At 37.2% G+C, this 220,263-nt stretch overlaps 9 protein-coding genes across 22 annotated transcripts; 5 read left to right on the forward strand and 4 right to left on the reverse strand.

The window, feature by feature from the left end:
* Positions 1 to 6,651: 6,651 nt before the first annotated feature.
* tecrl2b (trans-2,3-enoyl-CoA reductase-like 2b) lies at positions 6,652 to 18,027 on the forward strand. 3 transcript variants are annotated; one of them, XM_048164052.1, is made up of 13 exons: positions 6,652 to 7,196; positions 10,795 to 10,845; positions 11,578 to 11,629; positions 11,755 to 11,799; positions 12,211 to 12,314; positions 12,409 to 12,524; positions 12,815 to 12,920; positions 13,445 to 13,517; positions 13,588 to 13,631; positions 16,060 to 16,117; positions 16,396 to 16,484; positions 16,694 to 16,739; positions 17,458 to 18,027. In XM_048164052.1, the coding sequence occupies exons 1-13, from the start codon at positions 7,059 to 7,061 to the stop codon at positions 17,583 to 17,585; spliced, it is 1,050 nt and encodes a 349-aa protein (XP_048020009.1). In that variant the 5' UTR covers positions 6,652 to 7,058; the 3' UTR covers positions 17,586 to 18,027. The 3 variants fall into 3 exon arrangements, 2 of the variants coding, with proteins under 2 accessions (XP_048020009.1, XP_048020008.1); XR_007180922.1 differs by lacking the exon at positions 6,652 to 7,196 and having other exon boundaries at positions 10,333 to 10,845; positions 17,458 to 17,651; positions 17,859 to 18,027; XM_048164051.1 differs by lacking the exon at positions 6,652 to 7,196 and having other exon boundaries at positions 10,335 to 10,845.
* A 1,602-nt stretch (positions 18,028 to 19,629) lies between these two features.
* Positions 19,630 to 71,679, reverse strand: abca4b (ATP-binding cassette, sub-family A (ABC1), member 4b). 4 transcript variants are annotated; one of them, XM_048164099.1, is made up of 50 exons: positions 71,549 to 71,679; positions 68,820 to 68,913; positions 68,529 to 68,670; positions 65,536 to 65,675; positions 64,009 to 64,136; positions 60,755 to 60,949; positions 56,658 to 56,747; positions 53,629 to 53,869; positions 53,353 to 53,492; positions 52,352 to 52,468; positions 49,907 to 50,104; positions 46,263 to 46,468; positions 43,459 to 43,635; positions 42,777 to 42,999; positions 42,245 to 42,466; positions 39,085 to 39,289; positions 38,911 to 39,003; positions 38,563 to 38,778; positions 38,069 to 38,246; positions 37,829 to 37,960; positions 37,608 to 37,747; positions 36,679 to 36,816; positions 36,331 to 36,512; positions 34,067 to 34,166; positions 33,782 to 33,987; positions 33,509 to 33,563; positions 33,294 to 33,368; positions 32,693 to 32,850; positions 32,349 to 32,473; positions 31,481 to 31,579; positions 30,254 to 30,446; positions 30,049 to 30,143; positions 29,930 to 29,962; positions 29,269 to 29,374; positions 29,072 to 29,146; positions 28,793 to 28,962; positions 26,761 to 26,938; positions 26,522 to 26,637; positions 26,285 to 26,432; positions 25,988 to 26,111; positions 23,797 to 23,926; positions 23,482 to 23,602; positions 23,314 to 23,376; positions 23,107 to 23,213; positions 22,883 to 23,024; positions 22,564 to 22,698; positions 22,381 to 22,484; positions 21,837 to 21,929; positions 20,527 to 20,776; positions 19,630 to 20,267 (listed from the first exon to the last, which is right to left on the reverse strand). In XM_048164099.1, the coding sequence occupies exons 1-50, from the start codon at positions 71,612 to 71,614 to the stop codon at positions 20,139 to 20,141; spliced, it is 6,993 nt and encodes a 2,330-aa protein (XP_048020056.1). In that variant the 5' UTR covers positions 71,615 to 71,679; the 3' UTR covers positions 19,630 to 20,138. The 4 variants fall into 4 exon arrangements, with proteins under 4 accessions (XP_048020056.1, XP_048020053.1, XP_048020055.1 ...); XM_048164096.1 differs by lacking the exons at positions 68,529 to 68,670; positions 68,820 to 68,913; positions 71,549 to 71,679 and adding an exon at positions 66,446 to 67,093; XM_048164098.1 differs by lacking the exons at positions 68,529 to 68,670; positions 68,820 to 68,913; positions 71,549 to 71,679 and adding an exon at positions 66,749 to 67,092.
* Positions 71,680 to 76,871: 5,192 nt separating this feature from the next.
* Positions 76,872 to 113,189, reverse strand: arhgap29b (Rho GTPase activating protein 29b). 4 transcript variants are annotated; one of them, XM_048164400.1, is made up of 23 exons: positions 113,038 to 113,189; positions 110,980 to 111,330; positions 96,939 to 97,082; positions 92,693 to 92,789; positions 91,776 to 91,848; positions 89,796 to 89,850; positions 88,748 to 88,903; positions 88,596 to 88,660; positions 87,198 to 87,308; positions 87,027 to 87,107; positions 86,773 to 86,940; positions 86,232 to 86,369; positions 85,562 to 85,752; positions 85,071 to 85,243; positions 83,652 to 83,783; positions 82,998 to 83,096; positions 82,345 to 82,508; positions 82,069 to 82,257; positions 81,841 to 81,978; positions 80,887 to 81,113; positions 79,993 to 80,296; positions 79,409 to 79,511; positions 76,872 to 78,734 (listed from the first exon to the last, which is right to left on the reverse strand). In XM_048164400.1, exons 2-23 carry the CDS (start codon positions 111,248 to 111,250, stop codon positions 77,797 to 77,799), a joined length of 4,017 nt encoding a protein of 1,338 aa, XP_048020357.1. In that variant the 5' UTR covers positions 111,251 to 111,330; positions 113,038 to 113,189; the 3' UTR covers positions 76,872 to 77,796. The 4 variants fall into 4 exon arrangements, with proteins under 4 accessions (XP_048020357.1, XP_048020356.1, XP_048020359.1 ...); XM_048164399.1 differs by having other exon boundaries at positions 76,872 to 78,737; XM_048164402.1 differs by lacking the exons at positions 96,939 to 97,082; positions 110,980 to 111,330; positions 113,038 to 113,189 and adding exons at positions 93,170 to 93,189; positions 93,405 to 95,179 and having other exon boundaries at positions 76,872 to 78,737.
* A 779-nt stretch (positions 113,190 to 113,968) lies between these two features.
* abcd3b (ATP-binding cassette, sub-family D (ALD), member 3b) lies at positions 113,969 to 125,824 on the forward strand. The gene is made up of 23 exons (XM_048164403.1): positions 113,969 to 114,282; positions 114,480 to 114,516; positions 114,668 to 114,766; positions 114,881 to 114,969; positions 115,296 to 115,365; positions 115,904 to 116,001; positions 117,500 to 117,623; positions 117,744 to 117,800; positions 118,348 to 118,490; positions 118,580 to 118,649; positions 118,740 to 118,809; positions 119,193 to 119,290; positions 119,588 to 119,679; positions 121,419 to 121,510; positions 121,831 to 121,900; positions 122,093 to 122,156; positions 122,267 to 122,344; positions 122,441 to 122,506; positions 122,607 to 122,696; positions 124,023 to 124,142; positions 124,598 to 124,702; positions 124,927 to 124,983; positions 125,084 to 125,824. Exons 1-23 carry the CDS (start codon positions 114,176 to 114,178, stop codon positions 125,159 to 125,161), a joined length of 1,974 nt encoding a protein of 657 aa, XP_048020360.1. The 5' UTR covers positions 113,969 to 114,175; the 3' UTR covers positions 125,162 to 125,824.
* A 419-nt stretch (positions 125,825 to 126,243) lies between these two features.
* f3b (coagulation factor IIIb) lies at positions 126,244 to 129,021 on the reverse strand. Its single transcript, XM_048164404.1, has 6 exons — positions 128,847 to 129,021; positions 128,465 to 128,588; positions 128,103 to 128,293; positions 127,805 to 127,983; positions 127,525 to 127,693; positions 126,244 to 126,767 (listed from the first exon to the last, which is right to left on the reverse strand). The coding sequence occupies exons 1-6, from the start codon at positions 128,938 to 128,940 to the stop codon at positions 126,634 to 126,636; spliced, it is 891 nt and encodes a 296-aa protein (XP_048020361.1). The 5' UTR covers positions 128,941 to 129,021; the 3' UTR covers positions 126,244 to 126,633.
* A 19,078-nt stretch (positions 129,022 to 148,099) lies between these two features.
* Positions 148,100 to 163,663, reverse strand: cnn3b (calponin 3, acidic b). Its single transcript, XM_048162718.1, has 7 exons — positions 163,334 to 163,663; positions 152,539 to 152,660; positions 151,516 to 151,582; positions 151,242 to 151,379; positions 151,008 to 151,124; positions 150,752 to 150,898; positions 148,100 to 149,128 (listed from the first exon to the last, which is right to left on the reverse strand). The coding sequence occupies exons 1-7, from the start codon at positions 163,388 to 163,390 to the stop codon at positions 148,781 to 148,783; spliced, it is 996 nt and encodes a 331-aa protein (XP_048018675.1). The 5' UTR covers positions 163,391 to 163,663; the 3' UTR covers positions 148,100 to 148,780.
* On the forward strand, positions 162,623 to 170,787 carry si:dkey-10f21.4 (Transmembrane protein 56-B-like). Of its 6 annotated transcripts, none has more exons than XM_048162716.1 (7): positions 162,623 to 162,754; positions 164,187 to 164,349; positions 166,901 to 167,067; positions 167,155 to 167,244; positions 167,392 to 167,450; positions 169,134 to 169,380; positions 169,459 to 170,787. In XM_048162716.1, exons 3-7 carry the CDS (start codon positions 166,913 to 166,915, stop codon positions 169,775 to 169,777), a joined length of 870 nt encoding a protein of 289 aa, XP_048018673.1. In that variant the 5' UTR covers positions 162,623 to 162,754; positions 164,187 to 164,349; positions 166,901 to 166,912; the 3' UTR covers positions 169,778 to 170,787. The 6 variants fall into 6 exon arrangements, with proteins under 6 accessions (XP_048018673.1, XP_048018674.1, XP_048018671.1 ...); XM_048162712.1 differs by lacking the exons at positions 162,623 to 162,754; positions 164,187 to 164,349 and adding an exon at positions 165,943 to 166,803 and having other exon boundaries at positions 169,134 to 169,228; positions 169,307 to 169,380; XM_048162717.1 differs by lacking the exon at positions 164,187 to 164,349 and having other exon boundaries at positions 162,627 to 162,754.
* A 1,511-nt stretch (positions 170,788 to 172,298) lies between these two features.
* Positions 172,299 to 176,928, forward strand: LOC125251277 (holocytochrome c-type synthase). The gene is made up of 7 exons (XM_048164255.1): positions 172,299 to 172,444; positions 173,142 to 173,238; positions 173,433 to 173,608; positions 173,680 to 173,828; positions 173,910 to 174,029; positions 174,114 to 174,200; positions 176,009 to 176,928. Exons 2-7 carry the CDS (start codon positions 173,145 to 173,147, stop codon positions 176,199 to 176,201), a joined length of 819 nt encoding a protein of 272 aa, XP_048020212.1. The 5' UTR covers positions 172,299 to 172,444; positions 173,142 to 173,144; the 3' UTR covers positions 176,202 to 176,928.
* A 296-nt stretch (positions 176,929 to 177,224) lies between these two features.
* Positions 177,225 to 179,129, forward strand: rwdd3 (RWD domain containing 3). Its single transcript, XM_048164256.1, has 4 exons — positions 177,225 to 177,424; positions 177,880 to 178,343; positions 178,607 to 178,722; positions 178,830 to 179,129. The coding sequence occupies exons 1-4, from the start codon at positions 177,340 to 177,342 to the stop codon at positions 178,939 to 178,941; spliced, it is 777 nt and encodes a 258-aa protein (XP_048020213.1). The 5' UTR covers positions 177,225 to 177,339; the 3' UTR covers positions 178,942 to 179,129.
* The last annotated feature ends 41,134 nt before the right edge of the window (positions 179,130 to 220,263 follow it).

The following is a 220,263-nucleotide window of genomic DNA, read 5'->3' on the forward strand; positions in this document are numbered from 1 at the left end:
CGTTCTGGCGGTATATGCAGGGTTGCCCGGTTTTCACAATAAAACCCGCCCAATCGCTACCCAAAACTAGCCTAATTGCGTTTCAGGGTGGGTCCCCCAGTAGAAATGCGTTCTGGGGGGTAAAATCCACGTTTTTGGCGGGTTCAGGGGCTAAATATTATGTTATTTGGGGTCGCTTCAACCTGCGGACATGAAAAACAACCCGCGAGAACAGTGTAAAAGTAGCCCAATTCCGTGAAAAAACCGCAGACTTGGCAATACTGGGTATACAATACAAAAAAAAAAAAATTAATGTTCTATTTAACGAAAGCGACATGAAATTCAATGCCTAGAAAAAAAGTATCTATGTACCAACAGCCAAGGTCAGGAGTCAAGGTCATTAAATAGGCCTAATACTACGGTGACCGGGAGGAGACATGTTCGGTTCACTTAGTTTTGTCAAGATATTAATTTGTGGGATTGTCATATTAACTCATGGGAACATGATAGTAAGTTAGCTGCAATGAAAACACTCATATCCTACATGCAACTCCAAATCGGGATGAAGTCCATGGGATTTTGTCCTCAAAATGATTAGAGCGCACATATACCCTCTTTGGGAACTATTTTAACGTAAGTGCTGCAAGCCTTGCTCGTTTTCTCTTGCCACCCTAGCATAAAATGCAAGGCATTCGGTGCCGTACCAATAAGAATTAAATTAAGCAAAGTTTAACACTAATCAAGGATTTGTTGATCTGGGTTTTATTTTAAATCGAGTTGTGTTGCACCACTTAATTTTTAAATGTAGATTAACTATGCAGAAAGACCGTTAGAATGAAAGGGCTGATCAAGCAGCATAGGCAGAGGGTGAACCGACGGCAGACTAAAAAATCCTTAGTGCAACCCACCCTTAAAGTGCCTTAATGTATTAAAACAGTGATATTAAATGATCAAATTCAGTTTAACCCTTTTTGATGGTGCATACTATATACAGGCGAGCAGATGAGCCCAGAATATGAACGCAATCCGTTTTCTTTATAATGGTTTTCGATGGAAAAAATGCTTAAAGGAGTAGTTCACTTTCAAATTAAAATTTCCTGATAATTTACTCGCCTCCATGTCATCCAAGATGTCCATGTCCTTCTTTCTTCAGTCAAAAAGAAATGAAGGTTTTTGATGAAAACATTCCAGGATTTTTCTCCATACAGTGGACTTCAATGGACCCCAAACGGTTGAAGGTCAAAATTACAGTTCTAGTGCAGCTTCAAAGCGTTCAACAGGATCCCAGATAAAAATAATGGTCTTATCTAGAGAAACCATTGCTCATTTTCTAAAAAAAAAAAAGTAAAAATTATATACGTTTTAACCATAAATGCTCATCCAAAGTCCCTTTAAGACAAGTCATTTCACTCGGCGGCCATCTTTGAAACGCCTCTCTGGCATCCTGGGCATCATGCAATCTCTTTGAATGGGGAAACATCAAATTCTCCAAAACTGTTCGCCAACCTTACGATTAAATTTCATATTTGAAATCGCCAATGAAATCTAACAACAACCGGTTCATAAATTTAGTTTCTAAACGCTCGAATCATGACAAAAAAACTGTATTTTTCAGGCTGGATCAAGCTAATGCGCATGCGCAGACGTCTCTTCTGAGGCGCGCGTCTGACTGTTTCTATAGAAACCGGTGATTCTAATGGCCGCTGAAGTGACGCGATGACTTTAGCAGTCGCCGATTGGCTCTTATTTAGAAGGCGGGACTTATTCCGCCATATTGCGCGTTACACTTTCTCCCATTCAAAACAATACGAGTGACACGTCTTGTGTTATTCTATAGTCTTTGTGCTCATCTTGAACTAGCTCTCTTCTTCTTCTCTATTAGAATTCCGACAGTGTAGATGCTGCTAAGTGTATTACTGCCCTCCACAGGTCAAAGTTTGAACTAGTTGTTATATACTTGCATATTGTATATGAGAATTTAGTTCAAACTTTAGTTGAAACTAGTTCAAAGCTAGTTCAAGATGAGCATTTATGGTTAAAACGTATAAAATTTTTAATTGTTTTTAGAAAATGAGCGATGGTTTCTCTAGATAAGACCCTTATTTCTCGTCTGGGATCACGTAGAGCCCTTTAAAGCTGCATTGAAACTGTAATTTTGACCTTCAACTGTTTCGGGTCCATTTAAGGCCACTATATGGAGAAAAATCCTGGAACGTTTTAATCAAAAACCTTCCTTTCTTTTCGACTGAAGAAAGAAGGACATGGACATCTAGGTTGACATGGGGGTGAGTAAATTATCAGGAAATTTTTATTTGAAAGTGAACTAATCCTTTAATGAGAAACCTTGTGCTGCATTAATATTCTGTGTTCATTTGTTTGCCTGTACAAAGTACGCATAATCAATAAGGTGTATTTTGAATTTGGTCAGTCTTACTACAATAGATCTTACTACAAACCTGGCAAAAATGACTGGCGGGCAATGGAGGAAAGCATTGATTTGCCCACCAGGGGGGGCGTTTCCATCAGGGCGTGACATCGCGTGAAAACTATCAATTTGCACTTAGTGTAAATAGATGCTCCGTAACTTACCCCGAAAATCAGGAGGAAATATTAGGTAAATAACACTGATGTAGAAGCACATAACCCTGGCTGTTAGCCTAAACTTAAACATAAACTATAAATCTGATTGGTTGATTGGAATGCTGTTCCATAATCAACAAAGATGTTGATCCAGGAACGTGGATTATTCATACTGTTTTGAATCAAAATATGTGAATCGTGTAGATCCGAAAAAGTTTTCTCACGATCATAATTATCCTTTTGTGGTCCGAAAAAGAAAGAAGGGTGTACGACATTAAAACAACACCAGGGTGAATAAATGACATTCTTCATTTATCAATGAACATCACTGTAACCCTGTGCCACCAAGTGATAAAATACTACTCACTTTTGCTGTTTTCAGTAAAATAAAACACTATGAAGCTCTTACTTGTAGGAAATCATAGCTTAATCTTTTTACAAATGCACTCACATGTAAGGTGAAATTTGGATCGGTCCACCACTTGTCCATTCAGTTCTATTCACACATCACATTAAAGATGTGTCTATGACAGACAATTTAATCACGATCTTATTATGAGAAAAATGAATGAGGGTCTCTTTGTAATTTGTCGTGTGTGACCTGGCTCCGGTCAGCCCGGTGCTCTGGGGTATCTCAGTGTTGACTACAATGCCCATGATGGCCGTTTGACTGACAGCTCCTGGGCAGATGAATCGGGCAGACTGTCACCCCGTATCAAAGCTAGGGCAGGTGCTGACTGAGACAGGCCAAGCATAGCATATAAGCCAACACTAAAATTAACTTTCTCAACACCCCTCTCAGCAGGCAGCCAGAGATGAGACTTTGAAGAAGAAAATGAAGGGGAGAAAGACAGAAAGCAAAAAAAGACAGAGGAGAAGAAAAGCACAGGCACAGCGAGAAAAACGGAGTAAATGGACTTAAGTTCCTGTGGCCGAGCAGCAGGCCTGTGGGTGTTGCAGGCGTATGAAGTTGACTCAGCTCTCAGGTGGAGTGTCAAAGTGACTGGCTCTGAATACATTAGACATGGTGAAATTAGAAAGATACCATGTCACGTTCCTCAGAATGTGCATTTATTAGCTTTCAGCTGCATATAAACAATATCGAGTGAAGTCAAAAATGAGCTCAATAACTGTGCACAGCCATTTTTTATGCTATTATCTATTGATATAATACACACACACACACACACACACACACACACACACACATTGCATTTTTCCACTGTACTACATTTTAATTAGCCATTTGAATTAATTACTATTTAGTTAGCGAGATTCACACTATCATTTTTTTTTAAATAAATGTGTACTTTTATTAACTAAGGATGCATTAAAAGTTCCGTTTTTCGTGGTTTTTTGAAGCTTTGATTGTGTTTATAGTGTGCAATATAACATGTGTTCATGTTTCGCGTGTAAAAAAACACATTATTTTTCACATAATTTACTTATCTGTAAACCGCTGTTTCCACCGTCATAAAAACGGGCTGATGACTTCCTTGTTCTATGAAGTCCCTCCTTCAGAAATACGTAACGAGTTCTGATTGTGCCAGCGGTTCCTGTGTTGTGATTCGACAGCAGTTTAGCGCACCGTGCCCGGAAAAGTCACGCCTCTTACCATAACGTGGAGATGCACGCGCTCAGTGTTATTGTAAACATGTCTTTAATTTTACCCTATCAATTTGAGCCGGAATCAGACCCGGTGATTGGACTGCGGGATGAAAATAACAGCGTTTCGACGACATGGCGACAAACACACTCTACAAACGCAACTCTTGTGTATTCCTGTGGGCGGAGGTTAGTCAAAAAACTGTTTTAGTGACGTCATTAAAGAAGGAAGTAGAGGGATGTAGTCCAAACTGGCCGTTCGATGTAGGCGACTTCTGTTAAATAAAATATCTCGCTTGGCATTGAACTTTGAGCTTTAAAATTTTACAGATTTTATTTATACTCTAACAACAACATTACACACTAACTAAAGTTTGAAACATGGAATCACGAAGAACGGGACCTTTAAATTGATCAAAAGTGACAGTAATCATTCAAAAGATTTCTATTTCAAATAAATGTTGTTCTTTGTGGATCCTGGGAAAATGTATCACGGTTTTCACATAAAAATTAATCTGTTTTCATCATTGATAATTAGAAATGTTTCTTAAACATCAAATCAGCATATTAGAATGATTTCTGAAGGATCATGTGACACTGAAGACTGGAGTAATGATGCTGAAAATTCAGCTTTGCCATGACAGGAATAAATTATACATTAAAATATATTGATATAGAAAACAGTTATTTTAAATTATTTCACAATATTACCGTTTTTACTGTATTTTTAAGAGACTTTAAGAGACTTCTTTTATAAACATTTTAAAAACCTACTGATTCAAAACAGAAAATTCTACTGTACTATATTTTTTATTAGCCCTTTAAATGAATTGCTTTAAAGGTTTCCTTCATCTAGCTGTTTATGTCTTTTAAATTCCCATATATCTACCTGTATTAAAAATAGCAAGAAGATTTGAGTGATTTATCTGTCATATATGTTTTCAGTATGAGGGTCGTGTGTGTACTGGTATTCCCTACGTTATGGGGACCAAATGTCCCCACAAGTACAGTAATGCCAGTAAATTTTGTCCTTGTGGGGACATTTTTTTTAGGTCCCCATAAGGAAACAAGCTTATAAATCCTACAAAATGATATTTTTTGAAAATGTAAAAATTCTGAAAGTTTTCTGTGATGGGTAGGTTTATAGTTAGTGTAAGGCGATAGAATATACAGTTTGTACAGTATAAAAACCATTATGTCTATGGAATGTCCCCATAATGATAGGAATACCAGTGTTTGTGTGTGTGTGTGGTCCTGGTAAACCCTATGGGCACATGAGGAAAACACCTTATAACTCATATTAAATGACGTTTTTTGAAAATTTAAAAATTCAGCAAGTTGTCTGTGATGGGGTTAGGGGATAGAATATACAGTTTGTACAGTATAAAAATGCTTTATGTCTATGGAAAGTCCCCATAAAATATGGAAACCCATGTGTTTTATGATAACACTAGTGATGTGCGTAGTGTTTTTAGATGAATTACCATGAACTGTTAATATCTAAAAATAGGGTAAGTGAGCATTTGCTGCATTATAAACTCTTTTCAAGATTCAGGATTTCCATAGTTGACTCAAGAGAGCGTGTCCCAGTATACCAGCCCAGAGCTGCCCTAAATCATCTTCAGCATATCTTAATGTTCTCCTGCCCTTTGGTCATGGAAATGAAGGTCAGTAGAAAGAATCACTGATTAAATCTCATGTATCAAGGTTTCAACAGCATCTGCATTTTATCTCTAAAACAAATAACCGGACAAACATCTCCACTGGGGAAAATGCTGGTTCCCATCAACAATCAACCCAAGCAGGTCCACTCAGAATGATTATAGGATGTTAAAATAATTAGTTCCCCATTTCCCTCTTTAAATCCATCTGGAAATGGAAATGCCTTTACTTTCTTTGTTTCTATCCTTTTTTTATATTGCTAGTTCCACTGGTATTCAGTTCAAAGGTTATCAAACTGTTTCTGGAGTCTCCTTATTTTAAATAAAATAAGGTTTGTTTTACAGCATAAGTTACAGGTTCAAGCTCTTCAAAAAAAAAAAAAATGTTTTATTAAAATTAAAAAAATGTTTCTGAAAGACTACAATACATATATGTGAGTCTGCGTGTTTGAAGAATCCGACAACCTGCGTCCTTGTATATCCTGTTAGCAATGTACAGTTTCTTACACAGTGAATTCAAAATGCATTGTAGAACATGAAAATCTCTTCAAGTATAACCATAAATCCAAAACCGCCAAACATTAGAGATTTCCAAGGGGAAAAAAATGGCTTGGAAAAAGCTAGGATTTAATACTGAATAGTAGTATTAAATCCTAGTTAGGATTTAATACTACTAAAAATTAGTTTTAATACTGAATAGCAATAGGTTTTAATACTGAATAGCATTATTCTGCTGTATAAGAGTGAACATAGCAACAGAAGAAACTCTTGTGTACTGTAAAGAGAGTGAGTGCTGCCTCCTAGCGGTGAAAAACTATAAAATTATGAGTCTTAATGAACAAGGGACATCATCAGACTTCTCAGTTTTTTTAGTAAGGCAGGAATATTGTGTAACAAAATCACTGTGTTGTCTGTGAACTGAACTCATTGCTCATTATGAAAGAAACTCACCCACTTCTTCCAATTACAACAGCATTTACTCTCTTCCTGTACACTGTTCTGTCATTCACTGTAATTAGCGCAGTTGTCCCATCCTCAGCACCTCTATGCCTGGTTCTATGGCTAATTATCCACTGTATTGATCACTGGAGACAACTGTCTATTTATTTCCAGCAGTAGAGAGCAGTTACTCTCCATTTGACATCCTCATTAGGATTCAGCAGAAGATATTTAGTGGACTGATAGATAACATCTCATTCAACAAAGGCAAAGTAGGGTTACATATGAGGAATTATGGCCTATTCTGCTCATATGGACATGCTGGATGAAAACATTAATTCTTTCAGAGGCTGGGAATCAATTGTGTGGCATGGATTTCACTTGGAGGACTGGAAGAGACATGGAGTCATTAATAGAGTTGCCTATTTTGAGGTAATTACTTGAATTACATTTTGGCTTTTTTCCCCCTTCACAGATGTTCTGTTTTAAATGGAAACATTTAAATATCTGAATGCAATGAACTGCAGGATTACTGTGTGTGTGTGTGTGTGTGTGTGTGTGTGTGTGTGTGTGTGTGTGTGTGTGTGTGTGTGTGTTCTTGTTTATATTACATCGTGGGGACCAAATGTAATAAAAATGTAATAAAAACCTGAGATCACCTACATTGTGGGGTCCAGCCAGCGGTCCCCACGAGGGAAATGGATTAATAAACATACTAAAAGATGTTTTTTTGAAAATGTAAAAATGCAGAATGTTTCCTGTGATGGTTAGGTTTAGGGATAGGGGTAGGGTAGGGGGATAGGAAGTACGGTTTGTACAGTATAAAAACCATTACGCCTATGGAGAGACCCCACTAAGATAGCAAAACAAACTTGTGTGTGTGTGTGTGTGTGTGTGTGTGTGTGTGTGTGTGTGTCACGAGTCCCCATGACTTACTAGTAATACAATTAACAAATAGAATTATTAAGTTAGATTTAACTAAAGTTATACAATATTTTACCGATATTCGCAGTTTTATGGTGGTTATCGGCTCTTACCATAACATTAGGTCTACTAATCTGTGACTTCACATGGGTCTCTAAACTAATAACACATTACAACACCATTAAATAGGGTGCTAAATTAAATATTAATAAATAATAGGGGTTTAACGGTACACATATTCGTACCGAACCGTTTCGGTACAGGGCTTTCGGTACGGTGCACATGTGCACATCTCTTGTAATCGCTCAATAAGTGTTTCAACGGCGGAAATACATCAATGAAAGCTTGTAAACAATTGTCATGTAGCGTTTACCTCAGAAAAGCCAGTCAGTGTCCACAGCTTGTCAGAGAAATGAAATCTTGCACTTGTATTAGCCTATTCATTACATTTTACTTAACCTTTTAGTGATGTCTTGATTATTTAATGTATCATTAAAATGACAACCACTGTGTAGCAATGATTATATTTCAATAACGAATTGGAGTAAAAACATTTAGAAGTTAAAGGGTTAACGTTAGTTCACCCAAAAATGAAAATTCTGTCATTTATTACTTACACTCATGCCGTTCCACACCCGTAAGACCTTTGATAATCTTCGGAACACAAATTAGGATATTTTTAGTTGAAATCCGATGGCTCCGTGAGGCCTTCATGAGGCCTTCATAGGGCACACTTCACACTTCACACTTCCTCTCTCAAGATCCATAAAGGTACTAAAAACATATTTAAATCGGTTCATGTCAGTACAGTGGTTCAATATTAATATTATAAAGCGACAAGAATATTTTTGGAGCGCCAAAAAACATTTAGTGATGGCCGATTTCAAAACACTGCTTCAGGAAGATTCGGAGCACAAATGAATCAGTGAATCGAATCATGATTCAGATCGTGTGTCAAACTGCCAACGGCTGAAATCACGTGACTTTGGCGCTCCGAACAGCAGATTCGATACACTGATTCATTTGTGCTCCGAATCTTCCTGAAGCAGTGTTTTGAAATCGGCCATCACTAAATAAGTCGTTATTTTGTTTTGTTTTTGGCGCTCCAAAAATATTCTCGTCACTTTATAATATTAATATTGAACCACTGTACTCACATGAACCGATTTAAATATGTTTTTAGTACCTTTATGGATCTTGAGAGAGGAAGTGTCATTGCTCCATATGAGGCCTCACTGAGTCATCGGATTTCAACAAAAATATCTTAATTTGTGTTCTGAAGATTAACAAAGGTCTTACGGGTGTGGAACAGCATGAGTGTAAGTAATAAATGACATTATTTTCATTTTTGGGTGAACTAACCCTTTAATGCAAAAACGGCCTTAGGTACAGCTTACATGTTTGCATACAATTTGTTATTTGAGTGTTGATTATTTTATCTAAAATTAAAAAGCAATTGAATTTAGGCTAATAGTTTGGGCTCAGTTGTTAACCATTAATATTATAGTAGCATAATGTGCAAGGGCTCCCTACATAGTTTATACCATTAGCAAAGATAATTTTTTTTATCCTTAAGAAACTTTTAGTTATAATTTAATTTAATATATTTAAAGAAAAAACACAATTTGTTCAGTAAACCACTGTTTAATAAAAAAAAGAAGCAATTTTATGTTTAGTTTTCTCCCCTCCTGCTGTACCGAACCGTGACTTAAAAACCGAGGTACTAAGTTTTGTGTTTACTGAGTTTACACCCCTAATAAATAATCAATTTAATAATAGAAATGTACACAAAAGGTAGGCTATAACCTAGAAAATGCATTTGCTTAGCATTCGCAAAGTTTGGGTCCCATACTAATTTTTTATATTTTTTTATTTACTTATTTATTTAATATTATTATTATTATTATTATGTTTCTCTTCCTGGTCTCTCTCTCTCTCTCTCTCTCTCTCTCTATATATATATATATATATATATATATATATATATAATAAACTTGACATTAACAATGAACAGTTCTTCTACAGCATTAATTATTCTTCATTAATAATTTCTACATTTACAAATACATTATTAAAATCAAAAGTTGTCTATGTGAACATTAGTTAAAGCTCAAGCTCTGTTTTATTAACTAACATTAACAAAGATTAATATATACTGTAAAAATATGTTGTTCATTGTTAGTTTATGTTAACTGATGCATTAACTAATGTTAACAAATGAGACCTTATTGTAAAGTGTAAAGTTGTTATTATTGTGCTGTATTGTTGTATGTTGTTTAATTATCATTGTGGCAGAAATTACATGGCTCTGTTATGGTCTATCTCTGTCTGTGTGTGGTCACATCTACTTTCACAGCAGGCCTGATCCTGTATCTCAGCAATGCTGTGCTCTACTTTTCTTCATACTTTAAGCTGGTAATTAAAGCTAGAATATCAATGAAAGTCCGTATATATGTTTAAAGCGTGATGGGGAGCGGTCTCCCCTTACCAGAAGGATTAAACTCAAACCAGATGATGATATGATAGTTGACAGTGTTATTGAAATTCAGAGGTGCAACAGGGCTGATGAATTACCCCTCACCGTCAAGAGATAAATTTAGACCAGCTTGCAGCTCTAAATCCAAGACATGCCCCTCACGTCTCTTTGCGGGTGTGCGTCCGTGTGCATGTGCCTGCACTGCATGAGAGGAATATTTCTGCAGACATAGCTCACAAATACTCCCAATAAATTATGACATGGCATACCAGGCCCTGTTTTCTGGAAATAAAAAGCTATGCAAGCTTGAAATCTTAAAATGTGGTAACCTGAGCAAAATTATGCAACTATGTCAACAAGATACTCTGGCTGTGATACTCAACTGGATATGCCTGTGAGGTCAACATGAGCATGTCATCTCTTACCATGTGACTGTGAGGGTCTGATCGCTTCACCCTCCCTGGCATCAGTATACCAACCACCAAAATCAGGGCTCACCTACAGCCCTCAGGCATCATGGAATGTCTGGACTTAAGGGATCTCTTCACCGTAGCACATTTCATAAAGGCCAGGTGTGACCACGGCCTGAAAGCTGGTGCAACCAAGGATAAGAATTATGTCTTTTTTGAGGTGGAGATCCTGGACCCCAAGAGCAAGGCGCAACTCTGCTACCTGGATAAGGTGCGTTGGCTTGTGCACCTTAGGGTACATTTACACGACAACGATGTACTGAAAACGGAAAAGTTTTTTTCTTTCACAACTATCGCCGTTTACATGGATCCTCGAAAATGATAAAAAAAAAAAAAAACGCTGTTTTCTGCTGTCACGCCATTAGATGGCGATGAAACACTATAGACTGAACGTGTAATGCGCGTGTGTGTGACGTCATCATTTTCACAGATTCGCGTTTTTGTTGTTTACACGGAGACCGTTTTCAAAAACTTGCTCTTTGAAACCCGTTTTCAAAAGTTTGCGTTTTTTAGACCACCAAAACGCCGTTGTCGTGTAAATGAATGGCCAAAACGCATAAAAAGTTTTCAGTTTTTAGTTGAAAAGGGTGTCGTGTAAACGGCCCCTCTACTATTATAGTAGGCTATTATGAATTTCTTTTTCTTTTTATATTGTTTATAATTGTTTTTTTTTTTCCTAAATGGATTTTTATATTAAGTTATTTTGTTGTGTTTTTGTAAAATTTTTAGTTTTAGTTTTTTCAATTTAGTTTTTATTCATTTTAATACTTTAAATTATTTTATTTCAGTTAGTTGCCAAGGCAAAATTTCTAATTTCTGTTTAGTTTGAGTGTTTTCATCGAATATATATTTTAGTTTTAGTTTTTTAACATCGCTGGCATTGGGCCACAGATCATATTTGAGTAAACAAAGGCCTCTTGTTTCAAATCTTGAACTATCTCAGGTGGAGCCCAATGCCACAATCGCAGAGATCAAGACATTGCTGCACAAAATTTGTAAGTGATTTTTGTTCTTAAACAGTCAAAGACTACATTTTATATGCTTATTCAAGCCCTGAAGCTTCCATATGTCTAGTAATATGACCAAGCTGTAAATATTATAATTCTTGAAATCCCTGCAGATCCCAAGTTTTATCCATCAAGACAGGCACTGAAGCTGCATCCTGGTAAACTTACTTATTTATTTATTTATTTATTATATTTACTGTTGTTGTTTTTTCTATTCTATTCTATTTTGGACATCCTGTGTATTTACCAGCATTGCAAAATATTGCATATATATATGCATATAACTAAAGCCTAATACAGTAGACAGATGCTTTTGCAATCTTAGATCTGCAACAGCTGTGGCACATATGTGCCCGTCTGCATTTCTCCTGCCAGAATGTCAGGCATTCAGGCATCATTTCAAACTGGAGAAGGCAAGAGTGAGAAAACTGCAGCTTTCAAAAAAAACAAAATCTGTTTGTACTGAATTATTTATGAAAATATTGTTTTTATAATGTCTAAATTGAGGTGCATTTCTCTTCATATTTTTTTATGTTATGAGTCTATGACTGACTTGATTTTTTTCTCAGAGGGAAAGGCGCTCAGTGATGATGATGTGCTGGAGGATTTACCAGTTGGCACGACCGCAACAATGTTCTTTCAGGACCTCGGCCCACAGATAGGTTGGACTATGGTAAAGAAAGCAATCTTATACAACCTTTTTAGACATTAGCAGTTCATATTGCGTGCAGGCCAGTAATGATGTTTTTGTTTGGGCCTGATTGTAGGTATTTCTGGCAGAATGTCTTGGGCCGCTTTTCATTTACCTGCTATTCTACTATCGGCTTCCATACATCTACAGGCATGAGTATGACTACACCCAAAGTCCACTGAAAGTTGTCAAGTGAGTTTGGAGTGAAAGAGTTCAGATGAGCTGAACTTGATGTATGTTGATGAACATAATATTTAACACCCTTAAATTAAATTTAGGTTGGTTCAGTTGTGTTAAATAGTTTTAACAATAGTATTTTTGACTATAGATGCTATTACATGATGCAGCACAATTTTAAAATTAATTTAAAAAAATGCAGTTCATTTAACTTTTTCTTTCAGTGTGAAAATGAATAATGAATAATTTACCAAACGTGTGGCAAACAGTTTGCTAGTGGTTTATATTTCACCTTGCTGATACAGACTGGCTTGCTGGTGCCACTCTCTTCATTACATTAAGAAGCTTGTGGAAACTATTTTTATCCATCGCTTTTCTGACGGAACATTACCTTTACGCACCATCATGCTGGTATGTTTATGTCCATTTTTTCATATAATATATTCATGAATTTTTACTCTTTCTCTCTCTGTTTATAATATGCCTCTTGCTGTTTTTAAGCACTAAAAAATAAGACAACATGCTTTCCAAAGTCTTATTGTCCCAATCCTTCCTGTCTTGGAACATTAGCTAATGTGTCTGAAGAGCTTATGACACTGGCATTAGTTCAGTGGTGTCAGTGAAGCATTGAGGAGCTTTAGGGGGGATATTTGGCTGTTTTCCATTAAGTGTCGTCTTGCTGGTTTAATTTATGCCCCTACAGTATCTTTCAACACACTGAAAATACATAATGGTTTGACCATATGGAAGAGTTGTTAAAATGATTGCCTGCACATGTGAATGCTAACAATGCAAATGAGAAAGCCTAAATTAAGTAAAACATAGCTAAAGTATAAAATTAAGGTTTGCCTTTAACATTAAGTCATGTATTCTTCTTTTAGCAGTTGCTGTGTGTTATGTGATCCTTACACAAATTTAAAATGTAATTTCTTTAGCTCTGTCTGTACTACTGGGGATTTGCATCATGGCAGGCATATTACATCAACCATCCACTCTACACACCACCAAGTAAGTGCTTATTATGTTACACATTAGATTAGTTTGTGTGTCTCATATTAACTCCTGATTGTTTTTCTAGGCTATGGGAGACTCCAAATCTACTCCGCACTGGCAATGTTTTTGGTATGTAAACCTATGTCAAAATCTCTATTACTAAAGTCAAATATTTAAAGCTATATTATGTAATTTTTTTTTTATTTAAAAAACAAAATGTTATTAATCAGAGAGTGTAAAAAGTCATCTTCCAAACCCTTTATCCAAGTTTGACAAAGTGCTTAAAACTGCAACACGCTGGTCAGAGAAAACTCAAAACATGCATAAAAAGCCCAAACATGCATACAAACACCTTTTACAAACTGCAAATATTGAAAGGGTAATCTATATTTTATACTAAATGCTTTTATACTAATTAAAATGAAACTTTTAATTAAAACTCTTCTCTTTTAAAATGACAAATGTGCCATTAGAAATGTCAACAAATTTATAAAACTGATGTGAGATCAGCTAAAAACATCTCAGTTTACATCTGTAACCCGGGTTCCTTGAGTAGGTACGAGACGCTGCATCAGGTTGTTGACACTTTGAGTGTGTGCTTCCATGTGACCGGTCTCTGAAGCACATATGAAATCACACTAATTCTATTGGCTGCAGGTAGTCATATGTGAAATGGCACATACCTGGGACTGAGGAAGGCACCTTCGGATCATAATCTGGCCTAAAATGTAGAATAACTTCTACACTCTTTAGTTAGGAAATCGAAGGGCTACTTTAAGCATGAATTGAAGGCTGAATCAAGAGGCTTAAAGGGTTAGTTCACCAAAAAATGAAATTTCTTTCATTAATTACTCACCCTCATGTCGTTCCAAACCCGTAAGACCTTCGTTCATCTTCAGAACACAAATTGAGATATTTTTGATGAAATCCGAGAGATATCTGAACCACACATAGGCAGACAAAACCCAGAAAGGTAGCAAAGACATCGTTAAAATAGTCCATGTGACTACAGTGGTTCAACCTTAAAGGGTTAGTTCACCCAAAAATGAAAATTCTGTGATTTATTACTTACCCTCATGCCGTTCCACACCCGTAAGACCTTCGTTCATCTTCGGAACACAAATTAAGATATTTTAGTTGAAATCCGATGGCTCCGTGAGGCCTCCATAGGGTGCAATGGACACTTCCTCTCTCAAGATCCATAAAGGTACTAAAAACATATTTAAATCGGTTCATGTGAGTTCAGTAGTTCAAAATTAATATTATAAAGCGACGAGAAAAAACTAAATAACGACTTATTTAGTGATGGCCGATTTCAAAACAATGCTTCAGGAAGCTTCGGAGCACAAATGAATCAGTGTGTCGAATCTGCTGTTCGGAGCACCAAAGTCACGTGATTTCAGCCGTTGGCAGTTTGGCACGCGATCTGAATCATGATTTGATTCACTGATTCATTTGTGCTCTGATGCTTCATGAAGCAGTGTTTTGAAATCGGCCATCACTAAATAAGTTGTTATTTTGTTTTTTTTGCCGCTCCAAAAATATTCTCGTCGCTTTATAATATTAATATTGAACCACTGTACTCACATGAACCGATTTAAATATGTTTTTAGTACCTTTATGGATCTTGAGAGAGGAAGTGTCCATTGGATTTCAACTAAAATATCTTAATTTGTGTTCTGAAGATTAACGAAGGTCTTACGGGTGTGGAACGGCATGAGGGTAAGTAATAAATGACATAATTTTCATTTTTGGGTGAACTAACCCTTTAATGTCTGCCACATATACCTTAATTGTAGATGGAGTCAACCCAGCAGAAACGTTGATGGCATATGCAATGGCATCGCAAATTTCCCACATGGACAAGGGCTCTTTGACAGCAATTTCCTCCTTCTACCAGGTTTTGGCACCACTGTAACAAGGTTTATATTTAGGGAAGGAGGCGGGAACTGGCAGATGTTCAAAATAAGTTTAATGACAAAATAAACATAAACAACAAAGCGAAAGTAAAGCAGCCCCTTACAAATGACTGCCGCATAAACTAAAACAAAACAAGACAAAATCTAGACCTGGTCCTCTATAATCCTTTTATCCTTCTGGAGTTCTTCCATGGGACTCGAGACGGGTGTGGTACGCAGGTCATACTCATTAACAGTTGTGCCACTGGCCTCGCTCACGGCTCTCAGTCCCTTCCTGCTTGCCACACACTGATCTCCAGCGTCCGTAGCTTGAAACTGCAACAACAAATGAGATAAACTGACCCACGTATCATTCAAAATGGCAAACGTCTAGGAAATCACTGGAAGAAACCGTTATTTTTGTGTCCAGCTGCTCTGATAAGATATCCTGTATCAATGTGACACCAGTGCCTCCTACCACATTCATCCACACAGAAGAGCAGAGCCAAAGCACAACCAAAACAATGTTCCTCCACAAGATGCATACACTGCAACTTTATTTTTTAATAGTTAGAGAGCCACAAATTACAAGTTAGTGTAGTTTTAATTTTAGATAGCTGTTTTTCTCCATCATCTCTTTGTCTCTTCATTTTTTTCAGGTCTGTGAGATTGGCAATCTCTCCGTTCATCTGATTCTGAATCGAATCAGCTGTAATGGTGAGTCCTAAAAAAGATTCATCTCTTTAGTTGTGTGGGGGTGATCATTACCGATCACATCAGACAGTGAAACCCAGCGATTGTGGTTACCATTTCTTTCTTCCTTACATAAAGGAATGTGTGGGTGTATGCTGTAAAATTATATCTCATTAATACTTTCTTCAGAGACTAGACATTCTCCTGAATTAATCCTTAACTCTTCAGTTCTTGAATAGAATCCACTTATATTAGATATATTTATTACCGCATAACCTTACGATCTTCTCACACATCGACAGGGTCCAGGCCTACAGAGATTCCTTATCCCACAAAGAATCCATTCACTTGGCTGTTTTTCTTCGTGTCCTGCCCAAACTACACATATGAGGTTTGTCAAGTGTACAAAGTAAGCTTTTTCATGTCAAAAAAGCAGTAAATGAGACATTCGGAACATCTGGGGCTGTGTCCACACCTGCATCGAGCAGATACATCACAAATATGTCAAATGTTTCTGGTTAAAGTATCCTTGTGATCTTGTGAAATATTGTCTGTGTTTTGCACGGTGATGCAAAATTTGAAACCTGAATTTATTTCCAGGTGGGATCATGGATCAGCTTCACAGTCATGACACAGTGTCTTCCAGGTACACAGTATTACAAACCATCTGCTGAGAGTACAAATGTCTGAGACCACAACTCGGATATGCAAAAATCTAATTGAAAGCTGGGAATTAAAGTTTATGTATTTATGACGCAAAATTAATGCGCTATATTTAATATTACGCATTTTTCAGGTAACATTTAAAAAAAAAATTAAATAGTTATGCTGATTATACAGTCAAAAGTTTTATAATGCTTTTGAAAGATGTCTCTTATGCTTTCCAGAAGTCTCTTATGAATTTATTTGATCAAAAACACAGTAAAAACAGTCATTCTTGTGATGGAAAAGCTGAATTTTCAGCATCATTACTCATCTTCAATGTCACATGATCCTTCAGAAATCATTCTAATATGCTGATTTGGTGCTCAATTATTATTGGTACTTAATAATTAATAATAGCTCTCTTAATAGTATCAATGTTGAAATTGTATTTTTTTTTTGCTGCTCAATATTTTTGTGGAAACCGTGATACATCTTTTTTAGGATTCTTTTATGAATAGAAAGTTTAATAAACCGCATTTATTTAAAATAAAAATCTTTTGTAACATCTTACTGTCATTTTTGATTGAAAAACTGTCTGTCTGTCTGTCTGTCTATCTATCAGTAGTCTCAGACTTTTGAACTCCACTGTATGTATTTTATAAGTAAATATTTTGCTGCACCTGCCTGATAAGAACCATGAATCCTTCATATTTCTGCAGTTGGAGTTTTCACATTTTTGGGGTTTATTCAGATGACTATATGGGCTCGGGAAAAGCATAAAACCTACACCCAGCAATTCAAAGACTATCCTGACCTGAGAACGGCCATCATTCCACTCTTCTTCTAGATCTGTTGGATGGAGGATGAAACTACATGCACTTTTGTCATTGGATTCCTCACCAAACATCATAGTGTAAGCAGCAAAATAAGTCTATTATTTCTGTCAGACCTTTTTTTAAGTTTTAATTTTTTTTCCAGTTAAGTTTGTGATGTAATCTCTGAAGTATGGAATGGTAATTACTAGTAATAAATGTATTATATAGAGGCTTACCTAGCATAAACTATGGCTATACAGCAAGTCGAGGAAGATATACTAACAGTGACTAATACTTATGTGCAGGAGGCGTATGTAACACAAACTTAAACATTTGCTTTACATCAAAGAGTGGAAGTTGAGTCCCAATTGAAGGTCTTCAGACCATCAAGCAGAAAACATGGTGTACAGTGTGATCCTCTTTTATTGTTGAGTTTTCATTTTTGTATTCCATTAAAACATTTTGCAGAACATATCTAAGTGTTTTTGTAGTAAAGAATATTACTGAAGATTTGTTATTTCCCAGAAATAAGTGAGTTAGTTTTCAAATGTCAGTATTTTCAAGACATGGTATAAGAACAATCTTACTGAATAGTGTTTATTGTTATTGAAAACCATCTGTTATATTATTGCATATTAAAACTATATTTGCTTAAAGGGTTAGTTCACCCAAAAATGAAAATTCTGTTATTTATTACTCACCCTCATGCCGTTCCACACCCGTAAGACTCATCTTCGGAACACAAATTAAAATATTTTCTGATAAAATCTGATGGCTCAGTAAGGCCTCTATTGCCAGCAAGATAATTAACACTTTCAATGCCCAGAAAGCTACTAAAGACATATTTAAAACAGTTCATGTGACTACAGTGGTTCAACCTTAATGTTATGAAGCGACGAGAATACTTTTTGGGCACCAAAAAAAAAACAAAATAATGACTTTATTCAACAATATCTAGTGATGGGTGATTTCAAAACACTGCTTCATGAAGCTTCGAAGCTTTACGAATCTTTTGTTTCGAATCAGTGGTTCGGAGCATGTATCAAACTGCCAAAGTCACCTGATTTCAGTAAACAAGGCTTTAGTTGCGTCCCAAATGACGCACTTATACACTATGTACTTGTGCACTATGCACTCATCCATGTAGTGCGTGAATTATATAAGGTTATTTTGTCATTTAACAACGGAGTCCGATCCTCCCTTCCCCTCCACTACGTAATTAAAGCTTCGACAGTTGAGTGCATGAAGTGTCTTACATTCCACACTTCGTTTTTTCCATTAATTTAGTGCATCATCCGGGTATTTAAAGTGTACTTTTTCTTTTTGGAATTTTATACTATTTTATTTTAAACGTCATAGAATAGTGCATAAGTACGCGAATTGGGACGCACCTTTTATGTCACAAGTGTTTTGAAATTTCAGTGGTTCACCACTGGGGGGCGTGACTTTGGCAGTTTGATACATGCTCCGAACCACTGATTTGAAACAATTCGTAAAGCGGTTTGAAACGATTCATAAAGCTTCGAAGCTTCATGAAGCAGTGTTTTGAAATCGCCCATCACTAGATATTATTGAATAAAGTCGTTATTTTGTTTTTTGGGTTGAACCACTGTAGTCACATCACATGAACTGTTTTAAATATGTCTTTAGTAGCTTTCTGGGCTTTTGAAAGTGTTAATTATCTTGCTGGCAATGGAGGCCTCACATTGTATTTTAGCAAAAAATATCTTAATTTGTGTTCTGAAGATGAACGAAGGTCTTACGGGTGTGTAACGACATGAGGTTGAGTAATTAATCACAGAATTTTCATTTTTGGGTGAACTAACCCTTTAAAATGTTTACTGATTTAATTGAATCTCTCCATTCTTCAAAACAGTCACACAGCCTTACTCACTGATTTTTACGGTCAGGGATTGGCTGTTAGTAGATGTCATAAGTGTGTATTCACTGCATTAAAAAAACAACAACTGCAAGCCAAATCAAGTGTTTCAGAGAAAGTGCAAGCCAGCTGACCATGAGAAAGAGTAACAATAATAAAGTAACTTTTTTGAAATAACGCAATGCTGCAAAGCTGCATACATTTCAGGTTTTGATTACTTATATCACATTTATTTGAGCTCACACTGTTGATGTTTAACCAGTACAAAATCAGTGCATTATCAAAGTTATATTAGAATGAAGCATTTTGGTGAGTGCGTACACAGGCACTGCTGTAGCAGATGCTCTTGCATTCAGCATTTGAGAGATTTGTACAACAAAGAAAAATTGCAACACTAATATTTACAAATGTATAAACACAATAAACATTTCAGATTGTATGGGAACCTAAAGCAAGTTTTGTATCTACTTCAACTGAGCTTCATCAGTATTAATGTGTCAATGAAGGTTTCCTTTCATTGGGTGGAGATTGACCTTTGGTTCAGAGTGCTAGGGACTGAGGGCAGATGTTCAAAAATTAAACTTAATATAGATACAGTTGGTTTTGTGTATAAATACATATATTTGGCTTTAGGGAACTTCATGAACAACATGCTGTCAGCCATGAGTTACTTAATCACTGTCCCTTTGAAGCATCTGAGTTCATTTTATCTGTTTTTTGACACTACTCTTTGTAGTGGCGAGACCTTTTTCTCTCGTCTTGACCCTGATGCTCTGAGATGAGGGGGGACAGTGTCATCCTCTCCTGACTGCTGCTTGGCAAAACTCACGAACACCTGTAAGGCAGTGAAACAGATGAGCTGTTAGTCCTGTGAGCAAATCGAATTCAATCACTTCATGGGAATTTCAACCAATAATTCATTCCTAATAAAAGGTCCCTAAATGCATCCACAGCATGTCAATTCTACAGAATCAAGTAATTTATCTTGTCTGCAGTCAAAGTGAAATGCTAAAATAACTCTTAACATGCTGTCAACAGCTGGTAATGATTGACATGAAAAAAGATTTGTTGCTTGATGCTTTATCACATCGCACCTGGTCTAATGTGGTCTGAGACACAGAGTAGTCCTCAATGTTCAGTCTTTCTTTGTTGGTCAACACCAGCTGGAAGACTCGCGCCAGTGAGGCAGCGGCGATTTCATATTGTAAAGTGTTGTAGTGTTTCTCTCGCTGTATACATCCCGGGAAGCTGCTATCCATGAAGGACTCAGCCGGGACCAGGTCAGGAGTCAGGCCTGCTTTTGCAGCTTTGATCTTCATCGTGACTACATAGCCACCTCCAAACCTGTCCGCAAGTACAATCAATACATGCATATAAAATCAAATATGCACTTGTTTTTTGTTGACCATTTGATGGTTTATAGTTATTATGCATATCAGCTTTAATAGTTGAACATTTAAAGGGGACCTATTATGCTTTTTTACAAAGTCCTGATTTTGTTGAATAGGATTTCATGCTTGAGTGTTTAAAAAACACATTATTGTTCACATATTTGACATTGTTGCTGCACCTCTCTTCCCAGTCTGTCTGTAACACTCTGATTAATTCTCATCTCCATGAAGCCCCTCGCAATGTGCTCTGATTGATCGGCTGGATCAGCGTGTTGCGATTGGTTCATTGTTTTTAGTGCGTTTCAGAAATGTCACGCCACTTACCATAACCACAAGTTTCAACAGACTCAACCAGGCCTCGCACCTTTTTTTTTTTTTTTTTTTTTTTTTTTGCATATGTTTTGGCAGTAATTATTTAAATGAGGGATATTGTGACATATACGTTCCTGGAAGAAAACTCAGGACTAGAATTGAGACATTGTAGGGAGTTTAGAAACAGTGTTTACTGGGTAACACTTTAGTATGGAGAACATATATTCATTATTAACTATGAATTTTCCCTCAATAAACTCCTACTTTACTTCTTATTAATAGTAAGGTAGTTGTTAAGTTTAGGTATTGGGTAGGATTAAGAATGTAGAATAAGGTCATGAAGAATAATAAGGCATTAATATGTGTTTAATAAGTACTAATAAACAGCCAATATTCTAGTAATATGCAAGCAAATAAGCAACTATTTAAAAGACCCTAAAATAAAATTTTACCACTTACTGATATAGAGGAAAAACTCCCTTTGACTACCTCCCACACAGACTTTGTAACTTTGCAGACCTTTGTCATGTTTAATGTCAGCAACATTACATGCTAAATAAAGTTGAAAATGTAAAAAAAGCATAATAGGACCCCTTCAACACTGGAAGAACTTTAAGTTCAAATGAACACAAGTTGATTTGTGGTAATATGGAAATGGCATCCTTAAATTTTTATAAAACATTCCAAAAGAACATACTCACTTGTATTTCAGATGCTGGATTGTGCCCAGACACTTAAATGTCCCATTGACCATGATGGCCAAACGAGTACAAAGGGCTTCACATTCTTCCATACTGTAGATGCAAACAAACAAACAATCAAATAAATATATAATGTAAAAAATATTTACATTTTATTTAAAAGAATAATGATCGATAATTTAAAATAAATAACAATTTGCAAACACTTGGCAAGTCACAAAAAAAAACTCTGCTCACTCACACAGGGATTCCAAAAAAAAATAAAAAAATAAAATAAATATATATATATATATATATATATATATATATATATATATATATATATAGCAACATTACACAATGACTTGGCCATAAATTATACTGTGATATATTGAGATTTTAACTGTGATATGACATTTCATTTCACAAGAAAATGTCTCATACTGAATTGTGAACTCTAAAAACTTGGTATAAGCTGATAAATGCTTATATACAGACTGTATTCTTCTTTAATTATCACAGTGCAGCCTGTTAGGGAAATCCTGGGTTAACATCAAACTCTTGCCTGTGCGACGTCAAAACGACTGCCCTCCCATCACGGATGATACTCAGAATGGCGGTCCACAGGAACCGGCGTGAGTGAGGGTCCATTCCTGTGGTGGGCTCATCCTACACAGATTTACACGGTTACATTACACCAATATTTTGATTTACACAATGACACTGAGAATGCTTGGGAAAAACATACCAGGAGCACTAGAGGAGGACAGCCAATCATAGCAATAGCAGTAGACAGCTTCCTCTTGTTGCCCCCGCTGTAGGTACCAGCACAGTTTCCGGCGTATTCAGACAGACCCAGCTTCTGAATGCCCCATTCTGCCACCTACAGAAAACATACCAGATTGTACCAGAATGGAATTTCAGTTAACAGAGCCTAACATACAGTAGTTTTTTGTGTAAAAAAAAAATTGACTTTCGTTCAAGTATGTGTTCAAGTGTCGTGTACTATGTTTTTGTCCTTTGTCCATGTGATCTGTAAGGGGCGGGAGGTGAATTGTGAGTCTCACTCTGCTAATCTCAGATTCAGGGATCCCTCGGAGGCGGGCGTACAGGTACAGGTGCTCCCTCCCCGTCAGCAGTTCATCTATGGCATCAAACTGAGGACAGTAGCCCATGTTCTGGTGCACATCCAGTATGTTGGTAAGAATGCTGAAGAAAAACCCAGTTCATGATTAGCATTAACATCCAATGGAAGTTCACAACTAGTGGCTCCTTATGGTTTGTACACTACCTGTATCCAGCTACTGACGCCTCCCCTGACGTCACATCGGTGTCTCCGGTCAGCATTTTAAAGGTTGTGGTTTTACCTGCGCCGTTTACACCAAGAAGCCCAAAACACTGCACAAAACATTTAAGTTGAATTCCATGTCATTGTCCAGCGGTTCATTTCAATTGAAAGAGCAGCAGTATGGTTTACAAATTATTTTTTTAATGATACCTCCCCCGCTGGAACTCCTACACATATTCTGTCCACTGCTGGTCGTTTTTTGCGCCTGTATGTCTAAGATCAGAACACAAAATACTTTGGTCCTTCAAAATACTGACATGGCTACAAAATATACTCCAAAAATATATGCTTTTTATCTTAGTACATCTGGTCACTTACTTTTGACAAGTCTCGAACAAGAAGGATGTCGTTCTTGTTTCCTCCTTTGTAAATGCGCTCTCTCTCCTGAGCTACATCATCATCTTCATCTTTAACTGGTCTCCTCGCATGGTCTGACAACCTACAAAAATAATAGTTACCATCATATGCTGTTTAAGGATTTTTCCTAACAGCTACAGTAAACACAAAGTAATGTTAAACAGATCCCATTTTTTTCAGCTAACTTTTCTTTTAATGTTTATTTTGCAGTTGTAGAGTAAAAGTCTGTACTGAGAAGAATCTCAGAGGATATTAATAACGTCTTTTAGCCCTCACCAGAGATCAAGGAAAAAGTTGTACTGGATGACCAGGTTAAAGATGAAATACACGAAACCCTCCACAGCCATACAGAAGAGATTCTTCCCCACAAAGTCCCATCTGAACGGATCCATGGAAAACTCCTCCCCTGTTTATAACAACAATATTATAACAATATTGTTTTTTTTTATTTTTTTTTTTTTTTTTATGTTGTTTTTTTTGAGGGGGTGCCAGTAGCAGATCTGTCTCACTTTTTACCATAGGCGAGATAAAACATGACAAAAGAAACTACTTAGTAGTTCATTATATTAAGCAGTGTTAGTTAGTAATTTTTTTAGTATTAATATACTCTGCCGTTTAAAAGTTTGGGGTCAGTAAGATTTTTTTGTTTGATGTTTTTTTTTTTTTTGGAAAGCAATGAATACTTTTATCCAGAAAGGATGCATTAAAATGACAATTTTTTTTTTTGTAACAATTGTCTTGACTACAAAACAAAGTATTTACTATTTCAAATAAATGCTATTTATTTGAACTTTTAATTCATTAGAAAAATATTAATCCTGCACACTAAAGTTTGCAAAATCACAAAAATATTTTAATGAGCAACGTTTCGGTCAATCGACCTTCGTCAGGCTTACAAGTCCAAACATATTTGAGAACACATCATTTAGTCATTAGTAAAATCAGTTAATATAATATTATATACATAATGTATAATATATTTAGAAACATAATATATTCACAAAAATATTAAAATATTAAATTAAATTAAATTAAAATATTAATATTAAATAATAACAGCACAACTGTTTTCAACATTGATAATAATAAGAAATGTTTGATTTGTTTGAGCGCCAAATCACTTCAGAACAATAATATAATATAATATAATATAATATAATATAATATAATATAATATAATATAATATAATATAATATTTTTAATAGACCAAGGATTAGAGTGTGGAAAACAGCTACTTTTGATGATAATTCTTTTTGTGTTTTACAGGAAAAATATTGTACGAGTTTTGAGTAAAGATGATGCAATTCAATTATATTTAGACAAGTGAAGGAATGTTTTCAACATTTTAAACATGCACTTTTTTCCTTACATACTTAATTTTCAAAAATACACATGATTATTGCTAGAAGTTTAATTAAAATCAACTTGGATCAAATATCTGAGGAAAAAAAGTACTGTCAGTTTGAATGGCCTGAGTAAGGACATTAAAGGTGCCATCGAACGTTTTTTTACAAGATGTAATATAAGTCTAAGGTGTCCCCTGAATGTGTCTGTGAAGTTTTAGCTCAAAATACCCCATAGATTTTTTTTAATAATTTTTTTTAACTGCCTATTTTAAAGCATAATTAGAAATGCACTGATTCAGGCTGCGGCCCCTTTAATTCCTCACGCTCCCCGCCCCCGGAACTCAAGCTTGCCTTAAACAGTGCATAAACAAAGTTCACACAGCTAATATAACCCTCAAAATGGATCTTTACAAAGTGTTCGTCATGCATACTGCGTGCATGCGTCGGATCATGTGAGTATAGTATTTATTTGGATGTTTATATTTGATTCTGAATGAGTTTGATGGTGCTCCGTGGTTAAAGCTAACATTACACAGTTGGAGAGATTTATAAAGAATGAAGTTGTGTATGAATTATACAGACTGCAAGTGTTTAATAATGAAAATAGCGACGGCTCTTGTCTCCGTGAATACTGTAATAAACGATGGTAACTTTAACCACATTTAACAGTACATTAGCAACATGCTAACGAAACATTTAGAAAGACAATTTACAAATATCACTAAAAATATCATGGATCATGTCAGTTATTATCGCTCCATCTGCCATTTTTCACTTGCCTGCCCTTGTGTAATGCTTTGAACATGGGCTGGCATATGCAAATATTGGGGGCGTACATATTAATGATCCAGACTGTTACGTAACAGTCGGTGTTTTGTTGAGATTCGCCTGTTCTTCGAAGGTCTTTTAAACAAATGAGATTTATATAAGAAGGAGGAAACAATGGTGTTTGAGACTCACTGTATGTCATTTCCATGTACTGAACTCTTGTTACTCAATTATGCCAAGGTAAATTCAATTTTCTATTCAATGGCACCTTTAAAGGGCTTTTATTTGAGGTGACAGATTTTCCACAACAATTGGTATATCATTAATAGGCCTTGCTAATAGACGGACATACCAAATCGGGCGTAGACATCAGTCACGGCCTGGTTCATGGCCATATCAATGAGACCTCGACCGAGACAGAAGTGAGGGAAGACCAGAAGCACCTTCTTCAACACCTCATTAAACATTAGTAGAGACTGAAGGGTTTGTGAAGAAAAAACACAAGCAGTTAATACAAAATAAGCAATACGAGATCTGTAAATATGGATTTATAAGCAAAGAAAGACTTTATTGTTACTAAAAGGTACTATATTATAATTTTATATAAATCAAACAACAACAAAAATTGTGAATAAAACTGTAATTGTACCCTGTTGTTTTCAAAGAGCTCTAAGATGAAGGTGATGGCACTACTGTTGATACCAATGAAAAGGTTGATGCAGGAGAGGGACACGTACGCCGTGCTGGGGACATTGAACATGTAGGACATGGGGTACATCATGGGCGTCACTGACCACCTGCATAGTGAAGAGTAAAAGAAAAATCACTGTTGTGCTTGAGCTGATTTTCTCAAGTCAATGGCAATCTACATAAGCCGCTGACTGACCCATAGAGAAAAAGCAGAGCGACCAGTGCTGGCAGATTTGTGGGTGATGTGTAGCACTTCTTATCAAAAGCCATGAAAATGGCCACAACCATCACTGTGCTGGCGGAGTAGTTCATCTGGCACAAACAAACGAATGGGATATGAGCAATCAAGCAGCAGTCCAAAAACATTTCATAATGAATAAGGATTGACATTTTACAGAACTGTCTTTGTTAGCACACAATGCTGATTGATCTCACCATGTCCCAGAAAAAGTTGGCGACCCAGTAGACCACAGGACTGACTCCACTAACAAACTGCAGATGTTTGGCCTTGGTGACACGTTCCTGAATGAGGTAGAGGATAAAGCTGGCTGGAATGAAGGACATGGCAAAGATGACGCAGATGGCCACCACTGCATCCACTGATGTGGCGAGACTGTCCGGAAGGAAAAGCAGTCTTTTACTACACTTTTTACTTAAAAAACATGATTCACACAGTCATACAGTATTTACATTTATGTATGAAAACAGGAGTACACTTGAAATGATGTGTATCACACTTCGGTGTTTTCGGATTCCATGACTACATTCACTACCATTCAAAAGTTTGGGGTTAGTAAGATTTAAAGGGTTAGTTCAACCAAAAATGCAAATTCTGTCATTAATTACTCACCCTCATGTCGTTCTACTCCCGTAAGACCTTTGTTCATCTTCAGAACACCAATTAGAAATTTTTTTGATAAAATCCGACAGCTCAGTAAGGCCTCTATTGCCAGCAACTTTCAATGCCCAGAAAGCTACTAAAGACATATTTAAAACAGATCATGTGACAACAGTGGTTCAACCTTAATGTTACGAAGCGACGAGAATACTTTTTGTGCGCCAAAAAAACAAAATAACGACTTTTCAACAATATCTAGTGATGGCCGATTTCAAAACACTGCTTCATGAAGCTTTGTGGCTTTACGAATCTGTTGTTTCGAATCAGTGGTTCGGATTGCGTATCAAACTGCCAAAGTCACGTGAACTATTGAAATTGTAAAAAAAAAAAAAAAAATCACAACATTACTATTAAATAATACTATTACTATTAAAGGTACAATTTGTAAGACATTCGCAGTAAAATATCCAAAAACCACTAGGCTAGTGTTATATATTTTGTCCAGCTGATTACTAACAATATCTCTAATGTTTTCAACTACTTGTAAATCATGAGAAAATTCCCATTCTAAACAGTGACACGGGGCAGTGCAGTCGCCTGTCAATGACGTCAGTTACCCTTTGTTACCGCCTTTACTGACGTAGAAACCACATGACAACAGTGTCGTGAACAAATGCGGAAGTAGTGTCTAGCGTCCAGCAAACCACTAGCTTGCTTCAAGCAGTTCCTTATTTACTTCTTGCACGTTTTATGGTGGATTGTGTTACTTATTTTTGGAACATAATTACTGTTTACCATCTGCCGCTGGTTCTGTCGACAAGGACAGCTTCCGTAAACGTAAGCGTAGGGGCCAACCAAACGACCCAAGAAGAGTTTGGGACAAGAGGAGAGAAAAAGCGAGGATCAATATCGGTGTTGCATTTTCTAGATGGAGAGAGCTTCGCAACAAATTTCACCTAGAAAGAGATGCCGATCTCGCTTGTGTTTTACTCGACAGGTGAGTTGTTTTGATTCGTATCTTTACAGAAAACGTATGCCATTATAACGATCAACACGATTAGTATTATGGGGCATACACGCCAAACGCGGGGCATCGCGTCTCTAGACCCGCGCGAGGACGCGTCTGATCCATAGTTTATACATTCATAAAACTTTACCTCATCCGTTCAATCCATGATTTATCTTTCCGTCTGATTGATGGCCCTCAGCGGTTGGGTAGAAGACAACAAATCCCATCATTCCACGCACCTTCTTAGCGTCATCAAACCACGCGATTGTTATTGTTTTGGTAGTGCGCCCTCTAGTGGCAGGTCCTACAAATTGTACCTTTAATACTATTACTATCAAATAAATGCAGCCTTGGTGAGCATAAGAGACTTCTTTCAAAATAAAGCATACAGACCTCAAACTTTTGAATGGTAGTGTACATCAATCATACATCACTATTAACTGAACGTCACATTAAGATTAAACCCCTTGTTTTAGTACAGTGGACGAATGACTAATGAGTAGGACTACAAAACATTTTGGACCCCTTTTACACCTCTATTTAGTGCTGAGCATCCAAGACGGATGATGTAAACTGAGCCTATCAGTCAAAAACATTTCAATGTGACATCTGACACTCACACAGTGACCTCTGAGAGCTGCTCTTTGGTGAGGTTTAGTGGGTGGTTGATGGCAGTAATGCCGTATTCTGATGGGTTGGCGTGAGGCGGCAGGTGAGCACGGAGAATGGCGTTGTTTGCTATGTTCATGAAGGAAACCATGGCGTGCCAGCCTTTGTTATTATACCACACCTGTGACAAGTTAGGGGACCAGGAGCAAAATATGTCATTTTTAATCATGGCTTAAGTGTCCAAACACATTTTGGGATATTGTATTGTTAAAAAGGGTGGTTTAACTTACCTTAACATTGTACTCACTCTCCATGAAGTGCAAGAAGGTTCCTAATTCTTTCATGGCTGACTTTGAATAGGGACCCTAAGGGGAGGAAATCATTCAATAGAGTATATGTTATGTGATCAGAATAGAAAGTAATATATTTAAATGCTTCTCATCAAAATCTCATGATCGTTTATTATGTGTAGTACAAAATATCATACCCCTGTAATATTCATCATCCGTCCAAGCTGGGTAAAAATGTTCTGGATCATCTCAGGGTCCACATCAAGAATCGGTAGTTGTCCACCAACAGAGAGTCCACCATACCTGTGCAAATTTGGGTTTAATCAAGCATATTTTTAAAGGTGCCTTAGTTATTGTGTCCACTATTTGCTGTGTTATTGAGTGTTACCATTACATCATTTTTGCGCATTAACATTTTGCACTGGTATGCATATCACAGATGCATATCATGTCCATTAATTTTTATTATCAACATTTTAGTATACAATTTAATTGTGCTTCTACTGTTGACTCTGCTATGTTAAATGGTCATGCGGTAAGACAAATTAAAAGCAGAAATAAAAAAAATCAGCATAATTACAATAGAAATTAGCAAAATGGTGTTTAAAAACATTTTAGATATGTATACCATGTCACACTGAAGGACATGTCAACTCCCAAAAGTTTTTTTTTTTTTTTTTTTCGGTCTAAATGAAGTAAAATCCTGAGGCATTCTGCAAAAAAGAAATCCTTTGATTATGATATATGGGTTTTATGTCAGATATGTTTCAATTGGACAACTGTTTGATTGTTTCATATCCATATCGGCAACCACATCAAACATCCACACAACTAAATAATAAAAGACAGAAACCTTACCTTTGTTCATTCACCCAATATTTGCTCTTCAAGCTGCATATAAGGAAAACAGCAGTCATTATACAAAATGAAATGAATCCTAACACTACTGACACGCTGAAGTTTTTATAACAGCTCACCTGGTCTTAATGAGCGTGGGGTAAGTCTTCACTAAGTAGTCAGAGATGTTTCTGTTTGTCATGTCGAGCAAAATGTCCCCTGTTGGCTCTTTTCTCTACATCAGAGCAACAACAACAACAACAACAAAAACAAAAACATCACTAAACCCACTGCCTGGATCTTTATAATTACGATTAAAGTATTTCGGTTCCGTCTGATCCTGACCTGCTGTGGTGGCAGTCCTCCAGCTCCAGCTGCACAGACCGGCAGCATTGTGAGCTTTGTATCAGTGCTGCATTCACAGGAAGGGGAGGGGTTTCTTGTATCCCATGCGGGACTCAATAATATGTTTGTGACCTCAGGAGACACTGGAGGAACTTCCCAATCAGAGGTTTTGTTTAAGCAGATGAAGAGGTTCCTGTGAGCACAAATTCACATATAATATAATATACAGTAACTTAATTTAAGTATATAAAGTGCACAGCATAAATGAGTACACCCCCTCTGAACAAATACAAAAGATGTATTTTCTGTATGATCACTAATACAATTCATGGAAAGATGGAAAAACTAAAATGTATTAAACATATACATAATAAAAACTGAGAAATATCATTAATAGCCATAAAATAAGTACATTAGCCAATTTTGTTTAGAAATGAGTACACCCTAGATTTAATTCAACAAATGTATAATATTCTAGTACTTAGTATGCCTTCCATAATTTTGAATATACTGCTCTGACCCTTCTTGGCACGGAGTGTACAAGTTCATGACAAATTGTCACATCTGTCCTGTTTAACTCCTGGATGATGAGCTCCTAATGCCCTGATCTTTAATGGGGAGTGTTGCTCAACTCATCTCTACAGAATCCCCCACAGGCGCTCAAGAGTTTTAAGATAGAGTGCAATAGAGAATACATATCCTCATTGTCATGTTGAAAAAATGCCCAACAATGCAGGGAATGAGGAAAGGGTAACATCTTCTGTTTCAAGTTTGTGTATTAAATTACACAGTGGTGTGGGAATTCATGACAGCACTGATAAAGCACAACCCCCTCTCACCTTCAGCACTCATACATCCCTATATAAGAGCTTTACTACCACTGAACTTTACTGTGGGAACCAGGCACTTCTCCTAGAAATTAAGTTAATTAAACAATTAACTGAAAATGATATCGTGGCTCAAATGCATAGCCCTGTAATGTTTATACATTATTATATTATACATCTAATGAGATTTTGTCACGCTCATTCAAATATTAATTTCTGTCATGACAACTCTCGGAGTGTTTGGTATGGTAATAAATATGACAATGTTGATATGTTTGGTTTTGGCAGAGTATATGCTACACTACTGCTGCTGCAGAGCAAGAACCAGGACTTGCTACTGCCAATACATACACAACACAATACAATTCAAACCACCTTCAGACAAAACTTCTAAACTCACTCCAAGGGCTGATTTGCCATACAGCGTGTTCCCATGCCAGGGTCCTTCAGCAACGTCTGTATGAAGTGCTTCATTTTTGGGTGTGATGGCTGCTCATTACTGAAATACAGAAGACCAGTGATAAATTATCTCCCATGAAAACATACAAACTACTATATAAGCAGATTATTAAGGCATTTTCACCCCTGGCTTGGTTGTTTCAGAACCTGATGCGTTTTCTCCATTAGTTTAGTTCGATTAGGCATATGTGAACATGGCAATTGTGCTTGGATCCACACCAAAATAATTGGTCTGAGATTGCACGAACGAACAAGGTGGCCCAATTGCTAGCGAACTTTGGAGTGGTGAGAAATAATCCGACCTAACGGACCAACGAACCATGCTGTATCACAATATACGACAGGTAATTACATTTTGCCAATGCCTCTCAAAATGAATCATGGGTAAGCTGGAGCAAAGATAAAGTGAAATGCCCTATTGAAATTTGGTCAGACAAAAATATATAAAATATTTCAGAACAACTGTCTAAAACACATAAAAATACAAAGCCTTGATTCTTGTTAAAAACGATAAAGTAATGTAATAACAGCTACAAAGAAAGCCACAATCAGCCCGCGGAGCTGTTGTCTATCCACCCTGACTGATGACCACTATGAGCCGAATCCTGGAACATAAACAGGTGCACGCTGACCAATGAGAGGAGAGTTTACTCGCACTTGACTCTTAATAACAAATTTTGGTCCATTTAGAAATGTTGCCTTGTGAAAGCAAACCGAACCAAGAAGAAATCACAACATCTTTGTTTCGGAACAAAGCAAACAATCTACAGGAGTGAAAATGCCCTTAGACTCTAAACAGCTGATCTCACCTGATGAAGGTAAACTGTGGTCCGTACATCCATGGAGTGAGGGTTAGACTGGGATACTCTCCAAATGGTGGGACAATCATAGTGAAGACCAAAGAAATAAGGACAAAACTGGCTGGCAAAACAATCTACAAAAAAAGCAAAATGTAAAGAAATGAATGTCTATTCTAGAAAAAAAACTTTTTCAGAATATTTTTCAGAAATTGTACTTTTGGGTTCCACAGAAGAAAGAAAGTCATAGAAGCTTGAAGCGGCATGAAGGTGAGTAAATAATGAGAAAATGATCCTTTTTGGGTGAAATTTCCTCATTTTCATAACATTGTGTCCACACGCGAACTTCACCTTACCTGTGCAAGGAAATCTTTGTGGCTGCGTGTGGCGTGGTGAAATCTCTTGACCAGAAGAGCGTGGAACTGCTTGAGTACCAGGCTAATGCCTTTAACCTGCCTGGAGGCTCTGCCAGCACTGTTGTCAGACTCCAGTGGGCTCTCCATTCCATTAGCATCTGTAAACCAGACCAGAAACGGGCATAATCTAATTAGACCTGCTGTAAAAACTGCTCAACAGCATTATATTTTGGCTGCTGGTTTGTCCTCACCTGGCTAAGACAACTGACCAGCTCAAACTTCCAAGCCAGCAAGACCAAATTAGTTGCTTTAACAAGCAAGCACCATATTTTTACTAGCTTAACCAAGAACCATTGTCAGGCAATCAGTCAGCACAACTGACTGGTTTACCAGCTAGACCAGCACTAATCAGCACAAACCAGCCTGGACCAGCATGGAAATTCACATTGGTCTAAGATGGTCTGGTTGCTGCCAAGAGCTACTGTATCTCAAGAAGCTTTATCTCTACATGAAGCATAGCACCTCAGTCAAACCCTTTAGCACCCTGTTAGCTTCTTAGCATGAGTGCTGAGCAAAGCTGAGATCTGGGATCTCGATTCACCTTCAACATTACTCGTAGCCTCTCTTTCTCTCAAGAAACCATTGCCATTTTTCCTCTGTTGTAGCATCCATTGCTCTGAGGGGGTAGTTTGACACAGTCAAACACAGGGTTATAAACTACTGGTTTATGGAAAGTACAGGACTTGAATTCACTTTATGAGAATAGTGAATTTTGACTATTATGGTTGTAAATACAGATAATATGAGGATCTTTACCTGGTGTAACAGAGCTGTTGGCTGCCTCTCCATCTGCTGTAACTTTCAGAAAGATCTAAATATATACAACACACATGAGCACACACATATCCATACAGTAAGTTTTGCACAGTAACAACCAATATATATATATATAACCAATACCCATATATAAATATTAAACTTATACACAAAATTTAAACACAAAAGCTATATAAATTCTGCAGTCTGTTGACTGGTATCACTGATGGTAATGGTTGCTAGCATAAAGAAAGAAAAGAAATGTTGTTCAACCTCCTCTAGTGATGTGTCAGATATGCCAAAGCTACTGAGGCCCATGTCAGCCAAGGTTTCCTCCAGTTCTCGGAAAAGGCTGGCGTAAGCACGATATTTAAAACCCTTATTTGGGAGCAGATAGGTCATCTCCTGACCTATCATTTCAATCAGCTTTGCCTCAGGTACATGATGATGAATCAGAGTAGTGATGCTCTCAACATTCCCTGTGTAGAGAGATAGAAAAAAATATTCATTTTTGAAGAAATTACATCACTGTATATTTTGAGTTGTTATTCCACTGACCGTCCAGTGTTCTCTCGGGCTGTACTGCCTGACTCTCTTCTTTATATCTAGTGCAGGTGGAGCAGGTGCAGGAACATTCAGATGCACAGTCACACTCATTCTGAGGAGCACAGGTGAAGAACTCTTATTGGACACAGTCAAAATACTGTACTTTTAAGAACCACATTCCAGGTATTTATGTTATTTTTAGGGGTTTTCCTCTATCATCTCTTCTCCTCTCTGATGACGTGTTCTCTGGAGGGACAATAATCCCTCCCTTCCAGGAACCTGTCACTTACATGAGATCACATCACTTAGCAAATGACAATCAATCAATTTCTGATGGACAAAATCAAGTCCTACATTTTTTTTTTTCTATCGTTCAAGTAGCCATTTCATTTAGATATATACGTCACAATAACAAAAGCCAATCGCAACTTCCATGTAATGGCAACATTAACACGTTTCTATGCACTTACAAGGGTATTTGCCATGGTTGCTAAGGTGTTATGGATGCTTGCTTCCTTGCAACTCCATTATATTCTCATCCCTATGAGGTTCATATTTCTTTTTCAATACAAGTCTATGGGTTTTTCCAGCTCATAAGACATTTCAGACAAAACCATTGCTTTTTCATGCATGAGATGCTGGATTATTTTGCTTCCATAACATGTCTTTTTTCAGAGTAGTGAAGAAAAAATATCCAAAATACATATTAAAGTGTGTATTTTATTACATTTTATCTATTTGTGTCAGTAGATTTCAATTACAATACATATCCTTAAAGGCCGTTTCCTCAAAATGATATCTCCACTCCAGAAGCACTTAGATCCAGTCTCATTCCCATCTACACTACCGCTCAAAAGTTTTTTAATGTTTTTAAAAGAAGTTTTGTCTGCTCACCAAGGCTTAATTTATTTAATTAAAAATACAGTAAAAACAGTAATATTGTGAAAAATTATTACAATTTAAAATAACTGTTTTCTATTTGAATATATTTTACAAAGTCATTTATTCTCATGTTGGCAAAGCTGAATTTTCAGCATCATTACTCCAGTCTTCAGTGTCACATGATCCTTTAGAAATCGTTCTAATATGATGATTAGTTCCTCAAGAAATATTTGTTATTATTATCAATGTTGAAAACAGTTTTTTCAGGATTCCTTGATGAATAGAAAGTTCAAAATAACAGCATTTATCTAAAATACAAAGCTTTTGTAACATTTTACACTACCGTTCAAAAGTTTGGGGTCAGTAAGAATTTTTATTTTTATTTTTTGGAAAAGAAATTAAAGAAATTAATACTTTTATTCAGCAAGGATGCATTAAATCAATCAAAAGTGACAGTAAAGACATTTATAATGTTACAAAAGATTAGATTTCAGATAAACACTGTTCTTTTGAACTTTCTATCCATCAAAGAATCCTGAAAAAAAAAAATATTGTACACAAATATTTTGTACAATTGTAAACAATAAATGTTTCTTGAGCAGCAAATTGACATATTAGAATGATTTCTGAAGGATCATGTGACACTGAAGACTGGATTAACGATGCTGAAAATTCAGCTTTGCCAACACAAGAATAAATTACATTTTAAAATATATTCAAATAGAAAACAATCATTTTAAATTGTAATAATATTTCACAATATTACTGTTTTTACTGTATTTCGCCTTTATTAGGCCTTTATTAACCCCCCAGAGCGGTGTGGAGTATGTTTATGATGGATGTATGTGGATGGAAGCACTTTCTTGAGCTTCATACTAATTGGTATTGCTCACTACCATTATAAAGCTCAGCTGCATCAGGATATTTATTAATATAACTCTGATTGTGTTCATCAGAAAGAAGAAAGTCATATACAGTACACCTAGGATGGCTTGAGGGTGAGAAAAGCTTGGGCTAATTTTCATTTGAAAGTGAACTAATCCTTTAAATTGTATTTTCTGATTTATGATAAAAGGGATATCCAAAATAAATAAAAGATAATTGTAAACTGATATCTCAACAAAATGAAACAAGAATTTTGAACCTGGCTTTATCAAATGCTCATATTTCTGTGAAAGATATGTACGCAAATTAGAGCATTTTTAACTAGATAATGCCTAATTTGCATATTTAAGTACAACATTTCAGAAAACTTGTAATACAAAACAGTCATCTTAATTTTAAGGTATTGTGGTGGTTTATCAGTATGGTGATATATTTTAGTTAAAATGTTTACTCTATATTCACCCATGGTGTTTTGCTGTAATTAACAACATGGTAAAAAGATGTCTCACCTCCTTCTTGCGCTGGTCTTTAATGCGACGCACCAGCGTGAGGTAGAAACCTACTCCAAAGCAGTTCTTCAGAAAGAGAGGAGAGCCACTGCAGTGTAGTTTCCCTTTAGAGATAATGGCCACTCTGTCACTTAACAGGTCTGCCTCGTCCATGTGATGAGTGGACAGTATTACTGTGCGGCCTGGATGAAGTGTGTGTGTAAGAGAGAGAGAGAAAGAGATGATACAGATATTTAACAACAGGAGGATCTGATTTGTATATTATTACATGAGCAGCTGTACAACAAAGTCTCTGGCAGTGGTCTTTTTAATCCTGCCGTGTTTTCTTTGGCCAGAAGGTGGCAGTACCTGTGCGGTACTTGAGTAGCAGGTCCCAAATGGAGCGTCTGGAGTATGGATCCACTCCTGATGTTGGCTCATCCAATATCACCACCTTAGAACCGCCTACGAAAGCCATCGCCACTGACAGCTTCCTCTGCATACCCCCTTATTGACAGAGTAGAAGCAAATTGTTTAAAACACTGACATTATAGACATTAGTGCTTGATGTACAAGTAAGAAGGCACTAAAAATTGCACATACTGTGGGTACAGTCAGAGATATTTAAGGCAAAATGACACCCAGAGATTGTGTCAGGAAATAACGTTGGAACATTTGAAACCTAGGCACAATCATTATGCAAGCCTGTTCTTCACCTTCAGGGTAAAACATGAGTAATTCTGAGATAATGTGTTCGGTCAGTTCATGTCTGTGCTTTAAAGATCTTACAAAAATACGGTTTTCTTTTTTAATATATTTTAAAATATAATTTATTTCCTTTTTCAGTATTCTTTGATGAATAGAAAGTTCAAAAGAACAGCATTTTTTTAAAAATATAAATCTTTTGTGACATTAGAAATGTCTTCACTGACACTTTTTTGCATCAAGTTGATGCATCTTTGCTAAAAGTAAGTATTAATCTCTTTCAAACACAAAACATTCTTACTGACCCAAATCTTTTGAACATTATAGTGTACAAACACACTTGCATTTATCTCAGGCTGATCATCATTACCATCAAGGCAACATAATTTCCATGTTTAGCCTATAGGAGAAGCTTCATTTTATCCCTAACCCAGATCAGCTCCAAATAAGAAGCTTATCTCCAGTACCCCCCGTCTCCCTGGTTTTTAAGTATCTGTCTAAAACACAGATCCTGAGTGGGCAAACTCTAAGACCCCTTAATAACAGATTGCAGATAAACCAGATTATCATCTCAGGTTCACATTCAGACCCACCAGAGAGGTTCTGTGCTTCCTCGTCTCGTTTATGAGGCAATCCCAGGTCCTCCAGCATGTCCTCAACCTCCTGCTCGGCCTCCTTGCGCTCACGTCCCTTCATCAGAGAGTAGAAGAGAATATGCTCCTCTACTGTCAGACTGAGTGAAATAAAATGAAACATACATATCAGATTGCAGTATTTATAATATTATGTCCACTTGCAAAGAAAGAGCGCTCACTGGTTGAAGAGGATGTTATACTGTGGACACATGCCCAACGACTGTCGTATGGCGTCCATTTCTGTACGAATGTCCCTCCCATATACGTAAGCCGTTCCAGAGGTGGGCGGAAACAACCCAGTCAATATGGACCTGCAACAGTGCAAGTACATATATGAGAAATGTGTCCAAAATTACACAAACTAGATGGAATTTTACGTTTCTATATCATCAAAGGATAAAGAGAAGATAAGGACGTACAAAGTGGTGGTCTTTCCTGCCCCATTGTGACCCAGGAAAGAAGTGATCTGGTCCTCATAGAAGTTCATGCTGAGATAGTCCACTGCAGGTCTTGAGTTCCTGGAATACACCTTCACCAAGTCCTGTACTGAGACTCCTATTAACAGACCCTCCGGCTCTGGCTCAAAGAATGGATTTCCTGCAATAAAATACCCATACGGACACTAAACCAGACAGATAACTGACGATATAACAGCAGAAATATTGTAGTAGAAAGATCAATTCACTCATTGACATTTTAATCGGAAAGACAGTTCAAGGAAATTAGTGAAGCACAAATCAAAGAAATTCAACATTTGACATGTAAATTTGTAACCCTCAAACGTTAAAACTATACTTATGGTTCAAACAGTTATATAAATTCCTTTGGATTTAGAATTAAGTGTCTTTTTGAAACTTCTATCCAGGAAAAGTATTCAAATTTGTAAATAACACAACCCAACTGGCATCCTTACCGTTGTGCACAGGCTGGATCTCCTCTTGTTGAATCTCTTCATGCATTTTTAACTGCTCGTCCCGCTCTCTCTCCTTCTCCATCCGCTCTCGTTTCTCCTTGTGCTTGCAGTTTTTGCTGCTGCGGGAACCATTGCATTCCCTGTGCTCCGGCGAAAGGCCCCCATGCTCAACATCCTCCTGCTTCTCCAAGTTATTTACCAGGGGCTTCTCAGGGCCTACAGAGAAACAGAAGAGTTTACAAAATGAATCTAATGTAGGCCCTGTTTACACCTGTATTTTTTGCTGCCAACTTGTGATTGAATCATCCTAAATGGATGTTTATATCAGGTGTAAACAATCAACCATACCTGGTTCTGGATTCTGTGAGGGTGAAGGTGTCAGCTTCAACCAGTACGAGGGCTGCAGAGGAAAATAAAATGGCCGACCAATGCCATACTGGCCTGAAAAGCCAATGGAACAAAGTAAGCTTTCTTTTACAGTAGTTTAGCAACATTCAGTGCAGTGCTTTGTAAGAAACTGACCTGGAAAGACGTTGTCGAGATACCAAGCCAAAACAGCATAAAGAACTGCATCCAATAGCATCATCCGAATAGAGGTGAAGAAGGAGTACTCATCACCCTCTAGAGGACTTGTACCAATATTGTCCCACTGCAGACCCAGGCCTTGCTCCTCATAGCGGGATAGATACTCTGTCCCAAAACCAAAGGCCACTGGAGACAGAAAGCTCTGGAAAAGGAGGATTGTTTCACCAAACTTTAATTCATGCAAGAGCCATTTTGACCACTCAGATGTAAAGTCAAAAATATAAATGACTTTCTAAATTTAAATAGTTTCTAAATGAAATAAGATTTCATGTTAAATACATTTAGAACAGTGGTTCTCAACCTATTTGACTTGAAGGCCTCCCTTAGTTCAACACAATATTAGAAAGCTCCCCAATATGCGACCCTGGACCACAAAACCAGTCATAAGTCGTACAGGGGAATTGTAGTAATAGCCAACAATACGTTGTATGGGTCAAAATTATCGATTTTTCTTTCATGTCAAAAATCATTAGGATATAAAGTAAAGATCATGTTCCATGAAAATATGTTGTAAATTTCCTACCGTAAATATATATAAAAATATATTTTTGTGAGTGGATATGCATTACTAAGGACCAGTGTTGGGGAAAGTTACTTTTAAAAGTAATGCATTACAATATTGCGTTACTTCCTAAAAAAGTAACTAATTGCGTTACTTCGTTACTTTTTATGAAAAGTAATGCGTTACATTACTTTTGCGTTACTTTTTCTCACCGGGGCTGGGCTTGCTTGTTTGTTTTTTAATAACAACAAAAAAGTTATATTTTTGGCAAAAAGGCCCTTTTACACCAAAAGTGAAATCAATAAGCCTCAGGCTGAAGGAAATGCATATTTACACCTGTACAGTAGAGGGCGCAGCTCAAACAAACCTTTCAGCTGTGCTGCCATTCTGGATTAAAGAAAAATATAATAGAGAAGAAAGAAGTTCTAGTTCTTATTTCTAAATCTAATCTAAAGTATTTTTTGATTATTAGTATGGCTGAATTAGGTATATTGAAGGTCAGCAGCAAAGACATTGGTTAATAATTGAGATTAAATACAAAGTATATTTGTGTAATTTAATATAGTTTATTATTACAGGTTTGCTGAGATTGCATTTCACTGTTTTTATTCATTTTGAGGAATACTGAATGTTTTCGTGCAAGTGAAATGAGTAAATGCATGTTCACATTTAGTCTAAAACTATAATAATCATCATGCTTACACAGCGCACACAACACACTCTGCACTTTATTTCTCTCAATATGGGGACAGGAGATCTGTCAGTCAATAAATGTGAAAAGTAACTTGCGTTACTTATTTGAAAAAGTAACTCAGATATTTTGTTGTAAATTGAAAAAGTAATGCATTACTTTACTAGTTACTTGAAAAAGTAATCTGATTACGTAACTCAAGTTACTTATAATGCGTTACCCCCAACACTGCTAAGGACTTCATTGAGACAATTTTAAAGGTGATTTTTTTTTTCACCCTCATATTCCAGATTTTCAAATAGTTGTATCTCGGCCAAATAGTGTCCTATCCTGACAAACCATACAACATTGGAAAGCTTATTTATTCATAGCTTTCAGATGATGTATAAATCTATAGTAAATTAATTGACCACAGTGGTGTGACTTTAGAAGTTTATGTTCTTCAATTAAAAGTTACTAAAGGGAGAAACAAATATTTTTAGTTTTTTATTATTTATTGTTTTATTATGCCATATTATTATATATGAAATACATTGCTGTTTACACATTTACATATTTTATTTTATGGGTTTTAGCATATTACTTTATGATTACAGTTTGATTATTTTTTAATATAATTTTTGATTAAAGGTGCAATATAAAAGATTTCTGTCTGCTAGAGGTCACTAGAGGCCTATTCACAACAAAGGCGTAGCTTGATGACGCCAAGTTTGAGCGCGGAATCTTGGGACATATGGTCTTCACCTCAACGCCTGGTGGAAAAGAATTGGGACAGGACTCATGTTCATGGATGATATTATTAAAGTTACTGTAGTATGAAGCAGAGCAGGACCGAGAGTTGTGGGAGCTGAACGAGGCCGCTGGAGCGATTGCGCAAAAAACACACCGCGAGCAGCGGAACTTTTATTATGCCACAGTCGCCGGTGCTGCTTCCGCTTTTCCTGTCATGAGTATGAGGTAACACAGCTCTGAGGCATGGTAAAGCAAGGTACTCGCAAAAAATCAAGAAAATTAGATTTAAACAATAAGACTAAACATGTTGAGCTATATAACAACAATTAGTATGACTGTCAAACGATTAATCGCGATTAATCGCATACAAAATAAAAGTTTGAGTTTGCATAATATATGTGTGAGTGATGTGTGTAAATAATATGTATATATAAATACACACAAATTAATGTATATATTTAAGAGAAATATGTTATTTATGTACAAAAAATGTATTTATATATAATATAAATTATATAAAAATATAAATAAATACATATACTTGTAAATATTTCTCAAATATATACATGGATGTGTTTGTATTTATATATACATAATAATTACACAGAGTACACCCACATATATTAGGCAAACTCAAACTTTTTTTTTGTATGCGATTAATCGTGATTAATCGTTTGACAGCCCTAGCAATTAGTTTTCTGTCTATAAACGTAACCAAACAGTTGTTCCCTTTCCTATTAAAACATGTAATATATTAAAGCGTCTTTGGTGTTTCCATGGTTTTTACAAAATAAAACCGGAAACCGAGGGTAACGCAGATATGACGCAATTGACAGGCGACTTCTCACACGTCCCGGAGCCTTGGTTAAAATTGCAATTTTCTCACGATTTACAAATAGTTGGAAACATTTGGGATATTGTAAGTACTCAAGTGAACAAAATATATAACACAGTGGTTTTTGGATATTTTACTGCAAAAATCTTACATATTGCACCTTTAATTTAAATTTAAAACTATTTAGTCATCTTGAGGGCCCTTTGGCAGTTTGCTAAGGCCCCCTATAGTGATCCCTGGCCCCCTGGTTGAGAATGACCAAATTCTAGGGGTTTTGAATGCTGGCGTTTGAGATTGGATCGAATTGAAGAGAAGTAGAACACCATAGTGTACTCACCACGGCTAACTTCATATTCTTGGTAATGCGGTCCTGCCAGGCGAAACAGAAGATATGAGGAAGGTACAGGGTGAAGTAGATGATGCCGCTGCAAGCCGCAGCCAGGTTGGCCTTATTGAAGAATACACTCATCAGAAAGCACTGCATGATAGTGGCCACAGTGAACGTGAGGAGGAACAGGAACAGGATGATGGGATCGCTGTAATTGAGCACTTTTCCAACCTGAGGACAAAGACATACAATAATTAGGATACTCTTCTAATTTAAAACAGCTAAATAATTTATCCTCACACATTTCTCTTCCTTTGCTTTGCTACTGATGAGGTAATGAGGAATAAATAGACAGTTATTGTCATAAAAATCCACAATTGTAAAATGTGGTCCATGCATATACTAAATAATAAGATCCAGAGGAAAACAATAAAGAGAGAGTGAGAGAGAGAGAGACCCTCCATATATGTACTAACAACATACATCCAGCAGAGGTCACAATGCAACAGATCTGATAAGGCTCATCGCATTTCTTCCTCACCATGATAATGGCAGTCAGCAGAGCGGTGCTGGCGGCCATGATGAGGAAGCTGTCGATAAACCATGTGTACCAGATGACTCCATTAGAGACGCCCATGGCCTTCAGTGTATCCTTTAGCCTCATCTCCTTCTCCAGCACGATGCTCTTCACCACCATGGACACCGAGTAGATCCAGGCCAGCACCATGAAGATGGGGAAACAGCGATTTAGGGTCAGCATGAACCTTGATATGGGACAAAACAAACAAGATCCATTGGATAATTGCAAGGTTTCATTGAGAACTATGATATGCCATGAAATAATGCAACTGGAGTCATATGTGGAAAGACCACCCAAAGTGAAAATTCTGTGAACATTTACTCATCCTGTTCCAAGCATTACTTTCTTTCTTCTGCTGAACAAAAGAAGATATTTTAAAAATGTTGGTAACCAAACAGTTTAGGTCCCATTTACTTCTATTGTATAGTCAATGATATAATTTTAGTCAAAGGGAACCAAGACTGTTTGGTTGCCTAAACAGTTCTTCTTTTGTCTTCCGCAAGAGAAAGAAAAAAAAAGGTTTGGAATGACCCAAATGATGACAGAATTTTCAACTGGGTGGAATATCCATTTAAGCTGGTGTGATGATATGGGATAGGGTCAGTTAGCCCTTTCTGACCACATAATTTCAGCCATCACTCACATGTCATCCACGTAGCAGGGGTAGGGCATCTGCTGCACGTAAACACCTAGAGGCCAGTCATGACCTGTTTGTAACTTTAGGATACCATGTTCAATCATGTCCTGCAGGTAGGCAAAACCTCCCCAAATGTAGCGATGGTCCTCCAGAGGGTCTGCCCTGGGGCCAGGGTCCCAGTACCTAAGAGAAAGAAAGAGTAGGATACTTACAGGTGCATTTAGTAGTGTGGTGCTAATTTAAAACGTTTTACTCATGAACAAGAACAGTGAGTGTTTCTTGAGCAGCAAATCAGCATATTAGATTGATTTCTGTCAGGACCACTATCGTCAAATATGATTGACAATTACATAGAGTTTGTATTGGCGGTATGGTTCTGTTCTGGGCAAGAACTCCCTGCGCATCCATGCAGCCTAGCATGGATAAGAGCAGGGAGAGCAGCAATAACCCCCCTAGGGTAAACTGAACAGAACCAATATACTGTATGCAGATATAATTAATGTCAATAATTTAACATGTACACATTTTTCAAGAATTAGTTTGATTCAGGGGAATCATAAGGCAAATCCTGACTGACGAGAGGAGGAGCTGGGGATGGAGGAGGGTACTTAGCTCCTGAGAATGCAATAGCTGCTGATAATACTGAGGAGCTTATATATTGGTATATATTGGTGCTGTTATAGGCGTCATATTCCTATAGGTAGACGTGGGTCACCTGGGAGTCAACTGATGTGGGCTTGACTGACGTGACCTGACAGAACTGATGCGGTCCTGGATTTCTGAAGGATCATGTGACACTGAAGACTGGCATAATAGCTGCTGAAAATTCAGCTTTGCCATCACATTTATATTTTACATTTCAAAATATGTTACATAAGAAAACGGTTATTTTAAATTGTATTACTATTTCACAATATTACTGTTTTACTGAATTAAAAAACATTTAAAAAATCTTAATCCCAAACTTAGTGTATATTTTTCATTGACAATTTATCTAAGAGCAGCTCAATCAGTAAATCATAGTCTACAGTATTTAAAATTATTTTTAATATCACCTAATAAAACTCTATAGACTGTCATTGGGCTACTCTGAGATGAACATACTTAAAATTCAGCCTTCTAGCACATCCCACTTGCTGTGTAATCCAACATGAATTACTCAAAAATGTTAACTTCAATAGTCTTTAATCCAAAAAATCAGTATTTTGAAACCTGTTGAGTAAATTGAGTTTCACTGGGAAGACGTCTATAATACTCAAAGCAACTGAAGACCTCTTAATGTACATATTCAGGTACTTTCTGGGGGTCAGTGAAATACTGTATATGAATATTCCAGGACCATGACACTTTAGAGATTGTTAGTTTGTCATGCACATGTAAAGAAATTTCCTAGTTTGCTGGGAAGGCTACTCAAAAAAGTCAAAGCCAAGAAGGGTTTTGAATACTTATTCTTAATTATAACAGTGCTGAAATTTTGCAATAAAGCCTGTTTTTCCACAAGTCATATCATAACAACGTGCTTAATGTTATATATACCCCTGTGTTGGGTCCTGGACTGTTATGTTGGAGTGTTTCCTGTTTCTTGTGCCATGCTTTGTAGGCCCTGTCCCAAATGGCACCCTAAACACTTGCGGTCTTCCTACGAGTTCACACTTTCGTGACATAACACCGCAGACATGACTGTCGGGAAGAAGTCTGATGCGGAGCTCGCTTCAGTGCAGGCTCGGCAAAAGTGCGCATATCGAGGGTGCATATCGACCGCAAAGGGGGAGCTCGCTAGCACCCTTCTGAAACCTAAAATGACAAATGGGACACCATACGGTCTCATGGACTTAATGGACATGAGCACACGGCAGCCATTGTAAGTCCACAAGACCGAAAGTGCATATGAAGTGTGCCATTTAGGACAGGGCTGTAGACTGCTTGTTACCACCTGTGTATATACAGTATAGCCCTTGTGTTTCTCTAGTTCTTTATCAGTCGATGTTTGATGTTACTCACATGTATGTGTTCCCTGTGTTTCCTGGTTGGTGTTTTGATAGCATTTAAATTTAACTCCTGCACTTAGATCTGCCTCATCTCCTGCATTACACTTAAAACGTTTAGGAGACAAAAAAAATGTTTTATCTGTAACTCAATTCACACTGTTTTTTTGTTTTGTTTTGGGTTTTTTTAGCAGTGCCTTGGCTTTGTATTATGCCCACATAATGAAAACACAATGAACCCACAGGGTCATTCTATACTCTGCTGTTTGTTTTCGTGTGTCAAAGAGGGATGGCTACATGAGATATGACCAGACTAACACCTGCAGGCATGTTGTGTGCTCCAGAGAGACTCTCAGTAATGAGTGGTGTCACTTTGCAGTGTGCAGCACACTGGAGCTCCATGGAGAATGTGATTGTGCCCGCTCTTTCTCTTTTTCTTTCTCTAACAATAGTGCGTTGAGCAGTAACGCCTTACATGAACAAGAGAAGATCTTCCATTCTCTCCTTACACAAATGTTATATAAAATCTGAATCAAAACATGTACTCTGAAAGATGAGACAAGAACTTAAATCTAATGTTCCTTCAATGATCCCTCAAGATTGATTTAAACATTTTCTATGATTTTGATGAGTAAGGAAGTCCACTAAAGGCTGAAATGGTTTATTTAAAAATTGGTGATTAAGATTCATATAAAACAGATTCAGTCTCTACTTGTGCGGTTTAATGGTCTCTTAATCTGTGTCTCATGAACTACAAAGCCTGACCCTGTTTACGGAACAACCCTTATTAGATCAAATGAACAGTTAAGCCATTTAAAGTCTCACCTGTCTTTGATTTTGTTGGTACGTTCCACTGCATCAATGTCCATTCGGATCTTGAACTTGACATGACGTGGGAGTTCTGTGGTCCAGGGGTACATGTCCATGAAGACCAGACCTGCCCAGAACTTATTCTCCTCCAGCAGATGCAGAGCCTGATGGGTCATCAGATTCTCATCCATGTGACCAACAAACTTATCCAGACTTATACACTGATAAGATATAAAAAGAAGAGTGTAAATATGAGTAAATAGAAAATAACATATGTATGAATGTTGAATCCTATAAGTGCTTGTGGTGACATCCATAAGTACAGTGGATCATATATAGATGCACAAAAAATGCAGGATGAGTTACTCCTCTAAGTACTATTAGTACTTTTTATTCATTGCTTGTAAAGCAATTTTGCACGAGCAAGTGCTGTTGTCACGCTGTTGTTCCGAATATTGAGACAGCACAACTGTAAATGTGAAATTGTTTTATACCCCAAACCATTCAATAAACAAGAAATTAGTAATCAGTTGTTTACATTTTAGACACAATATTGCCAGTTACTTGTCTATTTTTGCTTTACCAGTGAAAATAGCTCCAAACAAAGCAACAACAGAACTGTTGTGCATCTCTGTGGTTCACTAATGGAATGAATCAGTCTTTAAGACCAAATCTTTTAGGTGAATGATTGATTCATCACAGACTGAATCAGTGTTTTTTAATGAATCTGTTGAGTAAATGATTGTTTCTCTCAACTGTTTTTGAACAATTCAGTTTTACGCTTGTTGCCACCTACTGGTGTAACAATGTTACTGCAGAAAGAGTCTCCGTAAGATCCCATCACATATACAGTAGAGTGCGCAAACACAAACAAGCGGACAAAAAAAAAAAACAAGGACTGGAACTAATAATGTTGTATAATAATGTGTGTGTCACGCTTTCAAAAGCCAAAGCAATTCTCCATGTAGCAGGCCTCTCGTTCTCAAAGCGCTCCAATGACATGGGAAAATCACAGAGTATGTGTTGGCTCTTCACTGGAGGACTGCTGTACAATAGCTGAGTGAACGGCTCGCTCTCACATCACATGCCACCGCACTAGAGCCAAGAGGCCTCCTATTCCATGTACACCATATCTAATGGAGTCATTCACAGTAATGTACAATGCCACCAGAGGTCCCGAACAAACAAGTGAATGGAAAGATTCAATGGGACCCCCTGCAGGACTCACATGTTCTCAACACATTTCAATTCAAAAACACAACATTCACATTCAGAAGCACACAGCTTGAGATCACACCCCCCAAAAAACACAAATAAACCAAAAAGACAGAGAAATCAGTCATATTTTTTCAGCGACAAATGATGCCATAGCTCTTCAAGGTAACATTTGAGCAGGGTTGAACGATGACAACTATAGCTAATGGGTTAAACAAGCAAAGTTTGTTTGTAAAGCACGATGGCTCACCGCTCAGACGGAAACAAAAGGAGACTGGGTTGTTCTATGATAGCTCTCTCTCACCATCGCCATCCCAATCTAATCAATTTGCGAGAAGAGGCCTCCAGCTTACGAACAGGGGTTGTGATGCTGAAGCTGAGTGATTTGCCCCTGTTGTTTCTCAGCGAAGCTCACCATCCATAAAAACAACAAGGCGCTGGCAAAGAGTGGCTCTCCCACCCACTCTCTACTTAATCACAGCCATACAATAGAGGGGCCTGCATGCTGTTGACAGCTTGCTTGTTCTTTTCCCTTTCACCCATCTGGCCACGATGGGCTCTATATAGCCGTGCTAAGTGGTCTTTCTTGTGGTGATGTGCTGAGAGCAATCAGCACTCCGTAGAATGAGAGCTGTGGTGCTCAGAGCTAAAGAGCCTCGTTCTGTGAAGTAAGGAACGACAAGGATGGTTTGAGGAAATGCTCTACATGGAGCATTGCTAGACCTTTTCATCTCTTCTAGAAAGAGTTGAATGTTTTAGAGGGGCAAAGTTTAAAGGGTTAGTTCACCCAAAAATGAAAATTATGTCATTAATGTCTCACCCTCATGTCGTTCCAAACCCGTAAGACCTCCGTTCATCTTCGGAACACAGTTTAAGATATTTTAGATTTAGTCCGAGAGCTTTCTGTCCCTCCATTGAAAATTTATGTACGGTATACTGTCCATGACTTTATTCAGCATTGTATTCTCTTCCGGAATCCTTTCCATTGAATTGATTCCATTGAATCCTTTCATCTGTCGGCGTTGGTAACGCACTTTTACGTCGCCGTGGTTGTTTTTGGCAATTAGGACATCCGTGACATGCACACTTACGCACCATTTTAAAAAATATAGCAATGCGTCTCCCTCAGACTGTAAACAAAGCTCTGGCGCACCAGATAACACGTCAGCAGCGTCTTACATCAGCAGTGTCACTGCGGAGTCGTGAACCACACTCTGGAGCAGAAGGGGGCGGTAATGCACCAATAAGCTGGATGCCATCCGCCGTAAAACAGGAAAGAAGAAGAAGAAGCGGAGTCATGAACGCGGATTGACAACAGACCCGGAAGAGAGTATAATGCTGAATAAAGTCGTAGTTTTTGTTATTTTTGGACCAAAAAGTATTTTTGATGCTTCAAAATGTCGCGGATGTCTTAATCACCAAAAACAACCACGGCGACGTAAATATGATTGATTCAATGGAATCAATTCAATGGAAAGGATTCCGGAAGAGAAGACAATGCTGAATAAAGTTGTAGTTTTTGTTATTTTTGGACCAAAATGTATTTTCGATGCTTCAACAAATTCTAACTAACCCACTGATGTCACATGGACTACTTTGATGATGTTTTTATTACCTTTCTGGACATGGACAGTATACCGTACATACACTTTCAATGGAGGGACAGAAAGCTCTTGGACTAAATCTAAAATATCTTAAACTCCGAAGAAACTCCGTGTTCCGAAGATGAACGGAGGTCTTACGGGTTTGGAACGACATGAGGGTGAGTCATTAATGACATAATTTTCATTTTTGGGTGAACTAACCCTTTAAGGATGTAAATTAATTTTGACTCTTTTCATGGAAGATATTTGCCAATATTAACATATTACAGTGCTAAACAATATTCCTTTCGGCTTTTACCACACACTCCACCTGTGATTGTTTCTGAACAAATCTGTTGTATGAATTAATGTTTTGTTCCAGAATGAATAAGTGTTGAGTAAAATCTGTTCAGTAAATGATTGTTTCGTTGAGTAAGTTTTGAGTGTTTTTGAAAAAAAAAAAATCGTCATCTAGCGCAAATGCAGAAGATTGTATAGATACTGTAAAGATATTCGATATATAAATATTAAAGAGAACCTATTATGCAAAATTCACTTTTACATGGTGTCTGAACATTAATGTGTGTCAGCAGGGTATGTACACAACCACCCTATGATAGTAAAAATCCACCCACTCCTTTTTTTAATCCCCATAAATCATAAGCAGTGTCTCAGAATAAGCAGTTTGCAGTTTCTATGCAATGTGGCGTCACATTGCGGAGGCCCCGCCTATCATCTAGTTCTATTTTGAAGGAAACATGTGGATGAGGTGGTTGAAATGGGAAGTAGATGAGTATTATTTATTTGTGGTTTATAACTAATTTATCCTTAAAGCTAATCTGAATTGATGACTGCTCTCACCTCACTGTACTGGTTGAACATCCTAATAGCCTGATCAGCCAGACTGAAGACATTTCTCCAGTCAAAGTTGGTCATGTTCATATATCTCTCCTCTTCTGGACCATTGTGCAGGAAGTTAAGGATGTCTTTGGTAGAGAACTCTGTTTCTTTAAGATTCTTGTCCAAAAAGTCCATCACTGTGGGGTTTCTAAGTGTGTCCTACAATGGGGAGGAAAAAGAGAAAGTCAGAGATAGAAATAAAGAACAGAACATTTATTGTTATTATCAATATTGAAAACAGTTTCAGGTAACAATGATCCATTTCTTCAGGACTCTTTGACAAAGAGAAAGTTCAAAAGAATGTCTCGGGTTACGACCGGAGCGCCTCCAGCGTGACAGCTATATCTTATGAAGGTGTGCGGGGAGGCCCAGCCAGCTGCATCACAAACCTCTTGAAGGGAAACCCCAGATAACAGGGCTTTAGGGTTCTCCAGGCAAGAGGGAGCAACAGAAAGAGCCTGCATGTCCCCAACTCTTTTAAGGGACATAATAGCTAGCAGGAAGGCCACTTTGAAAGAGAGAAACTTGTCAATAGGTTCAAAGGGTGCCAGGGATAACCCTTCAAGAACCACTGCCAGGTCCCAAACAGGAACCCTGGCTTGGGTTACAGGTCTCATCCTCCGAGCACCACGAAGGAGATTAACAATTAATTGGTGCTTCTCCAGAGGACCACCGCTTAAAGGCATGTGGAAGGCAGCTATTGCTGCCACATAGACCTTAAGCGTGAATGGGGAAAGACCATCAGAGAAACGGCTTTGGAGGAACTCCAGCACTGAAGCCACTGGGCAGTTAACTGGGTCATTCTCTGCACCATAAAGCAAACACATTACACTTTAGGGCATAAAGTTTCCTCGTGGAGGGAGTTCTACAGTTTAAAATGGTATCAAACACCCTCAATTGAGAGACCAGTGCTTAGAAGCTGGTCCCCCTCAGAGGCCAGACCCATAGCTTACACGGCTCCGGCCGGGGGTGATAAATTAGGCCCCCGGCTTGCGACACTAGGTCCTGTCTGATGGGGATCTCCCAAGGGGTGCCTGCTAGGAGATCTATGATGCCTGAAAACCAAACTCAGGCTGGCCAGCACGGGGCAACTAGGGGTAAACTGACCCTGTATCGCCAGACCCTCTCTAGAACCCCATATCCGCCTCAGCTGCATCTGTACCACGTCATCCAGCCCCAGAGGAGCTGGATGCATGAGGGAAAACCAAAGCGGACAGTGGGAGTTCTCGGGGGAGGCGATTAAATCCACTTCCGCTTGGCCGAACTTCCTCCAAATAAGTTCTGCCATGTCGGGGTGTAGCCTCCATTCCTCATGACTCAGCCTCTACCTCAACAGGGTGTCTGCTCCCAAATTTTGGTCCCCAGGAATATACATCGCTCTGAGCAAGAGCAACTTTCCCTGGGACCACAGAAGAACCTGATGCGGCAGACTGCACAGAGGGCATGACCTCAGGCCCCCCTGCTGATTTATATAGGAGACCACCGATGTATTCTCTGTTCGTACCAGAACATGATGGCCCCTGAGGTCCATGAGGAAGTGCCTCAGGGCTAGAAACACAGCCATCATCTCCAGGCAATTGATGTGCCACGAAAGATGATGCCCTCTCCACAGACCTCTGGTAAAGCAGCCTTCCATGACAGCTCCCCAGCCTGTGAGGGATGCATCCAATTCCGTAATTTATGCTGACAAGACGCTCGCAACACAGGACCCTAGGACAAAAACAACATAGCCAAAGAACGAAGGCATCTGCGTGTTAATTTAATCATGTGGAATGGGTTTCCCCTCTGGGAAAACCCCTGGTCCTTAGCCACCATTGCAGGGGTCTCATGTACAGCAGGCCAAAAGGTATTACAAACAACACCAAATAGGACTGACAACAACACAGAACACTTGGTGAAGAGCTGAATATAACACTGTGCCAGCTCTCTTTTGTAGCTTCTGTGTACAGCATCACGTGACGTCATGACGCAACACCAATCGAGACTGTACTAGTTCAAAACATGCTTCAGACACTGTCAAGCTGGAGGCGTTCCCCTAGTTCCCAATTTTCTTCGACGCAGCGCGCGTTCCCTCAAAAGGGAACAGCATTTATTTTAAATAGAAAATCTTTTCTGAAAGGTATTCTTTTTGTTTTTTTGTTTTTTTACTTACTGACCCCAAATATACAAATAATCTCAGACAATATTTGAGGATGGATTTACTTATAGATATCATATTATGACAGATAATATAAATGAAAACTTAATCCCATGAGAGATCATACAGAAAGGAGGACACTAAAAGAGGACAGTGGATTACATATTCAGAAGTTTGTTGGCATAATGTGGCATGTGAAGGGATAAAGAGAAGTGCGTGTGCATGTACTGTATGTGTGTGTGTGAGATGAAAAGAAACAGATATGTTACCCGTATCATGTTCATTTGGACGCTGTTCTGAAAGAACTCCCAGAGCTGTGGTCCCACCTCTTCCCAGACCTTAGCCATTTTCTTCAACCTCTCTAGCTCCTCAAAAGTAGTGTTAGCCTGGAGAACACACACACACACAAACATGAATCCATATGCACTGTCAGTTTCACACTGTATGTCTACAGGGCACCTTAGGGATGCTCATTGAAACAAAAACAACCATCTAGATGGAAATATATATTCCAGTGTAACCCTGACTAAGATGCTTGCTGGATTATCTCAAATTATGATGCCGAACATGAACATCATGTTTTACACAACTTGTGGAGTTCATGCAGCACAAGTGCTGTTGTTATTAAAAAAAAAGAGATAAACCAAATACTGACACAATTCATGTTCAGGTCTCAGATTTTTTTTGTCCCCACTGTATACCATTCAAAAGTTTGGGGTCAGTAAGATTTTTTCTTTTTAGAAATTATTACTTTTATTTAGTAAGGATGCATTAAATGTATCAAAAGTGACAGTAAAGACTTTTATAATGTTACAAAAGATTTCTATTTCATATAAATGCTCTTAAACTTTCTATTCATCAAGGAATCCTTAAGTATCACTGTTTCCACAAATATATTTAGCAGTTTTTAACATTGATAATAATAAGAAATGTTTCTTGAGCAACAAATTAGCATTAGAATGCTTTCTGAAGGATCATGTGACACTGAAGACTGGAATAATGATGCTGAACATTCAGCTTTGCATCACATGAATGAATTGAAATATTTATTTTAAAATACATTTAAATAGAAAACAGTTATTTTAAATTGTAATAATAATATTTCACAATATTACCGTTTTTACTGTATTTTTGATCAAATAAATGCAGCCTCATAAGCATAAGATACTTCTTTCAGAGAAAATCTTACCAACCCCAAATAGTTTTGAATGGTAGTATATGATTTGGTTGACAGTGCATGTGTGAGAGTGGGTGGATATTTAAACCTTACACTCTTTAATATCTTTCTGACAGCCGGGGAGTCTGGGGTGTACAGGATCTTCCCCATCACCAGAGGCTTCACTGAATTCCACACGATTTTCGTAATAGGGTTTGACTCCAGGTTCTGCATCAATGCATTACAGAAAGGAGCTGTGGGCCACAGAGAGAGTGAATGAGAAACAGAACAAGAAAAAGAAAGAAAAAGTGCAGGAGAAAAATTCAAAGAAAGAGAAAGTAAAGGATTTTTAAAAAAAGAAACTGAAACAGACAGATCAACAGCTCTTACTTGCTGTCTTGTCGTAGGTGTAGCTCTCGTGTCCTCTGGAGCTGTTGATGCCTAGGAAAGCCTTGTAGTTATTGTCCTCATACCAGTTAAAGGAGAAGACACGGGTGCCCTCACCCTCAGGGTATCCGCAGAACAGATCTGACACAGTGGACATCAGCTGACTGAAGGAAGAGGGACCCCCAGGCTGGAAGATGGAGTACATGACCCGCATCAAGTCTTGGGAGCTGGGCCTCCCTGCAAGCTTTAAGAGAAAGGACATTTTAGTAAATTTAGTAAACTTTTATAGTCTGATTTTAAAACTACAACAGCTACAGTATGTACAGATTCATTTATTTATAAGGGGTCTTAAATGCAAAAGGGTAGGAGAGCTGGAGAAAGGCAAGATTTTCAGCACAAAACATCTTGAACGATAACTTTATGATGTGTTAATGATCTTTTTAAGCTTGAATTAGCAACTATTTTAATTGTATAGGAAAGAGCAACTTGGATATTATGCTAAAACATCTTCTTTTGTGATCCACGGAATGAAATACAGCTTTTAAAAATTTGAGAGTAGTAAACGATGACAAAATGTTTGTGTTAACTATGTCTTTATGGCTATAATAGCAAAACTTTCACTTGAGAATAATTAAATATGAAGTTTGATGTATGCCTAAAAGCATACACTATCAGTCAAATGTTTGGACATACTGTACACTACTGCTCAATTTTAGCTGTCAGTAAATGCTTTTTTAAATTAATTAATTAATTCTATTCAGCATAAATGTGTAAAATATATCAAAAGTGACGGTAATTTATGTTCATTGTTAACAAAAGATTTCTATTTCATATAAATGCTGTTCTGTTAAACTTTCTTTTCATTAAAAAAAAATCTGTTTTCAGCATTGATAATAATAAGAAATGTTTCTCGAGCAGCAAATCAGCATATAATAATGATTTCTGAAGGATCATGTGACACTGAAGACTGGAGTAATGATGCTGAAAATTCAGCTTTTGCCATCACAGGAATAAATGATTTTAAATAATGAAAAAATATATAACATGTTAAATTGTAATAATATTTCACAATATTTTACACTATTTTTTTTTTTTTTTAAAGATTTATTTTTGGTATTTTTGCCTTTATTATGATAGGACAGTTACTAGACAGGAAGCGAAGTGGGAGAGAGAGAGGGGGATGGGACCGGGAAAGGACCACGAGCAGGGACTCGAACTCGGGTCACCCGAAGCGCATTGGCGCTACATGTCTGTGCGCTGCCCATGAGGTCATCGGTGCCGACCACAATATTTTACACTATTTTACTGTCTCTTTGACAAATAAACTAATGAGAATAAGAGACTTCCTTCAAAGCATTAAAGAAGATTACCGATCCCATACCTCTGAACATTAGTGTTCACTGTAAACCCTAACACTCAAAATAATTCATGCGTTTAAGTAGGGCAAACTCAAATTAAATAAATTAGTTCAATCAAATTAGCTTTTATGAGTATTTAGAACTTTCTTTTTCTTTTGAGTTCACAAAACTGACACATTTAAGTAATCTGAATTATATCATTGTTTTGAGTTTTATGAAATTGTTTCTTTTAATTTAGACATTTCTATTTCCCAGCATTCAGGTTTACAGTGTACCTCTTCATTCTTTATTATTATTATTTTAGAATAATAGTACAGTTATCAAATGGAAATTTAAGAATTATGTAGTAAATGAAAAAAAAGCTCTTTTAAGGTAAGAGACGTGCCCTAGATGGTCGCTTGCAGAATGTCGCCTAATTGGTTGACCGACCTTGTCTGAACCTCACCATCCAGGGTCAACATCTTTTATCTGCCAGAACTAATGCAGGCTAATACACGTGGCAACCTAAAGATGCACTTGAAGAGGATATCCCTAAATAAACCCTTATGTACAGTTGTGGCTGAATTTGGCATCCTGGAGGTAAAAATAAGGTGAGAACCAGGTTTGCAACTGATCCGATTTGAATTCTGCCATGTACATGATCAGTCTAATCCAACTGGTAAACTCTGTATAGAAATAAACAACACAAAAAAAGACATTTTGAAAAAAAAAATTTTGTCCATACAATGTCCAGTGTTGTTTTGGACCCCATTGACTTTCATTGTAAGGACAAAAAACAAACAAATAAAAAAAACAGCATAAACGTCTTTTTTTTTTTTATTTGGGGAACGACATGACGGTAATGATGTAATAAGTAAATTATGAAAGATTTTTCATTTTTTATTTGAGTGCGTTAAAGAAAACAATTTCTACAACAATATAAAAGGCGTAATTAATAACATCATGTAATCTGATGTTATCTCTGAAGTTATGGGAAATGCTTTAGGGAGAATTCATGCGAGGGACAAATATCCTCACAGCTGTTATGCTCATATTCATCTCCACAAAGCCACGCAAACGCTGCTCTGTGTCAAAACATGAGTGAACGTAAGATCCAGCACTTTTCCATGGGTCGTGAACTCTAATGCACGCTATGATAGCCACAGTGAGTCAAACCAGGTCAAGATAAGTGTAGGTGAAAACATGTGGATTTCCATAGAGCTTTCAGTATGAATAATGAGTCATTGCTCAACCTCAGCTAAACTAACACTTTTACTCCCTACTTCCCATTCATACATTCAGACCCACTGAGCGCAGATGGATTTAGTGGTGGGTGATAGCATTAGTTGGCCAGGCTTTCTGTCACCCAAGCAAAAGGGAAAGAAATGTACTCCACCAACAGGATGTGACCTCAGTGGAATGTCCTTTCAACATAATTATAAAACAGGAGTGATGAAACACATGCATGTACACACATGAATTGGTCATATAAACACTTTCTGCCCTTTTCACAAGATTATGGTGATTTAACCGTACAACTGAGGTTCTGATGTGATAGACAATAATGATCCTCACACTTTCCTACCATCTCTCTTGGAGCTTTCTAAAGAGCTGAAGGGAAGTGAGGAGCTTCCTGGATGCTAAAATAAGGGTCTTGAAAGGGGAAAGGAACTGAGTTTTCTCAAGCAGTCGTACCTCCTGAAGCTTGTCGGACACTGCTGAAAGCACTCGACCCCAGAACTGCAGGTCCATCCCAGTCATGTGATTATCCATCACCATGGGCAACTGAACACAGAGAAAAGGAAAGAGTGTTTGAGTTTATATGAAACCAAGTTAAAATGGAAATGTCGAGGTGGCCCAGTCGTTGTACTTATAGATTTATTTACTTTGAGTACACAATTTTAAACGTTTTGTCATTGTAATACTGTTTTAAAAGTAATATTAAAATATATTACATACACTGTAAAAAATAAACAAATAAATAAACGTAAAATAAAAACTGTAATTTTCTGGCAGCATCTGTTTAAAAACAGAAAAATACTGTCAGAAAAAAACCCATAGATAATCAGTAATTTCTTATCCTACAATTACTGTTTATTACTGTAATTCTACACAAAATCTCCTTATAATCCTATAAAATCTTTGACTTTAACATACATTCATTGTTAGATTACCACAGTCCTCTATATAAACTTGATAAAAATGACAAAAGCAATCCATCAGTCATACAGTGCTGTTGTTGCCGCCGTGTATCACGTGACAAACAGTGACGCGTCGTCATGGAAATAATAAAATGATTAGGCTACTGTTTTTCCTTGATTTTAAGGTAATTTTCTTGCAGCAGGGGCGCTAGTAAATTACTGTTTTTCTGTAGTATGTTGTCATATATTAATTTACCGTTTATTACTGTTAAATTACAGTTCTTTTTTTTTTCATCTTACACCTTTAACACTTTTAACCCCACAACAAAATCCTCAGTGTTTAATGAACCCTTATAATGTGCACACTACAGAGTGCTAGAGTGTTAGAGTAACAGTGCAGCAGTGTTTAAATTAATTAGATAATTAAGTGACTAATTGAGGATTGACCATTACTGATGAATACCTGCTGTTAACATTGAAGGAAAGAGAAACAACAACAGAAAAAAAAGACAAACGGAAACACAAGAACTACAGCTAACTAGTCACAGCCTTAAAATCAGACATTAAATCTTTAAAGATCTCATTAAACAACTCCACAAACAGCATTACCAGCTTCACTTACTACTAGACTAACTTTAATTCTGTCACCATCATTGAGATTCATATGCTGATTCTTGTCTGTGTTTGTCTAAATGATACAGATGTTTTACAAAATGATTCATATTATCTTTTTGTTATGACATGAAGTAGCTAGATCTTGCTGTAGAATCACAGAAATATCATAATCAAAAATATAAAACATCACCCATATAATTATAGATTAGAAAAAGATCAGCGAACCAGGCCATTAGATTACTTAAAGCATTAATAAACAGCCAATGTCATCTGATCACATTTTCTTTGTGCTTTTTTGTTATAACATGTATACCTTAAACACACAGTTACAGCAGACAAAGAAAAACTAATGTTGAAAAGTCAAGGATCAAGAGCCCAACCAAAGCAAACACTGATCACCACAATGGTAACATTAAATGAATCAATAAAGCATTAACATTTAAACCTCTGTTAATTCTCAGTGAGAACTTCTGTAGATGTTTGACAAAAAATAAAGTCAGTCTGGTTAATAATAAAGCTGGTAATGAAAGTGAAGCTGGTAATGCTGTTTGTGGAGTTGTTTAATCTTTTCATTTATTCTTTCATCTTTAGTTGATTTCACTGATTCTGCTTGTTAACAGCAGGTGTTCATCAGTGTAATTCACTGTCTTAAGTGGACTTTATTAGTAAACTATGTATGGAATAGTGAATGAGATTATAGGGTGTGATTTGGGACACAGCCTCTGAGTGTCGACTTTGAGAGATGCTATACTGCTCTAGGCTACTTCCTCGAAAACAACAAATATTACCCAGAATACATTGTGTTCTACAGTATATTTTAAACTACAGCAAATATCTGTAAAACAACAGCTATTTTATTGTATAATGACAGACCATAACCTGTAAAATTACATTTATTTTTAACAGTATATATACCACCATTTAAATGATTTTTAAATGCTTTAAAAAGAAGTCTCATGGTCACCAAGGCTGCTTTTTTTGTCACATGATCCTTCAGAAATCAGTATAAATGGACCAAAATGGAGACTTTTGAAAATGATGGCGTGGCTGCCCACGTTCACTCTGCGTATCCTTGACGACCGTGTAAACAATAACATGCAATCTTTGCTGGCTTTGTTGTCATTTTTAGCAGCCATTGTGCAGTTAAACTCAGCATTTTTTTTTAATACTGCAGCTGCCTACATGCGCAAGAGGCAACTGTTTACAGTTGTACGCGCATGCCCACTGTTCATTAACGGCCATGTGACATGCGTTTTCGGTCGTGTAGTGTAGATGGAGATCGTTTCTGAAACGCTGTGGAAACGCCAGTGTAGATTGTTTTCATTTTAAAACTCTGTTTTAAAACAAAAAACACTATAGTGTAAACGGGCCCTTAGAGATGGAAGACATTGACTTTATGTTCTTTCTGGGAATATAGGGTTCATGTGTTGAGTACATTAATATAGTCACTGATTTACTACATGTTGATTTATTATTAATAACACTGGTCTACAAACTTTTTAGAATTCATCTGCTTCAGAGAAAAAAGGTGCCATTTATTATGTATTTTGATGTGCAAGCATTGATGGGCTCCATTTGCTCCATTTGGAGGGCCACAGCACTGCAGAGTTTAGCTTCAACCCTAATTAAACACACCTGAATTAAACAGCTCATGAAGTCCTTCAGGCTGAAAACTGAAAACTACAGGTATGTGTGTTGGAGCAGGGCTGTGGGCCTCCAGGAACTGAGTTTTGCACCCCTGCTGTATGATTTCTATAGCTGACACAGGGCAATTTATTCAGCAGAGTGATGTAAGCTTTGTTATGATTCCATCATGCATGACACCAATAGAGAGATGCAAGATGAGCAACAACTTTTTCCCGAAAGCCTAACATCATCACGAGAGACAGCAAAACTGCTTAAAGAACAGCAACCGCTTCCACAGCAGTCCTCACCATGCACCGGAGGGTGTGTCTTCATTAATCTCATTAGTAAATGAGGCCAAGCAGTGTGTCATCATGCTAACGCTACCATCTGCTTTGGCCTAACCCTAGCTGAACCACACAGACGAAGTGAGAGAGAGAGACTAAGAAAGAGAAAGCTGATAAGTAGTGTTGTTTCAGCAGTGGTATTCATAGGCCTCCTAAAATCTAACAACAGGTAAGTAGGTCTGGCTCATGATCCACATTCTTAGTTTAGTGCACCACCTGTGAACACTTATGATGTGTTTAGAACAGCTTTTCCATAATTCCAAAGCATGTGTCACATGTGACATCCGTGCAGCTCATGTATACAGCATACTATAGAGGAGTACATTGATGACAGTTAATTACTGTTGACTCTGAGCTAAATATTTCCAAACTTCATGAAAAATATTTAAATTTCTCTGAAACAAAATGAACAGTTTCAAAATGTATAAGGCAAACAGAGAGTGAGTTACAGAGAGAGAACGTTATAACACCTCAGTGACCATTTAGAGACGTTGAATATTCATCGAATCGAAAATTCACAGAAATATCTATATTATATTTAATTTTATAACTACTCTATTATATTTATAAATGTATAAGTTATTATAATGATAGCATAATTTAGTGTTATATTTATCATTCAAAGTATGGGGTTGGTAAAATGTTTAATGTTCCTGAAGGAAGTCTCATGCTCACCAACACTGCATTTATTTAAAAAATAAAACAAAAACAGTAATATTGTAAAATATTATTATAATTTAAAATGTTTCAGTGTCACATGATCCTTCAGAAATCATTCTAATATGCTGATTTGCTGCTCAAAAAACATTTCTTTCTGCATAAAAGTATTAATTTCTTCCAAAAAAAATATTTGATCATTCACATTTTATGTAGTTGGCCTTGTACAGTGTACAATCATGGCAAAGGGAGTGTGATTTACTGTATACACAACATTTTCAATCCATTTCATTTTGGAATTATCATTAAATTTGGTCATATTTTGGGACTGAATTACATTTAATTTCTCTAAACACCAGTATAACAGTTTTCAGTGCAGCATGTGTAAAGAGAAAGTGTCATGACTGACCAGTCGGAAGAGCTTGAAGAAGTCTATGTTGGCATAAAGTACATCCTCGATCTTCTGCAGTCTCTGCTGGGAAAGGGCACACATGGCATTGTGGACCCAGTACAATCCACGGTTGGGGAAGATGAGAAATCGATCCAGAAGAGACTGACTGCAGGCGATCTCCTTCAGAGTCAGATCTGGGACGCCATATGCAAACTGGAAACACAGAAGCAGATTTTTGGGCAAAGTTCAGCATGTCCAGAATTAAAGCTCTGCTTAGCGAAGATGCACAGAAGTTGTTATTTCATGGCTTTGAAGGTTGTTCATACTGTACATATTCAGAGTATAGAGGTATGCTAACAGATTTGGTCAAAATTTGGTTTTGGAGGAATTTGATGAAAAAACTTGACAGACTCTGATTTTTGATTGACAGATTTTGGTATCTTGGCAAATCTGAGCACATTTTAACACTGTAAAAACAAAACAAAAAAATGGCAGCTGTGGTTGCCAGAATAATTCAGTATTCAGTAAATACAGTAAAAAAGTAAAAATATTTACAGAACAATCAGTAAATTTTATAGGAATGTCAGTTTACAGTTTTTCACTGTGAATTCTAAGTTTTTTCCTTAAAAAAAAGGTACATTTACAACACAAAATGTAGATCTATTACAGTTTTTCTATACATATATATATATATATATATATATAGTACAACTTAAACTAATTTTTACCAATTTAACCAGATTTTTACTGTCACATTTTTACAGTCTTTTACAAGGTACAATATGGGTACACTATGTAACATTTTTCCAAGTCAATATATTATCAGTCCTCCCTGATTCACTATGGTAAGCCTATAAGCCTATTATAAGTGATTATAGATAAAGGATAGATTTCGCGGGAAATTGTGTACACACGTCACTCATTTGGCGTGTCTCATCATATCTGTAAATAGAGAAAAGTTGCTCCGGCTACTTAAGCGTGTGTATGGTGTGGGAGTGACATAGGTTAGTTGTCACAACGAGCGAGAAAATTGACATGGAGCGCTAAATCTCAAACCTCCGGGGAATCACCCATTTTTAAAAAAAATCCAGAACAGAGGAGAAAACGACAGAGCTCGTAATAAAACAAGAATCAACATTGGCTTGGCTTTTCGAAAATGGAGTTAACTGAGGTATTTGAAATGTTGTAACAGTGATGAGGAGATGCCAATTTTACTACTCGACAGGTGAGTAAGGTATATTATTGAACAGATAAATTGCCATATGTAGCTCTCTAACAGAGTTCATTGTAAAGCAGTACCATGTCTTTTAATGGGTATAGCTACAGTAACATCTTCAGCTATGTAATCTGCTTGGGATCTTTTCCATCTAAAAGGGTTATGATCCTAGTAGTGAATGTTTTATGAGCAGAAGGATAATCTCTGTCCTTATGAGGAAGAATTCATCCGCACAGTCATGCAGAGCCAAAGCACAACCAAAACAATGTTCTTCTGCAAAATGCATGCAGTTTTGTATTTTAACTGCTAGAGAGCCAAAGGTTACATAGCATACCTTTAAAAAAAAAAAAAAATTTTTTTATTTTTTTTTACAGTCTAAGACTTTTTAAAACTCCAAAAAATCTAAAAAAAAAAATGAGATTACTACGGGAATAATTTTTCATAGGAAGACATTTTTGAGAAGCAAGAGACTATATGGTTATATTTGATCTTTATTTAATCTCATTATTGTCTTGAAGAACAATTGGATATCTCATTTGTGAAATTTGTTTCTTAGTGGTAAGTAAACTAGCTATGACAACAACAACAAAACTGTCTCAGCATGATCTTGTAGAAATATCTTCAGATGGATTATGGTTTGAAAAATTAATAAATTTGTGTTAAAGAAATCATTCAAATACAGATTTCTGGAAACAGCTCTATCCATTATGTTGTGTATCACAATACATCGAGGTGCACTTAGTAAGGATCAAAGCAGCCTGCTTAAGAGTGCTTGAATCACTGAGACAATGGACTGCACAATAAATCAGCCAGTGTGTGAGAGGCCAGCGTGAAACAAAAGAAGACATACGTCACGAAGACAATGACATACAACCTCAGGAAGGGCTCTCAGTGACTGTTAAACACCATAAAACACAACACAAACCTACTAGATTTTGCTGGAAACATCTAGGGAGTCCCCATAGGAGTGTATGAGGATGTGACTGTGTGGCAAGATTCTTGTTGCAGTGGAAGCTGTTAAAGCATTTATGAAAACAAATGTCTCACAAGAGAAGCAGCCATTGTGCTTTTAAAGGTGCCCTAGATTCAAAAATTGAATTTACCTCGGCATAGTTAAATAACAAGAGTTCAGTACATGGAAAAGACATACAGTGAGTCTCAAACCCCATTGTTTCCTCCTTCTTATGTAAATCTCATTAGTTTAAAAGACCTCAGAAGAACAGGCGAATCTCAACATAACACCGACTGTTACGTAACAGTCGGGGTGTACGCCCCAATATTTGCATAATGCCAGCCCATGTTCCCAACATTATGAAAGGGATTACACAAGGGCAGCCAGTATTAACGTCTGGAGCTGCACACAGCCGAATCTTTAGACTAGGTAAGCAAGAACAACAGCGAAAAATGGCAGATGGAGCAATAATAACTGACATAATCCATGATAGCATGATATTTTTACTGATATTTGTAAATTGTCTTTCTAAATGTTTCGTTAGCATGTTGCTAATGTACTGTTAAATGAGGTTAAAGTTACCATCGTTTCTTACTGTATTCACTGAGACAAGAGCAGTCGCTATTTTCATTTTTTAAACACTTGCAGTCTGTATAATGCATAAACACAACTTCATACTTTATAAATCTCTCCAACAGTGTAGCATTAGCCGTTAGCCACGGAGGACAGCCTCAAATTCACTCAGAATAAAACTTTAACATCCAAATAAATACTTTACTCACATAATTCGAAGCATGCATACAGCATGCATGACGAACATCTTGTAAAGATCCATTTGAGGGTTATATTAGCTGTGTAAACTTTGTAAATGCACTGTAATATAGTCGACAGCTGTGTGGCAGGGAGTACGCGATGTAAGGGGGCGGCGCCGAGTGTAAATCAGTGCATTGTTAATGATGCCCCAAAATAGGCAGTTAAAAAAATTAATTAAAAAAAATCTATGGGGTATTTTGAGCTGAAACTTCACAGACACATTCAGGAGACACCTTAGACTTATATTACATCTTGTGAAAAAGCATTCTTGGAAAATTCGCCACAACTTACTTGCTCCACCCGCACTAGTGCATTTGTAAGATCATGCACCACAGCTTCTGAAAGCCCAACGTCCCGCAGTAGGAATGATGTTAGAGTCTCGTCGTCCTTCAGAATGTCTTCCACTTTCAGTCCTTTACCTAAATGCACAGGGGAAAGGAAAGGACATGGAGGAAAATATATGATTAAACATCAATGTACTGTGTGAGTAATGAAAACTATATTTTTATAATGAAAATCTTAGAAAATGTGAGTGCCTGTCCAGACAAAAATCATAAGTCCAAGCCACATTCAAGTCTGTAAAGGTCATAAAAGATTTGTTTTAGATCATAAAAATTGCTTTCTTAAACTAAATCCTTTAAAACTTTTACTTGAGATGCAAGTAAACAAATACAAATATTCCCCCTTTTTGTGGCCTAGTTACATGTGAAACTGAAAGAATGCATTCCACACCTTCTTAACTGAAGCACTCTTAACATTGCAGCAGTGTGCTGATCAGCGTGTATAATGACTTTGACGTATATTCACTCAGAGGACAAACTGTGCTGACAAAGTGCTTCAATGGATCACTTGATCACTGAATTCTTTGCTGAAAGGTTTGTCGCTCAACAGTACTCTGTGCTGAAAGGTTACGACATGGGGGTCGTGTGTGGAGAAAGTGCTGACAGATCTAACTAATTCACTCCAGTTAAAGGTGTTCAGAGATAAACTAATAGGGCTGTTACTTGTATAAAAGATATGATAAGGCATATTATGAAAATATTATCATATGACATTAAAAAGATACAAATTATGACTGTGATAAGAGACGAAAAAATTGTTTTTACCAAGTAGGATGTAGAATATTAAATTGTATTACTATATACACTACTGTTTAAAAGGTTGGGTTTGGGATTTTTTTAAATAAATAAATACTTTTATTATTCAACTGATGAAAATTGACAGTAAAGACTTTTACATTGTTGCACAAAATATTCCTATTTTAAATAAATGTTTGAACTCTGTTAATTAAAGAATCCTGAAAAAAATGTATCACTGTTTTAAACTGATAATAATAATAATAATAATAATAATAATAATAATGTTTCTAGAACATCTGCATAATAGAATGATTTCTGAAGGATCATGTGACACTGAAGACTGGAGTAATGATGCTGAAAATTCAGCTTTACCATCACAGGAATAAATTACATTTTAAAATATATTCAATTGGAAAGCAATTCTCTTGTGAAGCAATTCACAATATTACTGTTTTTACCATATTTTTTATCAAATAAAATAATAATATTTTCCTAAAAAATACATTCCCAAAGTGGAAAAATTCACATCATCTATTAAGAAAGACTTGGGTTCGTCCTCACACTATCAACCCATTAGAGGGAGCAGGAAAAGGAAACAGGTATGAGAGGAGTGGAAGCACAAGAGAGGAAATGCCCACTCTCTCCATCCATCACTCAGATCCATTAAAGAGGTCCCATCAGTTCCTCTAAGGGCCGGGTTAATGGGTCAGACAGCAGACGCCCCCCATGCTCTACATACCTGCCACCAGCTCAGGATTGGTGCGCAGCGTCTCCATGAAGTTGCTCATGACAGTGACTTCACGCCACAGACGACCGAGCTGTTGGAACTCAGTGTCGTTGAACAGCAGCTCCTGAGAATCCATGTAAAACCGTGCCAGTCTAAGGAGGGCAGAAAGAAATGAGTAACAACGATAGACTGGAACTGGGATTGGAAGTCCATTAAAAACAAACACTCCCCAGCTAACGGGGAGCATTCTCAGAACTGTAGCTAATGTTGTGGCAAGGTTCTCTCAAAGTTACCAATGAACATTCTTCCAGTAAAGTTAATAAAACATTCCTTCAAGAGTATCTGGTCTTTATAATGTTCTTAAAGGTGCTATAGATGATGTTTTGTTTTATACATTTTTGCAATATTACTTGAAACTGTCTTTACTAACTGATAAAAGACTATTTATTAGGTGCACTGAAAGTAATAATATTAATATACATCATCTGTGCACGAGGTAGTGCCTTAAAAACATCGCGTAAACGATTGGCCCTCTGGCTTGTCAATCACTGCCATTACGTTCCTTGTGAGAGATGTGCGCGGCACGGCTGCGCGCTCCAGTAACTTTCCACACTCTACAGGCGCCGCATGCAATGTTTTTGTCAGGAGACAGGAGTAACAACTGCAGATTATGAGTTATCTGCGGTGAGTCCGACATAATGAATCCACAAACACGACACAGCGAATGCAGTGGTAAACACTCCTGTTCCAATACTCGTGCACGAGTTTTGGGAGGCGTTCCCTCTAAATGAGCTGTGAAGGAGGGGGGCTGTTCTTATGCATGCGCTCATTTCAAAAACTCACTACCAGTCTTTGGTTTCTCAGTCGACGGAAAGATCCTCTGTAGCACCTTTAAAAACTATCGTTCATATAATGTTTTTACCTGAAACGCTTAGTTGGATGTTCACCAAATGTTTTTAAAATGTTACTCCTTGTTTCATTATGTGAGGAAAACATTGAAAAGTAAAATTTGCAGAATGATAAAATGGAATGTTTCCTTTTCAGTTCAAAAAACATTTTTATAACTTAATGGGAACATTAGCAAAATGTTTAGAGAACATATTTTGTTAGCTGTCCCAACATTTTATGTAGAGATGCACTGATTGATCGGACAGGGATCGAAATCGGCCGATTTTCCTCATGATCGGCCCGGATCGGTGATCGGCCGATCAGTCTCACTTCTTACCGATTCCAAGCCGATCTTTTTTGTTACCAGCGGCACAGGCAATAACGTCAAATGCGCGTTCTCGCTCTCTTCTCTGTCACGGTGAAGTGACACACACCCGCGCGGGCGCCTCCTGTCTCTCACTCGCCTCATTCGCTCCGGTTAAATAGTGCTTACTGCGCATAAATTTTTGTCATTCCCGCAGGTTTCGCGCTCACACCGAAAGCGCGCGCACCACTGATCTATATTAGTGAAGCGAACAAGCCACGCTCAGTCTCAAACAGAGACAGAAGTCAAACAGACTAACAAATACCAAAACGAGTAGCATAATGCGCTTAAACTGTCAAATACATACAAAGGTATGTCAAAACCAGCGGCACAGGCAATCTTGGTGAGTATACAGATAAACACAGTCATTTTTTAATCGTTAAATAGCTAAGAAAGTGAACCCATGTAGTGTGTAACAGTATTGGGTCCGTTGAACATCGTTCATAGACTCTTAAAGGGACAGCAGTCCAATATTCCTTCTGCTGTTTGTCATGTTAATCAAAGAACAAAAGACAAAGAAAATCAATTTCTGCTCTTGACTGAATACGTTTTATAACTTTAATGGTAAGAATTGATCTTTATTAATATTTACAATAAAGACTACAGAAATTAATTTAACCAATGTAAAATAACACTGAATGTGTCATTTTACATTTGATTACTTTAATTTCTGTAGTATTTCTTACCTGAATAGAAACGCAGTTAACCCCAAAAAAAACTTAGTTTCATAGCTCTCTTTATTCTGTTGCATTTATTTGAGCTGTTTATATTTTATTACTGACTTTTACTTTTTTCTTTTTTTTTTAATGAAAATAAAACTTTGCATTGAAGAAAAGTAGATTTTTGTTTGTAGCTATATGTTGGCAATTATAGTTCTTAGAAAGAAAATCGGAATCGGCAAAAATCAGTATCGGCTGATCTCACTAACAAAAAATCGGAATCGGCCAAGAAAATTGCAATCGTTGCATCTCTAATTTTATGGTATTAAAGGGTTAGTTCACCCAAAAATGAAAATTCTGTCATTAATTACTCACCCTCATGTCGTTCCACACCTGTAAGATCTTTGTTCATCTTCGGAACACAAATTAAGATATTTTTGATGAAATCTGATGGCACAGTAAGGCCTCTATTGCCAGCAAGATAATTAACACTTTCAGATGCCCAGAAATCTACTAAAGACATATATAAAACAGTTCATGTGACTATTTACTGTTTGAAACTAAAGATTTGTAATTTGTGTTGTGTTTTGAAATCACCCATCACTAGATATTGGAATAAAGGCGCACAAAAAGTATTCTCGTCGCTTTATAACATTAAGGTTGAACCACTGTAGTCACATGAACTGTTTTAAATATGTCTTTAGTAGCTTTCTGGGCATTGAAAGTGTTAATTATCTTGCTGGCAATGAGCCATCAGATTTTATAAAAAACATCTTAATTTGTGTTCTGAAGATGAACGAAGATCTTACGGGTGTGGAACAACAGGAGGGTGAGTAATTAATGACAGAATTTTCATTTTTGGGTGAACTAACCCTTTAACTTGAGAGAGAGAAAAAAAAAGAGAAAAAATGGCTTTCTAATGGGATAAGACTAAATTTACAATCCCAACTCCTGCAAAACTCCTCTGCATAGGAAAACACATTTTTGGTCCAAACTGAATTGTGTCAGAGGACTATCTCTGAACGCCTACAAAACAACATGTCCTAGATAGGAAAATCTTCCAGATTTGAGCTGTGGAGGAGTGTCTGACTCACATGGAGTTGTGGTAGTTGGAAACGACCCCAGGTGACTCTCCTCGAGTTTGATGGCGAAAACATGGGTTATTAGCATTGCAGAAAATCCCTTGGATCCAAGGCAGGATTCCTGTTGAGGGCATAGCCTTGCTGGGAAAATGACCTGCATTTACAAATATCATGATCAAGTCCTCAGTCACCACAGACAGATTTTGAAGGAAACTTTTATTATTTGAAAACCCTTATTTTTATCTCTGGCTGTGAGTGTGACATTGACAGGAGCTAACAATATACTTTAATGTTTATTCTTACATTCATGTTGGCGATACAGAGGATTTGCTCTTCGTAGCCAAACAAGTCCAATGAATAAAACCACAGGCCACAGAATTTCAACCAGGAAGCGAATCTGTGCACATAACAAGAGAGCAGTATGCTCAGAAACACATCAGATCTAGGATGTAGGATTGTAGCAATGTTGGTAACACTTTGTAATACAACAATATATTACCTAACAAAATTAGGTATCATGAAAAACAATACTACTTTTTACTATTTACTAATTACATGAATAAATACTGTATATACTATTTAAAGCATTTAATGTTAATAAAATATTATTTTATACATTAATGCATTTTTAACATTTCAAGTTGTACAAACTAATATATTAAAACAATCTAACTCTAATATAAATTAAAAATGCCAAAAACACAAAATGAAGATGTAAACTGAATTATATTTCTCTCCCCACTCTCAATAAATTCTCAAATTCTGTTAATAAAAAAGTTTTAAAACAAGCAGCTTTTGTCATAATTAACAAATACAAGAAATATCTTAGTCCATATATGGGCCTCGATTACTAAATGCTGTAATAAATTACTGGTCCTTGTTATGTCATAAATGCATTATGTATTATATGACCTAACAAGGAACAATCATTTATTAAAGTATAATGCATTCATTTTAAAGAATTGAATAAGGATGCACAATATGCACAATATTAGCTATGCAAAAAATTTTATATTTAATTATTTTCATGATATGGCCAATAACTGATAAAAGGTCAATATTAAAATTCTATACTATTTTGTCTAAATAAATTGAAAAGAAAACACTAAAAACTAAAATTGTTTTGAATTTAAGCATCAACATTATACAGGTGCTGGTCATATAATTAGAATATCATCAAAAAGTTGATTTATTTCACTAATTCCATTCAAAAAAAGAAACTTGTATATTATATTCATTCATTACACACAGACTGATATATTTCAAATGTTTATTTCTTTTAATTTTGATGATTATAACTGACAACTAAGGAAAATCCGAAATTCAGTATCTCAGAAAATTAGAATATTGTGAAAAGGTTCAATATTGAAGACACCTGGTGCCACACTCTAATCAGCTAATTAACTCAAAACACCTGCAAAGGCCTTTAAATGGTCTCAGTCTAGTTCTGTAGGCTACACAATCATGGGGAAGACTGCTGACTTGACAGTTGTCCAAAAGACGACCATTAACACCTTGCACAAGGAGGGCAAGACACAAAAGGTCATTGCAAAAGAGGCTGGCTGTTCACAGAGCTCTGTGTCCAAGCACATTAATAGAGAGGCAAAGGGAAGGAAAAGATGTGGTAGAAAAAAGTGTACAAGCAATAGGGATAACCGCACCCTGGAGAGGATTGTGAAACAAAACCCATTCAAAAATGTGGGGGAGATTCTCAAAGAGTAGACTGCAGCTGGAGTCAGTGCTTCAAGAACCACTACGCACAGACGTATGCAAGACATGGGTTTCAGCTGTCGCATTCCTTGTGTCAAGCCACTCTTGAACAACAAACAGCGTCAGAAGCGTCTAAAGACAAAAAAGTAAATTTTGCATTTCCTTTGGAAATCAGGGTCCCAGAGTCTGGAGGAAGAGAGGGGAGGCACACAATCCACGTTGCTTGAGGTCCAGTCTAAAGTTTCCACAGTCAGTGAAGGTTTGGGGTGCCATGTCATCTGCTGGTGTTGGTCCACTGTGTTTTCTGAGGTCCAAGGTCAACACAGCTGTATACCAGGAAGTTTTAGAGCACTTCATGCTTCCTGCTGCTGACCAACTTTATGGAGATGCAGATTTCATTTTCCAACAGGACTTGGCACCTGCACACAGTGCCAAAGCTACCAGTACCTGGTTTAAGGACCATGGTATCCCTGTTCTTAATTGGCCAGCAAACTCGCCTGACCTTAACCCCGTAGAAAATCTATGGGGTATTGTGAAGAAGAAGATGCGATATGCCAGACCCAACAATGCAGAAGAGCTGAAGGCCACTATCAGAGCAACCTGGGCTCTCATAACACCTGAGCAGTGCCACAGACTGATCGACTCCATGCCACGCCGCATTGATACTGAAGATACTGAATTTGGGATTTTCCTTAGTTTTCAGTTATAATCATCAAAATAAAAAAAAAATAAACATTTGAAATATATCAGTCTGTCTGTAATGAATGAATATAATATACAAGTTTCACTTTTTGAATGGAATTAGTGAAATAAATCAACTTTTTGATGATATTCTAATTATATGACCAGCACCTGTAATGTACAGTATAACAAAATGGATATTAATTTTCAGATATCGGTAATCTAACTGTAAAAATATGCAAAATGCTAAAGTAAAATGAAATATCCAATATTGACCGATAAATCTAAAATTCTCTAAAATCATCCATAGAACTGATCGAACCGTATTGAAAAGTGTTGCCCTGATGTTAAACAAATAATAGCAGACAATAAATTATGCACATAAAGTAATAAAAATAAACTTGGAACATTCTGAAGCACAGCAAACACTCTTTCAAAACAAGTTTTCAGCTTCAGAGTCTTATATTTTTGTGTGGTATGTCACACCTCATTGCCTAAATCCTGCACTCGTAACCAAATTTTTGAGGCTTGTATCACATGATATAAACAGAGCGCTCTAAATATAAGCTGTCTTGAGGCTTTAGAAACTACAGCCTGCGATGATGATTGTTTTGTGTCCCGGTGAATCGGTTAATTGCTACCTTTTGTCTCTTGCGGAGTGTCCAGTTCTTCCAGAGCAGCAGACGGATCTGGCTGCTAGTGTTCATGGCTCCAACTTAACCCCTCGTAGGGGTCACCAACATACAACAAACCTGGCAACACATCACATACTTCACACTCACAAACAACCTGACAGAAAACTTGCAGAACTGTTGTATAGGAATTCAGATATTGTTAGCATTGCAGAGCTTTACATGTGACCATGTGATCAGATTTTAGACGACCAGCAGTTTTCTTTTAAAAAAACAACTGTTTTAGTGTTTGGAGACTTTGTCATGTGATATTGGGTCACAAATCTTTAAAGAAAATATGGGCCTAGCATTGAACCACTGAACTATTTTGAGCCATAGCAATGACTACTACAGCAAGACCAAAACAGCACAGCAGTCACAGACAGAGCTGTTATTATGTCTGTTAGACATCTAATTTTCCACAGTGATCTTTTTACACAAACACTGATTAAAGCTCTTTGAGTTCAGGTTCAGATACAAATGTCTCATCTTATGGAGTCTCTTTTGATAGACATATTACGAATATACTTGATCTTTATGGCTAAATGAATATAAAAGAATTAAAAACAAAAAATTGAAATGCATTATTTTAGGTATAATATGCATATTCTCTACCGAGGACAACTTAGACCTGTCGTGAATGTACACTACCGTTCAAAGGTTTGGTGTCAGTAAGATTTTGAAGATGTTTTTGAAAGAAGTCTCTTATGCTCACCAACGCGGCATTTATTTGATCAAAAATACAGTAAAAACTGTAACTATTGTTATTAAAATAACCAGTTTCTATTTGAATACATTTTAAAATGTAATTTATTCCTGTGATGGCAAAGCTGAATTTTCAACATCATTAATACAGTCTTCAGTGTCACATGATCCTTCAGAAATCATTCTAATATGCTGATTTGCTGCTTAAGAAACATTTCTTATTATTATCGATGTTGAAAACGAATGTGCTGCTCAATAATTTTGAGGAATCCGTGACACATTTTTTTCTGGATTCTTTGATAAACAATAAGTTCAAAAGAACAGCATTTATTTGAAATAAAATCTTGTTAAATTACATCTTTACGGTCACTTTTGATTAAATTAATGTATCCTTGATGAATAGAAGTATTAATTTCTTTAAAAAAATAAATAAAATAATAAAAAATAAAATCTTACTGAACACAAACCTTTGGATGGTAGTGTATGACCAAAAATGGTATACTTACTTCAGTGCTGAAAAGATTTGAGTCCCTCAACATTCGCATATAAAGGTACATAATTACAGTCCATGATAGTCGCTGAAACACAAGAGCCAAACTTGCTGCTCTTGACTGACTCATGTGATACAACTAATCTGATTGCCTTAATCTTCAGGGTTAACATGGCCATCAACAAAGCCCTCCATTTTAAAAATACTACTATTTATTTACAAGTACATGTGGAGGATTGATGATGCATTAGGAGATACTGTTAATGTGTGTTGTGTTATATTAAGTATTATATGGACATTTGGAGTATGTGTGCTATATTTTATATCCTATTTCTGCTTCTGTGTTTGTTGGATGAGTCAGAGCTGAGCAGCTCAGTGCTGGAGCTCAGGTGACATGTCTAATTAGGGATGAGGAGGGACAGACTCTGTCCCGGACAGTTACAGATACACAGGGAGTGAGAACAATAGGCAAGCTCTGTAATCAGGACACTGGTCTGTCTCTCCCTGAAATACAGCAGCTAAATTAACCTTTGACATGAAATATTGTACATGCTTTTTAAATCATAATAATGATAAATATTGTACATGCTTTTTAAATCATATGTTTAAATGTAGTAATTTTTAATAAGTAGTGTTTGCTAAAGCAGGAATCAATGCTTTAGGAATCGTGTTTTACACAACAAATGGTGAAGTTTTTTTTTTTTTTCCCCAATTAATTACAAAGAAACTACAAGTAATTTTTACAAGTAACATTGAAAAAACATTAAAGTTTAAAGCAGAAAGACTGAAATATTTTTGTTTGTTTGTTTGTTTGTTTTTTGGTAAAACATACTCCGAAAATCTTTGCTTTATTCGAAAAATATTTTTTATTGTATGGTACTTTTTTGTCATCTTTATTAGTTTTTTTAATGTATTTATTTATTTTCTATTTAGCTTTAAGGGTTAGTTCACCCAAAAATGAAAATCCAATGTTCTAAATCCAAACTCTTTAGAACAAATGACGATATTTTTAATGAAATCTGAGCCATCTGTCCCTCCATTGACGCAACTACCACTTTCACGCTTCAAAAAATTTATAAAGAGATTGTAAAACTAATCCATATGAATTGAGCAGTTTAGCCCAAATTTTCTGAAGAGACAAAATCACTTGATATGACGAACAGACTGAATTTAGGCTTTCATTCAAATATAAACAAACATTTATCAGCAAACAGTAAAGACTACTCAGTCAAACGTGCTGCGTAACACACAAGAATGAACCTCATTGGTCCTTGCGGAAGCTCAAACATGCTGCGTAACAAATGAGAATGAACCACATTGGTTCTTGAGGAAGCTCAAATGTGCTGTGTAACAAATGAGAATGAACCACATTGGTTCTTGAGGAAGCTCAAATGTGCTGTGTAACAAATGAGAATGAACCACATTGGTTCTTGCAGAGGCTCAAATGTGCTGCGTAACAAATGAGAATGAATCACATTGGTTCTTCAAACAGCACCTACATCCCCACAAGTTGTTCATCGCTCAACCAAAAACAAACTCTAGCATATTCAGTTGTCAGACACGACTGGAACTTCAAAAAGGGACCAGCTTCTATGGACAGAGGAAACTAAAAAAAGAGCTTTTTTGGCAGCAAACCCACCAGATGGGTTTGGTGCACACATGGATAAAAAGTACCCCATGCCTATGGTTAAATATACTGCTGGATCTTTAATGTTGTGGGCCTATTTTTCTGCTGGAGGTCCTGGACATCTTGTTCAGATACATGGTATCATGGATTCTATCAAATACTAACAGATAAAAAAAATCAAAACCTGCTTCTGCTAGAATAATTTTAATGTGGGCTATTGTTGGATCTTCCATCAGGACAATGATCAAAAACAAACATCAAAATCAACACAAAAATGTGTCACTGAGCACAAAATGAAGCTTCTTCCATGACCATCCCAGTCCCCTGACCTAAAACTTAAAGAAAATGAGTGGAGTGAACTGAAGAGAAGAAACACTAACATGGAGCTGGGAATCTGAAGGATCTGGAGAGATTCTGTATAAAGGAACGGTCTCTGATCTCTTGTCAGGTGTTCTCCAAACTCATCAGGCATTATAGGTGAAGACTCAGAGCTGTTATCTTGGCAAAAGGACGTTGCAATAATTGGGTGCCAATAATTGTGGCCAACGTGAACAAGAGAAAAACATTCATTTCATAATGAGCTTTCTCCCCCATTTTCAATTGTTTTACTTAAATGAAAGGTTAGAATTTTGTATTTTTAAAAAAAATAAAAGATCAAAAGGATAAACAATGCAGATTTACTTTCACAGCCACCGTTGTTCATATTTACCAAGGGTGGCAATATTTGTGTAACACAAAAATGAACCTCATTGGTTCTTGAGAGGCTCAAACATGCTGCGTAACACGAAAACGGTTCTTGCAGAAGCTCAAACGTGCTGCGTAACACAGGAGAATGAACCTCATTGGTTCTTGCGGAAGTTCAAACGTGCTGAGTAACACACGAGAATGAACCTCATTGGTTCTTGTGGAAGCTCAAATGTACTGAGTAACACACGAGAATAAACCTCATTGGTTCTTGCGGAAGCTCAAAGTGCTGCATAACACACAAGAATGAACCTCATTGGTTTTGTGGAAGTTCAAACGTGCTGAGTAACACACGAGAATGAACCTCATTGGTTCTTGCAGAAGCTCAAACTGCGTAACACACGAGAATGAACCTCATTGGTTCTTGCGGAAGCTGAAAGTGCGTAACACATGAGAATGAACCTCATTGGTTCTTGCGGAAGTTCAAACGTGCTGAGTAACACACGAGAATGAACCTCATTGGTTCTTGTGGAAGCTCAAATGTACTGAGTAACACACGAGAATAAACCTCATTGGTTCTTGCGGAAGCTCAAAGTGCTGCATAACACACAAGAATGAACCTCATTAGTTTTGTGGAAGTTCAAACGTGCTGAGTAACACACGAGAATGAACCTCATTGGTTCTTGCAGAAGCTCAAACTGCGTAACACACGAGAATGAACCTCATTGGTTCTTGCGGAAGCTGAAAGTGCGTAACACATGAGAATGAACCTCATTGGTTCTTGCGGAAGTTCAAACGTGCTGAGTAACACACGAGAATGAACCTCACTGGTTCTTGCGGAAGCTCAAACTGCGTAACACAGGAGAATGAACCTCACTGGTTTTGTGGAAGTTCAAACGTGCTGCGTAACACACGAAAATTAACCTCATTGGTTCTCACGTCAAGCAAGCATTCCTGAGCTACCGTTTATTATAACTTAAACATTTTATTTTTAGTGCCGACTGATTTCTCATTTTCATTTAATTTTTTTTTTAAGCTTTTCATCTTATTCATATTTTATTTCAACTTTATTCCAATAAACAAATTTGATTATTATAACTAGTTTTAGTTTTAGTTGAAGGGTTAGTTCACCCAAAAATGAAAATTCTGTCATTTATTACTTACCCTCATGCCGTTCCACACCCGTAAGACCTTCATTAATCTTCGGAACACAAATTAAGATATTTTAGTTGAAATCTGATGGCTCCGTGAGGCCTTCATAGGGAGCAATGACATTTCCTCTCTCAAGATCCATAAAGGTACTAAAAACATATTTAAATCAGTTCATGTGAGTACAGTGGTTCAATATTAATATTATAAAGCGACATTGTCATTGCTCCCTATGAAGGCCTCACGGAGCCATCAGATTTCAACTAAAATATCTTAATTTGTGTTCCGAAGATTAACGAAGGTCTTACGGTTATGGAATGGCATGAGGGTAAGTAATAAATGACAGAATTTTCATTTTTGGGTGAACTAACCCTTTAACAATAACAACACTGGCAGGGACTCAAACATAATGGTGACAATTATATTATACTTATTTGATTTGAGCCAGTAATAAACCACCAGTAATATAACAACACCTTAGCGACCACATAACAACCACCTGGCAACCACCCTAGCATCGCAGTGGCCACTAATATTTCATTCCAAAAATTTAAAAAAATGTAGTCTTCATATTTAATCCACTTTTACAGGCAAATGGACAAAATAGAAAAGAAAAAAGGGCAAAAAAAATACAAAAATAGTTTGAACTAAATATTTAATCTGCAAACATGTTGCACGTCTTCAAGAATTGTTGGTATGTTTATCATATGTTTATGGCAGCAGGTTATGTGTACAAAATGAAAACAAATGCATATATAACTCTGAAATAAAACAGAAACAGATGCACTTACGCAGCCTAAAACACACATGAGCAGAAGTGTTTCTGAGAGACAAACTAAAAAAACAAACAAAAAAACAGCCAGCAGTAACTGTATTACATCATGCGAAGGCAGTGATGATGCAGTGGTTAGGCTTAGCAAGTGCATCACAATGAACAGGTTGGCATACATTTACAAAAAATACTATACACACTCCTGTTGAGTTCATACAATTATTACACAGAACTTCTGACTTTAATAACACATTAATATAACTGATTATTTATTGATATAGAAGCGTCTCTTGAAACCTCTGGATGGCCATTTTATCACAATGAAGGAGATAATGAATATGAAACACATTTGGCATAAACGTTCAGAAACAATATACAAAAATAACATAAAAGAGTGCTCACTTACGGTTAAGTGAATGTCACAAATGTTTTGGACCTTTGCTGATATTTCCGGCTCAAACAGTAGCTTAAAGGGACATTAACAAACAGCTATTTAATTCACAGAGACGTTTCACCTCTCCTGTAATATTTTTGCCCTTTCTTAAAGGGATAGTAAAACAATTTAATATATACAGTATGGCACAAAAAAGACATACAGATACATACATATACAGTCGTAGTCAGATCTACTAGACTATTAAAATTGACCTTGTGAGGACTGTGGAGGAATCATTCACTTTGTCACATATCAGGAGAATACTGTACCAGGCGTGACAAAAACTGCCCTAGAGGACAACCCTAGAAGCCAACAGATTTGGCTTTTTCAAGAGCCAGTGTTTTTTTTTTTTTTTTTAAACAAAATGGGCCTCTCGCTGCTCCAGCTCCTGCATACGGCGACTGCGTCTCTGATAGAGGGGTTTGGCATCTGTTGGGCTGAGCTCCTCAGCGCTGGAGCCTGGAGACTGAGGGGGCGAGAGCGTGATGGGGCTTTGAGAGTCACTTTCAGACAGTCCTTCTTCCACTCCTGATACAGTGCTTGTTATTGTTGTAAAAGTTGGCTTGGCTGTTAGAGCGACAGTCACCGGTGTTGTTGGTGTGGTGGGGGGGGTTGTCACTGCTGTGGTGACTGTCGCAACATTTGACGAGGCTGCTGTTGTTAATATGGTAATGGCTGTTGTGTAAACAGCTTCTGTGGTCGTGGTTGGTGCCGCTGAAACAGTTTTTGCCAGTGAGTCAAATGACCTGAATTGGGCTCCTGATGGAGGTCTATAGAACGTTCCAGGAGGGGGTTTTAGTGTCCGTGGTGCTCGGAAGGTTATCGGAGCCCCGACGGACTGGCTTGTACCATCTTTTCTAGTAGCAATGCTGTGGGGTACAACGCTAATTTCAGATGCTTTCGGCACACCAGAGGGTGGCAGGTTGGCCACTATCATTGCAGTTCTGGGTGTCACGTCATAATGTCTGTACTGTCTGTCCCAGGTCCTCCTCAGCGTCTGAGTGTCGATTAAGGGGTTCCTGTAATAGTTTGAGAGTCGTGGCGTCGAAGGTTTCTCCGGTTCGGTGGTCTCCTGAATGGCGGCAGGCGAGTGTTCATGCTCCACAGTGTTGCGGCTGTTGACCTCATTGAGCAGTCGGTCCACAGGCATGCTGATGGGTCGAGACACCGGCTTGGAGCGCTGGGGTCGCAGCTGCACCAATCGGCTGCTGGCACTGGGCCGGCTGAACACAGATGTGGACTTCTGCATGTCCACAGGAGCTGAGTCAACCCCATTGATATCTGAACCCTCACCTGCTGGAGAGAAAAAAATACTCTTAAAATTAATTTATACAAACTATTCATTCAAAAGAGACTCCTTAAGAGAGTAACCTTTTAATGTATTGAATATCTGAATGTGACTTTTGCATTTCCGGGTCAATCTTGACCCAGTGAAACATAAGTTTATAAAACAGTCATAACTTAATATTTTTCAACTAAAACCATCTTGTATTTGAACAAAAACTGAATGCACAAAGCTTTCAAAGTTTTGAATGTTATTGTGTTATTACCATGTTATTACTACATTTACTCAATTTTTAATCACTGAATTAATTTTTTTTTTTTTTTTTTAATTTTACATGAACTACAGAAAAACCACTTGTTGCAGGATGTTTGTTGCAATATTAGAAATTGTATTTGAATATATCATTAAATTATATATATAAGAACACATCTGAGAATTACCAATATTAACTCTTTAGAAATCAATAGATATAATTCTTTTGAACTTATAACACATAATTCCTTAAAAAGTCCAAGTTTATTCAAAGAAAATATATTCATTTCATTAATTTCATTCAACTATTTCATTAAAAATATTAATTTACCTGCATGAACTTTCAGATAAAAAAGATAAACATTTTTCATGCAGCCATGGTTCAACAGTTTTGATTTTACCAAAGATGAGCAAAGACACTCATACTAACCAGGTGTTTGTGCTCTATCATCCCCTGTCTTCATTTCCTTAACTTCCTCCACAAGCTGTGCAGAGGTAATCACAGACGAGTGTCTCTTGTAAATTTTTGCACTCTGTATGAACAATAAACACAGATCACAAATCATAAACTATGGAGTGGGGGAAAAATCAATTCACATATGAATCACGATCATCCTCTACCGATCAATTCACAAATTTCAAATATATTTGTCCTATCATTTGTAATTTGTTCTTTGTTTCTATTTTTTATATTACAGAAGACTGCCAGCTTAAATGGCATTTGTTTTATAATATTGTGTTGACTAAAATGGGAAGAAAAACTAAATAAATTTCAAGGCTTACATTTAATTCAGTTGGATTTTTCTTTCAAGACCTATTAAACTGTCTACCAGTCAAATAGGAAAAGTAACACATAACAGTAAACTAGAATGAAATCTATGCATATATCTAATTGAAATTTGAGAATGGTTTTGAATCAAATCGTGAGGTGCCAAAAGATTCAAAAACATAATATTTCCTAAAAATGTCCTTAAAGCAAGTGAGGTCTAGCTTCCATTCTCTGTCCCATCTCACCTCTTTGATATCCATGAGAGATCGGGAGTGACGGCTGAGTTTTGGCTCTTTGTCCTGGATGTTGGGCACAATGGAAGCCTGTGATGCTGTAGGACTGGTGGGAGAAACCGGGCTGAGGGGGACATCAAAGATCATTTGGTGGTAATTGATGAGCAGCTCCACCATGCGGGCCTGGTGAGGGTAGTCAACCAAAGAGGACAGCGACACTTCTGCATCCAACTGCCTGGGCTTGATGAGCGTGGGACCGAAGATGATACCCAGGTTACTAGCTGTCATCTTGTTCTCCTCAGATTGCTCTGTTACTCTGTAGAACAATGATGTTTTGGAGTGGTGGATTTATATTTCACTCTCACAAAACACATTTAAGGGTTTCAAGCAACTAGCAATGAAAAAACAGATTCTGACAAAGGATTCCTACGGAGCCCTAAAAGGACCTTTGCAAAAAAAAAAAAAAAAAAAAAAAAAACAGACTATGCACGAGAAACTTATCTGCTCACGCGTTACAATTTCTGTTTTATGTATGTTGGCTATAACATATTTCCTTTGCGCGTCACTGCCATTTTACCATTTTACTTCTGTAACTAAAACAAATTCCTAGTATGTGCAAACATACCTGGCAATAAAGCTCTTTCTGATTCTAAAGCTCTTTCTGAAGAAAACAAAAGGACTTTAGATATAAAGGGAGGCTCACGCGTCAAAAAAATGACAAACGAGTAGCTGGATTAGGGTTAGCCCAATACACACAGCCATTTTGCGCCATCAGTCCATTTCATGGCGTGGTTTCACGGACGCCACAGAGGATGCGTTAAAACGTACATACAGTAAGGCCGTGATGTTAGAGGTATACTATTTTTTCCTAATAGATGCATATGTTTATGGTTTGTGTTAGCATACCTGTGCAGATGTGTGATGAGGAACTGCAGGGTTTTGTAATGAGCTCCAGGAAGTTGGCGAAGGAGGTCTCTAATTTTGAAGAGAACTCTTTTAAGCTCAATGCTGAGGCACAGCTGCTCCCCTGTTGATTTCTCTTTAGCCGAGTCAGTCTCATCCAGGTTCTGAGTCTCTTTTGCCAGCCCAATGACATCATTATAATACCGATACAGAATCAATGGCTCTGGCAACTGAAAAACATTTTGTTTGGCAATGTCAATTAACAAAAAGTTAGAGTTACTTTTTGTTTTCTAAATGAGAAGTGCAATGGAAGTTATACAGCTATAGAGTTCAACAGTGCCTGCTCACTTTTTCAGCAGCATTGGTTCCAGAAGTATATTTTCCATTCATTTCTCCCATATGGATTTCAAAGGTGTCTTTGTTAAAGCGTTATAAGCCATGAACCAAGCCAACCAGCTAAGAAGTGAATCATAACATTACAAACTTTGATTTGAAGCAAAAAAGTATTTGAAAATCTGACAAAAATACAAAGGTACAAGATTGTGTACCTAACGGCTTTAGAGATAGAAAGAACTACAATCCTATGAAGCATTGCGAACAGCATAATCGAATTAAAAACAATGGAGAAATATAAAACTACTTATTTAAAGATTTATAGATGTAGATTTATATTTATCCATCATTTTTAATTCGATTGTCATTTGCAATGCTTCACGGTCTTGTAGCTTTGTCTTTTTATTTGATTTTCAAATACTTTTCTGCTTTAATTCAAAGTTTGTAATTTTGTGATTCACCTAATAGCTGGTTGGTTTGATTCATGGCTTATAACTTTAATGAAGACTTTTAAAAAAAGTCCGAAACCATGGATGCTGAAAAACCGGGCGGGTACTGTTGCACTCTAATAATTCAAGTTTCATAAATGACATGATGAAACTGGGATTATTTATCCCACCACACCTGTCTTAGGTAAAGCTTGAGCACGTTGCTTATGTCATGTGGGTGGAGGTCAGAAAGCTCTACTAAGTCCTTTCCGTTCTCAAAGGCCTGGCACAGCTTTTCCACACGAGACTTTGCCCCATTCACCCGATAAATGCCCTTGAAACGCACCGAAAGTAGGTGTCATTCACAAGATGACTCAAACATTGAATTAAAGCAATTACTTTAAGTTACATCTCAATTCTTTACCTTAATGTTCAGGGCACGGCTCTCGATTTCCGAGGTGCATTTTTTGATGATGAAGGGGATGCCGTCAGGACTGTTCTTAGCTACTTGGGCGAAGTCAATCCCAAACAGGTGCAGTCTACCCTGGAGCTTCTTATGACCACACTGAATGGCAAGAGTCTCCAGGCATTTCTTGTGACAGGCCAAGGAGCACTATGGAATTAGAGATTAGAGAATGACAAATGGCTCTACTGAACAATATGAACTAAATCAGTGTGGGTGTTGATGATGATGACGCACCTCCTCACACTCAGCCCCGTGGAACATCACCAGACTGTCACACTCTCTGCACTTGGAAGGAGCTCTTAGTTTCCGCAACTTGTGGGTGTGCGCCGCTTTTGACATCTGAGCATTGCGGAAAGGGCCGGGAGAACTGGCCGTTTCCAACACCATCTCAGCGAGACCTGAGACGAGAAAAGACATAATGTGTTTCAAATGCTAATTTGCAAATAGTTTAAAAACATTCTGCTGGCCCATCAACAAAGTTCTGGTTTGGAAATGGGATAATCAAGAGTCTTAAATGTGAGTGTGGATGGGAAATAAAGAAATTTAATGATTCTGGTTTGCATTCCGATTTAATGAATGACTCTTTTAGTACTTTTGAGGAAGCACAATCCTCTCTCTATTTCCTCAAATGTATTTTCTAAGTCTAACATTTGTTTACATTCAGCAATTATTACTGAAATGTAACACTTTTGGTGGAGAGTGAGGAACTGTTAACTGTGGCATTTTGCCAATGTCAACACCAAGCCCATCTGCGCAGCTGCACAGACAGCAAAAACAAGGGTGCGAGCAATTCAGCACTTGCATAATAAACATGAACCTGTGGTGTGTCACCACACATCTATGAACACAGACAGCCACAATCACGCTATTCAGTTTGTACAACCAACCATTATCTGATGGGGAAGGGGGTTCCCTCTCATCCAGGTCATCTGCAGAAGACATAGTACCAGTTGAGGGAGTTCTGGGAAGCCTGCGTTTGAAATCCCCTTTAGCATGAAGACACACAAACACACAAATTAGATACTTCCACCCTGCAGAGCACTTCTCCATCCTGTCCAATGAGAACTAGGTCAACCACTTTACAAGCAAAACTTACAAACGTGCCTAAACCAGCAATATTTTTAAAGGAACTTCTTTGTAGGATTAAACTCTTGATAAAATATACAGGGCTCAACAATAAGAATAGCTGTTACCATTGAGTAGAGTGAAAGCATTTTAGGATGTCTGGCAAAACTGACACATGCCTAATTAGGCCAGTGCTTATACTCTCACATTCCAATGATTTGTTGATCACATATAAGTTTTTATGCCTAGTTTTCTGTGATGTTGTGAACATTGTTCAGCAAATTATGTTAAATTCTGCTCACGAACACAACTATGTCAAGAACAAGGTGGAATGAATGAATGAATGAATGAATGAATAATTATAAAGAAATTTTCAGATGTACTTGTGATATATTTTAAATAAAGTATTTCATGTATAAGAGATGTCCCATACTGTGAAACAGATTGTAGGCTGAAATGTGGGTCAGAAAAAGCACCTGGACTGGCTGTGGGAGAGTCCATGGAGCGAGACTCGCTGCTTCCCCCAGCACTCTCTGAGTCACTGCACATCCCTCCTCCGCCGGCACTGCCTGAGCTCCAGGCCCGCTGTGAGCCCTGCGTCCTTGACGCTACAATACACAGAATTAACCTCAGAATTAAATTTCATCTTTGAAATCTCTAGTCTCTATATATAAAACTGAGGGACAAAATCCTGTTTGTGTTTGGGAGAATCAGCCTGTCTGAATGTTTCATTCAGTTCATAGCGTTCAACTGATGTTCTTGATTCTTTAGTTTAGTCATCCAGTCTGAATGCTCAGGCTGTAATCCAGCAGGCCGATGATGTCACAGCACCAGGGGCTTTTTGGAAGCCGAGAGCCGATCTGGGTATGGGCCTTAATCCTGACTGCTTGCAGCTTTAGTCCAAGCTTTGAACGGCTATCACTGGGTAAAAAAACCTACAGTGGACGTGTCAAGCCATAAAAATAACCTGTACAGGAGATTGAAGCTAGCCAAACAAATGTGCCTCATAGCTGCAAACATCTCAGGATATTGATGAAGTGGAAAGAAAATAAATCTTGTAGCATTTAATCCTGTGAAGTCTTAGAGTCTAACAAATGCAGGTTGAGTAGGTTGACATCCCCCAAAGAGTGTAAAGACCTGCTCTATATGTTTGAGCAGCCTGAAGTAGCAACTATGGCTCAACCAATAGTGTGAGTTTGGGGAAGGATTATTCTGTCATTATTGTTCTCATTCCATTTAGTGCCACAAAAATGTATCATTGTAAACTTTTAGGCGCTGTTTACACCTGGTATTAAGATGCATTTTGGTGGATCGGATCACAATTGGGCGATGCTAAATACAGGTGTAAATGGGGTCTAAGATATTTTGAGCTTGTCACACGTGATGCTTTTCTAATAGCCACAAAAGACAGCCTACTCTCCTCCTACTGACCTAATGCATAAACATTATGAGAAGCACGCTAGCCAGACGGGATTTAAACTTTGTCGGCTGGAGACCCAAGTTTGGTTTGAAGATGAAAAACGTACCAGGTGCAATGTTCTCTCACCATTCCTGATTTCTAACACACACTCAGAGAAGGAGAAGAAACGAAAGCTGCTCTTTGTGTGTTTTTCTGTCGTTGCTGCATTTATATGTAAATTAAATGAGCTAATTTTGTCCATTAGATCAAAAGATCTGGAAAATCCCATACATTTACCCACCCATAGACCCTCACCTTGAAAAATCAGGACAGAAGTGGTCGAAAGTGGACGGATTAAAACACCAGGTGTAAACAGGAATATGTCTCCCTCATCTACATGAGATCCAATTGATCAAAGTGCATCTTAATACCAGGTGTAAACAGGGCCTTACTCACCAGCCTAGATCTTTAACGAATAAGATACAACATCTCTTACCTTGCATGTCTATACTGCTATTGGACCGTCTCTCTGCGATCTTGGCCTTGCAGGGTTGTACGGTACCCTCAACCTCATCTGCGCTGTGGTTATCCGCAGAGGTAACAGAACCCTGCGACAGGTTCCCATGGGACGAGCGGGTGCTACTTTGAGACCTCTTATGAAGAGACATTCTGGAAAGAAAGACACTTGTTAAAGAATGATTTATAAAAATACTGCAGTTAAAACAAGCTGCGCAAAATCTCTGCTGATTGTAAAATGGGTTACTCAACAGGAAAGCGTGAGATTTGCACTGTAAAGAGATGTAATAGCACTGGCCAGTATGTTTGTACATGGGTGTGATTCAGAGGTCAAGCTGAAAAGCAGAGTTTGCACGGGGCAGTGATTACGGAGACCAGAACACTTGGGTAAACAACACGTTCGCTCTTCATTCTTCCTGAGGAAGATGCAAACAATGCACGGCTTGCATGGAAACTTGAATGTGGACTAACCCCGTTTTTGAGGAAGTAGTGATGTCCTGAGACAGAGACTCCAGCCACACTCGCTCTTTAGGCAAGCTGCAAACAAACTCAGAGTAGCGCTGGCCAGGCTCATACTTTTTGGCCTGTTCACTTAGAGCTTGGTAGTTGACAGACAGAGGCACAGTCTGAGCCTGTTGCATCTGGAACCAGTTCACTGTCACCTACAAGTGTTCATGAGAATAGTCAGTGTGCAATAATAGGAAAAAAAATGTATTTATTTTCATGAAGGGCAGTTCAATATATACACTATCATTCAAAAAATTGGGGTCAGTAAGATTTCTATTTTTAATAAATGTATCACAGTTTCCTCAAAAATATTGAGCTTATTAATATAGCACAACTGTTTTCAACTTTGATAATGAGCAACGTTTCTTGAGCAGCAAATTAATATATTAGAATGATTTCTGAAGGATCATGTGACACTGAAGACTAGAGTAATGATGCTGAAAATTAAGCTTTGCCATCACAGAAATAAAAATTGTAACATATTTCACAATATTACTGTTTTGCTGCAATTTTGATCATAAAACATAAATGCAGCATTGGTGAGCATATCAATCTTTCTTCAAAAACATTAAAAAATCTTACAGACCTCAAACTTTTGAACTGTACTGTTATATAGTGATGTTGTGATACAGACCGCTTTGAGAGTCAGGTCGCATTGGAAGACCAGCTTCCGAATCTGAGCGAGGATCTCACTCTTAGCGTTTGACAAGCCGACCTTCTTTGCCTCTAGATCGGCCACACAGGCTTTATACTGCTCCTGCGCTTCCTCTGCCTAGAGTCACCACAAAAACAGACCATGAGTCAAACAAAATAAAAGCATAGTGATTTTACTAGCCTGTTTTAAGATGTAGTATGTCATTAGCAGCACAAAACAGGTTTGCAAAAATTGCAATTTATGAAGAAACGTGTTTAGTGTGTGTTCAGTCAGTGTAGTTGCTAGAGTTGTTATAGCAACAGTAATGTTTAGATTATATGGCCAAATTTTAAGACAGTGCATCAGATGTTAAAGAAAAATCAAATGAATTCCCACAAACTCTGTGTTTCTTATTGCCGCTTTGATGCCCAGTAAACAGGGATAATAAAGGAAAGGGTGTGTGTGGGTTTGTGCAGTCTGTGATGGTGTTGGAGTTGAATTTAGAGCTTTAAAATTATTTATAGTGCAGTTTCTGCAGTACCTTCTGTAGGGCCTCTTCCTCCACCCTCCGTTTCTTCTCCAGAGTCCTGCCTCCTGCTGTCGGCTGCTCCTCCTCGGTGCGGCTGGTGGAGCTGCGTGCCTTCTCGTACTCCTCTTTCTTCTGCCCCTTCAGCAACCTAGCCTTCTTCAAAGCGCTCTCGGCCTCGCTCTGAAAACACACATGGGTTATTAAGCGCTATCGTTCTGAAGAAACGTTAGTGATGAAATTCAAAGAATTCAAGTAATCATAGGTACCATTTTCTTCAGCTCTCTTTGCCATTGTTCCTTTATCTCTTTCCTCTGCTTGTCCAGGTCATTCTTGCGGGCCAGCAGTGGCTGTTGGAATTATGGGAATTGTATGGAATTATAAGAAATGATTTGTTGAATAGTTAGCTAAAAGTATGCAGTAGAGTCAACTGATCATACCTGTATGAATTTGTTTGTTTGAAGAGCTGCAGCCGTTTGGAGCAGAACATGATTGTACTCTATCTCATTTTTAAACGCAGAGACATAAATATCCCGGAACGGCATGTAGTCCTTTAGATAAAGACACACAGTAACACAATAACATCACTTACAGGCCCAAAACAAAATACACTAAAACGTTCAAAAGTTTAGGGGTTGGTAAAATTATTTTAAAGAAAGAAGTCTCTTCATGTTCTCTGCATTTATTTGATAAAGTCAAAACATTAATATTAAAAATATTATTCAAATTGTTTTAATATATTCTAAAATACAATTAATTCCTGTGATGCCAAAGCTGAATGTTCAGCATCATTACTCCAGTCTTTAGTGTCACATGATTTTTCAGAAATCATTCTAATATGCTGACTTGATGCTCAAGAAACATTCCTTATTATTATCAATGTTGAAAACAGTTGTGCTGCTTAAAGGATTAGTCCACTTTTAAATACACTTTTCCTGATAAATTTACTCACCCCCATGTCATCCAAGATGTTCATGTCTTTCTTTCGTCAGTCGAAAAGAAATGAAGGTTTTTGAGGAAAACATTCCAGGATTATTCTCCTTACAGTGGATTTCAATGACTACCAACAGATTGAAGGTCAAAATTACAGTTTCAGTGCAGCTTCAAGGGCTTTAAACGATACCAGATGAGTAATAAGGGTCTTATCTAGCGAATCGATTGGTCATTTTCGGAAAAAAAAAATACAACCGTTTATGCTTTATAAACAAAATATCGCCTTGAACGTACTTTCCGCTTCCGCATTCTTCATAACACTTACGCTCAATGTTCTACGCCTTCCCTATTCTACTTACGGAACGAACGCGGCGCCAGTTTAGTTTTTTTCCGTAACTTGGAAGCGGAAAGTACGTTCAAGGCGATATTTTGTTTATAAAGCATAAACGGCTGTATTTTTTTCGAAAATGACCGATCGTTTCTCTAGATAAGACCCTTATTACTCATCTGGTATCATTTAAAGCCCTTGAAGCTGCACTGAAACTGTAATTTTGACCTTCAACCTGCTGGTAGCCATTGAAATCCACTGTAAGGAGAATAATCCTGGAATGTTTTCCTCAAAAACTGACGAAAGAAAGACATGAACATCTTGGATGACATGGGGGTGAGTAAATTTATCAGGAAAAGTGTATTTAAAAGTGGACTAATCCTTTAATAATTCAGTGGACAGTGATAGCATTTATTTGAAATAGAAATCGACATTTTAAATGTCTTTACTGTCACTTTTGATCAATTTAATGCATCTTTAATAAATAAATTAAAAAACAAAATAATACGGACTCCAAATGTTTGAGCGGTAGTATGCATATACATTATATTTGATCAAAACAAGAAAAGACCATCACCTGCTGACTTGCTACTGCCTTTGCAGATTCTGCCATCTTGGCAAAACTTTTGGCACATTCCATGTCTGTAAAATACAGAGACCACATGAAACACCAAAGATCAACCCTGGAGACTCAAACCAAATAAGATCAGGCTTTAAGAATGGACTGACCCAGGCTGAGGCGTTTCTCCACCCAGGCCAACACGTCTTTGGTGTATTTGGACCAGGCCTTGGCATAGAGCAAGGCCGACTCAACTCCACTGTCATTCTTCAGCAGAAGGAGGTCCACCTGCTCCACAGTGGACAGCTCTGGAGACAGAGCATGATCTAGAAACACACACCCAGAACATCGCATATGAACACACACAACCAAAAAAAATAAACGCTCCAAACTGTTTAAAAAGATTGCCGAAAATGCAGAGGTAGACATTTTCTTTGAAGACATTTATATTTCCTCAACCTCGTCTCTCCGCTCTCCAAAACTGTCATTTAAAATTTACTATTAAATGTTACTGCCTTATTTGGTTTATAGGTCAAAAGTTACAAGGCCAATTTTACAAGTTAGCCTTATTAAAGGCAGCGACAGCCTTCAAATTGGTGGCAGACTTGCTTTTAAGAGGACTAAATATTCTCCACCATAGCCATAAGAGATGTTTCTAAAACTGACACTAATATGTGGTAGCATTAGATGTATGTACGATATATTGCGTGGCATGAGTGTGTGAGATCATGTCATAAAATTTCTGCTTAACCTTCCCCAAATGCACTGACACGCAGCTCAGCCGTACTGAATCCAAGCACCCCGCCCAATAAGCCACATGTGGTTCCCATTCCTCACACAAACGTCCAAAAAAACTCCAAAGAATGTCAACCATTTGGCAAACAAGAAGAATGTTAGACTATATGAAAAACAACACAAGTGTGAAGGTACGGGGTGTGTATAGCTCTCTTGTCGATCAGTACTGCTCATCTGTCTCTCTGCTAGAACAACATCTCCATTTCATGTGTGGTTTGTTTTAAACTAGAAAACTTAAAGTTAACTTAAAACGTTTGTATTAAAAAACGTTTGTATTTCTGTTGATTGGGGGGCACATAAAACGAGTGAAGAGATTCACTGCAACACCTCAACGGCACAAGTCTGCTATCTTTTCAATAAAAACAGTGAGAGAAGGATGTAAAAGAAGGGTACATAAAGAAGAAAGAAAGGAAATCCATTTACCTGCCAGATCATTTTGACTGCAGCCCCGTGAATCTTCAGAGAGGTTTTCAAAAGACTAGAAGAGATAAAGGCAAAGACATTTCACACGGGATGAGAAGTATGATTACAGAGGTGAGGGATGAGAAGGTGCTTTTTTTTTGACTGCTTCTCTTTTATCTTTTATCTCTTTTAACATCTAGGTCAAAGCTTAAAACACCCTGCTCTTTAAATCACAGGGGCAAGCCAGGATTCATTCTTTTAAAAAAAGACATCTAAACTTAAAGATAGGGTAGGCAATTTCAGAGAGGCTAGCTAGCTAGCTTTAAATCATAAGATCCCACCCTTCCTTCAGAGTGCTCGCCAAAGCCACGCCTCCTCCAAAACACATGAACGCACACAGTCTGCAAAGCTAATTAAGGAGTTAAATTACTTCATGTCTCAAAGCACATCACTTTACAGTAATAATGAACGTAAGCAACTTAAAGAGCACTGACTTGTACAACCTGACTGCTGCAGATTCATTTCTGGGTAGATAATGTTGCCATAGAAACGCATTAATCTGAGTCCGAAGACGTGAACCGCTCCTAGTAGAACGTCGTGGGTTGCCATCTTGCAATTAATTAGTTATGATGTGAACACAGCATAAGCTTGTTGTTTTGGTTCAGGAGAAACTGTAAAGGTGGCTGCTGTTCATGACGTTCGGTGGCTGTCTATCTACAACTCTGCATAGCCTCATGATGACGTGATGTCTGCATGAGCAGGGTGCTTGGAGGCATGCATACACATACATTGACGGGCAGGTAGGACATCTTATTATTGCATTTGGACCGAATGCAACAACTGAATGAATGTTTTTTGTCCTGAGACTTCCACAGAATATATGTAAAAAAATATATTTAGAACCCTTTTATTATTGATTGCTACCCTACCTTTAAAAAGTATAGTTCACTAAAAAATAATGTCATTATTTACTCATGCTTTTTCTAAAAATATGTTGCTGTTTTTGTTTTTTTTTCCTGTGGAACACAAAAATCATTGATCTTTTGACATATAAGAGGTCATTGTACTATATATAAAAAAAAACTTCCTGGTTAGTTCAAAAACCATTTTTATTAAAACCAAGCTCAGAAAATGACTCATTTTGGTTTTTTGTCACACTATTACGTCATAGTGCGATGAAAGGCCGCATCTTCAAACGAAGATCAATGCCTACTTCTACATCATTGCCTTTTTAGCCACACCCACAGATTTGAAAATTATTTTAATAGGCAAAACTATTACCCAATCATAGCGGTGGCCGTTTACTTCCAAATCTTGAATGCGGCACGCCTATCAAAACGGAGTGTTCGAAAGAAAGGGTCAAAAACAGGATAGAAAATAGCTTATTACTTCTAAATTAGGACGTTTTTTAATGTAAAAATATTGATAACATTATAAGTGGACTTCAGAGAGCATTGTTTAAAAAAAAAAAAAAAAAAAAAAGTTAACGTCCCCTCTAAAATAGAAAACAGTGTAATAATTTTTCACAAAATTACTATTTTTTAATCAAATAAATGCAGCCTTGGTGAGAATAACAGACATTTTTCAAAAACATTAAAAACATTTAAAAATCTTATCAACCCTAAACTTTTGAATGGTAGTCTATTTCTGAAGCTATATGATAATGTTGTTTATAAATGGTCAATAATGGCTTAAATTTCAGTCTGCTTTTGACATAAAGCTATCGTATGGCTCCAAAAGACATAGAACACAGCACACAAGTCATAAGGACTAATTTTACAGTGCTTTATATTGGCAGACGTGGTCACTGTGAACTTTTGTTGTATGGAAAAGAACTGCTCAAGTGCAAAATTTTCCTTTTGTGTTCCACTGAAAAAATGACACATGGGTATGAACAACATGATGAGTAAATAATGGATTTTTGTGTGAACTATTTAAGGACCTTTGAAGGCTCAACTTGTGACCTGGGTTTTAAAAAAGGCAATAAAGGTGACAACTTACACAACTTCTTCTGGCTTGGGAGTACCCCAACCTGGAGCCACTGTCCACATCTCCCATAAGGAAGTCAGACACTCTGAGTGGAAAAGAAAGAAAAGTCAATGTTGAGACACTGCACATAATATAACTTGATCATACATAATACTGTTACAACATTATGATGTTACTTTTCACAAATAGAATAAATCATATAAATAAAGCAGTAATAAAGGGATAGTTCACCCAAAATTGAAAATTCTGTCATCATTTACTCACCCTCTTTTTATTCCAAAGCAGCATAACTTTCGTTTATTTTCGAAACACAAGTGAAGATATATTTAATATTCTCTGATCATTTTTCTCTAACCATCAAAAGCACATCAAATGTGGTAAACGGAAACTAAAACATGCTTGATGGGGGAGAACCAATGAGGTTTGTTCTCACGTGTCACGCAAGTACGGTTGAGTTTCAGTTGACCATATTTAATGTGACAGAATTAATTTAGATTTTCATTAATATATTAACATTGATCACTCTAGGTATGTGTGCTGATCAATGTTAATATGTTAATAAAAATCTAAATGAATTCTGTTCATCATATAATTCATGATTTTATGAAGTTTTTTTTTTTTTTTTTTAAAGAATTCAAGTTTTGGTTGCATGGACTTTCAATGAGGGACAGAAACCTCTCAGATTTGTTTTTCAAAGATGAAAGAAAGTCTTATGGGTTTAGAACCACATTAAGATGAGTAATTGTGACAGAATTTGGGTGAACTACCCTTTAAGTAACACTGCAAAAGTACATTCATCTGCGGTAAGACAATGACTACAGGATGTACAGCTGACGTGTGCTGTAAAATTGGGACATGGAAACTGAAAGTAAATCTATACAGATGGAAAGCATAATATACGTTTAATTACAGAAGAGTATTGTACTCACACATTGCCAAAGGTGAATGCCAAAGTGTCGATCGATGTGAATATCTCACCAAATATTGTGCCTTTGTTTTCTTTATTGACTTCCTTGACATTCACGCCTGTGGGAAGTGATAAACCACATGAGAAGAGCAGCCAAAAGGCACCAAAATTACAATTCATCAGGGGCATAGACCTAGATCTTACTGTGTTTATGACAATATGAATTAATCATAAGCTGGGAGCACCACCATAGCTATTGAGGAAGGATGAGCAGATCCAACACTTTCTGATAATTTACTGTATAATTCACTCATTTCACATGAGACTAATTTTATTCTTTAAAATCAGACTAATTTTGAACACCTTATTTAGAGTCTAATGCTGCTTTGTACTCAAGGCATGCTTCCCTAGAGTACAACACAAATGCTGAACAGTTTACATGTAAATAAATCAAAGGACACTTTTCTTCACTGTTTCAAGAAGATGATTGATGACCCACCACGTCCATGTTTTGAGCAGCTAGAAGAGAAATGGACATCGTATTGACATTGAATCTTACGTTTAAACCTCAGATTTGTGACAGACAGCAAGTAAAGTCTCAGAGAGGCAAAACAACTTGCATTTACCAAGAACTTCCTGTCTGCTAGCTGAGCCTTCCCTTTACAGGAAACACTGACAAAGCTTGAACTCTCAAAACATTCAGAGGACGTTCAAACAACTTTCGCCCAACTTACCAACTCCTTTAACTTGCACTTGCAGTCATATCCAAGTTCGATATTGTAAAGCACAGATTAACCGAAGGCAAAACTCCCCTAGCACTTCAGGAACTAACACCACAGCCTAGTTCACAATACAGCTCAACTTCCACTTTTTCCTGACATACAAGAAAAAGTGACGAGGCCATTAAAAAAAGCAACATATTCAGCTGTAGTTTCCAGTTCCGCATGGGCGCAGTTTTTAGTTGAATGCCACACAAAACACAGCGACTGTCAACAGAGATGGGAATCCCCAAACTCAACTGCCACAATGTGAGGAGAGGAGACGGCGCTGGAGAAGAGAGCGTGAGAGGTGTGTGTCTCCTGGTGCATGCCTCTCTGCTTCTGAATGCAGGCGGGCGGCTCAGTGGCCCCTGCAATGGAACGCTGACTTCTTCCTCAGGACATCCTGCAGTTCCACAACAATGCTTCCACTTCTGCCCCCTTCACAGCTCAAATACGTTTCGGGAATGGTTACATTCAGAAAGTAGCTCTCTCAAAGAAAAAAACCTTGAAAGCATTTTTTGCATCATTGGACTGACTTATTTAAAATTCTGTCAAAAAAACAGATTTAAAGAATCATTTTTCTTAAAAAAAGAACTAAGAATGATTATTGCCATACACTTGTGGTGTTCGAACACATGCAAGTATCACTTCATCAGGTGCAGTGCGTCAGAAGATGGGATAAAATACCTGAGATAACAGTGTCTTCTTCAGATCAGAAGCAAAGATAAAAATACAGCGAGTCAGATGCCACTGACTCGCTCTAGACATGGGTGGGGGAAGAAAGAATTTCAATAACTTGAGACACTTGACACTTTTATTGCTGCGCCCCTGAGAGATTCTTCAGCAAAACTATGCAGCGTTTTTTAAAAAAGAGAGAGGACCGCATGGACAGAGCGTGATTGAGGGGAAAAAAATGTGCATCTGATTTCCTGAAGTTCATAGCGTTCCATCGAGAGAAAGAAAACGGCTGACATGGATGTGGGGCGTTAAAATGCAAGCAAGCTGAAGTGTGAGTTGGACGCACGCACTGGAATGTTGCTCTAACATGTAACATGAAGCGGGTATCTGAGGTGATCAGCCTTTCTTCTCAACTTCCCCATTCAAAAAGAAAAAAAAAAAGTGCAGGCCTTAAGCATGTCAACAATCCACAGATTATCTTCCGCTGTTAAACTCTTCAGACTTCCTTTTAACAAGAGCCTGTCCTTGTATAGGACACATGGGAGCTCAGAGGTGTCACTGGCCCTCTAGTGGCAAAGGATGATACCCTAGAGGCCATTTGAATCAATGCTGACAAAAGTGAAAAAACACCGTTGGAAACAGCTAGGAATTATGTGGATAACGAATAAGAAACACATTCAGTATGTCAATATAGCACAGAAATCATCTGTTCCCTCTTCTGCAACCTGAATCTGGAATGCAAACTGCACTGATGTACACATGAACGTTCCTGTGCACTAGTCAGAAGAAGAATTATCCTGATTAGGAGTGGGTGGTATGACCAAAATCAATATCATGATATGAGTCTCTATTACAATGTAGTTATTTTTGAAATGTTTAATGTATTAATATTACATAACCATGCAGTAATGTCTGTTGATAATCTAGTGACTTTTTTTTTTTTTTTTTACATGAAACTGTCATTTGTTTTTGTATTTTTTGGAACTTGATGGATGCAAAACAAAAGATAAGATTATTCATAAAAAATGAATTATATGTCTGCCATTAGTACAAAAACAACTGCTTCACATTAAAGGTGCCCAATGCTTTTTCACAAGATGTAATATAAGTCTAAGGTGTCTCCTGAATGTGTCTGTGAAATTTCAGCTCAAAATACCCCATAGATTTTTTTAAATTAATTTTTTTAACTGCCTATTTTGGGGCATCATTAACAATGCACTGATTTACACTCGGCACCGCCCCTTTAAATCGCGTGCTCCCTGCCAAACGAGCTCTCGACTATATTACAGCGCATTTACAAAGTTCACACAGCTAATATAACCCTCAAATGGATCTTTACAAGATGTTCGTCATGCATGCTGTATGCATGCTTCGAATTATGTGAGTAAAGTATTTATTTGGATGTTAACGTTTTATTCTGAGTGAATTTGAGGCTGTTCTCCATGGCTAACGGCTAATGCTACGCTGTTGGAGAGATTTATAAAGAATGAAGTTGTGTTTATGAATTATACAGACTGCAAGTGTTTAAAAATGAAAATAGCGACAGCTCTTGTCTCCGTGAATACACTAAGAAACGATGGTAACTTTAACCACATTTAAAAAATATCATGCTATCATGGATTATGTCAGTTATTATTACTCCATCTGCCATTTTTCGCTGTTGTTCTTGCTTGCTTACCTAGTCTGATGCTTCATCTGTGCACAGATCCAGACGTTAATACTGGCTTGTGTAATCCCTTGAACATGGGCTGGCATTATGCAAATATTGGGGGCGTACATATTAATGAGCCCGACTGTCACGTAACAGTCGGTGTTATGTTGAGATTCGCCTGTTCTTCGGAGGTCGTTTAAACAAATGAGATTTATATAAGAAGGAGGAAACAATGGGGTTTGAGACTCACTGTATATCTTTTCCATGTACTGAACTCTTGTTATTTAACTATGCCGAGGTAAATTCAATTTTTGAATCTAGGGCACCTTTAAATAACATGAGTCAGAAACAAGAGTTGAAGGATTAGTTCACTTTCAAATTAAAATTACCCCACGCTTTACCCTCAAGCCATCCTAGGTGTATATGACTTTCTTCTTTCTGATGAACACAATCAGAGTTATATTAATAAATATCCTGACGCATCCAACCTTTATAATGGCAGTGAACAGGACCAACAAGTTTGAAGCTCAAGAAAGTGCATCCATCCATTATTAACGTACTCCACACAGCTCAGGGGGGTTAATAAAGGCCTTCTGAAGCGAAGCAATGTGTTTGTGTAATAAAAAGATCAATATTTAACAAGTTATACAGTAAAATATCTAGCTTCCATCAGACCGCCTTCCATATTCAACTTAGGAAGAAAGTGTAATGCCTATCGCAGTTCAGAACACTTACGCTACGTCCGCCAGAAAAAAGCATAACTGATGCAACGTCAGTTACACTTTTTTCTAAGTTGAATACGGAAGGCGGTCTGGCTGAAACTCCGAATGTGTTCATCAGAATGACATATACACCTAGGATGGCTTGAGGATGAGTAAAGCTTTTAAAGTGAACTAATCCTTTAAAACAGTGATTTATTACAAATAGTTTTTGCCACTTTAATTATTATTATAGAATTAATGCTTAACTCTTAATGTGGCTTAATGCATTAAGATATTGAAATAAGATATCTTTGAGGACCAAGTTCAGTATTTTAATAAAATGTACTATAGACATGCACACAAATGAACACAGAAAAACTGAGTGCGTACACAAACAATGGAACAGATCTATTTTTTTATAGATCAATTCTGAGTTGTTAATTCTTAAGTGAGGCGGAGCTGAATGAGGATGCTCACCTTTGACTTTGGCGATAACAGTGCCTGCAGCACCGAGAATTTCTGAAGAGTTCAGCGCCTGGTGTTTACCAATGACGACCTTCAGCACGCGTACAAGCTCCCCAATTCGCTCGTTGACCACGTGCTGCGAGCACTCTTGATTTTCTGTGGGTGACAAACAGATAGAGACCACAATCGCATCAGCTCAACTTCCTGTGTGTTTAGGGGATGCACAACTTTAAAACAATAAGGGTACAGCAGCAACGTCGAGAAATCTGAAATTCAGACAGTTAAAAATACCCTTGTGAACCTTCCCCAAGCATCCACATGATGAAGTGGCATGTGTGACATCCTAACAGCACGCTTATTCTCAGAAAGCTCAAATGGAGGCGTGTGATGGTGTAAGCCACTGTGGTTATAGACTGAGCAGATTGTGAGTCAGTGGCTTGAGATGCAGGCAATGCTCTGAGCATTTGAGAGATGGCAGACATCAAGATAAGAAAAGAACTCTGAGACAAACAGGACAACAGATATGCACACCAATCCAGACTTGTAATAACATTTTTTTTTAACTGAGAGTGAGGTACTTCATTAATGCTGACTGGACAGGATTACTGCTGTCATGGAAAAGTTGATCAGAGAGTTTTGACTTGATTCTCTCCAGTTTTTGAATATACATTACTGTTCAAAAGTTTGAGGTCAATAAGAACTACTTTGTAAAAGAAATTAATACTTTTATTTAGCAAGGATGCATTAAAGTGATCAAAAGTGACAGTAAAGACATATCTAATGTTAGAAAGGTTTTTATTTTAAATAAAAAAATATTTTGTCCAAAAATGACCAATCACAACAGACTCTGATCTGACCAATCAGAGCAGAACAGTAGTGTAAAATTAGACAAGAGACCAACCCGACCCGAGGCATTTATTTTCAAACCCAACCTGGTTCACACAGTTTTGTCGTGGCCATGACATATTAACTCGTGGGAACATGATAAGAAGTCGTGGCTACAAGATAATTTTTTCGAGCTAACGACATCCTTATAGTGTGGCCACGCAATGTAAAGTCATAGCCTCGAGATCCAATGTTGAGGGAACGACATATATTTCTCATAACCATGAGTTAAATGAGTAAACAACCTGCGTGAGCATAGCAACCTGGAATTATCAGAAATGGATAGGCCTAATTTCCTGCCGGTACTGAGACTCTAACCCACGACCTTCGGGTTACAAGTCCGACTCTATAACCATTAGACCACAATTGCCCATGAGGCTCGTTCACCCGAACAGGGACCTATTGTAAACCTGTTGGAGACCTCCATAATAAAATTAGGAATCTTCACAATAGCATAATAGGAAGACTTTAAAATCAATGTGAAACCCCTTTAAATGTGAATCCACGTCTGCAATGTGAATCCACTATTTGGAACTGACTGGGTGAAAAGTGGGCTTTTCATACAAGAATGAGCCAGACCGAATGTTGACTCAAGCAATGCTTATTTATCTTTTAATATATTATTTTTTTAATATTATAACCAGAGGTGTCAAGTAACGAAGTACAAATACTTTGTTACCGTACCCAAAATTTCTACTTAAAGGTCCCGTTCTTCGTGATCCCATGTTTCAAACTTTAGTTAGTGTGTAATGTTGTTGTTAGAGTATAAATAAAATCTGTAAAATTTTAAAGCTCAAAGTTCAATGCCAAGCGAGATATTTTATTTAACAGAAGTCGCCTACATCGAACGGCCAGTTTGGACTACATCCCTCTACTTCCTTCTTTAATGACGTCACTAAAACAGTTTTTTGACTAACCTCCGCCCACAGGAATACACAAGAGTTGCGTTTGTAGAGTGTGTTTGTCGCCATGTCGTCGAAACGCTGTTATTTTCATCCCGCAGTCCAATCACCGGGTCTGATTCCGGCTCAAATTGATATTGTAAACATGTCTTTAATTTTACCCTAACACTGAGCGCGTGCATCTCCACGTTATGGTAAGAGGCGTGACCTTTCCGGGCAAGATGCGCTAAACTGCTGTCGAATCACAACACAGGAACCGCTGGCACAATCAGAACTCGTTACGTATTTCTGAAGGAGGGACTTCATAGAACAAGGAAGTCTTCATCCCGTTTTTATGACAGTGGAAACAGCGGTATACAGATAAGTAAATTATGTGAAAAATACTGTGTTTTTTTACACGCGAAACATGAACACATGTTATACTGCACACTATAAACACAATCAAAGCTTCAAAAAACACGAAAAACGGGACCTTTAAGTATCTATACTTTATAGGAGTAACTATTTTTTAGCCGACGTTTTACTTCTACCCCTTACATTTTCACGCAATTATCTGTACTTTCTACTACTTACATTTTAAAAATAGCCTCCTACTTCATTTCGGCTTGTTTTCATTCCCGGCTTGACATCATCAAAAAAAAAAAAAAAAAACTATCCAGATAAATAGCGCCATCCAGATAGAGTGAATTGGATTGTGGTTGGATGAGAAGTATAAACATATACCATTCTGACACCCTATTGGTTTGTACGCAATCCATCGCACCTGCACATGACACAAATTACGTCACACTCCAGCAAGGAGGACATAGTCAGTGTTGGGGTCGTTACTCAAAAAAGATTATTTCTTAAAAGTTATTATTTCTCCACCTCCACTACAGGCTCATTTATCAAACGGGAGCTTTCTCTTCGTGCTCCGCAAATTAAGCTATAGTAGGTTGTTTGGTAGAGAGACATTTGAATAAATTAGCGTTTGCGATTGACAATGTTGTGATAAGTAGGCTATACTAACTTTGTAACTCGTTACCCCCAACACTGGACATAGCAGACATATGAAGCCAAGTACAAAGATGTCCGTGGCAGAGACTCAAGAAGAGCGAAATGTCCCAATCAACCTCCACCAGTGAGGAGGTTGGTAGAAAGAGGTAGCCTAGTGCATCCCAAATTTTTCAACATTAACATTTTAATATAACATTATAGTCATTATGGCCTTTAGGAAAATGTTTTTTTGAGGAGGTGGGGTAGTGCACAATAGGCCCCTGTGGCGTGGCCTAAGCTTTTGTCCTTAATGGCATTTTTTCCTTACATTACTTTTACTGTTATTCTTTAAAGTAGTTTTCAAACCAGTACTTTTACACTTTTACTTGAGTAAAAAGCTTAAGTTGATACTTCTACAACTTCCACAGAAGACTTTTTAAACCCTAGTATCTATACTTCTACCTGAGTAATGGCTGCGTATGTTTTGATGTTTGTAATGTTATAATCACTGGTGTCAAAAGTACATAGTTAGGACACTAAGCAACTGTCAATTGTCAAGTAAATATGGTCAATTTTGATTTCACATTGACTTGAAAGGCCACCAAGTTTGCTTTAAATAAATTACAAAACATTCACAAACAATTTTTGCTTTTTGCAATCTGAATTAATTGTCTGGCATCCAAACAAACAACTAACCTTCAAATAACCCCCCAAAAAGTGAGATACTGATATTAAATATTATCAAATATTATCAAGTTTCAAAATATTATTGTGCATGTTTTTCAAACTTTAAATATTTAGACTCGCTGTGAATAGACATTACGGTTAGAAATGTGTGTTCACATCATGTGAACCCATAAACGAACCCACCTTGTTTACATTAGGATAAAGTGGACTGTCATTTGGATGTGTGCAGCAGATGACTTCATAACTAACTGAATGTTGCAAAGGATTCGTGAAGTTTTGATAGCAGGAGCATCTGTTTTTTATCCTTTCTGTGCAGATGTACATCATGCCACAGCGATGAGAGAAGTTTTATGAGTGCACAGTTACAACGTGGAAGGTATGTGCGTGTTTAGCGGAACAGAGAGGATCACTTCTCCCACTGTAAAAAATAAAATAAATAAATAATAGGAAGCTCAAATGTTCTGACAGTTAAGTGTCTTCAATTTATCATTCTGTATTTGCCACCCTAAATTCCCCTCAGTGTGAAAACACATGAAAAACACACACATGAATAAAGATGTCAGGGGAAAAAAGTCACGGCCCTCAACGTGGCGCCAAAATGATAAGTAATGGGTTGTTTATTGCCTCATCACCTCTGCTGTGAATCTCTATTATCACTCCTCTTCCTCCAACTCAGTTCCACGAATGCAAGTGTATGCAATGACTGCCTGGTCCACTGCTTTAAGACCAACATGTCAGTCACTTCTGTTTACATCAATCATTATATAATGATTTATATGCATGAGGAGAGGCATTGGATGCAATGAGTCTTTGTTGTGGGCGGGACTACCCAGTGCAATGCTGCAGAAATTGAAACCAAGTGACCAACAAAATGACCATGTGCATGTCTTCAAACCGTCAGGATTAGGAGATTCCAGAGTGGTAAGAGGAGAGGAGGCTCTAGCCCCAGGGATACTCGGGAGTGTCCTCTCTCCTCTCTGACTTTGAAGTGTCCCTCAGACAAAAGTGCTCCATCAGGAACCCCCACCCCAGCTAAAGGTCCTCCCCTCTCTGCCCTCCTAATTACTGGTGAGGGGTCAAGTCCCAAGCAGCAGGTCACAGAAGGAAAAGCCTTTTCTGATTAAGCGGTCTGTGCACAGCACATTTTTAATGACGATGCTAGTGCAGTCCCATCTAAAAAGCAGTGCTGTTGGTCTCTAAAGATGTTTGATTTTAAAGTGTGGCTAGACACGCAGGACAGGCCGGTCTGAATGACAGGGAGTGATCCACCCCCCAAAAGACTGATGGAATGTTGCGTCCGCCCAATGGGGGCCCAGCACACAGGGGACTATGTCATGTGTCAGAGCTGATTGGGGTCCCAGGACGTCTTCATGCCAGCATAGCAATCGGTGCTCTCCAAACCCGCTCTCACTCTGTTATGAATAATGCATCATCTGGGCCCCCAAACTCTTCAGTGCTGTCAAAACAATGGGATTTTAAAAAGTATGCATGAAAACTGCTCAGGGGGAACTGAGGGGCTTTGTTTCGTTGGGGATACCGCCAGAGAGGAACACATGCATTGTTTGGGACGAGCCCCCCGCTGACGGCCCTCAGTCCAGTGTCTATTTCCCTCGGAGAGCTCCAGCAGCGAGTCGCCGTCCCTCCCACGCTCTGCCTGCGTGCTGGCCCAGCCACGCTTCACGCTCAGTCTCTTCATGTTTCACTTGTGCTCTTCGCCTGCCCCTCAGTCTCTGATCAGAGCCGTTTAACATAATCTCACCCAACTGCCAACAAGCCTCGCACCGCAGTGTGAGAATACGGAGGCCGCGAACGGCCCATATCCCACGGCTCATCGGCAAGAAAGTCAACAAGTCAAGTTTTCTCATGAACACACACATTAGGGATTGATCTCATAGCTTACAGGTATGACATGTTTTTTAGCAACTCAGCAAGTTTAACTGATGGATGTCTTAAAAATGGTTGTTTACAAAAGCTTAAAAACGTTGTGAACATGTCCAAAGTTCACAGGGACAAAATGCAACAGGATGTTACTGAATGACTGGTCTGAAGGTCCATTAAATTAATGATTCTGATCCAACATGTATTAACTACTGAACTGATACAAGCAACAAATTAACCACACACCTTTCTGTTATTAAAAATATAAATATATCTACATATGTAACCCCCAAATTATTATAGAATAAACATGAATAGAAATATAATATTGTAGTTCATTTTTTGTATTTTTTTTTATAATATTAAATGTATACTTAAGTAATTATTTTTATAATAACTAAAATAATATTTTAATGCAACCCACTGAAATAATATTTATGAGCAAATTTGTGACTTCAAATCATTAAAACTATTGAATAGTATAAGCAACTAATTACTCACACATTTTTCTGTGATTAATTGCACCTAAGTTCACTCGAAAATTTAATTTCTGTCATTAATTACTCACCCTCATGTCATTCCACATCCATAAGATATTTTTGGGTGAACTAACCCTTTAACACACTGATTTAGTAATTTAAATAATATTTATTTAATGGTATTGTTAAACAGTCCACACATCAAATGCAGAAATTAACTTAAAGCAATGTTAATTTTTTTAAATTCTACCATTAACTATAACCAAACTAAAAACATTTAGTGCTAGTCAATTAAACATCAGTTTTAGGGCTGCTACAGTCAGAAACTACACGTCACTTTTTTTCCTGAGAAAACAGGTTGTGTTTTTTTTGTCCCAGCATATGTTCCAAATGTTTCCTAGAAAATTAGCCGCTTGACACAATGTCATCACACACTTCAAAGCATTTACGCACAGCTGCTGGCATTTCCTCTGTTGCTAACAACAGGTAATCAATAGGCACGTCTCGACCTGCCTAAGTTGCGCTTTGCCCAAAGAGACAGACAAGCTTAGTGACGCTCTGTTGTAACTCATCTGTGAGAAAGCGGCGCTGGGTTTGTCGTTGTGCCTGTCGGCCTTCCTCACATGGTCCCACTTCTCTTTTACGGGAACAGAAAGAGCATTCTTTGAAGTGCAGGAAATTAGCAAAGACTGGAGTGCCCCATTAGCACATAAGGGGAAATAAACACACCTAAACAGACAAGTCACACTTTTCATGTTCAAACTCAGTTCAGTTACATATTTCAGCCAGCCAAACCAAAATAACCTCTATCAAGAGGCCTACATTTGACATGAACCCAAAAAAACACACTTTACATCCAGCACTAATGATGGCTCTGTACTTTGCTAGGATTTCATGGGCCAACTGGCACATCCCCATGACCAATCTGCTGAACTGCGGCTGTAAATCCACACCCCAGGAAATGCTACCCAACCACAGGCCCACACAAAAACATCCCTCACCTTTAGTGGGAAAGTTACTGCCCAACAAATCTCTCTTCTCCACTTCACAAGCGCAGCGAGCCATTATATCGCCTACCACAGGGGCTTCGTCAATGGTGCCACCCGCAACACTCTGCGAAGCAATCTCGTAACACGAGGGTGGGGTGTCTTTTTTTCACTTTTTCAATTTGAAGGGTTTTGTCCATATCCCCAGATTACCACCACAACAATATGCCAAAGGGGCCTCCATACCAAGACCTCCAACAGGCTGGTGCATTCACGCAAACAATTTGTCGACCAGGCCCAGCTAAAAGAAAATACTCTTTTATGCCTGAACCCCTCATTTGTTTTACATCTATCAGACTGCAGGTGTAAGGGTGAGTGCAGGTGTCTGAGGAACTTGGAAATAAAAGTAGGGAATGATAAAAACCAAATGAATCCAGCATATGACTGGCTGTTTAAATTTAAAACTAGGGTACTGCAGAGTTTTTGAAATCCGTTTGTCCATGCAGAACAAACTCATACAACCTTAAAACAAAAATTATTAGGAGAAGTGCTCTCTCGTTGTGAGTATTTACGACCTGCCTGGACCCAATGTAAGATCAACCAATCAGAGAGGTTCCCAAAAAAAGTTTTTTTGATTAGATAAAATTAAATGGAGAATATCTGTATTTTTCCAATGCCCACCAGGCCTGTGGTCTCGGGGAAACCCATTCATTACAGTCTAGAGAGACCTGCTCAATGTACCAGTGATAGTACTCCCCCGTTTATATGTGGTTGTCATTCCCAAATCTTTGCAGTGTGTACGTGGCCAAAGCATACAATCTTTGCGAGCCATAATAAGAGCTTTACGACTGGAGCAAAATAACTCTGTTGGAAAACTATTTTTTAACCAAGACTAAGAAAAGAGAAAAACCTGAGCTAATTTTAAACTAAAGATCATTTTGCTTGGTTCTGCGTGGACTTAGATCCTTCCAAGTTCCCACGCTTAAGGGTTGAGAGAGTCTCATAAAGTTGAACCTTTTCATTATGGACTGCAGCTTTTTAAGCTATTCACAATTGTCAGAAAGCAAATCGGGTAGCTTCCCAAATAAATACACAAAAATAATAGAGGGATAAAAATGGGGATAATCTCAGATGCCTAACTAGATATTTTATAAACCTAGATTTAGGGCTGCATGGCAATAGCCTACACTTCACCTAATAGTCTTTAAGTGGCACATGGACTTCACTTAAAGGGATAGTTCACCCAAAAATGAAAATTTGATGTTTATCTGCTTACCCCCAGAGCATCCAAGATGTAGGTGACATTTTTTCTTCAGTAGAACACAAATGATGATTTTTAACTACAACCGCTGTCGTCTGTCAGTCAAATAATTGCAGTAGATGGGAACTTCATCTATAAGAGTAAATAAAGCTTGCTTAGACAAATCCAAATTAAACCCTGCGGCTCGTGACGACACATTGATGTCCTAAGACACGAAACGATCGGTTTGTGTGAGAAACCGAACAGTATTTATATCATTTTTTACCTCTAAAACACCACTATGTCCAACTCCGTTCATGACTCCTTTAGTGATGTCTGATCGCGCTCTGACAATGGAAGTGATGTCTCGCGCATATACTTCAATGAGTGTCAGACATCGCTGCCGCTGTCAGAGCGCGATCAGACATCACTAAAGGAGTCATGAACGGAGTTGGACATAGTGGTGTATTAGAGGTAAAAATGATATAAATACTGTTCAGTTTCTCACACAAACCGATCGTTTCGTGTCTTAGGACATCAATGTGTCGTCACGAGCCGCAGGGTTTAATTTGGATTTGTCTAAGCAAGGTTTATTTACTCTTATAGATGAAGTTCCCATCTACTGCAATTATTTGACTGACAGACGGCAGCGGTTGGAGTTAAAAATCATCATTTGTATTCTACTGAAGAAACAAAGTCACCTACATCTTGGATGCGCTGGGGGTAAGCAGATAAACATCAAATTTTCATTTTTGGGTGAACTATCCCTTTAACCAACTATGATAGCTTGATATGATAGCACAGGAAATCAATACAAAACAATATTGATTACAATTGTATTGATAAGAGTAAACTGAACAATACTTACTATTAATATGACTTCTAGCAATGGTTTTGGTAAGTGCTTTGTAATTTGTCTTCACATTAGATATTTTATGAGAAGCAATTCGCTTGCAAATGAGACAAACAACAGACGCAGATAGCTCCGCAAATGCAAATTCGTACCATCAGACCGCAAAGAACGATACTTGTCTTTTTATTCTTTTAGCCATTTTCATCTTTCACATTGTTTTATTTCTGAAAACTGGTAAAACATTAAGAAGATTCTCTCAAAAGCTAAAATAAAGTGAAATAGTGAAATTCCTAATATTAATTCCAAATTTTACTTTGTATTGTAGCACAGAGTTTGCATGGAGCGCATTTATTCACCAACCATGATGGTCAAGAACCATGTTTGGATTTTTTACAGTTCATCAAAGAGAACATTTGCTCGCATGATTTACTAGCAGCGAATCGCATAAGCAGCCTCCTGAAGGTACACAGACTGGCTGTATGACACTTATATTCAAGCAGAATTTCACAACTCCAACATACATGTTCGTCTGTGTTGTCAGATCATCAGCACTTTATTGCAGTGCAGAGAGAGCATGGTTGCCAGAATGAGAAGATTAAGTAAAATACTGGGCAGAAAATGTATCATTTTTAGGGATGCATGATATATCGGCCACCATATCGGTATCGGCTGATATATGTTCATTTTTAATATTATCGATAGCGGCCCAGTAAGAAAATCTGTCCGATATATTAAAGCCGATAAATAATGGATTATTTCCTTCAGCTGAGACACTTCAGATGCGCACTGTTCACTATAATGACTTTGAAATGCATGATATGATTGGAGTCACTTCAAAAAAGAAAATACAGTTTAGTACAGCAGTTTAAATGCAGCAGTGCAAATCTGTCATATCGGCTACATAAAGTTATAATGATATAATATAACATAGTTATAATTGTGTGCTTGGGACATGGCTTATAAAGGTGCTCTAGAACCCCTTTTCAAAAGATGTAATATAAGTCTAAGGTGTCCCCTGAACGTGTCTGTGAAGATTCAGCTCAAAAGATTTTTTTTAAATAAATTTTTTAACTGCCTATTTTGAGTCATTATTACATATGCACTGATTAAGCGTGCGACCCCTTTAAATCTCCCGCTCCCCCGCCCCCGCGAGCTCTCAACTGCCTTAAACAGCAAACACAAAGTTCACACAGCTAATATAACCCTCAAAATGGATCTTTACAAAGTGTTCATCATGCATACATCGATTCCGGTGAGTATAGTTATTTGGATGTTTGCATTTAATTCTGAATAAGTTTAAGGCTGTGCTCCATGGCTAACGGCTAATGCTACACTGTTGGAGAGATTTATAAAGAATGAAGATGTGTTTATGAATTATACAGACTGCAAGTGTTTAAAAATGAAAATAGCGACAGCTCTCTTGTCTCCATGAATACAGTTATAAACGATGGTAACTTTAACCACATTTAACAGTACATTAGCAACATGCTAACGAAACATTTAGAAAGACAATTTACAAATATCACTAAAAATATCATGTTATCATGGATCATGTCAGTTATTATTGCTCCATCTGCCATTTTTCGCTATTGTCCTTGCTTGCTTACCTAGTCTGATGATTCAGCTGTGCACATCCAGACGTTTTGCCCTTGTCTAATGGCTTGAACATGGGCTGGCATACATTTTAATGATACATATTAATGATCCCGACAGTTACGTAACAGTCGGTGTTGTGTTGAGATTCGCCTGTTTTCCAGAGGTCTTTTAAACAAATGAGATTTATATAAGAATGTCATTTCCATGTACTGAACTCTTGTTATTTAACAATGCCAAGATAAATTAAATTTTTCATTCGATGGCATCTTTAATGGTGAGACTTGTTTTTGTAATCAGGCTCTCAAAAATTAAATTTAAAAAAAAATTGCATTTAGATTTATCGGCCAATATATCGGCTTTCAAATATAAAGGATTATCGGCTGTCGGCCAAAATTTTCATATCGTTGCATCCCTAAACATTTTAAGAGAAAAGCCCCGATTTTTTATTCTCTTGACATCTGGCAACTCTGTGCATTTATAAAAAAGACAAAACACCAATTGTTGTTATCTGAACTACACTAAATCAGTCTACAATTGTATGATTTGTATTATCTTTTGAACTGTACATTTCTGACATATGGACATTACTTTGACACAGCCACCTCTGATAACAGATTTGTAAAGTAGAAACATGCATTTTCTGTGAAGCTGCTTTGAAACTATATGTATTGTGAAAAGTGCTATACAAATAAATGTGAACTGGATTAAACTTCCTGGCTGTTATCACAGCATTTTTCAAACTCAGAGCACTTAAGAGAAACTCTTCAAAAGAGAACAGCACATTCTTTCAGCTACCCACATGATGAGCGTCGACAGGCCACAATACACTCCATTCGCTCCGAACGTGCTTCTCTAAAATCACAGAGGGAATCATTTGATATTTAGCCCTTCCAGTAAAAACACCCCACCCTTCTGAATGTCCAACTGTCACGGGAGTTCAACATTACACTAAAAACATCTAAATGTTTGATTCAAAAGAAATTCACGCTAGGCTTAGCTCTCAGATTTGTTTTGACAAGAGAAACAACAAAAAAGTGACATTTCTCACAGGATATGAACAGCATCGGAGAGTTTTACTGGGAAAGATGTCAATCAAAAAGAAGGAACATTCGACTGAGAAAAAAATTTGACTATGACAACTTTGCACTTTTTAAAAAATTCCCTGGCTGCCAGATAGTCAAACAACAAAAACGGAGTGAAAAAGTGCCCTTGAAAACTCTGAAATTTCAGCAAGGAAGAGTCATTTTTCATGTGTCGCACACCTAACAACAGTCAATCGAAGGAACAAGTGAACATTTGTTCTGAAGGAATGTGGGGTATGCAGGAGGAGGGGGCTTCATGTCGGAGGAGGAATCACCGACGAGAAGAGTTCGGTCGCACAGATCAAAGTGATGAGCCAACACAAACACTGATGAAAAAACTGCACTACGACTGCAGCTTTCTGATAAACACTTTACAAACCACTCTTTTTTTTTTTTTGTTTAAAGTGACACGTTGTGGCTACACAAGTCTAGAGGAGACATTCAACATGACGTGCATTCAGACTGAAGAGCAAATAAGCACGCAGATGAGTTCCTGTAGCGTTCCTCCTGGCTGACATGTAGATCATAGCTAGCGTAAAATAACAGTCAGGGAGGTGAGGAGAGCTGTGTGATGATCAATCTCTGTGCAGATAGGCTGAATCCATACATTTAGAGGGTCAGTGAGCATCTCCTCTGCTGAGAGAGAACAGGGCAGTGGGAGAGTGGGGAGGTCAAAAGCATGTGCTTGTGGGAAGTGTCACTGGGCTGATTGACAGAGGGTGGTGTGAAGTATCTCACTCATCAGTACTCAAACAGTTTATCATTTAAAATAAAAGCAGGTAGAATTCTTTTTTTATAGGCAGACTGCACTGAAAGAGAAAGAGAATTAGCTGCTCATATTCAGCAAATATGCACCAAATCTTTATCTGGATTATTGAGATTATTCAATCCATATGTTTTGCTGGTATTTGTGTTAAATTTTCGTAGTCAGCAGCTGCAACACTTGTCAAATAAAGTACTGAAGTTATAATTCAGTGGTACAAAAGCCTCTTCTGAGAATGCTTTTTTTTTTTTCACCTCAACCCACTTCCTGTAAAATTTTGGCAATACAAAAGTATGCTAATAAAATGATGTTAATAAAAATGTTATCCATTTTATTTTGTGTCATTTCTTGTGAAAATCAGACATCACTCACTCGCATTTATATGACCAAAAATACAGTCAAAACAGTAAAATTGTGAAAAGTTACTACAATTTAAAAATAACTGATTTTCTATTTTCTATTAAAATGTAATTTATTTCTGTGAATAATTTTCAGCATCATTACTCCAGTCTTCAGTGTCACATGATCTATCGGAAATCATTCTAATATGCTGATTTGCTGCTCAAGAAACATTCCTTACTATTATCAGTGTTGATAATATTTTTTTGTGGAAACCCAAGAAACATTCCTTACTATTATCAATGTTGATAATATTTTTTCGTGGAAACCGTGATACTTTTTTTTCATAGTTCAAAAGAACAACATTTATTTGCAATATAAAAATTTATAGTAGTTATAAGTAACATTATAAATGTATTTACTTTGATTTAACAAATCCTTGCTGAATAAAATAAAGGAATTCCTACTAACCCCAAACACTTGAATGGTAGTGTAGGTTTGTTAGTCCAACATTGCAAAAAACAGACCGGAACAATTAGAATAATGGGACTAAACTGTTTAAAAGGCTTTTTAAAAAGATGAATTATTGAATGAAATATGACTGTGTACATAAACATACTTTGGCAGAAATAGCAAAACTATAGTTGTCACACTTGTTTTGCCAGTGACCACCATTTTAAGTGGTGAAATGCTTTTTGCAAAGAATAAAAAAACATCATAATTCCCTACTGGGGGTGGGACGGTTTGGCTATTCTTAGATGGGAAAGTATTTAAATGTGTATAGACCACAAACCATAATTGGCCAGTCACTATCTATACCCTACAGCTCTGTCATAAATGCTGTATTTATTTACTGTGGATGACTATATAATAAAGGCTTTTCATTCTTTCATCATAGCAAGCAACTTTTCTCTAAAAGGAAGAATCAGGAACATAATCTTGTTAGCTGTTTCCAATAATGCAGAACAGGAACTCATAGTTTCCCATAAAGTACTGTACCTTGAAAAAGCAAACAGGAATAACCAACAACAGACTCTGTGTGTCATGTGCAGTCATATCTATTCAAGAGGGTGGTTGTTGGGTTACCACAAGGAGGCAAATTTCAGAGATGCCTTGTGCAGCAGAAAAGCAACACTCTCAGCAGGATGGCCAGGAGTTTACCCGTGGCATCCTGACAAACGTGGCACTCCTCCAGTGATGGGAATGAGGAACACTAACACAGCTTGCAAAACTTCCACATCAGCGTGGGCTGACACGACTGACCCATATGCACATTTAAAAGAAAATGATCAGTCATAAACAGCGATACCACATGATTAACCATGGCTGTAATGCACCAAAACACTTTTGGAAGCATCTGAAGTAGCAAGGGTAAAGTAGGACCTCACCTTTGGAGTGAAAAGCCTCCTTTAGGCTCAGCAGCACATCAGAAAACTTGCGAACATCATTGACCAGCTGCATGATGTAGTCAGGGTCCCCTCCTGGGGCGGTGATGGTATGGTCCAGGCCCATAGCATTGAGAGGGTTTGTCTTAGAGCTGCGGCCCATTTCTTGCGTTTTGTTGGACCCGGGAGACAAGGACACAGGGATGTTGGGCTGGGAGAGACGAGCACCGCTTGCCAAGCGCTTATTCCCACTGTTGCTGCCCTGACGGAACATTCCAGCAGCCGCTTCTGCCGTTACTGAGCCGCCTCAGCCGCAGATCCAAGCGCCCTCCTGCCAGTCGAGAGCTGAGGGCACTGTGGGAGAAAAAGCTGATGATCATAAACAGCTAAAGTAAGCATACAAATGAGACCAGGAGCCTCATTTATAAACGTGTAGAATGATCTTAAGTGTGAACTTATGACCGAAATGTTTCCGAAATGATTTATAAAATGTACGCATTTATAAAATGCATGCCCAAAACTGTATCCCTATTTGTAAATCGCAGTTCATCTTCAATTCAAGTGCAATGTGTACAAGTTCAACATCAACTCCAAGAACAGAGTGCCCAGAAATATCTCTTTATTAAGAAACATTTATTATTGTTATCAATATTGAAAACAGTGTTTGCTGCTTAATATTTTTGTGGAAACAGTCAGCCAGTTTTTTGTGGAAACACACTAACAGAAGTAATAACTGCTGAAAATTCATCAATAATATATATGTACGCATGTACGCATATGTACGCATGTATGTATGTATTCCAAACTTTTGACTATTAGTGTTATAAATAAATTCATTTTGGTGATGTCATTTTCACAAAGCAGTTAAAATGTTGCACATTTTTACATGTAATTATATGAATGCATTTTGTGATTGCCTATTTATCTTATGCTATATTGGATTAATTTAATTACTTGCATATGAGCGCATAAAAAAGTTTGTACACATGATCTTTATTTGGCATATAAACAAGAATATTTTCATGTCAGTTTCTGCCTTTATAAATCCCAATTACTTTTTATATAGGATAAAATCCATGGAATTTAGAATCAAATCTGATGTACATTTTATAAATGAGGCTCCTGGAGTGGTAAGTGGGGGTTGTAGGTTCAAATCCCACAAGGGTGATCCATACTAATTTCGCCTTGTACGGTAAACCTCAAATTTGGTTGCTCCAGATGGACTTTGGGTCTGAGTTAAGAGTATTTTCATTTAGTTTGGATAATAGTAAAATAAATAAATAAATAATAAACATTGTTCTTAATTTACATACTGAAAAAGGTAGTTAACATCTTGCCATATTATAAATGCATCAAAATATCCAAAGTTGCTTTTCTAAGCAACAGGAACGTTCAATTTAAAACCAGTTTCCACAGCACCAAAAGTGCTCTAATTCAAGCTGTTCACTATCATTGTGATGATCGAGAAACAAGCCCTCAGACTACCTGACCCATTATCTACGAATGCATCATCCATTGACATGTAATTTTTGTTGCTGACTGTTTTCTGGATCACTGTGATTACGTGACTGCTTTTGTCTACACGTGACGCACGTCTGCTGCAGAATGCGAATAATTCACCGATCTTTATCATTTAATAGGGGCTTGACACCTGTCATTCAAAACTAACCCTCTCGCCTGTGTTCAGTGATATGAGAGGAAATGGACAGAGGAAAAAACACGGACATTAGGTGGGGTATGACCAGCTATGATTTATTTTCAGAATTAAATGTTGTTTTGGTTTGACCAGTTTGGCTCTTTAATAGAGCATGAAAACAGCATCAAATCACTTATGTATTATTAAATTCCTTTATTTAATTTAGGTATTTAATTTTCCGACTGTTAAGATAGAACAAATAATTCGTTAAACCGAATTTAATAGCTAATTCCTCTCAATACTGTAACTGTTTCTCCTCTTCATAGCTGATTTACACTTTAGCGCTGCTAGCTAAGCACTTTACACTTACACATCTTTAATAGTTAGTTGCTGTGTTTAAAGCGTCTCAGACGAGTGGTACTTACTTGAATAGTTCATGAGGAACATCATACTGCAGAATTATGAAGGTAAATCCTTTGTAAAAACATAAAATAGGCTCAAATGAGACACTCGCCGACGCACCGCTCTTCACATCACAACTGACGAGAGAAAAACTGAGGGACTGACTCAAAACTTACTCACGTGACATCAAAGGAAACTTCCTATTGGCTGGCGGAGTGCTCTGAACAATCCGCTTGTTTTCCTCGTCAAAATTACATGTGCTACTCTGAGTGATGTAGATGGAAGTGTACAATGATAATAAATAGTTTAATTTCGGATAACATAAAATTAGGGTTATATGCAGGTCCAGCATTCTTTCCAGCATATAGCTGGAAAAAGAAAGACTAAGAGTTTAATTAATGGGTTTTTTTTTTTAGGTTTCAATGCATAGAACAATTCAAAAATGACAAATTTTTAAACATTACGTATTAAGTCAACAATGTCAATATATTTACATATTTAAATAATATTAGTATGGTTCTTAATTCATAGTATAAGACAACAGTTAATGCAAAGCTGAAGCGAAATTACAAATGAACAAATAAGTAAAAAGAAAGAAAAAGGGCTGAATAATAAATAAAACACCTAAATGTACAATATAAAACAAAAGTATATTTCTTTTAAAAAAAATTTAAAACAAAGCATAAAATTGGGGACTTAAAATAAAAATAAATTATCAATATGATTTAATAAATACGTTGCGCCTTTGGCACCGAGAGCTAGATTGCATTATAACTGGAAAATATGGGTGAAATGTATGATAAAGTTTATCATGATTATTGATACATCACAACACTACTACAAACAAAAACCCAAGCAAAAGAAGAATAAAAAATCTAAAACAAAAACCGTACGTACCAAAAATGTAGCAAAAGGAATAACTGCACCTTTGAATGACGTGACTCTGCCGACACCTTTCGGCTGAACGTTTCACTACGTGTGTATACATCAGTGTGTGAGATATTTCTTTAGAAAGTGTACGTATGTGTGTTTGTGTGCTCTTAGGCATGTGTAGACCTATAGAAGCTCCCGGTTAACAGTCGTGCTTTGAAAAAACTGGAGGAAATCATCTGCGTGGGTCCTTCGTGGCCCGCCGTCGCTTCCTTATTGGTTTCATAAAACATGGCGGCTGTTAGTAAGCATCTGACAGCCGGTAATTTCTCCATCGCAGGTGCTTTGGTGTTCGCCGTGTACGTATTAAAACAAAGACTGTCTTCGGAGACCAATGGGTAAGAACTTCTTATGCCTGTTGCCATTTATTTAACCTGTGTCCGATATAACCTCTTCGACATTGAAACATCATTGACACCGGACACATTCATTTATTCAGTTAACATGCGTCTGGGAATGAGTTTCATCGAAACGCAATATGATTTATTCTAAGTCTTGTTGATTTCTCATGCTTTACCCACGTGTTCTTTTATAGAGAGAAAAGGGCATCGAAACTACTGTTGGACCATGATGTAAGTGCATTCCTTAGTCTAAATCTGCGTAGTTTTCTTTATTTAAATTTAAGATGGGAGTTTGTAGTAGTATATTATACATACAGCCCATTCAGGACCCCCTAGTTGAAAATCATGCATGTAGATTAATATGTTTCAATGGCCTTTTCAGAAGGATAGAAAGACAGAAAAGGCTGCGGTGGACAAGGTGTTCTTCAGGCGCATTTATCATATCATGAAAATCCTGCTGCCACAGACCTTTTGCAAAGAGGTAAGTATTTTTGCTATTATGTATTTAATGTCATTTTTTCCACTGGCTGTGTGGTCTATGAGAAATAATTTTTATATTGGCTACAGCTGCATTATTGGTTGTTTTCTGTCCTAGTCAGGATATTTGCTTCTGATTGCTGCAATGCTCATGGCCAGAACCTACTGTGATGTCTGGATGATCCATAATGGGACCATGATTGAGAGGTATGAAGATTTTAGATCCTTGATCACATTTGCCACATGCCGTTTTACAACATTAGGAGGGGAGGATTTTGTACATTATATTCATCTTATCTTATCTTGAATCACGATTATGAATGTAAGTTCCTCCTTCTTTTCCTATATTTGTTGTATTTGTAGTCCAGTGCATTTCTCAGTGGCATGGTTACCTCTGGGTGTCGTTGCCAGAAGAACGTGCCTGAACACTTAAATGCTGTCTGTCCTGTTTTTCTTGTACTGACTACAATCACAAAATGACTGTTATTCAATGTGTGTGTGTGTGTGTGTGTGTGTGTGTGTGTGGTTTGCAGTGCAATTATTGGACGCTCGACAACTACTTTCAAAAGATACTTGGTCAACTTTATCACAGTCATGCCTTTTGTAAGTAGACTAAACTTTACACAGAGTTACTGTTTCCAATTTACAAGTTGGTCGTCAAGCCATTTATATGAAAACATAATCCCCTGGTGTCACAGACAAGGTGTCACAGACAAGGCTAAAGCCTAGTCCCAGACTAAAATGTAGAAAAAAAAACATTACTGATGTGCATCTTGAGACAAAACAATGGTGCCATTGTTTTGTCTCAAGATGCACATCAGTAATGTTTTTTTTTCTAAATCATGTTTATAAAAGCTACTTAAAGGCCTAATCCTGGCTTAATCTTAACCCTGTCTGTGAAACCAGGCCAATGTTTAATTCTGTATTAAATATAGTATTTTTTAATAGAGGGATCATATCTCATCATATTATTAAAGGGATCATACAAATCTTGTTCTATAAAATGTTATTAAAATGTAGTTAACATATCATAAACAGGGAATAATGCATCATTTAATATTTTAGTAATTTTTTTTTTTCTTTGACTGTATGTATTTCATATAGATTTATTTGAGAAAAATGTTTTTGTGTAACTCATCAGATATCTCTAGTGAATAACTTCTTAAAACTGGGACTCAACGAACTGAAGCTGTGTTTCAGAGTAAGACTGACCAATCAACTTTACGATGACTACCTGATGTAAGTTATATTCGTCAAGTGGTGAATGATGCTTAAATTGAATCCAGTGTTGTCATATTCTGTTCTGTCCATTTTCTGTTCATATTAATTTTTAGTTGACTCTATTAACATTTTTTTTTGCTAATAGAGTCTGAATTATTAATGTCTTTTAAAATTCAGTTTACACAATTTCTTACTTTGAAATGTAAACAATGTAGTGTTGGGGTAACATATCTGATTAGTTTTTGATGTAATGAGTAAAGTAGCACATTACTTTATAAATGTACTCATTAATATTTGAGTTACTTTTTTAAAAAAGTAATGCATGTTACTTTTCATTTATTTTTTTATAAACTAGTAAATTAAAATTCTCTCTCTGCTCCATGAAGTAGTCACTTAAATATGCACACTCGTGTGTATGCAGGAACAGACAAAAAGTATAAAAGTAACAAATGTTTTGTATGGCATATACATAGCTGTAGGGGATCAGGAAATAATAATTTTTTAATGAGTTTTTAAAAGAAAATGAATGTGTATGTTATATAGCAGTGATGGGCAATGTCTGTCCTGGAGTGCCGCTGTCCTGCAGAGTTTTGATCCAACCCTGATTAAAAAAAACTGTCCTACCTGTAGCCTTAGTAATCCTGAAGACATTGATTAGCTTGTTCAGGTGTGTTTTAGGGTTGGAACTGAACTCTGCAGGACAGCGGCACTCCAGGGCTACGTCCGAAAACTGGAAAATGCTGCCTTCGGAGGACATGTCAAGGTAGGAGGGCATCAAGCCACGTCCGAATCCAATGTTAGCTTCACTTCCTGTTTCCTGAGATACCTTCATCTGATCGATTTTTGAAAGCGGCATAGATGCATCCTTCGCTGCCTTTGACATCACACAGTCCTGTGCGTTCCAGTTGTGCTAGAAAAATAAAGATGGCTTCCGAAAGTTGCGTTTGCTGGTCAGTTTGTGTGTAAATGTACGTTTTTGACTAGCATTTTCCACTTTTGATGTCATTTCTAGCGAGAAATTACTACTGTAGTAATTAAATATTTTGTTTAGTTCTCACCAAAGTTCTTGCTATTTCGCTTTAGATCATTAAACTGTTACGCTGCCTCAGAAGTCAGTCCGAAATCAGTTTCGCGAGGTGCCTTCATGCAAAAACATTGCCTTACAAGTCTTTGCCTGATAAGTCAGCTGCCTAGGTTTTCGGATGCAGCCCAGGACCGACGCTGCCTATCCCTGTTATATAGGCTATGTTGTTGAATGCATTACTGTGTTAAAGACTTGCAAAAGACTTGCAAAAAAAAAAAACATCTGCAAGACCTGGAAGAGAGGGAGCCTCAAGTAACAAAAGTATCATAATGCATTACTTTACAAAAAAAAGTAACTAAGTAACGTAATTAGTTACGTTTTGGGGAGAGTGATGCAATATTGTAACACATTACTTTTAAAAGTAAGTATTATGTGTATGTTTTAATTAGAAAAGCACTGCTGTATGTTTTACAACACTATATCTTACAATAGGGGGTTCACATACTACCAGATTGGCAATTTGGATAACCGCATTGCCAACCCAGACCAGCTGATAACCCAAGATGTGGAGAAGTTCTGCAATAGTGTGGTGGATCTCTATTCCAATGTCAGCAAGGTAACACAGAGCAACTGTCATTCTGTTAAAGAAAAAAAAAAAATTTTTTTGGTTATTCTGAACCATATTTTAACATGTCTTCAGTTTGAGACTTATTGATTCTTTTCCTATTTCCTTCAGCCTCTACTAGACATATTAATCTACGTCTTCAAACTGAACACAGCCATTGGGACTCTTGTAAGTGTCAGTTTCAAATAATTTACTAGCAGTGTAGGCTAAGTTAGTAATTAAGTAATTAATTACTAGCTACTAATTACATCTACAATAGTGTTAGATTACTGAACTAATTTCGCATTCTAAAAAATATTGCATTACTAATTAGCTACTTTCTAAATCAACAATACAAGGGTAGATATGAAACTGCTCTCTTAATTCATCCAGTTAAATAATATAAATTGCATAAATTATTCTTGAATTGACCAAAGTATTTAATGAGAGAAGGTTACATAAAAACATAAATTTTTACAGTAGATGTTAAAATCTGATGTTAAATCCACTATTGTTTTATGTAGAATTGTTCTGTAGTGTACTACACAGTATTTAATGCAATTACATCAGATATTACAGAAAAATTAGGAGTTATCCCTTACTTTACTTTTTCAAAGGAAAATGAATTAAATTACAGTAATTATTTACTTAGCAATGCACTACCCAACACTGTTTACCGGCTAATTCAGCACCTCACTTTTCACAGTGTTTCAAACATCTTCCTGCTCCTCTGTAGGGCCCCGCTAGTTTGCTGAGCTATCTGGTGTTCTCCGGTCTTATCCTGACGAGACTGCGCAGGCCAATTGGCAAGATGACCATAACAGAGCAAAAGTATGAGGGGGAGTACAGATATGTCAACTCTCGTCTCATCACTAACAGGTATCTATGGGCCTCCATCTCTTTGCCTGGCTGTTTGTCTCCTAAGGTATGTTATGAAGAAAATGCATGAATTCTGCATATTGTTTCAGTGAGGAGATTGCATTTTACAACGGCAGCAGGAGAGAAAAGCAAACCATTATTACAACCTTTCAGAAACTGGTGAGGAAATTAAAAATAGTTTTGATATCCATTATCTAATTCATACACAATGTTGGTGAATCATTCAATCAGACCTCTTTTTTTTTTTAGGTGGACCATTTGAATCACTTCATACACTTTCGTTTCTCAATGGGTGTCATGGACAGCATCATAGCCAAATGTAAGCAGATATAGCCTACTACTGAAGGTGGCAGCAGAATCCAAATTGAACTTTTAAAGTCAACATGGATCAAATTTGGCCCTTTTTACTGTTTAATGCATGTTTCAGGTTTTATTGTGTGCAATTCATTTGTTCAAATAATTTGTCTTTATAACCCTCAATCAACATGTAATTATTGATATAGTATATAATAGTCATAAAAGTGACATTCAGGTCTGGATCAATTCTACTTTGAAATGTTTCACTTGGAAATATGTCACATTATGAAAGTCAATGCTGACTTAAAAGTTGCCTTACGTAGAGACAAGCCCTAGTATGGATCATTGTTAAGACAAATTTAAAGAAACGTTTATGGGAAACACATTTTCTGATTGATTCTCTAGACATAGCCATGGCGGTAGGTTACCTGGTTATTAGCCGGCCGTTCCTGGACCTCACAAACCAACGGCATCTGAACAGCACAAACGCTGAGCGACTGGAAGTGAGTATGAATGAATACAGACAAAGTGACTGTTTAGTAAGACTGATATGTTTTATTTTTATTATTATTTTTTTTTTCAGAAAGCAGTATCTGAAAATTTTTTATGGTACCAGTTTAAATCACTTTAACTATACAGTGGCGATGTGTATGTAAATTCAGATAATATTTTGCTTGTAATTACTGACCTTTGATCTCTCCAGATTGAATTAAAATTGCTTTATTGGATCAGTAAGGATTTCCTTAGATAAATGTTTGCACAGAAGATAAAAGTTCTTCTGTGTTTGTTTTACGCTGCAGGACTACTACCAGAGTGGGCGGATGTTAATAAGTTTGGCACAGGCCTTGGGAAGGATCGTCCTGGCGGGCAGAGAGATGACCAGACTGTCCGGGTGAGTGCTCTGCCTCCAGTACATTCATTCTTTGCTTGTTCCTCATGCCATTCTTCATCTCTACACTAGGGGTTGAATGACTTGAAATTTCAGACTTAAGTTGAGTCGACAATGATTAGTCACTGATACTGTCATTAATGAACAAATAAGCCTGAACCCTGAGCAGAGACTCGAACACGGGTTGCCTTGTGCACAGCTATATGGCATGTGACAGCGCTGCCCACAAGGCTATTGCTCCTACATCACAGCTTATTTTTATCAGTTCTTTTGTCTTTGGGTCATTATATTTCTCACAGATTTCTGCTCATTCTAAATCAGATACAGATAAAGTAGCACAGTAAACAATACATTTATATGAATGCATTAGTGTGAGATGGATTGCGTGTGTGAATTATTTCTACCTGGCAGCGTCTCTCTAGTAATAGTGAAGCTGTGGGTTTTAGTTACTAAGAAATATATGCTAGAACTTTTCAGTTTCTAAGCTATTTTCTTGATAAATCACAGAACAGTATTGACAATACATTTCTGTGCTACTGAATGTTTCAGTGTGCACGTGATCTGCACGTGATGCGCGAGCTATGCTGTATGTGTGTGCGTGTTACAATGTAGCAGCGCTTTAGTTTAGAACAGCGATTTACTTACATGTACAATAAGCTGTTTCACCCAATCAATATTGAGCATCCTGATGGTATAATTAAACATATCTCGTGGAGCGCTGTCGGAGTATACCTTTATTTGTCATTAAAGGATTAGTTCACTTTAAAATTAAAATTTCCTGATAATTTACTCACCCACATGTCATCCAAGATGTTCATGTCTTTCTTTCTTCAGTCGAAAAGAAATTAAGGTTTTTGATGAAAACATTCCAGGACTTTTCTCCATATAGTGAACTTCAATGGAGCCCAAACGGTTGAAGGTCAAAATTACAGTTTACAGCGATCCCAGACAAGAAATAAGGGTCTTACCTAGAGAAACTATCGCTCATTTTCTAAAAAATAAATAAAAATTTTATACGTTTTAACCATAAATGCTCATCTTGAACTAGCTCTCTTCTTCTTCTTCTTCTTCTTCTTCTTCTTCTTCTTCAGTGTAGACTCTGCTAAGTGTAGACTCTGCTAAGTGTATTACTGCCCTCCACAGGTCAAAGTTTGAACTAATTTGTCATATACAATATGCTAGTGCAAGTATATAACAATTAGTTCAAACTTTGACCTGTGGAGGGCAGTAATACACTTAGCAGTGTCTACACTGAAGAAGAAGAAGAAAGCTAGTTCAAGATGAGCATTTATGGTTAAAACGTATAAAATATTTATTTATTTTTTAGAAAATGGTCGATGGATTCTCTAGATAAGTAGATCGCTGTAAACTGTAAATTTGACCTTCAGCCGTTTGGGTTCCATTGAAGTTCACTATAAGGAGAAAAATCCTGGAATGTTTTATTCAAAACCTTCATTTCTTTTCGACTGACAAAAGAAAGACATGAACATCTTGGATGACATGGGGATGAGTAAATTATCAGGAAATTTTAATTAGAAAGTGAACTAATCCTTTAACTATTGGATACGAGCATAAAACTTCTAAGATATCCTGTTGCACCCTCCATAGGCCATAATCAGCAACTAGTCAAAGTCATGGCAGAGCATTGAAGTCTGTGCAACCCTTACTCTACATTTGCCGGTGCTCACCTGCTGTCTGTTTTTAATCTGCTTGAGTATCTGGAATCTGAATCCTTTTATTAGGTTCACTGCAAGAATCACAGAAATTCAGGATGTCCTTAAGGAGCTGAATTCAGGCAGATATGAACGGACCATGATAACGCAGCAAAGCAAAGGTTTGTGTGATTTGTTTGTTTTTTAAGCATTTTACGTGTACTTACAGTGTACTTACTTAAGAAAGTACTTGGTAATATAAGGTAACAACAATATTTGTTAAGGTTAGGTTTAGGGGTAGGTTCAGGGCTAGTACCTAGTTATTGTAATTACTATAATAAGTACATAGTATGTACATGGGGAATAGTTAAATAAAGTGCTACCATTTTTTTTAACATGAATTTTTTTATTTAATGTAATTGTTTTATATATATATATATATATATATATATATATATATATATATATATATATATATATATATATATGTTATTTTTTACAGATGCAGCAGTAGAGAAAATCCATCTTATTCCCGGGAGAGGTGAAATCATAATCACAGACAACATTATCAGGTAAGTTAGGTACAAACTAAACAAACATCAATCTAGTCATCATAGTTAGTTAGCTACTTAGCATTTATTTGTTCATATAATCCTTAGTTCCAAAGGCCTGTTTGTTCTTTTTCTAGTTTGTTAAATGTAGACATCATGTCTGACAAGCATATCATCAGTGGTTCAAGTTGAGCTGTATCCTTTCATCCACAGGTTTGAACACATACCTTTAGCGACGCCGAATGGGGACATTCTCATCCGCGACTTGTCTTTTGAGGTTAGCGCTCCATAAATAATGTTTCCTTAGTCTAAACTTGTTATTTAGATTGTAAAACAGGGTTTTGCGATCTGGTTTTGGTAATTACCATCTTCCCTCCTTACATTAAGGTGTCATCTGGGACAAATGTGTTGGTCTGTGGTCCCAACGGCTGTGGGAAGAGTTCGCTCTTCAGGGTGCTGGGAGAGGTTAGAGCTGTTCTTCAGCAGAAATATGTGTCTTTAGAAACCTCAAAGTTTTTTGTTGTTGTTGTTCATATACATTGTATCTCTTTGCATCCCCAGCTTTGGCCTTTGTGTGGAGGAAAGCTCACAAAACCAGAGAGAGGGAAGCTCTTCTATGTTCCTCAGGTGGGCCTTTTCATACAGGTCTTTTATGACAGCAGGTTAAAATGTGAAAATTTTCTCCTATATATTTTCTAGGTTCATTTGTTTGTTTGTTTTTTTTCAGAGGCCATATATGACACTGGGTTCCCTTAGAGATCAGGTGATTTATCCTGACACACAGGAAGACCAATTAAAGAAAGGAACATCTGATCGGGTGAGTTTTATAATCACATGGACGGCAAAATTAGATATTATGTAATAAAGGGATAGTTCACCCAAAAAATAAAAATTCTCTCATCATTTACATTAACCCCATAAGACTTTTGTTCATCTTTAAAACACAAAGGAAGATTTCGGTCCCTCCACTGAATTTCCATTCCACCAAAACTTTGCTGCTTTAAAAGGTTCATAAAGAGAGTAAAAGAAATCCATATAAATCAAACGGTTTAATCCAAAGCTTCTAAAGAGACATGATTGCTTTATATGATGAACAGATTTAATTTACTGTAGGCTTTTATTCACATATAAACTTTGATCAACAATACACAAACAGAGCACGGAAGCTAAAATGTAGTTGCTTGACGTGTGAGAACCAATAAGGTTTGTTCTCGCACGTCACGCAAGCACGTTTGAACTTCCGTTGACCATATTTGTTGTGCTCTCTAGGTATGTGCATTGATCAGTTGTTTACATATTAAAGGATTAGTTTGCTTCAGAATTAAAAATTTCCTGATAATTTACTTGCCCTCATGTCATCCAAGATGTTTATGTCTTTCTTTCTTCAGTCGAAAAGAAATTAATGTTTTTAAGGAAAACATTGCAGGATTTTTCTCCATATGGTGGACTTCAAGGTTGAAGGTCCAAACTGCAGTTTAAATGCAGCTTCAGAGGGCTCTTCACAATCCCAGATGAGGAATAAGGGTCTTATCTAGCGAAACGATTGGTCATTTTCTAAAAAAATATTTAAATTACATACTTTTTAACCACAAATGCTCGTCTCGCACTAGCTCTGTTAGCTCACCACTATTATTGGGTGAACCAAAGACTATAGAATAACACAAGACGCGTCACTCGTATTGTTTTGAATGGGAGAAATTGCAACGCGCAATATGGCGGAATAAGTCCCGCCTTCTAAATCAGAGCAAATCGCCGATTGGTAACGCATCACTGCAGTGGCCGTTAGAAGCACGCGCGCCTCCGAAATGAGGCACAAGAGATGCGCATTTAGGTCTGCGCATGCGCATTAGCTTGATCCAGTCTGAAAAAATTACCGTTTTTTTTGTCATGATTCGAGCGTTTAGAAACAAAATTTATGAGACAGTTGTTGTCAGATTTCATTGGGAATTTCAAATATGAAATTTAATCGAAATTTTTCCCCATTCAAAGAGATAGGAGCTGCACTTGAGAGGCGTTTCAAAGATGGCCGCCGAGTGAAATGACTTGTCTTAAAGGGACTGTGGGTGAACTGTTCCTTTAAGTAATGCGCTTGAATAGTAAACTATAGTGTTGCTATTATTATATATTGTGTAATTGTGGTCAGGTGCTGAAGGAATATCTGGACAATGTCCAGCTGGGACATATCCTGGACAGAGAGGGCAGCTGGGAGAGTGTGCAGGACTGGATGGATGTCCTCAGTGGCGGAGAGAAGCAGAGGATGGCTGTAAGCTCTGATCCTTGCGTTACCTATTTTTTTAAAAGTCGGCATGAAATGGAAGTTATGATAGTCTCTTCTTCCTTATTGTGATGTATATCCAAGTGAAACAGCTTTCTAAACAAGAAAAAATGTAGAGCAGGACTTGATTTTGTCCATCAGGAAATTATTGGATGGCTGTGGTTTGCTATTGTTGTGATGTCATGTGAGTGACAGGTTGTCCCGCCCACACGCCATCAGAGAAGAGATGATATCTTGCTGCAAGAGGAAGGGGAAGTTATTTTGATTAAAGATTATGAGGACACATGAAAATATATATATTATAATAAACAAGAATTGTCCATTTTAACATGACACATTGCTCTCTTTAGGGTGAGAGTAAGACAGATATTACTGTGGCTTGTACCAGAAAGCCCAAATTCGTAAGGAACCTCATGAGGAACTTTTTTTTTTTTTTTGCACAGATGGCTCGTCTGTTTTACCACAAGCCCCAGTTTGCTATTCTGGACGAGTGCACCAGTGCTGTGAGCGTTGATGTGGAAGACTTCATCTACAGCCACTGTCGAAAGGTAGTCTTCTTATTCACCATGAATGCAAAAATGTTTGGGGCAAATGCAGCATACAGCGAGAGAAGTTACATGCAGTGTGCTGACAAGTGGTCACCTCACCATACTCATTTTCTGTGTCAGAAGTGAGGAAATCAGTAATGTATTTGTTGCTCCTGTGGGAGCGGTTTGCTTCAGGAACATCTGTCTCCCTGAGCTCAGCTGGAATCATCTGTTTTCTCCTTTAGGTTGGCATCACACTGTTCACAGTCTCCCATAGGAAATCACTATGGAAGCACCATGAGGTACAATCTTATCTTTTATCATAAAGTTGGCAGAATTCATTAGAAAGCTTGAAGTAATGTGATGTGAAGTCTTAAAACTCATCGTTTCTCTATTCTACAGTATTACTTGCACATGGATGGAAGAGGAAACTACGAGTTTAAACCCATCACAAAGGAAACGGCTGAGTTTGGATCATAATAATAACATCGGGCCTTATTAATGAGCAAATCCTTGCATAAATCATTCAGTTATTCTCAATTAAATTATTGCATGTGAAAATTTCTGAAAGATTGGTTTTATGCAGAAATTTGCTCTGCTCGTATCACGAATGAGGCCTATTCGTACTAAATGTGGATCTTAAGCAATATCATTCTGAAATTCTAAACTCTTTATATTATAAGATGTTAAATATAACTGCTTTTCTTCATCTGAGGGAAAGGATTGTAACTCTGTGGATAAATATCTCTCAGGGAGAGGTTATTGCATTATCTCAAAAGATTTTTGTAAGGAATAAAACTGGGTTTGATATCCTTTTAAGAATCAAGCATTTGTAATATAAAAGTATTGATTTTTGTTGTTGGTACTTGATTTATGTTACAGTCACTGGGATGTTATTATCACTGAGTTTTCCATAACATATTGTTGCATGCCACTGGCACAGTAATGAGTTCATCATAACACCTTGGAAACTGTATTATTTAAATGTAATGAGCTGGCTTTCTAAATTTTATTTTTTGGGAAATTAATTTTAAGAGATAATGAAGCCTAATATATGTTTGGATATTTATGTGTATAGTGCCTTATAGAAATGTTTTACTGAATTACAAAACATACAATTAAATCTGATTATTTAAATGCAAAGAATCCTGAAATTAATTTAATGCCACATTGTTTGCCACAAGTTTGTTTTGTTGTCGTTTTTAGTTTTGACATTCACATATCCACCACAATTGTTTGCATTTCAGTTTGTTTCAAGTAAAAGTGTTCAGTAGAAAAAGACAAGACGTGCATCCTTACTGTAGCTGACCACAAGGGTGAGCTACTGAGACGAGAACACAAAACTATTGTTATGCTTCTCCAGTGAGTGTCTGTTACTTTTAATTGCCAAATAGTGTTGCATAATTTGCAGAAGCCTCGAAAGGGCACTTTCTTCACCATTCTTCCACATTTTTGATTGTGCAACTCCTTTTACATAATTCATTACACATAAGTCAATGATGGCACTAAACCCTGAAGTTGTTTTGCTACCTTCCAAGAAATAATAATTAAAAAAAAAAAACTTATGACAAGTATAATTTATTTGAAGTTCCAAGAAGTATCATTTACATTTAAAAATATATATATAGTTTATCCTCATTAAATACTTTCAATCTAGATATAAAACTCTATACACACACAGCACCTAATGAAATGCATTTATAAAGAAAATAATAAATAAGGCTTTTAATAAACAAATACACTGTTCTATTTATCCATAAAAAATAAAATAAAAGCAAAGGTCCGATATGTTTAACATATCGTGTAGTGTTACTGTTTCATAGAAACCAGTCCAGTGCTGCACTGCAGGTGTGCTACGCACACACCGGTCCCTCTCAGCAAAAAGGTTACAGTCCAGCTGTACGTCCCGTTCTCAGCTCCATCAGCAGAAATTGATTCTTCTATGTCAGAGTCTAGACTAAGGTTTCCTTGGCCAACGTTTTTTGTCTTTGTGCTCGTTTACAGCACACCACAATCAGAACGATTACAGCAATTACAAAAGCCAGTATAATAAGCGCTCCTCCACCAATCACAGCCAGTCCATACTCTACGGAAAAGAAAAGAGGAATTTTATTCATCGTATTACTACAACAGAATCAATCATTTGTTTTAATTATAGTATGATTTCAAAACAGCATTTGATAAAGTAGTATAGGAAAGAGCAGTGCACATGCATCATGTAGAATGTAATAGAAAAGGATCTGACACTGAATTTAAGTTACTGCACAGTTGTTACTCAAATCCAGCTCATTTAATGGTTCTGGCTAGTTTGTATAAAAGGTCAATGATAAATAAGTGCCCACGTAATAGAAAAAAAAAAAAAAAAAAAAAAAAAGTATTTTTAAAAATATGCCAAGTTCATAGAAATCAACTAGTTGTATTCTTGGTAGTTTCATTGGTTTGGAAATAAAACATACCATTTTCAACAAAACTTTCAATTTAATGACTTTATAAAACGATAGATACTAGATAGTGATATATTTTAAGTTTGAAAACTCCAGGTGCGGAAACAGAGGTTCCCACACAGCTGGAAGGAGTCAATTGAGCGCAGCTGTCATTGCCTGGTCAGTTTCTGAGTAATGTCAGAGTGTGTCATCCTCCCTCCTCTACTCGGTTAGCTAACCCTGATCTGGCCTCTTCATGCTTAACAACCTTCCTGTTTTCCATAACACTGGAATTCTAGACAAATAAACCTTTGAGCAAAACTTGAATCATTTAGAATACTTGGATACTCCTTTGCCACCTCTGTCTCTCAAATGCATGCAACATCCCCGAAAATGGAAAAAAGTATTTTTAAAACTTACCCTCAATCAGAGTCTTGTTCTCCTGTGGCGAGCACTTGGGGAGGCTCCAGTCTCCGAACATTTTGTCTCCTTTACGGGAAGGGATATATGCAGCCACGCTGAAGCAGTAACTCTGATCCTCATCTAGCCTACTGAACTCTACTCTGCTCTCATCCACAGTCATTGTTTTCTGTAGACAAACAAAGCAACGTGAGAATTGCAAAGTCAGAGGGCATTTAAATAAACGCACGGCATAAATTCTCTAATAGTATCTTTGGCTGGTAAACATGCTGACACTCACTTTTCCCGTGCTTCCAGCCTTGTTGTACGCAATCCTGTACTTGAGATTTTTTTTGAAGATGTCTCGGATGTTCAGAGATCTGCCATCTTTGTGCAGAGCTGTGATGGGGTCCTGTATGATCAGCACAATCTTTTTGTCCTCACTCGTCGTGAACTTGAACTCAGGTCTTCCAATCAAAGCTACAGGAAGAGATCAAAATTATTAGTAAAACTGCTTGAAATCAATATTTGTAAAGTAATATTTTTGGACTCTAGATTATTCTAGCATGCGCGTTGAGAATGCATGGTTGGAAACTCACTGTCGTTATAAGGGCAGAACTGCTTTGATCTGGTGTATGGAGGCTCCACATGGTCAGAAGTCATCCCGTGCAGGGACTCTGAGAGCACTTCAGCAGTATAAACCCCCTTTACGTCCAAATCATTGGTCAGGTCGCACTCGGTCTCGGTGCTCCTGATGCAGTGAGGGTTTCTCTGTTTGTCCCTACCAGCTCTGCAGAGAAAGAAACATGTTGGTTAGATCACATGTGTATAGGGATTTCAATCATGTGTACACATTTATATTATTTTGTGTTGAATGTTGATGACAAAATAATGTTATGAACAATACAGACAAAGGCCAAAGCAAAGTCATGCTGTTTAAATAAGATATTTGTGTACTTGCCTTGAGAATTCAACTGTATATGTGTAATTGACAGGTTTAGGTCCCCATGATAGGATTGTTTTGAAATTGTATGATGACCACGACACATTTTTTGCTTTGGTAAGCTCGCCCACTTGCACTGATGCTAAATGAAACAGACGACATTAGTCAGAACAATAAGGTATAAAACACACCATGTATCTTTGTTTCATTACAACCCAACCTTGAGAGATACAACAAGACTACATATCTGAAGTTCACAGATATAGGCTACAATACTGTACTGTGCCATGCTGTACTGTACATTACTATACTACATACTGCCATACTATAAGTAAACAGTTTATATTTGTATTCGTTCACAGTTTTTAAAATAAACATCCCTAAAACACAGATTTCTTACCTGGGGATCCGTTTACGAGAGTAAGCCAGGCAAGAAAAAGTGCCGAACATATTACAAACTTGCTTTCCATCGTTTGTGATAGCAAAAAGACCATATATTTAATCCAATTAGTCCCTCAGAGGAGTGTTTGTTAATCAAATCCTCCACTAGTCGCCCGTTTTTATAGTGTGTGAGAACTCTGGCGCTGCCAGCCACAGAGGAGACTCGTCATGAGTCACGCGTCCGCCCCTTTCTTAACTTTGGGGTTTTGTCACTGGCTGGGCATCCATCGTAACGCGCACCTTATAACCATATATGGTTATCCGGGTACCGGTTTCATGCAGATAATCCAAAATCCAAGCACGTATACTTCAGAAGTTGAACTTCTGACAAACGCTAGTCGTCTGCTTGTAGTTTTTGCTATCTCTTTGGGTTATTTAGTCATTACACTGTTTTTCTTTTACACTGTGCTGTGCAGGTGAATTAAGATTAGTTACTTCATTCAAAAGTTGTTTAACTATCAGTCACTCAGAGTTGCAATGTATTTTCAGTTTAATATAAACGCTAGCCTACTTTACATGTAAATGAATGAATACATGTGATTTTAAATTTAATTTAAATTTGATGCTGTGAAGTGAAATAAATTTTATAGTATTTTATATGTATTTAAATTATAGCTAATTCCCCCCCCCCTTTTCTTTCAGTCAGATGTTCCTCTCATGTGTGCCATCTTGTGGGGAAGATTCACTGTTAAGTAACTATGGCAAAGAACATCATACCAACTGAGGAAGATTTGTAACCACAGTTCTGGTATTGGCTTGTTCATGTGCCTCTCTGACTACAGTTCATCATGAGGGAACAAATTCACCACTTTGGAAAAAACCTGAGGGACTCCTTCTAGTAAACACTATTTCGTGGATAAAATATTTGTTGGTGGTGGCCCCATTTTTCCCTCGTAAGAGGCCTTGATGGACCACCTAGAAAACGATCTTGCTTAACTGACCAATATCCCAAATAAGTATGAATGGTGGATAATTTGTCAGTTCTAAAACATTTAGCAACTCTGTTCATTCGTTCATGTGTAGTGTGAGAGAAAATCTTCGGAACACAAATTAAGATATTTTAGTTGAAATCCGATGACTCAGTGAGGCCTCCGTAGGGAGCAATAACATTTCCTCTCTCAAGATCCATTAATGTACTAAAAACACATCTAAATCAGTTCATGTGAATACAGTGGTTCAATATTAATATTATATGCACTAAATTAACGGAAAAAACGAATTGTGAAATGTAGGACACTTCATGCACTCAACTGTCACAGCTTAAATTACATAGTGGAGGGGAAGGGAGGATCGGACTCCGTTGTTAAATGACAAAATAACCTTATATAATTCACGCACTACATGGATGAGTGCATAGTGCACAAGTACATAGTGTATAAGTGTGTGGTTATAGTGCGTCATTTGGGACGCAACTAATGCTTCAGGAAGCCTCGGAGCATAAATGAATCAGTGTATCGAATCTGCTGTTCGGAGCGCCAAAGTCACATGATTTCAGCCGTTGGCAGTTTGACACGCGATCTGAATCATGATTCGATACACTGATTCATTTAGTGCTCCGATGCTTCATGAAGCAGTGTTTTGAAAGTCGTTTTTTTTTTTTTTTTTTTTTTTGGCGCACCAAAAATATTCTCGTCGCTTTATAATATTAATATTGAACCACTGTACTCATATGAACTGATTTAAATATGTTTTTATTACCTTTATGGATCTTGAGAGAGGAAGTGTCATTGCTCCCTATGAATGCCTCACAGAGCCATCGGATTTCAACTAAAATATCTTAATTTGTGTTCCGAAGATTAACGAAGGTCTTACGGGTGTGGAACGGCATGAGCGTGAGTAATAAATGACAGAATGTTCATTTTTGGGTGAACTAACCCTTTAAAATTATCCTTCAGTGGAAAACGATGGCAGATGAGATCATTTTTGGCTACAGCAAAGAGCTTTATGAACCTCTGTTTCTTAATAAGACATGGCTTTTTGCCTAAAATAAGAAAAGGCTGCTATTGTCTAATGGCCTCTGCTGTCATGTTCACATGTGACAAATAAAGTGATCTATTTCAAGTACAAAGTTTTTAGAAGCTGTCACAATAGCAGTAATATGGCATTTCTTACTGGTCATTATACTCTGTGATGATGCATTAAATCACTCTTTGATCACTGATTAAAGTAGGCATGAAATGGAAGTTGTAATTTCTTCACTATTGTGACATATATCTGAGTTCAACTTTATTTTGTCCATTGAGAGCAAGAGGGATTAAAGGGGTTATTTTGATTAAAGAAGGCACACACATTTTACAAAATAATGATGTGCACAGATAAATAATTTATGATAAACACTACAATATTCTATTAAATAAAAAACAAGAATTGTCAATTCTGATTTCATGGTGACTTTAAGCTCTGATTATTAGGAGGCTGCAATGATAAACTCACTAATAAGTTCTGCTAATCAGTTCTAATTTATGGAAGAACTCAGGATTGGTTTAATAAAAATTGTTTATATTGAAAGGTTACGTCCAGTGACCTGAATTCAAGTGTTTAGAGTAATATGTGCATTTGCAATGTCTTGTTTATTTATGGGGTAAACATCTGAAATACTTCACTGTTTGAGTAATATTGGAATTTGCATCCTGTGACTGTTTAATTAAAATTTAAGTGGAAGTCCAGTCATTCCTGCAGCGTGACATGTAGCGTGAGACTGAGGCAACTAGTTGACAGGCATTGGTCAGACAGTCTAGAAACTCATAGTGTAATGGACAAACTTGTATTAAATGATGCCTTAATTTGAGATGATTGTAAATCAGATTTGGGACTGAACATGGCAAACAGCACATCGGTGGGCTTAATATTTGTGGTGAACTCCAAAGTTATGAAATAACAGACAGACTGCCCTTAAAAGATTACTGCAGTTTTACATATAGAAAACTGCAGTTTTTTGGACATGAACTGCTGTTGCTGTTGAACTTCAATGTACTGCAGTTGTACTGTGATTATACTTCATTATACTGCAAATCTATGTTTGTGCTTAAAGGATTAGTCCACTTTCAAATAAAATTTACTCACCCCCATGTCATCCAAGATGTCAATGTCCTTCTTTCTTCAGTTGAAAAGAAATTAAGGTTTTTGATGAAAACATTCCAGGATTATTCTATTCTCCTTATAGTGGACTTCAATGGAGCCCAAACGGTTGGAGGTCAAAATTACAGTTTCAGTGCAGCTTCAAAGAGCTTTAAACGATACCAGACGAGGAATAAGGGTCTTATCTAAAAAAAGACATTTCGGTCATTTTCGAAAAAAATACAACGGTATATGCTTTATAAACACAAATTATCGCCTTGCACGTGCTTCCGCTTTCCGTATTCTTCCCTATTCAACTTACAGAAAAAAAACTAAACTGGCGGCGCGTTCTTTCTGTAAGTTGAATAGGGAAGGCGTAGGACATACAGCATGCAACGTCAACTGGCGGCCCGCGGGCCAAATCCGGCCCGCCAGAGATTTCCATCCGGCCCCCAGAATAATACTGAATTCAGGAATAGCCTTGTAAGAGGAAAAAAGTTTAGGGCTGGTCCGAATACCATTTTTTGAGCTTCGAAGCTTCGGTAGTAATGAACGTATTTTTCTCTCTAATAAAGGCAGGAATCTGTGTCTGTATGTCCGTTTGCATTTTTATTATTTCGAGAACCGTTCATCCAATCGACTTCACAAGGCAGTGCAGTGTCGCATTTGGTGCAATATAGATGGACACGCGAGACGCGACACATTCAGAATTAATAAACTTTTAGTAAACTACAGTCAGAACAGCGCGAGCGGGAAGCGGCGCACCTCATGCGGGCAGGGCTTATGCTCCGAGAACGGACACTGCACTAGTGATATAAAACGCACACACACAGGTCTGTTAAATTAAGCAATACTTTTAAGGTAGTCTAATATTTTTCTGACTAACAAATTGGCACAGTAAGGGTAGATTTAAATAAAGAAAAACGAAATTTAAATAAAGAAAAAACGAAATTTAAATAAAGAAAAAACGAAATTTATATAAACAAAAACGAAATTTAAATAAAGAAAAAACGAAATTTAAATAAAGAAAAATGAAATTTAAATAAAGAAAAACGAAATTAAGTTAAATTAAAACGAGATTAATTTAGATTGATAATAACGGGTAAAAATGCTAATACATTTTGTTTCTATTATTGTATTTTCCACAGTGTCAAAGCAACAAAACACAAGCTCAGACATGCACTTCGGTCCATACAAACTCCGCTGTTCTGAACACTCCCGTTGCTGGAACACGCGTCCGTTCTATTTCTAGCATGCACGCGTTTTCCGCGTGGCTCGAGCGCGCCTGAGACGCGTGTCTCAGTGTGCAAACTCCAACCTGTTAAATATGGGAGCCGACATAAAAACGGACACGCCACGCAGCTGAGACGCTCACGCAGCCAGTGTGTCGCCGGCCTTATTCAAGGGGGAATGAGAATCGTTTCGCGGGGGATCCCAGGTGTGCAAAAAATAAAAATAAAAAAATATTCGAATGTCAAATTTTCAAATCGAATACCAACCCACCGAACGAATATTTGAATATTCGGGTCCGTTCCATATTTGTTTATTTTTAAATCTAACGAAAAAAAAAACCCTTCTGAAAAGTAGCTTGTGCCATAGCCTGCCTTCAGTCAAGAATGACGATAAACGCGTTGCTCTCATTGAACATCTTTTATTGTTTCACGTGCTCATTTTTTCACAAATGTCAAAATTTTCCTTGCCTGGGATTAGCGCACAATTGCGTGACAGTGATGGACAGCTTGACAGCCTCACAAATATGAAGCCTAAAATATCGCTATCGCCCCCTGGTGGCTTGCTGCAGTACAGGTAATATGTAAAAAATAAAATACATTTGGAATTAGAATTAGTATATCAAATAATAACATATTAGGATACAATTCGAATTTTATTTTATATTACGAGTATCTGGCCCTTACAGTGTCTGCAGAGAAAAATTCTGGCCCTTGGACAAATATAGTTGATGACCCCTGACATACAGCGTAAGCGTTTTGAAGAATACGGAAAGCGGAAGCACATGCAAGACGATAATTTGTGTTTATAAAGCATATACAGTTGTATTTTTTCTGAAAATGACCGAAATGTCTTTTTTTACCCTTTGAAGCTGCACTGAAACTGTAATTTTGACCTTCAACCATCTGGAGGCCACTGAAGTCCACTATATGGAGAAAAATCCTGGAATGTTTTCAAAAACCTTAATTTCTTTTTGACTGATAAAAGACAGACATGAACAGCTTGGATGACATGGGGGTGAGTAAATTATCAGGAAAATTTGAATTGAAAGTGGACTAATCCTTTAATTATACTGCAGTTATATTACTTTGTACTGCAGTTTTACTGCAGTTGTACTTCAATATACTGCAGTTTTTTTTTGTAAGGGTGAAGTTAACATTTTCCCGCAAGTTTCAAGTTGACATCATCAAGTTCAACAAGCTTTCAGTTTCATAAATGTAAATTTGTCACAGCAATGACTCTGCTAGAAAATATCTTGTCAAATGTGATCAATGATTCTGTGTTTTTCCTCAGTTTCCTCAGTTCTTGCATCAAGAAATCTAATAAAAGTCTTTTTTGGTAAACCGGAAGTGGTTGGTATTGCAAAGGATCTTATATTTATACTTAAAGGTTATTTTTATATGTAATTTTCTTGAATCTAAACTTTTTCAGAACATAATCATTGTTAATGATTATGGTAAAGCATGACTCTGAGGTGGTTGTTGTTTGATAACCTTGCTCATGTGAGTACTAAGAAATCATGTTATTCTATGTTATATACTCTGTTTTCAATGGAATAGATAATAGGAACAATGTTGCCAGAATGAAGCAACTATGGCGGATGTTTTTTACTCCGTTTGCATAATGGAAATAACAGTTCCTTTTAATAGGGTGCTTTGCAATTTGTCTGACACCACATTAAGAAGGAGGAACTGGAGACAACTATAAAATGAATCTGAAACAGCAGCAAAAAAAAAAAAAAGAAAATATTAGGAAATTCAACTGTGATGACAGAGGTTACTATATGAAATAGTAAAACATTGATTCTGACTGGTTGGACGGGTGACACTAAATCTAACAATGAACATTCTAGTACCACATATTCTAACCAAAAATATGTATCATAAAATAAATAATAATTTGGGCAGAATTATATAATATTAAACTGATATAAATTCCACACCCATAAATACAGAGTGTGATTTTTACTTTCTCTGCTGTAGAAAGTAGAAACCTTTAGTTTCTCTGTTTAAATGTAGAAACTATTAAAAAATGTTTGCAAAAAAGTACTGTTATTCCCTCGTGATTGTATTAGATTCTTTGTTTTTACAGCTGCTGCTAATAGCAGATTTATTTTGCACTCTCTCTAAGCAATGTCTGAAATCTTAATTCTTGTGAGAGACTTCAGCAGTCTATTTTTCATGTCCTTATAATCCTCATAATTACTTTAAATGCTTATGATATAATTTCATACTAATGTGGATAATTTTTTATGACCATTTGATGAGTTGAATGGTTTGAATCTATTTTTTGAATAACAGAATAAGATTTTACTTAAATACAGTGTTTAAGTGTTTAATCTCTTCAGGTTGAGTACAATAAACAAGACATCCTCCAAATCTGTATTTGAAAATTCATTCAAATAATTTTTTCCATTTAAGTGTGGCAGATGTGTGGCGTACAATTTCCATGACTTTACAGTTCTGAAAGTCTGGTCTCAATTATTTGGAAAGAGTAAGAATACCAGCCTTCATGGGCTGTCTGACTTCCATTTTTGGTCATGGGACTTATATGGAACTCTCAAGAGTTTGACGTGCTTCTGTACAACAGTGTTTGAAACAATATCAGCATATCTATAGTAAGATGTGTTTTCACCATACCACACTGTTTAGATCCAACAGATTTTTACTGAAGCAAAGGCTTGAGCCATATCTACAGGCTGTTTTTTTACTTTGCTAGATCGCAACCTCCCATAACACCTATATTAATCTACATGTAGATAATAAAAAGATGCATTGTGATTGGCATTTACAGATATTCTAAACTTTAATGGAGTTAGACAACATGTGTCAGGACCCACTCTTTGTCATAATCATACTTTAGATCTAATATTGTCACATGGAATCAATATTGATGGAGTTGAAATTCTGCAGCAGAGCGTTGACATCTCAGATCACTATCTAATCTCGTGTACTCTATTTAGCTAAGGCTGCAAAACCAAATCCCTGTTAGAAATATGGTAGAACTATAACTTCCTACCACTAAAGATTGCTTTATAAATAACCTTCCTGATCAGTTTCTACTCCTTAGCATACCAGATAGTTTAGAAGAACTCAATGTTGCAACATTGGCTCTCTCTTTTTCAGCACTTCAGACATAGTTGCTCCTTTGCGCTTAAAGAAGATTATGGAAAATAGTCAGACACCGTGGTATAATGAGCACACGCCAGCCCTTAAGAGAGCATCCCAAAACATGGAGCACAGTTAGAAGAAAACAAAACTAGAGGTATTTCGCATTTCATGAAAGGAAATGCGTGTTATTGCATACAGAAAGGTCTCAAAAAACTGCTTGATCTGCTTACTGTCTTAGAAGAGAACAAACACAAACCTGGGTATTTATATGATACATTGGCTAAATTAAAGAGAAATAAAGCTTCAACTACAGATGTTTCCAAACAGCACAGCAGTAATGACTTTACTTGCAAGGTTGTTAATAATAGAGAGAAAATTATAACCATGCAACTGTCTACTACAGTAGACCCCCTGAGGAACAATTTCTTTCATTCCTTGCTATAGGAGAGGAAGAATTGTCTAAATTTGTTAAATCATCAAAATCAACAACTCCAGAAGTCATAGATCCTTTTCTTAATATTATCAATTAATCATTGTCATTCGGATACATACCAAAAACTTTTAAGCTGGCTGTTATTAAACCTCTTATTTAAAAAAAAAAATGCAAATTGACCCTAGAGAATTAGTTCAGTAAATGAGATATAATTTAGATCACAAGTTCAATATCGAGTACCTCAAGGCTCAGTACTAGGACCGTTGCTTTTCACCCTGCACATGCTACCCTTGGGAGATATCATTAGGAAGAATACCATTAGTTTTCACTGTTACGCTGATGATACTCAGCTGTATTTTTCTTTGCGCTCTGATGAAACATTAACAAAATTAAAGGAATGCATAGTTGATATGATAAATTGGATGACTAGTAATTTCCTACAACTTAAAGGTTCTCTAAGCGATCCTGAGCGGAGTAACTTCCTGTTGACGTTCGAAGTGTTTTCAAACAAAACAGAGGCTAGCTAGATCCTCAGCAAAGACCACAAGAACCAGACAGGTCCTCCGCACAGACCCTATGAACAGCTTCGGCTCCATAGTGTGATGAATCTGATCTTCAAGCAAAAGAAACTGGATAAATATTTGAATGCTACCAATCCCAATCTGAATTCTGACTTATCATGCAGCCTGAATCATAATCACACCATGTGCAATCGTTGGCCTGAGGAGAACTGCCCCCACCCAGTAGAAAAGCAAAGCGAGCCGAGCTGTGCCATGCCGAGCAGTGGAAAAGTGCCATTAGTTATTGATCTGACTGTACTGACGCTGTTGTATGAGAACTGAAACGAGCTGGGGTGCGTTTCCCAAAGCCAACCATCATCGCAAGTTTCGTCATTAAGAATAGAATTCAATGCTTCGATGCTTTTGGGAAACGCACCCCTGGACGATTACATCACTGTTTTTGCAGAACTGCTTTACAGATGAAATGAACTATTTCAATAATTAATGAAAAAAAAAAGCATAATTTTCCTGTTTTCATGGTAAAGCTGATTTGAAACAATCTGTATTGTATAAAGAGCTTTATAAATAAAAGTAACTTGACCCTATAGCAACCACCCAGAACACCCTAGCAATGCCCTACAAAACATATGGAATACCCTAGAAACTGCATAGCAGCACAGTGAAAAGTTTTCGAGACTCTTGCATTTTCTTCCATTTTTTTTCAATGGAAAAAAATCTTTTTACTGTTAAAACAGATAAGAGGAGAACCACTTCTCAAAAAGGCCAATGTTACGCCATGGCCATAGTTTACTTGAAACCATGTGACAAAACCGAAGCCTTTTGAGGGGAAAATATTGTGCTGTGATGAGATTAAAGGTGAAGCCTTTGGCATGACAGCAAAAATGGCTCAAACTCAGGTTAAACAAATAAGTCTTTCATGGTGCAGAAAGAGAATGTTCTTGAATAAAAATAGAAAAAATAATAAAACATTTTAGTGTGTTAGAATTTGGAGTTTTACCAGCAACTGAATGTGAAAAATCATGTGGGTGAGTTCATGATGATTACTATGATTTCAGAAAATTGTTAAGGTACTTTCTACTTTTCATCTGTGTTCAATTTGCATATCAGAATTAGTAATAAAGAGTACAACAACTCAGGAAGAGCACAAAGATCAATACAGTAACACCTAGGTCAATATTTAGAGTGTGTGCAAAGTTCAGAAGGTAGCCGTATATAGTAAGGCTTATTCTTGAGGAAATAATGTGTCAAAACTGGTCATTGTCATTTGAAGAGTCATCATCACCAAGTATCTTGACTAATACATTACTTGTCACAATCAGAGAAGTCTACATGTCTTCAGAATGTATCTAATAATGTCTGTGGTGATGAAAGTCAAATGAAGGCCTGGATAAACGCTATATTTAGAAAGCTGTAAGTTCCTCAACAATCCACTGCTTGTCCTTCCGCCGTGTCCTTTTGCTGACTGCCTCAGGAGGTTGAGCCACAAAGTCTACTCCTAAACTGACTAAAAAATAAGCTCGATTAGCTCAGTTACTATTGTGTCATTTCATGCTGTGAGTTTGTCTCAAGGTTGCTCACATAACAGCTCAATAGACCATTCTCATGCAGACACCCCCTGACTCTCCACCTCCCAATCCCACCCCAGGAGACATAGGCCTCTATGCAGAGGAAGTTAACTGTGGAGGGAGGAAATTACTACACCCCCAGCTCCAGAAATCACAGATGTCTCCCAGACTCCAACAAGTCTGCCTCTTATCCAATATAAACACCGCTCAGACAAGTATGATCTGATCAGGCTAAAGGATCTCCATCCCTTGTTCAGACCATTGTTACAGGTTGAGTAGTCATCGTAGTGATCAGGTCTCCATTTCAGATAACAGGAAACAGGGTACACGTGGCCAGAGCATTAGTTCAAATTCAGAGACGCAGAGCACTTGCCTGTCCTCTTCTGGCTCCAGGATATTACTGATTATTCCTGTCAACAGTGTCTGTTCTCCACAATGTTCTCTTTCCTCTGGATAGGGATACAGCCAGCTGGTGACTGTCTCTTTACGTCATTTAGCTGGGTTTTAAGTCTTTACCAGGGTTTTTGTGACATTCAGAATTGAATTGAGAATCTCTTTAAATTCCAAATCAATTCTTGAACTGAATTTAGCAAACAGATGGATGGATGGATAGATATATACTATTATAGTACACATAGTAGTTTATATCCACATCCTCCCCTTATAATGATACTTTCAGTAATTCACTTTTGTTGAATAAACAAAACACAGAATTAACTTTCTGGTAAAACTCTCTGCCAAGGGGTGCTAAGGAGTCTTAATCAATCCTTGCTGCACAGGGAGGGTTTTTTTATTTATTTTTTTATCGTTCTCTACAAATATGTACTGGCATTTTCAAGAATCACTCAGCTCCACACCCTTCATGATTACCAGTCACAAATTTCTAGCAGATTTTGTTCACCCCTGTAATGTGTGGTTCCAGGAAGCTTCCGACAAATTGGAAATTAAAATACACTGATATGTGTTCAAAATCTGGTAAACTCCTTTCATTTATATTTAACATACAAGTTTTTGAAATTGGCCAGACTGGCTAGATTGCTAAAAACAACTATACATAATATAAACGTCTAAGAAAGTCCCTTTCTGAGTTTCCCATGCTCTTAAGTGCATCGATCACACCCCTGCAGACTGGGACTCATTCCCATTTTACTAACGTTATGATCCATTCACTCGAGGGACTGTTCTTTTAATAGGAAAGGAACATGCAGAACATGAAAGGGCAGAAAAACTTTGCCTCTTCGCTTTTTTTCTGTATCATCTTTGAACCTGCTAATATTCTCAGTATGGTTATGCAACAGCTCTTATGAGTTGGGAGTCGCTGATGAACACTGTCCAGTACAACCTCCACATTCCTCAGCATTCCTGCTGACTGTGGAACTCTGGTCTCCATCATCATCAACATTCAGATGAACCAATGTGCTGAAATAAAAACAACACTCATTGATTAACAATGCACATTGTTACCGTAAAGAGTATGTCATGCCGTTTGCATTTAGTAATGCATGTGCATGAGTCTTATCACTTGACTTATCACAGTCAATTCCTTGTGACCCTAGGTGTGACTTTTCACACGTCACGCAGACTGTGGTTAGCATAGCCCTGATTAATAAAGCTGAATTTAAAAATGCTGATGCGTAAGTACAATGTACCACTTCTTCTTTCCTTTGAATTGGTAAAACATTAATAGATTTTAGATTAAAGGGTTAGTTCATTAGTAAGACTTATATAAAGATATTTCAATGAAATCCGAGAGGGTTTTTTTATCCTTCATTGAAAGCAATGAAATTACCACATTCAAGGTCCAGAAAAGTAGTGAAGACATTGTTAAAATAGTCAACGTGCAATATTATGAAGCGACGAGAATACTTTTTGTGCACAAAATCAAAACAAAAATAATTTTATTTTATTCAACAAATTCGTTTCATCCCTGTCATTCTGCTACGCTATTTAAGTTGCAGAATATAGGTTTCATAGACAATTGGAAAAGTTTTGGGGCAGACCTGACCTGTTGAAAAGAGATGGTATTCATCCCTCCTGGGATGGTGCCGCTCTTCTCTCTAGTAATATGGCACATAGTCTTGAAACATGACAAATGTCATAGCTGAAACATGAAAAACTGGGGCCCAAGTCAGGAGGCAGACATACTGGCTAAACTGACTGTCTGCTAGCACCGACGTCTCACGTCACAGAAAGTCAGATAATTCCCAACACATAGAAACTCTTTCACCTAGATATTATCACATAGAGACTGTGTCTGTACCCCGAATTAGTAAATACAAAAAGCTTCCAAACCCATTTAAGGGTAAAATTTAATTGATGTTCAATTACAAATAAAAAACAGAGATAACACTGATAAACAAATGATAAAGCTTGGGTTGCTGAATATTAGATCCCTTTCTTCAAAAGCACTTATTGTAAATTATATTATCACAGACAATAATCTAGATTTGCTGTGTTTACATTACTTTAAATGAGTCCAGCCGGGACTCAAGGTTACGATTATCGTCGACACAATCCTCGTCAGAAAGGGGGAGGTGTTGCTGTAATTTATAGTAATATCTTCAGTATTACTCAAAAGTCCTTCAAATATAATTCCTTCAAAGTGATGGTGCTTTATGTAACGTTATCTAAATTGACATTTGTGCTGGCTACACCATACAGACTTTATCAAAGAATTTGTTGATTTTCTATCAGAGTTAGTACTAGCTGCAGATAAAGTCCTTGTTGTTGGTGATTTTAATATCCCATGTAAATAATGATAAAGACGCATTGGGGTTGGCATTTGCAGACATTCTGAACTCAATTGACCCTTCGCAAAGACCCGCCCCCCTTAGTTACTGTTGCTTTGTCCGACAAGCTGTGGCGCTGTCACACCAGAGTGAAAAATATATTGCGGAGCAAAGAGGATACTGACAACACGTCGACAGACAAGACAGAGCAGGTTACTTATGATATTAAACAAAGTCCCAGCTTTCATACTGTGTAGTTGTACTGTAAAGAAATTCAAACAATAAAAACCGTTTTGTGGCTCTTTAATGTGTCGTGACCATAGTTGTAGCGCCTCAGCTCAAGAGGCTCGTAAACCAATCATCTCTTCCTACTAGTCCATTTATAGCATCAAATAAACATGAATGAACATGAGAATGAATGTTGTTTCAAACGCGGAAAGACGTCAATATACACAATTTTTCAAGTTTAACTCACCGAAGTTAATCTTCTAACTTCTGACTGCTTTGTCGGACAAAATGGCGGATTCTGCGTTCTGATTGGTTAGCCTGCCAGATCCAGGCCGTATCCAGATGAGATGAAGGACCTGCATCTAGACATGATGATAACGCAGCCCTGACGTTTCAACTAAACTATCCCTTGCGAAGGCTCATTTCCCTTTCCTTTCCCTATGTATAGATAAAATGTTATCAAAATTATTCCAGTTCGCATAGATCCGCGGACACAACTAATTTTTCTGTATTATGCGGACCAGACAATTAATTTGGCAAATATCACTTTTTTTAAAAAAGACCAAGCTTCTGTGCACATACACACTCAAACACGCAAACCTATAGACTAAACACGTAAATGAGCGGCAAGAATGCATTAAAGGTATTCGGTTTTCAGTAGGAAAGGTGTCATTTAAGCAGCAAGAATGCATTAAAGGTATTCGGTTTTCAGTAGGAAAGGTGTCATTTAAGCAGCCCCTAAAGTAATAATTAACAATTTTTACAACGGAAGTGATTCAATCAAAAAACAACTTTAGCTCGATAAGAATTTTCCTATTGTCACTGTGAAGCGCTATATAAATGAAGATGATTGACTTGACGTGAGCAGCACGACGCATGCATGTGATGCTGATGCAGGAGCCGGCCAATACTTTGTTGATTTGTTGAATAAAGTTGTTATTTTTGTTTTGTTTTTGCGCACAAAAATTATTCTCGTCGCTTCATAATATTAAAGGGATAGTTCACCCAAAAATGAAAATTTGATGTTTATCTGCTTACCCCCAGGGCATCCAAGATGTAGGTGACTTTGTTTCTTCAGTTGAACACAAATGATGATTTTTAACTCCAACCGTTGATGTCTGTCAGTCAAATAATGGGAGTCAATGGTCACACAATCTATAAGAGTCAATAAACATGTACAGACGAATCCAAATTAAACCCTGCGGCTCGTGACGGCACATTGATGTCCTAAAACACGAACCGATCGGTTTGTGTGAGAAACCGAACAGTATTTATATAATTTTTTACCTCTAAAACACCACTATGTCCAACTGGGTTCAGCAATCGCTTGGTGAGGTCTGATCGCGCTCTGACAGCGGCAGTGATGTCTCGCGCATATACTTCAATGAGTGCTAGACATCACTGCCGTTGTCAGAGCGCAATCAGACCTCACTAAACGAACCCTGAACGCAGTTGGACATAGTGGTGTTTTAGAGGGAAAAAATGATATAAATACCCTTCGGTTTCTCGCACAAACCGATCGTTTCGTGTCTTAGGACATCAATGTGCCGCCACGAGCCGCATGGTTTAATTTGGATTTGTCTGTGCGTGTTTATTGACTCTTATAAATTGTGTGACCATTCACTCCCATTATTTGACTGACAGACGGCAACGGTTGGAGTTAAAAATCATTATTTGTGTTCAGCTGAAGAAACAAAGTCACCTACATCTTGGATGCCCTGGGGGTAAGCAGATAAACATCAAATTTTCATTTTTGGGTGAACTATCCCTTTAAGGTTTGAACCACTGTAGTCACGTTTTAACAATGTTTTTACTGCTTTTCTGGACATTGAATGTGGTAGTTTCGTTGCTTTCAATGGAGGATAAAAAAAACCTCTCGGATTTCATCAAAATCTTAATTTGTGTTCCAAAAATGAATGAAGGTCTTACGGGTGTGGACCGACATGAGGGTGAGTAATTAATGACAGAAATTTCATTTTTGGGTGAACTAACCCTTTAAGAAAAGACAAATATTATGTAATGTATTATGATAGGTTTCTCAGACTTTACAGTAGTACTTTGTCTCATAACCAGTTCAGATATAATAACTCACTTGTTTTGGTTGAGATTGAAAGTTTGCAATATAACTTTCAAAGTTTGTATAGTCATCTTCTGAACTTGAACCAGATTTACCAAAGTTTTTATTCAAAGCAAGCTTTGACTAAACACATGATCCACATGCTCTGGTTCACTCTCCACTCACTAACAGAGCTGGCATTGTGCAGCAGATGTGTTTGCTGTGTTTTCTCATTCTGAAGTGATGAAATACCATTTTGGCTGGAATGTTAATGACTGATTATTCTCACAGTTATCAGCAGTTTGTTGTTGGTTTTACTGATAAGTTCAATGTTATTAGTGGCTTCTACTCTTCCTGACCAACTGGAAATCATCCTGTGAGCAAAACACGCTTAACCTTCTGTGTTACGCATAATTCTTTCATAGACCCTCTTTTACATTGCTATGTGAGTGCCACCTTCTGGTTGTTATGTACATGCTCATGTTCCAGATGCCATGTATATTACTAACTGTAGTAACTGATAATGCAAAGGTTATTTTAATATTTGGTATGTTGTTAAACAGAGATGATGATGATCACAACACTTAGATGGATAATGTTGGAATATTAACGTTTAAATCAAAGTGTTTGCTCTCAAGTGCAGAGTTCTGAGGATTTACCTGTAGTGAGTCAGGACACTCAAGAGGGTGTATTTCTGCGACGTGTCAGCAGGTGTCTCTGCAGATTCTCATCACCACAATTAAAGCAAATAAATAAAAGATTTTAGTATCTACATAATCCTAAATTACTCAAAGTGCACTAATGCACAAAAAACATCCTGCTAAAATCGGGTTCTGTCTGTATTATCAAAAAGTGCATCAAAAAAAGTGCACATTTTACATACAGACATTAATAATACGACACACCCACACAAGATGAAGGCTTTTATTTTACTTTATTTTAATCTGGTGGTTGATGTACTAAGATCACATGACCAGTCAAATACACTTTATCCTTAATAATGAGACATCTAAATGCTGACACAATTTTCCTCACCTCAAGTAGCAGAAACACGAGTTTTTGAAAACAAATAATATCTATTTTTCTCATTGCTTAAATTAAAACGATTTGTGAAAGAAATTCTTATACATCTAGCTTTAGTTACGTCACAATCATAAACCATTTGTAGGCAGTATTGGGAGTATCTGATTGGACAGAACTCTGCAGTTCAGGATGAGTCATCAGTATTTTTGGTTTGTTTCTCCAGAGAGAAAGATTTTAAATTTTAAAGGCAAAACTGTTTTTGGTCAACATAGGTGCTTGCATATACAGTATGGGTCAAAAGTTTCAAGTTGTTTTTTTTTTTTCCTACTACTTTTATTCTGCGAGGATGCATTAAACTGATCAAAAGTGGCAGTAAAGACATTTATAATGTTACAAAAGATTTCTATTTTAAAAAGCTGTATTTCTAACTTGAATCCTAAAAATGAATCCTGAAAAAATGTATCAGAATTTCCACAGAAACATTAAGCAGCACAACTGTTTTCAACATTGGTAATAATAATAATAATAATAATAATAATAAATAATCAGCATATTAGTATGATTTCTAAAGGATCATGTGACACAGAAGACTGGAGTAATGATGCTGAAAATTCAGCTTTGCCATCAGAGGAATAAATTACAATTTAAAATATATGCAGATATACTAAGTTATATTAAATTGTAATATTTCACAATATTATTATTTTTTTTAATTTATTTTTTTAATCAAATAAATGCAGCTTTGATGAGCATAAGGGATTTCTTGAAATAAAAATATTTAAAAAATCCTAACAACCCCAAATGGTTTGAATGGTAGTATAATGTACATTGACAAAAACTCACACATACACAAAAAATATATTTTTTTTATATTAAATACTTTGAAACTGTGACAACTATGAGCAAGCAATTTGTTGGTGGATTTCCACAAAAAGTGTAAAGCAACACTTTCAAAACATCACTTTGTTTATTTGAGCATTTTGCCCAGTCCTCAACCAATGGTGCTGGGTTTAGGGTGGAGCTATCTTATTGTCTTACGATTGGAGGATAATGGGAGTGTTTAGGAAACCTGTTTAAAAACAACCATTTATTGACACTAGAATCACAGAGACTCTAATCGAATTAAAAAAATAAAATAAAAATAAAAAAACACAGAGATGTTGTATCTAAGGGTAAAAGACAAGGACACGCTCTTGGCATCAAATCCAATGTACTATTCCCACAGCTAACATCTGACCGGAAGAGCCAAAGGTCATAATATGAAATATTATAGTTTTAAGCAAACATACTTTAAAGAAACAGTGCAAGCTGTCCTGCACTTACAGAAATCCAATCCTTAATTCAGAAACTGAAACCTTCAACTTTTAGTCATATCTGTCTAAAGTATAAACTAACACAATGAGCAGAGAGAGGACAGAGAAAGAGGAGTGACAAACATTTTCCAGCCTCGGCCCCTCAGCAGCTGCGGTGTCCAGCTGAACGCTGTGAGGAACTCTCTTTGAGCCACGAGTGGAAAGTATTCATCAAAAAAAAAAAACCAATCCAACCTCATTTACTTGTAGCCATGCCTACTGTGATGTAAAGCATTCACATACTGTGCGTAAAGCCTGAATGAGAAGACTCCTCAAAAGGGCTGGAGATTGCAGAGCGGTTGGCAAATGTACAGTCCAGCTTTTGTAACCGAAGAGGAACAGCTCATGCCACAGGCATTAAAATATTTCAAGTTTAAAGTTACTTCAGTGTTTTCACAGACCGATCTTGAGGTTTGTGGAGCAAGATGATAGTGTTTTCTTTGAGACTAACATATTCGGGAATACATGAGCTGAGCTCATAGGTTTTTTCCTTTAGAACATTTATCTGCCTCATGTTTCATAGCACAAAAAACAACATTAATGTAAAAGTCCCCTAATGTAAGTTAAAGAAATGACTGTCCTCTGCTAAATGCTTTTCCATACAATACAAAAACGATCAGGTTCTGTTGATGTCTTCAGCAGATGCCTGCAGGAACGTCTTACAATTTTTTCTGAATTTCTTTCTTAATGTTCATTTGAAATCTCAGCACAGCTTGTTTGTTGACATTTCACTAAGAACATATTAAATTGAGTCACTTGGATACCATATGAACTCTCATGACAAATTGTTAAAAAGAAGAATGACTTGTATTGGATTTTTCCTATTACAGTCATGGTTATGTTTAGGTTTGTTATCTTATGACTTTTTCAGTCCATTTTCACCATATTGTATGAATTATGACCTCTCAGGTTTGTCTATTTATATATTTATTAGATGCATCTACTTTTTAAGAGGCCTTTGCTTAGTCTGCTTTCTTTTAAGTGCTTTTTACCAAGATCTATCATTGCTAAAAAGTTCTTATACACTCAAAACGTCAGGATGCATCCATGTGATCAGTCATCAACAAAGCAAAGTACCCTTGGCACTTGCTTTAATATCACTTAAAAGGATAGTTTACATACTAATAAAAATTGTGTCATAATGCATTTACCCTCAAGCTGTTCCAAAACCATCTTTCTTTCTTTTGTGAAACACAAAAGATATTTTGAATAATGTTGAGAAACAAAAAGTTTTGGGATGACATCCTTTATATTCAAGAGAAAATACACATGGAACAACATGAGGGTGAGTAAATGACAATTTTCATTTTTGGACAGAACCATTGCTTTAAGGACAGGTACATTTCTGTAGAAATTCCCACCAAAACACACTTACTAACTCCGTTATACTCCAGCTCTTCCCAAAGCAGGTAGAAGCTTTCAGGCTGCTTATACAGAGTCACATTTGATACAGAGGGAATGTTGCTAGGGGAAACCTGTGCTGTTCTGTCAGACTGTCTAATTGAGTGCTGCATTATCAGAGCCAAATTCCAAAGGCACACAAAGCAGGGATTATTCCCCGTCAGGGTGTTTGCGGGAAGAGGTGGGGGTTTGGTGCTTTTCTCACGAACCCTTTATGCCGGCCAGTCCTTGTGCTCCAAGCCTCACTACTGCTCTGAGATCAGAGATTCTTACTCTACAGCTCTCGGTGACACAAGGCAGCATTCACACCCGCTTGTCCAAACGCAAGGGCTCATCATTTCCAGAATGATTCAGCAAAGATATTAAGATTCCATGGTTGAGTTCATCACAAAATGACATCTAAAATTTTTTTACATCCATCAATCATAAAAATAAAGACAGAAACATGTGACAAAACCTATTGAGAAACCCAAAATGTTTTCTCATTTAACCAGAATGACAACATACTTGACTGGAAAATTAAAAACTTTATTCATTTAAAAAAACAGAAGAGCCATTCAACAGGACTGGGGTCTCTAAGATGATTGGAAAGTGGGGAAGGGTAAAAGAACATATGGTTTGGTCTAAACATATGCAAGGGCCTATGGCACAATTTAGCAATGTGTTGTTTGGTCAAATAAAGGCAAAAAGTAAAAAATATACTTAAAAAAAAAAAAAAAAAAAAAAATTAAAAAGCCACAATGCTTAAATTGGCCTGGAAACAGTTTCATCTTTCTGGATATTTTTTATTTTTTTTGTACTGCAGTCAGTCTGGAAACTTGATGAAATCTGCATAGAATAAATGCTAGAAATGACAACGCTAAACCAAATGATGCTCAAAATAAGTTTAAATCTAGGGATACGGATTGTGGTTAGTATGTCATGAATGACATTTGACGAACACTTTCACTTCTCCTCTAACCCATCTCAACTTTTTAAAAGGGCCAAACTTTAAAACTATAGTCTATTGCCTACCTACCTAATAAAAATACTGTATGATCAATAGAGGAATGATGATATAAAAAAAACACTCCTCTAAACATCCGTTTTTTTGTCATATATAAAAAAGGCCAGCGAAGGGAAAAAAAAACCTCGCTCTGTTGATGAAAGAATTCCAAAAATATTCATCAGTGCTGTACGCCTATACATTTAATAGTCAATCCCATGGTCATAGTGGGCTCTGTATTCATTGTGGTAGTCTGCCTGGTACTCATCCTGATATTCCCCTTGGTATTCAGCCTGGTAGTCGCTGTCGCTGATCTCGGAGCCATTGGTGCCGGTGCCCTGGCTGCCATTGCTGTGGATGGTGGGCTCAGTGGGGGAGGCGCAGTATTTGGGATCGTACACCTGCCTGCCCAGCCCATACACGCTCATGCCCTTCTGAGAGGCCACCTTGTTGGTGCCCATTTGCAGAGAGATCGTGGAGTTGTCCAGAGGCTGGATAGCCACTTTCTGGTCGAAAATATCCCTCCTGGTGCCGGGGGCTGACATGCCAGCCTGAGAGAGAAGAAAGGGCGAATAAAGTGAAAACTAAAGTCTGACATGGACAACTAACTCCTATGTCTCAAAATTGACAATTCTTTTTTTTATATAATAATTATAAATATAAAAGTGTGTATTATAAAATAATGTATCCATGCACTTTATGTTTTTTTAATTTAAGTGTAATCTTTAATCAAAATAACTTCCCCCTCCCCCTGGTTGTGACATCTCTTCTCTAATGATGTGCTTTTCGGCATGAGGGCGGGACAACCCATCACCCACATGAGATCAACAAACAGCAAACCACAACCATCCAAACAATTCCCAATGGACAAAATTTTTTCTTGTTCAAAAAGCAGTTTCACTTGGATATACTTCACAATAAGGAAGAAATTAGGGACGCACGATATATCGGCCACCATATTGGTATTGGCCAATATATATTAATTTTTAATGTTACCATTATCTAGCCTGACTTCGTCATACTCATATTCTAGGCAGAATGTGAGTCTGATAATGCTCCATTGCACTTGAATTATGGGGCGTGTCTTAACCGAACCAGTAAAAAAAAAAACTCTGCACTCAATTGGATAGACCTACAACCAATCAGAGCAACGCCGTAAGTGACGTATGTTGAACTTGTACTTAAACTTTTGCCGAATCCCGTTGGAAGGACGGCAAACACATCTTTCCCTATCGACAAATGCCTTGATTGCGGTTCTTTGTTCGTCTTTTAAAATTAATGCGCTGTTGATTTCTTTTATTACAGACGTGATAGCGGAATCTAAACATCTTACTTCTCCAGCTGCAGTCATCGTTGGTGAAAACCAACCCTGCGTCTCAATCAGCTCCCTAGTTCCCTAGGTTGTGAATCAGTATAACATGAAAGTGAATGCGGCTGATTCCCTGATCAGTGCCCTGACTACTGAACTAGGGAGCTGATTGAGACACACGGCAATTCAACCCAAGCGCTCTTTGATGACGTGGGTGGTTACATAACCGCAGATAGCCTGTCCATCATCGATTAAAGCCCGCCCTGGCAATTTGATTGGCTCGGCCTTCTGGGAGCCGAGCATAATTACTCCACAATGGATCAAGTCCAGACCAAACTTCCCGTCCAAAAAATGTTGTGGGCGGGGTTCGGGCTGGCACCCAGGCTAACCATTATCGACCCGATGAGAAAATTTGGCTGAGAGATAGATAGATAGATAGATAGAGATAGATATATATATATATATATATATATATTCAACTGAAGCTAAAGTTGATCATCTTACCAACTAATCAAGTCTTTATGTTCACTAGAAACAAGTATGTGAGTCTTGTGATCACTTTACGATATGATCACTTCATATGATACATACAGATTTAATTTAGGCTTTTATTTACATGTAAACGATGATCGACACATTCATAGAGCACATAACATATGGTAAACACAGAAGCTCAAAAGTGTGTGTCATGCATAACCAATGAGGTTTTGGTTTTGATTATCTGAACTTTCAACAGAAGCACAGAAACCTCTCAAGTTTCATTGCAAATACCTACATTTTCAAAGGTTGGTCTTGTTTCAAAGATGAATAAATGACAGAATTTTCCATTTTTGGGAGAACTATCCCTTTAGGGACTCACACTCACCTGGCTTGCTCCTTTATTAGTTCCCATCTGCAGGCTGATCGTGGTTTGGTCAAAAGGCTTGTCCGCTTGAGTCTTTGGGTCATACAGATGTCTCCTGGTGCCATAAGCGGTCATTCCAGCCTGACTAGCGCATTTATTTGTCCCCATCTAGACATTGAGAAAATAAGGGATATATATACAAAGCATGATTAAGGGGGAAAAAAGTTTTAAAAAGGTTTCCCAAAGCCACAACAAATATAACCAACTGAAGTCACACCTGCAGTCCAATCACACATTGACCAGCCTTCATTTTCTCATCATCAAAGTTGCGGGTCTGCTTGTCTGCATACTTTACACCAATGTCGACTTTTGTGTCCATACCTTTGGTTTTTGCCTTTAAATGAAAGAATGAAAATGGCATTATACCAGCAACTCCGAATCCAAACTGTTGTCAGAGAGAATAAAACCTTCTTTCATCATCTCAATCAAAGATGTTTTGCACAAAACTCACCATGCTGGCCAGGGCAAGAAGTGTGGTCTGAACTTGAGTCATGTTCCCATTCTCGAACAGATCATTGGCTTCAAAGATGTCGTTAGGCTTCAGGCCATAAGCAAGGATGGCTTTGATGAAGTTGCCCAGGTTCTCAAGCTTCAGTGAAAAGAATAAGAAAAGTGACTTTGCTATCACATTTTTACATTAATAATAAAACCGAATGGAAACCAGAAGAAAAATATATATAATAACACTGAAACAACACTGCTATACATAAACAGTTTTCCCTCACCTTGTGCCAATTAAGTTTGGAGTGGTTGATTTTCTTAATGGATCCTGGCTGAAGTTTATTAATAAGCCTAAGAGAAAGACAAATATTACATCTTCTAGGAGACATTCAATTTACATTGTCAGATTTTTCTTCATCAAGGTCAGTGACTTTTTTTTTTTAAAGAAAAGTAATACTTTTCAGCAAGGACATATTACAATGATCAAACAGTAAAAAAAACGTATGTTAGAAAAAAAGATTTCCATTTCAAATAAATGCTAATCTTTGGAACTTTCTATTTATCAAAGAATCCTGAAAGAAATGTATCACGGTTTCCACAAAAATATTAAGCAGCCTAACTGTTTAACACTTTTTTTTTTTTTTATTCATTTTGGTACCATTTTCACAAGTAAGGTGTAAAGTACATTTATGACACTCTTTAATACAAAAAGACAAACTGACTGCACTTGTAACACAGCTGTCTTTCTTTCAAATCGGCATATTAGAATGATTTCTGAAGGATCATGTGACACTGAAGACTGGAGTAATGCTGCTGAAAATTCAGCTTTGACAACAGGAATAAATAACATTTTAAAATATATTAAAATAGAAAATTTACCTTTTAAATTATAATAATATTCCACAATATTACAGTTTTAAACTGTATTTTTGATCAAATAAATGCTGCCTTTGTGAGCATAAGAAACTTTATGACAGAACGTTTCTTCATTAAAATAAGGAATGTTCTGGAAAGTTTTCTTTGGGGCAGCATCAAACAAAACAAGGTGTGGATGCCAGACTAGGTGGTTATCATATGAACACATTGTTTGAGCTTGGCACAACTTTTTGTTTTTCTGTCTCAAGCCTGAATATTATAACCACCTCATAATTTGGTTTGTTTGTAGGGTTACAATAAACAAGGTTACAGGTGGGCTGAGAGTTATTGTTTAGAGGCAAACAAACAGACAGCCATCTGTGCTCCAATGTTTTGAGTTCCTAATCAAACTGAAATGTGCATGATGGTTTCCATCATACTCATAGACTCACTCGCACAGTATGACACCATCCTTCAATCCCATCTGGAAGTTTTCTCCGATTGGCATGCCTGTTACATCCTCAATCCAATACCTCAGCTCCTCCTCCTTCTGCAGGTCATACTTCTGAGCGATCTACAGGGATCAGAGAGAGAGAGAGAGAGAGAGTCTCTTGAGAAAACTCTTGCTTCCTAAAACAGTTTCTCCATATGTAATCCAAGGCCTGCCATACAAAGAGACATTCATTCCAACTGATATGGTGCCAATATAAGGTAAGGTAAGGTAGCAACAGACACTTTCCATAGCGAACCTAAATAACTGGAACTGAGAACACGTGCATGAAACTCGCATGGAAACTTTTGCACAGTTTCAATTCATGAATTCATAAACTTCCAAAAACAAAGGGTTTGAGCGTGCAGGTGCCATCATGTTTTAAGGTTAGTTTTGGAAAACTGTCTCGCCTTCATCTCTGAATGGTTTGTGCAGGACTGGAGCCAAGTGCAGTAAGATGGACAGGAAATTACAGAGTGTTGTCCCATCTGTGAACTCTGGCTTTAGGAGCAGCTCCAGACGCCTGTCAGACCACATTACTGCTATTCAGCAAACAAAGAAATATTGAAAGGGCTTATCTTGCCTACAAAAAAAAAAAACAATATAGACTTTAAAATAGGTTAGCTTGTTAACTGTCAGTAGGTGCGTTTACATGAGCATTGTATGATTACAATCGGTTTAAAAGTCCAATCCGAATGAAAATGCTCCAAGTAAACAGCTCAATTGTAATAAAAAATGATTGAAATTTAAATTGGCTTGAGAGGGATGGGATAAACCTTTTCTAATCTGTTTGATAGGACATGTAAACACTTCAATGGATTGAAAACCAAAACTGGATAGTCTTGCACATGTACAATGATGTAGAAATGGCGTAATGAGGTATGACGCACGGAACAAGCTATTGTTGTTGAATATATTAAATCACTGTCATGTCAATCTAAAATCTCTATTAGTGTGCGACAACAGTGAGAAACTCAGTATATTCGTGCAGTGTATCCATGTCAAACGATTAAATCCAATTTGAAGAGCTTTATCATCACTATTTAGTACTCATGTAAATGCTATGTTCGGATTCATCAATCGGAATGATGATTTCAAGACCAACCTCAAGTCTGTATTCCAAAGCATTTATGAATGACAAACTTTTAAAGGTGCCCTCGAACGTTTTTTTTTTTTTTTTTTTTTTTTTTTTTTTTTTACAAGATGTAATATAAGTCTAAGGTGTCCCCTGAATGTGTCTGAAGTTGCAGCTCAAATACCCCATTGATTTTTTTTTTAAATAATTTTTTTAACTGCCTATTTTGGGGCATAATTAGAAATGCACCATTTCAGGGCTGCTGGGTGAGGCTCCTGGTCTCATTTGTATGCTTACTTTAGCTGTTTATGATCATCAGCATAAACAGCTATGCCCCCGACTCTATCATTGCATAAACAAAGTTCAAACAGCTAATATAACAAATCAAAATGGATCTTTACAAAGTGTTCGTCATGCAACATGTCTAATCGCGCAAGTATGGTATTTATTTGGATGTTTACATTTGATTCTGAATGAATTTGAGGCTGTGCTCCGTGGCTAACGGCTAATGCTACACTGTTGGAGAGATTTATAAAGAATGAAGTTGTGTTTATGAATTATACAGACTGCAAGTGTTTAAAAATGACAATAGCGACGGCTCTTGTCTCCATGAATACAGTAATAAACGATGGTAACTTTAACCACATTTAACAGTACATTAGCAACATGCTAACAAAACATTTAGAAAGACAACTTACAAATATCACTAAAAATATCATGTTATCATGGATCATGTCAGTTATTATCGCTCCATCTGCCATTTTTCGCTATTGTTCTTGCTTGCTTACATAGTCTGATGATTCAGCTGTGCACATCCAGACGTTAATACTGGCTGCCCTTGTGTAATGCCTTTCATAATGTTGGGAACATGGGCTGGCATATGCAAATATTGGGGGCGTACATATAAATGATCCCAACTGTTACGTAACAGTCGGTGTTATGTTGAGATTCGCCTGTTCTTCGGAGGTCTTTTAAACAAATGAGACTTATATAAGAAGGAGGAAACAATGGAGTTTGAGACTCACTGCATGTCATTTCCATGTACTGAACTCTTGTTATTTAACTATGCAGAGGTAAATTCAATTTTCAATTCGATGGCACCTTTAAGTTCAGATCTATGCTCAAAAAAGGGGGTGACAGTTAACAGGTTAAATTATGCACAAGTTTGTATCATATTTAAATCAAGTAACTTCATGTTTGAGAGAGGTAGTCCTTTCTTTCATTGTCACTTCAAGGTTCTTTAATTGCCTTCAACTGGTCTGGTCTTGAAAATCAATTCTAAATGAGTTGTAAAACATATTCCATCAATCAAACAAGTGCGGTTCGGTTCCTAACTTCAACTGAATGAGGTTCCAAAGAGGTGACAAGTTAAAACATGTCTGCTTTTATGAAGAATTCTTCTGTCCCCTTTAAGAAATGTATAGCAATTGAGAAACCTTCCTTTTCCTTTGTATAGCAATTTAAGGCCTTAACATTAATATATAAAGACACTTTCTAAAGGCATAAAACTTTGTTCCTTTTAGAGTTTCTTCATTATGAGAGGACAAATAGAGCATAATATTGACCACCCCTTGGTTCAAGAAGTATTTTTCCCCATTAATTTTCTCCACAGGCATTTTAAACAACTTTTCAATAAACAGTTCAAAGCCATGAACCAAACCAATCAACTACAAGATGAACCACAACACAAACTTAACGCAAAAAGAACATTTAAAAAGAGGATAAAAACAAATAATAGACATTACTGCAGAACTCTAACTTAATCGTTTTAAATAAATAATTATACAATAATTGATAAAATAATAAATAAATTAATAGTTAAATATTTTAGATTTCCAATGTAGTTCTTGACTGGGGTTTCAGCAATTAAACCCAATTTTAAGAAATATTGAAAATCAACCTTACATGCATTTAACAAAACCTCAAAGCTCATGGCAGGTCTGTCCATTCATTCTCACTCAAAATCATTACCTCTTAAAAGAAAATGAAAGGGATTTTCACTTTGGGAACAAAACTGTTGCGCTCTATATCCTGTTGAGATCTCTTTTAGGACCTGTTTACACCTGGTATTAAAATGCATTTTGGTTGATCAGATCACAGGTGGATGACACTAAATATAGGTGTAAACAGGGTCTAAAACATTTTGAGCTTGTCCACTTTCTACCCCTTCCAGAGGCAGTTGAAAACACATTTGACCAGATCGTTTTCATAGAGTAGACGCTCATGTGGTCGAATGTGTTCGAACAGCCACAAAAGACAGTCTACTCAGCTCCTACTGACCTAACGCATAAACATTATGTGAAGCACACTAGCCAGGTGGAATTTAATCTTTGTCGGCTGGAGACCAAAGTTTGGTTTGAAGATGAAAAACGTACCAAGCACAATGTTCTCTTACCATTCCTGATTTCTAACCTGCACTCAGAGCGTTAGGCGTCGTCTTGCGGCTATCAGAGCAGAAACAAAAGCTGATGCTCTCTGTATGTTTTTCTGTTGTCTCCGGGCTCATTCATATGTAAATAGTGTAAGCTTATTTTGTCCATTAGATTGAAAGATCTGAAAAAGCCCATATATTTACTCAGACTCTCTCAAAGAAATCAGGACAGAAGTGGTTGAACGTGGACAAAAAGAGAGATTAAAATACCAGGTGTAAACGGGTATGTGTCTCCCTTGTCTACTGGTGATCCGAACAACCACAACACATCTTAATACTAGGTGTAAACTGCCTTACTTCAGCTGTCTGTCAGCAATAGGACAACAGGAAATGGGTCTGTGATGAAAACAATGGCAAGTCAAACAGAGGACCTTCCATGAGTCACCATGAGTACAGCAGCCATAACACCTTAATGTCTCCTGTTGGTGTGAATGAATGACAGACGGATGACAAGCAGAACTTGAATTGAGACCATTTATACTCCATTATTAAAGTGTTATTGTAAAGTCTCCTTAAACAAGAAAAAAAAAAAAAAAAAAAAAAGATAATCATCACTTAGTTATCACAAAATGCCCGAGGTGTTTGTCAAGGTTAACAATGTGGACATCCTTCAACACTAAAACAAACACAATGTATACTGAAAAAAAAAAAAAAAAAAACTCAGAGCAGGATGAAGCTGAAAAACCTTGTTTCCCCCAACCTCAATTCACAACACACCTACGCCTGAGAGAGCTGACAGACATCCTGTGCATATTATGGGTGTAATGATACCCTCATGTCACGATTCGATACATATCACGATACTGAACTCACGATATGATATTATTGCGATACTCCAAGACATATGGTGAAAGGATAACAAAAAAAAAAAATAAATAATAATAATAATTTACTGTTGATTAAAATGCTAAATTTCGTATTATATTGGGAGTGGAAATGAATAGGCTTGGACTTGGTGCTGGTAACCCAATGCACAGGACACCAGAATAAAAGTATTCATGATTCTACCGCAGAAACGTTTATTTTAGATGAATATATTTGCACTCTGTCACTGACTAGATATATTTAAAATAATGTAGGCCACTTTTTACTGGTAACAGAAGACATTTGGCATTATCAGGACCCACAAATATTATTATACATTATATTCAACATTTATATAGTAGTTTAATGTAGTACTGACAGTAGTACTAAAACTCTGTAAACTTAAATTTTTTCCTCACAAAGTAATTTTCAGTTTGGGTGAACTACATGTTGCTTTTCACAGCAGCCCCAAACACTTTTTTTTTTTTTCCTTTTCTTTTTTTTTTTTTTTTTTTTCCAATCCATCTACAATAAAGCGATTTCCAATTATCCTCTGTGTGAATTATTTGCTACTTCATTTAATTTATTATAATTTCTGATTGTTGCATTAAAAGCAATTTATGATGGTGTAAAAATAGCAAACCAAGTTACTTTTACATATAAAAATTAGAAATGCACAATATAGATACCATATTGGTTATTGGCCGATATTAACGTATTTAATTCTAGTCAATATTGGATAGCCTAATTATTCATGCTCATTTCCCCTATTTTTACATTTAGATTACTTTTGCTTCATCTAACATTCACTTACTGTTTTAAAACACTAATAATTTAACATCACTGTTGTAATGTAATCTTTACAAAATTCTTTTGTAATGAGATCTTTCATCTGAATGCATATTTATCTGACATTGCACTGTACATTTTAATTGTGATGACTATGTTCACTTGGTGTATTCTTTGAAACCACTGGTTTTTAGCATTTAATTTCTCATTGGCCAGATGATTAATGCATGTGCATCCAGTAAAAATATCTTAACTCATAAAGCCTGGAACACACCAAGCCAACGGTCGGCCGTCTGACAGTTTTTGTTCATCGACTGACTAAGTTTTCTCAGTGTGTTCCACACAGTCGGCTGAAGCTGGTCCTAGTTGGGGTTCCAGCTGATTCAACATGTTGAATCGGTGTCGGAGCTCGTCGGTCAGTCGGGCCATCTAATCATTCTGACTGGCTGTTCAATTAGAGAAATTACTACTAAAGCAACAGTAAGCAAGCATTCAAGGCCTTGCAGGGAGCAGTCGCTGGGGGGGGCACCAACTGATCTTTCTGCCCAACTTGAAAAAGTCCCAATGATAGAAAGAGCCAGCAATAAATGGAGGCCCAAAAGAGGGTTCAAATAACACACGCAGCAGCTAAAGGCAGCAACTAGATCTCCCTCTGAATCCTTTTCATATCATCTCAGGGTGTTTTCTACCTCTCTGCAACTAGGACATCAGTAGCGTCTTCACATCCAGCTGTCCACTTGCCATTTTCCACACAATAGAGCTTGTGTTCCTAGTGTGTACTATAGCATTTAATGGAAAAAAACATGTAGGAGAGCATTGATACACGTCTCCAGACAGAGCTCCTCAACTCAGAGCAGAGAGTGAACTTCCTGAAGACATAAAACAGGGAGAACATCTGTATTTGGCCCTGTGAGAACAACATGTTCAGAGTTCTGCTGGCCTCATGGACAAAACCCATCATGTGGGGGGCAAAAACTGAGTATAATAAAAAAGAAACACTTGCAGGAAGTACTTGAGGAATTCAGTAAGAGATACACAGAGGGAAAGGATCCTGCGGTTATAGATTTGCTGGAGGGAAGAGCTTTAACAAAGATCTAATGCTGTGAGAGACCTTGGTGAACAGCACAGCTGTTTCTGCTGATCAATTATTCACTGTTGCTCTGGAAATGTCTAGCAAACTAAATAATGTGGGCAGCAAGGTCTGTGATGTATATACAGACTACAAGATGTGTTTGCATAACAATTGGTTTATATGACCATTAGTCCACTACATATTAAAAACCTGTTCCAACTCTAGAGAGAACGGTCTACTACGCATTTACATATGAGCCACACATTTTGTATAATGACTCTAAACTATCATTTTTGGCCCAGGGCAATTTCCTACAGTAACAGTCAAGAGTCAGTAAGTTAGATTTTTTTTGTAAAAAGAAATTATTACTTTTAATAAGTTAAATTAAAGATGCATTAAATTAAATGAGACGTTAAAGACATTTATAATTTTTACAAAAGACTTCTATTTCAAATATAAGCCTGCTCTTTTGAACTTTCTATTCCTCAAAAATATTAAGCAGCACAACTGATTTCAACACTGACAAATGTTTGTTGAGCAGCAAATCAGCATATTCTGCATATATTCTGAAGGATCATGTGACACTGAAGACTGGAGTAATGATGCTGAAAATTCAGCTTTGCCATCACAAGAATTAATTATATTTCAAAATATATTTAAACAGAAAACAATTGTTATAATATTTCACAATATTAATGTTTTTACTCCATTTGATGAAATAAATGCTGGCTTGGTGAGCATAAAGACCCCAATACACTCACGGCAAAGTTCTTTTTCATTTTTCGCTTAAAAATAAATTCAAAATACATGACCAGCAGCATAATGTGAGAGCGGCGTTTAGATTACTATTTAAATACTGTGCACTTTCCTTTCAACAACAAAAACACACAACAAAAAAAAGATAGCGGTGAGAAAACAGCAGTTAAGAAAGCATCCAATCATCTCTGCAATTCAGCACTCCAGTCAAATCATGTCATGTTTATATACCACTTCATGCAATGTAGACTTAAAAGCAAGCAGCTTTACAATACTGAGCATGGAAGTGTCAGTGTCTTTCAATTACAATTACAACTACTATAAAGCGTCTCTCCAGTGTATTCATGTTTTTACTCGCAGATGTCTGACCTCGATAGACTGAACGGAAGAAATGAACCGGAGAAGATTACCAGGTCAAAGAAGAAAGAGCCTGCCTATTACATAATCGCCATGAATCAATGGTAGCTCGAAGGTGTTTATACCAGCTGGAGCAAATTTTTCTGGAAAGTTCACTTCAGCAAGCTGTTTTGAACTCCCAAAACAAACTTTGTTTGGCCTGATTTTGTCATAAATGGCGTCACACCAGTTGTACTTCAATTTTGCTTGAAAGTATATCGGTGCCTTTTCAAAAACCGACCCCAAACTTTTATACGGCAGTGTAATTGTGCTAATCTAATGTATCGTATCATTCCACAGTCTCTTCTCACATTCTCAAATTGATTCATTATATATTGTACACATTTAGAAATAATTTCAAGTAACCAATATACTATATTTGAGTTGTAGACAAACACCCAGTTCAAAGGCTATGTTCAGACTGCAGGCAAATCAGATCTTTCAGGCAGACCATCCACACTACTGATCACATAAGATTTGTGTCTCGAGACATAACCAACCTATTTGCATGGGTTGCTTAATCTGCATGGTTTGTGTAACGACGTAGGCGAGGCATACCCACATACATGACGAGGCTTTCAAAATGGATGCAGGAGAAATGGAAGTGCATCATCTCACTCTCCAAATAGAGTGTTACAGGTATGACTTAAATTTGTAAGCCAAAACATGGAAACGAGTTAGCATTTTAGCACCGCTGGTTCCATCGTCCTGAAGTCAATGGGTTTTTTGAATGGGTTTTTGGTTAAACAGATGAAATAAGGTTTTTGGTTAACAAGGTCAAGGGAACCAGTGTGATCACGGTGACGCTAATTGCCAGTTGGTCTACAAAGTGACGTCATACCTGCAAAACTCTATAAGCGTCTTGAGTCGCCGTGCAGAACTCCTAAAGAAACTGGTATATATTGTGATGTTCCGTGCTGTAGTCATGGTCGACTTCGCTGTGCAGCGAGGGGTGCGGTGTTTCCATTACCAGTTTTGACGTTATCGTTGTGCGTCACTGTCATGTTAAAGGGTTAGTTGACCCAAAAATGAAAATTCTGTCATTTATTACTTACCCTCATGCCGTTCCACACCCGTAAGACCTTCGTTAATCTTCAGAACACAAATTAAGATATTTTTGTTGAAAACCGATGGCTCAGTGAGGCCTGCATAGGGAGCAATGACATTTCCTCTCTCAAGATCCATAAAGGTACTAAAAACATATTTAAATCAGTTCATGGGAGTACAGTGGTTCAATATTAATATTATAAAGCGACGAGAATATTTTTGGTGTGCCAAAAAATAAATAAATAAATAAAAATAACGACTTATATAGTGATGACCGATTTCAAAACACTGCTTCAGGAAGCATCGGAGCATAATGAATCAGCGTGTCGAATCAGCGGTTCACCAGGCCTCAAGGAGCCATCGGATTTCAACAAATCTTAATTTGTGTTCCGAAGATTAATGAAGGTCTTACGAGTGTGGAACGGCATGAGGGGAAGTAATAAATGACAGAATTTTCATTTTTGGGTGAACTAACCCTTTAAGAGTGACACAAAAGACAATTCGAAATTCTATTTGAGTGGCCAGAGCATCCAGACTGAGAGGCATCTGTAAAAATCTGTTTGGAAACGCATTTCAAACCACCTCCAGATTTGAAAAAAAGATTTCATGTTTTGTTTCGTTTTTTTGCTGTCCAGACTTTTAAAAACCCATCTGGATAAAATCTGGATTTGCTAAAAATCTGATTTTTGCTGGCAGTCTGAACATAGCCAAAAGATTCCCTATCAGTAATGGAGTTTCCTACAGTAAGATCTCTTCAGATATTTGCATGGCATCCCAATGAAGTGTTAATGAAAGTCAGCTGGGGCAAGTGTCCTCACACCTCTGCAGACGGCACAGGATTCAAGAAAGCATCACCCCATTGTGGTTTACATTGTTTGCCCACCCTCCCACTCATTCTGACAAAACAAACGCTAACATGTATGCTTAATGAGATGCATGGTGTGATTGGAATACTGTTGAATAGAACTAGAATGACCATCCAGACATTAGAGGGGTGCATTTTCTGTGAGATCTTCAAATGTGATAAGCAATTAAGACAATGAGGAAGATTGTAGCCTAATGGTTAAAGGTCTTAGCTGCTAACAAAAAGGCTGCAGGTTCAAACCCAGGTGTGTGAATGTAGAATTGATCGATTAAGCAAGAAAGTCAATCCCAGGTGGACCAGATGGACAGTAATTTTCATAGGTCATCTTGCAAGCAAGTAAAATGCTATATTTATGTGCAGTTTAATGCAAACTGCGGAATCCAGAAACATGAAGAAATAATAAAAAAACAACAGTCGCTGGGCAACTTCGCAGAAAAGCCACAGTGTGATTTACTGTGAAAGGTAACAACCTTTCCTGGAAAAAAACAAAACAAACAACAACAACAAAAAAAAAACGTTTGTGTGTACAACTCAAATAGGCTATTTAACAATTAAATATTTACAAAGTAAAATGAAGGCATACTGCTAAATATCAGGTAATTGAAAACGAAAGCAAACTACGTTTTAAAAAAAAATCACAGATGCTGCACGCGCATCACCTCGACCTCATCTCGAAGTTTCCATAACCAATTTACACACAAACCAGCAAACATGACATCGCTAATCTCACTAAACCTTTATTATACACACACTGTCGCTTATCTGGACCGATAATGTCAGTTAATTGGTTTTGTGTTTTTGAGTTGTGCATGCTACAGAAAGCGGTGGCCTCGTTTCTTTCTCTCAAACTGGAGCTCCACCCAGGCCAGAACTCAACAAAAGACCCCATGACCCACCAACACATCAGGCTGCAGGCAAGCTTTACCAACCAGAATAAAACACGGTAAACATCATTTGCACTGATAAAATGTCAAGTTTTGCGTCTTGCAAATGACAAACAGCATCTCAACATGGCGAGTGAAGCAAAACACGTTGCCTGCGTAAAAAAAAAAAAAAAAAAAAAAAAAAAAAGTTTCATTCATTGAAAGTAGGTTGGTGCAACATGAAACACGGATTATGTTTTTTACTTTCTACGTACAAAAATGTGAGGATTCGTGTTTTATAAATAAACAAACTAGTAGTAAAACAAAGATTGCAACGACCATAAAATCAGAGTCTCAGAACTAACAAATCAAAGGAACCAGGTGAAAAGGAAACACAATGACCTTCTCTCAAAACCTAGAGACTGCGCCTTTGGCCATCCAAAGCACGTTTAGAACTGTATTACGTTATATACGACATTAAATTCTGAACATGTCTGTGAAAAGCTGTCTAGGTAGGCAGTTTTGATTTGAGACAGCTAAGTTACACTTTCACGCATAGTCTATAAACATTTGCAATGCAAAGAAAGATTAAAAACCATCGATCAGCTGACGCTAAAATAACATTACACTGTAAAAAAAAACAATCATTCAAACCTTACCTTACTTCTCACTTCAGCTGATAAACCATATGCAGGGCCCTTGTTGAACTGAGTCATTGTCTTTTATTTCACGTCGATTTACACCAAAGAAACGATCAGAAATCTCTCGATTTCTTACTTGGTCCTCCTTGTTCGAAAAAAGATCCTTTGCATAAACTTAAAAAGCAACAAATACGTGAGTTTAGGCTAGTCAAAAATGACTGCCGATTTGCCCCAGCTGAGCGGATGCACTAAACTCTCTCTGTTCAGCAAAGTAATTAAAGAAGAGCAGAAGGTCTGCTGAGCGCGAGCGAATTTACTAAATCTACTACGGTGAAGGCTTGGGTAATGAATATTAATCAGTTTGCGTGACGTAACACAGTGTATCTTCCTGATTGGCTGAAATGCAAAATTAGTTTATGGCGCTAGTGAAATGGCTACAGTGGAAGTTTAGCTTATGAATATTAATTAGTTTAATTAGTTTGAGTCCTGGACGCTATCAGTGGGCTGCGTTTCTCCAAAGCACCGTGAGCAAAGGTGGTCATGGAGTACATTGGTGGCAATGGTTTTACGATCTACTTAAGCTAACGATGCTCTATTAATATTCATAACGTAAGCCTTCGCCCTAGTATGTTTTATTACTATTATTATTATTTATTGCTTCAAAATTTGAAATATTAAAACATAATTACATAAATACAAATCATGTAGCGCAAATAATACATAAAGAAAATAGAGAAACGTAGCCTATTAAAAATACATTTGAGACAGACTTTATTGTGAATTTGTTTCTACAAATTGCATATTTAGGCTGTTTAATACATACTAAAAATATCCGGGCGAGGCCTTAGTTTTTTTTTTTTTTTTTTTAAAGGGACGTCCTATGTGTGGAGTTCAGCCCCATCTCACCATGTGTTTCCTGAGCCTCTGTTATCAGGAGACACTGTTGTCCAGGAAACAACAGTAAAGACTTTTACTGTTGAAAGAATTCATCCCAGATATTAAGAGATTTCTCTCACCTTTTGAATTCCTCCTTGGTAATTTTTGGGTTCAGTATTCAGTGCCACGTCAGTTAATGCTATAATTACTTTTATCATCATCTGACATGTCTATCACTTCTGAAGATGAAAGATTGCCATGTCATAGACATACAAAATGATTTATAATCAAAATGGAAAGTACCATCACCATCATGCATCTAGACATGCAATTAATTAAGGACAAGCCAAAACTTGCATTCTAATGAATAATGGGCTTGTGTTTAGCCTATCTCTATAGTGATGAAACAAAGAAACTGTCGGAAAACAAGGTGTGTTTGCCATTGTAAGTGATTGTTCCCAGACTTTGTTCAAGACAGGAAAAACACAAGACCCACCACTGAGGGTAACCCTGAGTAAAACTTTAACATTAATATTGGCATTTGGGTTAGTATCACATTTAAATCAGTCAAGGCCATTTCTGCCATGTAAGACAAAAAAATGCTTTGGTGAATCATAATTCTGACATAAAAAGTCAAAATTATGACATAAAAAGTGGAAACTATTAGATAAAATGTCATAATTGATAAAACTCTAGTTTCTTTTCCATTAAAATACCTTATCATGCATATTTGCAGTCTTCCAGTAAATCAACAGGTTACACGAAACCCTGAATATTTCACTCAAGAAGACGTGAAAAGGGATGTTTAGTCAGCAACAGAATTTCCTCCTGTTCATGTGTCCCAGTAAACATGTCTCGAGTAGATTTATTTAATTCAGCATCTACAGCAGGGTTTGCTTTCCGCTATCCTGTTATGTAACTCAGACCTTATAAAGTGAAAAATAAATAGGCTATTCTATTAAAATACACATTTAGGCACAACATCCCTTTAATTTTCCATGAGCAGAACTCTTCTGGGGCGAACGGTTCATCAAACAGGAATGCCTTGTTGCTCCATCCCTGAGGCACAACATGCAGATGGACTCAACAAAAACAACAACAACAACTGTGCTTTAGAGGGGGATGGGACGTTATTACCTGAAGCTGCAGGGCAAGACTAACCGCTCAGCCCTAAACTTGCTCCATTATAGCTCTAAATACAAGAAGGCTCTGCGGTGTTACAGTTGGAGTGATTTTAAATGGATTAGTGTTTATCAAGTCTGATAGTTTAGGCTGAAGTTCAGGGTGAGGATTCAGGAAATTGAGGACGACAGGGCTGCCCTTGCTAAATATACAACATTCATTCAGCAATAGTGTCCTTGTTCGAACAGTACTACCAAACACATTTGCCTGAAGCTCGTTTGCTATCATGGAGAGAAAAAAAGTTGGATGTCTCACTCCATCTAGTGGTTCCTCTATGCAACGACATTCATTTAGGATACAAAGATATAAAATTACGCTGGACAACTGCATACCAGAGAAAGCACTTTCTGAGTGAATATGGAGAATGGAGAGACAGAGAAAGGCTGTTGGATTCGCATTCACAATCTCTCCACCAATTTCCCTTGTGAATGCCTGAGGTGAACACCTGAGCTTTACAGATCACCTAAACGTGTCCAGCTGTGTTCATGGCCAGTTCAACTTGGGTCTTTCATAACGACAAGGGTAAGTCTGACCCTAGCACTACATTGACTTTATTTAATTCTTTTTTCATAGTCATAGTTTCCATAGTTTTCATCACCCAAATGCAGTACTGCTGCAAGAGAAAACGAATTGCAAAAGAAAGTGAATGACTAAGCCGAAGTTTCCGACACAGAAAATGGTTAAAAATAGCATGTACTGCGTTTTTCCTGATTATTTGACTCTTTTTTGTTTTACTCCTGTTCAGTGCACTTGCACACACACAAATATTCTCTGCATTTCCCTTCCTCTTTAGCTTGTTTCCTTATTTATCAAATAAACCTAGCATTGTTTATTATGAATACATGAATATGTTCTTCTTTTGTAAGTTGAAAAATGCTTAAATGTAGCCTACGTGTGAGAGAATCAGAATTCAAATCTGACAAGGTCATGCCGGCTTGACTTCCTGGCTACTATCAGTTACCAAAAGCACTGAAGCCTGATGCATTTTCAAGGGTACGAGGGCAAAGCAGGGGAGTGGTCGTGTCCCAATGGACCAGAACAATGCCACATTGATCACACGCATTGATTTCCTGCGGTTTCATTTCGATCGCTGTCCATACTGCAGACATGTATAGCCGGAGTAACATGTGCACGCTCCCCTCAGCCAGGATAGAAGTTAATGCAGCACAAACCCAACACACAATCAGCTGTTTCTTACGGGACGCCGAGATCTCTGGGAGGCATTTCAGACTGCACAAAAGCCACGCGTGGCTCTATAAATCACGGATGGAGCAATCTGAGACGCGTTGGAGTCGGCTGACCTCTGGATGGCTGTGCGGCTGTGTCAGCACATATGCAAATGCTTCTGTATACAGTGGGATTTGGCAGTAGAGAGGTACTGCGGCAGCTCAGGTGATGACTGGGGCTTTTATGATCGGAACCGGTCTGGAGTAAGAAACATTTTGTGATTATTATGTGTTGGGCTGGGGGTTTTGTCAATGGAAGGGTTATTGCTGAACGTTCGCCGCTGTCTCTCTCTTTCTCTAGGGCTCAGCAGGCATGGAGCCTCTCAGCCTGCAGGTGCTGGTGGTTGTAACAGGGAGCTTCCTGGGCTTCCAGTGGCTGTTCCACAGAGGTAGCCCATGGGTGTCTCAGCAACTCTGCAAAGGCTTCTTTAGGCTCAGCCCTACACACAGGACGGAGTGGAACTCCAGGTGTCAGATATTATCCTCTGTTTTAATTATGCACATTATATTGAGTTTGACTAAAGTTGGAGTATATCTTTTTTTTTCTTCTCAAAGGGCCGTCTCAACAGTGCACGCCTTGGTTGTGGGACTTTTCTGTCTCTACATATATATCTTTGATGAATCCATCCAGAAAGACCCAGTCTGGTGAGGATTTAAAGATGCAGTCCATTACAAATGTGGTGGCACAACTCCAAACAGTACAGTCTGAACTTGAACTGGAACTTCAACTCTCACAAATAAAAGTGTGAAATAAAGTATTTCTTATCTAACCTCTATAATTTGGGATTACAGGGGAGACGCCACACTGGTGAAACTAAACGTGGCCATTACCTCAGGTTACCTCATCTCAGGTGAGTGAAGGGTTAATGATGTGATGCTACATCTATTAATTTATGCAAAAATAAGTTGAAAATGCAGTTCACACACTAAATATGTGTCTTCTATGATAATAAGCATTGTTTAATTTCAGAATTTGAATTCATGTTTTGGAATAAACTTTTATTATTTATTTTTTTGAACATTGAATATTGATATTATTTAACAAAAAATGCTTCATTGCTTTTTAATATTTGAATATAAATATTTAAATATTTTAAATTTTTTAATTTATTTTTTAAAAATACATTCATGATATATATAATATTTATTATTGAATACACCTCTTCTATAATCACTCAAATAAAATTTAAGTCTTCTTTTAAGATTTATGCAATTAAATTAATAGTAATAAATTCCATCAAATTGAATTGAATAATCCTTTTACAATTTAACTGAATAATTGACCAATCCTTAATCAATAATTCAATTAAATTGAGTAAGGATTATTCAATTCAATTTGAAGGAATTTTACTATTAATTAAATTGTGTAAATCTTAAAAAAAGGATATTTTTTTTGAGTGATGAGCACATTTTTAATTTCTGAATCAATATAATTTCGATAGTTTTGAGGGCGTTGCTGTCCAAAAATTGTCCTGATATAATAAAGAAAAAGTGACAAGAAACCTGTATTTAACACTTTTATTATTTCTTAGGAAAAAAATATTTTAACAAATGTTTCACTTCTTTAATTATTATTATTTTTTCACTTAAAGGATTAGTCCACTTTTAAATACACTTTTCCTGAAAAATTTACTCACCCCCTTATGTCATCCAAGATGTTCATGTCTTTCTTTCGTCAGTCGAAAAGAAATGAAGGCTTTTGAGGAAAACATTCCAGGATTATTCTCCTTACAGTGGATTTCAGTGGCTACCAACAGATTGAAGGTCAAAATTACAGTTTCAGTGCAGCTTCAATGGCTTTAAACGATACCAGATGAGTAATAAGGGTCTTATCTAGCGAATCGATCGGTCATTTTCGAAAAAAATACAACCGTTTATGCTTTATAAACAAAATATCGCCTTGAACGTACTTTCCGCTTCTGCATTCTTCATAACGCTTACGCTGAATGTTCTACGCCTTCCCTATTCTACTTACGGAACGAACGCGGCGCCAGTTTAGTTTTTTTCCGTAACTTGAATAGGGAAGGTGTAGGACATTCAGCGTAAGTGTTATGAAGAATGCGGAAGCGGAAAGTACGTTCAAGGCGATTATTTTGTTTATAAAGCATAAAGGGTTGCATTTTTTTCGAAAATGACCGATCGATTCCCTAGATAAGACCCTTATTACTCATCTGGTATCGTTTAAAGCCCTTGAAGCTGCACTGAAACTGTAATTTTGACCTTCAACCTGTTGGTAGCCATTGAAATCCACTGTAAGGAGAATAATCCTGGAATGTTTTCCTCAAAAACCTTCATTTCTTTTCTTCTGACGAAAGAAAGACATGAACATCTTGGATGACATGGGGGTGAGTAAATTTATCAGGAAAAGTGTATTTAAAAGTGGACTAATCCTTTAATTCATTTGTAAAAAAATATATATATTTTTGGAAGTAATTACTAGGATTACATTAATGTATTCAAGGTGTAAGGAAAATATGTTTCTACTTTTTACTTGATAGTTACACTCACAAAGAACATGCTCTGTTCCTCTTCAGATCTCCTGCTCATGTTTACTTCATGGGAGTCAATTGGAGAGAAATACTTTGTCATACATCATTTTGCTGCTCTCTACGCATACTACTATGTGCTGGTAAGTTGGTCTGGTCTGGTGTCTATTACTTCCTCAAGATTTCCAAGGTCATTTTGTGCTTGTTTCCTTCTTCTGCAGAGTCAAGGGATATTGCCTTACTTTGCTAATTTCCGTCTGCTCTCAGAATTCTCCACCCCCTTTGTCAACCAGCGGTAAGTAATGTGTAAAAATAGATGTAAAACCATGAAATGGACCTAATTTTCTAATTGCATCATTTTAATGTCTTCCAGTTGGTTTTTTCACATGTTGGGCTACCACAAACTTTCCAAACCGAGTTTGGTTAATGGTGTCGCCATGGCATTTACATTCTTCTTGGTGAGGATCGCAGTCATTCCGGGCTACTACAGCCATATGTACTCGGTCTTCGGCACGGATGACTTCTACAAATTACCTCTGGGAGGCCGCAGTGCCTGGGTTATTTCCAGCGTGTCTTTAGATATTATGAACATCATGTGGATGCGCAGAATTATCCGTGGATGTCTCAAAGTCCTTCACTCAGCCTGGTTGAGAAAAGCAGGAACTGAGATGGAAACTAGAAAGACAGACTGACATGGAGATACAAATACAAATTGAACACATCAGCACACAAACTGTCCATCTTGGATCATGTCCAACCGGAGTGCAAATGTCATATATGTTTGTATTACTCCTGCTGCTGTAATGCCGTGGCTTCAGTTTTGAGTTTTAAACTGACAAATCAAGAGCTTAGAAAGTCAGTCAATGTATTAGTGACTTAATTGATGTCATCTTCAAATATGGGCTCAACTGGAGGAATTAATTCACAAATGCTCTTTTAGTTTAAAAAGAAAAATCAGGTGATTAAGAGGCATGGGACTGATCACATGTACAATCAGGACAGTTGTGGTTGCACTATTTATTATAAAGCTGCTATTAAGATCAACCAACTTGCCTTTATGAATGCAATCAACAAAGAAACAGCACATCTGAACTTCCACGAAGATACACAGTGTATGCCTGTAGACCACAATAAACAACTTTTTGACTACAGGATGGATAGGGTTGGGTATACAGAGAAATATAATGGCCATTATAAATGTAGTGGAAATGGGTTAAATGAATAGGTGAAAGTTCCTGCTATTGCAGCTCAGCAGTGCAGGATATTGTACTCAAGAAACCATGCATGTCTGCATATAATTAATATAATTATTGCATATATGGAGAATACTGTGTATGGAGAGTATTATATGTCTGGAATGGAAAACATATCAGGTGACACAATGTTATATAATATATGTTTCTGAAAATCTATAACTTGATGCAGCCATGTATAAGCTTTTTGCTTGTAGTATGTGGTTTGTGGGTTGGATTTGGAATAATGACAATTATAAAATGTAATGTAAGCTTCAATAAGATAAGGCTTTTGAGGTTACTTCACTGTTATGTAGGCCTATGCAGTTAAAAAAACACAGTATGATTCTTAAAAAAGGTGTATGAGCTATTCCAACTGGAATGAATACCGTGATGTCAAGTGACTGGACGTGTGTTTCTGTGGTGTGATAATGTTTTAATTTAAATAAACTTCTCTGTTTTACACTTTATACAATGTATGAGGTCACACAAATACATTTGGCCAATTTTGTTATTTTGGTTATTACAAAAAAAGGATAATTCACTTGGAAACATGCAGTTTTTTGTTTTGTTTTGCGAACAAAATCTGTGTTCATGAGCAAATCTAAGCAAAAATATGCAAATCATTCTAGTTCACTTGCATGCATTGGGACTGACTTGTTCAACTAAGTCCCTGTCTTTTAAAACTCTAGCAAATAGCAACTTGTTTCCGTCATAAATCGGATTCACTCATAAATCGAAAAATCAGTCACGGACATAATGATGTAACCTCCAGAAATACTAACTGAATAAATATTTTAGTGATAGGATAAAAAATTCCAAAATCCACAACTTACCACTTGAAAAACAAGAACTAAAAAAAACAAAATGCTTTTTTAAAATGCTGTCCCCAGGAAACAATTGATGAAAATGATTAGGTTAAGCATATTCAATGAATAACATAATATAATTAAAATTATTAATTATTATAATTTTTTTAATTAATCACTTAAATAAAATAATGAAAATACAAACTCCAATACTCTAGGGGGTAGTGTGCACTGGATGTCAAACTCCAATACTCTAGGGGGCAGTGTGCACTGGATGTCTATATGTGTGCCACACACTAAGCGTGATGCAATGCATAGATGTATAGACAGCCACTGGTATAGATACCTCATTAGCCACAGTTTCAATGGGCCGTAAGTCGTCCGCCATATTGGAGCAGTCCGTGAACATTCGAGAGTGAGTTGACTGAGCGTGTATGAATACAATATCTATGAAATTACAGATTTCAGCATATGATTTTGCTAAACTAACACAATACAACAAGATGAGGGCGTTAGCTGACATTAAAAAAGTTACCATAGTAAAAGTAAAAACATTAAAATTACCATAGTAAAACGTGTAATATTGAGTTAATACATATAAAAACACAAACCAACACGTTATCCAATTTCTTTGGGAAGTTAAATCTTGGTGGTTTCACAACCAGAACAAAGCCACTGGAAGGCAAGCCTGCAACCTTTAGCCAAAAAAGTGTAACAGCTAATGCTAATGCTCCGCCTCTGGCTGTACGCAGGGAAGGAGACCAGAAGCCGTTTTTTTGAATGGATGTCAATGGATGAGAGGCTTCACTATGCTGATTAAACAGCTTTTGTGGGGAAATAGCTAATTATTTAATTAATCGACAGTCTGTTTGCTAATCTTCAGCATGTTTTACACTATACAATACTTTCGTTGGGAACTATATGTAGATTTTAGCTTGATAAAAATGTATTTTTTTTTAAGAGATGGCAGACTAGGGAATATTTTTTACAGTCTATGGGAATGTTGCGACTGATGTCACTGCCATTACACGATAGGCTGCATGTGATTAAATTAGCCATTACGATTTTTCCAATGGTAAGAGATACAGACCCTCTCATCTCCCTATAGTATACAATCTCTGACCAGAAGCAGCATGTGGCACCTATTGATTCTGTGAGTGATGACACTGACCGTTGCAAGATGGCGGGCGCACCCACGTGTCTGGAGCGGTCGAAATGAGGCATCTATACTTATACACATCTATGATGCAATGACCCAGAGCATCGTGGGATATGAGGCATGTTTCTAGTGTGAACGACATTGACAGTAGAGGTGGAGGTAAGTGTGATCTACTGTTATATAGCGGTTAGTCTTTTATCAGCGATATCTTGCGCATGTAGTTTTAACACAGGGCTATTTGAACAATATGAGCAGTTAGTAACGCTATCTGGATAGACTAGTACATGCTTTTATCTTATACTGTTCTATAAGTGAAGAGTCTTGTATAACATTGTTGCACAACTTTCCAAAAGCATAGTTTTGTTGTAAATGGTGCAGATATCAATAACGTTTGATCAATGGACTGTGGTAGAAAGGAAGACACGTGTACATATCTTTGGTGTATACTTATATAGTGACACAGCAGCCAATCAGATGTACAGTTTGACAACTATAAGGCAAAAACACCTTATTTTAATCTTTTCTTAATTTATATTTTAGATGCTTCCCTTTGTACTTTGGCTTTATATGTGGGAATGATTGTATTGTATGTTGAATTTGCATCAATGATAATATAATAATAAAAAAACTAAGAACGTGAAGACAAGTTATGTCATCTAAAGACTCCCTAAATCCTGCATTTATCAATGCAAGAATACAATAGTTGAGTTCAGTTTTTAGACTTTTCATAATGGGATTTTATGCCTGCTTGTATATATAACATGCATGCATACAACTCTATATATGACAGCAATCTAATGCTAAATGCATAGCCACTCAAAACTTACTGTGTTGTTTCATCTTTTCATTTGGGAAGCTGATGGGAGACACAATGAAGGCAGAGGGCATCATGGTGCCTGACTTTGGCAGATCACCACCAAAGGGCTGTCCGATGCATCAAGATGTTAATAAAAGTGAGATGGGTTCCTCCAGTTCTTCAATAATTATAATACTCAGTTGTTTAACATATACATAGGGCTGCAGCAGCTAACAATTATTTTCATAATCGATTAATTTTATTGTTCAGTTGTTGCAGCTTTTATATAGAGAAATGTCTTAATCTCAAAAAGATGTTCTCCTCAGTTTTCGTTCTTAACATCTCCAACAGGTGCCCCTCCACCAGAATGTCCAATGCATCAGGGGTCTGCACCTGCTAGCGATCAGCTGAAGAAGGCGGCAGATGTACCAGCACATCAGGACAGGGCATATGAATTTGTAGAGTGTCCTATGAGAGCTGCTGACAGGGCTAAACCCATGATGTCTGACATCAATCCTGCAAACATGGTACTTTGCACCTTTGAAATTGGTTACCTGGATGTTTAGATGCACTGAGGCTTATGTACTGTTCTCTATAGATGCCACCACCTAACCAAAAACCTTCAGCTGGTCAACCGTTCCCCCTGTCTGTTGTAAGAGAGGAATCTACCATCCCTCGTGCTGGATCTGAGCAGAAATGGGTTTATCCCTCAGAGCAGATGTTCTGGAATGCCATGCTGAGAAAAGGGTGAGTTCCTGATGGAGAAAAAGCAATGTACATCTAATTAGCTCCATCAGCTTCATTGTTTATGACTCAAACTCTCACCAGATGGCGCTGGAATAATGATGATATCAAACAGAAAGACATGACAAACATCATCAGGATTCACAACCAGAATAATGAGCAAGCCTGGCAGGAAATCCTGAGATGGGAAAAGCTCCATTCCATGTAAGCCACATGTTAAAGGCAGCTGTGTAACCTCAGATGTCACCGAGTAGATGACTCCTGATGTTCTGCTGTTGTTTTCCACAGAGAATGCCCATGTGGACCTTCTCTTCTAAGGTTTGGTGGCAAAGCAAAAGACTTTTCACCCAGAGCCAGATTTCGCCACTGGATGGGGTAAGTGATGGTATCCCTTAAAGGGATAGTTTACCAAAAAATGATAATTTTGTCATCTTTTACTCACCCTCAAGTTCTTCCAAACCTGCATGAGTTTGTTTCTTCTGTTGAACACAAAATAAGTTATTTTAAAGAATGTTGGTCACCAGACAGTTGATGGTAGCCAGTTGTTTTTTTTTTCTTTCTTCAAAATATCTTCTTCTGTGTTCAACAGAAGTAAGAAATTCATACAGGTTTGGAACAACTTGAGGGTGAATGAATGATGACAGAATTTTTGGGTGAACTATCCCTTTTATTCAAACTGGTGTCCAGGGAATCCTAGGGGGGCAGGAAGTACTGGGGGTCAGTGGAAAAGTTTAGAGAAAAGCAGTGTGAAAAATGTAAAAATAAATAAATAAAAGTAAGATTAAATTAATTAACTAAATATATTTTTTTTTTTTTTTTAAATAAATACAATGTTATTTAACTAAATAATAAATTAATACATTAGATTAAAATAAGTTGAGTAAAATAAATGAAATTTTATTTAAATAAAAAATAAAACATTTGAATAAAATAAATAAAATGTTATTTAAATAATAATAAATAACTACATAATTTAAATAAATACAATGTAAATAATACTTTTTGAATAAATAAAATAGGAAGTGTGAAAATAAATAAATAAAAATAAGATTAAACTAATTAAATAAATTGATTCAAATAAAAATACATTTGATTTAATTTAATTAATATAATCTTATAAAAAAATACATCTAACTTGTAGTAGTACAGTACTACAGTGAGCTGAAAAAAATGCAGTGATACAATTGAAATTAAATATTTTACACATAATTTTAAAGGTGCATTATGTAATATTTTCTGTCCTCTAGAGGTCGCTAGAGGCCTATTCAAAACAAAGGCGTAGCTTGATGATGCCAAGTTTGAGCGCGGAATCTTGGGACATATGGTCTTCACATCACAGCCGGTGGATATAATCAGGATAGGAATCATGTTCATGGATGCGATTATTAACGTTACTGTAGTATGAAGCAGAGCAGGACCGAGTGTTGTGGGAGCTGAACGAGGCCGCTGGAGCGATTGCGCAACACACTCCTCACGAACAGCGGAACTTTTATTATGACACAGTCGTCGGCGCTGCTTCCGCTTTTCCGGTCATGAATATGAGGTAATGCAGCTCTGTTTTATTAGATACATTTGAGTGTGTTGAATTTTTTTTTATAACGTTACTCTGTGCGTTCGCTCGGTGGCTGCTGTAAAACACTGTTGCACACTGCAGTAAGATAGATCGATTTTAGAATATCATATTAAATGCTGGATGGGTTTTAAAAGGTATTGTATGATGGAGAAAATGCTGTATGCTGTATTGTTACTAAAAAAATAGCATCTGATTATGCTATGTTAGCTACTTCACAAAATAGTGTTTTTCTCTGAGGCATGGCAAAGCATGGTACTCACAAAAAAATCAAGAAAATTAGATTTAGACAATAAGACTAAACGTGTTGAGCTATATAACAACAATTTGTATTCTGTCTATAAATATATCAAAACAGATGTTCCCTTGTCTATTAAAACGTGTAATATATTAAAGCGTCTTTTTAGGATAGGGGTACCTCAAAGAAGGATGGTCATATTTGAGGGTCTTTGGCATCTAAAAGATTGAAAAGCTCTGCTTTAATAAAATTTATTTGCTGTTCTTGCTTGAATGCTTTCTCTCAAAAAAAAACTTCTGTGGTCATCTTAAGGAAAATTTAAGCATCAATGTCAATTCAGAAATAATAAGGTGCTTTTGGTCCTCTGTGTTGTAGGCATGAGCTGCCATTTGACAGGCATGACTGGATTATTGACCGGTGTGGAAAAGAGGTCAGATATGTGATAGACTACTACGATGGAGGCCAGGTGTCTAGGCATACTATCCTTGACGTGCGTCCTGCCTTCGATTCCTTAGGAGCTGTTTGGGATCGTATGAAAGTGGCCTGGTGGCGTTGGACCTCCACATGAATATTCTCCACATTGAGTCTTGTGTGATCTGTAGGATATACATGAACTTGTTTATATAACTTACTTTTTTTTGCAAATGGAATCAGAATGAACTCCTTATTTTGCTGTCATGGATTTTGCTCTCATGACTTCCTCCAATGACACATGCGAAGAATGCTATAGTTGGCACTGTGTGTTGTTGCAGACATACAGTATCATACATTGTACTTTGCTACTGTAATTAAAGAGGAAATAGCAAAAAAAAAGTAGTCTTATGAAGGCATTCTGGCATACAAAAAATAAGTGTACTGTATGATTTTTGGTAGCATGTCAGTATACTTTTGCCTTCCTGTTTTATTATAAAATATCTACAGTGTTAACCATCCAGGGAGACTGAATCCAATGACTGTGTAAATACTCTGATACATGCTTTTTATTTTTTCTTCATATCAATTATATTTATTTCTGCCATAAAGTCAGTTGTTAAAGGAATTTATTATAATGTTCATTAACATGCTCACTCACTGTTTTCTAATTTGCAACTGACATGATTTTCAAAACAAATTATGAAGATGAAATATTTCACTCTACAGTACAGAAATCAAATACTTTGTTCAGGTACTGTCAAAAAAGAGCATCATTTATACCTGTTTTTGGTGTGTAATATCATTTTCTTTAAATTTGAACTTTCTAGAGATGGCAATTTTGTGCAACGCTGCTATAAAATAAAATGACCCATCAACAAGAATGAACTGTTATTTTGTTTCAATCTATGCATATCTATGTTAAAAACAAGGAAACACTCCCCCGGTTTCACAGACAAGCCCATTCCTGGACTAAAATGCATGTTTGAGCTGTTTTAACTGAAAGCAGTTTGTACTGACTTGTACTGTCAGTGCCATTCTTTTGTCTCAAAAAAAAAAAAAGAATGGCACTGACAGCTACTTAAATGTCCTAATTCAACTAAGGCCTAATCCTGGCTTAGTCTAAGGCAAGTCTGTGAAACCGGGCCTAAATGTAACACGTTGTCAGTCGGAACTGGTGTTCTGTTCTAGTGTTTCTACACGGAATATGACCGTGTCGTTCAATAACAAACTGAAACCGGTCAAATGTAAACGTTAATACATATAATGTCACATTTCGCACATGGACTGCAAAAATGTCAAAGGAAGCGTTCGATGAAATATCAGTTTTGTCTGCCATATACTGCGAGAAGGGCGAATTCGAGCTGTTAGAAGAGTCACGTGAGTTCTGCTGGATGCATTATAGTATTCTTACTGTAATTACCATAGACTTTTAAAAAAAATTACCCGTGGTTTTTTTTTCTTCTATATTGAGCAGAAAATGTAATGACCGTGGTAACCACTGTTTCCGCCAAAATACCTCAGTTACTACAGTTAATGGGTGTTTATATTGTTTTTACAGTAAAGCTGTGGTAACTTATTATATTTCACTGTTATTACAAAAAACTGAAAGATTCAGAAAGACTGATACAGTTTGAATTAGATCAAAATTCATTATAATGGCTTTACAGTAGAAACAATAACTGTAGTAACTATGGTCTTTTATTTGTCTAATTAATTAATCTCTTTGCATTTATTTGTGGATCATTATTTATATGAACACACAGATTCTATGAACACAACTCAATCCCCATGATCGTATTCCTGTTGAAATGTCATGTTATGTTTAAATGCAGCTGAGAGAGGAATTGTGTACCGTATACATACACTGATAGAGAGGAACCGCGAGAAGACCCCGCTAGGCCTTATTTTCCACATCTCTCCTGACTACCCCCACACTCCTCCAGATATCAGCATCAGTTCCAGCCACTTATCGAGGAAACAGTGCCATGACCTGAGACAGCAATTACTGGACACAGCACGATCACTTCCACCAGAGCCCATGATCCATGGCTTAATGCTGTGGCTTCAAGAACACTTCTCTGACTTGATCAAAACATCAAGCTGCCATTCAGGGGAGCTAAGAGCAGAAACTACAGAAGAAACCTGGACTGCTTTACTACATTTAGATCACATGAGAGCCAAAGCAAAATACATAAAGCTGATTGAAAAATGGGCTTCAGAGCTGTGTCTCACTGGGAGACTCTTTATGGGCAAACCGATATTGATTCTGCTGCAAGGAACAAAGGAAAATATTAAAGTATGTGTGTAATATCTTATTATGATATTAATTAACCTTTTTGTGTGTGTGTCATTTTCCCAGATATTTGATTCAATAACATATAAGCATTAATACCACAGCCATCACTGGATGTTCTGGACATCTTTATAGTACATACTTTCTAAGCAGTTTTTATTACTTTCTCATGTGATTCCTGGTTAATTGTAGAGTTTTTATTGGATATGGTTTGTATCATCCTGTATACATTCTTGTGAACACGCTAAACTGACTCTCTATACTAGGAATACATCCACCTTCAGAAGACTGTAAAAGTTGATGTTGATTCTTCAGGGAAACGCTGTAAGGAAAAGATGATGAGTGTCCTCTGTGAGATTCCACAACCAGAGGAGAAGATAATGTAAGCATATACAATGCATACAGTTTTGTGTGTTATATTGTTAACTTGGCTATAAATACTCCACTGCCCATTGTTCAAATTTCACAGCTGGCTTTTTAATTTTTTAGGATGTCTACATTTGAAGTGAAAGACATTTTATTACTTGATGACCTCAAAAGGGAGTTTGATCTTGTTGGACTAACTGAGCTTTATAACCAGTTTGTGCCCTCGCTCATCTGACAGGACAGCTGCTGTATAATACAAACTCTCTCCACTGGGTGGAGCCAAACTCAACAACTTTTCATGGATTCCCATCAAAAAACGCATCATGCATACAGGACATGTCTCTGGTGAAAATGTACATGATTGCATGAAATTGTAAACACAAGTTCAAAACAACATCAAAATAAAAAAGAGTGGTAAAACTATTTACTGTTGTCATCCCTGAAGTGTAGTGTACAAGTTATTTCAACAAACTATATTAAACTCAGTTTGAGTTGAATCTCATGTAATGCTTTTATTTTAGAAATGTGCATTATTTTAGTAACAGCAGCATTCGTCTTGAGCTGCCAGAATTTTAGAAGTTTGTAGGTGTGTTTGAACTGAAGAGGCGCTGCACAGACCGATCGGTTTATGTATGACATCAAAGTACTGCAAGAGCGATTCAAAAGCATATGGAGCCATCTGCTCTCTAATCGCTCTTGCGGTACTGTCATACACTGATCAGTCTGTGCAGCGCTGTTTCAAGTCACCTACAGTCAAACCTGATGATCGTGTTCTCCAGTATCACTCATGAGCATACAAAAAGCTTCAATGGAAGATGAACATCTTACCATCTGTACAAAGGATCACATTAGTCATTTAGGCAGATTTCTGGCTGCCCCACTTATTTCCTCATGACGTTACCTCACGTAAACCAAAGCCCCTGGAAAGCAAGCCTGCAACCTTTAGCCAAAAAAGAGTAACAGCTAATGCTAACGCTCCGGCTCTGGCAGTACGCATAGGTGGTACACAGGTAAAGAGTTTTGAGTGGCGGGCACTGATGTCACTGCCACTACACAATAGGCTGAGAGCAGGGGCGTTTCCTCTGAGGAGGCAAGGGAGGCAGTGCCTCTACAAAAAATATAGGATGAGAAAATAAATCATATTACATATAAAACAACACAATTATTACAAATTATGACATTAAAAAGAGTGCAAGTCACTCGTATTTCTTAAGGAACACTGCCCAACAGCGACACCCGCAGGTAAAGTTACAGCAGGAGTCATGCCTCCCTTCGCTCTCATAGAAAACCATAGAAAATCATTTTGTGGGGGGTAATTGAGAATGAATGGGGGAAAGTCATGTGAGAGGAGGCAATGTCTCCATCGCGCTATTGGATGTAATTGGTTATGATTGGTTTGTGCGATAAATCCCTCCTCTTGTTGATGTGCATGTTCTGCGCGTCAGTTTGACTGAACGAATAATGGCGTAAATGGGAAGACTAATTGAAAAGTAAGTAAACAGATCACCCAGTTAGATATCACTGCTTTATGTCACGACAAAATCAAACTTGAAATGGACTGAAAGCATAATGACTGTGGTCTTTTTTTTATTTTATTTTTTTTGAGTGCAATCAGCTTGGTGAAATTAAAAATACAGACGATGTTTACGGAGCATGAATGATGATCCAAAATAGCCTAAGTTAACAATTAAAAAGAAAAACATCAATACACAAATAAAATATATTGTTTAAATTATTATTGCCTTTAGTTATTATTTTGGAATGAATGTAGAAATGCTTAAAACACTAATTTGATGAGATTGACTTGGTTTTGAAATAGAACATTTATTACAATACACTGTTAATGTAAAATTACAAAATGGAATTGTATTTGCTTTCTTTTTTTCTTTTTTTGATGTAATGTAAAGTAATGTTCATTTAACAATGAAGATGTGTCAACGTTAAGAGTAATGCACATGAATTTACATTGATTCATAAATAAATAAAAAATGTGCCTCCTCATTTCAGAACACCACTGCACGCCACTGGCTAAGAGGTGCCGCACGTGTTTAAGTTAGCCGTTGCGCTTTCTCCAATGGTAAGAGATGCAGACCCTCTCATCTCCCTATAATATACAATCTCTAGGTAAAAACACTGTTTATTTTATTTGTATCTTTGCTCTGAATTTATTTGTGTTATTATTTGTTCATATTTTCTTTCTTTTTATTTGATAGTAGTCGTATTTCCCCTGAACATAGCACATACTGAACCTTACCGAAACCGTGACAACCGTGATAAAAACCGAATTGTGAGTAATTTGAACCCCTAATGTACCCAAATATTTAGTGACATAGCTGAGATTTGAATCGCAATGACACAGTTAAAGCTCTAGAGGGCAAAAAACAAGCCGTAGTTACTGCTTCAGTTTACTTAAGGCAAAATCAATGATCTTATGCTACACACTACAAGAACAAACACTAAGTACAAAGTTTTCCTCTTAATGTTGAGAATAGAACTCAGTGTGTTTCTTTAATATAATTAAAACAAAGTAAATCTTTGTTGAGCGGTTGGTGTGAATTTGCTCTTTAAATTAAACTTGTAAATTGAATTTGGCACACTCACTGACCTTAAAGACAGCGTTTGTACTTCAAACAAATTAAGACTCATCTTTTAAATTTATTGATGCTTTTTTTTCCAGGTTAATAAGCACTCTATTTTATAAGAGATTGGTTTTTGAACATCAACTTTAATTAGGCAAAAGGTATGAAGCAATTCTGTTTTTAGCTGTCTTTTATACTCCCACATACACACGTTGTATAGCTGGCTGTCATCTTATGTTTATCCTATACACATTGTGTAGACCGCTGCTGCCTAGGAGGGTCCAGGAGCAATTGACATGAAATTTCTTTTTTTAAACATAATTAACAAGGCTTAATGAAAATCACCTCCTCGCCCTTTACAATGATCCACTCTGAACTATAAATTCACCTTGCCTGACCTTTTCCCTGACATGTTCTTACAAAACAACACTGCTTGTTAAATGTCATCCACTCAGTGGCATTTACTTGTATAAAACAGGGCTTTGATCCAAAGGAGAAGCACACTTTCCTACCTTTACTAGGCCACGAGGCCACGATCGGCGACCCCGTGCGCCTGCTACCTGTTGAATATTTTAATTACGGCCCATTAAAATGTACAAAGGTTAGGTTGAACTTAAAATTTATTGGCCAAATGACATTTTAGTTTGGCAAATTAACGCTACATATATGACTTTTGTTGCTTGCTTTTCCTGATCACGCTAAAAGCGGCGATCTGGAATTCTTTCCGACTGCTGAAGATTGGCTAAATCAATGCAGAAGCACGACTGAGACGATCCGCCGCAGCCCACCGTGTCCAACTCTGTGGGGGTCGATGCAGTATAAACTCTGGCACAAGAAGGCCCTCGACAGCCAGATCTGATGTCACCCAAACCTTATGATTAGCCTCAGTCTGAAGGATCATGCAACTTTAATTTCAAAAGAATTTAATCACAGCAACAGATAGGGAGCATTCCTCATAATACAGCTTATGCTTTAAAATATTGGGAAAAAATATTAAAATTTTTACAGGGATGAATATCAAACAGTTTTCTATTATAATTAAAAAAAATGTCACTGATTTTAGCAAATTTTATTCATTTCTTTACCTATTTATTTACTATGTCCTCAGGTGCTATGCAACTTTTAACATGAAAAAACTGCCAATTAAATTCATTGTTTTCTTTCATTGTTTTTTCCGCATTCTTCATAACGCTTACGCTGAATGTTCTACGCCTTCCTATTCTACTTACGGAACGAACGCGGCGCCAGTTTCATTTTTTTCCGTAACTTGAATAGGGAAGGCGTAGGACATTCGGCGTAAGCGTTATGAAGAATGCGGAAGCGGAAAGTACGTTCAAGGCGATATTTTGTTTATAAAGGGTCCGTGAACGTTTTGATAGTTTGTTTTCCAATTTGAAATGAAATACGCAGAAACGAGAAAACGGTCGTTTCCCGTTTTTTCGTTTGTTAAAAAAAACGGAAAAACGAGATTTTGACTCGATTTTAGTTTTTTTCGGGTCACGGATAGAAAATGGAAACACGACTTCAAAACTCGTTTTCCACATGTGGGCGGTCATTACACGCCCCTTTAAGCCGATTGGTCTATCAAATCTGAGCCAATGACGTCATCTTCAGTTCGTTCAACAAAATAATAGTCCTCAGTAGATGTCATAAATCGGCTTTCTTCTGTGCAACCTAACGCGTATTTCACAGAAATATGTTTGCACAGATAAAAAAAAAAAGTTTAAAAAACCTACAGTAAATTTAATTAAGTCTGTTTTTAAGCTGTCATTGTGTTTTTAAAATTTAAAATGTAAATGCCTCTACATCTGTTACCAAGCGTATGACATCCTTTGGGCTACTACCACCGATCAATAGGCTATACATAATGATAGACTATTCTCTATTATAGATCAGTGGCTACTGCACTCATTTTTTTTTTTCTTATTTTAATGTTTTGTTTACATTTTATACATTTAAATTCAATCATTTAGCAGACGCATTCCTTGCAGTTAGACTATGCAGTCATATTAGAAAATAGGCTATCCACTAGGTGGCAACACCATAACGTTATCACCATCGGGGGGCTTTTTAGTTTTCCTTAGCTTATAAATGGCCATACAGATTTTATCTCTTAAATTGAACACTTTTATGAACACAGTGAACATTATTATATGTCACAGTTTACTTGCTATCCTCACTTTTTCTGTCTTTCCTTCGCTTTTGAATGAATTAGCTATAAATGGCCCTGAACATTTTACTTTCAATTTCGATTTAACGGCTATTGGCGATTCTGCGTCAGTTGCTTTAGTGGTCTTTGTAATTATTTTATTTTGTAAATATTCGTGGCTTAAACAGCGGGAAAATTTACTGTATGCAGTTCTGTGGATGTTTTGAAAAACTTAAACTAAACGAAAATTATTGTTGCTTTGTCAATATAATTTCTGTTTTTCCCCCTGACTTTTTAACTGATGCGATCATCGTTTCATTAACCGACAAGATTATATTAAATTAGAATTAAATGAAATTTGATAAATGTCTGTGAATCATTAAAAAATCCCAGGGGTTTAGTTTTAGCCTACATGAACAAATAGCAGAATAAACAACAGAACATGAGGATTCATCATCATCACGCACCTGCAGCGCTTCTGTGAACAACAAATGATTCAATTATATAAAAGGAATAAATAGCCTATGTCTATGCGCGAAATTTATTTCACTTAAGTAATTAACATATTACCAAAATGAAAGGGGAAAAATGCGACAATATGAGTGTCGGTTCATTTTTGAGAAGTTCATAGAAAGGAAACCGAGACGGCAGAACATTTCTTTGTTTATTTTACGAGCAATGTTTTGTTTTTATTGTGAGTGTACAAAAATAATAGGCCTATTTAACACTTCACAGATTCGAATGGTGTTACATATATTTGACCATAAATGTCAAATTTAAGTTGTTTCCGCTTTTAGGATAAGAAAATTCAAGTGAACGCGTCGGCGCCTCACGCGCAACATCAATTTTAGTAACTTGACAGCCTGTTTCTGTCAAAATAACATACATTCAACCAAATATATAAAAAGTTATACTGCTCATTTTAAGTAGTCTGTGTAGGCTACAATAAAAGCGTTTAAATAATAAATATAGTTTAGCCTCCAAATCGTGAATATTGAAACATTTGGATTTGTGTCAAATTAGAGAGGTAGTTATAACGCCGGATTCTGTTTCAATTCAGCTTTAAATTAATTCGTTTTGGCTTAACATTTATATATTATTTTTGTCATAACTAAAATAGCTATGTAGCTAACTGTAATTTTGATCTTTAATGTTTGATCTTTACATATTCCCTCAGTCTTTTAACCAAAGGGTTATTAACATTAGCCTATATTCGGCAGGCAATGTTAGGCTATATAAAATAAATAAATAAAGAGAGATGAGCTATTGTTCGTTTTTCAAAATTGCTTACACTCCTTATTTATTGTGATTTATTCTATTTATTCAAAATAGAATAAAATAAAAACTGTAGTTTTTTTTTTTTTTTTTTTTTTTTTTAAATCTGTGCTTTTCATCCGCTCCTCTGTGTGGGTAAACTACAAACAGCATTACAACAGTCTGTTTGCTGATTAACATTTCTGAAATAAATATTTCTGTGAAATACGCGTTAGGTTGCACAGAAGAAAGCCGATTTATGACATCTACTGATATAGCGGCAGAGGACTGTTATTCTGTTGAACGAACTGAAGATGACGTCACTGGCTCAGATTTGTTTGACCAATTGGCTGAAAGGGGCGTGTAATGACCGCCCACATGTGGAAAACGAGTTTTGAAGTCATGTTTCCGTTTTTCTATCCGTGACCCGAAAAAACGAAAATCGAGTCAAAATCTCGTTTTTCCGTTTTTTTTAACAAACGAAAAAACGGGAAACGACCGTTTTCTCGTTTCTGCGTATTTAATTTCAAATTGGAAAACAAACTATCAAAACGTACACGGACCATAAAGCATAAACGGTTGTATTTTTTCGAAAATAACCGATCGATTCGCTTATTACTCATCTGGTATCGTTTAAAGCCCTTGAAGCTGCACTGAAACTGTAATTTTGACCTTCAACCTGTTGGTAGCCATTGAAATCCACTGTAAGGAGAATAATCCTGGAATGTTTTCCTCAAAAACCTTCATTTCTTTTCGACTGACGAAAGAAAGACATGAACATCTTGGATGACATGGGGGTGAGTAAATTTATCAGGAAAAGTGTATTTAAAAGTGGACTAATCCTTTAACAGAGGTGAGATATTTAAAAAATGTCAAAAGAAGTTCATGTCAGAATCAACTTCTCTAAGCTATCAATGAGCAATTACTAATTTTAGCTCTTTATTTCCATCCTTTTACTTTTATAAGTTATAATCAGTCATTTTTAGTGCTAGAGCTTGACCAGTGCATATATTTGTTGTCCTTTAATATAAATACTTAAAGGGTTAGTTCACCCAAAAATGAAATTTCGTTAAGTACTCACCCTCATGTCGTCCCAAACCTGTAAGACCTCCGTTCATCTTCGGAAAACAAATTAAAATATTTTTGATGAAATCCGAGAGTTTTTTTTTTTTTTATCCCCCATTGAAAGCAATGTAAGTACCACTTTCAAGGTCCAGAAAAGTAGTAAAGACATCATTAAAATAGTCGATGTGACTACAGTGGTTCAACCTTAATGTTATGAAGTGACAATAATACTTTTTGTGCGCAAAAACAAAACAAAAATAGCGACTTTATTCAACAATATCTTCTTTTCTGTGTCATTATCCTACACTGTTTAAGTTGCAGCGTTTCCAGGTTCTTTGTCAGAACGCCAGCTCATTATTGGCCAGCTCTTGCATCAGCATCACACGCATGCGTCGTGCTGCTCACATGAACAGGGTTGGCCAATACTGTCTGCGTTCTGACGCAGAACCCATAAGCCTGCACCCGCACCGTCTATACAACGTAAACAGCGTAGCAGAATGACAGGGGTAAAAAGAAATTGCTGAATAAAGTTATTTTTGTTTTGTTTTTGCGCACAAAAAGTATTCACGTTGCTTCATAACATTAAGGTTGAACCACTGCAGTCACATTAACTATTTTAAAAATGTTTTTACTACTTTTCTGGACCTTGAATGTGGTAATTACGTTGCATTTTATGGAATATATAAAAAAAAAAAACTCTCAGATTTCATAAAAAATATCTTAATTTGTGTTTCTATGATGAACGAAGGGGTTTGGAACGACATGAGGGTGAGTAATTAATGACAGAAATTTCATTTTTGGGTGAACTAACCCTTTAAATGGCATATAGGCTTATACGTTTTTCAAGTCACATTTTTGAAACGGTATACTGCATAACAGCTTACGGGTCATTTCTTTTAAGTACACATTATAAAAGACAAATAAATGGATGAGGCTTAAAAAATTTTCTTGAGGATAATCATTTTGGACTCATGCTAATGCTCTGATCCTGTCTGGTTGCAGAGGTGCACATCTGTCTTTACCTGGCATTAACTGTGGATTCTCCATTATTGAGCTCATATTCCCAATTATCATAATGGCTGAGATGCACTGGCTTGTTTGCATGCAGAGACACACTCCTGAATAATGTGGCGCGTGAATGCAAGCCCTCTTTTTAATTAAACTGGAGTACTGAGGATGTTTTTTAGGTGAGAGATAAACCTGCTGTTAATTAAGTAAAAAAAAAAAGGAAGACAGAATTGAGAATCTCGGGTGTGGAGTGAACACACGGGGAGGCTAAACGTGGGGTAATTTGAGGAATAGCTGGTGTCTGGGCAATTGTAATTAGTTTGGGCTGGGTTAAGAGATTTGAGTAAATATTTAAATGTTGAATGTATCGAGAAAATCATTATTTCATAATATGTTATTTTGTTTAGTGTTTTTGCTCTAGACAGTTTGCTTGTTGGGTGAAACAGGTGGAAAATTGTCAATTAAAAATGGTGTGCGCTTGTGTGAGGCGTGACTGAACAGCAGAGGGTGCTGTTGTGCTGTCGAGCGCACGCAGATCTCGAGCGTGATTTGTCTCAGGGCTTCATCAGCGTAACAAGCATTTGACAACCTGACAGACAGCTGAATTATATTTAACAATCCTGAAGTTCAAGTGAAATAAAATTTCTGCTAAGCCTTTAAACGTGTGCAATGACATACAAGTCATGTGACCGCCAATTCGAGACTAGATATGTGTAAAATCCTAAAGGTACATGTGTCAGGTTATCTGATTTTCGTGCTTCTGTCTGCACCTCCTTCTCTCTCCATGTCTCTCTGCTCTTGTGATTCACTGCTAACCTTCTCAAATGCAGTGACGTGTGTGGAAATCACAGAGTCCTGACAAGTCATACAGTGGATAGCTCCAGATGGGCCCCGAGCAAACGTCCCCTTTGGGCTCTGGTGGCGCACCTATGTCTGTGTGCAGGGAATTCAATTAATTCCTTAAATCTCTCCCTCTTCCTGGAAGGTAGACTTGAGGACAAGTGACCTGACAGGGCTAATATCAATAGAGAAACCTCAGTCACTGGCTGGTGAAATTTTATTTGATTGAAAACTGCTTGTTAGGTTTTCATTATACAAGTTTATTCTGGTCTGTCCTCTTGTCAGTTAGCAGGGTTTTTTTTTTTCTGTTCAAACCAACTTCCCGTGCTCTAATTGAATGGCTGCTGCGTGGAGCATCCTGGGGTTAAGAGCCTCGCTCAAGGTCACAGTGGAGATCAGAATAGCCTTTCTGTCAATAATTCTTAGGTTCACAGGTCATGTGTACCTGTTGTTAAATCTGCGAAATTTTAACTATTCCCATCACAGAGCTTTAATAAGACACCATCGGTAGCAGCGTGTCACCAGACCTTTGATATTTCTCCCATTTATATATGTACAGTGACCAATCATTTTAGTTTGTTTTATGTGCCACTCAGGGATGGGTTTATCAGAAAAAAAAATAATAAAATGATAGTCTAGGTGTGAAAAAACTACATTTAAATAAATGCATGTTTCAGTCAATGAAACACTATGTTGGTTTTCTTATCAGAATTTATGTCAGTGCAAAAGTAGATTAGGCAGCAATGAATTATTGTGTCTCTTAAATCAGATTTTAAGCCCCCCCCCCCCAAAACAAAACCATTATTGTTTAAAGAATTAGTTCACTTTCAAATTAAAATTACCCTAAGATTTACTCATCCTCAAGCTATCCTAGGTGTATATGACTTTTTTCTTTCTGATGAACACAATCAGATTTATATTTATAATATCCTGATGCATACAAGCTTTATAATGGCAGTAAACGGGACCAACAAGTATGAAGCTCAAGAAAGTGCATCCATCCATCATAAACGTACTCTACACATTGTGTCAGTTTTTTTCGTAAGTTGAATATGGAAGGTGTAGGACATAGTGTAAGCGTTTTGAACTGCAAGAGGCAGGGTTGCCAGGTGTTCACAACATAACCTGCCCAATGCTCCTCAAAACTATCCCAAAACTAGCCCAGTCGCATTTCGGGGGTGGGGTGGTAAAATTTGCATTCCAGGGGATAAATATCACGTTATTTGGGGTCGATTCAACCCGCAGACATGGAAAACAACCTGCGGCAACAGTATAAATGTAGCCCAATTCCGCGGGAAAACCGCAGACTTGGCAACACTGGCGAGAGGCATTACACTTTCTTCCAATGTTCAATATGGATGGCGGTCTGGCGGAAGCTAGATATTTTACTTTATAACGTGTTAAATATGGATATTTTTTCTTATACAAATGCATCGCTTCAGAAGGCCTTTATTAACCCCCCGGAGCCGTGTGGAGTACGTTTTGCTTTGGATGGATGCACTTACTTGAGCTTCATACTCATTGTTTCCCGTTCACTGCCATTATAAAGCTCGGATGCATCAGGATATTAATTAATATAACTCTGATTGTGTTCATCAGAAAGAAGAAAGGCATATACACCTAGGATGGCTTGAGGGTGGGTTAGGGTTACTAATCCTTTAAAATTTGATGCCACTAACCTTCCTCAAAAGCATTCTTTCGATCAGCCAGTGCTTTATAAACACAACATTTCTGATGCACCATGATTTCTGGAAACTACGTATAAGCTAGCCAATCAAATAGAAACTGCCGGTTTTCAGATAGTGTTCACCAGTTTTGTGAGTAACAACCATCAGATGGTCAGTAAACAGGCTGTGGTGGTGTGTACGGTCTCATACTATAATATACCTGAAACAATCACTATTTACCCTCCATCTGTCCAACTGTGCTGTACTCAAAGATCCGGCCATTTAGAGGAGTGTCCTACCTCTAACACTGATGAGGATCTGGATGCTCTGCTGGACAGTGCAGATGGCCACATCTGATGCCTGTGGCTCTCTACACATCACGTCTGCTCTGTGATTATTGGCATTATGGTGGAGGTCAAAGCCAGGATGAGCTGCCGAAGAGGCCCAGGTTAAAAAAGTCAATTACAGTGCAATCAGAACTGAGATCATTTTACCTCTGGCATGGTCTGTGGGGCTTCCACTCTATTGAGACTTTTTTATGCCTCATATTTAGTGCCACTATTTCTCTATGCGTATTTCTCAAGAGAGCTTTTCCTTTATTTCTGCGATGCTCCAAATGTGCTGCAGTAGCAGCTTGCTGTGCCTAAAGGCTAATTCACACTGTACTGGCAACTAAAGCCCAAAATATTCTTCAGTTTTGACACAAACGCTTAAGGCCCTGATATACTAATGGCACAGTTCTTTTTCTTTCTTCACTTTGGGGTAAAAAGAAGTTCGAAGTACCTTTGCATTGGTGTACTGTTAGTGAAAACCCTTTACCAGCCAGAGCGAACTTTTCCGCTTTTCAGCTCCCAAAGCAAGCTTCGTTTTGGCCTGATTTTGTTTGAAATTATGTCACACCAGTTTGTTCTTCAAGTATATTGGGGCCTTTTGAGTATGTGTATAGCCGAAAGCACAGCCTTTCAAAATATAGGGGAAGATCGTGTACTGTTGACTGTTGGACAGTTGAAACACCTATTGCGCTATCACTGATTAAAATGTTTTTGTACTCATTTAAATTGAGTTGCTCATATGTTTTTAATGCCCTCACATAAAGTGCTCATCAACTTGGGCATCTATTGTTGTTGTAGCCTCCAGTTGTGTTGTTCCATCTCATCAGTTTCTTTTTCAACTGTGAAACAATAGACCTGGGCAGTGTTGCCACCTTTAGTATTTAGTGCAAAAACACCTCTGTGTTACTCTTGTCGGCATCTTTTGGCATTGGTCGGTGCCTGATTTTGCCGACTGAACATGTTCCATTGGTGTTTGTCAGGTCAAGAAATGTATAAGTGACGTATTGTAATCTGGTGATTGTCACCACTGGTCGGCGTCTGTCGGTGCAGTGTGAATAGAGTGGTGGATCTATGATGTCAATTTGTAGGCAAATCGGCAGTAAGCATCACTCTGGTTCCCTCGACAAAAACCCAGTAGGATTTTCCCATAGGCTTTTGGATTTCGCAAAAAAATAAGTTCTGTGATCAACAAAAGTTGATGATACGTTTTGTCCATCAAGATAACACAACTTTTATGAATTTTGAAGCCTAAATGCAGTCGCCAGAAGCAAAAAGCTAAAAGTAGGCTATAAGCAAACTACATCACGGTTGCACAATTTCAACGTCACCACCCCCAAGCTTCCGACAACTTTCATTTTTTATTTAAAGACATTTTCCTTGAAAGTTTGAATTAGAATAGTTTGTAAGATTTCAGTTATAAGCATAACAAGGCTGTAAAAGCGGACTGAGCTTACCTGTTCGGCGTTATGATTTTAATGTCGCCGACAACCTCTGTAGTCCCGTTTAGCGGCTTGTTAGCAACCATCATTTTCAAGACATGTAACAGCTTAAAAAAAAATCACGGGTAGTTTAATAAAACGTGAAAGTATCTTGAGCTTGTGTTAGCCACAGACCTTATTTCAGCCATTTAACCAAAAACCCATTGACTTTGGGACGATGGAAGCGGAAGTGCTAAAATGCTAATTAGTTTCCGGGTTTTGGCTTACAAAAATGCATCATCTATTACCTTTAAGAGCTCAGAGGGTTGTGGTTGCAGCGCTCAAGAGCACAGATATATAGCGATGCGCATTTCCTACTCGTGAGCGGCGATGATGACTGAACGTGACCTTCTCTCCATGTTCTGAGATGAGACTGATCATCATCCTTGAGTGCAGACACATTTCCAAACAGAGCTTTCCCCTCCACGTCTCCATGCACGGGTTGGTGTACGCGTCTCACAATAACATCATTAAATCAGACGGGTTTAGTTTACTAGTGCGGCATTCTGCTAAAATGCTGTTTGTTAGATCTGCATGGTGTGCGGGGGATGGTGTGAACGTTTTCCTTCTGCCAAGTGCAAATAGGCAGTTTTGTCCGATATTTGCTGTTGGCAGGGTGTAAACAAAAAGCCGGTCCACGCTCCACAAGTTGTTAGGGGTGAGCGCCGGAAGTTTGTAGTTTTGTAAAATGTCATCCTCCGGCTTGGAAACAATTTGGGGAAAATTATGCTGGCTGCGGCTGACTCATCCTGCTGGAAAACAAGTGAGAAAACATATTTGCCGATGCCCTTGAAGATGACGATGTGTGCTGCCTAATTGCTGGGAAGAGGATAATTGAGCCACCTGCCAGCTTAATGGCACATTTTCACATGTGTCACCTCGTCTCTTTGAGATGCTCAAATACACACAAATTTGTCAGCATGCTGAAATTGCATAGCAGGCAGAACTTAAATAACTGCATACTGTGATCAGAAACAATTACTTTTCATTCCTGTGCCAGGGTCATTGTGGGAATGCGACGACTTAGATTCCTTTCTGTCTGGCAGAAGTTTGTGGGTTGGATTTAACGCGCCACCAGACTGTAACACGCCCTGCCCCGCAAATGATTAACACTAACAAACTCCTCAAATCATAATTTCATTATTATCATAAACAGTTTTCACTTGACTTGAGGCCTGAACAAGATTGAGTCACATCCAACACAGATGTAAAGTCTGTTTGAACACTTGGAAAAGCTGTAGCTTTTTATATTTAAATATTAAAAACCTATTATTATTATTTTAAAGCTGCAGTCTGTAACTTTTTTTTTTTTTTTTTGGTTAAAAATGATCCAAAATCAATTTTTGAGCAAGTACATAACCACCAAGTGTTCAAAACCATCTCCTTATCTTAGCCCGATTCACAACGGTAAGCTTGTAATAATGTTTTATAATTCGGGTGGTACTGGTGGGTTTCTGCGGGAAATTCGAGCATGTTGCCTTTTGTCTTTGCATCATTACGTCACGTCTGTTTACATAAAGAACGAGTCCCAGCTAGTATAGGTTATATCGCATGTGAGGATGCTGCAGGTGGCGGATCATTTATAGCCTTTTCTCACAGCATTTGCATTAATTAAACTTATCATTTTGATAGCGGATTGTAATCCAGAAAGGTCCAAATGACAATCATCAGTGACAACTGGAGATTCAGCCATGGTCAAAAGGCAAAATTGAAATCTACAGGTAACGCTAATACACATTAAATACACATAAGCCCTATTCGGATGGGACTAGTTTTCCAAACGACGTTTGAGTAACAATTCTTATCAACCTACGTCTGTGATTTTATGTACGGATTCGGACGGGACTAACATCTCCGTGTTTATTACCGAGGTAGGAGTGTCTGTGTTTTACGTGTGGGCATTTCAGAAGATCACGTGTTCAGAATGCACTTTGAAATATAAAGTAAAACGTCCTAACACATTTAGTGTTTTGTAAACATTTTATAAAAATTGTAGTGTGAAAAAACTAAACATACATTTATCATCATGATTTAATAGAACTGGGTTCTTATAATAAACCCACTGGAATAAAAAGTTTTAACTTACTTAATTTACACGTTATGTAATTAAGTGCAGAAATGAAAGTAATCTTACCTAAAACTGATATACAGTTTACGTGATTTGGCTCTTCTTGTTGATTTATTTTTTTTATTTCTTCGCAGTGTACCAAACACATCTACATCCATTATCGGTGCGCAAAAAGCAGAAACTTGAAAACCGGTGCGATAACGAGAGATTGTACGGTAGTTCACGTTGACCAAAACACACAAGAAAAAGCATTTTGGAAAAAACATTTTCGGAAATCACAGACATTCGCATTCGGACAGGATTAGATTTCTCTGAGGACCGCCGAGTTTGAAGAAAAACAGTAGGTAATTTGCTCTGGAATTTTTACAGAGGTCGTGTGAGAAAAAGACAGACATGGCAGATTCGGACGGGATTAAAATCTCAAAGTACGTCTGTGAAACAGAAATTTCTCTAACGTCCCCCTGTGAAACTAGTCCCGTCCGAATAGGGCTATAGTCAAGCAATGCTGATCTTGTTAACATTAACAATTTGAGAACAAAGTATAACAATAATAATAATTTTCACGGTTTGACTTGATCCGAGCTAAGCGATCATTAGATTTAATCACCATTGGTAACGCGATTTATTGTAATGTTTTTTTCTCAGTTGGTCAGAACAAAAGTGGCAGATTTGTTACTTATTTGTTCAGATGACATTTTATGGTGAAAATTCTTATTTTGGTCATACTTCCAAGACGTAAAATCTGTGATTCCGAAGTACAGTTTTCACTGATGTGGTGACTGACAGCAAACATTAGATTCATCCGCGCTGAGGAGCCGTGCCGATTCACAACTCACGTAAAGATGATAATTCCGCAAATAACTGCAATTGCAGGTTTCAATCAGAGATGACGACAAAGAGGCAAAACATACAGAGTGCAGCTTATATGAAAACATGTTAACATAATAAAAAGCTAAGCAAAATCGTTTTAGGAATAAGTAAGGTGACATTATTTTTTATTAGTCCTCCACTGTAGTTCACTATATTTCAGATTTGAACCTTTGGGGTAAAGAAACTGTTGACTTTTTGAATAAGAGCACTTTCTCCGTAGAGACGTGTAATATATTAAATGCAAATACCACATGAAGGTGACTCACTGAGAGTAAATTTCACAGATGGCAAATTAAAAAAAAAAAAAACACCATTTTCATATTTTTCCACAATGCCTCATATGAAATAATGCTCTCAAAACTTTTCTCTTATACAAGATTCCGTTAGGCTTGGATGCTTAATCTCGCTTCCATGATTGAATTACATAATGTCACTGCAATTATAGCAACAGTACCATTACAGACATACCTGACAGCTGTTCATTATGTCCTGTTCAGCCCTTTACGGACAGGCCCAAAACGCAGCGCTTTCGTTGACAGAGTCACATTCTATACACGCAATGCAAATGTGCTTTTCTCATTACTCATAATGAGTTGGACCCCATGACCTCGGCATCATTTGAATATTGAATATCCCACAACAGACTGCAGTGTCCATTAATGCTGGATCTGGCTCGTACTGTAGGTGACAGAGCGCACATGTAGATTTGAATAACAGATGATCTAAGTGAGGAACAGATGATGCTCTTTCACTTTCTGGTGTGCTCAGGAGTTTTTTGGCCGACTGGGAGAGACGAATTTGAATCTGAAAACAGGTAGCACAGACGTCTGGAGGCGTTAACCACATGTTTGACTAAAGCGCTGATGCATACCTAAATTTTAATCATCAGCTACAAACATCCCCCTAGATTTAATTTCGTCTTTATAAAGAAAAAACCTAAGTGATTAACTGGTTTATTCAAGGACCGTATAAACAAGGTATATTATGCCAGCAATTGTCTTAAATAAGACTTCTTGTACACATGATATGGTGACAAATCCTTTTTGTTTGATTGTTTTAAAGATTTGACTTGCTGTACTTTAATTCTTAAGAACAAGGGAGGATACTAATGCTGCGATAGAAGGATTATCTGAAAATTAGATGTATTAATTGTGAGATTTGTTACTACCGGGAGATAAAAGACACATTTGCATTTTAAGACCAGTGTCTTTATTATGCAAATAATAGATAACTCATTTATCTTCATGTCTTTTTGGTGCATACTAACTGATATTTATCAAAAACACAACCTTTAAATTCTGCACTGATTTGGCAAACTGTTTTGAGGGTAAAAATGCAATTCAAGTGGAGTGATCTCATGGTTAAGGATCTGGCTTGCTATCACCAGGGTTACAGGTTTAGTCTGAAATAAGGGTGACTTAGGAATCAAACCATTACTGAGATTACAATCCTGCTGTATCACCGTTGTGCCTCTGAGCGAGGCACTTAACCCCAGGTTCCTCCAAGGGGACTGTCCCTGCAATTAGTGTACTGCAAGTTACTTCAGATGAAAGCATCAGCTAAATGACAAGTGTTTCGGTCTGACCAGGCCATGACTGTAACACAGCACTCTCCCCTGACTTTCTTTGATAAGCACCTACAACAATACAAGCTTTCTTTCAACAACACCAATTTGTGGTGAGCTGGGTTGACTTTGTCTGTCTGAAAAGACTTTTTTCTTCTTTTCTTTTTTGGTCTTTATTATGATGCAAACTGAGAGAAAACGAAATATGTACAAAAACTGTAAAAAAAAAAAAAAAAAATTCAGAACAAAACGGCATCTTTAAGAAAAAATCTGTGTGTGTATATATATATATATATATATATATATATATATATATATATATATATATATATATATATATATGGTTCATGAGTAGTTTATATATTTATATATTTATATATATAAAATACAATATATACACTATATTAGCAAAAGTTTTGGGACGCCTGCCTTTACGTGCACATAAACTTTAATGACATCCTATTCTTAATCCGTAGGGTTTATAGAGTTGGCCCACCCTTTGCAGCTATAACAGCCTCAACTTTTCTGGGAAGGCTTTCCACAAGGTTTAGGAGTGTATTTATGGGATTTTTTGACCATTCTTCAAGATGCGCATTTGTGAGGTCAGGCAGTGATGTTGGACAAGAAGGCCTGGCTCGCAGTCTCCGCTCTAATTCATCCCAAAGGTGTTCTATCGGGTTGAGGTCAGGACTCTGTGCAGGCCAGTCAAGTTCCTCCACACCAAACTTGCTCATCCATGTCTTTATGGACCTTGCTTTGTGCACTGGTGCGCAGTCATGTTGGAACAGGAAGGGGCCATCCCCAAACTGTTCCCACAAACTTGGGAGCATGAAATTGTCCAAAATTTCTTGCTATGCTGAAGCATTAAGAGTTCCTTTCACTGGAACTAAGGGGCCAAGCTCAACCCCTGAAAAACAACCCCACACCATAATCCCCCCTCCACCAAACTTTACACTTGGCACAATGCAGTCAGGCAAGTACCGTTCTCCTGGCAACCGCCAAACCCAGACTCGTCCATCGGATTGCCAGACAGAGAAGCGTGATTCGTCACTCCAGAGAACACATCTCCACTGCTCTAGAGTCCAGTGGCGGTGTGCTTTACACCACTGCATCCAATGCTTTGCATTGCACTTCATGATGTAAGGCTTGGATGCAGCTGCTCGGCCATGGAAACCCATTCCATGAAGCTCTACGCACTGTTCTTGAGCTAATCTGAAGGCCACATGAAGTTTGGAGGTCTATAGCTATTGACTCTGTATAAGTTTGGTGACTTCTGCGCACTGTGCGCCTCAGCATGCGCTGACCCCGCTCTGTGATTTTAATTGGCCTACCGCTTTGTGGCTGAGATGCTGTTGTTTCCAATTACTTCTACTTTGTTATGATACCACTAACAGTTGACCTTGGAATATTTAGTAGTGAGGAAATTTCACGAATGGACTTGTGGCGAGCAGGGCGTGAGGTAATGGCGCGAGGCCGGTGACACGAGATATAATGAGCTTCACCTGCGAGGCGCACCGGCCTTGAGTCTCTCACGGAGGAGCTCCGGAAGCATAAAAGCAGGAGCGACAACAGTGAAGGACGAGAGAGGACCAGGTCTGGATATTATTTGATGTTTGGTTATGTTCATGTGGCCGGCAGACGTCCGTGAGGGTCTGCCAGCATTACTTTTGTTTATTCTTTGTTTATTTTGGTATTAAAGTTTTGTTGAACGTTTGCCGGTTCCCGCCTCCTTCTTCCCATACTTACGAACTGTGTTACAGGACTTATTGCACAGGTGGCAACCTATCACGGTACCACGCTTGAATTCACTGAGCTCCTGAGAGCGACCCATTCTTTCACAAATTTTTGTAGAAGCAGTCTGCATGCCTAAGTGCTTGATTTTATATACCTGTGGCCATGGAAGTGATTGGAACACCTGAAATCAATGATTGGGTTTCCCAATACTTTTGGCAATATATATATATGTATGTATATATATATATATATATATATATATATATATATATATATATATATATATTTTTTTTTTTTTTTTTTTTTTTTTATTTTACAGTACTGTGCAAAAGTCTTAGGCACGTCAGTATTTTCACCCCCAAGAAAGGGTTTTAAGCCAGTTATTTATATCTTTTTCTGTAGTGTCAGTAGGAAAGATCGGTTCACATTTCCAAACATTAATTTTGCCATTAATTGTAATAATCCAGTGAGATTTTTGAATGCACAAGGCGTGTGACAACAGCCAGTGCTCCACACGGAGATGTGATCTCACCATCATCGAATCCGTCTGTGATTACATGAAGAAACAGATGAAACTGAGCCAAACTCCAGAAGAACTGTGGTCGTGTCTCCAAGACGCTTGAAGAAACTGACCTGAAAAACAATGCGCAAGTGTACCTGGACAAAAGCTGTTTTAAACGCAAAGGGTGGTCACACCAAATATTGATTTGATTTAGTTAAAAGAAGCACCGTGCAAGGCAGGAGTGGTGAAGGATGAGCGAATTTTTGAAAATCTGAAATCTGAGGTGAGCCACACTTAACTTAAACAGGTTCATCTCACTCTGTTGCCTGCCAGATATACTTCTATCATCTTTTCATTAGCCACTGACCAGCACACCTCCACAACGCAACCCAGCCTATAGGTGTGAGAGTGAGAGACTGATCAGACCAGCAGCACTGTGGGTAATGAAATCTGTGGCTTGAGAGTTAATTAGCTGAGCTGACCCTTAAATCATGTCACCACTAGAACAGTCACATCTCAGAGAGCGCTGTGTTTTGTAACTAAAATTACTGCTGTGCACAGTGAGTGCTTGTTCAAGAGATGCTACCTATTCATATTCAGTGAGATTAATCTAAATAAAACACACCAAAACCAAACTAAAATTAATTAGTCACAATTAGCCTGAAATGACCTGTACACCGAGCTTGGTTTAGGAAGTCCAACACATTCATTTCAGTATTTAGACATATTTTATGATATAATGGCTTGTGTGATATATAATAGCCATTGTTTATGGTTGCATGACGAGATGCTTCTGTCTCCTGATGGGGGTCTGGAGCACTGAATCACACACGCTGTCTCCTTGGGGTACACATAGGATTTTATTCGGTCATTCTTCCTTTCTACCTCTTTGTCTTGCATGAGCTTTACAGTCAAAGTGAGACCCGCCGTAATTATTCCAGTCCATCACGGGCCTGTGATAGCTGATCTTTTTTTATAGGTTTAATATAATTTAGAGGCTTTAAAGCACACCCACAGGTGGCATATGTTAGATCTTGACTGTTGCAATCAAGCAGCGTGACATGTTGTGATTTAACAAGCTGTAGGAGGCTTGCGGGGCAAGGAGACAGAGAGGGAGGAAGAAATAAAAATGGATGTGAAAAATGGTGAGAAACGCTCGCTGTCAGCCACCTTTGAGGAGCCGCTTGTCAGGAACTGTACAGGACTGTTGCATCTGTCTTCATGAAGATACATTATTTAAACAATAATTCCATCTTTATTTTGTGTGCTTTTGTTACTGTCATATTATATTGGTCATTTCTTCTGAATAGAGGGGACTAGTCACATTTACTTCAATGAATATTTACTATAACTCTTTTAAAGTGTATTTCTTTAAAAACAATAATGTACCTCTTGAATTTGTTTGTCAAAACAAATAAGGTAAGTTGTTACACTTCTGTTGATTTAAGAATACCTTTTTACAAATATAAAATCAAATCTAAAGTAAAAACAACAGCATAGTTATTAAAAATATATTAGGCCTGTGGGTTTTTAATAGCTCTTCAGCAACATTCAGAAAAGTCATAATTGTATAAATTCATTGCTATCAATCTGATAATGTTTTTGAAAAACAACCCTGTTTACTGGTTTATTCAACAGTTAAAATATGACAGAATTGTAGTTTGGAAGGAAGAATTCACAAAAAAATATATATCTTAAAAACCTTTTAACACATACACAGACATTTGTGACTCTAAGCAATTTTCAATTCATTATGCTGCTGTATATATAGCGAATTGTTAGTGATTTGAGAATGTTTATCAGTCGTAATATGTAAATTGTTCTATTGACATTATTACAAAAACATTTTATTTATAACTTTGTTTTAAGAATGTTTATCACTCTTAATAACGCTCTATATGGAAAATGTTTTATTAATGTTATTGTAAATAAACATTATTTGTAACTTTGATAGAATCAGAACGTTTTGAGAATTTTCATCAATCCTAATAAAGTTTTATATATATATATATATATATATATATATATATATATGAATAAAAATTCCAGCACAGAGCATACCATGCAACCATAATGAAAGGACCCTTCACAATAGATAATGCTTTACAATGAAGCCTATTAGAGAGCTACATATGGCAGTTTGTCTGTTCAATAAATGACCTTACTCACCTGTTGAGTAATAAAAACGGCATCTCATCATGCATCGCTTTTACATTTCAAATCCCTCAGTTCTCACCATCTCCGAAAAGCCAAACCAGTGTTAATTCTCATTTTATGTCACATTCTCTTTTTGCCAGCAGACTCTACTTCTGTTTTAAAAAAAAAAAAAAAAACATGGTGATTCTCCGTAGGTTCAAGATTTAGTGTGCTCCATGTCAACCTTTCTCGCTTGTTATGACAACTAACCTATGCCACTCTCACAACACAGGCGTCAAAGTAGCCGGAGCAACTTTTCTCTATTTAGGGATATGACGAGACAACCACGGAGGAGTGACGTATGTACACAATTTCTCCTGCAAACCATCCCGCGATGGTCTAAAATATAAACGTAGCTTAATGCTTACTATGGTTAATCTGGGCAAGACAAAAACACTTTTTGGAAGAAGGATTGATGACATATTGACTCATTATTTAAATTTTGGTAATTTTGAAAAAAAAAAAAAAAAAAAAAACACCTTTAATGTTTTTGCAAGAATGTTTCATTTGTAACTTTGAGGCCCCGTTTACACTAGTGAGTTTTCGTTTTAAAACAGCGTGTTAAAATGAAAACGATCTTTGTCTACACTGGCGTTTCCACAGTGTTTCAGAAACAATCTCCATCTACACTACACAGCTGAAAACGCGTGTCACATGACTGTTCAAGCACACTGGGCATGCGCGTACAAGTGTAAACAGTTACCTCTTGCGCATGTAGGCAGCTGCAGTATTAAAAAAATGCTGAGTTTAACCAAAGTCCCTTTAAGACAAGTAATTTCACTCGGGGGCCATCTTTGAAACGCCTCTCGGGCATCCTGGGCATCATGCAATCTCTTTGAATGGGGAAACATCAAATTCTCCAAAACTGTTCGCCAACCTTACGATTAAATTTCATATTTGAAATCACCAATGAAATCTAACAACAACCGGCTCATAAATTTAGATTCTAAATGCTCGAATCATGACAAAAAAACTATTTTTTCAGGCTGGATCAAGCTAATGCGCATGCGCAGACCTAAATGCGCATCTGCTCGGAGGCGCGCGTCTGACTGTTTCTATAGAAACCGGTGATTCTAACGGCCGCTAAAGTGATGCGATGATTTACCAGTCGGCGATTGGCTCTTATTTAGAAGGCGGGACTTATTCCGCCATATTGCGCATTACACTTTCTCCCATTCAAAACAATACGAGTGACACGTCTTGTGTTACCCTGTGTCTCAATCAGCTCCCTAGTTCAGTAGTCAGGGCACTGACCAGGGAGTCGGCCATTTTAAGGGCTGTCTCAATCGCAGAATCCTTCCAGGGCACTGAAACGTTCGCTCCCTGAAAAGTCCCACAATGCACCGTGAAAACCAGGGAGCATCAATGCTCACTATGCTCCCTTAACGGAAGTTCTGAAGCGCGAAACTTGAATCACGTGAGCCAACTCACTACACATAACGATACGCGATAGATGTTTTTAAAAATACAAACCGTTATTTTATTATATTTCAGCATAAACATACATTGCTAGACAGGTAATGAACATAATCTAGCTAACATTTATAATTTATTCACGGCTGAAATGTTGCACATATAAGTAACAAGCAAATAATTAATCATAATGTACTTTAAATAACATTACAAGTAATGTCAGAAAATATCAGCTCTGTTGTTGTTCATAAATACCAGTAGTGATGTTGTACAATGAGGACGTTGTCACGTTGCCGGAAATAGAGTCATAAGTGTCCCAATGTGTAGTGAACCAGCATCTTTTACTGTCCTTATCAGTGGCCGAATTCGTGTACACGATATACTGATTCACGAGCTCGGGAGCTAGGGAACTGATTGAGACACACCCTTATTCTATAGTCTTTGGTTTAACTGCACAATGGCTGCTAAAAATTTTCATTCTCCATGTTATTGTTTACACGGTCGTCAAGGATACGCAGAGCGAACGGGACAGCCACACCATTGTTTTTAAAAGGAAGAAAAACTTTATAAAAATACCCATGTGTGTGTGGACTAGGCCTTATGTAGCAAATATCAAAATAAACAGAAAATAATACAAACTTTGCTAAAGTAATTGTTTTCAATAAGTATTAACTTAGATATTATTCAAAACATATTACTTTAGCTAAAGTATTTAGCCTTTTGCCCCATGCTGGTGACTGGTGAACCTTTTGTTACCCCATGTATGTTTGGGGTAAAAGGCCCACCTTGCCACCTCAAAGATTTATAAGATTTTTAAACAAATCAAACCACTTTTATGATTTATTTTTACACAAAATCTGTTGCTCCATCAACGTTCAATAAAAACATATATTTCTTCTGCAATCATACAGGGAGTAGTGAAAAGCACATTTTTCCTTTAGCCCCATTGTACCCTTCCTAATTCAAACCCCTAACTATTCACAGGTGTCTGTAGATAGTTATAGTACAGGTTAATATACAGACATTTTGTTAGTTAACCACTAAGATGAAGCCAAGACTACCTCTTGTATGTTCTGTCAGAACTTTAATTGCTGAATACAAAAGACAGTGCTGTGCTTGATATTGCATGTGCTCATATATCATTCAGAAATAGAAGGTCAGTGTCATCAACCACAGTGAGTTCTTTGACATTGTGTAACTCTGGGCAGAACTACCTTGGCCTGATGATGACACAGCGAGCAATAGAGCCCATACACTACAGAGAATGAATGCCTGTGTGTGCCCAGGTGTTAGCCATGGTAAAGAGACCTTGAGCTCTTTGAGCCATTTGACTCTAAACTGTCGCACTTGGTGTGGGCTCTCTCTTGTCAGTCCAGACAAACATATTGATTGAGAGTTGTGTGTTTGGGAGAGAAAGATCATTAGATAAAGCTTTCAGGAAAGTGGAGAGTTGGAGGGCTCTTTTTTCCTTCCGCAGTTTAGCCTCTCTGTAAACCCGCTGCTAGAAATAGTGTCAATAAGAGTCAAAACAGTTGATTTTGACAAGACTGTGTAAATGTAGTACCACTGAGAGTCATGTGGTCAATAAAGCCGGATCGATATGTTGTGGAAAAGGGTCTTACAGCAAACTTTGCTTTCATCCCAATTTTACAGCCTGAATCCTAATGAAATCTTGTTTATAAAAACAACAGTGGCCTTGCCCTCATTTTTTTTTAGGCTTGGCTCATTTCACTCACAGAGAGTGTCCGCTTGATTGGCATCCACATTTAGCCGACAGAGCTGTTAGACATAACCAGAGATCCAGCCTGAGCAAGAGAGACAAGTCGACGTGAAAAAACAACACGAAAGGAGTAAAAATGTTGTCTGTGCCCTGTGAGACTCCTAACTAGAGCTGGCATTGTCTGGAATGAGTGTAAGCCGGTGCTGGCATGTGATGTGCCGTGGAACCGAAACACACGTGTAACATCCTCTAGAGTTCAGATTACGGCCAGCGGGTCTTGAACTCCTTGTGTTCCATTTGTTTATTGTCCCGCTCACTCATTTATCCCAAATGCTGCCATAAAAGATATCCACAATGCATATTTAACACCAAAAAATTGGGATTTTTTCCTCCCACAAGCTTAAAAGCAAAATAAGGGAAAAGAAAAAAAAAATCAATTATTCATCTTATGATTTGCACTCCCTTCATCATTCCAGACTGGACGAGCTAATAATTCAGGATTTGACTTAGCCTGCAAATCACATTTTCATGGATTGTCAAAGTGGATTTAGGGGAGCGCCACACTCGCAGTCTGCATGAATTCTAAGTAGGTTCTTCCCAGTCCAACACGAAAATCCTACACGCAAGAGGGGGATATGTTTATCTTCTTACATAGTTCTGTAGACAAGAGAGGCACGATCCCACATATAATGCTTTTTATAAGCACTAAGCGAGGTGGGAAGAACCTTCCTGAATGAAAATCATTCACACTTGAAGCTTACTCAACTCAAATCAATGGTGAGTAATCTGAGGTAAACTGTGCAACTGAATCCATTCATCCACCCATCCATCCATTCCAGTTTTCATATATGAAAGAAAAGATCTGCCTCTACTTCTGTTTCATAACAACTCTATAGCCACATACACACTGCAGCTAAATTCGGTTGTCAGTTCACCTCTTAGTGCTTAATCGCGTTCTGTACACACACACTTCAGTAAAATACAGGAGTGACAACTGCATTCTACAACCGTATTAACTCCCAAAAAATACAGGTAGTGGCAACTGCATTTACAGAAATTCAACGCAGTGTTTACGGAACCGAACTGAACAACTAGTTGTTAATGACGTTTTTTAACGTTCATCAGAGATGTGTCTCTCCTGTATACGCAGTGAATCACAGGGAAAGCATGAGCCTTGACACATTTGTGTTGCCAGGTCTTGCTAGAAAAATCAGCGAACAAGAATAAGCCCATAATAAACCGAAATAAATCCAAATGCTTTATGCTGAAAATAAGACCAAAATATCGTGATTCATGTCTGCTCACTTTAATAGCTCCATAAACCCGTCCGCTTTATGAGACGAGCTTAAACAACAAGCCCAAATACGCTTATAATGAGTGGAAACGTCATGAGTTAAAAAAACCTCATTAACAACTAGTTGTTCAGTTTGGTTCCGTACACACTGCATAGCAACTGCACTGCAATTTCTGTAAATGTGTCACTACCTGTATTTTTCAGGAGTTAAAGGGATAGTTCACCCAAAAGTGAAAATTTTATGTTTATCTGCTTACACACAGGGCATCCAAGATGTAGGTGACTGTTTCTTCAGTAGAACACAAATGATAATTTTTAACTTCAACCGTTGCCATCTGTCAGTCGTATAATGCACGTCAATGGCAACACCATCTATAAGAGTCAAAAAAACATGCACAGACAAATCCAAATTAAACCCTACGGATCGTGACGACACATTGATGTCCTAAGACATGAAACGTTCGGTTTGTGCGAAAAACCGAACAGTATTTATATAATTTTTTACCTCTAAAACACCACTATGTCCTCTACACCACTAGCTCTGATCGCGCTCTGATAACGGAAGTGATCTCTCGCACTCATTGAAGCAAAGTGCGAGAGATCACTTCCGTCACCAGAATGCGCTTTCTGACCTCACAAACCGGATGTGCAGGGCAGTTGGACATAGTGGTGTTTTAGAGCTAAAAATGATATAAATACTGTTCGGTTTCTTGCACAAACCGATCATGTCTTAGGACATCAATGTGTCGTCACGAGCCGCAGGGTTTAATTTTGATTTGTCTGTGCATGTTTTTTGACTCTTACAAATTGTGCTGCCATTGACATGCATTATACGACTGACAGACGGCAACGGTTGGAGTTAAAAATCATCATTTGTGTTCTACTGAAGAAACAAAGTCAACCTACATCTTGGATGCCCTGGGGGTAAGCAGATAAACATCAAATTTTCATTTTTGGGTGAACTATCCCTTTAATTCGACTGTAGAATGCGGTTGTCACTCCCGCACTTGTATTTTACAGAACTGTGTGTGTACAGAACATGAAGCACTAAAAGATGAACTGACAACCGAATTTAGCTGCAGTGTGTACGTGGCCTATATGGTGCCACTATTGCTACCAAATGGAATTGCAAAAAATTAATTTAAAAATAGACTTCCCCAAACACTCGCCCTGCCATTAGTCATCAAACTCACACTATTGGTGGATCCCAGTGTCCTAATATGTTGCCTTAAATGGTTATTACCATGAAAAAATGTATAAACATCTCCATTTGATTAAGACGATTCAAATATCTTTGTCCTGGATAGAGGAGATCTGCTAAGCATCAACTCTTTGATGCCCCCTGCCAGCTCCCTTCTGTGAAAAGCTCTTTTCCCCTTGATGGAGAGAGTGTATCACACCAATGCACTCCATGGACTTCCTCTCCTGCCAGTTTCACATTCACAGCTCCTGAGGAGCCCATCAACCTCTCGCCGAGACTTAAGGCCCCTTAGCTAGTGTGACTTCACTTTGATCTGACTTACAGGAGCTGCTCTATTTGACCCTCTTTCCCAAAAAACTCAATGTTCCCTTTCCTAAAAACCCTCATGTTTTTTTGGGGGTCAAGTCAATCCATTTTAATAACAATAGCAACAGTTTAAGGTTAATACTTCTTGACTCAATCATATGAGTGTATGAGAATTGAAACTACCATTCAAAAGTTTGGGGTCAGTATCAAAAGTGACAGTTAACATTTCTATTCTTAAAAAAATATTAGCCAGCACAACAGTTTTCAACATTGATAATAATAAGAAATGTTTCCTGAGCACCAAATCAGCATAAAATGAATTCTGAAGGATCATGTGACACTGAAGTGTAATGATGCTAAAAATTCAACCTTGCCGAAATTTTGAACGGCGGTGTAGATCAAACTTAAAAACAGTACAGTTGTTCTAAACAGGACCGTATAGACCACTTCAACTTTTATCTGGTTGAACTTTGTGATGCTGTGAATTTACAGTGATCTGTGTTTCCTGGCCCCTTTTTTCAGCAATCTACAATCTGCAGAATATCCTTGGCACTTCTGGCGCTAGACAGTTAGGAGGAGCAAAGGTTGTGTCCATTAAGGTGAGAGAGAGAGAAAGCAAGCAAAGGCCAGAATCTAATACAGCAGAAGCAGCCAGCACAGAGCCATCTGCCTCCCTGGACTCGCCTGTCAAAGCCATCACCCTGCCGTATACATGTACTACCTGCTCTGTAACGCGCTGTGGCGTTTCTAAGCCAGCTGATGCGTTTTGCACAGTGCATTTGAGAGGTAATAATGACATTAAAGCCATCGGGGAGCCGATCTATTTCAGCAGGCAGGGCAGGCTCCACTGTCATCCCCTATTTTCTGCCCAATTGACGGCAGAATCTCCAGGACCTGTTTCTATTTCGGGCCGCTGTCAGTCCTGTCGGCAGGAGACAGTTATGACCTAAACTAAAGCAATAGTGAGACTCTGACTGACTCCAAACCAGCACAGGGGAGCTGATCTGAGGATCAACAGGACAATGAGCTCTCTCAGAGACAGAATGAAGATGAGTCCTATTCACCCACAGACGGTGAATACTGATACGATCCATTTGCCTGGGGGTGCTTTTCCCTTAGATTTTTGGTTGGATGTTGGAATAGAAATTAAGCATACAATTTTAAAAGAAAAAAAAAAAAAATCCATTAAATTTACCGTAAAAAAATACGGTAGCAACATTTTTGGTTTTACAGATTTAACTTAAATTTACAGTAAAATACTACATTTCATTAACTGATATGCCTATAATGTTAATTTACCAATCAATCGAAGAACGAATATCTGTTTTTAGAATAAACTGACAACCACCAAACACAGTGGTGATGAGAGTCACATGATGAATCAAAGCTCATCGCAAGCTGCTTTTTCACAAGCTGAGAATAATATATAGAAGGTGCACAGTGTCATTCACACAAACACTAAACACCATCATGGTAACATGCATGAAATATTAAAAATGCAATAAACATTCATTTAACAACATTAACATTTAACATAAAACCCTAATGTACATAACTGATTAGAAAAAAACAAGAACATAGTAATTTCAACGAAAAATACATCAAATTTGAAGTGTCATGCAGGGAATTCTGGGAATGTCTATTTACGTTTTTTTTTTGTTGTTGTTGTTGTTTTTACTGTAAATTATACAATGACTTGTTCTTTTTTACTTCCAAAACTATAAATTTAATGTTATTTTACTGTAAAATGACATTAAATGTACAGTTAGATCTATTACAGTTATTCAGTGTATGGAAACCACAGCACCACAGCATTTTTACATTGTTACTGTTAAAATCATGATCATTTTTTACAGTGTAAGAATAATCCACGATGCATGACATAAATAAAAGATTTCTTTTTATTAGTCTTCATAAACACCCTTCATTTTTCTTGTAAATATTTAATGAGTCTATACACTTTTAAAAAACTTGAATTTAAAGATTGAAACCAAATGTAGAGTTTGTCCATATTTGACACAGACATGGGTTGAAACAACCCAGCGTTTTTAGAGTACTTTTTGTCTTTAAGTTGGCATGAAATGGAAGTCTTTTTAGCCTTTTCTATCCTATTGTGACGTATATCCGAGTGAAGCTTCTTGAACAAGAAAAAAAATAGGGTGGAATTTGATTTTTTCCATGGGGAATTGATTGGATGGTTGTGGTTTGTTATTGGTCGATCTCATGTGAATGACAGATTATCCTGTGCCGATTAGCCTGTTACCCCTTGTGCCGAAAAACATGACATTATAGAAGAGAAAAGAAGAGAAGCGAATGATTTCATTCATTCATTTGATTTAATTGGCACATTGACAATTTGTCAGATTCCATCCCCTTTTTCCGTAAATATATTTTTATATTGTATTAAAAAATATTATTTATTAAAATATCAGTATTATTTATGCATTTAATATTATAATATTTATTTTAATATTTTTGTTTTGTTTTGTTTTTCTTAAAGGTGAAGCGTGTAATTTCTATAGCCACTCTAAATGGAAATGGGAAAAATTGGTTCATTTTTTGATTCAACCATGCTTCCCAAACAATGAACTACACTTGCAAGATTTCAGTCATGTCTGTATGTATGTCTGTATGCCATGTTGAGGTCACATGACCAGACAAGTATTATTGGTTTATCTCCGTATCATCCCTTTCAATAATGGTTTATCTCTGTATCATCCCTTTTGTGTGACACTGCACCCTGTTTCCACCTCAGAGTAACAGTAAATGTGAGATATCAACATAATATGTACTCTTGGTATTAAGATGCGTTTTGATCAATCGGATCACAAGTGGATGACACTAAATACAGGTGTAAACGTGGTCTAAACCGGATTGCTTTCATAGTGTAAACGCTCATATGGTCGAATGTGTTCGAACAGTCAAAAGACCATCTACTCTCCACCTAATGCATAAACATTATGGGAAGAGCGCTTTTTTATTTTTTAGTTTTTTCGTTGTCTCTTCATAGGTAAAAAGATTTTGTCCATTAGATTGGAAGATCTGAAAAAACACATACATTTACCCGCCCATAGACCCTCCCCTCGAAGAAATCAGGACAGAAGTGGTTGAAAGTGGACAAAAGAGACAGATTAAAATACCAGGTGTAAACAGGGCCTAGTTAGCAGTGACTCTTTCAGTGTCTTTTAAAGCTTCACCTACATTCATTGTCTTCATGGTAAAATTTAGAAATACCTCATCTTATGAATCAAATTTATAAAAAATTGCCTCAAAGGAATTGATTTAGCTTAGAGGGTACAGGAGACACTTTTACTTTGATTTCACAGTGAGTCATTTAATACATTTTGACAAGATATTTGAGAAATTTAACCTCAACACTGACAGATACTCCCTAGAAATTTAAAAATAATTGTCTCAAGAATGATTTTTACATTGAAACAACACTTTGCTCAATTGCCAATGACAAGCTGCTCTCAAATTATTGAACCTTTAGAAAACTGTCTTCCCAGTACCTAGGGACTTTCAAAAGTTCTAGTTAAAGAGAGATGGAGCGAGACATAGAAAAAAGGACTAATGTGTGGGTCATCCTACATAAAGGTAGTGTTGAGTGGAAAATCGGAAACGACGTGCACCTGCGGTATACCTTGTGGGGCTTCAGTTTAGATCAGTGTCTTTGTGGCATGAGCTCTTTGACCTTTCCTGTGGTTTTGGGAAATGCACTGGGGCTCTGTCAGTGTCACTCACCAGCACTGCCGTCCACAACACTCTGGAAGTCCTGATGGTATAAATGTGCTTGTTATTTTATAACCTTATGGCACAATTTTACCATGTCTTTATATACCGTTGGACAACTAGGTTATTTCTTGTTCAAGTACTTAAAAACTCATGACACAATCATAAATGTCCTGCAAATGTTCCCCCCAAAACAGACTTTTGGTAATTAAATGTTAAAAGGCTGCTGATATTCAGTATAATCGCTGTAGTAGCTGGTTCCTGATTGAAGTAACTGGAAGGCTGCGTCTGAATAATCACTCTCTGACTATGCACTAAATAATTACTTTGCTTTAAACAAAAGTATGATCTATATGCTGAAAATGTTATCCAAATGTACTACATTTGTCATGTTGTCGTGAGACCTACCAGTGTCAGTTGTCATTCACAAATCCATGCAGTGGCCTCATGGGATAGATAAGTTTCCATTGGATACTCACATCAGAATTTTGCCAGACATACTCTGTCACCCAGGTACTTTTCCCTACTGTTTTATGAATACATGAACAATGTACAATGTTTTTGTGATAATGTTTTGAGAACATTATTGAATACCAGATAACTTAAAAATGTACTTAAAAATGTACTTGAACTTTGCTTAATTATACTCAATAAAATGAACTTGAAGTATACTTATTTTTTTGTAAGGGTGCCCTAGATCCAAGCCTCTGCTCTCTCTGTTGCTGCATACCGTACACTGTAAAAAAAATCCCAGTAAAATTTATGGTAAAAAACCGGCAGCTGTGGTTGCCAGAACTTCACCGTAAAAAAATACAGTAGCAACGTAAAAAATCTGTTCAAATCTGTTAAATTTACGGTAAAATAATGTATTTCATTAACTGATATAATGTTAATTTACCTACCTAATTAAGTACTAATATCTGTTTTGTACCTTTATAATACACTGACAGTCACCAAACACAGTGGTGATAGAGTCACATGATGAATCAAAGTTCATCACAAGCTGAGAAGGACAACACTAATATATAGAAGGTGTATATATCACACACACACTAAACACCATCATGGTAACATGCATGAAATTTTAAAAATGCAATAAACATTAATTTAACAACATTAGATGTAACATAAAACCCTAATGTACATAACTGATTAGAAAAAAAATGAGAAAAACTAAAAAGAAACAGAGTTATTTCAATGAAAATATATCAAATGTGAAGTGTCACGCAGGGAATTGTGGGAATGTCAATTTACGTTTTTTCACTGTAAATTTTACAATGAATTGTTATTTTTCACTTCCAAAAACTGTGAATTTAACGGTATTTTACCGTAAAATTACATTAAATGTACCGTTAGATCTATTACAGTTATTCACCGTATATAGTACAGAAACTTTCTGTAAACCAATTGACAGTTTTTCACCGCAGCATTTTTACAGTCTTTTACTGTTAAAATCACGGTCGTTTTTTACAGTGTAACAGTGATATTTTTAATACTAATTTCAATATATATTTCTGAGAAATACATAAAAATTAGTCAGATTTACAATCCCAGACGAGAAAATAAGGGTCTTATCTGACGAAACAATAGGCAATTTTCTAAAAAAAAAAAAAAAAGTATATACTTTTTAACCACAAATGCTCATCTTGCACTAGCTCTGCAATGCGCCACTCATTTCGTAATCATGTTGGAAAGTGATTACATAATACGTGGCACATCGCAGAGCTAGTGCAAGACAAGCATTTGTGGTGTATATAATTTTTAGTTTTTTTTTTAGAAAATGACCGACCATTTCGTTAGATAAGACCCTTATTCCTCAGTTGGATCCTTTAAGATTTACATTGTATGGTAATTTTATTAATAGTAACAACAGCAAAAACAAAATAGAATAAAATAAAAACAATAAAATAAATGTTGATTAATTTGTTTGGTTTAAGTTAGCTTTAGCATTCTTTGGCAAACTTTAGTTTAAACATTTCTGCTTTTTATACATTTCTTCTTTTATAAGTAAAAGATTGACTGGATTGGCATCTGCACCCTGTTATTAATTCCGCACTAAACTGACTGGCTTCCAAACTCCAGCTACTAGCGCAGATGTGGGTGGTCCGTGTGCCTTTCCAACCCTGTCCGTAAATCTGCATTAATTCCTCCTCACCTGGGAGAACTAAATGCTGGGCTAAACAGCACACTTACAGCACTCTCTGCCATCCGCTGGCTCAACACAACACCAGCGAGAGGACAAGTAAATAACATACAATTTGCTTAACTCATTCTGTGGTCATAAAATTGGACCTGATGTGGCACATTATGAAGAACTCATGCATTTCACATTGGCTTTCCCAAACAGAAGCCTACAAATACAAACAATCATCTCTCAGTAGTAAAACAGCAGTGCATGACAAGGTCAGAGAGTGAATGCAGTGCCGATTTCTGTATTTGAGAGAGAACAAAGCAAGAAAGCAAGCAAAAAGAAGAAAGCCATACTCTTTGGAATCAGTTCTGTTCTTGAACTCTTAATTGTTTTAATATTATTAAAACTCATTTTGCAAATCACTTAGCCTCATCCTTCGCATTCTCCCTACCTTCTTTTCTCAAACCTCTTGACTTCAATTAAATGTGATTGAAGAAGAGAAAAGGAAAGTAGAGAAGGGAGATAACATTCTTTAATTGCTATCTCTCTTGTGTAATTACTCAGATCAGACAAAGCATTATGATTTTGAAATGCTCCCCTGTGACAGTGTATCCACTTCAGCCCATACTGATTGACACAAGCAAATTTGCACAATGATTTTTTGTCTTTTTCATCCAAACATGAGGTATTAATGGAATATCAGGTCACAGCATCATTGCTTTAATCATCACAACATTCTGAGTTGCTAATTAACTTTTTTTTCTTTTTTTTTCCCCTGTCAGTGTTGGTAGATTTTAATCAGGTAGTTATTTGTTGTGTTAGAAATCTTTTGCCTTCATCAGACATGAATGAGTATCCAAACAAATTTCTTATTCAAACCAGTCAACTGGTCATGTAACTTATTAATGTTGGTGTAATTATATTAGGCTATGTAATTTTGCAATCGAGTTTGAGATCGGTTCATTTAAATTCAAAAGACAGGTGAAAATGCCCCCTTACTTTTGTGAATTCAGTGGTTCTCAACCTTGAAATTTAACTGATTGAATTCTTAATTTCTTTCATAGATGTCAAGGATAACATTTCAACATATTTTATGTACAAGATTGTTTAACTTTCTTATATATTTAACCTATATATATATATATATATATTAATACAACAGTTCTTTCTGGTTCTCAAATCTGATTGGCTGAGAGACATGCGATATTCTAGTGATAACAGCACTCCTACCGTTTTCACTATTTGTATCACTCCGCTTGAAGCGACTGTCATGGCGGCTGAGCAAATCCACTGTATTTTTTACAAATACTACACTTGTTGTACCATGAACTGTAGTTTAGACCTGAAATATGTGACTCATATTTAATCATTGCAGCTATTTTACAATTTGTTTAGATATTATCAGAGATGCGAGCTCCAGGCCGTCAGCGGCTGTTCAGTGCTCATATACCTGCTGAGAACAGCTTCATTTCGGCCAGTGCTTCAGGGATTTGTCGCTGTGTCTTATAGTGGTTAAACATGAGATATAATTCATTTTGGGTACATAAAACGGGCAATCTTTGGTCTTATTAATCTATTACTTGTTTCTGAGCAAATCGAATTTGGCTATGTTGAATTTAATAATTTAATATTAAGGCTATTTAACTTACATCCTGTGGAGCACTGCTTTGTACATTTGACTGAATTGTACAATTGTGTTTATTTCCTATTGTCATTTATAATGGCTACTGTTGTTAATTTTAAATATTGTTGTTCAATACATATTATTTTATATAAATAAAATATGTTGTATTTGGTATTGAGAAAGGGTCCATTAGTGTGCATTATGGATTGAGTGAAATTTAAATTAATACGCTATTAGACAGCAGCAAACTTTATGAGTGAATGAGTCAGTCAGTCGCAAGAGACTTTTTAATTGAAATGGACTTTTGTAAACAAAGGACAATGTTTTTGCTCTGTTATGGAAAATTCCCTTAACTGTAAAAAGGACATATATCGCTTCCCTTAGCGGACATTCAATATGGATATACAAACCCGATTCCAAAAAAGTTGGGACACTGTACAAATTGTGAATAAAAAAGGAATGCAATAATTTACAAATCTCATAAACTTATATTTTATTCACAATAGAATATAGATAACATATCAAATGTTGAAAGTGAGACATTTTGAAATGTCATGCCAAATATTGGCTCATTTTGGATTTCATGAGAGCTACACATTCCAAAAAAGTTGGGACAGGTAGCAATAAGAGGATGGAAAAGTTAAATGTACATATAAGGAACAGCTGGAGGACCAATTTGCTACTTATTAGGTCATTTGGCAACATGATTGGGTATAAAAAGAGCCTCTCAGAGTGGCAGTGTTTCTCAGAAGTCAAGATGGGCAGAGGACCACAAATTCGCCCAATGCTGCGGTGAAAAATAGTGGAGCAATATCAGAAAGGAGTTTCTCAGAGAAAAATTGCAAAGAGTTTGAAGTTATCATCATCTACAGTGCATAATATCATCCACAGATTCAGAGAGTCTGGAACAATCTCTGTGCGTAAGGGTCAAGGCCGGAAAACCATACTGGATGCCTGTGATCTTTGGGCCCTTACACTCTTAGCCCGGATTTTATATTTACTTAAAAAATATAATTACAATATACTTAAAATATTTAAGTTTGGTTGCATTACTTATAAAATATAAGTATATTCTACTAATTTGTGGGTGTATTTGAATGTGTTAATAAATGTAAGTTAAATGCACTTAAATTATGAAGTTTTTCTCCTGGCCACGCCTCCTTCACACTGGTTTGCGGCAGGTAATGACGCCATTTTGTCGTGGTGTGTATGAATTCAAGGAGCTGTTGATGAGCAGTTGGAACATTTGTTTTGGCTGTTCTACAGACATTTTTTCCTAACATTTACCTTATAGTTTTTCACCAAAGGAGAAAATCACAATTTTTAAGTTACCATCATCGAGGGTCAGTGTTTGTTTTAGTTGAGCTCTTGACCCTTGACTTTTTAATATTAGATTTTGTTTGGGCAGTTTTAACTGTATTAAAACCAACCAGACAAGCAAAGTTAAAAGATGATCAGGTGATGTTGGTTATGTTTTCACATAATCATTATTTCATCTGAATCACTAAACTCATTTAGAGCCCAATCTCTGAGTTAGATTTACATTATTGATTACAGCAGCACTGTGATTCTACAGCGGAGGATCAACTTCTACAATACAATTTTTTTTTTTAAAGTTGTCCTTATCACAAAAAAAAAATATATATATATATTTTAGGCACACACAGACATCAAGAATCAGCCTGTGAATCTCAACGACGGTGACAAGCAGCATGTTCTGATAAACAGATCAACTCTGAACATTAGAAAACAAGCTACTAAAAAGTCACAGAAAAACAGCAAAATTTTAATAGTGAGAATAAAGAAAATTACTAAGACAATTCAGCTCATAATTTATTCATGCAGCAATGCATGATGGGAGGCATGGATGAATTTTGATTGGTGGCAAGTTAACTTGCTTAGTACATTGAACTTAAATATACTAGTTGTAATAACTACAAAGTAATTAATATTACAAAACATTTTAAGTTAAATGAACTCGAATTATTAAGTTCACATTACTTAATCATTACTTAATTTTTTTAGGGCAACCAGTTTCCTCAAATTTTTTAAGTAAATTCAACTTATCCGGGCTAACAGTGTAGACGGCACTGCATCACATACAGGAATACTACTGTAATGGAAATCACAACATGGGCTCAGGAATACTTCCAGAAAACATTGTCGGTGAACACAATCCACCATGCCATTCACCGTTGCCGGCTAAAACTCTATAGGTCAAAAAATAAGCCATATCTAAACATGATCCAGAAGCGCAGGTGTTTTCTCTGGGCCAAGGCTCATTTAAAATGGACTGTGGCAAAATGGAAAACTGTTCTGTGGTCAGACCAATCAAAAAAGTTATTTTTGGAAAACTGGGACGCCATGTCATCCGGACTAAAAAGGACAAGGACAACCCAAGTTTTTATCAGCGCTCAGTTCAGAAGCCTGCATCTCTGATGGTATGGGGTTGCATGAGTGCGTGTGGCATGGGCAGCTTACACATCTGGAAAGGCACCATCAATGCTGAAAGGTATATCCAAGTTCTAGAACAACATATGCTCCCATCTAGACGTCGTCTCTTTCAGGGAAGACCTTGCATTTTCCAACATGACAATATCAGACCACATACTGCATCAATTACAACATCATGACTGCATAGAAGAAGGATCCGGGTACTGAAATGGCCAGCCTGCAGTCCAGATCTTTCACCCATAGAAAACATTTGGCGCATCATAAAGAGGAAGATGCGACAAAGAAGACCTAAGACAGTTGAGCAACTAGAAGCCTGTATTAGACAAGAATGGGACAACATTCCTATTCCTAAACTTGAGCAACTTGTCTCCTCAGTCCCCAGACGTTTGCAGATGTTATAAAAAGAAGAGGGGATGCCACACAGTGGTAAACATGGCCTTGCCCCAACTTTTTTGAGATGTGTTGATGCCATGAAATTTTAAATCAACTTATTTTTCCCTTAAAATGATACATTTTCTCAGTTTAAACATTTGATATGTCATCTATGTTGTTTTCTGAATAAAATATTGAAATTTGAAACTTCCACATCATTGCATTCTGTTTTTATTCACAATTTGTACAGTGTCCCAATATTTTTGGAATCGGGTTTGTAATATTTTGAACATCGACCTGAAAAATAAATGTTCAGGCGATCTCTCTCTCTCTCTCTCTCTCTCTCTCAATAATAATGTACAAAATATTATTCCTTCCTAAAGTCGTCCTAAACATCCTTTACGTCCTAAAGTGACGTTTTAGAATTAGTAATACAGCCTTGGTCAAACTGTCAACTTGAGATTTGAATCTGTGGCGGAAGGAAGTAGTTCTCCACAAAAGAGGGTTTTAAAGACACGCAGGCCCCCTTTACACTAGTGCATTTTTGTTTTAAAATGCAAGTTTTGCTACGGTTATGCCTGTCGTTTACACTACGCCAGCGTTTTTTAACCTGTTTACACTTGTATGCGCATGCCCAGTGTGCTTGAACTTGTAATTGAATTAGTAAATGTGTCATGCGTTTTCGGTTGTATAGTATAGATGGAGATCATTTCTGAAATGCTGTGGAAATGCCAGTGTAGACGAGGATCGTTTTCATTTTTGAAACGCCGTTTTAAAACAAAAACGCTCTAGTGTAACGGGGCCTCAGTTTACGGCCCGCCCACCCCCTCTACCCGGCCCGCAACTGATCTCAAAAATAAAACATAATCCGGCCCGCTAAAATATTATTATTCTTATCTATTTGCTACCTGTCTGATATGAGCAATATCACACGAGTAGCCGTGTGATATGGCTGTATATCAGCACGCTGTGATGCGGCCTCGTGCCGTAGGTAATCACAGCGTGCTGATATACAGCCATATCGCACAGCTACGAGTGTGATATTGCGTTTATACAACAGTTCGACGGCACGAGTGTGTAAATAAATAAGAACAACAATGGAGTGTCTTTAAAACCCTCTTTTGTGCAGCACTACTTCCTTCCGCCACGGATTCAAATCTCAGGTTGTCAGTTGGACCAAGCCTCCGTTACTAATTCTAAAACGTCACTTCAGAACTAGTAACTAAGGAACGTTGAGTCGCTTCATTGAAACACATTGAATTTTGTACAGTATTAGAGAGAGAGAGTAGGCTATTACCTGTGTCTGGTATATTGCATTACATTCATTCTTCAAGTCGATGTCCATAATATTATCCTTTATACAAGTCCGTTTGAATGTCCGCTGAGGAAAGCGATCTTTGTATTTGTCCTTTTTTACATCCATTACACCCAGGGGCGTAGGAGCCACGTCCCCCCCACATTTCAAAATCTTGTCCCCCTCACTATTTCCCAATGTCAGATTTTGTTTTGCATTGCCTGCCTATCTCTGCCGATTTCAGAGTCTCCAAATTAATCCATTCTGCAACTTTTAAATGCATAATTAAATTTTTAAAAACGAAATTATAGGCTTAAGTGCAGGTTCCGAAAGTTGGTCGTTTTGTCGCTATGGTTACACACACACACACATACACATACACACACACACGCACCGTAAATTGCGCTCTTTTATATGGCAAAAGTGGGAGACATAGAGCAAAATAAGTAGACTAGCACCAATTAAGTTTTCGTGCACTATATTCAAAGTCATCTGAAGCCATTCCATAGCTTCATGTGAGGGACAGAAGAAATATACATCGATAAGTTCACGGTCAGAAACTCGTCTTCCCTCCGCTACAGCTGTCAATCATTCAGCATTTAAACAGCGCGTCGCGTTCGGTAATGACAGTCAGCACGGTAAAACTCTCCAATATTATATATTCCCATTATAATACTTGATATGTAGATAAAGAGCTGTGGATTTGCATAAAATGACTTTATCTTGCTGGAGTTTATTGTTGTTTCTGAACGATGTCATCATATTGGCTACAGGATGTCTGTTAGATCGCACAACACTAGGACTATGAATTGGCGTCACATGCACAATAACTGGAATTTTAAAAAGTGAGAAGAAACATATGATTAATAAACTGTTAGATATAGTCAGATGTACACAGGGATTCTCTTTGTACCGTGAACTTTTCAATGCGCAGCACAACTGCGCGCTCTGACTCGATATCGCTTCAAGCACATCATTCTGCTCCCGGGATGCGCATTAGCGGTTTTTTGCTGTTGTTTTGAAGCGTTTCATATTATCATGGTTTTGCACACTGAAAGATTATTAATAGCCTATTTTGTTCTGTCGTATCTATAGCTTGTTGCCCCATTAAAAAGCTGCACAATACATTTAAAATAAGCGTCTTTTAATGTTACATTAATATAAATACATATAATTATTTACATATAAATCTAATTTCATAATACAAATAGTAATTTTAAACTTTTTATTAACATTTGGATTTATAAAATTACTGTGCAAAGTTTTTAGGCTAGAATATTTTTTGCTGATGAATTATATACTCGCCTAGTTTTCTTATTTATTTATTGGACAGCTTATGAATATATTTTTATTCATTTGTTATTTTTCTCTATAATGAGATGTTGTGTTTAGTGCATTCTGGATTGGTTAACAAATCAAAGATACAGGCTCCCACTAATAAATTAATTCAACAAAGGTAACCTCTTTTGCTACATATTTTACTGGTTTAAATGTGTACTCTACATGTTTGACCACTTATGAACTATCATTTAGCCTACTATATGTTGTGTACATGACTAATGTGCCCTACCATCACCAATAAATAATTTACTTTTAGAGCACAAAATTGTTTACAAGAGAACAAATTTCTTTATTGATCTAGTCACGTAATTTTGCTCTCAGAATACACCAGATTTATGCATTGAAATTTAAAATGTACAAAATTTTCCTCCGGGGGGCATGCCCCCGGACCCCCCTAGAGGAACCAATGTCCACCCACCACAGTCTCACAAAATCCTGTGGGAAACACTGCAATCCGTTCCCAAAAGTCATTAGAAATTAGCATTTAAGTGCTTATATATATATATATATATATATATATATATATATATATATATATATATATATATATATATACATATATATAAATCCGGGGAATTTCCCCCGAACCCCCTGGCATTTACTGTCCCCCCTACCCCCCGGCAAATCCCCGAGGCACTGGCCGAGATGAAGCTGTTCTCGGCGGTTACAGAAGCACTGAACGGCCGCTGACGCACTCGAGCTTGCATCTCCGAAAACGTCAAAACAAATTGTAAAATAGGCGCTGTTATTAAATATGAGTCACATATTTCAGGTCTAAACAACTACATTCTCGCCTAAAAAACTATTAAAACTACAGTTCGTGGTACAAGAAGTAGTATTTGTAAAAATTATGGTTGATTTGATCGGCCGCCATGCCGGTCACTTCAAGCGGAGTGATACAAACTGTGAAAAGGCAGTAGGAGTGCTGTTATCACTGAAATATCGCATGGCTATCAGCCAATCAGATTCGAGAACCAGACAGAACTGTTGTATATATATATATATATATATATATATATATATATATATATATATATATATATATATATATATATGTAGCTCCAGTTTTTTGTTTATTTCTGACCCCTCCACGCCACAAGTGTTGATGGTTTTGTTCCTAAATTACTTTTTTTTTTTTTTATTCCATGCATCTTGCTGGATGTGAGAAGTTGCACCAGACTATTGCAATTAGTAGTATTATATTAGTAGTATTATATTAGTAATAGTATTATATAATTATATTACACTCTAACAATGAGAGAGACACTGCTGTTTACATTTAGTATGGTAAATAAAATATTTATAGTATAGGTATAAAAATATTTTAGTAGGCCTAATGAAATTTGAAGTAAATGAGAAATAATGCAAA

This window comes from Megalobrama amblycephala, linkage group LG17 (genome assembly GCF_018812025.1).
Source record: "Megalobrama amblycephala isolate DHTTF-2021 linkage group LG17, ASM1881202v1, whole genome shotgun sequence".
NCBI classification, from domain to species: Eukaryota; Metazoa; Chordata; class Actinopteri; order Cypriniformes; family Xenocyprididae; genus Megalobrama; species Megalobrama amblycephala.

Bases quoted from the DNA above. Each gene is read 5' to 3' on its own strand.
- f3b (XM_048164404.1), bottom strand. From the start codon at position 128,940: ATGGTCTTTTTGCTATCACAAACGATGGAAAGCAAGTTTGTAATATGT. The intron at 127,984-128,102 runs GTGAGTTTCCAA...CTCTTCCTGTAG, and splicing joins GTTCTGCCCTTATAACGACA to CTTTGATTGGAAGACCTGAG. The intron at 126,768-127,524 runs GTAAGTTTTAAA...TCTTTTCCGTAG, and splicing joins GAACAAGACTCTGATTGAGG to AGTATGGACTGGCTGTGATT.
- si:dkey-10f21.4 (XM_048162711.1), top strand. From the start codon at position 166,681: ATGGCTGTGCGGCTGTGTCAGCACATATGCAAATGCTTCTGTATACAG. The intron at 167,245-167,391 runs GTGAGGATTTAA...TTGGGATTACAG, and splicing joins ATCCAGAAAGACCCAGTCTG to GGGAGACGCCACACTGGTGA. The intron at 167,451-169,133 runs GTGAGTGAAGGG...GTTCCTCTTCAG, and splicing joins CTCAGGTTACCTCATCTCAG to ATCTCCTGCTCATGTTTACT.
- LOC125251277 (XM_048164255.1), top strand. From the start codon at position 173,145: ATGGGAGACACAATGAAGGCAGAGGGCATCATGGTGCCTGACTTTGGC. The intron at 173,609-173,679 runs GTACTTTGCACC...TGTTCTCTATAG, and splicing joins ACATCAATCCTGCAAACATG to ATGCCACCACCTAACCAAAA. The intron at 173,829-173,909 runs GTGAGTTCCTGA...AACTCTCACCAG, and splicing joins AATGCCATGCTGAGAAAAGG to ATGGCGCTGGAATAATGATG.
- rwdd3 (XM_048164256.1), top strand. From the start codon at position 177,340: ATGTCAAAGGAAGCGTTCGATGAAATATCAGTTTTGTCTGCCATATAC. The intron at 177,425-177,879 runs GTGAGTTCTGCT...GTTTAAATGCAG, and splicing joins CGAGCTGTTAGAAGAGTCAC to CTGAGAGAGGAATTGTGTAC. The intron at 178,344-178,606 runs GTATGTGTGTAA...TCTCTATACTAG, and splicing joins GAACAAAGGAAAATATTAAA to GAATACATCCACCTTCAGAA.
- abca4b (XM_048164099.1), bottom strand. From the start codon at position 71,614: ATGAACACTAGCAGCCAGATCCGTCTGCTGCTCTGGAAGAACTGGACA. The intron at 34,167-36,330 runs GTGAGACATCTT...TGTGCTCCTCAG, and splicing joins AAGACCAGCGCAAGAAGGAG to AATGAGTGTGACTGTGCATC. The intron at 23,377-23,481 runs GTAAGTGACCAG...TTCTGATCTTAG, and splicing joins TTGTTCGAGACTTGTCAAAA to ACATACAGGCGCAAAAAACG.
- tecrl2b (XM_048164052.1), top strand. From the start codon at position 7,059: ATGGCCTATTCTGCTCATATGGACATGCTGGATGAAAACATTAATTCT. The intron at 10,846-11,577 runs GTGCGTTGGCTT...GAACTATCTCAG, and splicing joins AACTCTGCTACCTGGATAAG to GTGGAGCCCAATGCCACAAT. The intron at 16,118-16,395 runs GTGAGTCCTAAA...ACACATCGACAG, and splicing joins GAATCGAATCAGCTGTAATG to GGTCCAGGCCTACAGAGATT.
- abcd3b (XM_048164403.1), top strand. From the start codon at position 114,176: ATGGCGGCTGTTAGTAAGCATCTGACAGCCGGTAATTTCTCCATCGCA. The intron at 114,767-114,880 runs GTAAGTATTTTT...TTTCTGTCCTAG, and splicing joins CACAGACCTTTTGCAAAGAG to TCAGGATATTTGCTTCTGAT. The intron at 114,970-115,295 runs GTATGAAGATTT...TGTGGTTTGCAG, and splicing joins AATGGGACCATGATTGAGAG to TGCAATTATTGGACGCTCGA.
- arhgap29b (XM_048164399.1), bottom strand. From the start codon at position 111,250: ATGTTCCGTCAGGGCAGCAACAGTGGGAATAAGCGCTTGGCAAGCGGT. The intron at 87,309-88,595 runs GTGATGGTCTTT...CTTTATCTAAAG, and splicing joins AGGCAGTAGCAAGTCAGCAG to GACTACATGCCGTTCCGGGA. The intron at 86,370-86,772 runs GTACTGCAGAAA...TGGTGACTCTAG, and splicing joins AGGAAGAGGCCCTACAGAAG to GCAGAGGAAGCGCAGGAGCA.
- cnn3b (XM_048162718.1), bottom strand. From the start codon at position 163,390: ATGACTCAGTTCAACAAGGGCCCTGCATATGGTTTATCAGCTGAAGTG. The intron at 152,661-163,333 runs GTAAGGTTTGAA...TGATCCCTGTAG, and splicing joins CAGCTGAAGTGAGAAGTAAG to ATCGCTCAGAAGTATGACCT. The intron at 150,899-151,007 runs GTGTGACTTCAG...CTCAATGTCTAG, and splicing joins AATGTGTGATTGGACTGCAG to ATGGGGACAAATAAATGCGC.